This window comes from Anomaloglossus baeobatrachus, chromosome 2 (assembly GCF_048569485.1).
Source record: "Anomaloglossus baeobatrachus isolate aAnoBae1 chromosome 2, aAnoBae1.hap1, whole genome shotgun sequence".
Taxonomy (NCBI): domain Eukaryota; kingdom Metazoa; phylum Chordata; class Amphibia; order Anura; family Aromobatidae; genus Anomaloglossus; species Anomaloglossus baeobatrachus.
Window position 1 is genome coordinate 491,260,778 of NC_134354.1, and position 288,358 is coordinate 491,549,135.

Genomic DNA, 288,358 nt, shown 5'->3' on the forward strand with positions numbered 1-288,358 from the left:
TTATGCCATGCACACGGTCAAGCAGTTCAGTGCCAGAGGCAGCAAAGCAACCCCAAAACATCAGGGAACCTCAGCCATGTTTGACTGTAGGGACCGTGTTCTTTTCTTTGAATGCCTCTTTTTTTTCCTGTAAACTCTATGTTGATGGCTGTTCCCAAAAAGCTCTACTTTTGTCTCATCTGACCAGAGATGACAAAACGCTTTAGGCTTTCTCAGGTAAGTTTTGGCAAACTCCAGCCTGGCTTTTTTATGTCTCGGGGTAAGAAGTGGGGTCTTCCTGGGTATCCTACCATACAGTCCCTTTTCATTCAGACACCGACGGATAGTACGGGTTGACACTGTTGTACCCTCGGACTACAGGGCAGCTTGAACTTGTTTGGATGTTAGTCGAGGTTCTTTATCCACCATCCGCACAATCTTGCGTTGAAATCTCTCGTCAATTTTTCTTTTCCTTCCACATCTAGAGAGGTTAGCCACAGTGCCATGGGCTTTAAACTTCTTGATGACACTGCGCACCGTAGACACAGGAACTTTCAGGTCTTTGGAGATGGACTTGTAGCCTTGAGATTGCTCATGCTTCCTCACAATTTGGATTCTCAAGTCCTCAGACAGTTCTTTGGTCTTCTTTCTTTTCTCCATGCTCAATGTGGTAGACACAAGGACACAGGACAGAGGTTGAGTCAACTTTAATCCATGTCAACTGGCTGCAAGTGTGATTTAGTTATTGCCAACACCTGTTAGGTGCCACAGGTAAGTTACAGGTGCTGTTAATTACACAAATTAGAGAAGCATCACATGATTTTTCAAACAGTGCCAATACTTTTGTCAACCCCCTTTTTTATGTTTGGTGTGGAATTATATCCAATTTGGCTTTATGACAATTTTTTTTTTTCATTGAAGACAAATTAAATTAAGATAATAATACCAAAGAATTTGTGATTGCAATAATTTTCATGAAGAAACTGAGTATTATCTGACAAAATTGCAGGGGTGCCAATACTTTTGGCCAGCACTGTATAGCATAGTGCAGGCCCAGATAGCATTAAGCACCCTCATGTAGTATACAGCCCGTATATAGCACAGTGCAAACCCAGATAGTATTAGGCATCCTCATGTAGAATACAGCCCGTATATAGCACAGTGCAGACACAGATAGCATTAGGCACCCTCATGTAGTATACAGCCCGTATATAGCACAGTGCAGAACCAGATAGCATTAGGCACCCTCATATAGTATACAGCCCCCATATAGCACAATGCAGACCCAGATAGCATTAGGCATCCTCACATAGTATACAGCCCTATATAGCACAGTGCAGACCCAGATAGCATTAGGTATCCTCATGTAGTATACAGCTCGTATATAGCACAGTGCAGACACAGATAGCATTAGGCATCCTCATGTAGTACACAGCCCGTATATAGCACAATGCAGACCCAGTTAGCATTAGGTATCCTCATGTAGTATAAAGCTCGTATATAACACAGTGCAGACCCAGATTACATTAGGCATTCTCATGTAGTATACAGCCCGTATATAGCACAGTGCAGAGCCAGATAGCATTAGGCACCCTCATGTAGTATACAACCCCTATATAGCACAATGCAGACCCAGATAACATTAGGCACCCTCATGTAGTATACAGCCCGTATATAGCACAGTGCAGAGCCAGATAGCATTAGGCACCCTCATGTAGTATACAGCCCCTATGGCCGTCTGTACATACTCACTTCTCCTCATTCCTCCGCTGCTCCAGTCTCCTCAGCGCATCCACTGCTGTCGCTCTGACCTCACTGCAGGCGTGCAGTGATGACGTCATCGCGCTCCGCTGCTGTACTGTCAGAGCGCGCCGACAGACACAGCGGGGAGCAGCAACGATATTTGGGATTAGAACGACGTGTCAACGATCAACGATATGGTGAGTATTTTTGATCGTTATCGGTCGTTCCTGCGTTTCACACGCTGCGATGTCGCTAACGACACCAGATGTGCGTCACAAACAACGTGACCCCGACAATATATCGTTAGCGATGTTGCAGTGTGTAAAGCACCCTTTAGGGTGCACAAGTTACGTTCTGCTGTGACAAATATTCTGCAGTATTTTGTCACTGCATGTGCGTTTCAAAACGCTGCCGAAAAGCTGCGTTTTGGATACATTTTGAATGCGGAATGGATGCAGAATTCATGCGTTACGGATGCTTGCTCTGACATAGACAGTGGGAAAAGCATCTAAAATGCACAAAAGAAATGACATGTTGCTTTTTAGAATGCATCGATTTTGTAAAAAATTTGGCATTCAAAATGCTGCGTTTTAAAATGCAACGTGCGCATGGATTTTGCAAAATTCTCATAGACTTTTCTGGGGACGCAGAACGCATGCGTTTACGTTGCAGTTTAAAACGCTGCATAAACGCATGAAAAAACGCAACGTGCACACATAGCCTTATTTTGATTTTTCCAAAATACATGTGTGAGACTTCCCAAATGTATGGAATAAAGGGGGCTTTACACGCTACGATATCGTTAATGTTTTATCGTCGGGGTCAAGTTGTTAGTGACGCACATCCAGCGTCATTAACGATATCGCAACGTGTGACACTGACCAGCGACCTTAAGCTACCTCAAAAATGGTGAAAATCGTTCACCATGGAGAGGTCGTCCCAAACTCAAAAATCGGTAAGGGTTGTTTATCCAGGTGGTTCATCACTCATGCGGCAGCACACATCACTATGTGTGACACCGCAGGAGCGAGGAACGTCTCCTTACCTGCCGCCGGCCACAATGCGGAAGGAAGGAGGTGGGCGGGATATTACGTCCTGCTCATCTCCGCCCCTCCGCTTTGATTGGCCGGCCGCTTAGTGACGTTGCGGTGACGTCGCTGTGATGCCGAACGTCCCTCCCCCTTGAAGGAGGGATTGTTCGGCAGTCACAGCGACGACGACGACCAGGTAAGTGCGTGTGACGCTGCCATAGCGATAATGTTCGCTGCGGCAGCGATCACAAACAATCGCATGCGCGACGGGGGCGGGTACTTACACGCTCGCTATCGCTACAAATTGCTAGCGATATCGCTACCGTGTAAAGCCCCCTTTAGATGTTGTGATCAGATGAGACCAAAATTGAACTTTTTGGCCACCAAGGTAAACGCTATATCTGGCACCAAACCAATGCAGCTTATCACCCAATACGTGGTGGCAGCATCATACTGTCAGTAAATTTGACGTGGTCCAGTGACTTCTGGACCTCGTTCTGGGTCTGAGTACCCCTCCTGGTGCTCCGGTTTCCAGTTGGTTCCCCGGTTCGGTACCGGTGGGACACTACCCTGTCCCGGTCCCTTACGGTTCCACCAGCCGTCTTCCTGGCTCCTGCAGGCGGCAACCACCGTCTGCCTCCTGGTCACAGGGTATCCGGGCTACGACCCAGACCCCTGACAGACGTTAACACTTTGCTACTGCTCTCGTTCACCTCCAAAATTAATCTGTTTGTGTTTTTCCCACCTCAGGCTATCCCTGGTGTGAACGTCAAGACCTGAGACGGGTGACTCAGGGTTTTTAGGTTGGCTGATATTACCTTATTAGGGGAAAGGTGTTTGTGCAAGGGCCTACCTGTGACTACCTGGCTAGTCCAGGGCGTCACATTTGTAAGATCAAACACTTGCTAATAAACAAGGGTAAAAAAAATAATAAATACCGTATATGACCCTGTGTCAGCGCTGTGTCAGCGCTATTAGAAAATCATACAAAGAAATGCGCAAACCGACATAAAATAATTTAATTTTTATTGCAAAAATTACATAAACAAAAATTCTATTTTGGTGAGCATGATATCAGCAGGGAAGTGAAGACAAAAGACAATTGTTCCTGAACAGGTCAATATAGTAAAAACTTCATAATCACTATCAAAATATTAATTAGTTTAGTAAAGCCATGCACAATGCAATTGAGAATACATTAAGGTAAAACCCCCATTATATAATCCAAAGTGGACACAAGGACGGAGGTACCACTACAATTGTAAATACCAATGGGTAAACAGAATGTGCAGAACCCTATAATAATGGTAATAGTACCAGATAAATAACCTTATTGCACAATATAAGGGCCCCTCCAGGCGATGCAGGCATATGCCAGGGAGAAATATACAGTAAAGCCCAATATTCAATTGTTAATCTAATGTGGAATTCTAACCATAGTTTTATACACAGGCACTAGTCACCCAACCAACCAATGTAAAAGGGGATCGCAAGTGCATGACCATAAATATAGTGAAGTAATCAGAACAATTTCATCATTACCTGAAGAGACAAATGTCTTGTCTGGAAATCTCCTACGCACGTTTCGACGTGCAGTCTTTTTCCAGGGATAGAGTGATGTGAACCTTTGAATTTACAGCTCTTAAATAATGCGGACCCACCGCTGATAGGACCTGCGATCATGTGACTGTAGCTCAGATGTCACTTCCTGTTTGGCGCATGGCAACGCTGACGCCACCATCGTCACTGCCGGTGAAGGCGTCTCCAGGTATTGAGCGACGTGCATTGGACCAATACACCGTCACTCACCCAGTATAGACGCCCCCAGCTGCATAGATGAGGGCAACATCAGCGCGCATGCGCACAAGTGAATCCGAAAAGCTACCGTACTAAAGGTAATAAACAGGCCACCAGTTGTACATATTATCAAAGAAGGGAAAATGCTGCTTATCCAATGAAGCAAAAAACGATAAAGGGGCACAGGAATACTAATGCAATAAGATAAAATTAATAGTCTTGTCTATATATTGGACATGATATTCATCTCCAAATATTTAAATATTGCAATTCATAATATAAAATACAGAATTGACACCAAACTGACAAAATATATTACAATAATAAATATATATAAAATAATGATACAATAATAACAATCTTATAAGATAAGATATAATAAAAATATGCGATATTATATATAAAAAAGTGCAAAAATGCTATAATGAATTATATCAATCTTCACTGACAAACACAATATAATACATGTCAGTAATGGATTAAAATATGCGAAGTGATGCAAAAAAATAGTGATACAATAAAAGAGACAAAAATGTGTACATGAAAGTGAATGTGAGTAAGTGATGTGCAAAAATGTGTTATGTGATAAAAAATTTAAAAGAGACAGTAGTAACTCTGCCTTAATTGATGAAATGTGAAAAATACGAATACAATATATATATAGGATAATGTGAAAAATGGTAATGTGCAACCATAATTATATACCGTATATAAAAAAAAACATACTTATAATGGAGCTCACAAAACACAATAAATACATACATGTCAAGAATGTAATCATAATAAATACAAGATTGCATGAAAAGATAAATATCAAACTATTTGTTTATCTGTGTCTTCTCATAATTATCTTCCTTCTTCGCTCTTTACCCAAACAGACTTCAACTTCGCAACATCTCCCTTATGTAGAGAACAGCGGTACACAGAAGAATATGTATATGAAAATTTTGACTGTAACAAATGAAAAAACAATTAAAAAAAACAATAAAAAACATTAAAAACAGATTCACAAAAATAAAAACGATATAACGATCAGAGAAAGGATGAGAAACTTAAATTCTCATTTAGTCCAGCCGGTTGTAGGGTCCCTAGCGTCCAAATCCACCTCGCTTCTCTTTGAGCCAATATTTGACTCAAACTACCACCTCGAAGATCTGTGTGTATTCGATCAATCCCCTTGATACGAAGACCAGAGGGATCACATGAGTGGCATAGCTTAAAATGTTTAGGGAGAGTCTTTAACAGTTCCACATTGTCTTCATTTGTAGCTGCTAAGATGTCTCTGACATGTTCTCTAGCTCTGATTTTTAAAGCTCTTGTTGTTAGTCCAACATATATTTTGGAGCAAGGACATGTAGCATGATATACGACCATCTTAGTTGAGCAAGTAATGGATTGTGTAATCACGTATTCCTTCCCTCCAGATGATAGAAATGTTTTTGATGTCTCTATATTTGGACAAGCTACGCAATTACCGCATTTCTTGCATCCCCATATTTGTGATGTATTAGTAGAAGAAATCAGCTTTTGATTGTTTGGTGTATAGTAACTTTTCACCAAATGATCTTTTAAATTACGGGATCTGCGAGCTATAATAGATGGTTGATTGGTCAGATATTCTTTAAGTATGGGGTCAGCCAATAAAATTGGCCAATGTTTTTTAAACACGTTAACCATCATCCCCCACTGTGAATGGTACTGTGTGACCAATCTTACCTTAGAATTTTCTTTTGGTTTGTTCCTAGGGTAAACCAATTCCTGCCGTGGTGTATATTTGGCCCGATTATAAGCTCTTTTAATGCTTCGGTTGCTGTAGCCACATTGAAAAAATCTCTCTTGGAGGTCAATTGCTTGCTTTTCAAATACTTGATTTGTGGAACAGATGCGTCTAAAGGGCTCTGTACACGCTACAATATATCTTACAATGTGTCGGCGGGGTCACGTCGTAAGTGACGCACATCCGGCATCGTAAGTTACATTGTAGCATGTAACAGCTACGTGCGATTGCGATTGAACAGTAAAACGTTGATCGCATGCACGTCGTTCAATTCCTAAAAATTGAATGTCAGGTTGTTCATCGTACCCGGGGTAGCACACATCGCAGTGTGTGACACCCTGGGAACGATGAACAGATCTTACCTACGTCCTGCGGCTCCCGCCAGCAATGCGGAAGGAAGGAGGTGGGCGGGATGTTTACGTCCCGCTCATCTCCGCCCCTCTATTGGCCGGCTGCCGCGTGATGTCGATGTGACGCCGAACGTCCCTCCCACTCCAGGAAGTGGATGTTCGCCGCCCACATCGAGGTCGTATGGACGGATAAGTACGTGTGACGGGGGGTTATTCGTTTGTGCGACACGTTCAACAAATTGAACGTGCCGCACATACGATGGGGGCGGGTACGATCGCATACAATATCGTATGCTGGATCGTATGGTGTAAAGCAGGCTTAAGCCTAAGAAATTGACCAGTAGGGACAGAATTGATCACATGTTCAGGATGTGTAGATGAAGCATGTAAAACAGAGTTTACTGACGTTTCTTTGCGAAAAATATCAGTTTGCAGGAAGCCCTCTTCATCCTTTGTGACTAGAACATCTAAGAAATCTATCTGGTGTGGATCCAATTTGTATGACAATTTAATATTGAGAGAGTTGGAGTTTAATGTAAGAAAAAAATCCCGAAGTTCATCAGTTGTACCTCGCCAAATCAAAAACACGTCATCAATGTACCGGGTCCAAAATATGACCCGGTCCATTGATGACTAATTGTCCAAAGAAAATAGATCCCTCTCCCACAGCCCCAGGAACAGATTAGCATAGGACGGCGTACAGGCCGCACCCATGGCTGTCCCCTGGAGCTGCAGGTAGAAGCATCCATTGAAAATAAAAAAGTTTTTTGTCAACAAAAACTCCAACATCATCAATATAAATTCAATTTCTTCTCTTGTATACATTGTCATAGACAGAAAAAATGAAACGGCCCTGAGTCCATCACTGTGACGGATATTAGTATGTAAAGATTCAATATCACACGTGACTTAATAACATGTCATCATCAATGTGAAGTGAATCAATTTTTTGTAGAAAATCCGATGTATCTCTTGTAAACGAGGGAATTGTTTCAACCAGTGGTTTCAGAAAGTATGCAAGTATGTGTAACTGTTCCTAGCGATGTTGCGCGCCACGGGCAGCGATGTGCCCGTGATGCACAACCGACGGGGGCCGGTACGCTCGCTAGCGAGATCGCAGCGTGTAAAGTACCCTTAACTGTCTGCCCATCATACATCACTAGTCGGACAGTAACCATGTGTCTATCTAAGCACTTACAGTGGGGAAGGAGCGTCAGTGTCTGGTGGCGTAGGAAAGCGGGTCCAGGAGTCCTGCGCCCGATGCGTGATTCGGCACTGAAATTGGTTGCTTTTTTCTTTGTCATTTGTTCACACAGCGATTTGCCCTGATCATATAATATTCCGCTATATGCTAATTGATATAAACAAATAGATATTTTGTTAGTCAAAGATATCGATACACTTTGACCATATCATAAATATGCATTGTATTTCACTGCTGCTTATAATTTAAGTTGTGTACCCTGTCTTAGAGTCCGCTCTATTTACATTATTTTAGAATTACAAATTTTTCAGTATAATTTTCTATCAGATACTTGCAGGTGTGTAGAGTCAGCAGTGACACCCTGAATTATAAGAGATATTCTAGAATATTTTCTTGTTTTAAGCTAAATGCATATGCAGTGAACCTATGGATATAAAAAAGTACAGGTAATCTATACTTTACTTTTAGAATCATAGACAAGTAGAGTTGGAGAGGACCGCAGAGGCCCTCAGGTCCAAACCCCTGCGAGTGTAGGTTTATCTAAATCATCCCAGCTATATGTTTATCCAGTTTCCTCTTGAAGATTTCCATTGATGGAGAGCTCACTACTTCCCGTTTTAGCATGTTCCACTCTCTGAATGCCCTCACTGTCAGAAAGTTTTTCCTATTGTTTAATGTCTAATCTGAATCTCCTTCCTTTTAGTTTCATGCCATTGCTTCTTATACTTCCTTGTGCTAATGAGAATAGGGTAGTTCCCTCTGCCCTGTGACTACCTTTCAGATATTTGTAGACTGCTATTGAGTCTCCGCTCAGCCTTCTCTTTTGTAAACTAAACATTCCTAGTTCTTTTAGCCAGCCTTAAAGGGAACCTGTCACCTAGAATATGCATTCTGACCTGTAGGGGGTGGGCAGACCCCTTACAAAGGAGCCCGGAATGTTGATGCTGTTGAATAAAAATGTTTTTATTGTATTGTATGTATATTGGGTTAGGGTACCCCCTAGTGGCCGGGTGGGACGGCTGTCACCACAGTGGAGAGGAGGAGCCGGCAGAAGCAAGGGGAGGGACAAGAAGTGTTGCGGAGAAAAGTGTGAGAGGAGAAGGCAGTTGGTTGTGGGACGGGAGAGAAGAAGCAGAGCAGGGGCAGAGTGTGGGAGCTGGATAAAGGAGAAGCCGGAGAGTGAAGGAGCGGGCGGAATCTCAAGCGCGAAGCAGACCGGTGTGGGTCCGGTTTGTGAGTAGCCATAGTGGGAGCCGGGTGAAGCAGAGTAGCCGGGCACATCCCCACTGGAGAGGACGTCAAGGGCAGGTTTCCCCCAGCTAAAGCAGTGTACAACCATCTATATCTGCATGTCTGCCGGTTGTGTGAAGAAGCTGTGAACAATAAAGCTGCTTTCTGATTTCACTGGAACACGTCTGAAGAGTGTTTTGTTACGTCGGACAACCGTTGCACCACCACACTCTGCCCCCACCATGACATCTCCTGTCCCCAAAGTGACGGCGGAACCAGGGGTAAGCCTGATAGCAAGGGCCACGACTACAAGCCCGGAGGCACCCAGGGAACCCCGTTACATGTGGCGTAGTCGGCAGGATGCGAATTCCATGCGAAGGGCCCCGACCCGGGAAGACGGAGACCAAGTGGTGCCTAGGGCACAGGATCCGGATTATTGGAAAAGAGTCCCGATCCCATGGTGGGAAGAAGAAGCAGTGCCTGCAGCGTTGGGCCGGGCACAAGATGGCGGCAAGATGGCCGTCGTCTTCAAGGACGCAGAAAGCGCGCGAAAAGTTGGCGCCAAAAGAAGAGCCTGGGGCTGGCCGGTGCCGAAAAAGAAGTTCGGAGTACTCCGCCCAAAGAGGGGAGGTGCCGGTCCCAGGGCACGAAGGAAGACATGTGAAGTGGGCGGTGTTCCAGAGAAAAAGAAGAACCGCCGTGGAGGGGTTGACCTAATGTGTGAGACTGGGGGTGGAGTATACCCAAGAGCGGGAAAAACAGGCCCGCCTCCACTTCCTCCAGCATCTCCACCGACCCTGACGCCCTTACTTGTGACTTGTGCTACAGGCAAGATGGAGAATCCTGAGGGACAACACGATGCATCGGTTGCGCTTGGTCTGGAGAGAAGCTACCAGAAGCAGATTGCGGCTGCGTCTGCGGAGGGATTTCCCGCTCACTTGCCGGCTGTACCCGGAGGACCGGGACGGGCCACAAAAGTGACCTGGGTGACAACGTGGGACACTGTGACCGGAGAGACCACGACTGAGGTCAGAGCGACATACACCGCTCAGCTGCCGTCAGGAAACCGGCTCTTGGGAACCCCATACCTGGAGACACCCCCGCCCGTCGCGGTGAGACCCTCGACACCCGTTCCAGTCCCGGCTCCGGAAGAAGAACACGCCCGGAAGCTAGAAAGGGACAACTGGGGATTCTTTTGGGACCCAATACAGCCGTCACCCCTACCTCAACGGAAGTCCCCGTCACCAGAACCGGACCCGGTACAGGAGCGACTGCTTGCCGAGACCGTGGCCCGGGAAATGATGGCTGGTTCCCGGAGCGGGGAGTTCGAGCAGCAGTGCACCACAGGAATTGTGGTGAAGTTTAATCAGAAGGAGGGTTACGGCTTCATCAAGGATGAAGAAACCGGCGATGACTACTTTTATAACAGAGTGAATCTGGACATTGAAGGCCTACCCCAGCGCCTGCATATGTTATATCCGGGGGAAAAGGTCCGGTTTATGCGAGAGGTGGGATGCCGAGGCCTCTTTGCCGTCGGCGTAACCCGGATGCCTACCTCACAAGAGGCTGCTCAATGGCAGCAAGAATTGGAGTGGGAGGAATGCCAGTACCGGCGGCGGTCGCAGCCAAGACCGGTGCTAGCTGAAACTTCCCACCCGAGACGCACCTTGGCCGTAACTCCTGAAGTGAAGCCCGGACTGACCGCTGACCCGGAGAAGGGAACCCCGGCGGTGCTGCCTATTAACCAGAACATCAACACGCATCCGGTAATTGTCATGGACATACCTCAGCCGCCTCGTGCAGCGACCCCGGCACCCCCATCGGGGGTTGAGGAGACCAAGGCACCGGAGCCCACTGTCGGTTATGAGCCCTTCCAGAGGCTGCGCCGGCTACCCGGCCAGTCCTTGTCGGACTATGCTAGGGCCCAACGAGTGGAATGGAAACGGGCTCTGCACCCGGAGTGAAGTGTTTTGATCGGCTTGTTTGAAGACCGGCGTTGTTTTGAACCAGAAGAAGTTTTATTGTTTATCACCGTTTAAGCTGCTGAGCCCGGAGAGAGCCTGCTGCTGGACTGAGCTAGGGGCTCCCTCCGCGTCGTTAAGAAGAAGTTCTTGCTGAGTTGTATTCCTGCCGTTTATCATCTAAGACCGGGAGTGCTGCCAAAGCCTCCGGGCGGAAAACTCCACTAAGACCGGGAGTGCCAGCCGACGGCCTCCGGGCACGACTAAGACCGGGAGCTTCCAGGAGGAACTCCGGGCGCCGGACTGGTGCACCCCTTGCGGTTGCCCAAAGGTGAACTTGGTTGTAATTTTATGGAAATGATGTTGTTTCCTTTTTATGTGTGGTTTTGGATGCATGCCTTGCCGGGAGGCTCAGGCTTTAAGAGGGGAGGTATGTAGGGGGTGGGCAGACCCCTTACAAAGGAGCCCGGAATGTTGATGCTGTTGAATAAAAATGTTTTTATTGTATTGTATGTATATTGGGTTAGGGTACCCCCTAGTGGCCGGGTGGGACGGCTGTCACCACAGTGGAGAGGAGGAGCCGGCAGAAGCAAGGGGAGGGACAAGAAGTGTTGCGGAGAAAAGTGTGAGAGGAGAAGGCAGTTGGTTGTGGGACGGGAGAGAAGAAGCAGAGCAGGGGCAGAGTGTGGGAGCTGGATAAAGGAGAAGCCGGAGAGTGAAGGAGCGGGCGGAATCTCAAGCGCGAAGCAGACCGGTGTGGGTCCGGTTTGTGAGTAGCCATAGTGGAAGCCGGGTGAAGCAGAGTAGCCGGGCACATCCCCACTGGAGAGGACGTCAAGGGCAGGTTTCCCCCAGCTAAAGCAGTGTACAACCATCTATATCTGCATGTCTGCCGGTTGTGTGAAGAAGCTGTGAACAATAAAGCTGCTTTCTGATTTCACTGGAACACGTCTGAAGAGTGTTTTGTTACGTCGGACAACCGTTGCACCACCACACTCTGCCCCCACCATGACATCTCCTGTCCCCAAAGTGACGGCGGAACCAGGGGTAAGCCTGATAGCAAGGGCCACGACTACAAGCCCGGAGGCACCCAGGGAACCCCGTTACAGACCTATCAGCAGACGCATGTGTGCCCTAATTACACCTCCCTACCCATCCCTGTGTTATAAAATTGTATAATATGAAAGTAATAAAAACCGTTTTATTACCTTCATATTTCCTATGTAAATAGCATAGTATTTGGTCACAGTGGCGGCGCCTTGCCCCTGCATACTTTCCATGGTATCACGCCCCTGTGGGCGTGATTTCATGGAGTCACATGAGCGACATCACCATCGCTCATTCTATCCTGCGCGCGTTTACACTTACTATTGCGGCAGGCTTCTCTTCCGGGTTCTCCTTGTTAGTTTCAGACGCGCACTGCGCATGCGCAGTGCGCGTCTGAAGCCGGCGCGTGAACACCCGGAAAAGAAGCCTGCCACAATGCGCGCAAGATAGAATGAGCGACAGTGACGCCGCTCATGTGACTCGATGATATCACGCCCTCAGGGGCGTGATACCACGGAAAGTATGCAGGGGCAAGGCGCCGCCCCTGTGACCAAATACCCTGCTATTTACATAGGAGATATGAAGGTAATAAAAAGTTTTTTATTACTTTCATATTATACAATTTTATAACACAGGGATAGGTCGGGAGGTGTAATTAGTGCACACATGCGTCTGCTGATAGGTAAGAACGCATATTCTAGGTGACAGGTTCCCTTTAATAGGGCATGGTTTGCAGATCATGGTTGCTCTTCTCTGGACTAGCTCCAATATATCGATTTCTTTCTTGAATTGAGGCATAAAAAACTGTACACAGTATTTCAGGTGGCGTCTGACCAGGGCAGGGTATAGGGGAATAATTACCTCATTTCCTCTTTTAATCTAGATACAATGCTTGTCTTGATCCATCCCAGAATTTTGTTGGCCTTTTTAGCTGCAGCACAACACTGTTGTCTCACGTTGTTCCTGTGATCTACTACTTTTCCCCTGTGCTATCGCTTAGTTCTGTTCCTCCCATACTACACATGCTTTTTACATTTCTTCTACCCAGATGCATGACTTTGCATTTGTCTCTTATAACCACCATTCTGTTCACCTGGGCCCATTGTTTGAGCGTGTCTAGATCCTTTTGAATACGCTCTCTTTGCACTCTAGTATTGGTAATTCCTCCTATTTTAGTATCATCTGCGAATTTTATGTGTTCCCCACTAATTCCATTGTCAAAATTATTTATTAAGAGATTAAACAGTACTAGGCCTAGGACAGAGTCTTGTGGTACTTCGCTTTTGATTTTCACACACACACACACACACACACACACACACACACACACATCGGGTGCCAGTATCGCTCCACTCTCACACACAAATATCCAATTGCAGTATCATTCCGCGCGCACACACACACACACACACACACACACACACACACACACACACACACACACACACACACACACACACACACACACACACACACACACACACACACACACACACACACACACACACACACACACACACGCGCGCGCGCGGGTAATACTGCTTCTGGGAGTGACCGCTGTGGAATGCTGAGGAGCCTGGTAGTGACGCGGGTCTGGTAAGTGTCCAAGGGTTGTCTGTCTTATTTTGGGGTAAACTTAGCTATGCTTCCCAAAAAATAAGACCTACCTCGAAAATAAACCCTAGCGCAGTTTTCGGGGAAGTACGGTAGTATCCATTCTTAGTATATCCTTTAGCTCCATGTTCTTGTCTGGCATTTTATTCATACCTATGTGTGTAACGCTTGCTCAACTGCTTCCATGACTCCTACTGAAGTGAATAGAGGAAGCTTTATGTATCAGACATTTATGGCATATCCTGTAGATGAGAAACCTTTTACATCATCTTATTTACACATATTTCTGTTGGATAGTGTGCCATCTGGTGGTTGCACATAATAAGTGCATGTTTCCTATTGCTCATTATCTGCAACCTAATGTTCGAATGAGTAGTTAGTTATTTGACAGCTGCACCTATTACGATACCCATATTTATTCTACAGTCAGTCGTCCTGAATATACAAAGAAAAATAAGTAATGGCAGCTTTATGCTCGTGTATAGAGATGAGCAAACCCCAGGTACGCTCGGTGCTCAGCCCAGTACGAGCCGCTTGGAGTCTTTGAACGTATCGCACTGGGGGTAATAAAAGTGTGATCAAATGTAGTGTGCACCCCCCCCCCCAAAAAAAAAAGATGGAAAAATCCCACCCACCTACCTCCAGAAGTGATTTGTTTATGGTTGGCTGCATGTGGGCGAAGACCCAAACTGCCCAATTAGTGACTTCCATTGGGTTCGGGTCAAGTTCGAGTCCCAAACCAAACTTAATTTAAAGTTTGGCTGAGCCTACCAAACCAAATTTCAATGAGTCCGCTCATCTCTACACATGTAGGTTAATGACTCAAGCACATTGTATTGCCTCAGGTTTAGACCCTATATGACAGCAGAGGAAGTCACAATGGATCTACATCAGAGGTCCCGCATGAAGCACTCCCACCACACTGTCACATCCAGCTTCAAGCACCTTCATTTTTTTGTAGCATCATTTTGGCTTCAGCCTTCTATACAAACACAAGACCTCATAAAGGAACGTTTACATGAATTAAAACAGTTTTGGCTCTTGAATATGGGCCAAAAAATTCTTCTGGCTGGCTGAACAATTACATTATCAAAACTTTCATTGGTAAAATGATTAAAAAGGTTGGTCACTACTTTAACAGTGATGGCCTATCGTTAGGTCATCAATGTCTGATCAGCCGGGGTCGAACAACCTGCACCACTGCCAATCAACTGTTTTCGGTGCTGGAAGCAGCCGGAAATGCTCAGTTCTGGAGCTGCCCCGTCTTTTGATAGCGGCCACTGCTGGGTCCTGCACGTCCACCTCCCATTGAAATCAATAGAAGGCAGATATGCAGTAGCTGGCCGCAGCTACTATCAGTTGAAGGGGCAGCTCCAGACTAGGCATATTCGGCCGCCTGCTGCCGCCAGCACCATGAAGAGCTGATCGGTGGAGTGCCGAGTGTCGGACCCTAGCCGATCAGACATTGAAGACCTATTCGAAAGATTGGCCATCAATGTTAAAGTAATGGCCAGCCTCTTTAAAGAAGTTGTCCAGTTACCAAAACTGATTTTTTTTTCTCCTAAATCTTGCTATTTTGTGCCTCTCTACACATCTATTATGTTCTTTTAGCAATATTACCTTTCATCATGCTGTAGCAGCACATCCTCATTGGTGGCTCCAGCTCTGATGGGGTTAATCTCTCTCCTGGGTTCATTTCCTACAATGTCCATGATCCTTTGCGGTGGTCTGTAGGCCTGAATCTATCACACCCACTCAGATCTCCACCCAAAGACTCCTCCCTGCCATCTTCCCTGTCTCTGCATGTTATGGAAGCACTGGGAGAAATCACAACAGTGATACAGCAGCTCCAAGCTCTGTACAACCAGGGGAAGAAAGCAGCTAGCTTTTGCTTGTTGTGATATAGTTCATAGTGTGTGTGTGTACAGAAATTATGATTGGCCGGCGCAACATGTGAAAAAAATAAATAATTGAAAAAAAAAATGACATAGAAACAAGTCAGAACATTCTCCATTGACTGGGAGAGCAATCACAGCTTTCCTCCCTGCACTGCTCTACCTCTCACACACTGTGCTCCGCTCTCACACACTGTGCTCCGCTCTCACACACTGTGCTCCGCTCTCACACACTGTGCTCCGCTCTCACACACTGTGCTCCGCTCTCACACACTGTGCTCCGTTCTCACACACTGTGCTCCGTTCTCACACACTGTGCACACATTGCACTCTGCTCATCCTCCCACCCCCACCCCCCGTGTGATAACATACTCACCCGATGTGACTCATCCTCTCCTCTCCCTCCTGGTGCAGCCCGCACATAGCTGCAGGATGGGTAAGTGAACTCTTCTCCTCATGCTATGCTGTGACATGCAGTAATCACCGCCCACAGCCCAGTCACTCAGGATCAGAGGCAGCTGCAGCTAATGATGTAACGTCAACTTTCAGAGCCCGGAAGTTGACGTGACATCAGCGGATCCCAGCACCCGGGGGTCATGTGACTGGCACTGAGCAAGCAGAATAGCACCACTCACTGCCAGAACTGGAAATAGAAGGTAATTAAAAAGAGACTTATAATAGGGATTTAAATTGATTGTGAAAAAATAATAAAATGGATGCACCACCCCTTTAACTTACAAACTGCAGCATCCTGCTGCTTTGCTCCATTTTTATAGGATGTTCACACACAGTGGGATATTAATCGTTGTTTAGTAAAAAATAAATAAATCATAGAATAATATATTAATACCATACTAAGCTATGTGTACATGCATATGAATGTGCTTATTTCATACATATGTGTGTAAACATTGCAGGGACACGACAGGTGTGAGCAGACACAGATTCTGATATCAGTGTTTGCCCCAGATGTGAGGACAGAAGAATATCATGGTGGTTCAGTGGTTAGCACTGCAGTCTTCCAGAGCTAGAGTGGTTCACATCCCACCAAGGACAACATCTGCAAGGAGTTTCTATGTTCTCCATGTGTTTGCATGGCTTTCCTCCCAAGACATACAGATCCCATTTAGATTGTGAGCCACAATAGGGACAGTGATGATTATGTCTGTAAAGCGCTGGGTAATTAATAGTGTTATATGAGAAAAATAAATAAATATTAAAGCTATTTCAAGTGAACCTGTTGTTATTATATCACCTAATAATATGAACCCATGATCCTGCAGGTAATTCAATGATTATATAATTGCCATTTGTAGCTACTGTTGTTCTGGCATAGTTCTAAAATAAAGAATTGTCTCCCTGTGGGTACAGTGGTCACCATGAGTCATCATGGCAGTACAGCTCCATGGACGAGTCAAGCTGATTTCAATGGAGATGTCTATGAAATCTGGACTCAGAAAGGTCCAACCATAGAAGAGCACGCACGGGATTTCCAAGATCCCTGCACTTACATCACCAAACTGTAGAGCGATGAATCAATGGAGAATATGCAAGTTTACCGGATGACTGTGTAACTTCGCCATGGTGCTGTATCGCCCCGCTGACAGGGTAACTATTTAACACAAGCGGTGACAAATTTTTCATTTATTGTTAAGGCAAAATGACAAATTGTACAGATTATTGGCACTGCTATTCCCAAAGAGTGACATGACTTGTGTCACATGCTGGCTGCAATAAGTCTAGCCACCGCACACTCAGACGTATTTTGCAAAAAGTGTTCAAAGTATAGTTACAAATGTGGTACAGGGCAGTAGGTGGTGTCAGGCATTGAGCGACTACAACAACGTTTTGACCCTGCATGGGTCTTGTTCACGTTGTCGCTCAGATATACAATGCAAGAGGCGCTCCTGTGTCTGTATCTATTAGTGGTAACCAATGGTGGGTACCTTGAATGATGTAATAAGAAAAAAGGTATCTTCTGAGTCCTGGTGAATATAACGCACCAGCGTCTTGTAGTGACAGGGTTCCACTTGTTATATAGCCATGAGGATGGAGATAGTGACCCAAAACGTTCCCTCATCTTGTAGTGGCAGGGTTCTTATTATATAGCCTTCAAGATCAAGGTGGTAAATCTGACACTGCAGCGTCTTGTAATAGCAGGGTTCTGTCAGTTGTATAACCTTGCAATTGGTGAAGGTTCACATAACGTACCAGCGTCTTGGAATGGAAAAACGCAACAAAAACGCAGCGAAAGATGCAGTGTGTGAACAGAGCCTTAAACTGGGATTGTCCACTAGTAACCAAACCCTAAGGTTATGTTCACACACTGCATCTTTTGCTGCGTATCTGAGGTCACAAAGATGCACCTAAATGCATGCATTACCTTCTCCCAGCAAATCTATGAGATTTCTATCTTGCTGTCTACACACTGCATCTGTTTTTGACTGCATCTTGAAGATGCAGCATGTCAATACTTTTTTGCGTTTTTACTGCGTTTTTGAGCCCTTCCAGTCAATAGATTTGACTTAAAAATGCATTGGGCAAAATGCGGTAAAAACACGGTAAAAACTCATTGTGTTTTTGATACGTTTTTACAGCGGTGCATTTTAAGATGCACTGACAAAAAAGATGCCGGGTGTGAACATAGACACAGATTTCACCCCCAGCATTCCATAAATTGACATTTTGCAGATGCCAATTTTGTTGATTTTCACCCTATCTTATGTATAAGATTTTGGAACATCTCATCCAAAATGTAATATGTCGTGTGTGAAAATCCACAGCAAATATGTGCTATATGATATAACACATACCCCCAGTGCGTAACATGACGTAACACGTACCCCCCAGTGTGTGATATAATGTAACATGTACCCCCAGTGCGTAACATGACGTAACACGTACCCCCAGTGTGTGATATAATGTAACATGTACCCCCAGTGCGTAACATGACGTAACACGTACCCCCAGTGTGTGATATAATGTAACACGTACCCCCAGTGTGTGATATAATGTAACATGTACCCCCAGTGCGTAACATGACGTAACACGTACCCCCCAGTGTGTGATATAATGTAACATGTACCCCCAGTGCGTAACATGACGTAACACATACCCCCAGTGTGTGATATAATGTAACATGTACCCCCAGTGCGTGATATAATGTAACACGTACCCCCAGTGCGTGATATAATGTAACACGTACCCCCAGTGCGTGATATAATGTAACACGTACCCCCAGTGCGTGATATAATGTAACACGTACCCCCAGTGTGTGATATAATGTAACATGTACCCCCAGTGTGTGATATAATGTAACATGTACCCCCAGTGTGTGATATAATGTAACATGAACCCCCAATGTGTGATATAATGTAACACGTACCCCCAGTGTGTGATATAATGTAACACGTACCCCCAGTGTGTGATATAATGTAACATGTACCCCCAGTGCGTGATATAATGTAACACGTACCCCCAGTGCGTGATATAATGTAACACGTACCCCCAGTGCGTGATATAATGTAACACGTACCCCCAGTGTGTGATATAATGTAACACGTACCCCCAGTGCGTGATATAATGTAACACGTACCTCCAGTGCGTGATATAATGTAACATGTACCCCCAGTGTGTGATATAATGTAACATGTACCCCCAGTGTGTGATATAATGTAACATGAACCCCCAATGTGAGATATAATGTAACACGTACCCCCAGTGTGTGATATAATGTAACATGTACCCCCAGTGTGTGATATAATGTAACACGTACCCCCAGTGTGTGATATAATGTAACATGTACCCCCAGTGTGTGATATAATGTAACACGTACCCCCAGTGTGTGATATAATGTAACATGTACCCCCAGTGTGTGATATAATGTAACACGTACCCCCAGTGTGTGATATAATGTAATATGTACCCCCAGTGCAAGATATAATGTAACACGTACCCCCAGTGTGTGATATAATGTAACATGTACCCCCAGTGCAAGATATAATGTAACACGTACCCCCAGTGTGTGATATAATGTAACACGTAGCCTCAGTGTGTGATATAATGTAACACGTACCCCCAGTGTGTGATATAATGTAACATGTACCCCCAGTGTGTGATATAATGTAACATGTACCCCCAGTGTGTGATATAATGTAACATGTACCCCCAGTGCGTGATATAATGTAACACGTACCCTCAGTGTGTGATATAATGTAACATGTACCCCCAGTGTAAGATATAATGTAACACGTACCCCCAGTGTGTGATATAATGTAACACGTAGCCTCAGTGTGTGATATAATGTAACACGTACCCCCAGTGTGTGATATAATGTAACATGTACCGCCAGTGTGTGATATAATGTAACATGTACCCCCAGTGTGTGATATAATGTAACATGTACCCCCAGTGTGTGATATAATGTAACATGTACCCTCAGTGCGTGATATAATGTAACACGTACCCCCAGTGCGTGATATAATGTAACACGTACCCTCAGTGTGTGATATAATGTAACATGTACCCCAGTGTGTGATATAATGTAACATGTACCCCCAGTGCGTGATATAATGTAACACGTACCCCCAGTGTGTGATATAATGTAACACGTACCCTCAGTGTGTGATATAATGTAACATGTACCCTCAGTGCCTGACAGGATATTCCTTATATTGCAGCTCTAGCATGGGAGAAGCTTCCACCTGTAACCTCACCAGCTGTAACATTCATTCACCCCAATATAACTGACACCTCTCCTGCACATGCGCAGTCTTACAAGTTGCATGGGAGAAAAAAAAAGTCGGAATCATGTGCTTACACGGGAACGAGCACGCAGGTGACGTCATTTCGCAGCACGAACCACTCTAAACGTTTACGGCCTTTTTTTTTTTACAGCTTTATTGCAGGCGGAAACAAGAACAATATCACGGCAACAGCAGCGCAAGCCCTTAGTAGGACTAGGACTCGAAGGCAAATGCCCGAAGAGGCGGGAGAGCAGCTGGAGCAGTGATCGCTGGAGTCGGCCGGCCTCGCCATGAATCTGTGTGGAAAGGAGCTGTCCAACCTGCTGGGCATCATGACGGAGGAGGCGTGCAGCAACACGTTCGAGGGCCTGTCCACTGCCTTCCACCATTACTTCACCAAGGCCGACCATTTTCGGGTGGGCTCCGTGTTGGTGATGCTCCTGCAGCAGCCCGACCTCCTGCCCACCTCCCCGCAGCGCCTGACTGCCCTCTACCTGCTGTGGGAGATGTACCGCACCGAGCCGCTGGCCGCTAACCCCTTCGCCGCGATCTTTGCCCACCTCCTGAACCCACCGCCCGCGGAGGAAGCCGAGAGGCCGCTGTCCGGTGAGCATTCTGGGCCTTGTAGTTCTGACTGCCTATAGGGTATTGTGGGCAGGGTGGACATGGCATTGGTCAGTGCTGAGGATGGCACATATGAGGCCACCCTGCGCTGTACACCGGGGTACAGGACTGCCTGTCTTGTGCTGACAGCTGCTATGGTCCTGACCTCAGAGCTGCACTCACTGTTCTGCAGCTTCAGTGCTGTAATCTCCCAGCAGGCTCTATACAGTAATGTGATGTAGACAATGTCTCTATACAATATAGCAGCTCAGCTGGGAGAGGCCAGTTATGTCTGAGACTGCAGGTAGCCATTGCTGCTCTTTCTCCGGCAGTCCCATAGACAGTGAATGGAGCGGAGGTTGACCACACACCTTACATGACAGTTTTGCAGAGCCAAGACTCCGAGTTGCTGGGGCTCTGGTTCCCAACAATCAGAGATTTATCTCCTATCCTACAGATGGGAGACACTTGTGATTTTTGGTTCCAGACTGGACTTAAACCCAAACATCTGCCTGGACGCTGAATCCCATATAAATCTATGGGGACCCAAACATTGTGCTGTAAAATGGTGGTAGAAAGGGCTAAGGGGCTGCAAAGCAGGTTACCGAGTCTCCCTCGCTGCTGTCACACTGATTCCGGGTCTGCACATTAGCATTCATGCATATTCGCTGCTTCCCCCGTCCACCCTCTGTGACAGCGTCTGTGATTGGTTGTAGTCAGACTGCCGGTGTCTGATTGGATGTAGTACGTAAAAAGAAATAATTGGAAAAACTTACTTGGGGGTCCCCCATCTATTGATACCAAGCACAGATAAAGCAGACGGCTGCAGGCCACAACTGTGTGCTTATCTTGGCTATGTAGCAAAATGCAAGGGACCACATGTGAATTTTTTAATGATTTAAAGGGAACCTGTCACCAGAATTTTCGCTATTTAACTAAAAGAATCCCCTTCTGCAGCTCCTGGGCTGCGTTCTAGAAAGATTCATCTTGCTGCTGGCCCCCCTTTCAGACCTAAATAACAACTTTATAAAATATTACCTTTTGCTATGGTTATGAGGCTTGCTGGCCCCGGGGCGGGCTGTATTTCGTCCGTTATCCCCCATCCTGCCGCTGTTCTCCGTCCCCAAGTGTTCATTTACATAGATGAGGCCGCCGCCCTCATGTTCCACAGTGCTCCTGAAATGGCACTATCGCGGGACTGAGCACTTTTCAAATCGCGAGCGCCGGTGATGTTATTGCGCAGGCGCGAGATTATGGTGGGTGCTGTGAATGTCATCACTAGCGTCATCCAAGTAGCCGCCCATAATCTCATGCCCGCGCTTTTACCTCTACCGTTAAGCGCTTAAGGGCACGAGATTATGGGTGGGTACCTGGATGACGCTAGTGATGACATTCCCAGCGCCGCCCATAATCTCGCGCCTGCGCAATAACATCACCGGCGCTTGCAATTTGAAAACAGTGCTCAGTCCCGCGATAGTGTCACTGCGCATGCGCGAGACTTCAGGAGCACTGCGGAACATGAGGGCGGCAGCCTCATCTATGTAAATGAACACTGGGGGACGGAGAACAGCAGCAGTAGGGGGGATAACGGACGAAATACAGCCCGCCCCTGTGGCCAGCAAGCCTCATTACCATAGCAAAAGTTAATATTTTATAAAGTTATTTAGGTCTGAAAGGGGGGCCAGTAGCAAGAGGAACCTTTCTAGAATGTAGCCCAGGAGCTGCAGGAGGGGATTCTTTTAGTTAAATAGCAAATATTCTAGTGACAGGTTCCCTTTAAAGGGAATCTGTCACCAGGATTTTCCAATGTAAGCGGAGGACAGCATGCTGAAGTAAAAACATCTGTTTCTCTTATCTGTGTGCAGGCTATTGTTTACTCAATATAAAGGGTTTAATGCTCTGTGATTAACATTGGTGTGATTTCTCTGCATGAGCAGAGCAGACTGACATGCTCCCTGCTGTGATTGGCACTACAGTCAATGCACAGTCTCTATTGAGAACCTGGTGTGGGCAGGGACAGCTGCCAGCTTTGCTTCACTCAATTCTGAGCTAGTCAGAATGGCTGCACCCTGTAATGTAAGTTATGCATGGTTAGTTTCAGAATCCCTCTGCCTACATTATTGTGCTCATGGATGAGGTAGCAAAAACCTGGTAACAGATTCCCTTTTAAATACCGGCATAAATTCCTCCCCTCTCCCCCAAGTTTGATTGACAGCAGACAGTTGGGGGCTGGTGTTCTCCGGATGGAGAGGCCCATGGTTATTTGCCCCCCCCCCCCCCTAAAAATAGTAGTAAAGGCACTTTACTTGGCTTATGACAATTGCCCTGGTGCAGTGGCAATCTGGATAATATAAGGGGTTAATGACAGCTGGCATTTGTCAAAAAAAAATCACAGCTGTTATTAAGCCCGAGTTGCATATCGTATGAAAGTTTGTATATGTTTTATGTATGAACTGTCATTTGATGCCCATATACCTCTGTCTCTTTGCACACAAGCATTCAGGATTTCTGATGGCCTCGGCGGTATTTTTGACATGTGCAAGTTCATTTTGCAGTGCTGTTTTTGCCCACATTCTAGTCACTGGGGTAAATTAGGACTCCTGCACAGTGGTCTTCCTGTTATGTACCGGTATATAAATACTTCTAGGAGGAACAGCAGAATGCAGACTGATAGGAATCATTATTTTATGGGGATTGAAAGGTGACCTGTCCGGTCTTAGTTCTGGGATGACTTATATGTATGGCTTGTTTAGCATATTTCTAATTTTTATTATATATCTGAGCGCTCACCATGGTGTTATGTTGTAAAAATGATTGACTTTATGACTGTAAATGTCTCAACTTTCCAGGATTTCTACCACCAATCACTGCACCTGAAAAGTTCTTCCTCTCGCAGTTAATGCTCGCACCGCCCCGGGAACTATTTAAAAAGACTCCTAGACAAATTGCTGTTATGGATGTGACCAATATGGCCCAAGCTGTGGACATCAGCGGACTTCAATTAGCACTTGCAGGTAACATATGTGGTGTCAAGCCTCCCAGCATGCATTGTAAACTGCGAGGGCATGGGCATACCACATCTTTCAGATATGTGTCTTTTTGGATGTCTGTTGCGGTGGTCTAGCCACCAGTGGGTTTTTTTTTTTTTTTTTTCCCTTCATCATAGAGAGAGATATAGATATGCATACATACATACATACATACATACATACATTTTTGTAAAAAATAAAGAACTGAAAAGTGGAGCGTGCAATATTATTCGTCCCCTTTAAGTTAATAGTAGCGGCACCTTTTGCTGCGATTACTGCTGCAAGTCGCTTGGGGTATGTCTCTATCAGTTTTGCACATCGAGAGACTGAAATGAGTGAGGTTGGATGGAGAGCGTTTGTGAACAGCAGTTTTCAGCTCTTTCCACAGATTCTCGATTGGATTCAGGTCTGGACTTTGACTTGGCCATTTTAACACCTGGAAATGTTTATTTGTGAACCATTCCATTGTAGATTTTGCTTTATGTTTGGGATCATTGTCTTGTTGAAAGACAAATCTCTGTCCCAGTCTCAGGTCTTTTGCAGACTTCAACAGGTTTTCTTCAAGAATGGTCATGTATTTGGCTCCATCCATCTCCCCATCAATTTTAACCATCTTCCCTGTCCCTGCTGAAGCAAAGCAGGCCCAAACCATGATGCTGCCACCACCATGTTTGACAGTGGGGATGGTGTGTTCAGGGTGATTTAGCTGTGTTGCTTTTACTCCAAACATATCGTTTGGCATTGTGCCCAAAAAGTTTGATGTTTGGTGTGTATCCGAGGTGGCTTGTGGCAAACTTTAAACAACACTTTTTATGGATATCTTTGAGAAATGGCTTTCTTCTTGCCACTCTTCCATAAAGGCCAGATTTGTGCAGTGTACGACTGATTGTTGTCCTATGGACAGACTCTCCCTTCTCAGCTGTAGATCTCTGTAGTTCATCCAAAGTGATCATGCGCCTTTTGGCTGCATCTCTGATCAGTCTTCTCTTTGTTTGGGATGAAATTTTTCAGGGATGGCCGGGTCTTGGTAGATTTGCAGTGGTATGATACTCCTTCCATTTCAATATGATCGCTTGCACAGTGCTTCTTGGGATGTTTAAAGTTTTGGAAATCATTTTGCAACCAAATCCAGCTTTGAACTTCTCCACAACAGTATCACTGACCTGCCTGTTGTGTTCCTTGGTGTTCATGATGCTCTCTGTGATTTACACTGAGACTATCACAGAGCAGGCGCATTTATGCGGAGACTTAATTACACACAGGTGGCTTATATTTATCATCATCGGTCATTTAGGAGAACATTGGATCATTCAGAGATCCTCAATGAACTTCTGGAGTGAGTTTGCTGCACTGAAAGTAAAGGGGATGAATAATATTGCACGCCCCAATGTTCATTTTATTTTTTTACAAAAATGTAAAATAAGCAATACATTTTGTTCAACTTCACAATTGTGTCCCACTTGTTGTTGATTCTTCACCAGAACATTAAAATTTTTTATCTTTTATGTTTGAAGCCTGAAATGTGGGAAAAGGTTGAAAAATTCAAGGGGGACGAATACTTTCGTATTCGCACAGTGTGTGCGTAATATATATATATATATATATATATATATATATATATATATATATATATATATATATATATATACGGTGTATATATATATATATATATATATATATATATATATATATATATATATATATATATATATATATATATATATAATATATTTTAATTACGCACACTCACTATATCTCATGGTGATAGCCGGCAGAAGAATATGCCAATCCTTTCTTTTAGCCACTTCAGGACTTTTGAAGTCTGAAGCATATACAAAAGTGACAGAGGGGGAATATTTGCACAGCATGGTGTTCTGACATTGCTGTTCATGGGTTAATTTTGCCTTTTAGTTTTTGTGCTTTTTCAGGCAGAATCGACCTGAAATAGGCGTCCTGTGCACATACTCTTAGACGATCTGGACTACTGTTCATTGCTTTCTCCTCGGGTAATGCTGCAGTAGTTTTCAGCCTGGCATAGGGACCACAACATCCACTTAAATACATAGCTTGTCTCTAATGTGTCTTGCCCACTGGCACATCCGCCAATATCTGGGCTCAGATCATTAGAGACGGCTGTTTATGTGCTACGATTCTCCATTACGACAATAAGGGTTACTGTTGGTTTCATTGGAAAGTAATTTTGCATTCATAGCCTTCTCTGTATTGAACAGTTATCAGTGCCTCCTTATTAGCGGTCAACATTTTCACCCACCGTTACTGGAAATTACCTGCTGTAAATGTGCATATTTGTGTGAGCTCTGTGTATACTATAGATACGTAATGGCTTGCATTTTATCATCCGTATAAATGCGGCAGGCCCCAACTATCGACCTGAACTAACCACAATATAGGAATTAGACTACTGGTCACACCTGGATTTTTGGCCTATGGGCAGTACTATATGGCCGTAGAAAGTGACTAACCTTCATGAATTGGGCTAGCAGAGCAGGAAGGACATCAGCCAGCCATAGGAACCATTACCGGCTCCATGTCCTGTTGGAAGTCAGTGCTAGTAGCTGAGCAGGGGACTCTGATAAATATTCATATGCTATAAATCAGATTTAGGTGTCATATACTCAGTGAATCAACATTGCCAGGACACTGTACAAAGCTACGTAGAGATCTCATACTTTGTGAGGAGGTGTCTTTATCTTAGCGGGCACTGTTTAAAGAGGTTGTCCACTACACAGGCAATCCCTTCACAATTGCTATAGTCCTCCATATAAAATAACTGCCTATACCATGTGCTATGCCAGAGATAATGGCACTGGTATCCCAGGGGTTCACGTGACCTTGTTTGGCTGCAGGTTTCACAAGCCCCATCAGCGTCCTCTTCACCTTCGGACGTAGCTGACCTTCAGAGCAAGTCAAAGAGCAGTAGCAACTCACATCTTCTGGGGGTCACTTGTGTCCAAAAGAAGTGAGAGGGAAGCAATTGCTGATCAACTGCAGGTCTCGCATGACAGAACAAGGTGACGTGAGTCCCGGGAGAGCCAGTGCCGCCATTTCTGGAACAGCGCATGTACCGAAGTAGTGTTTGCTGGTATTTTATACACAGGACTGTGTGACGCAGTTGTCTGATTAGTGGACAAACCCTTTTAACTCTAAAGACAATGTAGCTAGATAGAAAAATAAGTTGTGCATTTTGAAGTCTTGTTTTTGGTTTTTTTTTTCCTCGTCTACTATACCTAAATTATATAATTTTGACATTTTTCTTCTTTTCTCCATAGAGCGTCAGTCTGAACTCCCAACACAGAGCAAAGCCAGTTTCCCAAGCATCCTAAGTGACCCTGACCCTGATTCTTCAAATTCTGGATTTGACAGTTCAGTGGCATCACAAATTACAGAAGCTTTAGTTAGCGGCCCAAAGCCTCCAATAGAAAGTATGTTATTCCAAACGTGAAATTAACTTTCTAAGGGCAGATTTCATTTTACTTTTTTTTTTTTTTTTTTCTTTGTCAAACACTTGTATTTTGTGAGATAATAAAAGCTCCATAAGTTATCCTCTGCAGTTTCCTTGTTACTTCCATTTATGACCTGCGCTATAAGCGGAGAAAACATAAATCACGTTGGGGTACGTGCACCATTATGGCGGTATTATTTTATAACTCTTCTTCTTTTACCACGTACTCTTATAAAAGTAATATGACTTTTCACATTATAGGGTAAGCATGGATGTGGTGAAATCAATATTTTACACAGCAGACAGACAAAAAATTTTGCTGCCTTGTACAATATTTTCTTTATGGTTTTGTCTCTTGTGCGTTCCAGGCCATTTTCGTCCGGAGTTTATTCGCCCTCCTCCACCACTACATATCTGTGAAGATGAGCTGGCTTGGTTGAATCCAATTGAACCTGATCATGCCATCAAATGGGACAAATCGATGTGTGTAAAGAACAGCACCGGCGTTGAAATCAAACGTATAATGGCCAAAGCATTTAAAAGCCCATTGTCTTCTCCGCAGCAGACACAGGTATTCTTATCCAAATATTGTGCTCTCAATTCACTGTGCTTCTAGGATGCCATTATTGTGTTATATGTAGTGATGAGCAAATACTAAATTTCTTTATCGTTCCTTATGGGAGACCCAAACCATGGGTGTATAGCTTCTGCCTCCGGAGGACACACAAAGTACTACACTCAAACGTGTAGCTCCTCCCTCCGGGCTATATACACCCCCTGGATGACAATCTACCCAGTTCAATGCTTTGTGTTTCAGGAGGATCACACACTTGCATTCTCTGATATTTTTTTATTTTAATTTTAAAGATTTGGAAGAAAAGCGGGTCCAGTCTGGACTCCCGGCATGTCCCTTCACACCCCACTCTGTCGGGTGCTGTTAAGGTTGACTTTATAAGGCTGGAGCCTTCACATGCCGCGCTCCTTCACATCCTCTGTCGAGGCTCTGTTTGAAGTGGGAGCCTCCACGGTCCTCTCTGCTTGCAGAAGGCCGGTCTCCATCCGCAGCCCTGTCTGGTCCCTGCTGGAAGGAGCGTTAACCCCCACTCAGGGACATGGCCCTGCGTCTCAAAAGCTAAGTATTGAGACGTTTTTTCAGGGGTCCCGGGTACTTTTATTGGGGGGACAGTATGTGTTTTAGCGTTACTGTAAATTCCGGCCGGTTCTGGGGGTTTCCCCTGAGAACCGCGCCGAAGGTGCCTGCTCGTCGGCCGCATTTTAAAATCTAGGCCCCGGCTTCAGTTTGGGCCTAGTTTTCGGTTTCGGCTTCTCTGCATGTTTTGCATACAGCGCCGCCCACCGCCCGACCAGCAGAGGGGAGGGCACTCCTCTCTGGGGAGATGTTCCCTCCCCTGTATCTCTCCCTGTATCTCTCTGCCCTCCGTTTTTCCCGCTCTTGGGCTTATACATGCCCCCCCTCCTTCTCCCAGCGCCATTTTCTCAGCGTTCTTACACTGGAAGGCGCTGGATGCTGCAGCTGCATACTGTTAGGAAGGCTGACGCTTCACAGGGTCTTTGAGCGGTGGAATCCGGAGGGCACACAGAGAGCGGGCTGGTAAGCCACAACCTTCGGTTGTGGACTTTTATTACACTCTCAGGGCATTCTACAGGAGTGTATTCTTGCTGCAGAGCTTCCACCTCAGCAGCATGTCTGTCACCCGAAGCAAGGCTGCTAACATGTACGCTATATGCACTGCATGTAAGCTCATTCTGCCACAGCCAAGCACATACCCACATTGTGATGCCTGTGCTAACATGTTTGTGTCTCAGCCTGGAGCTTCCTCAGGGGTCCCTCCGGCTGCTCCGGCCCCGGTGGCTGAACCCCCGGCTTGGGTAGCTTCCTTTTCACAAGCTATTTCCCAGTCTTTTGCCGACTCCATGGGGCAGCTGTCCCGGACACTGCTGTCCATGCATCAGCCCCCTTCTCAGGGTGCCTCTGCGGCTCCGAGCTCTGCAGAGCCCTCAGAGCATGTCCTAGGACCCCGTCCCCCTAAACGGAGACGCAGGGAACCTTCTCCTTCCTCGTCCCACGGCTCTGATTCACAAGCCGAGGTGCAGGGCGAGGAGGATTCGTTTACTGTGGGCTCAGACGCTACCTCTATGTACCCCATTGACTTGTCTGAGGGTGATGCGGATGTTAGTGACTTGATTGCGTCCATTAACTCCGTACTGAACCTCAATCCACCAGAGTCAGAGGAACAAGCCTCTCTGGTAGAAGTACACCAGTTTACCTCTCCTAAGAAACCTAGGAGTATGTTTTTTAACCACTCCAGCTTTCACACCACTGTCAACAAGCCCAGGGCCTGTCCTGACAAACGTTTTCCGAAGCGTAGTTCAGATGACCGTTTTCCTTTTCCACCAGAGGTTGTTAAGGACTGGGCCCAGTCCCCAAAGGTAGACCCTCCGGTGTCCAGAATCTCAGCCCGCACAGTCGTAGCTGTGGCTGATGGCACTTCTCTTAAGGATCCCACTGACCGCCAGGTTGACCTTCTGGCCAAGTCTGTATATGAGGCGGCAGGAGCCTCGTTCTCCCCGTCTTTTGCGGCAGTGTGGGCTCTTAAGGCAGTCTCTGCCTCTCTGGCGGAGATTCATTCCCTCTCCAGGGACTCTATTCCTGAGACGGATGCCTTAACTTCTCAAGCTTCGGCTTTTGCATCCTACGCCATGTCTGCCATCCTGGAGGCTTCTCATCGCACGGCGGTGGCCTCCGCTAACTCCCTCGCGATCCGCAGGATCTTGTGGCTTCGAGAGTGGAAAGCAGACGCTTCCTCTAAGAAGTACCTTGCGAGTCTCCCTTTTGCTGGGTCCCAGCTGTTCGGGGAACAGCTGGATGACATAATTAAGGAAGCTACTGGCGGGAAGAGTACTTCCTTGCCACAAACTAAAGCCAAGAAACCTGTCCAGGGCAGTAACCAATCGAGGTTTCGTTCCTTTCGTTCCTCTAACTGGTCATCCTCTAAGCCCTCGGCCTCGTCCACTACCGCAGCCAAGGATCGTAAATCCAACTGGCGCGCAAAGCCGCGTCCTCAAAAGACCGGAAGAGCCGCTGCCACTAAGGCAGCCTCCTCGTGACTATCTGGCCGCGCCAGCAACGTCCTTGGTCGGTGGCAGGCTCTCCCACTTTGGCGACGTGTGGTTGCAACACGTCTCCGATCAGTGGGTGCGGGATATCATCTCCCACGGCTACAGGATAGAATTTTCTTCCAGCCCGCCAAACAGATTTTTTCTGTCCACCCCCCCTGCTCCAAAGCCGCCGCCTTCTCTCAGGCCGTGGCATCCCTGCAGGCCAACGGTGTAATTATTCCGGTTCCCGCCCGGGAACGGTTCAGAGGTTTCTACTCAAACCTCTTTCTAGTCCCCAAGAAGGACGGTTCCTTCCGGCCCATCCTGGATCTCAAGCTTCTCAACAAGCATGTTCAGGTGCGGCACTTTCGCATGGAATCTCTGAGATCGGTCATTGCCTCAATGACCCAAGGAGATTTTCTGGCATCCATCGACATCAGAGATGCCTATCTGCATGTGCCTATTGCGGTTTCACACCAGCGTTGGCTACGCTTTGCGATCGGAGAGGAACATTTCCAATTCGTGGCTCTCCCCTTCGGCTTAGCCACGGCCCCTCGAGCATTCACCAAGGTCATGGCAGCAGTGGTTGCGGTCCTGCACCTCCAGGGGTTGGCAGTGATTCCTTACCTGGACGACCTTCTAGTCAAGGCCTCATCCAGTGCAGACTGCCAGCGGAGTGTCTCTCTCACTCTCGCCACGCTAGTTCAGTTCGGGTGGCTTGTCAACCTGCCCAAGTCCACTCTGACCCCGACCCAGGTGCTTTTGTACCTAGGGATGCAATTCGAGACTCTGCCGGCACTTGTCAAGTTGCCCTTAGTCAAACAGCAGTCCCTTCGTCTGGCGGTGCGCTCTCTGCTGAGGCACCGCCGTCATTCCATCAGACACCTCATGCAGGTGCTGGGTCAGATGGTGGCGTCCATGGAAGCGGTCCCCTTTGCTCAGTTCCATCTGCGTCCCCTGCAGCTGGACATTCTCCGCTGTTGGGACAAGCGGATCTCTTCCTTGCACAGGCAGGTGGCTCTGTCGTCACAGACCAGGAGCTCCCTTCAGTGGTGGCTTCGGCCCCTCTCTCTGTCTCAGGGACGCTCCTTCCTGACTCCGTCCTGGGTGATCCTCACCACGGATGCCAGCCTCTCCGGTTGGGGAGCAGTATTTCTCCATCACCGAGCACAGGGCACTTGGACTCCTTCCGAATCAACCCTCTCGATCAATGTGCTGGAGATCAGAGCTGTGTTTCTAGCTCTCCTAGCCTTTCACCACCTGTTGGCGGGCAGGCACATTCGAGTTCAGTCGGACAACGCGACAGCGGTTGCCTACATCAATCACCAGGGCGGGACTCACAGCCGTCTGGCGATGTTGGAGGTTCAACGAATCCTCCAGTGGATGGAGGACTCCAAGTCCACCATATCTGCAGTCCACATCCCAGGCGTGGAAAACTGGGAGGCCGATTACCTCAGCCGTCAAACCGTGGACAGCGGCGAGTGGGCCCTGCATCCGTCAGTGTTCAGATCAATCTGCCGCAAGTGGGGCACTCCAGAAGTGGATCTAATGGCATCCCGGCACAACAACAAGGTTCCGGTTTACGTGGCTCACTCCCACGATCCTCAAGCCTTCGCAGCAGACGCACTGGTTCAAGATTGGTCTCAGTTCCGTCTGGCCTATGTGTTTCCCCCTCTAGCGCTCTTGCCCAGGGTTCTGCGCAAGATCAGAATGGAGGGCCGTCGAGTCATACTCATTGCTCCGGACTGGCCCAGGCGAGCTTGGTACCCAGACCTGCTCCGTCTGTCCGTAGAGGTGCCATGGCATCTCCCGGACCGCCCAGACCTTCTCTCTCAAGGTCCGTTCTTCCGCCAGAATTCTGCGGCTCTCAGATTGCCGGCGTGGCTCTTGAGTCCTGGATCCTGACGGCTTCAGGCATTCCCTCTGAGGTCATCTCCACCATGACTCAGGCTCGGAAGTCTTCCTCGGCCAAGATTTACCACAGGACTTGGAGGATTTTCCTGTCCTGGTGTCGCTCTTCCGACCATGCTCCTTGGCCGTTCTCCTTGCCGACCATCCTGTCTTTTCTACAGTCCGGTCTACAGCTGGGACTGTCCCTCAATTCCCTCAAGGGACAGGTGTCGGCTCTGTCGGTATTGTTCCAGCGGCGTATCGCCCGACTGGCTCAGGTGCGCACCTTCATGCAGGGCGCATCTCACATCATTCCTCCTTACCGGCGGCCCTTGGATCCCTGGGACCTTAATCTGGTCCTCACGGCCTTACAGAAACCCCCCTTTGAGCCTCTCAGGGAGGTTCCCTTGTTTAGACTTTCACAGAAAGTTGTTTTTCTAGTAGCCATAACTTCTCTCAGGAGAGTTTCTGATTTGGCTGCGCTATCTTCGGAATCCCCCTTTTTGGTGTTTCACCAAGACAAGGTGGTTCTTCGTCCGTCTCCGGACTTTCTCCCTAAGGTGGTGTCTCCTTTCCACCTTAACCAGGACATTTCATTACCTTCTCTTTGTCCGGCCCCTGTGCATCGCTTTGAAAAGGCGTTGCATACCTTGGATTTGGTGCGGGCGCTCCGAATCTATGTGTCACGCACCGCCGTTTTTAGGCGGTGCACCTCACTTTTTGTGCTAACCACTGGTCAGCGCAAGGGTCTCGCTGCTTCTAAACCGACCCTAGCTCGTTGGATCAGGTCGGCTATCACGATGCCTACCAGTGTTCTCAGGTGCCTCCCCCGCCAGGGATTAAGGCGCACGCGACCAGAGCTGTCGGTGCCTCCTGGGCTTTCAGGCACCAGGCTACGGCTCAGCAGGTTTGTCAGGCTGCCACGTGGTCCAGTCTGCACACTTTTTCGAAGCACTACCAAGTGCATGCTCATGCTTCGGCAGATGCGAGCTTGGGCAGACGCATTCTTCAGGCGGCTGTCGCCCATTTGTGAAGTTAGGTTTTGCCTACTTCTCAGTTTGGTTTATTCCCACCCATGGACTGCTTTGGAACGTCCCATGGTTTGGGTCTCCCATAAGGAACGATAAAGAAAAAGAGAATTTTGTTTACTTACCGTAAATTATTTTTCTTATAGTTCCGACATGGGAGACCCAGCACCCTCCCTGTTGCCTGTTGGCAGTTTTTTTGTTCCGTGTGTTTCACCGGCTGTTGTTAGTAGTCAGAGTTCCGGTTATTCCGAGTTTTACTCTATCTCTACTTATGGGTGGATGTCCTCCTTCAGCTTTTGCACTGAACTGGGTAGATTGTCATCCAGGGGGTGTATATAGCCCGGAGGGAGGAGCTACACGTTTGAGTGTAGTACTTTGTGTGTCCTCCGGAGGCAGAAGCTATACACCCATGGTCTGGGTCTCCCATGTCGGAACTATAAGAAAATGAATTTACGGTAGGTAAACAAAATTCTCTTTATTCGGTTATTCATACCGAAAACCTGTTACTGTTTCAATATTCATCACTAATAATGAACCTAATGCAATTCAATAGAGAACCCGAGCATTTTTCTTTAAGATTTCCCTTTTTAAAAATGCTTGGATTCCCTATTGACTTCCATTAGGTTCATTATTCGTGACAAATACTGGAATAGTACTAGGTATTCTTTATGAATAACCGAATATTTAGTATTCGCTCATCACTAGTTATAAGGGTAGTCTTTTCCATGTGCTCTTTATGGCATAGAAATGTTTTTGAGCAGAGGCCACCTCTAAGGAATCTGAGTGAGGAGTTTTTACAAAAATCAGCAGTCTCCGAGACGGACTCGGCACAGCCATGTCTTACTTGTTTATCCATTCATTTCTATGGGCATTATCTAATACTACATTTCATAGAGCACATGAGGAGATAATAATAGACTCAACGATTAGAGAAGCTGAGTGTGTAGTGATCACAAGATTGCTATTGTGGTTTCATGCTAAGATTGTCGTGCAGATGAGAATTTTTTTTTGTATTACATATTTTTTTTAATCCTTTTTGTGAAGTTGAGTTTTCTTTCACATTTGTATATAAATCTGACTTGTAGACAGCACAGTATAGAGTAGAAGAAGCTGAACATAATGATACAGGTTTGTAGGGAAAGATTCAGTATAACTTGCATTTTATTCATTGCAATTATCACAGTCTAATCTATACTACTTTGATCAATACTTCATACACCAAAAATACTGTAAGAAAAAGTGGATCATAAAACAGGCACCTCACCTGAAATCTACATTAAGCACGTGGCATGAGTTATATTTTTTTTTTATATATATATATATATATATATATAATATAATATTCAGCATGCAGGTATTTGTCTAACCTGTAGTCACCTGATCTCTTGTACAACAATACTGCTGTATAAAGCAAAATCATCAATTAATACCAGATACGTGATGACAGTCAGACATGCTCTCCCCCAGGACAAACTGTGTTAATGCAACAGACAAGTATTAACAGCGGCATTTAACAGGTTAACAGTTGCAGGCAGAGCTTTGCTCCACTTGTTGTTAGAGGCAGATGATGGCTTAGAAATTCAGCCATCATCTGCTGGGAAAGATGCAGAGTTGCTCAGTTTCTGACTTGCCAATACATCGTGTTGGTAAGGGGTTAGTATAGTTTGTAGATTTTTGTGAACCTCATTCCCCCCCCCCCCCCCCCCCCCGCTCCAGTATCTGTTTGTGGTATATTAAGTAGATTGTTTCTAGAGGGATGGGTACATGGTATCATAGTTGTTTCTGTAACCTTACTCAATGTTCAAAGTTGTACTGTATTCGGGAGATGTAGGAAAAAAGCTCCAATTTTTGAAAACGAAATGGACCACAACTAATTACAAGGTCTGGACTTCCACTTGTGATCCGTATCATCAAAGTATAAAAAAAAAGTCTGGCAAGCTATGTTTTAAAGGGTAGTTCCTTTTTGGAGCCTGCTTGGAGTTACTTATAAAAAGTTTTGAGATATAGATTTGGCAGTAAAATGTTATGTTTTAGAAACTGATCCTTGCCAGTCCCTGACATTATGGCTACATTACACATACAGTTGGCGAGGAGTGGTTGAAGGGAAGAGGTTTCTGGTGATTTTTGCACAACTCCACTTGTGCGATTGGCACTGTCAGAAAGTTAGTGAGTAGTTGTAGACGTGAACAGGTAGATCTGAGGAGAAGCTGTGCTGCTCTCCAGGAGTCAGGGCTCTTAGGCTGCTTTCACACATCCGGTTTTTGCAGTGCGGCTAAATCCGGGTCTAAAACCTATGCAATGGATGCGGCGAAAAAACGCATCCTTTGCAATAAGTTTTTACATGCGGCCCGTCCGTTTTTTGCCGGTTGCGGCCTGCTACTGAGCATGGGCAGTGCAAAAAAACGCATGCGGCGGCCGGATGCGTTTTTTGCCACATCGCGCCGCATCCATAGGCATGCATTGGAAAAAGCGCCGCGTTGGTCGGATGCGGCGCGATGTGTGTGGTTTTTTTTTTTTTTTTTTGCTGGACAAAAAAAAAAAAGTGCCAGGCAACGTTCCATCCGGCCGCCGCATGGGCTAAATATGTCGCATCCGGCAAAAACTGGACCAAACGCAAGGCCATGCGGCACAATCCGGCACTAATGAAAGTCTATGCGGAAAAAACGCAACCGGCGGCAAAAAAACACGGTTGCGTTTTTTCTGCAAAGAGCCGGATTGTGCCGCACAGCAAAAACCGGATGTGTGAAAGCAGCCTTATGTAGCCCATTCAGTCTGGAGATGGTCCTAACATTTCCCATTCTCTTTACAGCTACTTGGGGAGTTGGAGAAAGACCCCAAACTGGTTTACCACATTGGCCTCACGCCTGCGAAGCTTCCAGATTTGGTGGAAAATAATCCATTGGTTGCCATTGAAATGTTACTAAAATTAATGCAGTCAAGCCAAATTACAGAGTATTTTTCTGTCCTGGTCAACATGGATATGTCCCTGCATTCAATGGAAGTAGTGAATAGGTGAGTGATTATTAACCCTTTAAGACCAGAGATTTTTGGGCTTTAAATTTTATTTCTTACAGCAAGAGCAATAATATTTTCTTAGTTTTTCTGACATGTGAGAATGTGATTTTTATATACAATATACTGTGGTAAATAACTGCAGTAATGCGACTAAAAAAAATTGTTCAAATGAGGGAGGGAGGATATAGATAAAATAAATAAATTTTGATTTCACCCCTTTTCCCCACTACAAAATATATTAACAAAACTCTGAAAAATACACATGTGGTACTAATGCATCCATAAGTCTGTTGTATCAAGCTACAAATTAACCTGAACTATTAATGCCATAGAGAGGATAAAAAAAAAAATTAAATGACAGAATTTTGGTTTTCTTTGTCGCTCCATTGGGAGACCCAGACAATTGGGTGTATAGCTTCTGCCTCCGGAGGCCACACAAAGTATTACACTTTAAAAGTGTAACCCCTCCCCTCTGCCTATACACCCTCCCGTGCATCACGGGCTCCTCAGTTTTATGCTTTGTGTGGAAGGAGGCACACATCCACTCATGCATTCTCAGATTAGTTATATCGGTTGGAAGAAAAGAGGGCCCCCACGGGGCCCCCGGCATGTTCCCTTCTCACCCCACTATGTCGGCGGTGCTGTTAAGGTTGAGGTACCCATTGCGGGTACAAAGGCCGGAGCCTCATGCCGTTTTCCTTCACCATCCCTTAGTGGCTCTGGGAGAAGTGGGATCCTGACCGGTCATCCATTTACTGGGACCGGGCTCCCTCCGCAGCCCCTGTGGGAATCTGCTGGACAGGAGTCTATTTATCCTCAGGGACCGGGCCCTGCATCTATAAGGTACTCTGTGTCCCCATGGGGACTGTGCATGGAGCATCTGCTTCCCGGACGCTGCAGCAGCTGCTGATTTGTGAAGACCGGGGGACTTCCGCGCCGACCGCGCCTGCTTGTCGGCCGCGGTTTTAAATTTAGTCCCCGGCTTCATCGCGGCCTAGTAGCAAAAATCCCGCCCCCGGACCTGCCTGTCAGGGGTAAGGGCGGGACGGCCGGCCTGATGTCGGCTGTGAGGGCAGGAGCATCCTGGATGTGTCCTCCCCCCTCACTGATCACTGTGGGGACCCCAGATTCCCGCACTTTTCTAGCACCGCCCACGGCTCCACTCCTCTCCTGAGAGCTCCGGCAGCCATGTTTTTTGGCATTCTGCCGGTGGAGGATTATCTGAGAAGAGCTCTGCAGCTCTGGGAGACCTAAGGCAGGGAATCTGGAGGAATCACACTCCGCTTTTTAGCGGTCGGTAAGCCACACCGGTCACCCGGTGCTGGTCCCCCCCCCCCCCCCCGGGGTGCCGGAATAGATACGTGTTTATATGCATATTTCTGTTCGGTCGGGCTGTATACCCCTTCCCATATACCCTCAGTGATCACTCTCCTAGGAGACAACAGCATGTCGTCCACAAGGAGCAAAGGTGCTAAGGCACAGGGTTTTTTTGCGACCTGTACCTCTTGTAGGGCTATGTTACCTGCGCGTTCCACCTACCCTCACTGTGAGCAATGCTCGACCCCTGTTTCGCTTGCTCAGCCGGAGCCTAGGTCACTAGTGGACCCCTCGGCTCATGTAGACCCACCTGCTCCCCCTGTCTAGGCGGCAGTGACAGAGTTTGCTGCGTTTGCTGAGAAACTCTCGGAGTCACTTTCACAATCCATGGCTCAGTCTATGGACAAATGGTCTGCCAAGCTGCTGGAAGCTTTGCAGTCTAGACCGGTCCTTACACAGGCCCCGGTCCCCGTCAGCTCGTCGCCTCCAGGCCCCTCTCGCTCCGCGCCGCAGCGCGCTCCCAGGTTGGGCCCTAGGTCCCATGCGGAGGAATCCTGCCTGGAACACAGTCCCAGACAGACTAAGCGGGCCCGCTGGGAATCTTCCCCGACTTCTTCACGCTGCTCGGGTTCCCAGCTCGAGGACTCTCTGGAGGACGAGGCGGACGTCGCAGCTCAGGGCTCTGAACCTGACGTTGCACTCAATCTTGATACACCTGAAGGGGACGCCTTAGTAAATGATCTTATCTCGTCCATCAACCAGGTGTTAGATCTGTCTCCCCCGCCTCCACCTGTAGAGGAGTCGGCTTCTCAGCAGGAGAAACACCAGTTTCGGTTCCCCAAACGTACACGCAGTGCGTTTTTCGATCACTCTAACTTCAGAGATGCTGTCCAGAAGCCCAGAGCGGTTCCGGACAAGCGCTTTACTAAGCGCCTTACTGACACACGTTACCCCTTCCCCTCTGACGTAGTTAAGGGTTGGGCTCAATGTCCCAAGGTGGATCCTCCCAGTCTCTAGATTGGCGGCTAGATCTGTGGTATCGGTTGCAGATGGCTCATCGCTAAAAGATGCCACTGACAGGCAGGCAGAGCTCCTGGTGAAATCCATCTATGAAGCCACGGGCGCGTCTTTTGCCCCGGCCTTTGCAGCCATGTGGGCACTCCAAGCTATCTCAGCTTGTCTGGCTGAGATTAATGCGGTCACACGTAATTCTGCTCCGCAAGTTGCGTCTCTGACTTCTCAAGCGCCAGCTTTTTCTTCCTACGCCATGAACGCAGTCCTAGACTCTGCTAGCCGTACAGCGGTGGCATCCGCTAATTCTGTGGCAGTCCGCAGGGCCATGTGGCTGCGCGAATGGAAGGCAGACTCTGCCTCCAAGAGGTTCTTAACCGGTTTGCCGTTTTCTGGCGACCGATTGTTTGGCGAACGATTGGATGAGATTATTAAGGAATCCAAGGGAAAGGACTCATCCTTACCCCAGTCCAAACCTAAGAGACCTCAGCAACGGACCAATCGAGGTTTCGGTCCTTTCGTCCCTCCGCTAAGCCCCAATCCTCTTCATCCAGCAGGCCGGAGAAAGGCCAGAGGAACTCCTATGCGTGGCGGTCCAAGTCACGCCCCCAAAAGGCCGCCGGAGGCGCTGCCTCCAAGGCGGCCTCCTCATGACTCTCGGCATCCCCGAACCGCATCCTCGGTCGGTGGCAGGCTCTCCCGCTTTTGCGACGCCTGGTGGCCACACTTTCAGGACCGATGGGTGAGAGACTTTCTGTCTCACGGTTACAGGATAGAGTTCAGCTCTCGTCCTCAGACTCTGTTCTTCAGAACCTCTCCGCCCCCCGCTCGGGCCGACGCACTTTTTCAGGCAGTGGACACTCTGAAGACAGAGGGAGTTGTGATCCCTGTTCCCCCTCAGGAACAAGGTCGCGGCTTTTACTCCAACTTGTTCGTGGTGCCAAAGAAGGACGGATCTTTCCGCCCCGTTCTGGACCTCAAACTGCTCAACAGACATGTGAGCACCAGACTGTTTCGGATGGAATCTCTCCGCTCGGTCATCGCCTCAATGTCACAAGGAGACTTCCTAGCATCGATCGACATAAAGGATGCTTATCTCCATGTGCCGATCGCACCCGAACATCAACGCTTCTTGCGTTTCGCCATCGGGGACGAACACCTTCAGTTCATGGCATTGCCTTTCGGCCTGGCGACAGCCCCACGGGTGTTCACCATAGTTATGGCATCCGTTGTGGCGGTCCTACACTCTCAGGGCCACTCGGTGATTCCCTACTTAGACTATCTCCTAGTCAGGGCACCTTCTCGGGTGGCGTGTCAACACAGCCTTACAGTCGCTCTGGCGACTCTCCAGCGGTTCGGGTGGATAATCAACTTCCCCAAATCCCAGTTGACACCGACCCAATCACTGACTTACCTCGGGATGGAGTTTCATACACAGTCAGCCGTAGTCAAGCTGCCGCTGGACAAACAGCTTTCTCTACAAGCAGGGGTGCAATCTCTTCTTCGGGGTCACTCATACCCCTTGAGGCGCCTCATGCACTTCCTGGGGAAGATGGTGGCAGCGATGTAGGCAGTGCCGTTCACGCAATTCCATCTGCGGCCACTCCAATGGAACATTCTCCGCAAATGGGACAGGAGGTCGACTTCCCTCGACAGGAACGTCTCTCTGTCCCTTGCAACTAAGACGTCTCTTCAGTGGTGGCTCCTTCCCAATTCTCTATCGCAAGGAAAATCCTTCCTACCCCCAACCTGGGCTGTGGTCACCACGGACGCGAGCCTGTCAGGTTGGGGAGCGGTTTTCCTCCACCACAGGGCTCAGGGAACCTGGACTCCGGTAGAGTCCTCCCTTCAGATCAATGTTCTGGAGATAAGGGCAGTGTATCTAGCCTTATTGGCCTTCCATCGGTGGCTGGAGGGCAGACAGATCCGTATACAGTCGGACAACACCAATGCCGTCGCATACATCAACCATCAGGGCGGCACGCGAAGTCGTCAGGCATTCCAGGAAGTCAGGCGGATTCTGCAGTGGGTGGAAGCCACAGCCTCCACGATCTCCGCAGTTTACATCCCGGGCGTGGAAAATTGTGAAGCAGATTTTCTCAGTCGTCAGGGCATGGACGCGGGGGAATGGTCTCTTCACCCAGACGTGTTTCGAGAGATCTGTCGCCGCTGGGGAACGCCGGACGTCGATCTTATGGCGTCACGACAAAACAACAAGGTCCCGGCCTTCATGGCACGGTCTCAGGATCACAGAGCTCTGGCGGCGGACGCATTAGTTCAGGATTGGTCACAGTTTCGACTGCCTTATGTATTTCCTCCTCTGGCGATGCTGCCCAGAGTGTTACGCAAGATCAGGTCCGACTGTCGTCGCGCCATTCTCGTCGCTCCAGATTGGCCGAGGCGATCGTGGTACCCGGATCTGTGGCATCTCACGGTGGGTCAACCGTGGGCGCTTCCAGACCGCCCAGACTTGCTGTCACAAGGGCCGTTTTTCCATCTGAATTCCGTGGCCCTCAACCTGACTGTGTGGCCATTGAGTCCTGGCTCCTAGCGTCTTCAGGATTATCTCAGGATGTCATTGCCACTATGAGACAGGCCAGGAAACCAACGTCCGCCAAGATCTATTACAGATCTTGGCGGATCTTCTTATCCTGGTGCTCTGATAATGGTTTTTCATCTCAATCAGGATATCTCCTTACCTTCATTTTGCCCTAATCCAATTCACCTATGTGAAAAGGATTTGCACTCTTTGGATCTGGTGAGAGCACTCCGTTTCTACGTGTCTCGCACGGCGCCCCTGCGTCGTTCAGATGCGCTCTTTGTCCTTGTCGCTGGCCAGCGTAAGGGTTCCCAGGCTTCCAAGTCAACATTGGCTCGGTGGATCAAGGAACCGATTCTTGAAGCCTACCGTTCTTCTGGGCTTCCGCTTCCTTCAGGGCTGAAAGCCCATTCTACCAGAGCCGTGGGTGCGTCCTGGGCATTGCGGCACCGGGCTACGGCTCAGCAGGTGTGTCAGGCTGCTACCTGGTCTAGTCTGCACACTTTCACGAAACACTATCAGGTGCATACCTATGCTTCGGCAGATGCCAGTCTAGGTAGGCGAGTCCTGCAGGCGGCGGTTGCCCACCTGTAAGAGGGGGCTGTTTCGGCTCTTTTTATCGAGGTATTCTTTTACCCACACAGGGACTGCTTTTGGACGTCCCAATTGTCTGGGTCTCCCAATGGAGCGACAAAGAAGAAGGGAATTTTGTTTACTTACCGTAAATTCCTTTTCTTCTAGCTCCTATTGGGAGACCCAGCACCCGCCCCTGTGCCCTTCGGGCTGGTTGTTCTTTTGTGTACACATGTTGTTCATGTTGAATTGTTCTTTTGGTTCATGTTTCAGTTCTCCGAACATCCTTCGGATTGAATTTACCTTAGACCAATTTATAGGTTTTTCCTCCTTCCTGCTTTTGCACCAAAACTGAGGAGCCCGTGATGCAAGTGAGGGTGAATAGGCAGAGGGGAGGGGTTACACTTTTTAAAGTGTAATACTTTGTGTGGCCTCCGGAGGCAGAAGCTATACACCCAATTGTCTGGGTCTCCCAATAGGAGCTAGAAGAAAAGGAATTTACGGTAAGTAAACAAATTCCCTTCTTTGTTTTTTTTTTTTTTTTGTTTTTTTAGTCGCTGAAAACATTGCAAAAAAAAAAAATGCAGTAAGAAGCGATCAAAACATCATATCGACCCACAAATTTTTATATATTTAAAATTTTTTTTTTTTTTTTTTTCTCTTTTAGTCACTTAATGCATTTGAAGCTTTAGTCACCTGTCCACTTGTTCTGTATACTCCAATTCCAGCAGCATTGTAGTATATAGCCAGAATCATGGTCTCTGACTGGGCTTCACCATTTGTCAGGGGAGAGTTAGGAGGCCCCATAAACATTAGCCTGTCGGATTATCCCACGATATTACTGGGTTTGTTTGACCTTTCTCTAGTCCAAACCCTAGCCCTATTCTGGGTTAGTAAAAGTAAAGGGTGCTTTACACGCTGCGACATCGCTAGCAATCTCGTTAGCGATGTGACACGCCAGATCGCACATACGATTTACAGAGATCGTACATAGGTCATTTTTGTAGCACCAGTCACATGTGCGATCTCAGCAAATTGTATGTGCGATCTGGCGTGTTATATCGCTAACGAGATCGCTAGTGATATCGCAGCGTGTAAAGCACCCTTAACCTCTAATTTAATGTTAGTGATCTATTTTATTTCATGTTAAACTAGGGAAAGCCCTCAGTGAACATCTGTCTCCACTGTCACAAAACTGCCAGTGACAGAGAAGACAGAAGCTGTGGGATGCCTGACAAGGAGTGTAGGCTTTGTCTCCCGAGTGCAGAGGTTGGGATGACTTTCTCCTCTGACTGCACTAATGAGGCAGGATCACTGCAGAGGACATGTGGTAGGAGAGGCCAGGAGCATTGAGAAGATGGACCGCTACCAGTAGGAGAGGAGGCTGCGGCTTTCTTGCCTTCTCACTGGCTGCGTTATGTGCAGAGCTCTGTACTGTGATGAGTTGTCATCTGACTGCTGCATAGTGCGCTGAGATCTGTCACTGCCTGTGCGCAATGCAGCAATCCAAGGACAAACTCCTCACAATCATTGCGCTCTGAACAGCCAACAGCAGAAGGCAAGGATGCCGCTGCCATCTTTATTGATTCATCTCCCATCGCAAAGAAAACTGGGCTGGAGAGTGTAATGTTCATCATAACTGGTGAGACAAAGGAGCCCACCTGTCCTGGTGAGACGCTGGGACCCTCACTATGTACACAGACGCTCCCAGTACATCACCAACTTTCATTCAGCTGTATTAGATCCATCTGACTGCGGTGCGCAGAGGGATTCTCCTGCATGGCAAAGGCGGCCATACTCGCATACTCGGCCAGAAGAGTGTTAGCAGGTGAGACGGAGCGGCTAGTAGAACGAACACTAGGGCTCGTTGTGTAACCATCATGGCTATAGATCTGTTGTGGCAGTGCACTTGTACATGTGACTGCATTACCTCTGTGTCAGCACTGTGTGGCACTGCAGATGTCTGTGATGGCTGTTACTATAGAGGAGCACAGTACCTAAACCATGGGTAAGGCTACTTTCACACATCAGTTTTCTGCATTCAGGCACAGTCCTTTTTTTTTTTTCCTGATCCAACGGATCCTGAATAAAAGGTGAAAACCGTATCCACTGGATCCGTTTTATAACGGATCCGTTATGCCGGATCCGTTAAACGGATCCGGTGGATACGTTTTGCATCCGTTTTTGCATCCTTTTCACCGTTTTTTGGCTGGATCCGTTTTGTTAATTACATTGGAGCATGCTCAGTTTAAAAAAAACGGATCTGGCGGCCGCATCCGTTTTTTACCGCATTACGCCGGATCCGGCGTCCATAGGCTTCCATTGTAAAACACGCCGTATCGTGCTGGATCCGGCACGATGCGTTTTTTTTGCCGGACAAAAAAACGTTGCAAGCTACGTTGCCTCCGGCCGCCGCTTTAACTAATTTTGCCGCATCCGGAAAAAAACGGATGCAACGCAAAGCCATCCGGTACAATCCGGTAACAATGCAAGTCTATGGGGATAAAACGGATGCGGTACCGGATCCGTTTTACCCGTTTTTTTTCCGGATTGTACCTGATGGCAAATAACTGATGTGTGAAAGTAGCCTAACCCTCTATCAGAGGAGGCTCCCTCCCTCAATCAGCAACCTGACAATTGCAGGTTCCCAATGGGTTGCCATGGCAGCAGGATGGCTAACTAAATGTGATTTAGGCTAAGTTCACACGGCATTTTTTGTGACTACAAAGATGCAGCATTTTTGCAGCGTTTTGGTTAAAAAAAAAAAAAGTGGCAAAAACGCATCAAATACGCAATGTGTTTTTACCACGTTTTGCCCAATGCATTTTTTTAAGTGAAATCTATTGACTGGAAGGGCTCAAAACGCAGTAAAAACACAAAAAGAATGGACATGCTGCATCTTGAAAATGCAGCCAAGATGTAGCCAACAAACTGCTCAGTGTGGACAGCAAAATAGAAATCTCAGACTGCTGGGAGAAGAATATGCATGCATATAGGTGTATCTGTGTGACCTCAAAAACACAGTAAGGCCCTGTGCCCTCGGGAGCTTGCTCCTGCGGATTTTGCCGCGGAAAACCTGCAGATTTATCTGGATTTTCCAGATAAATCCGCAGGTTTCAGTATGTACAGACACTCCCCATGTTACCCTATGGGACATGGGGAGTGTCTGTGTCCATGCTGCGGAATGTGTGGCTGCGGAATATGCTGCGGATGTCCCGCAGCCACACATAACTGCATGTCAATTATTCCTGCGGATTTACCTGCGGAAATCCCGGCGCTCCACTATGGAGATAGAAGCTTACCTGCCTTGATATTAGACCCCCCCTCACTTTCTTCCGGTGCAGAGGACGTCACGGCAGTGGAGCTAGGAGCAGGAGGTGGGCGGGGCCTGCACGAGCTCAGCTCATGTGACAGCCAGAGCTAGTTCAGGCCCGGCCACCTCCTGCACAGTGCAGACGCTGACGGCTGCAGATGCTGACGTGTGTGAACATAGCCAAATAATAACAAGTCAGTTTGCGATGTGTTTTTTTTTTTTTTTTTTTTTTTGGCTGCATAAGGGAATATGTAAAAAGCATATATCCTCCTGTACAAGGCACACTTGCAAAGACTGCAGCTATTTCAAATACATCACATGTCTCTTTCTCACTATCTGCCACCACTGCAGGTACATACTTGTGTCCTAGATGATATACTTTGCAGCCAGGTGCCCTCTTCTCCATATACAGCCAAGCTAACAGTCTATAGAAATAGTCCAAGGTCATCTATTTTCTGCTTCACATAAGAATGTTCGCGAAAAAGCAAAGTATGATCAGATGGTAAAATGAAGCAGTGATTGTGGTGGTCACCACTCTACCGGTGCGGTGACCCTAACTGATCCCTCATGGTGATAGTTACGGTACAGAGTAAGCATGGCTGTGAGCTGATGGGAATAGTGCAGCTCTGCAGGACACTTGGCTTAAAATTGTAAGTACTAGATTAGTTTTCTTAGTTGGAATGACCTATTAGGGCATGTGGACACCATAGACCTCCCCCTTATCTATGAGCCAGAGCGGGGAGCTGCTTCTACTCTTGTGGACCTGGCTTATCCATGTATTGTATGGAGAACCCCTTTATTTAAATGGCCAGATTGGAAATGTACGGTCATCCATAGCTTACCTCGGCTAGAGCAGTTGATTTCCAAACTCTAACCCCAAAATTGTTGATTGCACATTAATCATGATGTATACTCATTGTTTGTCTTTAATTTGCAGGCTTACTACAGCAGTCGATCTACCACCAGAATTCATCCATCTTTACATCTCCAATTGTATATCTACATGTGAGCAAATTAAAGACAAGTATATGCAGGTACATTAGTTTTCACAATGAACTGGCATGAGACCATCCTGTACAAACATATTATGGGGACTACAATCAAATCTTGGACATTAGTCTTAAAGGGAATTTGTTAGCAGGTTTTTGCTATGCAAGCTGAGGATAGCATGCTGTAGGGGATAAAAAAAAAAAAAAAAAGAAAAGTGTGTGTGTGTGTGTGTGCTATTTCTTTGTCGCTCCTAATTGGGAGACCCAGACAATTGGGTGTATAGCTACTGCCTCCGGAGGCCACACAAAGTATTACACTTAAAAGTGTAAGGCCCCTCCCCTTCTGGCTATACACCCTCCCGTGGGATCACGGGCTCCTCAGTTTTCATGCTTTGTGCGAAGGAGGCACACATACATGCATAGCTCCACTGTTTAGTCAGCAGCAGCTGCTGACTATGTCGGATGGAAGAAAAGAGGGCCATACTAGGGCCCCCAGCATGCTCCCTTCTCACCCCACTCTTTGTCGGCGGTGTTTGTTAAGGTTGAGGTACCCATTGCGGGTACGGAGGCTGGAGCCCACATGCTGCATCCTTCCCCATCCCCCTTCGGGCTCTGGGTGAAGTGGGATTTTACCGGTCTCCAGGCACTGAGACCGTGCTCCATCCACAGCCCCTGGAGACTCTGCTGGATATGGAGCTGAGTATCGTCAGGGACAGGCCCTGCTACGTCAAGGTACTCTGTGTCCCCGTATATATCGCGCCCACACCGCAGCATTGCTGGGTGTGTTAGTGCGCCGGGGACAACAGCGCTGCGCGCTGGTGCCATTCCTATCTACAGCTCTGCTGAGAGGGGACATGTCTTTGAAACTGCCGCGCCGGCCGCTGTTGTCAGTTTTTTCGCTGCGGCGCGGCTGGGACTTGTGGTGCGCCGGGGACTTCCGCGCTGGCCGTGCATATATGACGGCCGCGCTTATTACTCGAGTCCCCGGCTTTTTGCGGCCTAGTTTCGGTTCGTTCCCGCCCCCAGGCCTGCCAGTCAGGGGAAGGGCGGGACGCTGTACAGATCGTCAGCGCAGAGGGCTGGAGTCTGCTTTGCATACTCCAGCCCTCACACTGGGCACAGTGGGACGCCAGTTTCCCGCACTTTGTTTGAGGCACACCCACGGTCCGCCCCTCTTCACAGGACGCCGGCAGCCATTCCTGTGTGCAGTCTGAGCTGGAGAGAGGAGACTGGGAGACCCAGACACGGGATTCTGGTGCTCACACACCCGCTTTTTAGCGGGCGGTAAGCTGCCCTCAAGGGCTGACCCCCACTGGTGCCGAAGTGTATATTTGTATTTTATGCTTGCAGCTATACATTGCACTGTACGGTCGCGGTGATTCTCTCCTATATACCCTCCTAGATTACTCAGAGGACACAACAGCATGTCGACCGCAAAAAGCAAAGGTGCCAAGGCACAGGCTTTCTATGCTGCTTGTACCGCATGTGGGGCTGTTCTACCGGCAGGTTCCACTGATCCCCACTGTGTGCAGTGCTCGGCCCCTGTGGCACTTGCTCGGCCGGGGCCTCTGCTGGAGGTGACCCAGGCAGAACCTCCTGTGAATACTGTCCAGGTGACAGGGACGGAGTTTGCAGTTTTTGCTGACAGATTGTCTGTGACTATGACTAAAATTCTTGAAACATTGCAGTCTAGACCAGTAACTCAGGCCATGGGCACTGTTAACTCATTGCTCCCTGGTCCCCCTCAGTTGGAACAGCTCCGGGATCCGGGGGTGTCACTTACATCCCAGGGTGATGGCTCTGACACGGACGACAGTCCCAGACAGCCTAAACGAGCTCGCTATGAGCGGCCCTCGACTTCATCTCACTGGTCAGGGTCCCAGCAGGGCTCTCTGTATGATGAGGCGGAGGTAGCTGATCAGGATTCTGATCCTGAGACCGCTCTCAATTTGGATACACCTGACGGTGACGCCATAGTGAATGATCTTATAGCGTCCATCAATAAAATGTTGGACATTTCTCCCCCTGATCCTCTTGTAGAGGAGACAGCTTCACAGCAGGAGAAATTCCATTTCAGGTATCCCAAGCGTAAATTAAGTGTATTTCTGGACCACTCTGACTTTAGAGAAGCAATCCAGAAGCACCACGCTTATCCGGATAAGCGTTTTTCCAAACGGCTTAAGGATACACGTTATCCTTTTCCCCCTGACGTGGTCAAGGGCTGGACCCAGTATCCCAAGGTGGATCCTCCAATCTCCAGGCTTGCAGCCAGATCCTTAGTTGCAGTGGAAGATGGGGCGGCACTTAAGGATGCCACTGACAGACAGATGGAGCTCTGGTTGAAGTCCATCTATGAGGCTATCGGCGCGTCGTTTGCTCCAGCATTCGCAGCCGTATGGGCACTCCAAGCTATTTCAGCTGGTCTTACACAGATTGACACGGTCACACGTACATCTGCTCCGCAGGTGGCACCCTTAACCTCTCAAATGTCTGCATTTGCGTCTTACGCGATTAATGCTGTCCTAGACTCTACGAGCCGTACGGCAGTGGCGTCCGCCAACTCCGTGGTTTTACGCAGAGCCTTGTGGTTAAGAGAATGGAAGGCAGATTCTGCTTCCAAAAAGTGTTTAACCAGTTTGCCTTTTTCTCGTGACCGACTGTTTGGTGAGCGCTTGGATGAAATCATTAAACACTCCAAGGGTAAAGATTCATCCTTACCTCAGCCCAGACAAAACAAACCCCAACAGAGGAGAGGACAGTCGGGGTTTCGGTCCTTTCGAGGCTCAGGCAGGTCCCAATTCTCCTCGTCCAAAAGGACTCAAAAGGATCAGAGGAGCTCAGATTCTTGGCGGACTCAGTCACGCCCAAAAAAGACAGCCGGAAGACCCGCTACCAAGGCGGCTTCCTCATGACTTTCGGCCTCCTCTCTCCGCATCCTCGGTCGGTGGCAGGCTCTCCCGCTTTGGCGACATTTGGCTGCCACAGGTCACAGACCGTTGGGTGAGAGACATTCTGTCTCACGGGTACAGGATAGAGTTCAGCTCTCGTCCTCCAACTCGCTTCTTCAGAACTTCTCCACCTCCCGACCGAGTCGATGCTCTGCTGCTAGCGGTGTCCACTCTAAAAGCGGAAGGAGTGGTGACCCCCGTCCCTCTTCAGGAACAGGGTCACGGTTTTTACTCCAACTTGTTTGTGGTGCCAAAAAAGGACGGGTCATTCCGTCCCGTTCTGGATCTAAAACTGCTCAACAAGCACGTAAAAACCAGGAGGTTCCGAATGGAATCCCTTCGCTCCGTCATCGCCTCAATGTCTCAAGGAGATTTCCTAGCATCTATAGACATCAAGGATGCTTATCTCCACGTGCCGATTGCTCCAGAGCACCAGCGTTTTCTACGCTTCGTTGTAGGAGACGAACACCTTCAGTTCGTAGCTCTGCCTTTCGGGCTGGCGACAGCCCCACGTGTCTTCACCAAGGTCATGGCAGCAGTAGTAGCAGTCCTGCACTCTCAAGGTCACTCTGTGATCCCGTATTTGGACGATCTACTTGTCAAGGCACCCTCTCAAGAGGCATGCCAACACAGCCTGAACGTTGCGCTGGAGACTCTCCAGAGTTTCGGGTGGATAATCAACTTTTCAAAGTCAAATCTAACCCCGACCCAATCGCTAACATATCTTGGCATGGAGTTTCATACTCTCTCAGCGATAGTGAAGCTTCCGCTGGACAAACAGCGTTCACTACAGACAGGGGTGCAATCTCTCCTTCAAGGCCAGTCACACCCCTTGAGACGCCTCATGCACTTCCTAGGGAAGATGGTAGCAGCAATGGAAGCAGTCCCTTTCGCGCAGTTTCATCTCCGTCCACTACAATGGGACATTCTCCGCCAATGGGACGGGAAGTCGACGTCCCTCGACAGAGACGTCTCCCTTTCTCAGGCGGCCAAGGAATCTCTTCGGTGGTGGCTTCTTCCCACCGCTTTGTCGAAAGGAAAGTCATTTCTACCACCATCCTGGGAGGTAGTCACGACAGACGCGAGTCTATCGGGGTGGGGAGCAGTGTTTCTCCACCACAGGGCTCAAGGGACGTGGACTCAGGAAGAGTCCACCCTTCAGATCAATGTTCTGGAAATCAGAGCAGTGTATCTTGCCCTACAAGCCTTCCAGCAGTGGCTGGAAGGCAAGCAGATCCGAATTCAGTCGGACAACTCCACAGCGGTAGCGTACATCAACCACCAAGGTGGAACACGCAGTCGGCAAGCCTTCCAGGAAGTCCGGCGGATTCTGACGTGGGTGGAAGACACAGCATCCACCATATCCGCAGTTCACATCCCAGGCGTGGAAAACTGGGAAGCAGACTTCCTCAGTCGCCAGGGTATGGACCCAGGGGAATGGTCCCTTCACCCGGACGTGTTTCAGGAGATCTGTTGCCGCTGGGGGATGCCGGACGTCGACCTGATGGCGTCACGGCACAACAACAAGGTCCCGGCTTTCATGGCACGGTCTCACGATCACCGAGCTCTGGCGGCAGACGCCTTAGTTCAGGATTGGTCACAGTTCCGGCTACCTTATGTGTTCCCACCTCTGGCATTGTTACCCAGAGTGCTGCGCAAGATCAGGGCCGACTGCCGCCGCGCCATCCTCGTCGCTCCAGACTGGCCGAGGAGATCGTGGTACCCAGATCTGTGGCACCTCACGGTGGGCCAACCATGGGCACTACCAGAACGACCAGACTTGCTGTCTCAAGGGCCGTTTTTCCATCTGAATTCTGCGGCCCTGAACCTGACTGTGTGGCCATTGAGTCCTGGATCCTAGCGTCTTCAGGATTATCTCGAAAGGTTATTGCCACCATGAGACAGGCTAGAAAACCATCCTCCGCCAAGATCTACCACAGGACGTGGAAGATATTCTTATCTTGGTGCGCTGCTCAGGGAGTTTCTCCCTGGCCTTTTGCATTGCCTACTTTTCTTTCCTTCCTGCAATCCGGGTTGGAAAAAGGTTTGTCGCTCAGCTCCCTTAAAGGACAAGTCTCAGCGCTATCTGTATTTTTTCAGAAACGCCTAGCACGACTTACTCAGGTACGCACGTTCCTGCAAGGAGTTTCATATCGTCCCTCCTTACAAGCGGCCGTTAGAGCCCTGGGATCTGAACAAGGTTTTAATTGCTCTCCAGAAGCCGCCTTTCGAGCCTATGAAGGATGTTTCCCTTTCTCGTCTTTCACAGAAAGTGGCCTTTCTAGTAGCGGTCACGTCTCTTCGGAGAGTGTCCGAGCTTGCGGCGCTGTCATGCAAATCTCCCTTCCTGGTGTTTCACCAGGACAAGGTGGTTCTACGTCCGATTCCCGAGTTTCTCCCTAAGGTGGTATCCCCCTTTCATCTCAATCAGGATGTCACATTACCTTCCTTGTGTCCTCATCCAGTCCATCAATTTGAGAAAAGTTTGCATTTGTTGGATCTGGTCAGAGCACTCAGGATCTACATTTCCCGCACGGCGCCTTTTCGCCGCTCGGATGCACTCTTTGTCCTTGTCGCTGGTCAGCGTAAAGGGTCGCAAGCTTCCAAATCCACCCTGGCTCGGTGGATCAAGGAACCAATTCTTGAAACCTACCGTTCTGCGGGGCTTCCGGTTCCTTCAGGGCTGAAGGCCCATTCTACCAGAGCCGTGGGTGCGTCCTGGGCATTACGGCACCAGGCTACGGCTCAGCAGGTGTGCCAGGCGGCTACCTGGTCGAGTCTGCACACCTTTACCAAGCATTATCAGGTGCATACCTACGCTTCGGCGGACGCCAGCCTAGGTAGACAAGTCCTTCAGGCGGCGGTTGCCCACCTGTAGGACAGGGCTGTTTGACGGCCCTATCACGAGGTATTCTTTTACCCACCCAGGGACTGCTTTTGGACGTCCCAATTGTCTGGGTCTCCCAATTAGAAGCGACAAAGAAGAAGGGAATTTTGTTTACTTACCGTAAATTCCTTTTCTTCTAGCTCCAATTGGGAGACCCAGCACCCGCCCTGTTTTCTTAGGGATTTTTGTTTTTTTCGGGTACACATGTTGTTCATGTTGAATGGTTTCGGTTCTCCGAGGTTTCTTCGGATTGAATTTGTCTTTAAACCTGTTATTGGCTTTCCTCCTTCTTGCTTTTGCACTAAAACTGAGGAGCCCGTGATCCCACGGGAGGGTGTATAGCCAGAAGGGGAGGGGCCTTACACTTTTAAGTGTAATACTTTGTGTGGCCTCCGGAGGCAGTAGCTATACACCCAATTGTCTGGGTCTCCCAATTGGAGCTAGAAGAAAAGGAATTTACGGTAAGTAAACAAAATTCCCTTCTTTTTTACTTAAAGGGTATGTGTCACCAAGTTTTTGCTAACCCATCGGAGAGCAGCATAATGTAGAGACGGAAACCCTGATTCCAGCGATGTCACTTACTGAGCTGTTTGTCATTTTGATAAAAGCAATGTTTTCTCTGCTGCAGATTTAGCAGTTATACAGAGCTCATAAATATGCTGGACTACCTGGCAGCACGCGAAGCAGCCCTCTAAAAATAATCTACTGCTGATTAAACAGTGATTTTATCAGAACTACATTAAGCAGCCCAGTAAGTGAAACATTGCCGGAATTAGGGTTTTTGCCCCTATGTTATGCTGCTCTCAGATTAGGCGGCAAAAATCTGGTGACAGTCACTTTTTAAAGAGACCCTTCAAATACTAGCGTTGAGGTATGGGAGCGGACAATCCCACCCATCTCTTCTGGTTGCGCCTAAAACAAAGACCCAAAAATTTGGACCCTTTAAAATAAAAACTCTCTGCATGTTATCGTTGCTGGCGCCTTCTTTTCCGGGGCTCACAGCATCCTCACCCCCCCCCCACCTCCATCCTCTGTCCAAAGCTGGCTGGGCACCTAACCAATCAACCCTTCACAGGGTTAACTTCAGTTCTCGAAATGCTCTTTTGGCTACCATTGATCACATAGCCATGGCCGACTTTGTACCTTTTTATAGGAGGATTGTAAGTGGGGCTGCTACCATGACAAAATTGGTCGCAAATCTCCTGTAGTACCCCACTTTTCCCAAGAACGCGCTGACCTGTTTTTTTGTGATGAAGTGTGGCCAGTTCTGTGTTGCCTTTTTTTTTTTTTTTTTTTTTGCGTAATCCTTGGTTTGAGCTCGCCCCTATTTACAACATAGCACAAATACCCCTTTTTAAATCGGTTTCAAATCCCAGAATGGAGGTATGGGAGTGTTCAGTCCACCAAAGCTCCTTCGGTTGCTCCTAAAACCCAGACTCAAAAATCCAGGCCCAATAAACAGAACCAGTCACCAGATTTGTCCTCCATACATTTTGGCCACCACCAGTATGCCCTTATACGCTACATTCTATAATACTGCATATAAAGTGCCGCATCCAGTCCGATTGTAAAATAAAAAGATTTTTTGAGTCTTTATTGAAACATCAATCATAAATATGGCTTTTTTTATTGATGTTTCAATAAAGACTCAAAAAATCTTTTTATTTTACAATCGGACTGGATGCTGGCTTATTTTCTTTACCTGTTGTGTGGACTAAGGAGTGGCCGTCCTTCTGTGCACCGTCTGTCTCTACATGGTGAGCTGGAAACTTGTTACTGTATATAAAGTGCCCAGGCCAATCTGTATAACGTAAAAAAAACCCCACTTATTTTACTCGCCCGTGGGGCAGTTGGATCCCATAGACATCGCTGGTCTTGGTCCGGAGCCTCCTCACTCTTCTTTTCCATCACTGTTCTCCTTCCCTGCTTCGTGTGGAGGACGTGTCCTATGTCATCCACGCAGTGTCCATTGCGTTCCTGTACAAGCACACTTCCCTCTGTCCTGCCGAGGGCAGATCAAAGTATTGTAGTGCGCATGCGCGGGTGGTCTTTGACTTTTCCTCTCACCTACAAGACCAGTGATTCCAATCGGACCAAACCGCTCCACAGCTGAGTATAATAAAAAGCTGTTACGTTATACAGATCAACCTGGGCACTCATATCCAGGTTGGTTGTAGTCTTCTTTTCTGGGACTCTGATAAATGAGGCTAGACACCTTGGGTGACACATACTTCCCATCCAGGAATTTGCCAGCTGCTTTTTTATTATTATTTATTTATTATTATTTATTTATTATTATAGCGCCATTTATTCCATGGCGCTTTACAAGTGAAAGGGTATACGTACAACAATCATTAACAGTACATAACAGACTGGTACAGGATACAATCTCCATGGATATACATAATTTATAGTACCGGTCGGTACGATTTAGTGATTCCTAATTTATTTTATGTCACTACTTTTGTGCAGAAAATCACATTTTAAATGGCACCTGTCAGCAAGTTTTCTTAATATAAACTAAAGTCACCATTGTTAAGTCGTCTTGTACTGTAGTCAAGCAATCTGTATAGAAACCCCTGGCATAGCCAATATATAAAATATTTTTTTCTAATTCTCCCTAGCCACATGCTAATTGGCGCAGTCCATTCCAATTGGAGTTGTTAGTTGTTGCCCGCCTCCATATGTGACCTGGGCATGCCTAGGGCACAACTATGGGATGACATGGGCACCATTTTTTTTTTTTTTTTTTTTTTTTTTTTTTTTTTTTTTTTTTTATTATTAATTTTAGCCCTCAGCCATGCTGGGAGCTTCAATTCTACTTTTTCACTACTCATAGTGCTCAATGCAAGCGGTAACAGGAGGTGCTGGGATGCGGAGGCGGAGAACTGGGATGAAGTGTGTATTAATGGCAAGTGTACGATATTCTGCAGTCTGACAGTAATAGTACAATACCAAGCTGCTGATCCCTGCTCTCTGCGGCTGCATAGCAGTGTACTCATCACGCTGCTGTGCTCTGATTCATGGCTTAAGTCTGCTATATCAGTGTAAGGGCTGCTTCTCACTTGCGAGTTTCTCGCAGTAGAGCAATGCGAGAAAAACTCGCATTGGAATCGGACACATGTTAGTCAATGATTCAGCTCGTATTTGCGTTTTTGTTTTTTTTTTGTTTTTGTTTTTGTTTTTTTTTCAAAATTTGCGGCGACCAAAAAAAAAAAGTAATTTTGGCGTTTGGAATTTTTTTGCCACTACGCCGTTTACTGATCAGATTAATTGATTTTATATTTTGATTGATCGGGCATTTTTGAATGCGGCGATACCAAATATGTGTATATTTTTTATTTTTTTTTACCCATTAATTTTCAATGGAGTGAAAGGGGGGTGATTTGAACTTTTAGGTGTTTTTTTTTTTAACTTTTTTTTTAATTTTATTTTACTAGTCCCCCCTAGGGGGCTATAGCGATCAGCAATCCGATCGCTCTGCCCTATCTACAGATCACAGCTACAGAGCTGAGAGCTGCAGATTTGGTGCTTTACTTTCAATGCCAGCTGTATTCCGCAATTGAGAGGAAGTGACTCATGTTAGCTACAGGCGTCATCACATGACCCTGTGCTACCATGGCAACCACCGAAAGTCACGTGACTTCCGATGGGGGCGGGGTAAGTCACTGTCATGCCGGCGCGCATATACATCTCTCTGACAGATTTTGGCAGCGAGATGTAAGGGGTTAATGGTTGCGGGTGGAAGCGATTCCACCCGCGACTAGCAGGCACACATGTCAGCTGTTGAAAACAGCTGATATGTGTGTGGATCGTCGCGACCTGCCCACAGCAGGGGGCAGGGATTAATCTCACACGATCCATGACGTACCCAGTATGTCATGGGTTGTTAAGGGGTTAAGAAACTTTAATGTCTTTAAAGCTGACCGGTCACCAGATCTCATAATACACTGCATAAATTATTTAAATCCAGCTTTGACTTGGTGAGACTGATGAACTTACTTTTGAAAATCCAATGTCCGAATAGTTTGAGAATCCTAATAAAATGAGCATTTTGAGCCCTTCTACACAGTGGAGGGAGCTCATGAGTCTTTGTATACAGTCTCCATCTACTGACCTCTGCAGCTTGTACTTAGCAGTCTGACATCTAGGCAGCAGAGTGGAGGTATACTGTGGAGGTACACGAAGGAGTTTGTCAATTCATCTACATGGGTGGAGGTTGTGTAACGTTCAGAAGGATAAGGCTGGGGCCACACGGGGCACTACTGCGATGCTCGCATGAGACTCGGCTTGCGCTGGCAGTACAGCAGGAGCCGAGTGTCATACGAGTGTGCCTGCATCTGAGGTCCGTTCGTACGAGCAGACCTCAGCTGCGGGGGGCGGGCTGGCACTCAGGAGGGGAGGGAGGGATTTATCTCCCTCTCTCCTGCGTAGCCGGCTATTGCCATTCTCGCACTGCACTAGCGGTACACTGGTGTACCGCGAGTGCAGTGCGATTTTTTTTTTTTTTTTTTTTTTTTTTTTTTTTTTTTTTTTTTTTTTTCCTCTCGCCCCATTCAGTTGAATGGGTGCGAGAGAGAGAGTCTCAGCTTACAATCACGGCATGCTGCCATTGTTTTCTCGGTCCGATTAGGGCTGAGAAAATAATCGCTCATGTGTGCGCTGACACACAGGCTAGAATTGGTCCGAGGGGAATGCGATGTTTTATCGCACTCCACTCGCACCGATTTTCTCGCCGTGTGGCTTAGGCCTTATACAGTCAATCTGATGTGGACTTTCAAAGTGCGTGCTTGAGGTCTATTTTATAATTGATTCACTGTATATTATATCTGGTGTAATTTTTAATGTCTGCATTAATTTAAAAGGACTAACCCTTATGATATTATAGACTATGAAATGACCAATAAGGCCATAAATCCTGTACTACTGTTTCTTATTTACAGACCTTACTTTTTCTTTTTTTTCCACCCCTCCAGAATCGGTTGGTGAGACTAGTATGCGTTTTCCTCCAGTCTTTAATAAGGAACAAAATAATTAATGTCCAGGACTTGTTCATAGAGGTGCAGGCGTTCTGCATAGAGTTCAGCAGGATCCGGGAAGCAGCTGGTCTGTTCAGGCTCTTGAAGACTTTGGATACCGGAGAAAATCCAACAGAAGCAAAGCCTGCTAAGTAAACCAACGCGTCTGACCCTGAACTGATCCTTTCTTGTACATTACGCCCATTTCTCTTTTATAGCACAAAACCTAATACTTCGCCCTTGAAGTATACATCAGATGATTTTCCGGCCCATGACACTAGGATATTGGTAATTCTGCGCATTATTTAGGATGACATCACAACCTGTTACTTCTGCCTCCGTGGATTAGAATCTGTGCCTACATACGTACTGCGCTAACTAGGAGGGGATTTTATTACCATATTAGTTTAGGAAAATTGATGTAATAATCTACAGACGGTATGTAGTAAGGAGAATCTCACCATATTGTACATATTTTAAATGTGCATGTGTAACCATATTTTTGCTCTGATATTCTAAAGTAATTGTCAGCCTGTACATAGTCTGGACACTTACGCCATTGAATTGTTATATTAACAATGAAGCCAGGTTGTACTGTACTTCTTAGCTGGATGCCAAAGCCTTTGGTTACTGTGGATTAACATAATTGGACAGTGATTTTCTGTAAAGGCGGTATTTCACCATGGATGTGGCACAGGTTATATTGCGGGGGAGATGTAATATAAATGATTCTTGTGATTTTTAAGTCATCGATCTCCATTCAGAGTATTACCAAAATATTCTAAAAGCAGAGACTCTTGCAAGGTATTGTATGTAGTCTAACACGTATTTTTCGCATGTTGGGTTTTGTCATGTTAACAAATACCACATTGCTGTTTTTTAAATGTAAAGATTAAAAATGATCTGTATATTGGAAAGGTCTGCTTTATTCACAGAAACAGAACGGGTCTTGTTTTATTACAGCAATCTTCAGTCTGAATGATATTCTATTGATACAGTTATAGTGGATAAAGAGAACTTTGCCCACTACGTTCTCAAGCGAGACAACGTAGGGAAGAAAAAGCCTACAGTCTATTTGAACTCCGTTTGTCTCATTTGTACTGTATAGATTCTTTGGAGGATCCGTTTTTCAGGGATCCCGAAGCAATCCCTTATACAAGGGACAGGAAATAGTTTGTGAATGTCGCTACTGGAGTTTTCTCGTTATACCTTTTACCAATCTGATTCATTTATATGTTGCTCGGGCATTTCTCAACGCAGTGACCAAATATGTGATGGGTTTTTTTTTACTCGTTTCCTTAGGCAACTTGAAGCTGTGATCATCCAATTGCCTGTGCTCTACAGAGCAGTGAATTAGCGCTGCTCTGTACAGCAGAAATCTTCATAGTCTCCTATGAATGCCATCTCACAGCCAGCATTCACAGCAAGTTTGGTATGACAGACACAGGGGTCATCAGCTAACCTCTTACTGTCATGGCAACCCATCAGCGCTTCACGAACATGTCACAGGGCTGCCAATGGGAGCAGAGAATGACTCCCCGCTGGCATGTGTTAAAGCCCGCTGACAATCTCAGACAGCGTGATTTAACCGTTAACCGCATCTGTTGGAGGCAAGCACATATTACCTAATGAGATCAGCCGATATTCAGGGAAAGATGCGTTCTCAGCATGTGAGCCTGTATCAAAGACTGGAACACAACCTATGACATAAATATACGTTGGAAATCGTGGAGGGGCTAATGAACTTATCAATTGGATTGAAAGTAAATAATATCTTTTAAAGGTGGCACAAAATTTTGTAGGATAATAAAAATTGAGTTTGACTATGATACTACAGGAAGACCTAGATAAACTGGCAATACTGGTAACATTAAACCTCATATGCCATATTTTTAAGTGTAAAGTAATGCACCTTGGTCAGAGGAATCGTATTCCTCAATATATATTAAATGGAAATGTACTCTGGACTACAGAACAGATAAGGATTTGGGTATTCAAGGAAATGAGTGAACTAAACAATACTCAATGTCAAGCTGCAAAAGCAAAAACTATGGAATCACCTGGCTCTGAGGATGTTCATTCAGTTGTTTACTTTAGTTTTGTGCCATGTCTGTGATCTGCTTTTTTTTTTTTTTTTAAAAACAAATGTCATTTCAAATGGCAACGTTCTGGCTTTAAGAAACACTAAAAAAAAAACCAACAATGTGCTAGCCAGTAAGGGTTAATTTTCAAGACCAAACAGGAAAAATTATGAAATCACTCAAATCTGAGGTAAAATTAATGGAATTACTCTGTAAATTTTCATTTCCTAAGCTAACACTTGCATCAAATAAGATCTGCTCGTTAGTCTGCATTTCAAAAGGAGTGATCACACCTTGGAGAGCTGTTGCACCAAGTGGACTGACATGAATTTGGCTCCAACACGAGCGATGTCAATTCAAACAAAGGAGAGGATTATCAAACTCTTAAGAGGATAAATCATCACACAATGTTGCAAAAGATGTTGGTTGTTCAGTCAGCTATGTCTAAAATCTGGACCAAATGCAAACAACATGGGAAAGTTGTTAAAGGCAAACCTACTGGTAGACCAAGGAAGACAAAGTGTCAAGACCGGAAACTTAACCCCTTAGTGACGAAGCTAATTTTCACCTTAATGACCAGACCAAATTTTGCAATTCTGACCAGTGTCACTTCATGAGGTTATAACTCTGGAACGCTTCAACGGATCCTGGTGATTTTGAGATTGTTTTTTCATCACATATTGGACTTCATTTTAGTACCAAATTTAGGACAATATTTTTTGCGTTTATTTATGAAAAAAATTGAATTTTGGCAAAAATTTTGAAAATTTAGCAATTTTCAACTTTTGAATTTTTATACCGTTAAACCAGAGATTTCTGTGACACAAAATAGTTAATAAATAACATTTTCCACATGTATACTTTACATCAGCACAATTTTGGAAACAAAATTTTTTTTTGTTAGGAAGTTAGAGGGGTTCAAAGTTTATCAGCGATTTCTCATTTTTACATCAAAATTTACAAAACCATTTTTTTAGGGACCACATCATATTGGAAGTGACTTTGATAGGCCTAGATGATAGAAAATACCCAAAAGTGACACCATTCTAAAAACTGCACCCCCCCCCAAAGTACTCAAAACCACATTCAAGAAGTTTATTAACCCTTCAGGTGCTTCACATGAACAAAAGCAATGTGGAATGAAAAAAAGCAAAAATTAAATTTTACCTAAAAATATTGCTCTAACCCAAATTTATTCACTTTTAGAAGAAATAACACAACAAAATGGACCCCAAAACTTGTTCCCCACTTTCTTATGAGTGCGCCGATACCCCACATGTGGTCAGAAACCTCTGTTTGGACAAATTGGAGGGCTCGGAACAGAAGGAGCAATATTTGAATTTTGGAAAGCAAATTTGGCTGAAATAGATTGCGGGCACCATGTTGCATTTACAGGTCCGCTAAGGTACCTAAACAGAAGAAACCCCTCACAAGTGACACCATTTTGGAAACTAGACCCCTCAAGGCTTCTATCTAGGGGTATAGTGAGCATTTTAGATCCACAGGTACTTCACAGATTTTGTTAACGTTACGTTGTCATATTGAAAATTTGATAAATTTGATAAAATTTTAATAAATTTTCTCAAAAATGTTGCTTTAGCATCAATTTTCTCACTTTTTCAAGAGGTAATTCCAAAAATTTGACCTCAAGGTTTGTTACCCACCTTTTTTATGAGCGCGGGGATACCTCACATGTGGTCTGAAACCTTTGTTTGGAGAAATGGGAGGGCTTGGAACGAAAGGAGCAATATTTGAATTTTGGAAAGGAAATTTGGCTGAAAAAGATTGCGGGCACCATGTCGCATTTGGAGGTCCCCTAAGGTACCTAAACAGCAGAAACCCCGCACAAGTGATCCCATTTTGGAAACTAGGCCCCTCAAGGAATTTATCTAGATGTTTGGTGAGTACCCTGAACCCCCAGGTGCTTCACAGAATTTTATAACGTTGAGCCATGAAAATAAAAAAATAAAATTTTACCACAAAATTTCAACCAGGTAGCTTTTTTTTCACAAGGGTAACAGGAAAAAAATCACCATGAAATTTATTGTGCAATTTCACCTGAGTTTGGCGATACCTTATATGTGGTGGAAATCAACTGTTTGGGCGCATGGCAGGGCTCGGAAGGGAAAAAGTGCCATTTGACTGCACAATTGGCTGGAATCATTAGCGGACGCTATGTTGCATTTGGAGAGCCCCTAAGGTGCCTAAACAGTGGAGGTTTCCCACAAGTGACCCCATTCTGGAAACAAGACACCTCAAGGCTTTTATCTAGGTGTATAGTGAGCAGTTTGAATCCAAGGGTACTTCACAGAATTTGATAAGCTTAGGTTGCCATATTGAAAATTTTCATTTTTTTCACAAAAATGTTGCTTTAGCATCATATTTGTTACTTTTTCAAGAGGCAACAACAAACCGTGGACCCCACAGCTTGTTATCCAATGTCTTATGAGCACAGGGATACCCCACATGTGGCCAAAAACCTCTGTTTGGATAAATGGGAGGGCTTGGAATGGAAGGAGCACCATTTGAATTCTGGAAAAGTTGAAATAAATTGCGGGCACCATGTCACATTAGCAGGGCCCCTTGGGTACCTATACAGCAGAAACCTCCCACAAGTGACCCCATTTTGGAAACTGGATTTTATTCAGGAGTATAGTAAGCATTTTGAATCCACAGGTACTTCACAAAAATGTTGCTGTAGCAACAAATTTCAGGCTATGTGGCCATGATCCAGTGACACGGCGTCTAGTACACAGTGTCAGCCTTCCTGCAGAGATGTGAGTGTTGTCCACGGGAGAACGCAGCTGCCCATGCCCACGATTTGGGTTCAGGCTGCTGTGGACTTTAGCTCTATTCTACCTGCAGAGAACACTCTTGTCTCTGCAGCATAAATTGACATGCTGAGGCTCAGGAAGCTGCGCCACAGGTCTGTTTATGCTGTGGAGAAAAGAAGCCCAGTGGGCATGAGATTTCTAAAAATCCTTCCACTGTGCTTCTACTGCACAATGCAGCGCTATGGATGCAGGGAAAACACTCTGCGCCCATAACGCTGCAAACCCTGATTGTGGGCACATAGCCTAAAATGCTACAATGGATGAATGGATAGATGTCAAACATATATAACGTCCCACCCCCCTGCATATTCTAAGCTGGCGCCCTTTAGTGCCTTTCATGTGGCACTAAAGGGTGCCTAGCCTTGTATTTAGCCCCCCAAAAAATTAATAAATAAAATAAACGACGTGGGGTCCCCCCTATTTTTGATAGCCAGCTAGGGTAAAGTAGACAGCTGTAGCCTGCAAACCACAGCTGATAGCTTCACCTTAGCTGGTGATCAATTTGGAGGGCTCCCCAGGTGTTTTGTTTTTTTTTAAAAAAAAAACAAAAACGTGGGGTCCCCCCCAAATTAGATCACCAGCCAAGGTGAAGCGGACAGCTGGGGTCTGGTATTCTCAGGGTGGGAAGAGCCATGGTTATTGGACTCTTCCCAGCCTAAAAACAGCAGGCCGCAGCCGCCCCAGAAGTGGCGCATCCATTAGATGCGCCAATCCTGGCGCTTCGCTCCAGCTCATCCCGCGCCCTGGTGCGGTGGCAAACGGGGTAATATACGGGGTTGATACCAGCTGTAATGTCACCTGGCATCAAGCCCTGGGGTTAGTGATGTCACGGCATCTAAACAGATACCCGACATCACTAACCCAGTCAAGTAATAGAAAAAAATAAAGACAAAAAAAAAAAATTTATTTGAAAAAAAAAAAACTCCCCGAAACATTCCTCTTTCACCAATTTATTGAAAATAAATAAATTTCGGTCGCTGTAATCCATTTTGGAGGTCCCTCGGCGACTCTGGACCTTCTAGAATATGGGGAGCACGTTCAGGGAACGTATCCCCCATTTTCTGGAAGCGCAAGCTCTCCATGAGCAGTGTGGGTGCAGTAATCTGAGAATACTGCACTCACACTGCCCCGGTCCAACTTAGGGCAGAGTGACCTGCAGTAACCTCATTCCAGAATATGAGGGGCACGCTCACAGAACGTACCCCCCATTTTCTGGAACAGCAGTATCTCCATGTGAGGAGTGTGGCTGCAGATTACTGCACTCACTCTCCCCCGGTCCACAGTGGAGCAGCCTGTGCAGCAGCGACGTCAGCGTCCCTGCTTGCAGGGATCCAGCTGACAGCCGCTGTCTGCGCATGCGCCGCCAGCATTCAAGAAGGAGGTGGCGTGATCGCGGGACGGATCACCAGCCAGGTAACGGGGCTGACCGTGGGACCTGGGGACGACTTTTCTGCCGCATGTGACGTGTCATATGCGGCAGAAAGAGCAGGATGAATGCGGCCGCGCGCTGTGCGCCGCAATCTTGCATGCTCCGGAAGGGGGAAGGGGGGGAACGGGGAGCGCTCAAGAGAACCGGAGGGGGCTCCGGTAAACCAGAGGGCTCCGGTGGACCGGAGGAGGGGTCAGGGGTAGGACATTTCCCTCCGATCTGAAATGTTTCATCATTTCAGATCAGAGGGAAATGAATGCACTGGCAGCAGCAGTTTTCAGCGCGCGTCGGCGCCATCTTGCAAGCTCTGGATAACCGGAGGGTGCTCCGGGGGACCAGAGATCTCCGGTGTACCGGAGGAGGGATCAGGGGGAGGACATTTCCCTCCGATCTGAAATGTTTGATCATTTCAGATCGGAGGGAAATGAATGCAGAGCCGCCGGCGGCGGCAGTTTTCAGCGCGCGTCGGCGCCCTTTTGGATGTCCGGTGGGGGTGGGGGTTGATTTTCTCCGGTACCTGGGGCTTTGGGGGCACTAGGGGCTTATATTTCTTTATCATCTGACATGTTTAATCATGTCAGATGAGAAAGAAATCAGTATTATTTGCCATTTTTTTTTTTTTAATGTGACCGGCGGTATACGGTGTATACCAGCGATCACATTATCGGGGTCCAAAAAAACCACCCCGATTCATAATCTTGGGGGTCTCAGCTACCTCCGGTAGCTGAAACCCCCGAGATTTTCCGTCACTGGGGGGCGCTACAAGCTTTTTCCGGCCTGACGTCTCAAGACGTCGGAACAGAATAAGTACCCTGTTTTTCCGACGTCTTGAGACGTTAGGCCGTCGCTATGGGGTTAAAGCAATATGTTTTTCAAACCCGGAAATGCACAACAAACAAATGAACGAATGGGAGAAAACTGAAGTCCAATGTCTGACTGAACTGTAAGAAACTGCCTAAAGGAAATGGTATTTCCATAATGATGGCTTTTGTTTAGCTTTTCTTTAACACCTAAACAGAAAAAAACAAGGTTATAATGGTCTAAGGAAAAGCAATCGTGGACTGTGGATAACTGGAGGAAAAGCATATTCAGTCATTAATTGCGAATGTGCTTTGGGCAAGGTGATGATGCTGGAACTTTTGTTTGGTGTCATTCCAATGAGATTTATACTGGGGAGATGGCTGTCATTACATATATATATATATTTGCCTTATTCTGTCTGCCTGTCTGTCTGTCTTGCTCCAAAATTGTGCCCTTACGGTGACACAAAGCTGATTGGCCGTTGGGCTCGCCATGGCCCCGCCCCCCCGCACGGATTGGCCGCTCGCCTCGGCTCTGCTTCCCCCCCACGGATTGGTCGCTCGCCCCGGCACCCTGCAGGCATTGGCAACTCGGCCACGCCGGGCCCCCCTCACGCAATGCACGCTAGCTCTGGCCCCGCCCCCCCCCCACGTATTCCCCGAACCGACCGACACGGAGCCACGACTCCCAGGTGAGTACTGTACCCCCGGGAGCCCACATCAGCGTACGCCGCTCACCCAGCCGACACATACCCTCGCATTGCTGGGGCTGGCCGGCGTACGCTGGTGTGGGCTCCCGTGCGAGCGGGGGACGAGATACGCTGGTAACCATGGTAGCATAGTTACCAGCGCATCAAGGTCCTGCAGCGGCGGTACATACGCACACACATAACAGACACACACACCTCACACACACACACATCAGATCACACTCACTCTCACACACATCACACACTCACAACATCCTGGGATATCGCTTGCTTCTCGGCGGCGATACTGTGCTGTGAGCTTCCAGGACCTGCCGGAGGATCACATGGCCAGAAGCATGTGGTATCTCCGGATGTTGTGAGTGTGAGCGCGTATGTGTAATAACGTCAATGTGTGTGTGCGTGAGTGTATGCGATCGTGTGTGCGTGTATGCGATCGGGTGTGTGTGCGTGTATGCGATCGGGTGTGTGTGCGTGTATGCGATCGGGTGTGTGTGCGTGTATGCGATCGGGTGTGTGTATGCGATCGGATCTGTGAGTGTCGGCAGAGGAGCACGGCGTGCTGGAGGAGGCTGGGAGGAGAGAGGCTGATCCTGGGGAAGGCTGGGATGGGGAGGCTGAGAGAAGAGAGGCTGATGCTGGGGGAGGCTGAGGCTTGGGTAGGCTGGGAGGAGAGAGGCTGATGCTGGGGACCGAAAAGGCTGATGCTGGGAGGAGAGAGGCTGATGCTGGGGGAGGCTGAGGCTGGGGTAGGCTGGGAGGAGAGAGGCTGATGCTGGGGACCGAAAAGGCTAATGCTGGGAGGAGAGAGGCTGAGGCTGGGGTAGGCTGGGAGGAGAGAGGCTGATGCTGGGAGGAGAGAGGCTGATGCTGGGAGGAGAGGGGCTGATGCTGGTTGAGGCTGATGCTGGGAGGAGAGAGGCTGATGCTGGGAAGAGAGAGGCTGATGCTGGGAGGAGAGAGGCTGAGGCTGGGGTAGGCTGGGAGGAGAGAGGCTGATGCTGGGAGGAGAGAGGCTGATGCTGGGAGGAGAGAGGCTGATGCTGGGGGCAGAGAGGCTGATGCTGGGAGGAGAGAGGCTGATGCTGGGGGAGGCTGAGGCTGGGGTAGGCTGGGAGGAGAGAGGCTGATGCTGGGGACCGAAAAGGCTAATGCTGGGAGGAGAGAGGCTGAGGCTGGGGTAGGCTGGGAGGAGAGAGGCTGATGCTGGGAAGAGAGAGGCTGATGCTGGGAGGAGAGAGGCTGATGCTGGGAGGAGAGAGGCTGATGCTGGGGGAGGCTGAGGCTGGGGTAGGCTGGGAGGAGAGAGGCTGATGCTGGGAGGAGAGAGGCTGATGCTGGGAAGAGAGAGGCTGAGGCTGGGAGGAGAGAGGCTGATGCTGGGGGAGGCTGAGGCTGGGAGGAGAGAGGCTGATGCTGGGGAGAGAAAAGGCTGATGCTGGGAGGAGAGAGGCTGATGCTGGGGGAGGCTGAGGCTGGGAGGAGAGAGGCTGAGGCTGGGAGGAGAGAAGCTGAGGCTGGGAGGAGAGAGGCTGATGCTGGGGGAGGCTTAGGCTGGGAGGAGAGAGGCTGATGCTAGGGACAGAAAAGGCTGATGCTGGGAGGAGAGAGGCTGATGCTGGGGACAGAAAAGGCTGATGCTGGGAGGAGAGAGGCTGATGCTGGGAGGAGAGATGCTGATGCTGCGGGTAGAGAGGCTGATGCTGGTGCAGCATGGGGGATGGAGCATGATGGGGAGTGTGCAGCATGGTGGATGGACCACGTTTGGGAGTGTGCAGCATGGGGGATGGAGCACGTTTGGGAGTGCGCATCATGGGGGATGCAACACGATGGGGAGTGCGGAGTATGGCGGATGGAGCACGTTTGGGAGTGCGCAGCATGGCGGATGGACTACGTGTGGGAGTGCGCAGCATGGCGGATGGAGCACGTTTGGGAGTGCGCAGCATGGGAGATGGAGCACGTTTGGGAGTGCGCAGCATGGGAGATGGAGCACGATGGGGGGTGCGCAGCATAGGGGATGGAGCACGATGGGGAGTGCGCTGCATGGGGGATGGAGCACGATGGGGAGTACACACACACACACACATACACATACACATACACACACACACATACACATACACACACACTGGGAACCACAAGCAACTGCCCTACAGACACTCACACACACAGACAACGCTGCACACACACAACACCCAACACACAAACACCGCGGCATACATAAATATATGCACATACCGCACAACACACATTGCACAAAACATACCTCTCCCCAAAACACACCACACCCACACAAACCGCGCAACACACACACAACGCTACAGCCACACAGCGCTCCACAAACAACGCAACACACATACAACACCGCTCTCACCCCCCGCCACACCGACAACACCCAGAACATGTACAGCGCCCTACACAAACACTTGGTAACTACACACAACAACATCTATATATATATATAACAAAAATCATACATGAACTATACAATACGTAAATTCTAGAATACCCGATGCGTAGAATCGCGCCACCTTCTAGTCTTTAATAAATGCCCAAGTTTACATTGAAATTTTGGACACTTTTCTTATCCCATCAATTGAAAGTATGTTTGGAGATATCATTTATCAAGATGATAATGCATCCTGCCATAGAGCAAAAATGTGAAAACATTCCTTGAAAGAAGACACAAAGTCAATGTCATGGCCTACAAATAGTCTGGATCTCAATCGAATTGAAAATCTTTGGTGGAAGTTGAAGAAAATGGTCCATGACAAGACTCCAGCCTGCAAAGCTGATCTGGCAACAGCAATCAGAGAAAGTTGGAGCCAGATTGATGAAGAGTACGGTTTGTCACTCATTAAGAACAAAATACTAGTGATGTATTGGAGTGTTATTTTATTCGTTTTTCATGATTCCATAATTTTTTTCCTCATAATTGAGTGATTCCATAACTTTTCTGTTTGGTCTTGAAAAGTAACTGTTTCTGGCTAGTACATTCATGTTTACATGATTTGTTTGTGTTTCTTAAAGCCAGAAAGTTGCCATTTGAAATGACTTTACTTTTGTTTAACCCCTTCACGACCGCGGGCCGTAAAATTACGTCCTATTTTAACGTGACTTAACGACCAGGGACGTAATTTTACGGCCTAAACTTCATTTGATTGCCGTGGCCATAGCAACGGCTTTCAAATGATGTCCCCTGCTGTTTCTTACAGCAGGGGACCTTTGCTTGAGCCCAGGGGGGGCGGCATCGCCACCCCCTATCGACGATCGATGTGATTGGCTGTTCAAATCTGAACCGCCAACCACATCGATCGCACTAATTTCGGCAAAAATAATGCCCGAATTAGTGCGATCCTGTGAGATCCAGCTATGAGATGCCGCAGCTGCTGCAGCATATCATAGGTGGACCTCAAACATGCCGCCCCCAGCCCCTGCAGCACTGATTGGAGCGATCGTGCTATGACGCGCAATCGCTCCAATCAGTGTGCAGTGGGGCGGTCTGATCTGCCGGTGGCCGCCCTCCTCAGGCCTGTGCTGGCCTGCGAGCCCTCCCCCAACATGGCTGCAGCGTGCAGTGGCTGGTACTTGTGGTACCACGCCACCGCTGCTGCTGCCGCCGCCGCCGTCGCTGAGGTCACGCTGCTGCTGCTGCACGTGAGTACTGTGCTCACTTTGCAGCCCGTGCGCGCTCCCGTGGTGCCCCTGCGCGCTGCCGTGTTATCCCCTGCCCGTGCCCCCCTGCAATCTGCCCCCCCCGACATCCCAATCTGCTCCCCTCAAGCCCCCCCCCCGACATCCCGATCTGCTCCCCCCGCGATCTGACTGCCTCCCCCATTATCTCTGTTCTGCTTCTGCAGCTCCCTCTCCGGTCTCCCCCTCTGCTCTCCCCCCCCCTCTGCTCTCAACCCCCCCTCTGCTCTCACCCCCCCCTCTCCCCCGACGTCCTCTTACCTGTCTTCACCGGCCTGATCACATCTGCGTCCATCGCTGGGTCCTTCCTGGGCATTCTGCTGATCTGCCTGCTGCTCCTGTAAAGCTGTCCATCTCTCTGCCATCTGTTCCTCTGCAGCTCTTCTGGTCAGTGATCCTCCTGCTAGTCCTCCTGGGTACTGTGAGTATAACTTTTTTTTTTTTTTTTTTTCCCGTATCCCCTGTCCATTTTTACACCTCATCCGTCCGTGCGTCCCGCCAAGCGCTGATCAGGGATGCAGATAACGGATCGGCATCCCTGCTCAATTTTTGGCGTGACTTTTTTTTCCGTATCCCCGACTCTTTTTGTATCGCATCCGTCCGTGCGTCCCGCCAAGCGCTGATCAGGGATGCACATAACGGATCGGCATCCATGGTCAATTTTTGGCATGACTTTTTTCCGTATTTGCGACGCTTTTTGTATCGCATCCGTCCATGCGTCCCGCCGAGCGCTGATCAGGGATGCAGATAACGGATCTGCATCCGTGGTCAGTTTTTGGCGTGACTTTTTTCCGTATTCACGGCGCTTTTTGTATCACATCCGTCCGTGCGTCCCGCCGAGCGCTGATTAGGGATGCAGATAACGGATCGGCATCCCTGCTCAATTTTTGGCGTGACTTTTTTCCGTATTTGCGACGCTTTTTGTATCGCATCCGTCCATGCGTCCCACCGAGCGCTGATCAGGGATGCAGATAACGGATCTGCATCCGTGGTCAGTTTTTGGCGTGACTTTTTTCCGTATTCACGACGCTTTTTGTATCACATCCGTCCGTGCGTCCCGCCGAGCGCTGATTAGGGATGCAGATAACGGATCGGCATCCCTGCTCATTTTTTGGCGTGACTTTTTTCCGTATTTGCGACGCTTTTTGTATCGCATCCGTCCGTGCGTCCCGCCAAACGCTGATCAGGGATGCACATAACGTATCTGCATCCATGGTCAATTTTTGGCGTGACTTTTTTTTTTTTTTTACATATCCCCCGACGCTTTTTTTTTATCGCATCCGACCGTGCGTCCTGCAGCGGCCGATCAGTGCACTGCGTCTGTGCGTTTGAAAAGTCAAATGGCGCTCCTTCTCTTCTGAGCCCCGCCATGCGCTCAAACAATTACTTTCCACCACATATGAGGTGTCTGTGTACTCAGGAGAAATTGCACAATACGTTTTATGGTGCATTTTTTCCTGTTACCCTTGTGAAAAAAAAAGCTACCTAGTTGAAGCAACCGTTTTGTGGTAAAAAAAATAATTTTTCTTTTCACGGCTCAACGCTATAAACTTCTGTGAAGCCCCCAGGTGTTCAAAGTGCTCACCAAACATCTAGAAAAATTATTTGAGGGCTCTAGTTTCCAAAATGGTGTCACTTGTGGGGGATCTCCACTGTTTAGGTACCATAGGGGGTCTCCAAACGTGACATGGCGTCCGCTAATGATTCCAACCAATTTTGCTGTCAAATGGCGCTCCTTCTCTTCTGAGCCCCGCCATGCGCCCAAACAATTACTTTCCACCACATATGAGGTATCTGCGTACTCAGGAGAAAATGCACAATACATTTTATGGTGCATTTTTTCCTGATAGCCTTGTGAAAAAAAAAGCTACCTAGTTGAAGCAACAGTTTTGTGGTAAAAAAAAAAATTTTTCTTTTCACGGCTCAACGTTATAAACTTCTGTGAAGCCCCCAGGTGTTCAAAGTGCTCATCAAACATCTAGAAAAAATATTTGAGGGCTCTAGTTTCCAAAATGGGGTCACTTGTGGGGGAGCTCCATTGTTTAGGCACCTCAGGGGGTCTTCAAACCTGACATGGCGTCCGCTAATTAGTGCAGCTAATTTTGCATTCAAATGGCGCTCCTTGCCTTCCGAGCACTGCCGTGTGTCCAAACATTTGATTTCCACCACATATGAGGTATCTGCGTACTCAGGAGAAAATGGACAATACATTTTATGTTGCATTTTTTCCCGATACCCTTGTGAAAAAAAAAGCTACCTAGTTGAAGCAACAGTTTTGTGGTAAAAAAAATTTTTTTTCTTTTCACGGCTCAACGTTATAAACTTCTGTGAAGCCCCCAGGTGTTCAAAGTGCTCATCAAACATCTAGAAAAAATATTTGAGGGCTCTAGTTTCCAAAATGGGGTCACTTGTGGGGGAGCTCCATTGTTTAGGCACCTCAGGGAGTCTTCAAACCCGACATGGCGTCCGCTAATGAGTGCAGCTAATTTTGTGTTCAAAAATTCAAATGGCGCTCCTTCCCTTCCGAGCTCTGCCGTGCGCCCAAACAATTGATTTTTACCCCATATGGGGTATCAGCGTACTCAGGAGAAAATGCACAATAAATTGTAGGGTGCACTTTCTCTTTTCTCCCTTGTAAAAATGAAAATTTTATGGCTAAAGTAACATTTTTGTGTTAAAAAGTAAAATTTTCATTTTTTCCTTCCACATTGCTTTGGTTCCTGTGACGCACCTAAAGGGTTAATAAACTTCTTGGATGTGGTTTTGAGCAGTGTGAGGGGTGCAGTTTTTAGAATGGGGTCACTTTTGGGTATTTTCGGTCACCTAGGCCTCTCAAAGTCACTTCAAATGTGATGTGGTCCCTAAAAAAAATATTTTGTAAATTTTGTTGGAAAAATTAGAAATTGCTGATGAACTTTGACCCCTTCTAACTTCCTAACGAAAAAAAAATTTCTTTCGAAAATTGCGCTGATGTAAAGTTGACAAGTGGGAAATGTTATTTAGTAACTATTTTGTGTGACATATCTCTCAGATTTATGGCCATAAATTTTCAAAGTTTGAAAATTGTGAAATTTTCCAAATTTTCACACAATTTTTCCTAAATTTTCACAAATAAACGCAAAAAGTATCGGCCTAAATTTACCACTGACATGAAGTACAATATGTCACGAAAAAACAATCTCAGAATCGCCAGGATCCGTTGAAGCGTTCCAGAGTTATAACCTGTCAAAGTGACACTGGTCAGAATTGCAAAAAATGGCCCGGTCATTAGGGTGTTTTAGTGGCCGGGGGTGAAGGGGTTAAAAAAAAAAAAAAAGCAGATCCCAGACATGGCACAAAACTAAACAACTGAATAAAGATCCTCAGAGCCAGGTGAGTCCATAATTTTTGCCAGAGGGCGGTAGATTTATCTTATCTATAGTTGACTACACAGTCTACAAAAGTTATTGAAAGCTAGTCATTGCAGTGGAAGGCAACTAAATGTTAAATGGAATTGAAGGCCTCTCCTATATTGGGAGGTAGAAAAAAGGTCTCAAAAATTCTCATGTCCATAGATAACATACAATCGTGTCAATCACAAAGTACTAGCACATGATTAAGTCCGTGCTTATTATTAGACTAGAGAAAACGCCTTACATTCGGAAGATAAAAATATTTAGTGTTTTTTTACATTGAGTGAACAGTTACTACAAATTTAGTAATGGCAAAGTCCTCTAATGATAAAAAAATGAATATATAATGTATAATTGAGAAGTTGGATTAAAAAAAAAAATAATTCATCAATTTAACTCCTACAAGTACAAAATCCATGATCGAATAATTGTGATCAAGTAAATCCGGTAGATTCAGTTGTGGACCATCTGTTCTATATATTACATCCAATCTTTTGGGAAAGGGTTAGAATATCACAAATCTGGCTATGTAAACTAAAAGGATAATCCGTGGAAAAAATAAGTACTTGATACACTACCGATTTTGCACGTTTTCCCATCTACAAAGAATAGAAAGGTCTAAGTTTTAAAGTAGCTACCATTCAGCTGTTACAGAAGAAAAAAAATTCCATTAAATCACATTGTATGATTTTTAAACAATTAATTTACATTTTATTGCATGAAATAAGTATTTGATCAGCTTCCAACCAGCAAGAATTCTGGGTCTCCCAGACCAGTTTTTTTTCCCCCCCCCCCTTTTAAAAAGCGGTTCTACCCTGTATTCATTGCACCTATTTGAACTCATTGCCTGTATAAAAGACACCTATCCACACAATCGCACTCCAACCTCTCCACCATAGTCAAGACCAAAATGCTGTTTAAGGACACAAATGTTAAGGGACAAAATTGTAGATCTGCAGGACAATAGGCAAGCCGCTTTGTGAGAAGGCAACAACTGTTGGCACAATTATTAGAAAATGGAAGAAACTCAAGATGCCTGTCAATCTTCCTTGGTCTTGGGTGCTATGCAATATATTGCCTCGTGTGGGAAGGATGATTCACAGAACGGTCAGGAATCAGAGCAGAACTACATGGGAGGACCTGGTCAATAACCTGAACAGAAGTGGAACGACAGTCTCAAAGATTACCGTTAGTAACACACTATGCTGTCATGGATTAAAATCCTGCAGGGCAAGCTAGGTCCCCCTGTTCACGCCAGCACATGTCTAGGCCCATTTTGAAGTTTGACAGTGACCATCTGGATGATCCAGAGGAGGCATGCAAGAAGTATGTGGTCAGATCAGACCAAAATATTTTTTTTTTTCTTTATCTACTCCACTCGCTGTGTTTGGAGTAACAAGAAGGATGAGTTCAACCCTGAGAACACCATCCTAACCGTGAAGCATGAGTGTGGAAATATTTTACTTTGGGGGTGCTTTCTGGCAAAGGGGACAGGATGACTGCAGCGTATTGAAGTGAGGATGGGTAGGATTATGTATCTTGATTTTGGCCAACAACCTCCTTCCCTCAGTAAAAGCCTTGAAGATGGGTCATGGCTGGGTATATCAGCATGACAATGACCCAAAACACACAGCCAGGACATCTAAGGATTGGCTCTGTAAGAATCATTTCAAGGTCCTGGAGTGGCCTACCAGTCTTCAGAGCTGAACCCAATAGAAAATCTTTGGAGGGAGCTGAAATTCAATGTTGCCCAGTGACAGCCCCGAAACCTAAAAGATCTGTATGGAGGAGTGGGCCAAAATCCCTGCTGCAGTGTGTGTGTAAACTTGGTCAAGAACTACAGGAAACATCTGACCTCTGTAATTGTAAACAAAGGTTTCTGTACAAATATTAAGTTCTGTTTTTCTATTGTATAAAATTCTTAATTCATGCAATAAAATTAAAAATCATGTGATTTTCTGGATTTTTTTTTTTTGTTCTGTCTGTTAGTTGAAGTTTTACCTATGATAAACATTACAGATCCTTCCATTCTTTGTAAATGTGGAAAACCTGCAAAATCGGCAGTGTATCAAATACTTATTTTCTCTATTGGATATCAGTCACACTTTTTGTTCTGATACAGACTGAATGTGACCACCGCAGCTAATCAGTAGACATTGATTGGCTTCTTTGGTCATTTGATCAGTCAGTCTCATCATTAGGACCTGTAGGAGCCACTGGGTTCTTACTGCCATCTTCTAAATCCTTTTAATTTTATTTGTTCGAGCAGTGTTCCCCAACTCTAGTCCACAGGAGTCACCAACAGTGCAGGTTTTCAGGATTTCCTTAGCGTTGCAATCATCAGATATACAGATAATTGTTGTTACTTGTGCAATACAAAGGAAATGCTGAAAACATGCACTGTTGGTGACTTGAGGACAGAAGTTGGGGAACACTGCATTAGAGGATACAATATGGCACTGTGGAAAGAAAGGTCTGATGCTCAAGTAGAGGGTAATCTTATTCACAAGGGATATTTGAGGAATGAGTTCTTCATAATGAATTGAAAGATCTGTCTGTGACATGATAAATCCTTAAATTGTAACGCTTGGCATCTCACGTGACCTTCATCAAACATTAGAAGAATTGGTGGTATGTTTTTCTAATTTTGCTAAGGAGTAAAGCTGCCGTTAGTACTAAGACCAACATGCAGCCAATCCGACGATGTTTGAAGGTCATCCGAGATGTCTAAAACATCACATTATATCTTTGATTGCATAACTTACTCCTAATTTTCAAATGATACACCTGTCTACAACTTGTGATGAGTAGTAATTATCTCCAGCTCACCCCACCCAAGATTACTCCTCATTCTGCACACACTTACTTCTGTTGTATGAAAACTGCTTATCTTGTGAATGTAGTTTTATATCGCAATCTTATGGCTGGCTGTGTGTGGGCAGAAACCTGAACGGCCCAATCACTGACTTCCAATGAGGTTCAGGTCAAAAACTGAACTTATCTAAAGTTCGGCTGAAACTTCCGAACCCGAAGGTTCCTCACAAAATGACCTGCAGTCATAGAATACCATACAATATCTGCTGGTAGAGGAACGTGTAAGGCCTGTTTCACACATCCAGCACAGTGCAATACAGTACAATGGCATCGCGGCAACCTCCGGTCACATGCTGTCATGTGACTGGAGCTTGCCGCGATGCCATTGTACAGTATTACACTGTACTGGAGTGTGCCGGATGCGGCGAAATGCCGTTTGTGTGAAATGGCTCTTACCAGACCTATCATCTCCTGCAATAGAGAAGCAGCTTTCACATTTTTCCATGTGAGGTGCTTTATCATTGCAAGAAACGGATGGACTGGTCTGATCACATGTTCTTCTACTAGAGGCCATTGTATGGAGGTGCTGCACAGCCCATGAGAAAGGCAGCACTAACTATAAAAGGTGCCAACCCCTTTAAATTTCTATCCCATCAATGTAAAAAAAAAAAAAAAAAAAAAAGGGGGGCTTTCATTAGATCCAACACAACTGTTTTAGGAGATAAAATTGAACAGTTGTCTACAATTAGGAGCAAATGCTTAATCAGTCTCGCAAAAAAACCCCAAAAACATGCTGTATTCAAAACGCATTGTAATTGTGAGACTAAATAAAAGCTTTGGCTGAAACACATAGGTTTAATCTTTCTCTTGGTGTGTATTCGCAAAAGAAATGAGCATGTTGCGGATTTCAAACATACACTACTCATCATTTTAACTTTAATCTCACAACTCTGTTAGAAAATACATTTGGTAATAGGTTAATTTTTAGATGGAATTGCAATGTTGTCACATAATTCCATGATCCACATGACTTGATAATAATGTTGAAAAGGTAACTTCACCACTTCCCACTGTAGCCAGTTTTCACCTTCATGACCAAGCCAACATTGTCAAATCTGATGCATCACTTTATTTGGTAATTCTTGAATGCTTAAAGATAAACCAATGATTCTGAGAATGTTTTGTTCATAACACATTGCGCTTCATGTTCTTTTAAAATTTAGGCGAATGTTTATTTAGGAAAATATTGGACAAATTAAAAAAAAAACTAGCAATTTTTAAAGTTTGATTTAATTTTTAATGCTCTTTAAAAGTCATATTACACAAAATATTTAACATTTACCACATTACAGGAGCATTTTTTTTATTTATTCCTGCTATTTTTGTTGAGGATAAGAATTGATTATAAAAAAAATACTTAATTCAGCCATTTCATAGACTCTGGTATATAGTTTAGTAAATGTAAACTAACACACGTTTATGTATGCTTTTGTGCCTTACTAACATGTATATTGCATATTCAGTGTATTTTCCTTAGACACCGTATATATCAGTATATGTAACTTAAAGATGGCTGCTATATCCTGTCTACACCCAAAAGGAGATGATAAAGAAATTCCTGGAGCCTGGACTGACCAATCAGGAAGAGACTATGCAGATCTATATGTCTTGAAGCCGCGAACTGCGATACTTGATTGAACTAAAACTTTTGTTTACACCCCTTTACTTCTCGGTCTAGGGGCTTTGTTTGAGGCTATGTCCGCACGTTGCTTTTTACCTGCTTTTTCAACTGCAGCGTTTAATGCCAAAATGGTTGTGCTCTGCTTTTCAAGCAAAGTCTATGGGAATTTGGGTTTCTTGTGCCCACTATGCAGTTCAAACTGCAGCCTTTTTGTTGCAGAACTTTGGTCAAAAACTCAGCTTTGCAGTGCAAAACCCAAATGGCAAAAACAATTCACATGTCAATTGTTTTTGCCATTTGGGTTTTGCACTGCAAAGCTGAGTTTTTGACCAAAGTTCTGCAACAAAAAGGCTGCAGTTTGAACTGCATAGTGCGGACAAGAAACCCAAATTCCCATAGATTTTGCTTGAAAAGCAGAACACAACCATTTTGGCATTAAACGCTGCAGTTGAAAAAGCAGCAAAAAAGCAGGTAAAAAGCAACGTGCGGACATAGCCTAAGAATAAAGTTCAGTTGCCTCAGTGGCAGTCATGGAGATAGATGTAACTGACTCGTAATCCGTTATTTAATCTCACGTGCACACATGACAACATGATTTGAAACAGCGGTTAGATCGAAAAGGGATCGCTTGTGTCCCATCCCCAACATTTTTTATTCACTCTGCCTCCTAAAAACCAGAATAAAAGCGGTTAAGGTTGTTCACCCCAAAAGAATAAAAATAAGTTCGGATTCAGCGACTGGGTGCTTTATGTATGAACACCACTTGCGCGACCATCGCTGTGCTTGGGTATGTTCGGTGCGGAGCCCAGTTCAAGCCACTTAGTCTTTGAATGGCTCGGACTGGAGGTAACAACAGCGTGATCGGATGTAGTGTGCATCAAACAAAACAAAATAAATATATATATATATATATATATATATATATATATATATATATATATCTGACTTATTCTGTCTGTCTGTCTCCAAAATGATGTCAGTACAGTGATAACCATCGCATTGGCCGCTCGGCCCTGCTGCCCCCCCCAGCACTACTCCTATTATACTCCTCTCCCCCAGCACTACTCCTCCTAATATACTCCTCTCCCCCCCAGCACTACTCCTCCTAATATACTCCTCTCCCCCCCAGCACTACTCCTCCTAATATACTCCTCTCCCCCCCAGCACTACTCCTCCTAATATACTCCTCTCCCCCCCAGCACTACTCCTCCTAATATACTCCTCTCCCCCCCAGCACTACTCCTCCTAATATACTCCTCTCCTCCCCAGCACTACTCCTCCTAATATACTCCTCTCCCCCCCAGCACTACTCCTCCTAATATACTCCTCTCCCCCCCAGCACTACTCCTCCTAATATACTCCTCTCCCCCCCAGCACTACTCCTCCTAATATACTCCTCTCCCCCCCAGCACTACTCCTCCTAATATACTCCTCTCCCCCCCAGCACTACTCCTCCTATTATACTCCTCTCCCCCCCAGCACTACTCCTCCTATTATACTCCTCTCCCCCCCAGCACTACTCCTCCTAATATACTCCTCTCCCCCCCAGCACTACTCCTCCTAATATACTCCTCTCCCCCCCAGCACTACTCCTCCTAATATACTCCTCTCCCCCCCAGCACTACTCCTCCTAATATACTCCTCTCCCCCCCAGCACTACTCCTCCTAATATACTCCTCTCCCCCCCAGCACTACTCCTCCTAATATACTCCTCTCCCCCCCAGCACTACTCCTCCTAATATACTCCTCTCCCCCCAGCACTACTCCTCCTAATATACTCCTCTCCCCCCCAGCACTACTCCTCCTAATATACTCCTCTCCCCCCCAGCACTACTCCTCCTATTATACTCCTCTCCCCCCAGGACCACTCCTATTATACTCCTGTTATGATCCGGAACCATGGAAGACCACCATGAATCATTGATAAAAGGTGACAAGAGCATTGGCAACTAATCTGGCTACCCTCCCCTTACTAACCATCAACACTAGAAGTAGCCGAGGGGTGAACTAACATCCTGTGCACCGCGAACCCAGCCGGAGAGCTAGCTATCCTAAAGGAAGGAAAGACGAATAACTCTCTGCCTCAGAAAATAGATAAAGAATAGCAAGCCCCCCACATTCAAAGACTGCGGTGATATAGGAAAACACAATAGACAGATTGATGATAGGATTAGCAAAAGGTAAGGCCCTACTGACTAAATAGGACAGGATAGGAAAGGGACTGATGGTAGCCAGAGAAAAACCTGATAGTACAAAAAGCCCTCAGATCGCTAGATCTGAACTCCGTCCTATACCAGGCGCTCTTGTCATACCAATGAACAGAAAGCAGGAACCATTACAAAGTCAAGAAGCAACAAACACATGGATTTATAGAAGCAATACTCCAAACATAGCTGCAGGGAGCTTCCCAGCTAAGCAACTGAGAGGGAAGATCCCTGCATGCAAATAAACTGAAAACAACCACAGCAAAATGACAAACTTAGATAAGAGCAAAAAGAACCAAACAACAAATAAAGAGCCAAGCACTTATCTGGGGTAGATGTGGTCTGGAGTAGGATGAAGCAGGCTGGTGTACAAAGAACAACTGACATCCGGCATAGCCTGCTATCAGACCAGGATTTAAATAGGCAGAGAGTTAGCAATAGAAACGCGCATTGCTCAACACACCTGGTCTCTGTCCAAACCATTCCTGGCCACAAGAGGGAGCCTCACAGCAGCAAAAGCATAACTGACATTCACAACAGTATACCCCCCCCCACCCCATTTGAGGAGGGGTCACCGAACCCTCACCAACGCCACCGGGTCTCTCAGGATAAGCATGATGGAAGACGCGAACCAACCTGTCCGCATGAATGTCAGAAGCCACAACCCAAGAGTTATCCTCCTGCCCATAACCCTTCCATTTCACAAGGTACTGAAGCTGTCGCCTACTGCGACGAGAATCCAGAATTATTTCAACCTCATACTCCAGATCCCCTTGTACCAAAACAGGGTCAGGAGGCACTGCTGCAGGCACTGTAGGCTCCACATGTCTCTTCAACAAGGACTTATGGAAGACATTGTATCTTTCCGTTTGACTCTGCCTGTGTCATTTAGGATTCAGAGTTGATGATCTCCGAAATCTTATAAGGTCCAATAAATCTGGGCTTAAATTTAGGAGATGAAACTCTCATAAGAATATTTTTAGAGGACAACCACACCATGTCCCCCACTTTAAACCGGGGACCAGCAGTCAGACGCCGGTTGGCAAATTTCTGGGCAGATTCTTGGGATTGAAACAATTTATTCACTACCTGCCCCCAAATCTGCTGCATTCTGTTTACCACCGAATCCACCCCTGGACAGTCAGATGCCTGAAGCTGCCCCGAGAGGAACCTGGGGTGATACCCAAAATTGCAGAAAAACGGGGACACCAATGTGGTAGAGCTAGCTCTATTGTTAAGGGCAAATTCAGCCAAAGGCAAAAACGAAACCCAGTCATCCTGATCCGCAGAAAAAAAAACATCGTAAATATGTCTCCAGGGTCTGGTTAGCCCTTTCAGTCTGACCGTTGGTCTCAGGATGAAACGCCGAGGAGAAAGACAGCTGAACACCGAATTTGGAACAAAAAATCCTCCAAAATCTGGATACAAACTGCACCCCTCTGTCAGAAACAATGTTTTCAGGAATACCATGCAAACGAACAACATGTTGGAAAAACAAAGGCACCAACTCTGATGAAGACGGCAACTTAGATAGATTTTCCAAGATGGTTCCCCTATCACAGATCACCCAAATCACAGTCATTTTCTGAGAGACGGGAAGCTCTGAAATAAAATCCATAGAGATGTGCATCCAAGGTCTCTTAGGTACCGGCAAAGGCAATAATAGCCCATTAGAACGTGAACAACAGGGCTTGGACCTAGAACAAACTCCACACGACTGCACAAAACTACGGACAACCCGGGACAGGGAAGGCCACCAAAAAGAGCGGCTCACAAGATCCAGAGTACCAAAAATGCCAGGATGACCCGCCAAAACAGAGCAATGAACCTCAGAGACAACTCGGTCTCTCCATTGGTCTGGAACAAACAGTTTCCCCGTAGGACATCTCTCAGGTTTATCCCCCTGAAATTCCGCCAGTGCCAACCGCAGATCAGGCGAAATGGCCGAGAGAACTACACCATCATTCAGGATAGTAGACGGCTCGACAACCTCCAGAGTCAGCACAGAAACTCCTGGAAAGGGCATCGGCCTTAACATTCTTGGTGCCTGGCAAAAAAAAGAGACCACAAAATTAAACCGGGTAAAAAACAAAGCCCACCTGGCCTGCCGAGGATTCAACTTCTTGGCAGATTCCAGATAGGTAAGATTCTTGTGGTCCGTGAGCACCACAACTTGATGTCTAGCCCCCTCCAACCAATGTCTCCACTCTTCAAATGCCCACTTCATAGCCAATAATTCCCAGTTCCCCACATCATAATTCCGTTCAGAAGGAGCAAACTTCCGAGAGAAAAAGGTACAGGGCTTAAGTTTACCCGAAGTAGCGTCTCGTTGAGACAGAACAGCTCCTGCTCAGATCTCTGAGGCATCGATCTCAACCTGAAATGGGCGAGACACATCAGGTTGCTGCAGGACTGGGGCAGAAGTGAATCGCCTTTTAAGCTCCTGGAAGGCCACAATCGCCTCTGGGGTCCAATGCTCAGCATCAGCTCCCTTCTTGGTCAAATCTGTCAGAGGTTTGACAATAGAGAACAATTGTAGAAAAAAGGGTTTCTATACCGCGCCAATGATCACAAATCTGGAAGTCGGATTGATGTGGCTTTATTGTAGCACAGGTCTACGCGTTTCAGGAGCTCTGCTCCCTTCCTCAGGACCATAGAAACAACATCAAAATCATAAGTGATTTGATGTTGTTTCTATGGTCCTGAGGAAGGGAGCAGAGCTCCTGAAACGCGTAGACCTGTGCTACAATAAAGCCACATCAATCCGACTTCCAGATTTGTGATCATTGGCGCGGTATAGAAACCCTTTTTTCTACAATTGTTCTCTGTTATCAGCCGCCTGGGGTTGCCGCTGCCTGGATCCATTTGCAAATGCGATTACAGTTGTTGTGACTGTCACAACTAAAGTTGGTGAGTATAATTGCTCCCCTTGCCTATTGCCCTGTGCCTATAAGGGTAAGACCCTATTGCGCTTTATACTCCACAGCTCTTCTTTTTAGAGGTTTGACAATGGCAGAAAAATTGGCTATAAATTTACGGTAAAATTTAGCAAACCCCAAAAACTGCTGCAGGGATTTTAGACAAGTCGGTTGCACACAGTCGTAAATAGCCTGAACCTTAACCGGGTCCATTTCGATAGCGGAGGCAGACAAGATGAAGCCCAAAAAGGAAATTCTTTGCACCCCAAAGAGGCACTTTAACCCCTTAACGTACAGTGCATTATCCTTAAGTATCTGAAAAACAGCCCGTACTTGCCCAACATGAGAGTCCCAATCATCAGAAAAAAATCAAGATTTCATCCAAATAGACAATAAAAAATTTACCAATAAGGTCCCGAAAAATATCATTCGTGAAGGCCTGGAAGACGGAGGGGGCATTAGTGAGCCCAAATGGCATCACTAGGTACTCAAAATGCCCCTCAGGAGTATTAAAAGCCATCTTCCATTCATCACCCTCCTTAATACGGATGAGATTATACGCCCCCTTAAGATCCAGACCAAAACCATTTGGCACTCTTCACTCTAGAGAAAAGATCCGACCTCAGCGACAAAGGGTACTGATATTTGATCGTAATTTTATTAAGACGACGGTAATCAATACAAGGTCTCAACGACCCATCTTTCTTAGCAACAAAGAAAAATCCAGCACCCAAAGGAGAAGAATAGGGCCGAATGTGCCCCTTCTCCAATGATTCCCTGATGTATGACAGCATGGCATCATGTTCGGACACAGACAAGTTGAAAATCCGCCCCTTGGGAAATTTACAACCCGGCACCAGCTCAATGGCACAGTCACAGTCCCGCTGTGGGGGCAGAGAATCAGATTCCTGGTCATTAAATACATCACGGAAATCAGACAAGAAAGCTGGAACATCAACTGTCTGAGCAGACGTGGACGACACGGAAAGGTCCTAATGCACACCTTGACAACCCCAACTAGCTACCGACAAGGATCTCCAGTCAAGAACTGGATTATGGGTCTGCAACCACGGAAATCCCAGTACCAAAGTATCCTGTAGATTATGCAATACTAAAAATTTACAAGTTTCCTGATGCGCTGGTGCAAGTCTCATAGGCACCTGGGTCCAAAATTGGGGTTTATTTTCTGCCAAAGGGGTAGCATCAATGCCCCTTAAAGGAATAGGAGTTTGCAAAAGGAACCATGGGGAAACCACAATCCCTAGCAAACCCAAAATCCATCAAATTGAGCGCTGCCCCTGAGTCCACAAAGGCCAGTGCAGAAAAGGAAGACAATGAGCAAATCAATGTGACAGACAAAAGAAACTTTGGTTGCAAAGAACCCACAGTAACAGAAGTAGCCAATCTCCTTTCACGTTTAGGGCAGACAGAGATGTTATGAGAAGCGTCTCCACAATAGAAGCAGTCTATTCTTCCGTCTGAACCCCTGCGGATTAGCATTATAAAGGACCCTATCACACTCCATAGGCTCCAAAGGCTGTTCCACAGGCACAAAACCAGCAGGTATCTTCCTGCGCTCACGTAACCGCCTATCCATCTGAATGGCTAAGGTCATAGAGGCATCAAGACCAGAAGGGACGGGGAATCCCACCATTACATCCTTCACAGTATCAGCAATACCCTTTTGAAAAAGAGCCGCAAGCGCGTCATCATTCCATTTGGTAAGGACCGCCCACTTTCGAAATTTCTGACAAAAGGTTTCTGCAGAATCCAAACCCTGAGTTAAGGACAACAAGGCCTTTTCTGCTTGGTCCACAATATTGGGTTCGTCATATAATAATCCCAAGGCCTGAAAAAAGGAGTCCACATCATTGAGAATCGGATCACCGGACGCCAAAGAGAAGGCCCAGTCCTGAGGGTCACCACGTAGTAGGGAGATGACAATCTTAACCTGCTGTACGGGATTCCCTGAGGACTTAGGGCGCAGGTCAAAAAATAATTTACAATTATTTTTGAAGCTCAAAAATCTCGACCTATCTCCCGAAAAAAAATCAGGAACGGGAATCTTAGGCTCTGCAAGGGGAGTCTGTGCAAGATAAGACTCTATACAACGAAACTTAGCATCAAGATGAGCAACACGCTCACCCAATTCATCCATGCTAGAAAAAGAAATCTTCCACAGAACCCAAAGAAAAAGAGGAAAAACATCAAAAAACATCTTTCAGCCAGTAGACTTTTTTTTCCTTCTTAAGAGTACCCTTTAAATTTGTTGGCCGGATGTACTGTTATGATCCGGAACCATGGAAGACCACCATGAATCATTGATAAAAGGTGACAAGAGCATTGGCAACTAATCTGGCTGCCATCCCCTTACTAACCATCAACACTAGAAGTAGCCGAGGGGTGAACTAACGTCCTGTGCACCGCGAACCCAGCCGGAGAACTAGCTATCCTAAAAGGAAGGAAAGACGAATAACTCTCTGCCTCAGAAAATAGATAAAGAATAGCAAGCCCCCCCACATTCAAAGACTGCGGTGATATAGGAAAACACAATACACAGATAGATGACAGGATTAGCAAACGGTGAGGCCCTACTGACTAAATAGGACAGGATAGGAAAGGAACTGATGGTGGCCAGAGAAAAACCCTGCAAAAATCCAAAAAACCTGATAGTACAAAAAGCCCTCAGATCGCTATATCTGAACTCCAACCTACACCAGGCGCTCTTGTCATACCAAGCAGGCTGGTGTACAAAGAACAACTGACATCCGGCATAGCCTGCTATCAAACCAGGATTTAAATAGGCAGATAGTTAGCAATGGAAACGCCCATTGCTCAACACACCTGGTCTCTGTCCAAACCATTCCTGGCCACAAGAGGGAGCTTCACAGCAGCAAAAGCATAACTGACATTCACAACACTCCTCTCTCCCCTGGATTACTCCTCCTATTATACTCCTCTCCCCCAAGAACCACTCCTCCTACTATACTCCTCTCCCCCAGGACCAATCCTCCTATTATACTCCTCTTTCCCAAGGACTACTCCTCCTATTATACTCCTCTCTCCCCAGGACTCCTCCTATTATACTCCTCTCTCCCCAGGACCACTCCTCCTATTATACTCCTCTCCCCCCAGGACCACCCCTCCTATTATACTCCTCTCCCCCCAGGACCACCCCTCCTATTATACTCCTCTCCCCCCAGGACCACTCCTCCTATTATACTCCTCTCTCCCCAGGACTACTCCTCCTATTATACTCCTCACCTCCAAGACTTCTCCTCCTATTATACTCCTCTCTGAGGGGTGCGCAGCATGGGGGATGAAGTACGATGGGGGGGTGTGCAGCATGGGGGGGGTGAAGCACGATGGGGGGTGCGCAGCATGGGGGGGATAAAGCACGATGGGGGGTGCGCAGCATGGGGGGGATAAAGCACGATGGGGGGTGCGCAGCATGGGGGATGGAACACGATGGGTGGTGCGCAGCATGGGGGATGGAACACGATGGGGGGTGCGCAGCATGGGGGATGGAACACGATGGGGGGTGCGCAGCATGGGGGATGGAACACGATGGGGGGTGCGCAGCATGGGGGATGGAACACGATGGGGGGTGCGCAGCATGGGGGATGGAACACGATGGGGGGTGCGCAGCATGGGGGATGGAACACGATGGGGGGGGTGCGCAGCATGGGGGATGGAACACGATGGGGGGTGCGCATGGGGGATGGAACACGATGGGGGTGCACACCTTCCCCCAAAACACACACGCACCGCACAACACACCACACACACACTGGGAACCACAAACATCGCCCTACACAGACACCCACAGACCGCCGCACACACACAACACCCAACACACAAACACCGCAGCACACACAAATATACGCACATACCGCGCAACACACACACACACACTGCACAAAACATACCTCTCCCAAAACACACACATGCACCCCACACACACACCCACACAAACCGCGCAACACAGCACCACACACACACACACACACAACGCTGCAGACACACAGCGCTCCACAAACAGCGCAACACACAAACACCGCTCTCACACACCCCCACACCCAGACAACACCCACATATCAAAAATCATACATTAACTACACGGGCCATCATCTAGTAATAATAATAGTAATGAAAAGCCCTGCCCACTCTCCCCTGTAATTGATTTGTTTATGGCTGGCTGCATGTGGGTGGAGAACCAAACTGCCCAATCAGTGACTTACATTTCAGGTCAAGTATGAATCCCAAACTCATCTTAATTTAAGTTCAGCTGAACCCACCGATCCAAACTTCCAGGGGTCTGCTCACCTCCAGTATTTATATGTAAAGCACTTGAACTCCAACTCCGAACTGTTTTTTTTTTTTTTTTTTTTTTTAAGTAAAGTCTGTGTTTGGTACGAACACGGAACCTCTGGTTCGCTCATCTCTAGTACTGAGGAAATCATCCAGCCCTTTTTTTAAAAGCTATTACAGTGTCTGCCATTACTACCCCTGTGGTAGGTCCTCTTCCCTCTGTACTAGTCTGTCTATTAAAACTTGTATATGTATTGTGTATGTAACCCCCTTCTCATGTACAGCACCATGAAATCTATGGTACTCTATAAATAAATAATAATAATAATAATAATAATAATAATAATAATAATAATAGGGCACCGTCTGATGCATGTAACACGTACCAGAAAAACACGGACATTTAAAATAATAAGCTTTTTCACTCGCCCATCTCCAGCATTGCTGTCTTTAACCACTACTGTCTCTGCTTCCAGGCCGGCTAATTATGCTCATACATATGCATTGCACAGCCGACCCGGAAGTAGCTGCAGAGGGCGGCTGGATACAGCAGCACAGGAGACTTCAGCACAATGGACAGCAGTGGCGTGGACAGGTGAGTATAAGTGCCTGATCTCCATGTACTATCACTAGCACACAGACATCACATGTGTACCAAAATCACGGCACATGGAGAGACATACATACCTTTAACAAGTCAGTGAGAAACGTGTGTTTTTCACTGACATGTGAAAAAGGCCTAACATGACGTACAATATGTAACGAAAGCGGTTAAGAATTGACTGGGTAAGTTGAAGTGATCTAGAGTTAATATGTCATAAGGAGACACTGGAAAATTTCACCTGGCGAGAAAGGTCAAAACAGGCAAGAGAGGAAGGTGAAAACAGGCTCAGGGATTATATAGGTCATAAAATAAACACACAACTCAATGTAGCATTTATTACAACCAATAAAAAGGCTTTAATTCCTCTTATATTCAGCACATTATGTAGTAATTATGTTATTTGCTTTAGATCTAAATGTAAACAAAAAGAAAAAAAACAATATTCAGCAGCCTTTGGTCAAACTAATTAATGAGTAAACCTGTAACTGAGTTGTATGAGCATATTCCACCTTCAATTGGGTAATCTTGTAATGCTTAACATTTTCCATCCACAACAACAGAATCTGTTCATCACTGCAACCACACAAATTCCTGAGTTGGATCCAAAACAAAAACAGAACATATTCAACATTGCAGGTGCCGGGATCCCAGAGCCGGATCCAACAGAACAGAACTGGTTTATCAGCGGAAGTGTCCCAATTCCTGAGATGGACCAAGTGCAACAGAATTTGTTCGTCACTGCTGTGTATACAGATTACCTGAGCCAGATTTCCAGAATCAGCCATCAGTTGTATATTGTGCATGGGCATCAAGACAACGGGTAAAGAGCCGTCAGTCTCCTTGAATAAGTGCTTTTATTGTAAGGTTTCTTTTCATGGAGTCCAAGGGTACTGGAAGAGGGGGCTAGCACATAAGGCATTACAGCTATTCTATAGTCCACTAAAAGTTTCAGCATTCCTTCAGCTAGGGATATCCTTCTCTCCAGGAATTATATGTATTTCCTACCTGACATCAATTGTAACATGGTTTCACCAGTACTCGCCTCCAGTCCTTACACAAATAGGTAACGAATGCCATTTGTATGTGCTCGAAGAAAGGGCTTGTATGTTAAATTAAATAGAATAATAATAATATTAGAAGTATCCGGCAGTTATAAGCCTCTTATACTCTTCTCTTAAACCAAATGTCACTTCATGGCTTATATAAAACCCGTAAAATTTCTAGCAGTCTGAAGGGCCTTAATGAAGAAGGTTAGAGAACAGTAATGGTTCCAGAATTCTGTGCTTGTTCCCCGGATGCTTCCTCACTGCCAGGATCGTCTGTGGAGGAAAGACATTTCATGAGTCACTTGAGAAATACATACAGGTCTTCAAGGAGGTGCAAGATGAACGTTACCAAGCCACATAAATAAAAACATTCATTGAAATGTAGTTTTTTCCTCAACTCCTACAGATGATACAGTGAAAAAGGCATAAAAATGTAATGCTGTAAGGTCCCCAGAAGTCGTTTATGACCACTATGGAGGTATAATGGCCCCAATTTATCAAAGTCATTACAAACACTCTGAAAAGATATATAGTTACACAAAAAATTTGGGATATGCCAAAAGACAGAATGTTTTGCGCAACGTCATCTTTTGGGTGGAAGGAGCTAACGAGGAGCCAGGAAGGGGCGTCGCACCGCCCGACAAATTCATCAAAACTGGCAGCAGGTTTTTATAACTGAAATTATACTATATATAGTGAGGTGCATGGAGGCGCACACGACTGATAAGATTACGCCAAATTCAAGAAGAGGCATAAGTCTCGTAATAAATTTGGTGCATTTTTTTACTGCATGTCCCTCTTAATGTCAATGGTGAATCGGGGCCATTATGTAACAAATATAACTATGCGATTATTTAGTAAACAAAAAAAAAGGAATTTAGGAAAAAATAAATTTAATTGCGCAAAAGATTAAAAAAAGCTATACAAATTAGGTATCCTCCCAAACGTAATCAAGGAATATGATTTAGTACAAAACCATGAAAAAAAAAAAAATTGTGTTTCTATATTATCATTAAAAAATATTTTAGCTAATGAAATGAGAAAAGCAAAAAAACAAACAAAAAAAAAATAAAAAACAAAACTGGTCACTATGTCTCAGGCCTGGTCATTAAATGGTTAAAAGAAAAACTGCCTCTACGGCAGAGGGAATTTTTTGGGATCATGAAATGATCATAAAATGCAATATTTTTTTAACAACATTAGTCGGCCATAAAGAGTTCAACAGCTCTAGGTAGGTCATTATCAATTTTGGAAAATGCCAAATGGAGCCGTACAGGCAGATGGCCGCTTACATAGACCCTGCACTGTCACGGGAGTCCTGTGGTCAACACCACTATTAAGGATATCCTCATTCTCAGGATGTGGGTTAAAAAATTGTTCTACAAGACTCTGTATTGTCAACATTTTAAAATTTTATCTTTTATTCAGTGAGATTAAAATATATACATACAAAAATACACACACACGGTGTACAGAGGACTTCTGTAGAACTAGCATCTGCAACTATGTAATCAGTGTATGATGGTAGTATTGCTAGTAGTTAGGTGGCTTTGATAATGATCAGGATGGCAGTATTCAATCACTACGTGGTGGTAATATGTGGGCATTGACTTATTTTTCCTTTATATTAGTATTATTAGTAGTAATGTTGGCATTGATACAGCATACTAGGTTTGGGTTAGTATGAGCATAGTGGCAATATTTGCTCCTTGTATTATCTGATGACCATTATATATATATATATATATATATATATATATGTGTCTTGGCTCTATCTAATAGTGCTTTCCTTTCTTAGGAGGGGATGACATATCTTTAAAGACCCTAGCAATATAACGGACGTCTACATATCTGAGTAACGCGCTGGCGGTGTGGCCCATGCTGGAAAGTTGCGCTTTGCAGCATAATTGTTACAGTTACCAGTAGTATTTATTTGGGAAATACGTTTTTTTTTTAATGTTCGTCTTGTTGGCCAGATTACCGTGAAACTGCCCTGATAGAGACCCCCCCATTTAGAGAAGTGGGTGAGTAGGAGTGTTCTTTGACTGCAGTCTATATTCTGTAAATGTGATATATTCCTTCTGACCATTCCTAACCTATATATGCAGAAAAATAATTCACACTCGCCACATACCGATGGGCCCGTGTGCTCTCAAATGCCTGAGTTAAATCTCACTTATAGTCCGGTCCTGAACTCCATTATTGTAGGTATACTCATATACATACAGTAGGTATATCACAAAATCCAGATTAATTTGCCAGCACTCTACTATTTTATTATGGTAAGTATTACGTGACTACTGTAATGAACAGTACCAAAGGGTCAGCAGCATTACAAAACCCCATTAACATTTTTAGGATACGACAGGACACTTCACCCAATTATTTTTAGCTGGATGGATAATTGGGACATGAAAACTTCCCGTAAACCCGTGCTCTAACAGTCATTTGGTTTTAGTTACCTCTTACTAGTCAGAAGCATAAATCTTGCTAGCAACTTTCAAAAGGTTTTTTCCACAAGTAGGGGGGCGGTGGTTACACATCAGCCCAAGGGCACCAGTGGAATCCGTAGTTAGATTCTCTAATGACCAGCTGTTTGCAGAGGTTCTTTGCTCTATTATTTTTTTAAAAGATGGGACCTCAGCAGGAGACCATCCCCTTGTATTATGTCCATATGGTCCGATAGGTCATAGACAAAGGAGTTGCCTTAATGAGACAATCCCTTTAAGTGAAGGATATAATTCTACTTTGTGTCTACCAAATATCATCCAAGCAAACAACCTTCACTTTGAACATTGATATCAAGGCCATGCTAAGCCGTTTCTATAGCCAAATATCCTTCCTGTTAAGGCTACTTTCACACATCAGGTTTTTCCCATCAGGCACAATCCGGAAAAAAAACCCGGTTAAAACGGATCCGTTACCGCATCAGTTTTATCCCCATTGATTTGTATTGTCACCGGATTGTGCCTGATGACCTTGCGTTGCATCCGGCTTTTTCCGGATGCGGCTTAATTAATGAATGCGGTGGCCGCATGGAACGTTTCATGCAACGTTGTCTCATAAAAAAAAAACGCACAGCGCCGGGTGCGGCGCTGTGCGGCATGGTGCATAATTAAAGTCTATGCACGCCGAATCCGGTGGCATGCATCAAATGCCGGAAGCATGTACCGGATTCGGTTTTTACTTCTGAGCATGCCCAGAAGTGATTCTCTGAGAAAATCGGACCAATTCTAGCCTGTGTGTCTGCACACATGAGCGATTATTTTCTCAGCCCTAATCGGACAGAGAAAACAATCGCAGCATGATGCGGGTGTAATGTGAGACTCTTTTCTCTCACACCCATTCAAGTGAATGGGGCGAGAGAAAAATCGCACTGCACTCGCGGTACACCGGTGTACCGTGCGTGCAGAGCGAGAGTCGTATAGCCGGCTACGAAGGAGAGAGGGAGATAAATCCCACCTTCTCCTCCTCCGTGCCGGCCCGCCCCTCCTGAGTGCCTGCCCGCCCCCCGCAGCTGAGGTCCGCTCGCAGGGTCGTACCTCAGATGCAGGCACACTAGCATGACACTCGGCTCCTGCTGTGCTGCCAGCGTGAGCCGCGTGTCATGCGAGCATCACACTAGTGCCCCGTGTGGCCCCAGCCTCTCCTCTCTCTCATAGTCACACTCACTCACTCTCACCCACTCACCGGCGCTGCACGGCTGTCACACTGCTCCGGCGGCATCTCCTGATTTAAAATTGCAGGCCGCCCATTATTCAATCTTGTATTCACTGCTTTCCCCGCCCACCGGCGCCTATGATTGGTTGCAGTTAGACACGCCCGCACGCTGAGTGACAGCTGTCTCACTGCAACCAATCACAGCCGCCGGTGAGCGGGTCTATATCTTGCAGTAAAATAAAATAAATAAATAAAAAAAAAAAAAAAAAAGAAGACGTGCGGTCCCCCCCAATTTTGATACCAGCCAGGGTAAAGCCACACGGCTGAAGGCTGGTATTCTCAGGATGGGGAGCTCCACGTTATGGGGAGCCCCCCAGACTAACAATATCAGCCAGCAGCCGCCCGGAATTGCCGCATGCATTAGATGCGACAGTCCCGGGACTCTACCCGGCTCATCCCGAATTGCCCTGGTGCAGTGGCAATCGGGGTAATAAGGGGTTAATCATGGCAGGCGTCTATGAGACACGCCCAATGATTAACCTGTAAGTGAAAGTAAATAAACACATACACCCAAAAAAATACTTTATTTGGAATAAAGGACAAAAAACCCACCCTCTTTCACCATTTTATTAAAATCACCAAATACCCCTGCAGGTCCGACGTAATCCACAGAGGTCCCGCGACACTTTCAGCTCTGCTACATGAAGCTGACAAGAGCGGCAGTAGAACACCGCCGCCCCTGTGAGCTCCACGCACCAACTGAAGGGAGTCGCGCCGTCAGCGGTGACGTCACGGAGGTAATGTCGGTGTATGTGCGGGAGTGCCCGTGTATGTGCAGTGGTGTGCGGGAGTGCCCGTGTATGTGCAGTGATGTGCGGGAGTGCCAGTGTATGTGCAGTGATGTGCGGGAGTGCCCGTGTATGTGCAGTGATGTACGGGAGTGCCGGAGTATGTGCGGTGATGTACGGGAGTGCCGGAGTATGTGCGGTGATGTGCGGGAGTGCCCGTGTATGTGCGGTGATGTGCGGGAGTGCCCGTGTATGTGCAGTGATGTGCGGGAGTGCCGGAGTATGTGCGGTGATGTGCGGGAGTGCCAGTGCATGTGCGGTGATGTGCGGGAGTGCCGGAGTATGTGCGGGAGTGCCAGTGGATGTGCGGAGATGTGCGGGAGTGCCGGTGTATGTGCGGTGATGTGCGGGAGTGCCGGTGTATGTGCGGTGATGTGCGGGAGTGCCAGTGTATGTGCAGTGATGTGCGGGAGTGCCAGTGTATGTGCAGTGATGTGCGGGAGTGCCAGTGTATGTGCAGTGATGTGCGGGAGTGCCAGTGTATGTGCAGTGATGTGCGGGAGTGCCGGTGTATGTGCAGTGATGTGCGGAAGTGCTGGTGTATGTGCAGTGATGTGCGGGAGTGCCGGTGTATGTGCGGTGATGTGCGGGAGTGCCGGTGTATGTGCGGTGATGATGGAGTGTCTCTCAGCCTAAAAAAAAACCAAAAAAAAAACCCCGGATCCGTTTTTTTTTACCGGATCCGTTACATCAGGTTTTCCTAATCTGAGACGGATCCGTTCCATCAGGCACAAACTGGATTGTACCTGATTGGAAAAAAACTGATGTGTGAAAGTAGCCTAAGGGCTGTGAAGATCATTTGCTAACAAAAATAAGGCTGGTGCAAGAACATAGGTTGTAAGGCCAAATATTGGGGCTGCACTAAGACTGATAGTTGTGATCTCGGCAAGCATGTCACATACACACACAAAATAATGGTTGCTGACTTTGTCGCAGTCACAGCACCCTGCGGGTCCAAAAGCCACCTGATCCTTGAGTCATGCTGCAATGTTGCAGGGGCCCACAGCGATCGATTGCCGAACGATCTGTCTTGCGGTCAGAGTCACCGTGTACCCCCAGTCTACGGAATATTTATTTTCCAGGATTATTACAGAACACAAGTCATTTTAAGCACACAACATCTGAAACCAAATATCAAGGACAAGCTGTATTATCTAAAGTTTATAAAGGTGTTCATTTTCTGCTTTCCTAAAGGTCATGCATGTATCACTGCAGACTAGTGGATTAGCGCTACAAGAAGCTTTAAATAGAAAATGCCAAAAATCTAATAAAAAAAAAAAAAAAAAGGAGTATCCCTATTATATCTCCGTTTATGTAATCATTTCAGTTCATCCTGCTTTGGCTCATATTACAATTTTTTGGTCAACTTGTCACGCAGGCTCTTCCTCCCTGTCTTTTGTGTGTTTGTAAATTTACATATCCAGTAATCATCTATCAGAACGGATCCAGCAGCAATCCACTGGCAAAAGTCATGCAGGCAAATTTTTTTGGCCATTTTTAAAAAACTGATTTCAGCTGGATCCGCTGCACACTCTGTCCCCACTGCTCCCGAGGCCACTGCACACTCTGTCCCCACTGCTCCCGAGCCCACTGCACACACGCTCCCCACTGCTCCGAGCCCACTGCACACTTGCTCCCCACTGCTCCCGAGCCCATCTCACATTCTGAAAACCCCGCTTCTGAACCCTCCTCATACTTGGTCACTCCCAACCCTGAGCCATCTCCACAGAGATGCTCTAAAGCAGGAGAGGAGTTGCTTAGATTAATGTCCAAATTTTGTGACCGTCAGAAAACCTTGTAGCATATTAACAGAAATCCCTGCTCATCCTGGGCTCTGCAGTCAAGTGGGTGGTCCAAATCAGTGACAATTTTCTTTGTATAAGTGTAGAGATAACAGGTATACGTAGACATAAATCTACTATAGACTACACAGCATTTCAAAGTTGACAGGTTGTTTTGTAATGCGTTACTTAGGTTGAAAAAAGACCTAGGTCCATCTAGTTCAACCTTCCTCCACCAGTTCTACATTTAGTCACTAAGTCCTTTATAACCAACAATGTTGTGTGTACTGAAGAAATCATCCAGCCCTTTTTTAAAAGCTGTTATAGTATCTGCCATTACTACCTCTTGTGGTAGGGCATTCCACAGTCTGACCGCTCTAACTGTAAAGAACCCTTTCCTATTTAGGTGTCGGAATCGCTTTTCTTCCACTCGCAGTGAGTGCCCCCTGGTCCTTAGTACTGTCTTTGGAAGAAATAAGTCATGTGCCAGTCCTTTATATTGACCACACATGTATTTATACATATAAATGAGATCTCCTCTGAGGCGTCTTTTTTCTAAGCTAAACATATCTAACTTTTTCAACCTGTCATCATATGGGAGGGCCTTCCATTCCTTGTAATAGTCTAGTTGCCCGCCTTTGAACTGACTAACTTCTGAATGTCCTTTTTAAAATGTGGAGCCCAAAACTGGATCCCGTATTACAGATGTGGCCTTACAAGTGATTTATAGAGGGGTAACAATACGTTGGGATCACGGGATCTAATCTCTCTTTTTATACACCCTAGAATCTTGTTTGCTTTAGCAGCTGCTGCTTGACATTGAGTGCTGCTGCTCAGCTTATTTGTAATGAGAATACCCAAGTCCTTCTCCTGTTCTGTAGTCCCGAGTTTACTTCCATTTAATGTATACGCAGCTATAGGATTACTCCGTTCTAGGTGCATTACTTTACATTTATCAACATTAAATCTCATTTGCCAAGTATCTGCCCATTCTGACATCTTATCCAGATCTTTTTGTAATATTGTACTATCCAGGTCAGTTTTTAATATCCTACATAGTTTGGTGTCATCGGCAAAGACCGACACTTTACTATCAATCCCATCCACAAGGTCATTAATAAAGAGAGTAAAAAGAATCGGTCCAAGCACAGATCCCTGCGGCACCCCACTGCTGACTATAGCCCATTTAGAGAATGTACCATTTATGACTAATCTTTTAGCCAATTCCTTACCCAGTTGCATATTGTGTCCCCTAGTCCTTGCTTCTGGAGCTTTAGTATAAGGCTATTATGTGATACAGTATCAAATGCCTTTGCAAAGTCCAAATAAATCACATCAGCTGCATTACCAATATCCAGGTTTGAACTTACCCCCTCATAGAACCCCAACAGGTTGGTTAGACACGACTTATCTTTCATGAATCCATGCTGTTTGTCAGTTATCATATTTTCTGCAATATATTTTTGCATGTCATCCCTTAAAATGCCCTCAAAAACTTTGCATACTACTGATGTCAGGCTTACTGGACGGTAGTTGCCTGGATCTACCCTCTTACATTTCTTAAATATCGGTACCACATCAGCAATCCTCCAATCCTGAGGCACCAACCCTGTTACAAGTGAGTCTAAAAAGATGAGATACAGCGGTCTGTCGATTACGGAGCTCAATTCCCTCAATATTCGTGGATGAATGCCATCTGGCCCTGGGGATTTGTCAATGTTTAATTTACTCAGACGTAGGCGTACTTCATCTTGTGTTAAATTAATTATATCGGGTGGTGAACTTTGATTTTTCACTTGTTGAATGATCCCTGGTACAGTCAGTTCCTTGGTGAATACAGATGAGAAATGCCTATTTAATATCTCAGTCTTTTGTTTGTCCTCTATAACTAACTTGTTATTATATTTTAAGGGGCCGATACTATCCTTTGTTTTCCTTTTGGCATTAATGTATTTATAAAAGATTTTGGGATTTATTTTAATGTCATTGGCGATTTTTGTTTCAGTAGCTAATTTTGCTTGTTTGATTTCTTTTTTACATTTCCTATTGATATCTTTATACTCCTGCAATGCTATTTCTGTATTCTCAGCCATTGTTGTCCACGTTTCTCTACAAAGGCTGGAAACTAACCTTTCATTTAACCTTACCTACAACTTAAAGTGGATTGGTCACCTGATTTCACAATACAAACTGTATACATTATTAAATAGATCTGACATGTTACGAGTCTGTATACGTATATTGAATATCCAAGTAAAAATCAGGAATATACATGGATTTTTAAAGTTTACCAGGTCTAAGAGATCTTATTAATAATTTTTGCAGTTTGTAATGTAAAATATGGTGACAGATCTACTTTAAAAGGGTGGTCTGAAGGCCAAATTATTTTCAGCCAAATCCCTATCCATTTAGTGCCGAATATAAACAAATATTTCTAATACTTAGATTAAAAATTCCCTCTTCCTTACTGAACCACACTATCAGCTTTAATAAGTTTTCCCCTCTACTTTCTCTCTAATTACGCTTCGTTTAGAATCCCAGTGCATGCTCGTATACTCAAATGAAGAGTCATCAGGGGCAGAGGCTTTCTGACAACAGAGAGCACACAGTCATCGTGCACATCACAGCGTGCAAGGACTAGCTCAGCCCCTGAAACGTGTCACTGATGACACTTTGTTGCTGGGGGGCGGGGGGGAAGACACTATGCCAGTGACAGAAGCCTCTGTCCCTGAGGAATTACACTAACTGCTTTTCTAATTTTTCACCCTTTCTCTCTGAAAATGCTTTGTTTTAGAATTGCAGTAGATGCTGGGACACTTGAATGAAGAGTTATCAGGGGGCAGAGGCTCTCTGACAACAGAAAGTGCGCTGCCATTGTGCACATCACACAGCGCGCAAGGACCAGCTTAGCCCCTGAAACACTAGTCCCCAATGACGTTTTGTTTCAGGGAAGGGGCAAAGGCTGTGCCAGTGACAAAAGCCTCTGCCCCTAATGACGTTTCCTTTGAGTATCCCAGCATGCACTGGGGTTCTCAAATGAAGCATCATCAGAAAATAAGTAGAGGAAGAAAAGATAATTTTTAATGTACATTTATTAGAAATTAGTTTAGATTAGGACACTAAATAGAAATAGAAATTTAGATGAAAATTATTTGTACTTCAGACCACAACTTTAAACATTTAATAAGTTGTGCCTAGTCAGTTTTTTTTAAGCCTGAGGCCAACACAACTGATACCAGGTTGTGCAGTAGTAGGTGCCATAGCTAGTTCTGAAAACAATTCATTTTCTAGGTGAATTGAAACAATCCTCGAGAATACAATGGCATCAGTTCCCACCCCAGTTTCCTTTGCTGGAGGGAAAAAAAAGCTGCATGGATGCATATAAGGAGCGAGGCCTAAGTCATTTGAGATTGTAAAAGAACCACAGACTCACTACAGCACCAAAATATGCAAAAATACATTTAAGTAAAAACAAGGTGAATAAAAAGGCCCTGTACACCAAGGATATGAACAGGACAAGTTAGCGCCTCCTTTACATTAGTGTAATTAAAAACAGTTTCCGTGACATTACGTTATCTGAAGGGCAAAGGGATACTGTATTATATAGTGGTACTGGCATCTGCCTAAATAAGCCTAGCAGGAATAACAGGTATTTGTATTGGCAAGGAGCTTCATTCAGGTATTTACTTAGTTTACACATATGTAGCATCAACATTATATATTACTTATTTGGTTTACTTACATTTAGAATACTCCAGTCATTCCTTATGGGGCGGCCGCGCTGTTCTCGTTTAGTACAGCATCCCCATGCAAAATGGATGTAGCCCAGTGATCTCACCCCTATCCATCAATCAATAAGTTATCTCCAATTTTGTGTATAGCTGAAACCTAGTTTTCACCGGACAGCCCCTTTAAATTTTTTCACCAATCTAATTTGTGTAATAATGAAAGGCTGCTTTAATAAATTAAGGCTGTGGAGGAGCAGTAAGTGTGGGTTTGTTGGGGGGGGCATTAGATCAAAGCTGGACTGCTTTAGTAGAGAGAAGAGACGCCCCATGGACTAGTCAGGATAATTTGCATATTCCCACCATGACAAGACAAGTTGTTATTGAGCAAAAACACAATGGTCTGAGCCACCAAGGGCATCACTGGGATGACAGATTAGGGTCTTCAATGGCAATAGGGCGGTTGAGAAAGCGTAGTCATAGTTTACAGAGTGAAGAGCCTTCTGATTAAAATGTCTCACCAATCTCTCAGACTGCACTAGTAAATAACTTAGGTGTAAAAACCTGACAAGAAAGATCAATTTACAAACACATGAAGTATTACCGTTGTGCCGGCTTTAGAAATGCTTAAGCTCTGCTCACAATAATAATCTTATACAGAGGAGCTCTTTATACTCCTGTGGCCCAGGCTAAGATCGCCATATGCTGCTGGAACAATTACAAGTAAGGTGCTGTGACCAATACATGCAAGTCCCAAAAAACAGAGGGTTTGGAATTTTTGCAAATTGGGTGTCATGGTTGCCACAACTTGCTGGTCCCAATGCAACTACATTCACTTGCATTGTACCGTAATATAAAAGGAGCAGCATAGAGGGATCTGAGGCAGTGCAACGTGTCTACCCAAAGCCTGTGTGTAACCCAGAGCCATATCACAACTATTCAGCAGGGCAGATGGAGCAAAACATGTTAGTGGCTATTAGAGGGGTATTCCCATCTCCAAGATCCTATCTCGATATGTAGTAGGTGTAATACGGGAATAGTTAGAGCAAATACCTCCAATTAGAAATGTAGTATAGTTCTCCTGATTAGCCATGTCTCTAATCGCAAGTGCAGGGCATTGCAGCTTAGATATCCATGGTTATGACCACTCATATAGTGACAGTTAGTTGCTCATGGTCAAATCCATGGATACCTAGACTGCAATGCCCCACACATGAGGTAAGAGACAATCAGAAAAACTAATACTACATTTCTAATTGGAGGAATTTGCTAATATTATTATTATTATTACTACTACACTTACTACATATTGGGATAGAATTTTGGAGATGGGAATACCCCTTTAATCCGTCAGTGTTAGTAGCCACTATAAATGGCCGTGTTTTAGAATACCCTTGTATGACATTTGGGTTTAGTATAGTATGCAGAGCTCAGCAATACAGGACAGGAAGACAAATCACCATCTGTAACCATGCAGTCTGATTTATAAGACATGTATGAGCACAATTCTCCGGAGCCCAGCAATGCCCTTACCTAGCAATGCAGTGGTCTCTCCGGCATCTTCCTTGGCACTGCTGCACTGCTGTAAGGTGTCTCCCGTCGAAGAAGTAGGCAAGTTGTTTATTTCACTTCTATTCTCCTCTTGGGCAAAACTTAGAGTCCCAACAGAAAGGCTGCTGCCAGCGATGGATTCAGGCACAGGGATTTCAAGTGTTTCTTCAGGCTCCACCTGTAAAATATTCATGAAATCTACTTTATATAACCACTCACTGATATCCAAGATGTGATACAGGTTCCTTCAAATCAGAACGATCAATAAAGTCTGTGTCCTGTGTGTAGAGCAACTGGGTATTAAACACCCACTATATACAGTACAGGGTAAAGTGGGCACTGCTGCTTGGTATGGCATGTTGGCGGTGATACTATAAGATGGCAGTCAACAGTGTAATGACTTGTGTGAGGTTTATAGGTCAGGCCACAACTTATTTCTGAACAGCAAATAAATGTCTACTGAAGAAAATCTTGAGTAACGCATAATGCCTTGGGATCATGGTCATCATATTATGGTATGTTTTACGGTATAAGAGAAGCATTGGCACGACACAAGCAACAGAATATGATTACATTTTAATCTATGCTGCTCTATACCTCCTTACTGGCACCAACCATCGGCCAAGAAATGACTTCTTCGTCTTAGAAGCATTCTCTATTTATGAATTTCCTCTAACAATCTTTAGGCTTCATGCACACAACTGCTACAAATGTCCACTATTTCCATGTGGAAAGTCATAATACGTCACCAATATTATTCTATGTGGGTTTCTGTACATCTGTGTATTTTTTTGTGTCTCAGAATATATCTGCCTGCTTAATGTTTGGCTCTATGTTGGGGCAGAATATTATAGCTGCCGATCTTAAAAACTGGTAGCCAAATTGGCATAATAAATGTAGTGTTTCAACTATTTGTAGTGCTGAAATTCATTATAAATCCAGTGTAGTCACATATTGCATTTGCAGCCCAAATGTCTGAGAGGAATAAAAAGAAAAACTAAAAAAAAACAAAAAAAAACAAAAAACAACTTGTATAGGTGCAATTTTTTTTTTTTTTTAAGGAACGTAAGAAAAATTTCTTCAGAGCAGGCAATGTGACCATACTGTAGATTAAAACAACCCTATCTCACCTTTTAACTTCCTGCCCACTGTACTTTTACTGCACGCAGCGTAAATTGACCTGTGGTGCGACTTCCCGAGCCACAAGCATGTCAATTCTTTGCTGCGGAGTCGCATAGCGAGAGACTGTAGCGCCCTCGAACCCAGATCATGGGCATGAGCAGCTGCGGTCTCCTGCAGATGAGACTCGCGGCCCCATAGGTCAGGACCTGCTGCTTCCAAGACGCAGCGGGTCCTGATAGTGGGCACATACCTTAAAACAACCTAAAAGGATAGAGTATGATTAGTATGCATGAGTGATGTTTACCACCATATATTCATATGGGCATACAGGAGGACATAAATTCTGCTGTTGCAGTTTAGTTCTAGTAAAACAATGTGGGGGGTTCTGCTGAACACTAAACAGATGCTGCTCAGATTTTGGGAAGGTAGAATGAGTTTTCTATGCAGTGATTGTCTCATTTAATCTCTTCATGAAATTGTACTTCAAACAAGTTCTCATAGCGCACTCATTAATTGAATTCAGCAGGGCAGATGGCGACGCGTTTCACCTGGAGGCAAGTTATTAGGGAGTTTTCTCAGAGCAGGATTTTTTATGCTTTCACATGCTTCGTGGCACCATGTGTTCCAACCACCAGAACACAGGGTCCTTCCGACTGCCTGAATACTGCACACAGAACTACAAGCGCCAATGTATACAGATGCACAAAAGCGCAGCGCAAGCACTTTCTACGTGGACTTATGCAGAACAGTAAGTTACAGAGATCATCTAAAAATATTCAGATGTTACGTTACAAAGACTAAAATATCCTAGTACATAGTGCAATCCAGATCTACAAAGTGGTCCAAGTAAATAATAAATAACCAAAACTGTGAAACACTTTGTACTTGAATATGTAGCTCCCTGCGAGCCGTCAGGACAATGAGGCTTTGTGCTTTTTATATAGCTCCAGTCTCTTCATAATGCCCTCACTAATTTAGCACCCAGTTTGGTTTGAAGGAATTGAAACTATCCCCCTGTGTATAGAATTTCTATATTGAGAACAGAACACAATTGGGGTACGTGTCCAATACGTCTTTTTCAGGCAAAACAATTTACATAATGAGTAGAATGTACAAACGTCACTGTTGTGCGCATGTATGGGCATTATATTCTTCTATTATTTGATTCAAGGTTCAGAAACTGAAGGGGTTAAAAGAAGAACCATGTTCATTTTCCAGGCGGTTTCCGTTGGATATAGTTTGAAGGGGTTGTCCAGACTAAATGACAAGTCTGCAGTTACTCTGGGTCACGCTATTTAACTACAGACTTATGAATCCTCCCAGCACACTTACTGTGCGCTGCAAGGATTTGACGGTTTCTGAGCCGTGAACGGCGGTCACATGGCTGCAATTGTGCGCTCTGCATGTTCTCGGCCAGAACCCTACTAGTAGGCGAAACCTTGTTCCATCCACTTGTATTGAGTGAGCCCGCGTCCACTAGACGGATTCTGGCTGGTATTTCCACACCCTGGTCTCTTTTTGTATACAGTGGAACCTTTGTTAATGAGAACAATCTGTTCTGGGACTGTGATTGTTAACCAAGTTACTCATTCAACAAAGCAAGATTTCCCATAGCAAATCATTGCAATGTAGACAATTTGTTCCACAACTTGTTAAATGTCCTATCCTAGTCCCCTATTGTGCCATTCCACACACGCAGAAACATGCACAAACACACACATTTTATGCTCACCTTACCTTTCATCGCCGGCCTCCTGGAACTTGCAGTTCGCCGGTATAGGATGTGTATCGGGTAACCATCACGACGAGGGAGGAACATCCGCTGCCAGAGCGCTGACGTCAAAGGCAGGAGCCGCTTGCCTCTGATTGGCCAGCGCGCTGCCTTTGAGTAGCGGCTGACAGCAGAAGTTCCTCCCTCGTCGTGATGGTTGCCGATACACATCCTGTACCGGCGAACTGCAAGTTCCAGGAGTCCGGCGATGGAACGGAAGGTAAGGTGAGCATAATATGTGTGTGGCGTGTTTCTTTGTGTGTGTTTGTGTGGACTGCAAGAGCAGGTTAGAGCGCGGTGGATGTACGGAACCGGAAGTGTGTGAGGTGAGTATTTTGCTCGTTCAGTAAAGCTTGCTCATAAACGGAGTTACAAATTCACAGCAAGCTTTGCTCATTAAACGAAATACTCGCTAACTGGGTTACTCGTTAAGCGAGGTTCCACTGTATTTTGGTATTATTTATTATGTTTTTGTTTATTTGACTAATAAAATTACTTTTAACTATTTGAAATGGATTCTGACTCCATTTTTTTTGGTTGCTGGACATTTTCAGATAGAGAAGTAACTGTTTGCTTCACAATAAAAAGAAAACCAAATGTTCACAGTTGTAAACATGTTGTGATGCAAAGACTCAAAAGAACTGTGAAATTCCAGGTAGGAATACAAAAAATGCCAAGGGGAGGAGAACACTTTCGCAAAGCACTTTATATTTCTGAGCTGCCACATAGCCTCCTATATGCATTATGAGCCATCCACATAGCTTTATCTATACATTGAGCCCCCACACAGCCTTCTACATACATTACGAGCTCCCAAATAGCCCCCTACATACGTGCAAACATTCCACACACATGAAAGGGAGGGGAAAAAAAACAAAACCCCAAAACATCACATACTCACCTTGCTTCCGTTCCCCGGTGCTCTGCTGCTGCCTCCGATGCACTGATGCTCCGTACAGCATATGTGATGATGTCACATATTGCATCTGCTTGGTCTCATGCTGATTGGTGGAAGATGGAGCCAGCGGCACTGTCCTCCACCAATGTGTTTACTGTTGACTGCATCCTGTGAATGCAAATAGTGGTGATGTCGGGAAGCGGGCGGCAGAGGACGGGCTGTGTTTCACCGTTTTGAGCCCTTTGGCTGTCTTGGTCTGCGGGTCAGACTAGAACAGCCAGGGGGCCGGGTGTGGTCCGCGGGCCACACATTGCACAGCCCTGTATAGACCCTTCATTGCCAAGCAAAGATGGAAATTTCCTATATAAGTAGTGCCAATAACTCTACAATTACTATAGCACTACATGCACTTCAGGAATCCTATTAAAAAAGCACACATTATATGTTAATCTGTAACACGTATGACCTCAATAAAGCGTATGAACAAAAGCAGAGAAAAAAAATGAAAAAGTCAAGCAGTTCCTTCCTGCCATATACTGTGGCTATAGATGACCTACCCAGAATCCAAGAGCTTTTATAACATCCAGTTTACACATAGGACACGTCCGATGCTCCAGCAACCACGGGTCTATACATAGCCGATGGAAGATATGTCTAATGGAGGGGAGAATAATGTCAGTAACAAATTGTAAGAAAAATAAATAGTACAGTAATAGATTTGATTAGAAGTGTCAGCATTGAATTGTTAGGATTAGTACTTTTCAGGGTTTAATGCTTGTTGATTGTTCGAATCTAGGTTTATTTTTTATAAGTGTGAATGAAAATTATACTTATGAGAAATTCTGTGCAGTTTTTATTTTAGTTTTGCTTTTTATTCTCTGTAAAGAAAAGTCCCCTGGTTCTCAAAGAGTTTATGTTTACATACACCATCGCCACATTTATTAAAATTTATTTTGACACCGTTCCTGACATAATCCCAATACACTTTAGCTCGCTCAGGTCAGCTACGATCTCTACTATAGCTCCAGTTCCCAGCGGTACAAAGGTTTACATAGACATGGTTAGTATTTGGAAGCTTTGCCTATACGTTGTTACACTCAAGCTTCTCACAATAAAAATACTGGAATTTTGTCTCATTTCTCCTGACAGAACTAGTGTGACTGACTCAAGTTTGTAGGCCTTCTTGATCATATCTGCTTTTTCAATTCTGCCCATAAATTTCCTATAGGATTGAGGTCAGAGCTTTGCAATAGCTACCCAATTACCTTCACTTTATTGTCCTTACGCAATTTCATAAAATTTGGGGGTCATTGTCCACCTAGAGGACCTACTTGGCCCCAAATGCCTTGAGTTGTTGCTTCAATATCTAAACATGTTTCCTGCTTCATAATGCCATCCATTTTATGACGTGACCTAGCCCCTCCTGCACGAAAGCACCTCCACAACAACATGATCCTGCCATAACCATACTTTCCAGCTCGGATGCTTTGGCTTACAAGACTTCCTCTTTTTCCTGGAGACATATTGATGGTCTTTATGGCTAAACAGTTCCTTTTTGCTTCATCAAGGCAAAGGACAACAAATAGAACCTTTGGGCCCGATTGATCAAGGTGTTTACATCAGAATTCTAGCGTAAAACACTGAAATGTCGCAAATTTTTTGTACAACTTGAAGATGACTTTTGGTATATTTTTTTACTTCAGCTAAAGTGAGCAAAGCTCCTGTAACTTGCATCAGATATGTATTACATGTGATGAAAGGACACGGCACTCCTCAATGGTGGTGCACAAGTAGGGGCCCAACCCATAACAATCAAATACAAAAGAACGTTGCACCCTTCAAGTTGAATACCAGGAAAACGTATTCATAAATGCAGTTTAAAGTGAAGACATAATGTTTTGGTCTATTCATAGGCCTTCCTCAGATGCACAGTTGGCCATCAAGAAAATATATAGGTTAGTATAAAACTGTATACAGGCTCCAAAGAAGAAAAGTGCCCAAGAATAGTAAAAATGAAAGCGAGTTTAGCGCCCAAAGAAGAAGACCTTCTGGGCACCGTACTCACAATGATTTTTCACCATTACTGGGTGCTGTTCTTCTTTGGAGCCTATATACATCTTTATACTTACTTATAGAGAGCCAAGCTATTTTCTATTAGGTATGTATTACAATCCCTGGCATGTACTCCTGTCAACTGCTCATGCCAGCTATGACAGGCTTCTTATCAATTAGGTGCATCTTATTCCAGCACGCTCTTCATTTTAAGACTGGTGTTCACAATGCCAAACTTAAAGGGGCTTTCCCGCGAACAATGTTCATTTTAAAGTTGTTTTTAATAATAATTAATACAATAGGATGTGGTATGTAAACTTGGTGTATGTAACTGGAATTTTGATATTATAAAATTTTATAAGGTAAATAGTTTCTGCCCAGTTTGGGGGAAAAATTCCTTGTTGGATGTACAAAGTAGATAACAATTTGATAAAACTAGAGTTTATTGACCTGGAATGTGTGTAGGGGAGAAATAAGAGTTTTAACTTACTTTTATTTATTTCCTTTTATTTTATTAATTTACCTTTTTTTGTAATTACTTGGATGGAAAAACATGTAAACTTAGCTAAAAAAAACCATGATACAACTATGTGCTTGTAGGTGTCTTTAGTACAGTTTTGTGAACATTCATTTTACACGTTATCTGAACCCCTTTGTGGGTGTTTAATAACTTTGAATGTAATGTAGATATTAGAATTGGACACAGAATGTAAAGTAGAAAACGTACTTGCACGGGAGAATACGAACGACATCTTTGGGTTTGTAGCTCTCTATGCACACCGCACAGTTTTCTGCTTCAATGTCGATACCCTAGAGTGAAGCAATTCAATAGTCAGATTTTCACACGTGCAACAGAGATTGCAAGAATCCAATATGAAGAACTGGGTCACATCCTGCGGAGTCATAGCAATGCCATAGCATGGGAGGAACCGGACTGAATCATCGGGCAATCACTCAGTAAATGTTATGAGATTTTTGCCTTCTAATTTGGTTGGCATAATATTTAGAAAGCAAATAAGTGATATATATCTTTGCTCAGGCTTGTTTGTAAGTATGTTGATGTTCCAGATAAGCACAAGCTCCTGAAAGAACATTCATCAAAACAACTGGATGGTTAAACTGTCATGTCTACCTTTAGTTGGAATATGTAGTACTAATTACTCAGAAAGAAACATGACCTAAACTTCGTGATGGGCCAGGGCTGTGGAGTCAATAGGCCAAAGTTCCAAGAAAAACTTCATAAATGGCCAATGATTCTGAATAATGTTTGTTATTTCTCGATAACTAAGAGCTTTATATCAGCATGGAACTACTCCGTAAAAAAGACAGAGGGGAGAACCAATTTTATATCACCTTTAGATCACCTTGCTTATCACATTTTTTTTTTTTTTTTTAATATTAGATGACTTAAATTGATGTCATAATACATTGTTAGTAATATTACTACATATTTCTAATTGATTTATACAATGTTAATAACAAATAGATTCACGACTTCCAGACTACCCTTCGTCCACTATGTAAGGCTTATTAACTTCAAATCCCGCTCTTCTCGGAGAATTCTGGAATGATGGACTACACGGATCTCTAACAAGCTCATGGATCTATAACAAATATTTGGACAGTGACCGAATCTTTGTGATTTGGTCTCTGCATGTTCCTATTTTTTATGTAAAATTAAACAACTGAGATGTAATTGAAGTGGAGACTTTCAGGTTTAATTAAAGGGATTTAACACAAATATCCTGTGAAACATTTTGCAATCACAACCATTTCCTCATTTTAGGGGCTCAAAAGTAATTGGACAAATTTACCACAAATAAAATGCTAATTTTTATTACTGTACTTTGTTGAGAATCCCTTGCAGTCAATGCCTAAAGCCTGGAAGCTATGGATGTCACCAAGAGCTATAATTACTAAACCCTTACTCCAATTAGGATGTGAATACCCTCAATATAAAGAGTCTACACTTTAACAGCATATTGACAATATACCGTAAATGTATCTTGAATATATGTTTTGGTAAACAGACAAAATGACAAAACTTCAAAACTTGTGTAACTGTCCAAATATTTGACACTGTATCATACACACACAAATATATACATATTATAAATATATATATATATATATATATATATATATATATATATATATATATATATATATATATATATATATATATATATATATATATATATATATATATATATATATCTATATCACACACACACACGCACACGCACACACACACACATACACACACACACACACACACACACACACACACACACACACACACACACACACACTGCAGAGTCCGCTCTGGGGCGGTGCTGGTGGCAGGTGAAAGCTGCGGGCGGCAGTGTTAGATCTCCTGCTCCTGCTCATATAATATGCACAGCCGCTGTCCATCAGCGTGGTGCTGAAACCGCATCGCGCTGATGGGCTGGGGCAGCGGGGCATATTATATCTGCCTGTGCTCCCTTTGATCGCACATGATCCCCCCTGTGTTAGATATGGCCCCCATACTGCTGCCCATAGTAAAATAAAAAAAGCTTTACTTACCTCCAGGGCTGATCTCCCGGTCTCCTGCTGCTGCTGTCTGTGATAAGGCACGCAGAGATGATATCACTCTGCCGTGCTGATCACCTGACCGGCAGCAAGAACCAGGAAGTAGAGGAGGAGCTCAACAGCACGGAGGGAGACACAGGGATTACAGCGCTGAGAAGGTAAGGAAAGGAAAATGTTTTTATTTTATTATGGGCAGCAGTATGGGGGGCATATCTAACACAGGGGAGATGTGCCATCTATAGTGGCCATGGGCATTAGTAAGGGGGCCATATCAAACACAGGGGAGATGTGCCATTTATAGTGGCCATGGGCAGCAGTATGGGGGCCATATCAAACACAGGGGAGGTGTGCCATCTATAGGGGCCATGGGCAGCACAGGGGGACGTGTGCCAGCACAAGGGGCTATATTCAATATAAGGGGGCCATATCCAGATTAAGGGGGGCTAATTTTAGGATGGGGTGGCTATGAGGGACATATACCCTATATGATTTGTTAGACGGACACTGACATTATAAGATGGACCCCGTTTAACATTAAAAAAGAAAATTCTCTTTTCCTTCACCAAATTTGGGGGTGCGTCTTATAAAGCAAAAAATACGGTATATGTGTATATATTATACATACATATATATGTACACACACACGGAGATATAGAGAGATATATATATATATATATATATATATATATATATATATATATATATATAAAAAAATCTATTTTCTTAGGTTTTTCTAACCGTCTCTACCGCAGCAGGGGTGATGATGCAGTAGAGATACCAGTAAAGTACAGTTGTCAGTTTATGCCATTCTAGCTCTGCTTATAATCTGTATAATCCATTAATCCAGCACTTTGTAAAAATCTTTCTAGTCCATCATCACTCCAAGAAATGCCTGATAGTCTGGATTCTTAGAGTAGTTAATAAGCCTTTCACAATGGAGGATGGGTAGTCTAGCAGTTGTGAAGTAGCCAATATATAATTAGAGTGACGTGGGTCGACAATCATTATTGAATGGAGAACAGGAATTTTTTTATTTCAATTAATCATTATAGCAATTCTCCAGAATGAATTTCTCATTAAAGCAGGTGTCCTCACTGTTGACTTCTATGAGCACGATCGGCACCATAGAGGCACAATGCACCCGGCAAAGTCTCCACTTCAAAATAACCAAATATTTAGAACTCATTATATCAGTTACAATATTGTTTTTCAGTGTAGCATCCATGTAAGGTCTAGGTTCACATTTATCTAGTACACTCTGCTGAGCATATACACCTGGATTGCAAAAAGCCAGTATTCATATGGAGGTGTACCCATAGGCTAAAATGGGCAGGATATTGTAAAGAAAAACAAAAACTGGTCTGTTGACTATGTTTTGTCAGATTTATGCTGTATTTAGTTTTTTAATGAAAGAATAACCCATGGCACTTCTGTGATGCTGGTGCCCATGTAGGATCCAATCCCATGTACCATAGCAATATTATAAACTTAGCACTCCGATACAGTGATCAGGGTTCTTATATGCTTCAAACAACGCAATGATAGGGCAGAGGTACAGCATAAGCACAATCATTTCGGTCAATATAGACCTTCATTAGCGTGCAGATTGCTATAAGAGAAAGCCTGGAGCAATAGTAGGCGCTGTGTAGGAGCCGCGACATCCACCGCTGGTATGGGGGTCATCTGAGTGCCAGGTTTACTATATTACTAGGATTTAGTTTTTTAGCCATGCAGAAAACATAAAGTTAACCACGTTTTTTTTTTGCTCCCAAAAAAATAAAAAATGTTGAACAGAAACTTATTTTCTCAGTTGTAAAAAGTAGCGAAACATATAGAAGTACCGTATGTTTCAACATGTCTAAAAGAGTATAGGATTGTATTGAATTTGGGGTGAAAAAGGTTTATGCTGAAAGTAAAGAGAATCCCAAACACGCTTTTAAAAAAAAATGTATACAGAAATAGATTGACATATCCCATATGTTAAATGTACAAGTCTAAATTTAGGCTGACTCAGGCCTAGTAAGTATGGCATATTTTTGCATGATTTTAACGCACAAGTCATATTTCTGCAGAGGTACAACTGTGAACATAGAAAGAAGCTAATACTATACAGGCGGCATACAGAGAAAGGATAATAATTTTATTCATTTATATAGCGCTATTAATTCCACAACGCTTTACATACATTGGCAACACTGTCCCCATTGGGGCTCACAATCTAGAGTCCCTATCTGTATGTCTTTGGAGTGTGGGAGGAAACCCACGCAAATACGGGGAGAACATACAAACTCCTTGCAGATGGTGTCCTTGGTGGGAATTAAACCCAGGACTGCAAGACTGCAATGCTAACCACTGAGCCACCGGGATGGATCTAATGCACGCTGTAACCCTAACCACGACAGATTCCAAGGGACTGAATAGCAATTAGGATGATGTGTTCCAACCAGAATTTAATTATACTGTACAAAATACTATTGACCTAGTTATGAATCACTATAGCAAAGGAAAAACAATTCATTATTGAGTAATCTGCTTCCAAATGGGACGGTCCCTTTTCAATTACTTCTTGTACATTTGTTAAGAGATGATAAGAGCTCAGACTGGCGTAATTCACAGTTGGTATACAGACAGGAAAGCCCGAGCTGGTGGCGAGTCTCCGGATCTGATCGTGCACCATCCAATGTGTCTAGGAGACCAAGTTTGGGTCCAGGCATTGTGGTCCATACACAGACTAGGAAATACGCTTGTGTGATCCCAGCCATAACAGTGGTCCTCAGTCTTCAAGCACAACTAAAATAAATATCACTGTGGGTTTTGCTTTTAAACCATACAATAACAGTTTTTTGGAAGTTTTTTTTACACCAACACACATTAGATCTATGCCTTACTGATGCCTTTGTGGTCTACTCAAAATCTGATCACAAAGTTCACAAGAAAACTCAAGAGGCGACTGCAAGTCAGTCTCTAAAAAGTTCTACAGTATGTAAAAACGGTCTAAAAAAAACGCATACAAACCAATATAATGAAAACACAGGGAAGAACTTTTGGTATACATTTCTTATTACCTTTTCTCCTTTCTTTACTTTATGCAACTGAAGTTGGTTAATGGCTTTTTTGGTTTCCTTCCGGTTACCCTTTAAGACAAAGTATGTAAATTGAACTACAGATAAAAAAAGCCAAACATTATAAATTCTTTTATGTTTGTAAATGTGTTGCTTTAGTCCACAGACACCTGATTTTTCCACATTTGAGAAAAATAGACCTATAGTTCTGGATCAGAGTTTGGACTGCATGTCATTTGTTTTTCTTGTACGTGGAGAAAAAAATGTTTTCCACCTACTTTCTGACAGTCTGTAAAATTTGGACCACACTCGTAGCTCAACAGAGTATGGTTTGATTTTTTTCATGGACCCAAAATCTTGCATTGTCGATTTTGATCAGACCCTTGGATCAAAACCGGAGAGGTCTCTATGATTTTCCGCAGGTTGTATGGTCCACGAAAAATCTTAGGCATGTGAATAGCATGATGGCGCTTGTACCTGTGATAGTCTATCATAGATTGCACTCGTATGAGAAAATTGGATATTTGAGGTGCGTATATACTGTCCCATGGTTGCCCAGTACACGTTACGGTAATATGAATAACGTATTCAAATAGTAATCATGAATAAAATTGGTAACACATAGTAAACAAAAATTGGGCAAACCCATGATTTCAGTGGAATCCGACAATGATCTCATGTATGGGGGAGCAACCAGCCCATGCCCCAACAGCAGATGTCAATGGAGAGGAATCTCAGGCACATGGAAGCCATGGGAAAGAAGTTGCCTATTCTCGTGTCCGCAGAAGGTGAGATCTAGAAGCAACCTATATACCTGGTACCCATTGAAATACTTGAACCCCGACAGATAAAACGGTATGGGCAAAATGAACTTAATAGAGGTTATAGTCACCTGATTTCCATACTGATTTCCGGTATATAGGAAGCGTTGGATGTAGTAAAATATTAACCAGGCAAGAGATATAATCATCATGGTGATAAAGGCAATGGCTACAAACACCACCGACTGGCCACTGATGAATTCCTGAACATGTCTGGTCCCAACAGTGATCATCATCTTTACTGGTATATTTCGTTTCAAGATCTCCATGATATCCATTCCTTTTGGATAGCCAACCATTATAACCACAGTATTACCAGTTCCTAGAAGAGAGAAAAAAAAGTCATCATCAATTTTTTAATCAATATAAAACAGAAATGGTGGGGTGGTGGCAAATAGAAAACAGCTAAATAATACCGTACTTATATACACATTAGTATAAAGCAAACTGGTGATGGATATAGTGGGCTTTCTATTTTTGGGATTACAATGCAGATACTTTCTGTAGTCTCTCTTCATACAACTATTCTCAGGAGTAAAGCGGATGGAGCCATCGGGGATCACATGTCTGGCACTCTGCTTACAGTGAATACGAATATTGGTATCCCAGCAATTTATGAGCTGAACAGACTTGTTCTATCTGTAAATCAGGACTGACTGCAAGAGAGGCTCCTCGGATCTAACAAACAATGGGACGTCTGTGGAACTGGGATCTGCATATAGCTCTAAGGGGATGACGAACAAAAACGTAGAGCTGAAGAACAATGCAACAATGAAATACAGCAATATACTATACTAGCGGTACTACCCGACTTCGCCCGGGTTAATAACTGTTGTTAACAAAATAGAATGTATTAACATTCCCGGGATAGAATGTATAAATAGAATGTATTAACGCCCGGGATAGTAACTGTCTCTCTGTTTCTCTCCCATTCTCTGTCTGTGTCCCCCTCTGTATATATCTCTCTGTCTCTCTCTTTCCCTGTCTGTCTCTATTTCCCTGTGTCTGTCTCTTTGTCTCTTTCCCTTTCCCTGTCTGTCTGTTTCCCTGTGTCTGTCTCTTTCCCTGTCAGTCTGTCTCTTTGTCTGTGTGTCTCTTTGTGTCTGTCTCTTACCATGTCTATGTCTATTTCTTACCCTGTCTGTGTCTGCCTCTTTCCCGGTCTGTGTCTGTCTCTTTCCCTGGCTGCATTGTGACACGCCAACATTCCATATAAGGGCGTGGCTGCGCATTCTTCTGAAGTTCTGGCTTCACTGTGGCTCCCAGCTCCATTCGCTTTAATGGAGGCAGGTTTTTTGGCGAATAACTAAAGCGCGGGGTTAAAATTTCCCCTCAAAACATAGCCTATGACGCTCTCGGGGTCCAGACGTGTAAGTGTGCAAAATTTTGTGGCTGTAGCTGCGACGGGTGCAGATGCCAATCCCGGACATACACACACACACACACACACACACACACACACATTCAGCTTTATATATTAGATATCAGCAGTATACGGCAGCAGAAAGTACGGCTACGCTGGATCTGCTGCTAGTAACAGGACACACAATGTCTGCTATTAAAAGAAAATGGCTTGATTGAAAAAAAAGTAAATAATTCCACCCAAAGAGTAGCTGTGTTTTCATCTACACACCAGATCACAAAACAAAAATGTTCATTTAAACCCAGCACTACACTTAAAGTGTAACCATCATCTTAAAGAGACCCTGTCACCTGGTTTTTGCTCCTCCATCTGAGAGCAGCATAATGTAGAGACAGAGATCCTGATTCCAGCGATGTGTCACTTACCAGGTGTTTGCTGCAGATCTACCAGTTATACAGAGCTCATGAATATACTAGACTACCTGGCAGCACGCCAAGTAGTCTTCTAATGATGAAATCACTGACTAATCAGCAGTAGATCAAAACTATACTAAGCAGCCCAGTAAGTGACAACGCTGGAATCAGGATCTCTGCACCTACATTATGCTGCTCTCAGATTAGGCGGCAAAAAGATGGTAACATATTCCCTTTAACATTTATTTCATAAATCAATAGTACACATGAAAATAAGCAACTGAGATTCTATAGCGGCAGGAGGGGGTGGAGCTCTTAGTCTAGCTCCTCCCTCAGCCTCTAGCTCCTTCCATCATATAATCTTAGGAGATGGCAGTTGTTACTGAGGAGATTCTATAGCGGGAGGAGGTGGGTAAAGCTCTGCCTCTAGCTCCTCCCATCGTCATAGAATCTTATCAACACCAACCGCCATCTCCTATCTCAGTAATGGGAAAGTCTTCACTGAATACAGATTTGACCTCAGAATTAAGATTATTAATAATGACTGATTAATTTTGGCAGAAAGAAGCACGTGTGTCTGATAAGATATATTATAAAGTTGCTTATTTTCATGTGTACTATTGATTTGTGAAATAAATTATAACACTCTTTAAAGAATACATATTTCCCCATTTTTGATCTAGCATTCGCCTCCCCTCCATTCCATGGAGGTGTGTGTGTGATTTGCTCCTCATGCACCTGTGATGCTTCCACATTAGTGTGGGTTTAGCTGTATCCTGGTAGAGCATTAGCTTTTGGCCTGGGCGATGTACACACTGCAGCCCAACTTGCTTTAAACAAAATAAAGGCGACAAAGGGGTTAAATTCATACCCCACACAGGTTTGTTTTTTTAATTAATTTTTTATTTAAGGTTTTTGAAGTTTTTAAAATAAAGGGGCATAGTTGGCATAGGAAAAAGAATGGATAGGAAGAAGAGAGACAGGATATTACATCGATATCAGCATTCTAAGCAAGGTACATAAAGCCCATGTGATTAACTGTCAATGCGACACGACTCTGACCAAGTGGGAACACAGCAGAGAGGAAAGCAGAATAGGCTATGTTCACACATTGCATTTTTGCTCTGTGTTTTTCGAGTTTTATGCAAAGTAAAAGCTGCTTTTTACAGGACCAGCAAAAGCGATGAGATTCCAGCATTCACATACACTTGCTTTTTTCCCCCTTACATATGGAAAACTGATGTTTTTTAAAAAAAAAAAAAAAAAGCTGCATGTCAGTTCTCTCAGCATTTTTGCTTAGTTTTTCACCATTAAAAGCAATGAGAAAGTTCAAAAACGTTGGAATAATGCAACTGCTGAGGTTTTTTTTTGCTTTTGTGGTGAATGAAACTAAATTTGTTTATTTCAAACGCAAGTATGGAAATAAGGGACATTTTCCGTCACCATGCTCATTTTTGGCCTGTGTTCTCATTTTTGGCATCCTTGTGTCATTCGATTGTCATTGTGAGTGCTGTTTTGTTATTTTTAATCACTTAAATGGAGTATAATGAGTGTGTTTGATCCATATACAAAAAAAAGCCTCCCTGCAAATAGACATCAACTTTGTATAAAGACTGCAGTGTTACAAGTTTTCTATTAGGCTGCTTTCACACTACGCTTTTTTAACATGCGTCATGAACTTTTTTTGCTGTACTAGCGGATCCTGCTTTTACAGCAAAAAAAACACATGCAAACGCATGTGTTATTTTTCAGGATCCTGTCCTGTCCAGGTCCTTTAAGTTTATGTGCGGGCATTGGAGTCATGTGATCGGGAATCAGTGGAACTGAACGTGATAGACTGGGAGCCGACATCTGACAGCTGCGGAGGCTCGTAACCAAGGTAAACATCGGGTAACTTGCTTGGATACCCGATATTTACCTTGGTTACGAGCATCCGCAGCTGCTAGGAGCCGGGCTGCCTGCTCCCTGCACACGTAACCAACGTAAACATCGGGTAACTAAGAGAAGCGCTTTGCTTGGTTACCCGATATATACCTTGGTTACGAGTGTCCGCAGCTCTCAGGCAGGGGAGAGAGGGAGGGAGAGAGAGACAGAGAGGGAGGGGGACAGAGAGGGACAGGGAGGGGGAGAAAGAGAGAGAGGAGGGGGGAGAGAGGGACTGATTACCCGACGCTGGTTTCTGTGCATGCTCAGTAGAGCAAGCAGGATCCTGTCTATCAGCATGCCAGCGTTCACATACGTTTGCGTGCAGTTTAGTCAGGATCCAGCAATTTGCAGTATTTGGACGCAGCTTAAAAACGCTACAAGTAGCGTTTTTGAAAAATGTTATAAACCTGCAACTCGCTGGATCCTTACTATAACGCACGCAAACGCATGTGAACGCATGTTGACGCGGGTCCATTGCAAATGCATTGAAATGAAAACGCATTTGCACTGGATCCATTTTTGCGTTATAAAAACGTAGTGTGAAAGCAGCCTTAGTTCCACAGCGCTTTACAGACATCCCTGTCCCCATTGGGGTTCACAATCTAAATTCCCTATCTGTATGTCTTTGGAGTGTGGGGGAGGGGAAATCGGAGAAAACACATGGAGAGAACAAAGAAACTCCTGGTAGATGTTGTCCTTGGTGGGATTTGATACCTGGTCTCCAGTCCTAACCACTGAGCCACAACTTTTCACTGCAGGTTCCACAATAATGAAGGGGACTGGATGCTTCAGCAATTGATGAGGCCCAACTATTACAGTGCCTTGCGAAAGTATTCGGCCCCCTTGAATTTTTCAACCTTTTCCCACATTTCAGGCTTCAAACAAAAAAGATAAAAATTTTAATGTTATGGTGCAGAACCAACAACAAGTGGGACACAATTGTGAAGTTGAACAAACAAAATGTATTGCTTATTTTAAACTTTTGTAAAGAATAAATAACTGAAAATTGGGGCGTGTAATATTATTCGTCCCCTTTACTTTCAGTGCAGCAAACTCACTCCAGAAGTTTATTGAGGATCTCTGAATGATCCAATGTTGTCCTAAATGACTGATGATGATAAATATAATCCTCCTGTGTGTAATGAAGTCTCCGTATAAATGCACCGGCTCTGTGATAGTCTCAGTGTTCTGTTTAACGCACAGAGAGCATCATGAAGACCAAGGAACACAACAGGCAGGTCAGTGATACTGTTGGGGAGAAGTTTAAAGCCAGATTTGGTTACAAAAAGATTTCCACAACTTTAAACATCCCAAGGAGCACTATGCAAGCGATCATATTGAAATGGAAGGAGTATCATACACCACTGCAAATCTACCAAGACACGGCCGTCAATCCAAACTTGCAGCCAAGAGGCCCATGATCACTCTGGATGAACTGCAGAGATCTACAGCTGAGATGGGAGAGTCTGTCCATAGGACAACAATCAGTCGTACACTTCACAAATCTGTCCTTTATGGAAGAGTGGCATGAAGAAAGCCATTTCTCAAAGATATCCATAAAAAGTGTTGTTTAAAGTTTGCCACAAGCCACCTGAGAGATACACCAAACATGTGGAAGAAGGTGCTCTGGTCAGATGAAACCAAAATCGAAATATCTAGGCACAATGCCAAATGATATGTTTGGCGTACAAGCAACACAACTCATCACCCTGAACACACCATCCCCACTGTCAAACATGGTGGTGGCAGCATCATGGTTTGGGCCTGCTTTTCTTCAGCAGGGACAGGGAAGATGGTTAAAATTGATGGGAAGATGGATGGAACCAAATACAAGACCATTCTTGAAGAAAACCTGTTGAAGTCTGCAAAAGACCTGAGACTGGGACGGAGATTTGTCTTCCAACAAGACAATAATCCAAAACATAAAGCAGAATCTACAATGGAATGGTTCACAAATATTCAAAGTCCCGACCTGAATCCAATCGAGAATCTGTTCACAAACATTCTCCATCCAACTTCACTCAGCTCCAGCTATTTGCAAAGGAAGAATAAGCAAGAATTTCAGTCTCTCAATGCGCAAAACTGATAGAGACATACCCCAAGCGGCTTGCAGCTGTAATCGCAGAAAAAGGTGCCGCTACAAAGTATTAACTTAAAGGGGCCGAATAATATTGCACGCCCGAATTTTCAGTTTGTTTGGTTTTTTTTTAAAAAAAGTTTAAAATAAGCAATAAATTTCATTCAACTTCACAATTGTGTCCCACTTGTTGATGATTCTTCACCATAACATTAACATTTTTATCTTTATGTTTGAAGCCTGAAATGTGGGAAAAGGATGAAAAATTCAAGGGGACGAATACTTTCTCAAGGCACTGTATTTTGTGATGTCTTTATAACAATAAAGATAGCTTTAAAATATAAAAAAAATAATAATAATACATGAATATGCTCCTGAAAATGGATGGCAGATGGGTAGGGGCAATCTGCGTGCTTGCTGGAGGAGTTCCAGGCTACCTCTGTTGGTAAAAGTATGTCATGAAATCCCCTGGGCAGCATACAGGGCATAATTTCCTACGTCTGTGCCCTGATGCCTTCATGAGATAAACATTATTAATAACGTCCCCAGTGATCCTATACATAGGACGAAGGTACACCATGGGAATTGACACTGCTAACCTTGACTATGACACTGGGCACGCCATTCATGTACACATCTGAGGGATCCAGCCTATATCACACCAAATGAATGCTACCCCTATACTGCCAGCTAAACCTCTACATTCAGCAGTTTCCTCTGTATGAAAAGTTCAATTGATTTCACTACTAAACAAGAATATGATTACTACGAGATACTTTTGTAGCTCAAGAACACAAAAATGACAAAAAAAAAATAATTAGATTTTGTTTGGCTAGTAGGCATGTAGAAAGAATACGGTCAGCTATGGGTCATGTGTATTCATGAGGAGTTTTCTCCTGGCCCACAGGCTAGTAAATGAAAGGCTGTAGGATGTACGGGCGCTCCCAGCAGCTACCGCCCTAATGCTAATGAGTACCTTGGAGTCTGCTGTATTCAGTGCACCTGTGTGCCAAACATCGTGCCAATTTAATAAGCATATCATTTCATGCGCTCCCCATTATCAGTGCTTATATATATATATGAAGTGAGTCTTCTTTGTGGCAGTTTTCACAAATATATATATATATATATATATATATTATATTATATTATATTATATTATATATATATATATATATAATATAATATAATATATATATATATTTGTGAAAACTGCCACAAAGAAGACTCACTTCATAGGTCCTGGGTCACATGAACACCACGGCTCCAGTGCTCCCACTGTTTTCCTTACATTCCCTGCAGTGATCACATATAGGTTATCTGCATGTCATCGCTGCAGCCAATTACTAACCTGATGGTTTGATTGCGTAAACAGGACAAGTTATGTTGAGAAAAATGATATTCTAGGCACACAAGACAGATTGTGCTCATGATTATATGCACATGGAAATGCGGTCAACCTGTCCTAATAGGCTATTAAAGGGAACCTGTCACCAGGATTCTCCCTTATAACCTTTGGCCACCACCAGTGAGGTCTTATATACAGCATTCTAGAATATTGTATATAAGTAAGAAAAAACAAAAAGCCAGCACCAAATGTGCACTACAGCACTAAACATTCCAAACTGTACTTATTATAAAAAATTTTTTGAGATTTCTGGCAAAAAACTGCAATTTCTTGAGCTGCTTCGCCACGTCACGGCAAATCTCATTTGAGGCAGTCCTACACTAAAATATTTTTATAAAATGTGCCATACGGCCTCACATATGAATAGTAGAACTGCTCTTAGCAGCACTCACCTGGTCTATTTCAATCCCGTACCCATGACTGAGTCATGGCTGTGGGCGGGACAGGTCCAAGCAAATGCTGCATGAAGTAAATAGCCTGTGGACAAAGCCTGATGACTTAATGTGAACAGTCACCAACCGCCAAAATCCAGACAGATGGAATACATCCCAAATTGGGGTGCATAGCAAGGTGGAGGTCAACCACCGACCAATTCAATGAAGAAAAAACAAAAAGCCAGCACCAAATGTGCACTACAGCACTAAACATTCCAAACTGTACTTATTATAAAATTTTTTTTGAGATTTCTGGCAAAAAACTGCAATTTCTTGAGCTGCTTCGCCACGTCACGGCAAATCTCATTTGCGAAGCAGCTCAAGAAATTGCAATTTTTTGCCAAAAATCTCAAAAAAATTTTTTATAATAAGTACAGTTTGGAATGGTTAGTGCTGTAGTGCACATTTGGTGCTGGCTTTTTGTTTTTTCTTCATTGAATTGGTCGGTGGTTGACCTCCACCTTGCTATGCACCCCAATTTGGGATGTATTCCATCTGTCTGGATTTTGGCGGTTGGTGACTGTTCACATTAAGTCATCAGGCTTTGTCCACAGGCTATTTACTTCATGCAGCATTTGCTTGGACCTGTCCCGCCCACAGCCATGACTCAGTCATGGGTACGGGATTGAAATAGACCAGGTGAGTGCTGCTAAGAGCAGTTCTACTATTCATATGTGAGGCCGTATGGCACATTTTATAAAAATATTTTAGTGTAGGACTGCTTCAAATGAGATTTGCCGTGACGTGGCGAAGCAGCTCAAGAAATTGCAATTTTTTGCCAAAAATCTCAAAAAATTTTTTTATAATAAGTACAGTTTGGAATGGTTAGTGCTGTAGTGCACATTTGGTGCTGGCTTTTTGTTTTTTCAATATTGTATATAAGTGCCCAGGCAGCTCTGCATAACAAAAAAACCCCCATTTTATTATACTCCCTTACGGGGCGGTCTGGTCCGATGGGCGTTGTTTGTCTTCAATCAGCTCCTCCTATCTTCTTGCGATTGTTGTCGTCATTCTTGCTTCATGTGGCTGACGCGTCCTACGTCATCCACACAGTGTCCTGCAGTGCGCTTCACTCTGCCCTGCTGAGGTACTGTACTGTTATGCGCAGGAGCGGGGAAAGGTTAATGAACGCCTGCTCATATGCACTACAATACTTTGATCTGCCCTCAGCCAGGCAGAGAGAAGAGTGCGTGTGCAAGAGTACAATGGAGGACTCTGTGTGGATGACATAGGACGCGTCCTCCACATGGAGGGGGGAAGAAGGATGGCAATAGAATGAAGAGAGAAGGTGTCAAATCAAGAACAGCGATGTCCATCAGACCAGACAACCTCGCAGGCGAGTATAATAAAAAGGTATTTTTAATGTTATACAGAGTGGCCCGGGCACTTATATAGTATTCTAGGGTGCTGTATATAAGGGCTCATTGGTGGTGGCTGAAGTTTACAGGGAACAAATCTGGTGACAGGTTCCCTTTAAATGAATGCTAACCTGCTTACACGTAGCCAATCATTGGTTGTTAAAAGGCTGTGATCAGCCCGTGACACCTGATGGCGTCACAATTGGTATGTGACAAAAGAAGCCAGAGATTGGCTGCAATGGCCATGAACAAGTAGTTGGCATATCATCACGGCATGTCTATGTTAGGGCTAAAGCTGCATAGGATTTCACAATCAGTACATGTTAGCTTCATTTTTCACGCCCTTTTTGTGCAAATTTATGAAAATCCTGGATAGACCTTTTAAAACAAATCTGTCAGCAAGTTTTTGCTATGTAGTCTGAAGACAGCATTATTTAGGGTTTAAAACAGATTTCATGGTCCCTTATCAAGCTCCAAGTTAAGCTGGTGTCACACACAGCGACAACGACGTCGCTGCTACATCACCATTTTCTGTGACGTTGCAGCGACGTCCCGTCGCTGTGTGTGACATCCAGCAACGACCTCGCCCCTGCTGTGAGGTCGCCGGTCGTTGCTGAATGTCCAGCTTCATTTTTTGGTCGTCACTCTCCCGCTGTGACACACACATCGCTGTGTGTGACAGCGAGAGAGTGACGAAATGAAGCGAGCAGGGAGCAGGAGCCGGCGTCTGAGGGCTGCGGTAAGCTGTAACCAGCGTAAACATCGGGTAACCAAGGGAAGACCTTTCCCTGGTTACCCGATATTTACCTTCGTTACCAGCCTCCGCCCTTGCTGCCAGTGCCGGCTCCTGCTCTGTGCACATGTGGCTGCAGTACACATCGGGTAATTAACCCGATGTATACTGTAGCAAGGAGAGCAAGGAGCCAGCACTAAGCAGTGCGCGCGGCTCCCTCCTCTCTGCACTGTGACATGTAGCTGCAGTACACATCGGGTTAATTAACTAATTAACCCGATGTGTACTGTACCTAGGAGAGCAAGGAGCCAGCGCTAAACGCGGCTCTCTGCTCTCTGCACATGTAGCGACGTTATGATCGCTGCTGCGTCGCTGTGTTTGACAGCTAAGCAGCGATCATAACAGCGACTTACAAGGTCGCTGTTACGTCACAGAAAATGGTGACGTAACAGCGACGTCGTTGTCGCTGTCGCTTAGTGTGAACCCAGCTTTACTTGCTGTTGTTTACCTGTAATAATTGTTTTACCACCAGGGGTTTATCATTGCTTGGTCTACAGGAGCATGTCTGGTAGTCCGAAGCCCCCTTGTTTGATAAGCAGTGTGTATAGAAAGCCTGGTGTGGGCGGGGTTACCTTTCTAAGCACTGCTGCATTGCGAAGTCTAAAAACTCTGTCACAACTGCTTCACCCAGTAAACCAAGTTACACATCGTTGGATTCAAAGTCTCTTTGCCTACATTATGGTGCTTTGAAATTAAATAATAAAAATCTGCTGACAGATTCCCTTTAAGGCTAGATTCACAATGTAATCTTGATCCAGTTTTGGTGCCATAATTTACACTAAAGAGAGGATAGCATACAAAAACAAAAATTGAGAAAAATGACTTTGGCTTCACGGTTTGAAGTATTTAAACAATACGAATGCAAGAAAAAAGCTAAAATAGAAAAATGAAAAACCGAAACGCCTACAAAAACTATGATCATTATTTTTTATACAACACTTTTTAGATGCAGATCTTAAAAGGCATGTTATCAAATCTATCTAAATATCCGGGGTGCTTTGTTTGTTTGCTATGGGCAAACTAGACGTGTGAATTTTTTATAGCCATGAATCTAGCGGTTATCCCTATAGTCAGTTAGGCTGGTTTCAGACATCCGTGTTTTAGGTACGTGTGACATCTGTTTTTAACACAGACGTCACACGTACCCATGTTACCCTATTGTGTACTCACACGGCCGCATTTTCACACAGACTGTGTGGCCCCGCTATTTCACACGGAGATGTGTCCGTTTTTTCACTGGCAGCACGGGTGTCACACGGACCGCACACTGATGTGATCCGTGTGACACAGACCGGAGAAAACGCAGGTTTTTAAATAAAAAGATGTTCTATATCTACCTGTATCCAGCGATGCGGTCTCTAGCTCTGCTGCTTCCCGCTCCTGACCCCCGCTCATTATTTCATTGATTATTCACTGCAGTGAGCAGCTGGAAGCAGGGGCATCGCGGTGACAGCGCTGGAGACAGCACCGCCGAGGACAGCATCGCTGGGGACATCGCTAGTGACAGGTGAGTATCCTGCCAGCAGTGTGTGTGCAGGGACGTCCAGGAGGTCATCGGATTTCCCAATGAACTCTGATGACACCCCTGTGACAACTGCGCTACTGCAAGTGTCATGGTGACTTCCAGGGGTTCATGAGAGTTCATTGGGAACTCAGATGACCCCCTGGATGTCACTGCGCAAACTGCTGTATACTCACCTGTCACCAGCGATGTCCCCGTGATGTTTCGGCTTCCAGATCCTTGGGCAGTGAATAATCAATGAAAATAATGAGCGGGGGTTAGGAGCGGGAGGTAGCAGAGCAGAAGACAGCATCGTTGGATACAGGTAAATATAGTACATCTTTTCATTGCAGAGACGTGTTTTACCCAGTACGTGTCACATGTATGCAAACACGGATATCACACATGTGACACACGTGACACATATGTAACACACGTATGACACACATATGACCATAACCATGAGTGTGACTGGTACGTAATTAAACATGGACATCTGAAACCAGCTTTATATGTATAGAGCGGCAACGTGCACGCTCAACAGCCACACAACTCCATACGACTGACACTGGTAGGGAAGTGAGGACCTCCACCAATCTAATACTTTTCATCTACCTTATGGAGGGGGTGATCTTTTGATGGAACACCCCTTTAAGACTGCTATATTCATTTATATAAAAACTGAAAGTCAAGAAAAGCTCTATGTATTGACTAATCGGCATCCCTATGTATGAGGTTTTAAAACATGGAGCTTTCACTTTGGCTGGGCCTTTGCCCCGTTCCAGAATAAGCCTCCCTGTAAGTATAATCCTCTTTCTTTACATGTGTGATCTCAAGCCGGATAATTGTGCTCATAGTAAAGGAACATTAATCGAGACACAATTTGTCCTTCCAGATTGATTAAACACATTAAGGCCCTATCTTTTCTTTGCATTCTTCTTTCTTTTAATGAGATACTGGTAGTAAAAATTAAAGCAAACCTTTAATCAAACCTTTAATTAAAGGGAATTCACATTCTTGGTGAGCTTCTTTTACTTTTCTACACAGATCATTGGGACTTTGTACACTAAAGAAACAATAAAAGGAGGCCCACCAGAACACTTGCTTACCCACAAGAGAGCAATTTCCCTCAGAGAGGGTAAGCAGCTTGGATCTACTAATGGTCAAAATTAAGCAGACACTCTCCCCCTTCTGCCAGGTTTTTAAGATTTGAAAAGAATTGGAGAACAAAACTGAGAGACCTCCAAAGAATCTTTGATGAGTATCTGAGATCCATAAGAAAGCTCACGGTGCTCAGCTCATGAAGTGTTAATATAGTCCGTATTGCTCTAAAGACTTGGGGGGTGATTCATCAAAGTGTTTTGCCAAAAAAGTAGCGCAAACATCTTTCTCCGGCCGCTTCCATTGCTTGCGTGAAAGATGTCAATACTAGGTGCAGTGACACTAGTGTTACCCCACAGCCTCTAACAACGCCCTCAATCAAAGTGTTATTATGCGGTGGCGCTGGTGTCGGTCACTGCTTCCAGCACTGTCTGCAAAGCGCCATAAGGGGTGGTGCTAGAAGTAGTGGGTGACACCAGCGGCACCACTGGTTACTCTTCATTTGAGGGTTGGGCTACAGACTATGGGGCAGTGCTGCTGTCACTCACTGCATCTAGCGCTGCCCCCAAGACGTCTTTCACAGATGCAATTGAAACGGTCAGAGAGAAATGAGTAACATGCCAACACTGCAATAACCAAGGCCACAACATCTATCATCCATCATCCAGGACATCCTCAGAGGGAGCGATGCAAAAAACTAGTAACTGCAGCGCCGCGCCCTGGTGACGTCCTGTGATGGACACAGTGGGGAGTGACTGCAGCTCCAGCTTTTTGTGACGTCACATTTGAGACTCCTCTCAAACAAAACGTCACAGGAAGTACAGTAAGAAAAGCACCTTTAGGTATTAGATAGGGAGAAGTGTAGTGCATTGTGTAATAAAGATCATCACGGGGGGGGGGGTAAAGATTGTTAGAAAATACATTTTAGTATGCATTCAGGCTGCTCTTATAATTCAATTAGCATAACAGTGTGATATCAGCTGTCTGGTCCTCATTTATATTTTATCCTTGTCTAACTAGAAGATCACTGAATTGATTGAAGCAGGTAATTTTGTGGTAGGGCATAAAATCAGTGCAAATGGGGGTTTGTGTTTTAAGCTAATTTTCATGGCAATTATTTTGCAATTCATCTGATCAATCATCCTAAAATTCTGGAATTAAAGCAATTTGTAACTATAAAACCTGAGCAGCAAACTTTATGAAAACCAAAAAATCAGCGTCAGGCTCAAAACGTTTGGCAACGACTGTACACCTTCCGTTCTCAGTATTCCAAGAAATGGGCAATATCATTGCAAATACTTAAAGGGATTGTCTAATTTTGGGGCCATTTTTTTCTTACTTAAAAGCATGTAACTAGGTAAAAGTAAGGTAAAAACAATTTTTGCAACTGGGTTTCATTAACATTTTTGTTCTAGTTGCCTTCTATAGCCTTTGTGTTGCATTATTGCTGGCTACTGAATCAATTAATGGGATCAGCCACATGTTTTATCAGATGCGGTAAGGACAAGATTTTGTGTACACTTTTACACAGGTGAGACAGGTTCTCCTCCCGTGCTTGTTTTCCTCACAGATTACATGAGCTACTGTCCATACACAGGCTGCTGGTGAAGGCACGTGACAATACCGGTCCAAAAAACACTTCTGGTGGAGGAGCCTGTGACCAGACCTGTCCAAACAATAGCTGCTGGTGGTGGAGCGTGTGGCCGGACCTCCTGTCCATACAATGGCTGCTGGTGGAGGAGCGTGTGACCAGACCTGTCCATACACAGGATGGTGGTGGAGGAGTGTGTGACCGGACCTGTCCATACACAGGCTGCTGGTGAAGGGATGTGACAATACCTGTCCATAAAACACTGCTGGTGGAGGAGCCTGTGACCAGACCTGTCCATACAATAGCTGCTGGTGGTGGAGCGTGTGACCGGACCTCCTGTCCATACAATGGCTGCTGGTGGAGGAGTGTGAGACCGGACCTGTCCATGCAATGGCTGCTGGTGGAGGAGCATGTGACTGGACCTGTCCATGCAATGGCTGCTGGTGGAAGAGTGTGTGACCGGTCCTGTCCACACACAGGCTCCTGGTGGAGCAGCATGTGACCGGACCTGTCCATACAATGGCTGCTGGTGGAGTGTGTGACCGGACCTGTCCATACAATGGCTGCTGGTGGAGGAGCATGTGACCGGACCTGTCCATACACAGGCTGCTGGTGGAGGAGTGTGTGACCGGACCTGTCCACACACAGGCAGCTGGTGGTGGAGCATGTGACCGGACCTGTCCATACAATGGCTGCTGGTGGAGGAGCAGGTGACCGGACCTGTCCATCAGTCTCCTCCAATTGAAAGAACAGTTCACATACATAAGCTGTTTTTCTATTAGAGGAGCCTGATTGACTAGTCTTGTCACATGCTCCTCCATCAGTAGCCATTGTATGGATTGAAGAGCTGAGCAGTCTCCAAAAGGTCCATATTCTACTCCTCCAACATCTGCCACCAGGGAGGTCCGCATATGAATTAGATCATCGTCCAGTCCCACCAAAACTGGCAAGCTTGGCTATAAATATTCTATTGAATTGCTTAAAAGCTTCTCAATACCAGAAAATCTATTTTTCCCCAATATATACTGTGTGCACAATTATTATGCAGTTCGTATTTTTATCATTAATTTGTGTGTTGCTCTACAGTGCTGTAGCTCAAACCAAAAGATTACTCAACCTTGAAAAATTAATTAAGATAAAACCTCACTTCTACTTTCTTAGGAAAATATCTATGTGTGCAAAATTATTATGCAACTAATTGAAAAATGTTAATTTTCCCATCTCACTTGTTTATTTTTATGTTATAGTGAGAATAATAACCAAACAAATCAAAACGTACAAAACTAGATTTTGATATTTCAATAAAAAACCTCAGGGACCAACATTGCCACCTTGCTTTTAAATAACAGTCATAAGCTTCCAATCCATTGGGTCAATCATTTTCTTAATCTATTGACAATCAAATTTTCGGACAGCACCAACCACATCCTCCCCAACACTGTTCAGAGATGACTGGTTTCTTTCACTGTAAATCTCAAGTTTAAGAAGGACCAATGATGACAAGTAACGTCACATGTGACAAGGGGGTTGGCTGACAACTTCAATTCAAAAGTTAAGACAGCCCCCTTCTGTGTCATGGATTTTAAAATACATATAAAAGCTCTTTTTCTGGAGCTGGACGATCATTTTTTTGTTTTTTTTATAGAACAGCAGTTTGTTTATATTTTGTAAGCTACTTCAGATCAAGCATCTCAGATAGACTCCTGCACAGGAGGCTCATATCCATCAGCCTGGTCAACTTTGGCGCCTGTGTCATCCCCAGAAATCTTTCCAGTTCCACTGCCCTCTCCATGGAGCTCCATAAGTTTACCCAGCTCAAATTTTGGCTTCTTCAACATCTTGACTTTGCAAACATAGACATCATGGAGGGGATAGATTGAAAAGGCCTGCCAGTCTATCTCTTTGCCTATGCTGTCTGAGATCAGTTTGTTAACAACTTCCTTCAGGTCATTAGTCTGCACTTCCCGGGTCATGATTTCCATCATCTTCTTACGGACTGGATGGATTTTTTGATGCTGGGCATAGGAAGTCTTTCTGACCTGATTGTTGCGCTTCCTTGTGAATCCAACACAGAAGAGACTGAGAAGGTAGCCATCTGTAGTCTTCACATCAACATGTGCTTCAATCATGGCCTGCCATTTCTTCACCATGGAGCACATCTTGTCACGTGTCAGATCTATGCCGTGGAAGTTTGTAAGACAGTTCTTGCCCTGTACATCCTCTGTAATCAGCTTGAATTTACGGAAGGCCACTTCATCGTTCTGCAGGTCAGCCAGGCTCACCTCAAACACACGGCCCTTCAGTCCATCAGAAGCGATTTTTGTTCCCCGAGTCCTTGTGACCAGCGTCTTCCCAAGATTGCGGATATTGAACATGGCAGGTGCCTTGACATCGTACCAGTCCTTCTTGGAGAAAGGGTCCACAATCTTCTTCTTTGCACCCTTTTTGCCGCTTTTGGTCAGCCGCTTGTTCGTGCCGACTGCCATCTTGCCAAGCTGGGAGAGAAAGAGCGCCGATACTTTTTTTTGAAGGAAACCTGTTATCTCCAGAAATCCTATTTAACTGTAGATTAGGTATAATCCTCCATGTAAAAATTGTTTAAAAAATATCTGGGTGGCTCACTGGAGCACCATGGAGAAACTGAACTTTTATTTTCCCTTCAGCTGCTTGCTTCCAGTCATCGGAATGGTGCAGGGTGAAGAGGTAGTTAAGAGTCGTCACTCACTATATTATGAATGCTCCTTTATCCCTTTTTTGCACATTGATGGCCTGCTCTGCACCGCATGTGTGTAGCATGTATGTGCAGGGCAAGCTGTGGGTCAATGTGCCGAGGAGTGATTACCGTGCACTCACTGTATAGTAAACTGACTGTATAGCTCCCAGCATCACCCTGATGACTGTAAGCGAGCGACTGCAGGGAGAATATAACTTAATTTTCTCCCTGTAGCCATTGCTTCTGTAATGCAGACAGATGTGATTAATACGCTATTTACCTGAACATTACCACTAGACTCCTTTAAGTCTCACAACAGAATGAGAAATTAGGATAGTAGTGATACTGCATGCATAAATAAAGCACCGAACAAAAAAGTAATACATAAGGCATGCCAGCCCAGAGCTGAAGAAGCGACCTGCACAGTATCAGCTCTGCCCACTCAGAATATGCACAAGGACATGGTGGGGCTCATGTGCCAAGCGCAAGGTTAGGCCATTCTTTCAATTAAAAATGCTCCATCTGTGCAAGCTCTGACATCTTCAGCTGCCAAAGTACGACTTCTTGTCAATTTCCAGAATATTAAAAAGTTCTGTATATTTTGTTAATATCTGATTGCCAGAAAAACACCCAGCACTGCTCCTCTTTGGAGAAGAAAATCAGTGGAAGATTAAATGCCTAAAGGAGTCCATACACAGCCTAATGTTTCAGTCTAGAGAACGCATTATTTCATTTAAAGGACAATTTTCAATCACTAAGAAAGTACATTTAACCTGTGCACTGTACCAATTGTTGCCTCTTGAAACATAAAAATGGCAATACGCTAAACGCTATACATATGATTGTTCAGTTAGGCCGAAAAGGATTTCAAAAGATCATAAAGAAAAGATGTAACCCTAAAGGCCACGTCACACTAAGCAACATTGCTAGCAACATCGCTGCTAAGGAATGACCTTTGTGACGCAACAGCGATGTTGCTAGCGATGTTGCTGTGTGTGACATCCAGCAACAACCCGGCCCCTGCTGTGAGGTCGTTGGTTGTTGCTGAATGTCCTGGACCATTTTTTAGTTGTTGCTCTCCCGCTGTGCAGCACACATCGCTGTGTGTGACAGCGAGACAGCAACAACTAAATGTGCAGGCAGCAGGAGCCGGCTTCTGCGGACGCTGGTAACCACGGTAAATATCGGGTAACCAAGAAGCCCTTTCCTTGGTTACCAGATATTTACCTTCGTTAACAGCGTCCGCCGCTCTCACGCTGTCAGTGCCGGCTCCCTGCACACATAGCCAGACTACACATCGGGTAATTAACCCGATGTGTACTCTGGCTAGGAGTTCAGGGAGCCAGCGCTAAGCGGTGTGCACTGGTAACCAAGGTAAATATCGGGTTGGTTACCAGATATTTACCTTAGTTACCAAGCGCAGCATCACTTCTACGCGTCGCTGCTGGCTGGGGGCTGGTCACTGGTTGCTGGTGAGATCTGCCTGTTTGACAGCTCACCAGCAACCCATGTAGCGACGCTCCAGCGTTCCCTGCCAGGTCAGGTTGCTGGTGGGATCGCTGCAGCGTCGCTTAGTGCTTAGGCTGGGCGGCAGGTACAGGCTGGGCGGCAGGTGCAGTTACACTGGACAGGTAGTTACACTGGACAGGAGACGAGACACAAACAGGTACAGAGAACAGGTCAGGTACAGGATTAAGACTGAACTGTTTCAGGTTCTCAGAGCAACTGACTAAGAAGGGACCTATTGCTCCGGCACCTCCCAAAAGGGGAAGGTGCCTAAAACATACTGAGTCCCTAGGTGATGGGGAAGACTTTAGATATGCGGGCGCTGCCATTAACAGGGAGCATGCATACTCCCTAAAAGCCATACCTGGAGACCTGTGCGACGTGTGCAGGTCTTGACAAACTCAGAGCAGCAGTGGAACTGCGGCGGAGAGTCAGTCGGCATCCTTGCTAGGAGGAAAATGAAGATTTCCTACAACGGTGTGTACTACTCCATTCAGAGTAGAGCACAAACAGGCTCTAACCAGAGTAGAAAGGGAAGTGGGAGGCCCCACAGCACAAATGAGCAACAAGACAAGTACATTAGAGTCTCTAGTTTGAGAAATCGATGCCTCACAGGTCCTCAACTAGCAGCTTTATTAAATAGTACCCACAAACATCTACAGTGAAGAGGCAATTCCAGGGATGCTGGCAAAGAAAAAGCCATATCTGAGACTGGATAATAAAAGGAAAAGTCTATTATGGGCAAAATATTGGACAGAGGGAGACTGGAAAAAAAGCGTTATGGAAAGACAAATGAAAGTTTGAGGTGTTTGGATCACACAAAACATTTATGAGATGCAGAACAACTGAAAAGATGTTGGAAGAGTGCCTGACGCCATCTGTCAAGCATGATGGAGGTAATGTTATGGTCTGGGTTGCTTTAGTGCTAGTAAAGTGAGAGATTTGTACAATATAAAAGGGATTTTGAATAAGGAAGGATATCACTCCATTTTGCAACGCCATGCCATACTCTGTGGACAGCGCTTGATTGGAGCAAATTTCATCCTACAACAGGACAGTGACCCAAAGCACACCTCTAAATTCTGCATGAACTATTTAGGGAAGAAGCAGGCAGCTGGTATTCTATCTGTAATGTAGTGGTCAGCCCAGTCATCAGCTCTCAACCTGTTGTTGGAGCAGTACTTACAGCAAAGATAGGCTGCAGTGTGTACATCGCCCAGGCCAAAAACTAATACTCTCCAAATTTTTCATGGACCTATAGACTTGCATTGGCAGGTTTGATCCAAGACCGTGATGAAAGTGGGATACGTCGCTATGATTCTGTGTGGACCAATTGGTCAGCAAAAATACACAGACATGTGACCAACCCGATAGATAAGTTTCAGTGCTACCCATGAAAAACACTGATAGCACTCATACAAAAAATACTGATGTCTGAATGAGCCCTATGAGTCCAAATGACAAATCTCCTGTGGACACGTCCGGCACACTGGATGGGCATTTCACAGACCCATGGACTTGTGTTGGCTCTTGTCCTCCATGCTACCGGCAAAAACAAGGATATTGGAAGATCACCATAGGTAATATGTGGGTATGTGTGGTATCCATGAACAAAACGGTTGCCACATATACCAGAAAAACGTACTTGTGAAGGAGACCTTGTACACAGCCTTCTCTGTGTCCAATGAAGACAAACATTGATGTATGAATTGTTATACATCTAGATTTTCAGAATTCCATTTCCTTAGGAAGTGACATTCTTCCTCAATCGTGGGCACATACTGCTAAGGCAATTTCAGCATCAATTGATGCAATTCGGCAACATTACAGTACATCAATCATCAGAAATAACAGATAATAACCTTGTCACCACATTTGGTACTAAATAATCTGCCTGGAACAGATTGTTCTAAAATTCTCTTAGAACAAAAGTCTTTGTGTAACATTTATGAGCCGAGCCTGCAGCTAAGCTTTCTTCATATGACTACCCTCTCTTAATTGGCACAACATCAAACAAATGAACAGACTTAAAAGAAGCTCAACATTTGTTTATTTGTGCACCGATTCTCACAATGTGTAACATGCTGATGGATATAAGATCTTACGTTCTTACCGTCAATCCTCTTCATCTAAATGAAGATCATAGCAAATTAAAAAATATCCTCATGAAAGACTATCATTGATGCAAAATTTTGACAGCTCATGAAAATAAAACTGTGCTATTCCAGGCATATATCTAGATGCAAGGCTGAATACTATACAGAAATAAGAAAATAAATTAATTAATTATTATTATTAAAATAAAAAAACCACCGCCTGCTAAAATTGGTTTGCTTGATGGGTGAAGTTAAAAGGACAAAATGTATGAATAGAGAAAATAAAAGAGCCATGATATCATAAGCTAGTGGCCCTTTTACATGAATGGAGGATCATCATTGGGAATCTTCACTGCCCAGTGTAAATGGGATATGCAGCCAACAATAACAGTGAGGGGCAAAGAATTATACAAATCCAGCCAAGATTATTGTTACATATGAATTAAAGTAAATGAGCGACATATCACTGAAGGACACATGCTAAAAATAATTTTTTAGTCCATGTAAAAACATCCCCATCAAGTTGCTACAAAATAATATTAAATAACCCACGCTCTTACCAATACGTTGACGATCGTTCAAATGAATTATCCAAGTTCTTCTGCCATAGCCAATTCAAGTTTATGAATCACACAACTAATTTCAGTGCTTTGTTTATTTTAAACTGCTTCTTATTGGATAGACTATGTATTTTATGCGTTATTTATTTTCTCTTTTCCTTTTAAATTTTGTCAGCACAAAATGACTGGTCAATCCAAACACATGAGCTCGATGCACCCATGGCAAGGCCTACTTGTTCACCACACCTTCCCACCTACTTATTTTGCATTTATCTCTAATCCCTCCTTCCCACTTCCTCTTTCTTGGTGGACAGCTCCAACTTTACAGGAGCCAGAGCAGGGCGAATATAGATGAAAATGGAAACAAACTGCTTTATTCACTTTTCAAGGGTTTAGTGTTAAGTATTCACCCCTGCTCTTGGTGGCCATTATTGTCTGCAGTGCTAACATCACATCAATAGCGCTGCAACCAATCAGTGAGCACAGCATCTCAGAGTGGCTCGTGCAGTCAATTCAGGCAGAGCTGCTGAGCTCAGTGATCGGCTTTAGCACTGACAGTGCTGCAGATTCCGTACCCACTATAAGTATTCAGACCCCTTTACATTTTTCACTTTGTTTCATTGCAGCATTTGGTAAATTCTAAAAAGTTCATTTTTTTCTCAATAATGTACACTCGGCACCCAATCTTGACAGAAAAAAAAAAATGTAGAAATATTTGCAAATTTATTAAACAAGAAAAGCTGAAATATCACATGGTCATAAGTATTCAGCCCTGTCACAAACCACCGGGGGGGTCACTCAGAAATCCCCCGCGCTGGCTACCAGTACGTCACAATCGGGGGGTAACAAGTGGGGGTCACCCCTCCTTTATACCTCCCGACCGACAGACAGAGCACGTGACGCGCTCTCTAGCGCCCCTCTTATAGTCAGGCCAATTATGGAATTGCCCGACCATAAGCAAGGAGGCCGCTATACTACTTATGCCGATTATTGAAGGGTCCCCGGTGAGAGTAAGGTATATATTCCCCCGACCTCCGCGGGCGGAATATATAAAATCTCCCCGAATCTCACTGGCCTCCCCACAATAATCCTTGGCACAATTCGCTGCCACCAACCGATTTACGGTAACTATTAGCCGAACACACAGACGTGGGATTCAAGATCGAGATAACAGAACAGCCCAAGATTAATTATATAATTTAATCAGCCTAAAGCACACTAGAACTACAATATATACAACAGGGAATCTACAGAATATACAGTTATGTCAGAGTACAGTTACAATCAAAGCATGGGTTACAAACAGGCATACACAGTTCCAGCAGTTACCTTGTTGTGTCTGGCCACAGGGGGGCGCTGTAGACCAGGTTTCCAGGAACTCCCTCACAGGTCTTTCCCAACCAGGCCCCCGAGCAGAAGAACACTGGAAAATGGCCGAAGTAGGGTTATCAACCTGGGCAATCCAGGTCCCCTCCTACCTTAGTGACCTCACAGGGAAGCACTGCCACTCCCCCTGCATGGATCAGAATTATCCAGCAAAGGGGATATGGGCCATAACTTTGCCTGGGAGCGTCGTAGGCAGACGCCAATGCTCTCATTGTGACAGTTATGAATTTAGCTACAGAACGAGGGGACTCATGACCTGTCTGCCAGTTCCCCATTGGCTGATATCACGCCTGGGGCATTTCCCAATGTCCTGCTCCCATAAAAAGGGGGTGCCGGCATCGTCCACATGCGGAGACACCATTTTTATGGTTGCCATATTTATCGGAAATATGGCTTGCGAGATATGAACCATTTTTTACTGGAGTCGTTCTGTCTGGCTATTTCCATAGCCTTGCTAATTAGATAGCAGCTCCTACTACAGGGTGACGGCAGGGAGTCATCCTGTGTCCATTGTCCCACACTCATCTCCATATCACAGGACATGGCCATGGGATTTGTTGCTAAACCAGTTGTGTGAAGGAAAGGGGGGGTGACACCAGGAGAGGGCTTCCTGACATACTTGAATATCATGATTTATCGTCATATCTCCGGATTTACCTCACAAGCCCCTTTGCTCAGTATTGAGTAGAAGCATGCTTTTGAGCTAGTACAACCATGAGTCTTCTTGAGAATGATGCAACAAGTTTTTCAACCCTGGATTTGAGGATCCTCTGCCATTCTTCCTTGCAGATCCTCTCCAGTTATGTCAGGTTGGATGGTGAACGTTAGTGGACAGCCATTTTCCGGTCTCTCCAGAGATGCTCAATTGGGTTTAGGTCAGGGCTCTGGTTGGGCCAGTCAAGAATAGTCACAGAGTTGCTCTGAAGTCACTCCTTTGTTATTTTAGCTGTGTGCTTAGGGTCATTGTATTTTTGGAAGGTGAACCTTCGGCCAAGTCTGAAGTACAGAGCACTATGAAAGAGGTTTTCTTCCAGGATATTTCTGTACTTGGCCGCATTCATCTTTCCATTTGTCTTTCCTTCAATTGCAACCAGTCGTCTTGTACCTGCAGCTGAAAAACACCCCCATGGCATGCTGCTGCCACCACTATATTTCATTGTTGGGATTGTATTGGGCAGGTGATGAGCGGTGTCTGGTTTTCGCCACACATACCACTTAGAATTATCACCAAAAAGTTCTATCTTCATCTCATCAGACCAGAGAATCTTATTTCTCATAGTCTGGGAGTCCTTCATGTGTTTTTTTGCAAACTCTATGCGGGCTTTCATATGTCTTGCACTGAAGAGAGGCTTCCCTCAGGTTACTCAGCCATAAAGGCCAGACTGAGGCCAGACTGGTGGAGGACTGCAGTGATAGCTGACTTGGTGGAACTTTCTCTCATCTCCCTACTGCATCTCTGGAGCTCAGCCACAGTGATCTTTGGGTTCTTCTTTACCTCTCTCGCCAAGACTCTTCTCACATGATTGCTTTGTTTGGCTGGACAGCCAGGTCTAGGAAGAGTTCTAGTGGTTCCAAACCTCTTCCATTTAAGGATTATGGAGCTCTTAGGAACCTTGAGTACTGCAGAAATTCTTTTGTAACCTTGGCCAGATCTGTGCCTTTCCACAATTCTCTCTCTAAGCTCCTTGGGCAGTTCCTTTGACCTCATTTTTCTCATTTGGTCTGACATGCAGTGTGAGCTGTGAGGTTTTATATAGACGGGTGTGTGCCTTTCCAAATCAAGTCCTATCAGTTTAATTAAACACAGCTGGACTCCAATGAAGGAGTAGAACTATCTCAAGGAGGATCACAAGGAAATGGACAGCATGTGACTTAAGCTGGGTTCACACATAGCGACAGCGACGTCGCTGTTACGTCACCATTTTCTGTGACGTAACAGCGACCTTGTAAGTCGCTGTTATGATCGCTGCTTAGCTGTCAAACACAGCGACGCGGCAGCGATCATAACGTCGCTACATGTGCAGAGAGCAGGGAGCTGCGCACACTGCTTAGCGCTGGCTCCCTGCTCTCCTAGCTACAGTACACATCGGGTTAATTACCCGATGTGTACTGCAGCTACATGTGCAGAGAGCAGGGAGCCGCGCACACTGCTTAGTGCTGGCTCCCTGCTCTCCTAGCTACAGTACACATCGGGTTAATTAACCCGATGTGTACTGCAGCTACATGTGCAGAAAGCAGGAGCCGGCAGCACAGGCAGCGTGAGAGTGGCGGAGGCTGGTAACGAAGGTAAATATCGGGTAACCACCTTGGTTACTCAATGTTTACCCTGGTTACAGCTTACCACAGCTGCCAGATGCCGGCTCCTGCTCTCTTCATTTCGTAGCTCTCTCGCTGTCACACACAGCGATGTGTGCTTATCAGCGGGAGAGCAACAATAAAAAAATGAACCAGGGCTGTGTGTAACGAGCAGCGATCTCACAGCAGGGGCCAGTTCGCTGCTCAGTGTCACACAGTGAGATCGCTAATGAGGTCACTGCTGCGTCACAAAAAACGTGACTCAGCAGCGATCTCAGCAACGATCTCGCTGTGTGTGAAGCACCCCTTAAATATGAGTGTCTGAGCAAAGGTCTAAATACTTAAGACCATGTGATAGTTCAGTTTTTCTTGTGTAATAAATTTTCAAACATTTCCACATTTGTTTTTTTTTACTGTCAAGATGGGGTGCAGCGTGTACATTAATGAGAAATTGCCAAATGGCTGCAAAGAAACAAAGAGTGAAAAATTTAAAGAGGTCTGAATACTTTCCGTACCCACTGTAACTTCATATGCTGCAAGCCATGGTGGAGAATTGGCACTGGACCATTGGAAAGTGCGTAAAGCACACTTAAAACAAACCCTAAAAAAACTAGACTTGGGGAAGAAAAGTAGAAATTGGTTTCAGAAAACCTATCTAGAACCATAGCGTGCACTTTTCCAGGAACTTTGTGGTTCTATATATATATATTATATATATATATTAGAGAGATATAGATGTATATAGATAGATAGATAGATAGATAGCGATTGACATGTTGCCACTAATGCATTAAAAAGGTAGACAGGTCGCATTTTAGTATTTAAGGTACGTGCAAGTTAAGAAACCTTCAACCACTTATATAAAATTGAGGGAAGATTCGGGTCATCTTGTGTAGAGCCTTACAGCGGGGGTGACCTTACTTTGAGGCCATTACATGTTTCTGTTTTACGACTAAAGGGTGCTTTACATGCTGCGACATAGCTAGCGATCTCGTTAGCAATGTGACACGCCAGATCGCACATGCGATCTGCCGAGATCGCACATGTGACCGGTGCTACTAAAACGACCTATGTACGATCTCGGCAGATCGCATTTGCGATCTGGCGTGTCACATCGCTAACGAGATCGCTAGCGATGTCGCAGCGTGTAAAGCACCCTTAAGTGCATCGATTAGGAATGCAATCTTCACCAAATCTATATAGAAACTGAATATACACAGTTTAACCAAATAGAAGTTGGCAATCAATTAGCAGCAGAAAATATCTCCATTTCTGCGGGTCTTAAATTTTAGTACCCTTCAGATCAAAGCTATTCAGGAAATTCAGGTATAATCAAAGTGGGCAAAGAAATAAGAAATAAAATAGACATCAATGTATACTATAAAACCTGAACATACTATTAAGGATTAAGTCAATAGGGAAGGGAAGGCCCCTCACAGCTACGAAAAGCAACTTTTGCTCTATAATCCAGTTGGCCACATGTTAGGTGCGCACCAAACACTGGTGTTGCCAACAGTTATTTCACCAGAACCACCAATACACATGTATGCTTGACTCGGTTGAGTTTGCATGTGTTCACAATGAGCAGAGGGGCAGTGTGCCTCAGCCAGTCTGGTGTTTTTTCTTTTTCCTGATGAAGAAGCGAGGCAGCTTTAAAACGCGTTGATTCAATAAACCATGTTTTTTTGACTCACGCACTAATCATCCCTCTTTCAGCAAATCCTGTGACAGCATATTGTCCCTGAGAACAGTAAGATATGGCTTCAGGGGAATGTCAGGACGCCACCATGTACATTCAAATCGGCCGGTTCAGACATTATGGTCTCCTTTACGTTGCATTTAGATGGGCGAGACATCTAAATAGGCCAAGGAACACAGACTAATGAGCAAAGTGCTTGGCTGTTGACTACGATGACTTTTAAGATGGCTTAAAAGTCACCGCTATTGGCAATGCAGCATCTTGTATGGACATACACTGCCAAGAACATGATATTGTATGCACACAGACGGCCAATTGTCAAATAAGAATCATCCAACAAAAATGCACAAAACAAGTATCAATTTTTATATTGATCATTGTGTATCAAATTCTTATCTAGATATTGCTGACATATGCAAAAAAAACAATTATATGCAATGCAGATCTAAGAAAAACATCGTAAAAATGATAATCTTTACCTGTCTACCCCTTTGTGCTGTCTACATAGTTCTTATGAGGACAATCGTCACTTAGCAAATACACAAATTCAATGACACTCTATTACTAGTAAACAAATCCGGAAAGGGTCTATATCCAATCATCGATGTAATCTGCTATTTTTCAATTTACTAAGGATTCAACAAGACCCGTTATATCTTTGCATTCATTCTATAGGTGCCCGAATATTTCACTCTGTGTAGGACAATTTTTACACTGAATAGTATATTATTATCCAATGCAAAACCAAAAGTTCGGCTCAAACAGGTAGGTTCTAATTTCTTTTTGCGTTTCATATACATAATATATTATATTTAGTCTACGGGAAGTTCTAGACTTGGCATCACTAGAATTGAATGTCCTCTATTGGCTTGTTTTCAGCAGAACTTTTGTGCTACTTTTTTGGCATACAAAACTAACTTTATTGACTTGTACTGTAGACACATGTAATCTTCCTAAAAAAACAATGAGGTTTTTACTGCAAATAGTTTTTACTGAGCTTTGACTGTAGGAAGAAGAAAAAAAAAAAAAGACCCATGTGTGAACATTGCCTTAAAGATTTTATTGAAGAAAAAGAAAAAAAAAAAAAGTTTGGATTGTTTATGTTACTTTTGTAACTTCTGACCTAAAGTTATTGAACATCACTGATAATTTTTACTGTTACATTATAACCATGCTCGGGTGCTTGGTACTCGTAACGACTAGTGAGGAGCGAGCACTATAATGCTCAGATGCACGGTATTCATAATGAGTAGTGATGAGTGAGCACTACCATGCTCGGGTGCTCTGTTCTCGTAACAAGCAGTAATAAGTGAGCACTACCATGCTCAGGTGCTCGATACTTCTAAAGACTAGTGATGAGTGAGCACTACCATGCTCAGGTGCTCGGTACTCGTAACGACTAGTGATGAGTGAGCACTACCATGCTCAGGTGCTCGGTACTCGTAACGAGTAGTGATGAGCGAGCACTACCATACTCAGGTGCTTGGTACTCGTAACGAGTAGTGATGAGCGAGCACTACCATACTCAGGTGCTCGGTACGAGTACCAAGCACCAGAGCATGATAGTGCTCACTCATCAGTAGTCAGGTCATTTCTTTTAATGTAAAGCAGTTAAAAAAAGGTTACAAAAGACGGAACATATGCATAAGCAAGTCGTTTTGACAATGTCATGCGTGTTTATCATTTTGAAAGTTTATTTCGCGCCTGGAACCTGCTTGGAAAAGACGCCGTGTATACCTTTGTGGGGTCGGTTGGGGCTCTGGTAATTTAGATGGAAAGGGATTGTTTAACAATACAGTAGTCTTGATAGGACAGTGCAAATGTGAATGATATATTTTTCAAGAATGATGCTCTGCAGTTTTTTTCTGAGACTATTGTGCATTTTTAAAAAAAAGAAAAAGAAAAGGGAGAAAGCTTGATCCCAGCATGTAAATATTTTATCAGCAGCGCCTGTGGCAGGGTTCACCACAAGTGCTCAGGTAAATGTATCCGGCCCACCTGTACAGAAAAGTGAAGCTGAAACTGCTCAGATGCCATTCTGTTATTCAAGGCTGAAATCTAATAACCTACAGAAGCACTCAAGATCGGCCAAACCAAGGTTCAACATCACCCCAGGTATCACATTAGGAGAATCAATACACCTAACAGATGCAATCATGAAAATAACTACCGCCTGCTCCTGCAAGATACAACTGCGGTCATAAGGCTCAGCTTATTCTCTGACAACACAGGAAACAGCCTCCTGATGCCCAAGGATGTGGACACGAGTCTACACCGTAATTTCAGCACAAATAGCTGGAGTATATAAAGCAAGTTACTAAAAATCTCACACACCGGCCTAAAAATTACATTGAAGGATATTTTAAGTGGTTTTCCTGGAAGTGGTAGGAGGATGTGGAGATTGGTGCGTTTCACCTCTGCCTAAAATAAGGACGTGGAGAGGGAATGAATTAGTCTTGTGCGAACACAATTAAACTGTTTGACTAGTACCTGATGGGTAAAGCTAAGGGTAAAGGGTGCTTTACACGAGACAAGCTATCGTGCGATGCATCGTCGGGGGTCACGGTTTTCGTGACACACATCCGGCATCGTTCACGACGTCGTCTCGTGTGACACCTCCAAGCGACGCAGTATCGCTCATAAATCGTGAGTCGTGTATTCGTCGCTCAGTTTAAAAAAATAGTTTAATTAAAATGGCGCCGGTTGTTCATCGTACCCGGAGTAGCACACATCGCTCCGTGTGACACTCCGGGAACGATGAACACTGCTTACCTGCGTCCCGCGGCTCCTGGCGGTTATGCGGAAGGAAGGAGGTGGGTAGGATGTTTACGTCCCACTCATCTCCGCCCCTCCACTTCTATTGGCCGGCGGCTGTTTGACGTCGCTGTGACGCCGAACGTCCCTCCCCCTTCAGGAAGAGGATGTTCGCCGCCCACAGCGAGGTCGCTCAGCAGGTAAGTGCGTGTGACGGGGGTTTCACGACTTTGTGCGACACGGGCAGCGATTTGCCTGTGACGCACAAACGACGGGGGCGGGTACGATCGATCGTGAAATCGCACGATCAGTCGACTTGTGTAAAGCAGGCTTAAGTTCAATGCTTTCCACTGGACGCAAACACCTGAAAATGTAATAGAAAACGCTAGGTCTGAAATGAGAAAGACATAGCCAAAATAACGTCCTCTTGTTTAGATTTTGTCAGGTTAAAATCATAGCTTTTGCTATACCGTTATACAAAAAATATAATTCACCACATTTTTGGGTTTTTTTATTTGTTAAAAAAAATAAAAAAAATATGAAAGACATGGATAGTTCTTAATTATGCTCAATGGAAAACGTTTTGAAAGGTAAAGCAGTAAGTTTCAGTAGGTTTAAAATTAATCAGTTTTACTGTTTGTATTAATAAGAGTTACATTAAAGAAAAATTGATCCCAAATTGGTCACTGCATAATTCTTATTATGTTGGAACTTTTTACCATCCGTGGTGGCGAAAATCACAAAAATTACACATTAACTTTTTTTTTTTTTTTTTGCTCATCATCAGCTTTCATTAGTGTATTTAATGTGCTGCACAAGACAACTATTCTTCTTCCAATGTCACCCAGAGATGTCAAAAGGTTGTACACCCCGGCTATAGAGCATTGGACTTAAAGGGAATCTGTCACCAGCTTTTTGTAGCATAATGTAGGGAAAGAGACGATTATTCCAAAATTGTATTACTGCAGCAATAGTGACAAAATCAGTTTTTAGATGTAGCATATATCAGAAATTTAACCCTGCTCACACCACAGCTCTGTGTGTTCATTGTCTAATGATAAGCTGCTAATCAGCGATGGGTGCGTGGTTGGTCCAGCTTATAGTACTTAAGGCCACGTCACACATTACAAGATCACTAACAACATCGTTGCTACGTCACAGTTTGTGACAAAACAACGATTTCACCAGCGATCTCGTTATGTTTGACACATACCAACGATCCGCCCCCTGCTGTGAGATCGTTGGTCGTTGCGGAATGTCCTGGGCCATTTTTGGCTCGTTGGAGTCCTGCTCGGCAGGATGGATCTGTATGTTTGACACCTACCAACAATCTCGTTAACGACCTAGATGAGAACTTAAAGTGTGACACGTAGGCGTGTAGTTGCGTCACCTTTTCTGCGCCCCCTCTGCACCGATTGGTTGGCGCTGAGAACAGTAAGCAAACACTCGGGAACGAAGGAGTGATGAATCCAGGTGCAGATGCAAAAGCAAGCAAGCAACCGGGAACAAAGTACGAATTAATCCGGGTGGAGTCGCACGTTCTATCCTCAAAGCAAGGTTCCAAAAGGGACAAAGGATGAAGCGATACAAAGTTGCCTTCTAGGCCGATCGCCTAATCAGAACGCAGTATTGGCCACCAATCGGGGCGGAGGGGTATGGAGAAGGTGACGCATATGCACGCCTACGTGGCTTACAGCGTCAAACACTACGCCCCTATTCGAGGTCAGAATCGTTACATAGCTGCTGTGTGACAGGGTCCCAACGACCAACGAGATCGTTCTACAGGTCGCTGCATTGTTACTAAAGTCGTTGGGAAAATGACTGTGTGACATCTCACCAACGATTTAACAACGATCCGGAAACTGTGACGTAGTAACGATCTCGTTAACGATCTCATTATGTGTGACTGGACCTTTAGTCAGGGTAGTGATAATCTTGTGGCAATTTTAAAATCACGCACAGTTTGATCAGACTGCTTGAGCCCACCTGCCAGTGACAATGTGACCTCTGTACATGGGAACCTACACTGACTGATCAGGCAATTTTATTAAACAGATTGCGGTTTTTAGGTGGTGTATCCCTAGAAAACAGACTCACACAATTTATATGTTCAGTTACATGTTGCACTGGCACTGAGCTGTCCACAGATAAGTCAACCAGATGCTGGTCAACAAACACACTGCCACCCTCAAACAGACTGGGTTGGAATATATATAGGCAGTAGAGCAGCCATATGTCTGAGTCAGGGTGCCATAGTGTCACAGGGTAAGTAATGATGGGACAGGTGACCCTAGGCTGGCCCTCAAACTAGAGTCTCTCCGCTGCCCCTTATCTCAGACATAGGTTTGATGGTAACCAGATGCAAACCCACAGCGTGACCCTAACTCCTGTCTGAGCCTTGATCTTACTTCCCTTCTCCCACACTCTAAGGGCGGGCCGGAAAACAGACAAAACCCCACAAAATGACATGGAAACTCGTACACACAGCACTCAAAACACAAAAGGAGAGGCAATATGTGTACTGGAAACAACGGAAAGAGGAAGGGGGGGGGGAGTAATGCACAACAAGGGAACGCTCACACCACTCAGAAGCGCAACACAGAACACCATAAACATGAATATCACCAAGACCAGGATCACTGAAGCTAAAGCTATCATCGGCACAAACAGGAAGGAAACCGTACTTTAAATAGGGAGGAGGCAGCTACACGAGGTAATTAACAACCTGAGCTCTTAGGTCCTGCTCACCAGTCTGCAGGAATTAACTCCTGCAGAGCTGAAGACCAGTGAACCTGAGAAAGGCAACGCCTGGCTGAACAATACAGAAGCCTTAGGTTGCTTGTCAGACTCGGTGGTGTGAACAGAGTCCGACGACGACGTGCCAGCAGGTGTGTGCTAAGCCGAACATCGCATGACAAGTAGCTGTGCTTCTCTGCTCTTTTCTATTTGCAGGACATGAGCAAATATCATTTGACCAGGGTACAATGCACTGCAAGAGGTTATAGATTTGGCCCAAGTGGAGAAGAGATGTCTAGTACAGGATGAACCCTGTGCACATCCACCTGCATCACTACCATTGCTGAGCGCAAAGTATTGGAGGGTGGCAAATATGAGGGGGCAGAAGAAAGATGATCACAAATGGCTGACCGTTATGTGGAAGTAACAAAATATCTTTTTCTTGGTTTTCTTTTTGAACAACACTATATGAAGAAAACATTTCCACCTTTATTTTTGCACAAGTACAAACAGAATTTCATGCAGTTCTTGTCCTAGATGCAGCATAGCTTAGTGATGAGCATATTTAATATTTTATTACAACGGATGAAAATCCAGATTTATGTATCATTCAGGTTGTGTGTAAAAATGGACATTAACCCCAGAAGACACTGGGATGGCGGACACTGGTGAATGCCTCTGTTACCTGAAAAACAGCTCCGCATTTCCAGGAATTTTCTTCTTCATTTGTAGTTAGACATAGTCTTTGAATCAGTATACAGACAGAAATGTGCTGCAAGGTAAAGTCCTGCCTAGACCTGTAATTGTAGAACTAGCGTCCTGTGTTCTCACTTTGTTATACACATTGATGCACTCTTCACCACATATATGCCTCATATTATTCCCTATGTTGAGGAGAGCCATGAGATGAAATACTTAACCTCTGGACATAGAGCACTGTGAGAAGTGTGTTCAATGAAATCAATTCTCTATACATAAGTCAGTCTTAAGAGGAACCCAAGATGGCCAGAGATGACATCATAGACCCGCCCTTCAGAGGATCCCCAAGATGGCCCCAGATGACATAGACCCACCTACGATGACGCCCACCAATCAAGCTCATGGACTAACATTGTTGAAGGTTATATCAGGGCATGCTTCAGTTGAAATAAAGCATAGTCCGGGCCGACTTTTGTCAAGGAAAGATGAATATGCGACTGTGTCTGATCTCATTTTTCAAGCATCTACTCCATCTACACCAATTAGGCCAGGCAGTAGGCAACTAGTGATCTCTGGTTAGAGTTCACCCTAACACCTATATCCCACTTATGTCCGTGGCTCCAGAATATTTTGGTCAATTTGAAAAAAGAAAATAAAAACAAAACAAAAAAACAAAACAATTAATAGTACATTATAGAATAAAGCCCCCCATATACCTTAGATGACTGTCAGATGAATGATGGCAGCTATCTCTCCCATACACAGGCACCTAATGAACATATTTTTTGCTTAATTGTCAGGGATTGCTGCACTTTTTATAGATGGCCTAATAGTCAGGAATGAGTGTCTCTCGGCACCCTCTTGCCCTAATATAACATCTGATGCAGCAATCCCAATATCAATTGTGTATAAATCAGCATTAAAAATCAATCCTTTATTGGTAATATTTTAAAAGGAGACCTCAGGTTCTCCAATTCATGAAACAACAGTTCACAAAGCCATTACCATGCGTGATTGGTTACATAAATACCCGGTCAATTATCAAACAGACCGTACTGTATTCAGGTATGCATGGTGGTGGCCACTAAGGCTACTTTCACACATCCGGTTTTTGCTCTGCGGCACAATACGGCGCTCTGCAGAAAAACCGCAACAGTTTTTTTTCTGCCAGTTGCGTTTTTTTTTGCATAAACTTACATTAGTGCCGTATGGGCTTGCGTTCGGTCCGGTTTTTGCCGCATGCGGCAGATTTAGCCGATGCCGCGGTCGGATGGAACGTTCCCTAACACGTTTTTTTGCTCCGTCAAAAAAACTGCATCGCGCCGCATCCGGCCGCTGCGGCGCATTTTTCAATGCATGCTTATGGACGCCGGATGCGGCGTGATGCGAAAAAAATGCATCCGGCCGCCGCATGCGGTTTCTTCCACTGCGCATGCTCAGTAGTGTGCCGCAACCGGAAAAAAACGGACGGGCCGCATGTAAAAACTTATGCAAAGGATGCGGTGTTTTCGTCGCATCCGTTGCATAGGTTTCATAGTCGGATTGAGCCGCACTGCTCAAACCGGATGTGTGAAAGTAGCCTAAGTCAAACAAAATTAGGAAAAAAACACAACAAACAAAACAAATGAAGTGATGATGCCAAGGTCAAAGGACAATGGTCCAGTTTGATAGAAAAACTTAGCATAAGAAATTAATATACCTAAAAAAATGTTATTGTTTCGCACTGGTGCTGACAATGGTCAGACTCAAGAATATGTTAACATGTATTAGGCATATGATAAGGGAATGGTCTCACTACATCCTTTCACAAAAGGGCAAGAAGTCTCTCCTTCAGAATCCCGGGTTCAGTACGCTGATTCAGCATTCACTTTCCCTATCCAAGTTGGAGGCCAAAAATAAATTGCCTGCCGCCCCAAACTCCCGTCCTAACAAGGACGGACCACATCTAATATTGCATAGATGGACCCCTAAGCTGACCCTGTTGGTGTCCCGACGCGTTTCGTCTACATCGACTCTTCAGGGGACATATTACTATGTGTATATCAGGTCCTTATTGCCAGCCCTCACATGCCTCAGATGTCAAAGAGTCTGGCACGTAAAAAGTGGGGTCTTTTAAACATGTTGATATGGCTCCTCCAATCAGGAGGCACAACTCACCTGATGTTTTATTTCATTAACGTTATGTAGATGCTAGCATAATCCCAGCTGTTCACAGCATGTGTAAATCGACCTCCTGGACTGCTCTGCGTGCATTCTACCTAGGGGACGCCCATTACTGTCAGAAGTTGATGGCGACGGAAGGGGAAAACTTCCCCCTCACCCGTGACGTGCCTCCTCATTACACATCACAGTAAACACGTTCCACACAGGGAACGCCCCCAGCTAAAGGAGGCAAGCGACAGGAGGGAGAGACCTCCCCCTCACCCATGACGTGCCTCCTCAATACTCCTCCCAGGGAGTGCGCTCCACATAAGGAAATCCCCTAGACTACGGAGGCATGCAACAGGAGGGAGAAGTCCCCCCCTTTTGTTCCACCCATGACACGCCTCCTCAATACTCCTCCCCAGGCATGCGTTCCACCAGCGCTCCACATAGGGAAAGCCCCCAGACACGGGAGATACGTAGCAATGGGAGGGGATTCCCTCCCCAACCTGCGGCAAGTTCCCATGACGACTCATAGGGCGTGCATTCCATCAAATGCTGCACACAGGAAGGAGGGACCCAGCTCCAAAAACAACGTGCGATTAGACAAAATCTCTCTCCATCAAGGCAGCGCTGTTTACTGGTGTAAGCCCTACACATTGGTGACTCCTCCATCAGATGGGACCGCCCCCCACTAGTTAAACCGTGTGGGGCAAAGGATCCCCTCTGATCAGAAAAGTGAGGGGCTGTCATGTCAACTAATATGATGAAAACAGTCACGGGAAGATAGAATATATCCCAAGACTGTCCAGGAAATACCAATTGCTATAACAAATAGGAACAGGGTACGATAGTGTATCTACAGAGTGTAAACTTCCTGATGAAAATAAACAAATTCACAACCCACCGATGTGGGTAACCATACTACGTGTGACACAAATTTTGTTTGACTTCGTGGCCACCACCATGCATACCGGAATACAGTACGGTCTGTTTGATAATTGACCGGGTATTTATGTAACCAATCACACATGGTAATGGCTTTGTGAGCTGTTTCATGAATTGGAGAACCTGAGGTCTCTTTTTAAAATATTACCAATAAAGGATTGATTTTTAATGCTGATTTATACCTAATATAACATCCCAATCTAAAAGCTTGCTTAAAAATCATTGAATCAGCAAATCTGCTCAATAAGATGTGTTGTTGAGAACAGTAATATTCTATGTCCGGCGAACGATCATTCTGTGCGCATGAACGTGCATTCAGATTACTAGTGACGATCACCTTAGCCGATCGGAGGTCATTTAATGTCAGTCCACATGTACTGCTGCACAAAGTTGTTCTTTTACATGCAGAAACAATAAAAGGGCATTATTGGGAGACAACTTCATTTACAGTTAAAGAAAATTGATGTTGCTCTCAGCATCCATGAATTCAGGTCAGGACACTTATCAGACCCCAGATGTTTCCTTGTTAGGTCTCCATTGTTATCGGATACAAATGGCTTTGTTTTCCCCCTGCCAAGGACAAATACCTTCTACAAACAAAAATATATAATGATATAATCTGTAGAAGAACAGTAAACACACAGTAAACACACGTAAAGGTACCGTCACACTTAGCAACATCGCTGCTGAGGCACAACTTGCTAGTGATGTTGCTGTGTGTGACATCCAGCAACAACCTGGCCCCTGCTGTGAGGTCGTTGGTTGTTGCTGAATGTCCTGGGCCATTTTTTAGTTGTTGCTGTCCCGCTGTGAAGCACACATCGCTGTATGTGACAGCGACAGACCAACAACTAAATGTGCAGGCAGCAGGAGCCGGCTTCTGCGGACACTGGTAACCACGGTAAACATTGGGTAACCAAGAAGCCCTTACTTTGGTTACCCGATATTTACCTTCGTTACCAGCGTCTGCCGCTCTCACGCTGTCAGTGCCGGCTCCCTGCTCTCTTGCACACGTAGCTGGAGTACACATCAGGTAATTAACCCTATGTGTACTGTGGCTGTGTGCAGGGAGCAGGGACTGGCAGTGTGAGAGCGGCGGACGCTGGTAACTAAGGTAAATATCAGGTAACCAAGGGAAGGGCTTCTTGGTTACCCGATGTTTACAGTGGTTACCAGCGTCCGCAGAAGCCGGCTCCTGCTGCCTGCACACGTAGCAGAGTACACATCGGGTAATTAACCCGATGTGTACTGTGGCTAGGTGTGCAGGGAGCCAGCGCTAAGCGGTGTGCGCTGGTAACCAAGGTAAATATCGGGTTGGTTACCCGACATTTACCTTAGTTACCAAGCGCAGCATGCTTCCACGTGTAGCGACGCTCCAGCGATCCCTGCCAGGTCAGGTTGCTGGTGGGATCGCTGGAGCGTCGCTTAATGTGACATCTCACCAGCGACCTCCTAGCAACTTACCAGCGATCCCTATCAGGTTGTATCGTTGTTGGGATCGCTGGTAAGTTGTTTAGTGTGACTGGGCCTTAAACCCTATGTAACAGTACAATATTCTATGCAAAACGCCAAGCAAACACTACAGGCACCAACCTTTGCTGTAAAGCCATTGACATCAGACAGCCATCTCTTGGCCTGTCTATACATTTGGGGCGGGGGGGGGAGGATTGCTATGCTAAAAGTTATCTGCGCTCGCCAATATCAATGATATAAACCAACAAATTTCATGATATTTAGAGGAAACTTAGCAACAATTCAAATAGCTAAAAACATGTCTAAACACTAAACACTATAGTGAATTATAAACAATTTAGACACGCCCACTGGCGGATGTGATTGGTTGCAGTCAGACGAGCCCCCATGCTGAATGACAGCTGTCTGACTGCAACCAATCACAGATGGGGAGGACTCGATATGTATGAGGCTAATGAGCGGGTCGGGAAGAAGATGAGAGGCGGACGAGCAGTGTGACAGCCGGTGATCGGTGAGTATGTAGTGCTTGGGGAGAACGAGAGAGAGCGCAAGAGAGACAGAGACACCGACATAGGCACCGACATGGGCACACGGACACGACACACGGACCCCGGCATGTCAAAATCACTCCAGCATTAATTTTGTCATTCTGGAACTAAGTTGGTGAGCTGCGGATTTGTTGACAAAACCGCAGGTAAAACGCATGCAAAATGCATGCGAAACGCACCAGTTTGATACCATGCATTTTTCGTTGTGTTTTTGATGCCCTCATTGATTTCAATGGGTGACAAATGTTGACAAAAATGCAGGAAAAAATAACATACCGCATCTTTTTTCTCAGACGTTTGACAAAAATAACGCTGACAAATACACTACAAGGTGCGCATAGCAAATCTGACTTCTCATAGACTTTGCTGGGAAGTCAGATGTCAGAAAGTTCTGACAACAAAACTGCACCAAAAAAACACGGCAAAAACGCGAAGAAAAAAAACCGCAGCGTGCGCATGTAGCCTTACTCTAATGTATTCCGCTCCATCTCTGGGTTCTCTGAAAGTTTTACTGACCAATTCGCTGTAAATCTTGTTAGACTGGTTTATTGGAACAGCGTCTACAGGGAGAAAACGAGGTTATATTCTCTATGTAGCTGATCACATATAGTCATCGGTGTGGTGCATAGAGAAGTTAGGGTACGTGCCCACAATTAGGACTCACTGTGTCCTAGATGCGGCAGGTCCAGACCTGCAGGGTCGCAAGTCTCCTCCAAAGGAGACCGCAGCTGCCAGTGACCACGATCAAGGCTTGGGCAGTTACAGTCTCTCTCTTCTATTCTCCAACAACACTTGTGACTTCCACAACAAACAATTAACATGCTGCAGCTCGGAAAGCCGCACTGCAGGTCAGTTTTTGCTGCGGGAAAAACATCCACTCCACAGTCTCATTCACTGTCCTTGTACTGTACAATGCAGCATTTTAGACACAGTTGAAGCATGCTGCATCCAGAATGCTGTGATCACCGATCGTGGGCACGCAGCCTTACAGTCACCACTCACTATACAGCCACGCTTCTAGAAAGCTTGCCAGACAGGATTTAAATACAGATTATTACTATATGTGCATATAAAAAGTGTTTTCTGGAGGTAACAGGCTCTGTTTAAACTCTTCTAGGATGGTGTCCTGTCAGTTCTAACAAAATATGATAATGGTTTTGTGAATGTGCCCCAAATTGCATTTCTAAGCATACTGTATGCCTTGACTTAATGTATTAACAGCCATGAATGGCACAGCTTATCATCCAACTTTACTATGAGCCATTTCAAGATTAAACTAGATATGATGGGTCTAATAAAGCTGGTGTCACACACAGCGACAACGACGTCGCTGCTACATCACCATTTTCTGTGACGTTGCAGCGACGTCCCGTCGCTGTCGCTGTGTGTGACGTCCAGCAACGACCTGGCCCCTGCTGTGAGGTCGCCGGTCGTTGCTTAATGTCCAGCTTAATTTTTTGGTCGTCACTCTCCCGCTGTGACACACATCGCTGTGTGTGACAGCGAGAGAGCGACGAAATGAAGCGAGCAGGGAGCAGGAGCCGGCGTCTGGCAGCTGCGGTAAGCTGTAACCAGCGTAAACATCGGGTAACCAAGGGAAGACCTTTCCCTGGTTACCCGATATTTACCTTCGTTACTATCCTCCGCCCTTGCTGCCAGCGCCGGCTCCTGCACTGTGACATGTGGCTGCAGTCCGCATAATTAACCCGATGTATACTGTAGCAAGGAGAGCAAGGAGCCAGCGCTAAGCAGTGTGCGCGGCTCCCTGCTCTCTGCACTGCGACATGTAGCTGCAGCACACATCGGGTTAATTAACCCGATGTGTACTGTACTTAGGAGAGCAAGGAGCCAGCGCTAAGCGCGGCTCCCTGCTCTCTGCACATGTAGCACAGCGACGTTATGATCGCTGCTTCTGCTGTGTTTGACAGCTAAGCAGCGATCATAACAGCGACTTACAAGGTCGCTGTTACGTCACCGAAAATGGTGACGTAACAGCGACGTCGTTGTCGCTGTCGCTTAGTGTGAACCCAGGGGTACTTCACACACAGCGAGATCGTTACTGAGATCGCTGCTGAGTCACGGTTTTTGTGACCTCATTAGCGATCTCGCTGTGTGTGACACTGAGCAGCGATCTGGCCCCTGCTGTGCGATCGCTGCTCGTTACGCACAGCCCTGGTTCGTTTTTTTATTGTTGCTCTCCCACTGATAAGCACACATCGCTGTGTGTGACAGCGAGAGAGCAACAATCCTGAATGTGCAGGGAGCAGGAGCCGGCGTCTGACAGCCTGCGGTAAGCTGTAACCAAGGTAAACATCGGGTAACCAAGGTAACCATACCCGATGTTTACCTTAGTTACCAGTGTCCGCAGCTTCCAGACGCCGGCTCCGTGCAAGCGCAGCGTCGCTTGCCTGTCGCTGCTGGCTGGGGGCTGGTCACTGGTCGCTGGTGAGATCTGCGTCTTTGACAGCTCACCAGCGACCATGTAGCGATGCAGCAGCGATCCTGACCAGGTCAGATCGCTGGTCGGATCGCTGCTCCATCGCTAAAGTGTGAAGGTACCCTAATCCTATCATGTAAGGAATCCACAAAAAAAAAAAAAAAAAAAACAAAAAAAACCACAAAATCAGACTGAATGTGTTTACGAGGCCAGAGTGTTGTTCAATAGTATTATTGCACAGCAAGTCTATTGGAAGAAACGTTCCACATTGTAAACATGTACATTAAATATTAAAGAACTGCATGATTCCGGGAAATAGGTTTAACACTAGAACTACTGAGGTAGTCATTTTGACTACTTTGCACCATGTATTTCTATATAGGTGTCACGAGTCCAGTAGTTCTAGTGTGTATTTCAGCCAGAAGCATTCATCACGCCTCCACTATACAGGTGATAAATGCTGGGTTGATAGGAATCTCCACCAATGTCCAGAACACAGCGTTCAGCTTCTTTTCTTAGGGTACTTTCACACATCCGGATTTTTGCTCTGCGGCACAATACGGCGTTCTGCAGAAAAACCGCAACCGGCTTTTGTAACGCCGATTGCGGTTTTTTTTTGCATTGACTTACATTAGTGCCGCATTGTGCCGTAGGGGCTTGCGTTCGGTCCGGTTTTTGCCGCATGCGGCAGATTTAGCCGATGCGGCGGCCGGATCGAACGTACCCTGCAACGTTTTTTGCTCCGGCAAAAAACACCGCATTGCGCCGCATCCGGCCGCTGCGGCGCATTTTTCAATGCATCCCTATGGAGGCCGGATGCGGCGCGATGCGGAAAAAACCGCATCCGGTCGCCGCATGCGGTATTTTCCACTGCGCATGCTCAGTAGCATGCCGCAACCGGAAAAAACCGGACCGGCCGCATGTAAAAACTTATGCAAAGGATGCGGTGTTTTCACCGCATCCGTTGCATAGTTTTCACAGCCGGATTGAGCCGCAGGGCTCAAACCGGATGTGTGAAAGTAGCCTTAGTCCTTTAGGGTATGTGCGCACGTTGCTTTTTACCTGCTTTTTTGCTGCTTTTTCTTCTGCGCTGTTTAATGCCAAAATGGATGTGTTCTTCTATTCAAGCAAAGTCTATGGGAATTTGGGTTTCTTGTTCACACTATGTTGTTCAAAATGCTGCCTTTTTGTGGCAGAACTTTGGTGAAAAACTCAGCTTTGCAGTGCAAAACCCAAATGGCAAAAACAATTGACATGTTGCTTCTTTGAAAAGCTGAGTTTTTCACCAAAGCAACGTGCGCACATACCCTTAGACTGAATGGAGAAGCAGGGCTCACGCTCGGCCTTCGCACCACGCAATCTGTTCCAAGCTGTGGCTTAGCGGCTAATGAAAAAGGGATACCGGGATTCGCTTGTTGTAGTAATAAAGGCATCCCAGAGATTGGTGTGATAAATGCTAAGTTGAAGCGAATCTACACCAATCTCCAGAACACAGAGTTCAGTGTTTTCTTAGTCCTACAGTCTGAATGGAGACGTAGAACTCATGCTCGGCCTTCGCACCATGCGATCTGTCCCAAGCTGTGGTCTAGCGGCTAATGAAAAACTCACCATCTCCGTTAAGATCTAGTATTGTGTTGGTAGAATGCTTTCTCATGATATGGCTTTGCAGTAGTCAGATATCTCTTTCAGGAGACAAATGGTATACCAGGAAAAAATAGACAACAGTCACACCAATGTGTAAGACTAATTAAATGCATAAAGCTCCTGATTTATGTAAAGCCTCCCTTACACATTGAACTAATGACCTACAGTCTAAAGGCTACTTTACACACTGCGATATCGGTCCCGATATCGCTAGTGTGGGTACCCGCCCCCATCTGTTGCGCGACACGGGCATATCGCTGCCCGTGCCGCACAACATCGCCCAGAGCCGTCACACATACTCACCTGTCCGGCGACATCGCTGTGACCGGCGAACCGCCTCCTTTCTAAGGGGGCGGTCCGTGCGGCGTCACAGCGACGTCACTGAAACGTCACTGAACCGCCGCCCAATAGCAGCGGAGATGAGCGGGACGTAACATCCCGCCACCTCCTTCCTTCCGCATAGCGGCCGGGAGGCAGGTAAGGGGAGCTTCCTCGTTCCTGCGGCGTCACACGCAGCGATGTGTGCTGCCGCAGGAACGAGGAACAACCTCGTTACTGCTGCAGTAACGAGATTTGAGAATGGACCCCCGTGTCGCCGATTAGCGATTTTGCACGTTTTTGCAACGATGCAAAATCGCTTATCGATGTCACACGCAACGGCATCGCTAATGCGGCCGGATGTGCGTCACGAATTCCGTGACCCCAACGACTCCGCATTAGCGATGTCGTAGCGTGTAAAGCCCGCTTAAGGGGTACTTCACACACAGCGAGATCGCTACTGAGATCGCTGCTGAGTCACGGTTTTTGTGACCTCATTAGCGATCTCGCTGTGTGTGACACTGAGCAGCGATCTGGCCCCTGCTGTGAGATCGCTGCTCGTTACATACAGCCCTGGTTCGTTTTTTTATTGTTGCTCTCCCGCTGATAAGCACACATTGCTGTGTGTGACAGCGGGAGAGCAACAATCCTGAATGTGCAGGGAGCAGGAGCCGGCGTCTGACAGCCTGTGGTAAGCTGTAACCAAGGTAAACATCGGGTAACCAAGGTGGTTACCCGATATTTACCTTCGTTACCAGCCTCCACAGCTCTCACGCTGCCAGTGCCGGCTCCTGCTCCCTGCACACACTAAGCTAAGCGGTGTGAGCTGGTAACTAAGGTAAAGATCGGGTAACCATACCCGATGTTTACCTTAGTTACCAGTGTCCGCAGCTTCCAGACGCCGGCTCCGTTCAAGCGCAGCGTCGCTTGCACGTCGCTGCTGGCTGGGGGCTGGTCACTGGTCGCTGGTGAGATCTGCCTGTTTGACAGCTCACCAGCGACCATGTAGCGATGCAGCAGCGATCCTGACCAGGTCAGATCGCTGGTCGGATCGCTGCTGCATCGCTAAAGTGTGAAGGTACCCTAATGTGAAAAATGACCTCCCAACTGTCTGTTGAAAGATTATATCAGGGGGACAGAAGGATCTGGCATCTGCCGATGTTTTTGCCCTTGGTGAGAAGGGTCTGACAGTGGCTCTCTCATAAGGAACACCAGACACTTGGCAGAGAATACACTCCTAGGTATGAAGGAGTCGGGATAGATAGCCAATGGCAGAATCATCCTCTGTACCACACCTATCTATTGTGTAAGGTGCAGCTTTACGGACAGCACCTACCAACCAAAATTTTACATGTCCCAGATCACTTGAATCCCAAAGCATGCTTAGATTGTGAAACTGATGGATAATTATAGCAGAACCACGTGAGAATATTTCTCAAAGAAGCTTTATTCCAGTCTTAAAGACAAGAGTATATACAGCTAAGGACACAACTGGAACATAGATGTATGCTACTTTAATACCATCCCATCAAACATGTAAGGCATTGTTAGGGTACGTTCTTCTGGGATGGAATAAATGATACAGTAGTGGTATTAAGCATGAGATTAAATACACAACTCATGCACAAGCTGTGCAGAATACTCGCAGTGCATTAGGACATATGCTTCGGATTGGAGATCTGCAGCATGGTAATATGTGCCGGGATGCTGAGGATGTTACTGCTTATTTTGCCTTTTGCAATGTATAGGGCGATATGGGCACTACTTTTATACTGATGACGTATACATAGGATATACCACATTCAAGAAAGACAGCGTCTCAATACAGGTGAGAAAAAACAAAAAGCTTCTTTAATCTCCCATAGAAGCATCTACCGTAAGCAGAATAAAGAAGCTTTTTGTTTTCCTCGCCTGAATTGGGACGCTGTCTTTCTTCAATTTTTATGGCTTTCTCCAAGTGGACTCCTTGGCCTTTCTGGCAGGCGTCCATCTTTGTCCTATTCAAAGGTCCTGTGTGTTTTATGTGCTGCAAACTTCTTTTTCTCTACGTAGCAATAGGCTATATCATCAACATCAGGTAGGTGACGGTCCGACACGTGGCACGCCAACATATCAGCTGTGGTGGAGCCCGGATGTACAGAGTGCATGGCGCTGTGGATTTCCACTTTGATCACCATTTACATTCAGCCACCAAAGGTGATAGCTGATCACGGGGTGCCTGGTGTTGAATCTGGACCATATGATATTGATGTCTTGAAGATGGGTAATCAATATAAAAGTAATGGATAGGGGTTCATTTATTTTACACAATTATGCAGTGTTAAATGATCGCCAATCACTAAATGTTTACTGATCGGCGGACGTTTAATACCCTGGTTACATATACAATATGCTCTTCTGATATGCACTGAACCGTCTGCAACAGATCATTCCATGCACATAGGCTGCCATTGTTATCGGCAGCACAGGTCCTGTATACCTCACAACTACGTCTGCTGAGAACCATGATCTTTTGTGTAAGCCAAAAAATCAATTCACCTGACGAACAAGCATTCTGCTTGTTTGTCGGGTAATCGGCAGCCTATTTAGGTTTCAAGATTATCATGAAATGTGCGTTCACAACAATTATGAGGACTAAATGCACCTTTACCGGACGTCTCATTGGTGCAACCTGTGCCCGAGGCAAGGGGGCCATTTCTTCCTCCAAAGCAGGATGTACTGGGCATTATTATGCTGTACTTTATATTAAAGGGCCCATTCACTATACACAGGACCCTGATCTGTCTGTGTCCACCAGTGCTTTACCTATTCAATCAAACCCCTTTCCCAAGAAGATCCACCATGATTTTTTATGCTTCTTCAAGGTAAATTCTCAGTTATGAATTTCATCTAATGTCTCCGTCATTGCTGTCTGATAAAAGCCTTATAAATCTATTCACGTGCTCTATTTAGGATTGTGCTAAAAACAAAACCTCATTACAGCGAAGTAATAAATCCTAGCTCCTCTGTACATCACAAGCACTCAGAATTACAGAAGTCGTCTATGGGCGCTGGAATATGGATAAGTAAAATGGCCATGTGCATTAGGGCCTTAAGCTGTCTCTCAGAGCAGATTAATCTTGGCAGATCTTGCCAATCTAATGGGCATGAAGGTCTACCAACTGTCCCCCAATGGCAGATGTTGAGAGAAACAAGGATCAGTCACGCTACATTGGGAAGGATGATTTAAACATGTTTGTCACTTGTATTCCTCTAAAGGAGATATTATGTAAAAGTAAATACCATGAATGCATGCATTTAGAAATAGAGAAAATATCACATAAGAAACCAAGGTGAAAATATATAATGATGGTAAACAGGGTCTACAGTTCTACTAAAATCCTCCTGTCCTATGTGGATAACCTTGGGTTGGAAAGTCCACCGTTTCACACAATGGGGCCATGGACAAATACAGACGGGGTCTTCTTTTAGAGTCCATCATCATACTGCCTATGCCTGGCGCCATCTTTGACCACGGAACGGTCACAGTTTTCAGTGTGGATCGAGACTTCTCTGCTTTCATGATGGTTTTCTTGAAGCAAGGGCCTATCCTGCCGACTACGCCACTTGTAAGGAGCAGTCATCGCTACTCCCTGTTTCTGGGAGGATGTGGAACCGTGCGTGGACTAGAGGGACTCTCATGAATGGTACTGTTGTGCTAAGCTCATTTGTAACAGAAGGTCTGGGAATAACCGGAACAGTAACACCTAAAATAAATGTTGAGGAACTGTGTCTTGTGGTTCAGTGTGTAAAGGAAACATTCAATAAGATATGTTCTGCCTACGTATTGTGCTTGGTCATCCCCCAAAGACTGTTCAGTAAAATCTTGTGTATGAAGAACCAGTGGTCTCCTTTCTTAAACTCTATAACAACTGGTCCTGGCCAGCCCACGCCAACGGCAGCATGCGGCCTACAGGTCCATACCAACTGAAGACCTAAGTGAAGCCAGGTCGCCGGTCGGAGAGACTCCCTCGCTCGTGAATACCGCCCTGTGCCCCTGCTTTACACATCATTCAACAGTAATGTGTTCAAAGCACTGACAAGTGTCCCAGCAACAACTGCCACAGTATAAGTCAAGGAAAATATTGGAGAAAGTAAATTATGTTCACACGATGAGTTTTTGCTGCATAAATACCACTTTACAGTACCAAGAAAGGGAATGAGATTCCTGACATCTCCTGCACACGCCGCTTATTTTTTTTATTGCAGATTTGAAGCAGTCTTACATATGCAGCAGGTCAATTCTTTCAGCATATTTGCAGTGTTTGTCATACAAGTGGGAAAAAGAAGAAAAAAAAAAGTGTCAATAACGCAGGCAAGTTTTCCTGCCAATATGCTTTTTGGTGCAGAAATGTCTGCTGAAAACACTTAAGGCACACCAATCACCAGGATTTTCCTATATAACTTAAAGCCAGTGCCATACTGGCACTATCATGCTGATTCTATACATACCTTTAGTGGTGAGCTTGGATCTATAGGTTTTGAAACACAAGCAAGTAAAGTTTATAAAATAAGCAGTTTTTTGAGTGACAGCAGCTGCTGATCAGCTGATAGCTGGTGTGGGTATTCATAGTGATTCCCACCCCCCTGCCTGCCCGTCTTGCTCCTGTTATTTATGCTACTAGTATTATAGAATTGTGTTACTATCTGACTAGAAGGACCTGTGCTGATGTCATACCCATGTGACCAGAAGGGGCTGGGCCGCAGCCAACAAAGATAATGTTGTTTCCTGGTATTAGCTATGTTGGCTGAGGCCCCGCCCCTTCAGGTCACAAGGGTATGACATCTGCAAATGTCCTTCTAGTCAGATAGTAAAACAATTCTATAACAGAATTAGCATAAATAACAGGAGAACGGGAATCACTATGAATACCCACACCAGCTAATCAGCAGCTGCTGCCACCCAAAAAGCTGCTCAGATTACAAACTTTACTTACTTGTGTTTCAAAACCGATACATCCTAGCTGACAAATAAAGGTGTGTATAGAATCAGCATGATAGTGCCAGTATAGCACTGGCTTTAGGTTATATAGGAAAATCCTGGTGACTGGTTCACTTTAATGTGGGCACATACCATGAGGTTGCATCAACCAGAGATTGATATTAAGGTAAACCACAACTATAAAATCCACATCATACTGTGTGGAGTTTGTAGCAGATTTCATTCCGGAAATGTTACAAATTTTACTAAATGTATTGCAAAAAGTAAAAATTGAAAATGTCGACATCAGCGTAATTTACGCTGCAGATTTTTACGCATCGTGTGGATGAAATATGACAAAATCTCATCGACAATGCTTCCACTGGAAAACACTGCAGATTTTCCACTTGCAAATTTGAGGAGGAAAATACACAGCATGTTCATTTCATAGGAACATAGGTTAGGGTTGTGCAATCTCATTAAAGACAGTGTACAAGAACAAAAAGCGGAGACTCATTTTTCTCATGTCTCTAATTTTTTTTTCTCATAGGTTTTGCTGGGGAATGTCTGCAGAAAGGTTACAACCATTTTCCCAAGTAATTTCTGCAGCAAAAAAAACAGGTAAAAACCCAGTGTGTGCACAGGGCCTTAAATAGTTTTTCGAGATTGGAAAAAATTCAACCAAACAAGAAATTATATAAAATAAAGAAACTATTACCCACCAACCATCCCAGTGCCATTGCTCCAGTGGACTCCCTGGTCTATCATTACTGTTTCTCTACCCATATGAACACAAAAAGAAGTGACCGTTATTCTGACATCTTGGAAGCCGCCAGTATGTTATATATTGACATTTTTTAAAAACTGGCGGCAGGAAAACAGTCAAAAAAGACCTCAAGAAAGACATCAGAAAAGATGCTTCAGTGAAATACAGCGCCTGTGTCTTCCTGAAGCGTCCTGTGCTCCAGAACGCCAACATCAAAAGGGGATGTATGTACATAAAGTAGAGAAGGCGAGGGTCATCTACATATAACCACTGCTAGGTCTTACAAGTAACAATTATCTGAAGGATATTCTGACCAGAAAAACCCAACAGCAGATCATACTGGTGCCCCCATAATATGAATGCTGTAAGTGACAGCACGGGTGAGGTGCAGGAGGGCACCACTGGTTACAGTGTATGTTGTGGTGACATCACAGGTGTAAGGGGGCAGCACTGGTTACAGTACATGGTGTGGTGACATCACAGGTGTAAGGGGGCAGCACTGGTTACACTGCATGTTGGGGGTGACATCACAGGTGTAAGGGGGCAGCACTGGTTACACTGCATGTTGGGGGTGACATCACAGGTGTAAGGGGGCAGCACTGGTTACAGTACATGGTGTGGTGACATCACAGGTGTAAGGGGGCAGCACTGGTTACACTGCATGTTGGGGGTGACATCACTGGTGTAAGGGGGCAGCACTGGTTACACTGCATGCTGGAGGTGACATCACAGGTGTAAGGGGGCAGCACTGGTTACACTGCATGTTGGGGGGGACATCACAGGTGTAAGGGGGCAGCACTGGTTACACTGCATGGTGGGGGATACATCACAGGCGTAAGGGGGCAGCACTGGTTACACTGCATGTTGGGGGCGACATCACAGGTGTAAGGGGGCAGCACTGGTTACAGTACATGGTGTGGTGACATCACAGGTGTAAGGGGGCAGCACTGGTTACAGTACATGGTGTGGTGACATCACAGGTGTAAGGGGGCAGCACTGGTTACAGTACATGGTGTGGTGACATCACAGGTGTAAGGGGGCAGCACTGGTTACACTGCATGTTGGGGGGGACATCACAGGCGTAAGGGGGTAGCACTGGTTACACTGCATGGTGGGGGATACATCACAGGCGTAAGGGGGCAGCACTGGTTACACTGCATGTTGGGGGCGACATCACAGGTGTAAGGGGGCAGCACTGGTTACAGTACATGGTGTGGTGACATCACAGGTGTAAGGGGGCAGCACTGGTTACAGTACATGGTGTGGTGACATCACAGGTGTAAGGGGGCAGCACTGGTTACAGTACATGGTGTGGTGACATCACAGGTGTAAGGGGCAGCACTGGTTACACTGCATGTTGGGGGTGACATCACAGGTGTAAGGGGGCAGCACTGGTTACACTGCATGTTGGGGGTGACATCACAGGTGTAAGGGGCAGCACTGGTTACACTGCATGTTGGGGGTGACATCACAGGTGTAAGGGGGCAGCACTGGTTACACTGCATGGTGTGGTGACATCACAGGTGTAAGGGGCAGCACTGGTTACACTGCATGCTGGAGGTGACATCACAGGTGTAAGGGGGCAGCACTGGTTACACTGCATGGTGTGGTGACATCACAGGTGTAAGGGGCAGCACTGGTTACACTGCATGCTGGAGGTGACATCACAGGTGTAAGGGGGCAGCACTGGTTACACTGCATGTTGGGGGGGGACATCACAGGTGTAAGGGGGCAGCACTGGTTACACTGCATGGTGTGGTGACATCACAGGTGTAAGGGGCAGCACTGGTTACACTGCATGTTGGGGGTGACATCACAGGTGTAAGGGGGCAGCACTAGTTACACTGCATGTTGGGGGGGACATCACAGGTGTAAGGGGGCAGCACTGGTTACACTGCATGGTGGGGGTGACATCACAGGTGTAAGGGGGCAGCACTGGTTACACTGCATGGTGTGGTGACATCACAGGTGTAAGGGGGCAGCACTGGTTACCCTGCATGATGGGGGTGACATCACAGGTGTAAGGGGGCAGCACTGGTTACACTGCATGGTGGGGGTGACATCACAGGTGTAAGGGGGCAGCACTGGTTACAGTGCATGGTGTGGTGACATCACAGGTGTAAGGGGGCAGCACTGGTTACACTGCATGTTGGGGGTGACATCACAGGCGTAAGGGGGCAGCACTGGTTACACTGCATGTTGGGGGTGACATCACAGGTGTAAGGGGGCAGCACTGGTTACACTGCATGGTGTGGTGACATCACAGGTGTAAGGGGGCAGCACTGGTTACAGTGCATGGTGGGGGTGACATCACAGGTGTAAGGGGGCAGCACTGGTTACCCTGCATGATGGGGGTGACATCACAGGTGTAAGGGGGCAGCACTGGTTACACTGCATGGTGGGGGTGACATCACAGGTGTAAGGGGGCAGCACTGGTTACAGTGCATGGTGTGGTGACATCACAGGTGTAAGGGGGCAGCACTGGTTACACTGCATGTTGGGGGTGACATCACAGGCGTAAGGGGGCAGCACTGGTTACACTGCATGTTGGGGGTGACATCACAGGTGTAAGGGGGCAGCACTGGTTACACTGCATGTTGGGGGTGACATCACAGGTGTAAGGGGCAGCACTGGTTACACTGCATGTTGGGGGTGACATCACAGGTGTAAGGGGGCAGCACTGGTTACACTGCATGGTGTGGTGACATCACAGGTGTAAGGGGCAGCACTGGTTACACTGCATGCTGGAGGTGACATCACAGGTGTAAGGGGGCAGCACTGGTTACACTGCATGGTGTGGTGACATCACAGGTGTAAGGGGCAGCACTGGTTACACTGCATGCTGGAGGTGACATCACAGGTGTAAGGGGGCAGCACTGGTTACACTGCATGTTGGGGGGGGACATCACAGGTGTAAGGGGGCAGCACTGGTTACACTGCATGGTGTGGTGACATCACAGGTGTAAGGGGCAGCACTGGTTACACTGCATGTTGGGGGTGACATCACAGGTGTAAGGGGGCAGCACTAGTTACACTGCATGTTGGGGGGGACATCACAGGTGTAAGGGGGCAGCACTGGTTACACTGCATGGTGGGGGTGACATCACAGGTGTAAGGGGGCAGCACTGGTTACACTGCATGGTGTGGTGACATCACAGGTGTAAGGGGGCAGCACTGGTTACCCTGCATGATGGGGGTGACATCACAGGTGTAAGGGGGCAGCACTGGTTACAGTGCATGGTGGGGGTGACATCACAGGTGTAAGGGGGCAGCACTGGTTACCCTGCATGATGGGGGTGACATCACAGGTGTAAGGGGGCAGCACTGGTTACACTGCATGGTGGGGGTGACATCACAGGTGTAAGGGGGCAGCACTGGTTACAGTGCATGGTGTGGTGACATCACAGGTGTAAGGGGGCAGCACTGGTTACACTGCATGTTGGGGGTGACATCACAGGCGTAAGGGGGCAGCACTGGTTACACTGCATGTTGGGGGGTGACATCACAGGCGTAAGGGGGCAGCACTGGTTACACTGCATGTTGGGGGGGACATCACAGGTGTAAGGGGGCAGCACTGGTTACACTGCATGTTGGGGGGGTGACATCACAGGTGTAAGGGGGCAGCACTGGTTACACTGCATGTTGGGGGGGGTGACATCACAGGTGTAAGGGGGCAGCACTGGTTACACTGCATGGTGGGGGTGACATCACAGGTGTAAGGGGGCAGCACTGGTTACACTGCATGTTGGGGGGGTGACATCACAGGTGTAAGGGGGCAGCACTGGTTACACTGCATGTTGGGGGGGGGTGACATCACAGGTGTAAGGGGGCAGCACTGGTTACACTGCATGTTGGGGGGGGGTGACATCACAGGTGTAAGGGGGCAGCACTGGTTACACTGCATGGTGGGGGTGACATCACAGGTGTAAGGGGCAGCACTGGTTACAGTACATGGTGGGGGTGACATCACAGGTGTAAGGGGCAGCACTGGTTACACTGCATGTTGGGGGTGACATCACAGGTGTAAGGGGCAGCACTGGTTACACTGCATGTTGGGGGTGATATCACAGGTGTAAGGGGGCAGCACTGGTTACACTGCATGTTGGGGGTGACATCACAGGTGTAAGGGGGCAGCACTGGTTACACTGCATGTTGGGGGTGACATCACAGGTGTAAGGGGGCAGCACTGGTTACACTGCATGTTGGGGGTGACATCACAGGTGTAAGGGGGCAGCACTGGTTACACTGCATGTTGGGGGTGACATCACAGGTGTAAGGGGGCAGCACTGGTTACACTGCATGTTGGGGGTGACATCACAGGTGTAAGGGGGCAGCACTGGTTACACTGCATGTTGGGGGTGACATCACAGGTGTAAGGGGGCAGCACTGGTTACACTGCATGTTGGGGGTGACATCACAGGTGTAAGGGGGCAGCACTGGTTACAGTACATGGTGGGGGTGACATCACAGGTGTAAGGGGGCAGCACTGGTTACACTGCATGTTGGGGGTGACATCACAGGTGTAAGGGGGCAGCACTGGTTACACTGCATGTTGGGGGTGACATCACAGGTGTAAGGGGGCAGCACTGGTTACAGTGTATGTTGGGGTGACATCACAGGTGTAAGGGGGCAGCACTGGTTACACTGCATGTTGGGGGTGACATCACAGGTGTAAGGGGGCAGCACTGGTTACACTGCATGTTGGGGGTGACATCACAGGTGTAAGGGGGCAGCACTGGTTACACTGCATGTTGGGGGTGACATCACAGGTGTAAGGGGGCAGCACTGGTTACACTGCATGTTGGGGGTGACATCACAGGTGTAAGGGGGCAGCACTGGTTACACTGCATGGTGTGGTGACATCACAGGTGTAAGGGGGCAGCACTGGTTACAGTGTATGTTGGGGGTGACATCACAGGTGTAAGGGGCAGCACTGGTTACACTGCATGTTGGGGGTGACATCACAGGTGTAAGGGGGCAGCACTGGTTACACTGCATGTTGGGGGTGACATCACAGGTGTAAGGGGCAGCACTGGTTACACTGCATGTTGGGGGTGACATCACAGGTGTAAGGGGCAGCACTGGTTACACTGCATGTTGGGGGTGACATCACAGGTGTAAGGGGGCAGCACTGGTTACACTGCATGTTGGGGGTGACATCACAGGTGTAAGGGGCAGCACTGGTTACACTGCATGTTGGGGGTGACATCACAGGTGTAAGGGGGCAGCACTGGTTACACTGCATGTTGGGGGTGACATCACAGGTGTAAGGGGCAGCACTGGTTACAGTGTATGTTGGGGGTGACATCACAGGTGTAAGGGGGCAGCACTGGTTACAGTGTATGTTGGGGGTGACATCACAGGTGTAAGGGGCAGCACTGGTTACACTGCATGTTGGGGGTGACATCACAGGTGTAAGGGGGCAGCACTGGTTACAGTGTATGTTGGGGGTGACATCACAGGTGTAAGGGGCAGCACTGGTTACACTGCATGTTGGGGGTGACATCACAGGTGTAAGGGGGCAGCACTGGTTACACTGCATGTTGGGGGTGACATCACAGGTGTAAGGGGGCAGCACTGGTTACACTGCATGTTGGGGGTGACATCACAGGTGTAAGGGGGCAGCACTGGTTACACTGCATGTTGGGGGTGACATCACAGGTGTAAGGGGGCAGCACTGGTTACAGTGTATGTTGGGGGTGACATCACAGGTGTAAGGGGCAGCACTGGTTACACTGCATGTTGGGGGTGACATCACAGGTGTAAGGGGGCAGCACTGGTTACACTGCATGTTGGGGGTGACATCACAGGTGTAAGGGGGCAGCACTGGTTACAGTACATGGTGGGGGATACATCACAGGCGTAAGGGGGCAGCACTGGTTACACTGCATGTTGGGGGTGACATCACAGGTGTAAGGGGGCAGCACTGGTTACACTGCATGTTGGGGGTGACATCACAGGTGTAAGGGGGCAGCACTGGTTACACTGCATGTTGGGGGTGACATCACAGGTGTAAGGGGGCAGCACTGGTTACACTGCATGTTGGGGGTGACATCACAGGTGTAAGGGGGCAGCACTGGTTACACTGCATGTTGGGGGTGACATCACAGGTGTAAGGGGGCAGCACTGGTTACAGTACATGGTGGGGGATACATCACAGGCGTAAGGGGGCAGCACTGGTTACACTGCATGTTGGGGGTGACATCACAGGTGTAAGGGGGCAGCACTGGTTACACTGCATGTTGGGGGTGACATCACAGGTGTAAGGGGGCAGCACTGGTTACACTGCATGTTGGGGGTGACATCACAGGTGTAAGGGGGCAGCACTGGTTACACTGCATGTTGGGGGTGACATCACAGGTGTAAGGGGGCAGCACTGGTTACAGTACATGGTGGGGGTGACATCACAGGTGTAAGGGGGCAGCACTGGTTACACTGCATGTTGGGGGTGACATCACAGGTGTAAGGGGGCAGCACTGGTTACACTGCATGTTGGGGGTGACATCACAGGTGTAAGGGGGCAGCACTGGTTACACTGCATGTTGGGGGTGACATCACAGGTGTAAGGGGGCAGCACTGGTTACAGTACATGGTGGGGGATACATCACAGGCGTAAGGGGGCAGCACTGGTTACACTGCATGTTGGGGGTGACATCACAGGTGTAAGGGGGCAGCACTGGTTACACTGCATGTTGGGGGTGACATCACAGGTGTAAGGGGGCAGCACTGGTTACAGTACATGGTGGGGGATACATCACAGGTGTAAGGGGGCAGCACTGGTTACACTGCATGTTGGGGGTGACATCACAGGTGTAAGGGGGCAGCACTGGTTACACTGCATGTTGGGGGTGACATCACAGGTGTAAGGGGGCAGCACTGGTTACAGTACATGGTGGGGGTGACATCACAGGTGTAAGGGGGCAGCACTGGTTACACTGCATGGTGTGGTGACATCACAGGTGTAAGGGGGCAGCACTGGTTACAGTACATGGTGGGGGATACATCACAGGCGTAAGGGGGCAGCACTGGTTACACTGCATGTTGGGGGTGACATCACAGGCGTAAGGGGGCAGCACTGGTTACACTGCATGTTGGGGGTGACATCACAGGTGTAAGGGGGCAGCACTGGTTACACTGCATGTTGGGGGTGACATCACAGGTGTAAGGGGGCAGCACTGGTTACACTGCATGTTGGGGGTGACATCACAGGTGTAAGGGGGCAGCACTGGTTACAGTACATGGTGGGGGCGACATCACAGGTGTAAGGGGGCAGCACTGGTGGTTACACTGCATGTTGGGGGTGACATCACAGGTGTAAGGGGGCAGCACTGGTTACAGTACATGGTGGGGGATACATCACAGGTGTAAGGGGGCAGCACTGGTTACACTGCATGTTGGGGGTGACATCACAGGTGTAAGGGGGCAGCACTGGTTACACTGCATGTTGGGGGTGACATCACAGGTGTAAGGGGGCAGCACTGGTTACAGTACATGGTGGGGGTGACATCACAGGTGTAAGGGGGCAGCACTGGTTACACTGCATGGTGTGGTGACATCACAGGTGTAAGGGGGCAGCACTGGTTACAGTACATGGTGGGGGATACATCACAGGCGTAAGGGGGCAGCACTGGTTACACTGCATGTTGGGGGTGACATCACAGGCGTAAGGGGGCAGCACTGGTTACAGTACATGGTGGGGGTGACATCACAGGTGTAAGGGGGCAGCACTGGTTACACTGCATGTTGGGGGTGACATCACAGGTGTAAGGGGGCAGCACTGGTTACACTGCATGTTGGGGGTGACATCACAGGTGTAAGGGGGCAGCACTGGTTACACTGCATGTTGGGGGTGACATCACAGGTGTAAGGGGGCAGCACTGGTTACAGTACATGGTGGGGGATACATCACAGGCGTAAGGGGGCAGCACTGGTTACACTGCATGTTGGGGGTGACATCACAGGTGTAAGGGGGCAGCACTGGTTACACTGCATGTTGGGGGTGACATCACAGGTGTAAGGGGGCAGCACTGGTTACAGTACATGGTGGGGGATACATCACAGGTGTAAGGGGGCAGCACTGGTTACACTGCATGTTGGGGGTGACATCACAGGTGTAAGGGGGCAGCACTGGTTACACTGCATGTTGGGGGTGACATCACAGGTGTAAGGGGGCAGCACTGGTTACACTGCATGGTGTGGTGACATCACAGGTGTAAGGGGGCAGCACTGGTTACAGTACATGGTGGGGGATACATCACAGGCGTAAGGGGGCAGCACTGGTTACACTGCATGTTGGGGGTGACATCACAGGCGTAAGGGGGCAGCACTGGTTACACTGCATGTTGGGGGTGACATCACAGGTGTAAGGGGGCAGCACTGGTTACACTGCATGTTGGGGGTGACATCACAGGTGTAAGGGGGCAGCACTGGTTACACTGCATGTTGGGGGTGACATCACAGGTGTAAGGGGGCAGCACTGGTTACACTGCATGGTGGGGGTGACATCACAGGTGTAAGGGGGCAGCACTGGTTACACTGCATGTTGGGGGTGACATCACAGGTGTAAGGGGGCAGCACTGGTTACAGTACATGGTGGGGGCGACATCACAGGTGTAAGGGGGCAGCACTGGTGGTTACACTGCATGTTGGGGGTGACATCACAGGTGTAAGGGGGCAGCACTGGTTACAGTACATGGTGTGGTGACATCACAGGTGTAAGGGGGCAGCACTGGTTACACTGCATGTTGGGGGTGACATCACAGGTGTAAGGGGGCAGCACTGGTTACAGTGACACAGATCACACTCAGTGCTACTATCAGGAGCCATTCATCAGCCCCTATGAAGAGTGATAGGAGAGGGCATAATAACACTTACCTAAATGTGCCATAGGAACCGTGCCATTCCCGTTCTTGGCTTCATTGTAGATGACAACAGCTGATGCCTTCCTGCGGGCAGCGTTCACCACTTTGTCTTTGAATGTGCATCCTCCTCTCAGCACCAGGGCTATCCATGGCTCTCCCTCCTCCATGGCCCTGGCACTCATGCCAGGCACAGTGTACTGGACATCAGACTGACAGCCCTCCAGCTGCCCGGGGTCCCGGGGGAAGCCTACCAAGCCTTGGACGCTCTCCTTGGGGGAGCTGTCCCCATAGCGGCCGCTCTCGGTGGTGCCCAGCACGGTGCTGTTGCTCAGGGGCTCCGTGTACTCTGTGCGCACCAGGGCGGTGAACCACTCCAGAGAGCGGCTGCAGGAGCCGGGGCACAGGGCGCACAGCAGGGAGAGCGCACACAGCCAGCTCAGCATCCTCGCCTGTGCCCCTACCACTCAGCACCTGGGAACAGGGCAGGGCATTGACCCTGTACTCGAGTCACTGCAGCCGACTGGGCATGGGCAGAGCAGGGCACCTGCCGTGTGGGTCTCACTGCTGCGTCCCGGTGCAGGCTGCTCCTTGTGACAGTGTTGTGATGATCACTCCGTACAAGCTCCCCTCCTCCTCCTCTCTGCTTCCTCCAGCCGCGACTCCTCCCTTTCCTCTTCCCTGATGCACAGCCTGAGCGCTGCCCTGCTTCTCCATAAGGTGGCAGCTGTCCTGTTGTCCTATGGACCCATGGCACGAAGTCGGACCAGAGATGGTGGCCGAGTTTGTAGGCAGGGAGCAGGGCTGGACACACTGGAGCTGTGGAGAGCAGGGCCCATTGGAGCTGTGGAGAGCAGGGCACACTGGAGCTGTGGAGAGCAGGGCACACTGGAGCTGTGGAGAGCAGGGCACACTGGAGCTGTGGAGAGCAGGGCACACTGGAGCTGTGGAGAGCAGGGCCCATTGGAGCTGTGGAGAGCAGGGCACACTAGAGCTGTGGAGAGCAGGGCACACTAGAGCTGTGGAGAGCAGGGCACACTAGAGCTGTGGAGAGCAGGGCACACTAGAGCTGTGGAGAGCAGGGCACACTGGAGCTGTGGAGAGCAGGGCACACTGGAGCTGTGGAGAGCAGGGCACACTGGAGCTGTGGAGAGCAGGGCCCATTGGAGCTGTGGAGAGCAGGGCCCATTGGAGCTGTGGAGAGCAGGGCCCATTGGAGCTGTGGAGAGCAGGGCCCATTGGAGCTGTGGAGAGCAGGGCACACTGGAGCTGTGGAGAGCAGGGCACACTGGAGCTGTGGAGAGCAGGGCACACTGGAGCTGTGGAGAGCAGGGCACACTGGAGCTGTGGAGAGCAGGGCTGGACACACTAGAGCTGTGGAGAGCAGGGCTGGACACACTAGAGCTGTGGAGAGCAGGGCACACTGTGGCTGTGGAGGCCTGGACAAACTGTGGCTGTGGATAGCAGGGCACATTGGAGCTGTGGAGAGCAGGGCCCATTGGAGCTGTGGAGAGCAGGGCACACAAGCTGTGGAGAACGGCACACCAGCTGTGGAGAGCAAGATAGGGTTAATATTTGGGCCTAGCCCATAGTGGGAGCGTCTAATGCAGGGGCAGAGGACAGTTTCCTGTCAGAAGTTCAGATAGTACCCAGCCTGTGACAGAGAAACAGACCTAAGATCTGGCTAGTCAACCAGGCTCCAAGAAGTGGGTGTCTCTAAAGGAAGAGAGAGAGCCAAGGGACAGAGTTATCAGGTAGATACAGATCAGGGGAGTGAATGAAGGACTAAGTGGCCAAGTGAAGAGAGGATGCCTGGCAGTGGGGTCTGGAGGAGTTTGCTACTCTTAGAGGTGATGGGTCAACACAAAGCAGAACGTGAGACAAAGTAAGTGCTCCTGACAGAAGTTCCCTGAGTGTCAGCAAGCTACATCTGGCCATGTTTGCAAGTTATCCCTTGATGAGGGGAAGACGCGGAACCGTGGAAGGAAAACATGACTTTCATGGACTCTACTGTGGTGCTAGACTGGGTTGAGACTAGTGGAGATTGCAGCAGGTGAAGTGGAGGAAGTGAAGAGAGTGTGTTTCGAGATACTGTGTTCGGCCTCGGTTCCACTTATGTTTTGCACGGACGAGTGTAACCCAATAAAACATCGGACTGCACTCACATCAGTGCAAAACTATGGGGCAGAGTTCATCTGCAATTGATTTCTCATGATATATCGGCCTGAGAAATAAATCTCAACAAGCTGCATTTTGCAGCATATCTCGGCTCACATGCACCCATACAAGTCTAAGGGAGTGTGAAACATTGCACTGCACTCGCACGTCATCCGACCGCAGTGTGATGTACGCAGAGACAAGCCGTGGAGGAGTGGGATAAAGTGCTCCCTCTTTTCCGTAGCTGTGATCCGATCGCAAGATCAGATCACAGTTGCATGACCCTTGGCTGACACTTGCATATGGCATCGGAAGCAATATGCTAATGACCCTCGACTCAGGCTCTGCTGTGATCTTGCGATGAGATCATAGGTGCGGAGAAGAGCTTAATCTCTCCATCTTCTCCACTGCCTGTCTGTGGGGATATTGCATTGCACTTGGATGACATCAGTGCAGTGCAATGTTTTACACGCATTTATAAACTTGTATGGGTGCGTGTAATGCGAGACTCGCTGCCAAACTCAGCATGCTGCGTTTTGGTTTTTTTTTTTGCTCATGCCAATTTGGCATGAGAAAAAATTGTAGATGGGCACTGCCTCATTGTTTAATACTGGTGCGAATGCAATCCAACGTTTCATCGAATTGCACTTGTCCATGTTAACACAAGTGGGAACTTATTGAAATGTATGAGAAGAGATGTGCCCGCTATCTTATGTAAACAGTTGTTACCAAATTGCTGTTGAGTAAAATCACATTTTTAAAGAACTGGTGGTCTCTCTTGATGAACTGGTTAACATCTGGTAAAGGCCAGCCAAAGCCATTAGCACCATGCAGCCTGTGTGTCGCCCCAGGGACATCGATCCAGCTTCAGGGACGCCACAGGGTCTTCTTTTAATATGGCAAACAGGTATGTCAGATTTTGTATGTGTTGTGACGACACGGCTTGCGGTCAGGGATATGGGTGACCGCCACTGCAGATTTTATGAGCGTCTGGGGCTGATGGGGTCTGCAGTCAGATGGTGTGGCCTCCCGTGAGTGAGGCAGGCCCCAGGGCCTCAGGTGTGTAGAATAATGGGTCCCAGAATAACTCAGGCAGAGTCCAAAAGTAATTTAACTGATTTTTACTCACACAGATGTTATGGTGAGCTGACCGGGGCATTGCTGCGATGAACCAGGTAGGACCAGGAGCTCCTACAGGCCAGTCTGAGGGTAACAGGTTAGCTCGCCTTCCTAGCACTTCTGTGTTCGGATAACCCCCTGACCTGAAGTACCATGGGGGTCTATCCAGGGAGTCGCTACTGCCTTTTCTCCCCTGTGTTTGGCCCGTTTGCTGGCAGTGTGGACCAGATGAGATGGCTTCTGGCTCTGTCTCCTTATGGGTCCCTGCATTGCTGCTGAGGCTCGGACTCTGTGTGGTTGGTGAGGTACTTGTAGTTCCCCTCATGGGCAGGTTTAGCAGGTCGTTAAAACGGAGTCTGCTCTAGGGACCTGTTCCCCGTACGTGCCTAGTCACCAGGAGCACCTCTTCTTCTGACTCCTCGGTGACCGTTCTCCCCCGCCAACTTTCACTACACCGCGCAGGGTCTGACTAGTGTGAGCGCGCATATCCCTTAGCAACCGCCGCTCACTACTACCAGACTGGCTCGCTCCTCTCTTCCTTACAACCTCTGCACTTTAGCTCCCAGCCCCTCCACTACACCCCTTGAAAAGAATTGAAGGCTAGCCCTCTCTGGAGACTACCCAAGGGTCCCCTCTAAGGGTGTGGGAGACCTGGTTGCTATGTGTCTGTGCGTACACACCTCATTCTGGCCTTTAAGATTACCTAGTTCTGGCCTTTAAGATTACCTAGAAGTACTGTCCCAGCATAGGTGCAGTACTCAGTGGTGCCTGACCAGGTCAGGGGCACCACACCTGCAAAGGCTAATCACCTGCTTAGTGAAAGCCCAAACACAAGCCGGGACCTTTTTCATGTAGCGTGCCAGGACGCAAAAGATGCAGACCTCACCCACAACTATCAACCTGTGCCATGCTGTGCAGAACAGGGCACACTGGAGCTTTGGATGGCAGGGCACACTGGAGCAGGCCAGAACACACTGGAGCTGAGGAGTACAGGGCACACTGGAGCAGCGTAAAACACACTGGAGTTGTGGAGAGCATGGCACACTAGAGCTGTGCAAGGCTTGGCACCCTGGAGCTGTGCAGTGCTGGGACATTGGAGCTGTGGAGAGCAGAGTACAGTGGAGCTGTGCAGGGCTGGGCACACTGGAGCTGTAGAAACGGCATACCGGAGCTGTGCAAGGCTTGGCGCACTACAGCTGTGGAGAGCAGAGCACACTGGAGCTGTGCAAGGCTTGGCGTATTAGAGCGGAGGAGAGCTGGGCACACTAGCTGGGCAGGGTTGGACACACTGGAGATGTAGAGAGTAGAGAACAGTTGAGCTGTGCATGGCTGGGCATACAGGAGCTGTGGAATGGGCATCTGCCAAGATGCTGTCCCTGCAGTCAGTGAGAGGTGCCACGCACTCACCACCTCTTGGAAGGATAATGGTGGTCAGACTGGGTAGACTGCCAACAAATGGGAAACATTTGTTCTGATCTTTTAACCCTTCACACCATAAATCACTTGGTTTTTTTTTTTGCACTTTCACTTTTCCTATCTCTTTTCCACAACTTTTCTTATTTTTCTGTTGACATAGATGAATGATGGCTTGTTTTTTGCAGGAAAAACTGCTATTAAGAATGAAATATTTTTACATATAATGTACTGAAAAATACTTCTCCAAGTACGGTGAACTGGTGAAAAAACACACAATTGTTACTTGAGTTTTGTTCTTATGATGTTCATTGTATGGTAAAAATGACCTGGTTATGTGAGTCTTTTTTTTGCTTGTTGTTATTTTTTAAGATCCAATGAGATTTTTTTATTTTTCCGTACATAGTCTTTTATTTTTTGTATGGCAAACAAACATTTTTATTGATACCATTTTAGGGCACATACAGTTGAAACCAGAAATTTGCATACACTATCTTAAATGACACATATGCATGTTTGTCTCACTATCTTGTATGCTTCTGATAGGTTTATTGGCTACATCTGAGTTAATTAGAGACACACCTGTGGATGTATTGTAATGCACACCTGAAACACACTGCTTCTTTGTGTAGCACCATGGGAAAGTCAAAAGAAATCAGTCAAGATCTCAGGAAGAGAATTGTAGACCTGTACAAGTCTGGTTCATCCTTGGGTGCAATTTTCAGATTCATGAAGGTGCCTTGTTCATCTGTACAAACAATTTTACGCAAGTATAAACAAAATGGGACTGTTCAGTCATCATTCCGCTCAGGAAGAAGACGAGTTCTGTGTATCATGATGAAAGGGCTTTGGTCAGACATGTGCATAACAATCCAAGAACAAAAGCAAAAGACCTCGTGAAAATGCTGGTGGAAGCTGGTAAGATTGTGTTATTATCTACAGTAAAACGAGTACTGTATCAACATGGGCTGAAAGGCCACTTTACCAGGAAGAAGCCATTACTCCAAAAGAAACATATAAAAGTCATATTAATGTTTGCAAATGCACACAGGAACAAAGATCTTAATTTTTGGAGACATGTCCTGTGGTCTGACAAAACTAAAATTGAACTGTTTGGCCATAATGACCATCGTTAAGTTTGAAGGAAAAAGGGAGATGCTTTAAAGCCTAACAACACCATCCCAATAGTAAAACATGGGCGTCTTGCAGCATCATGTTTTGGGGTTGTTTTGCTGCAGAAGGGACTGGTGCACTTCACAAAATAGATGGCATCACGAGGAAAGAAGATTATGTGGAAATAGTGAAGCAACATCTCAAGATGTCAACAAGGAACCTAAAGCTTGGGCGGAAGTGGGTATATCCAAAACGTTTGACCTAAGTCATACAGTTTAAGGGCAATGGTACCAAATACTAATGAAGTGTATGTAAACTTTTTACTTTGCAGAAAGTAATAAAATGCCTTAAAACCTTCTCTCTCTCTTTTTCTCTCTCTCTCTCTCTTTCTTTTTAGATAGTGTATGTAAACTTCTGGTTTCAACTGTATGATGTTTTGAATTGCATTGTTTTAAGAAGGTGAATTGATCAAAAAAATGGCAATTTTGGTAATTTCGTTATGTTTTTCTCTATGACATTATGATTCAAGTTAATTGTGTATTTTGAGCAGACTTTTACAGATGATACCAAATATACTTATTTATTTTATTTCTTTATTTTTAAAGTGGGGAAAGGGTGGTAATTCAAACATTTATTTTTTTAAAGGAACTTGTACCATCAGATAACAGGCTGGTTTCACATTTGCGTTGTGAGGCATCCGTCACAGTGTGTTGTGTGACGCATGTGATGGATGCGTTGCAAAAAGTGTGCTAATAAAGGTAACAGATTCCTTTAAAAGAACGTTTGGCATTCTGTTTTTTTTCACAGAGAGAGAGAGACCCAAATCCCCTGAGTGACTACACTGAGCCGCGCGATCAGCTGTGCCCTCATTCAGATGACCCGCGGCCACAGCTGCAGTCCTCCACCCAAGAGCTGTGTCCGCGGGTCATCTTAATGAGGGCATAGCTGATCGCACGGCTCACTTCAGTTGCTGCGTGTAGCTGATAGAGAGCGGTAGTGTGCTACTGCCGCTCCTGTCAGCTTCATGTAGCAGAGCTGAAAGTGTTGCGGGACCTCGTGTGGATTACGCCGGACCTGGAGGGGTATTTGGGGATTAATAAAGTGGGGATAGGGTGTTTTTTTTGTCTTTTATTCAAAATAAAGGATTTTTTCAGGTGTTTGTGTTTATTTACTTTCACTTTCAGGTTAATCATGGAAGGTATCTCGGGGAGACGCCTGCCATGATTAACCTAGGACTTAGTGGCAGCTATAAGCTGCCATTTAACTCCTTATTACCCCGATTGCCACCGCACCAGGGCAATTTGGGATGAGCCGGGCAGAGTCCCGGGACTGTCGCATCTAATGGATGCGGCAATTCTGGGCGGCTGCTGGCTGATATTGTTAGGCTGGGGGGCTCCCCATAACGTGGGGCTCCCCTTCCTGAGAATACCAGCCTTCAGCTGTGTGGCTTTATCTTGGCTGGTATCAAAATTGGGGGGACCGTACTTCGTTTTTTTTTACTGCACGATATAGACCCGCCCACTGGCATCTGTGATTGGTTGCAGTGAGACAGCTGTCAGCGTGGGGGTGGGTCTGACTGCAACAAATCATGGGCGCCGGTGGGCGGGGAAAGCAGAGAATATGAGATGGATTAATGAGCGGCCGGCATTTTCAAAAGAGGAAAAGTCGCCAGAGCTTTGTGACAGCCGTGCAGCGCCGCGCCAGTGATCGGTGAGTATGAGAGAGGGGGGAGAGGGGGGAGAGAGACCAGGAGTGATTTTAAACAATTTAGATCATTCTGCTGGACATGCTGAGCATGCTCAGTAGAACGTGACGGGAAACGTCAGCGGATTCCGCCGCTTAGCGCATTGCAGCGGAATCCGCCACCATAGACAACCATTACACACATTGGCGGATACTAATGGAATCCGTCAAGGTGCGATATTTTAACGACACAAAAAACGCTACATGCAGCATTCCCTCCGCTTGACGCTGCGTCAAATTAACGATGCTGCGTCGTCCAGTGGATGCAACGTAGACACTTGCGTTACAGTGCGTCGTCAATACAAGTCTATGGAGAATAGCGAAGGGTGTTAACGGACTGCGCTATTCTCCATAGCGGTGGATTGCGCTGAACGCAAGTGTGAAACTGGCCTTACCTGCAGGTATTGGGTTAAAGCATTAGAAAGGTGCCGGTCATACTGAAAGTGCAGCTCCCCGGTGAGAGTTAACTGTATTCTTCCTGTGAGCCACCAGGATGAATAATAGTGTGTTGGCGCTGTTACTGTCATCACAAAACAGCACTGAGAGCAGTGGTACTTTGACTGACAGCTGTCTATATCTGCAGGTTAATGGCATTTACGGACCTGACAGTCACATTAATAAGCAGGTGTACCAGTTTAGGAGTGTGTCCACGTACAGTCTGATATTGTCCAATCAATGCATGGAGTTAAAAGGGAATGTCCCATAAACAAAGTTCATTTTAATCAATAGGCTAATAACAAGAGAAAAAAAGCGGGTGCACCGCCAAGAATAATGAATATGGTGGATGCGTGCTCACCCATGCAGCAAAAGAGCAGAAGGAAACAAGGGAGGAAAGTACTGCACAAAAATTGGGGCGCACAACCACAATATAATATAATATAAAAGGCAATCTTTTATTGTAGCAAAAATACCCAACCCATACATAGGCAGTGAACAAAAACAATTGTACAATAAATTTACATGACAAAAATGCCCACAGTTATAGTATAAATCAATGACAGTAATCAGCACTGTTACAATCTAATGTATATGTGCACCATAAATATAAAAGGCACCCTTCAGCATAATGGTGCCTTGTACATATATGAAACCTAAACGGTTCACGGAGGGATGAACCATAGACAGTACAAGGAGACCCTATAGGGTCTAATATATCCTGATTAAGATAACCAATAACAAAATGGAGAGAATCTCCCACGGGATCCTTGTCACCCTCCCCCAAACCCCCCCCCTTGCTGTATTTTTACCTGCCCTGGTTACCTCATTCACGGAGGGTTTTTTGCCATTACGGACCTTATTGGGTATGCTTAGAGCTTCTCTCCTTTTTCTTAAGGGTGCTTTACACGCAACGACATCACTAACGAGATGTCGTTGGGGTCATGGAATTCGTGACGCACATCCAGCCTCGTTAGCGACGTCGTTGTGTGTGAAACGTATGAACGACAGCTAAAGATCTAAAATACTCACCTAATCCTTGATCGTTGACACGCCGTTCTAATCCCAAATATCGTTGCTGGTGCAGGGCGCAGGTTATTTGTCGTTCCTGAAGCAGCACACATCGCTACGTGTGACACCCCAGGAACGACGAACAACACCGTACCTGCGTCCTCTGGCAACGAGGTGGGCATGTCTTTCCTTCGGCTGCTCTCCGCCCCTCCGCTTCTATTAGCTGCCTGCCGTGTGACGTCACTGTGACTCTGCACGAACCGCCCCCTTAGAAAGGAGGCAGTTCGCCGGCCATAGCTACGTCGCTAGGCAGGTAAGTATAGTGTGACGGGTCCTAGCGATGTGCGCCACGGGCAGCGATTTTCCCGTGACACACAAACAACAGGGGCGGGTGCAAACGCTAGCGACATCGCGAGCGATGTCGCAGTGTGTAATGCCCCCTTTATTGGTTATCCTAATGAGGACATATTAGACCCTATAGGGTCTCCTTGTACTGTCTATGGTTATTCCCTCCGTGAACCGTTTAAGTTTCATATATGTACAAGGCACCATTATGCTGATGGGTGCCTTTTATATTTATGGTGCACATATACATTAGATTGTAACAGTGCTACTGTTATTGATTTATACTATAACTGTGGGCATTTCTGTCATGTATATTTATTGTACAATTTGCATATTTATTGATTGGGTAGGGGGTCTCTTGCAGTGTCATTGAGTGTGTTGTGTTTTTAGTGTTTTTAATATTTTTGCTACAATAAAGTATTGCTTTTTATATTATATTATATTGTGGTTGAGCTCCCCAATTTTTGTGCAGTACTTTCCTCCCTTGTTTCATTTTAATCAATAGATCTTATAATAATAATAATTTATGCTATTAGAAGTGTTTGTTTTTTTTGTTTTATTTAAATGTTCCTGTGCTGAGATAATCTTACAGTGGGTACGGAAACTATTCAGACTCCTTTAAATTTTTCTCTCTTTATTTCATTGCAGCCATTTGGTAAATTCAAAAAAGTTCATTTTTTTCTCATTAATGTACAGTCTGCAGCGCATCTTGACAGAAAAAAACCCCCAGAAATGTAGAAAGTTTTGCAAATTTATTAAACAAGAAAAACTGAAATATCACATGATCATAAGTATTCAGACCCTTTGCTCAGTATTGAGTAGAAGCACCCTTTTGAGCTAGTACAGCCATGAGTCTTTTTGGGAATAATACAAGTGTTTCACACCTGGATTTGGGGATCCTCTGCTATTCTTCCTTGCAGATCCTCTCCAGTTCTGTCAGGTTAGATGGTGAACATTGGTGGACAGCCATTTTCAGGTCTCTCCAGAGATGCTCAATTGGGTTTAGGTCAGGGCTCTGACTGGGCCAGTTAAGAATGGTCACAGAGTTGTTCTGAAGACACTCCTTTGTTATTTTAGCTGTGTGCTTAGGGTCATTGTCTTGTTGGAAGGTGAACCTTTGGCCAAGTCTGACGTCCAGAGCACTCTGGAAGATGTTTTCTTCCAGGATATCTCTGTACTTGGCTGCATTCATCTTTTCTTCAATTGCAACCAGTTTTCCTGTCCCTGCAGCTGAAAAACACCCCCATAGCATGCTGCTGCCACCACCATGTTTCACTGTTGGGATTGTATTGGGCAGGTGATGAGCAGTGCCTGGTTTTCTCCATACATACCACTTAGAATTATCACCAAAAAGTTCTATCTTTGTATTATCAGACCAGAGAATCTTATTTCTCATAGTCTGGGAGTCCTTCATGTATTTTCTTGCAAACTCTATGCAGGCATTCATATGTCTTCCACTGAGGAGAGGCTTCCGTTGGGCCACTCTGCCATAAAGGTCCGACTGGTGGAGGGCTGCAGTGATAGTTGACTTTGTGGAACTTTCCTCCATCTCCCTACTGCATCTCTGGAGCTCAGCCACAGTGATCTTGGGGTTCTTCTTTACCTCTCTCACCAAGGCTCTTCTCCCACGATTACTCCGTTTGGCTGAATGGCCAAGTCTAGGAAGAGTTCTGGTGGTCCCAAACTTCTTCCATTTAAGGATTATGGAGGCCAGCATGCTCTTAGGAACCTTGAGTACTGCAGAAATTATTTTGTAACCTTGGCCAGATCTGTGTCTTACCACAATTCTGTCTCTGAGCTTCTTGGGCAGTTCCTTTTGACCTCATGATTCTCATTTGGTCTGACATGCAGTGTGAGCTGTGAGGTCTTATATAGACAGGTGTGTGCCTTTCCAAATCAAGTCCTATCAGTTTAATTAAACACAGCTGGACTATAATGAAGGAGTAGAACCATCTCCAGGAGGATCACAAGGAAACGGAAAACATGTGACTTAAATATGAGTGTCTGAGTAAAGGTCTGAATATTTATGACCATGTGATATTTCAGTTTTTCTTGTTTAATAAATTTTCAAAAATTTCTATATTTCTGTTTTTTGTTCTGTCAAGATGGGCTGCAGAGTGTACATTAATGAGAAAAAAAATGAACTTTTTTGAATTTACCAAATGTCTGCAATGAAAGAAAGAGTGAAAAATTTACAGGGGTCTGAATGCTTTCCATACCCACTATGTACGTATATGTGCCCCTGTTATGTACTGTGTAATAGCCGTGTCTGACCTTACAGGGACATGGCTTGATCATACCATAGCTCCTGGGCCGGGGAGGAACTAAAAAAAAGTATAAAGACATTACAGCCGGGGATCACAAATGATTCTTTCTTTGAGGGAAAACTTTTTTAAAAACAGGCAGGGAAATGCTTTACCTCACAAAAAGAATCATCTATGATCCTCTTCTGTAATATCTGTAAAAAATGTTTGTGTTCCCCCCTGCGCAGTAGATGTAGTATGATCTGACCATATCACTGCACAGTCAGACACATCCATTACACAGTACATAGCAGGAGCACATTTATAAGATTATCTCAGCACAGGAAAACATTTTTTAAACACATCCAATTGTAGAACTTATTATTATTCCAAGATCTATTGATTAACAGAACTTTAAAATTAACTTTATTCATTGGAAAACCCCTTTAACAATGAAACCAACACAAAAATCCTTTAAAAAAACAGATGTGTGAACAGTTCCAATAAATTAAATATTGGTCCTTGTGCTGCACATGAACAAGAAACACTGTCAGGTTAAAATGTCCTTGCAAACACTATGGACTCCATTCATTAACAGGGTAGTCAACTATTAAAACAGTTCCTTTGTAATCCATATATTTCAGCTATCTAAAATAATATGTATACTTCTCTCTGATGCCAGGGCCATTCTAGTGATGTTGGCACTGTCTCTCCCAGGATCGTGAAACTCCCGGAAGAGAGAGAGCAGCAGTATTCATTGCCTCCTGATGTAAGCGATTTGTTGAAGGTGGAGAGAGTGAAGCGGCCGCTGACTGCACTCAGTACATTTCAGAAAAAATTTACATTCCCAAAGTGGTGTAAATATTCATGAGATAGGTAGGCTTCTCCGCACCCCACCGGCCCAAGTTCCGCTTATTTTCACAATGCTAGCCGGGACTGGGGAAAAACACCGGAAGTCATAAAATGGTCACACAACTTTGTAGAAAACTGGTGTAATCACCTCAATGAAGTTTCATGTTTGTAAAGACTCTGATTAAATATTCAGTCAGCAGGCTCTATGGTCAGTGTATAGCCCGCTACACACGCTTCAATATATCTCACAATCTGTCGTTGGGGTCAAGTTGTAAGTGACGCACATCCGGCATCGTTTGTGAGGTATCTGCGTGTGACATCTACTTGCGATCAGGATTGAACTCAAAACCGTTGATCGCAAACACATCGTATCATTCTCTAGAATTGAGCGTTTTGTTGCACGAACCTAGTGAATTGTAACGTGTGACATCCCTGATACGATTTTGGTGTCTGATGCTATGTGCGCAGGTGTGCGCTCTGCACCGCAGCTTAAAAAAGGTCCGCTTCAGAGCGCAGCTGAAAAGCTGCGTTCTGAAGCGCCTCACAATGTCTGTCAGTCACTAATCTCTGTCAGTCGGTCACTATCTCTGTCCCTCACTCTCTGTCCATGTCAGTCTATCCCCCTCTCTCATATACTCACCGATCCCCGATCCCCGGCGCTGCACGGCGTTCACACTGCTCCGGCGGCTTTTACTGTTTTGAAAAAGCCGGCCGCCCATTAAACAATCTCGTATTCCCTGCTTTCCCCGCCCACCGGCGCCTATGATTGGTTACAGTGAGACACGCCCCCACTCTGAGTGACAGGTGTCACACTGCACCCAATCACAGCAGCCGGTGGGCGTGTCTATACTGTGTAGTGAAATAAATAATTAAATAATTAAAAAAAACGACGTGCGGTTCCCCCCAATTTTAAAACCAGCCAGATAAAGCCACACGGCTGAAGGCTGGTATTCTCAGGATGGGGAGCTCCACGTTATGGGGAGCCCCCCAGCCTAACAATATCAGCCAACAGCCGCCCAGAATTGCCGCATACATTATATGCGACAGTTCTGGGACTGTACCCGGCTCTTCCCGATTTGCCCTGGTGCGTTGGCAAATCGTGGTAATAAGGAGTTATTGGCAGCCCATAGCTGCCAATAAGTCCTAGATTAATCATGTCAGGCGTCTATGAGACACCCTCCATGATTAATCTGTAAATTACAGTAAATAAACACACACCCGAAAAAATCCTTTATTAGAAATAAAAACACAAACATATACCCTGGTTCACCACTTTAATCAGCCCCAAAAAGCCCTCCTTGTCCGGCGTACTCCAGGATGCTCCAGCGTCGCTTCCAGCGCTGCTGCATGGAGGTGACCGGAGCTGCAGAAGACACAGCCGCTCCGGTCACCTCCACGCAGGTAATGAAGACAGCCGCGCGATCAGCTGCTGTCACTGAGGTTACCCGCGGCCACCGCTGCATCCACCGCTGGATCCAGTGACAGCGGGTAACCTCAGTGACAGATCAGCTGATCGCACGGCTGTCTTCATTACCTGCGTGGAGGTGACCGGAGCGGCTGTGTGTGCTGCAGCTCCGGTCACCTCCATGCAGCAGCGCTGGATGCGACGCTGGACCATCCTGGAGTACGCCGGACATGGAGGGCTTTTTGGGGCTGATTAAAGTGGTGAACCAGGGAATGTGTGTGTGTTTTTTATTTCCAATAAAGGATTTTTTCGGGTGTGTGTGTTTATTTACTGTAATTTACAGATTAATCATGGAAGGTGTCTCATAGACGCCTGACATGATTAATCTTGGACTTATTGGCAGCTATGGGCTGCCAATAACTCCTTATTACCCCGATTTGCCAACGCACCAGGGCAAATCGGGAAGAGCCGGGTACAGTCCCAGAACTGTCGCATATAATGTATGCGGCAATTCTGGGCGGCTGTTGGCTGATATTGTTAGGCTGGGGGGCTCCCCATAACGTGGAGCTCCCCATCCTGAGAATACCAGCCTTCAGCCGTATGGCTTTATCTGGCTGGTTTTAAAATTGGGGGGAACCGCACGCCGTTTTTTTTAATTATTTATTTATTTATTTCACTACACAGTATAGACACGCCCACCGGCTGCTGTGATTGGGTGCAGTGTGACACCTGTCACTCAGAGTGTGGGCGTGTCTCACTGTAACCAATCATAGGCGCCGGTGGGCGGGGAAAGCAGGGAATACGAGATTGTTTAATGGGCGGCCGGCTTTTTCAAAACAGTAAAAGCCGCCGGAGCAGTGTGAACGCCGTGCAGCGCCGGGGATCGGGGATTGGTGAGTATGAGAGAGGGCTGCTAACTTCAGTAACTTAGGAGATTAGCGGTCACCGGTGAGTCCTTCACTGGTGACCGCTAATCAGGGCGCGACACAGACAGAGCCGCAGCATGACAATGAAGTCGGGTGAAGTTCACCCGAGTTCATTCTGACAGTGCGGCTCTGTCTGTGTCTGCTGTCATCTGCCATTCAGCTCTGCTACATGGCTGTCTGTGTCTGCTGTCAGCGGCCATGTAGCAGAGCTGAATGGCAGATGACATAGTAAAAACGCATCCCTACACATTACACACGCTTGTCAAGTCAATAAATAAAAAAAAAAAAGTTGCCCAATGCATACGTCACAGAACACATGATCTAAAGGATCGCACATAACATTGATCAATTTAACATAGACTACTAACGCTCGTGTGACAGCAAATGAACGACCAACGTGAAATCTCATAAGATCCCATATGCAACCTGGGCGTGTCACATCGCAAATGCGATTGTACAACTAATTGCAACGTGTAAAGTGGGCTTAAGTTTCGCTATATATCACCCATATAACTTTTTTTTCTCAAGGTGATCTTTCCTAGCTATACATGGAGTACGGGTTCTTAAGGGGGCTTTACACGCTATGATATCGTCAATGTTTTATCGTCGGGGTCACGTCGTTAGTGACGCACATCCGGCGTCATTAACACTATCGCAGCGTGTAACACTTACCAGCGACCTTAAATGTCCTCCAAAGTAGTGAAAATCGTTCACCATGGAGAGGTCGTCCTAAAACCAAAAATTGTCAATGGTTGTTTATAGATGTTGTTCCTCGTTCCTGCGGCAGCACACATCGCTGTGTGTGACACCGCAGGAGCGAGGAACCTCGCCTTACCTGCGTCCCGCTCGCAATGAGGAAGGAAGGAGGTGGGCGAGATGTTCGTCCCGCTCATCTCCGCCCCTCCGCTTTGATTGGCTGGCCACTTAGTGACGTCGCTGTGATGTCGCCATGACGCCGAACGCACCTCCCCCTTGCTGCCGTAGCAATAATGTTCGCTGCGGCAGCGATCACACGATATCGCATGCACGACGGGGGCGGGTGCTTTTGCGTACTATATCGCTAGCAATTGCTAGAAATATCGTAGCATGTAAAGCCCGCTTTACACTATTATTGAGCCCCTACACCTACACCAATGTGTGCAAGCTTCTGCCTACTGAGCAGTGTTCTACAGAGAGTGATCGTTTGGGGGGGGGGTGTCTTAAGATTCGGTCCCTCTGGCATCTGCACATTAGGAAGGGACTAGATAATAAAACAATACTATATATGAAGCTCTATGCAAACTTTAGGGTAGATTTTTTTGAAAGTTGGCAGATGTAAGGGGTAGAGATGAGCGAACCCAATGTTCGGTTTTCGGGCTGAAAATGGAAAAACCCTGCCTACCCTCCCCCGAAAGTGTTCTGCTTATGGCTGACTATAGGTGGGCGGAGACTCAAACTGCCAATCAGTGATTTCCATTGAGGTTTGGGCCAAGTCCAAACCAGTGGAGGTACGATTCTTCTGCAGTTGCCGATCTGAACTTCCACGGGTCATTCTTCTTTAGTAAAGAGTCTGAATGGAGCCCTGATTATTTTACTGTCTGGAACAAAGACATTTTTGATTGTGGCAGTCATCTGTCTGCTAGCATATTATTTGATTTTACCCTCCTGCAAAAAAAAAAAAAGACTTTTGATCTATATAAAATCTAACTACTTAGACAAATGCACTTGAGTAAATGATTTTATTTGTAGTTAACAAATTGTCATACAAAAAACATGATGGCAAATTGTGCCAACCCCCCAGTTGCACCCCTCTGGTCCAGTTTATGGACTTTTTTCACACCCAGCAGATACTTCTTGAATTGTGATCTATGGTTTGTAAATTTATCCTAACAGATCATAGTGGGAGAACCAGTGAACACCAGATGGTTTACGTATGTGGAGTCGTTGAAGAGGGCATTACTGAGAAATCTGATTCTAATGCTGCAGATTAATTAAAGTAGCTCCTTTCATTGAACATGGTACAGTGGGTAGAACAAGAGCCAGAGGCTTTAGAAATGCTGTATTCATAAAGGCTAAGTGTTACATTTTCTGGACCCACTGTTTTTTATCAAATCATTTTGCTTATTTATCATACAGTAAATTATGTAGACAATAAAATATAATATCCTGTAGACTGGGATCCTCGTGGGCAGGGTCCTCTCTCCTCCTGTCCCAGTCTGTGCCTTGTATTGTTCACGGTTATTTTACCTGTTTTTATTATGTATACTCCTTTCATATGTAAAGTGAATAAATAGCACTATAATAATATCTGGAGCGTGTCTGCATTCACATTTATACAATTCCGCTTGATGAAGACACCTGGATTGAAAACGCCCCTCCCTATTTAGATGTATATGGTACTGTATTCATAAACTAAAATGGGCTGGGCAGCAAAAAAAAAAAAAATGTTCTTTTGATCACCTTTTGGCAGATTTACATTGTATTAGTTTTTTTAGGTCCCTAAAATAAAGTGCGTGAAAGATGTACTTTTTTTCTACATTCTCAATGGGAGATGTATAGAATTATATAATAATGTATGAAATGTAATAAATGTCTCTTCTGTATATTCAGCTCTATATGACCTTTTACAGGAAAGAAAGGGGAGCCCAATAAAGGGAATCTGTCAGCGTAATCCACCCCCAAAAGCTGCTTAAATGGACATTTGCTGGTAGGTCTTTAAAACATAAGGTACATCCATTGCTCACTGAAGAAAAATAGGAAATCCACTCTTAAACATGCAAAATGTTCTTTATTGTGTTCCAATACAGTGTATCACACAGCATGAGTGACGTGATCAACGATCAACGCGTTTCAAGTTCGTTCAGCACCCTTAATCATTCTGCGTCATGACTAAGGGTGTTAAACGCACTTGAAACGCATTGATCACGTCACTCATACTGTCTGATGCACTGTATTGGAACATAATAAAGAACATTTTGCATGTTTAAAGGGAACCTGTCACCAGTTTTTTCCCTATTAAACCAATAATATCACCTTCTGCAGCTCCTGGGCTGCATTCTAGGAAGGTGCACCTTGTTGCTGCCCCCCTTGCATACCCCTAAAAGAACTTTATAAAATCTTACTGTTTCCTATGTAAATGAGTTTGGTTGGACAGATGTGCGGTCTCTAATTTGGCTCCTGTCCCCCCTTCTGCCACTGTTCGCCATCCCCCAGTCATGATTTATATGGATGACGCCACCCCCGTCATCGTCCGCGCAGGCGCATTTTGCTGTGCCCCTATCACGGGGCTGAGCATAAAGTTTCCCACGTGTGCCGGTGTTGTACGTAGTTGCGCAGGCACGAGATTATGGGCAGGTACGAGGATGACGCTGGTTAGGTCATACACAGCGCCGCCCATAATCTCGCGCAACTAAATCACTGGTGCTCGCGCAAGGGAAACGTTATGCTCAGCCCCGCGATAGTGGCACAGCGAAATGCGCCTGCCTAGAATGCAGCCCAGGAGCTGCAGAAGTTGATATTTTTGGTTTAATAGGGAAAAAACTAGTGACAGGTTCACTTTAAGAGCCGGATTCCTATTTTTCTTCATTGGATTATGCTGGCTATGGCGAGGCTAAATCCTGTGCTCCATGGCGAAGAGGGACGGTTAATGTGGTGAGCTAGATTTTATATATAAAATTACATTTATTGCTCCATTACATTGCTCCAAAATGATCCATTACTCCATTACATTGTGCCAAAACAATGGTTTATTCCATATGCCAAGGAAGCTGAAGTGTCCTGGGTGTGCCAAAGCACACTTCCTGAGCCACCGCACTGTTCCCCATCTAGCACCTTCTCTGGATAGACTACACAATTACGTACATATAGGTTGCACTACGCAGGGAATAGAGCCGGGAGGCAGAAGTATGAGGCTGAGGCCACACGGGGATTTGTGCGAGTGCTGTCATGACACTCGGCACACACTTGCAGCACAGCAGGAGTCAAGTGTCATGCGAGTGTCATGCGACTGTGGTTCAATCGTGCGATCAGACCACAGCTGCAATGGGGAGGGCCAGCTCTGCGGAGGAAAGGGCAGACACTGTGGAGGGGAGGGCCAGCGCTGCGGAGGGGAGGGAGGGATTTATCTCCCTATCTCCTCTGTTGCCGGCTGATGCGAGAATCGCACTGCTCTCATGTTACACCGGTGTAACGCGAGAGCAATGCGATGTTTCTCTTGCCCCTTAGACTTGAATGGGTGCGAGTGGAACAGGATCGCATTCCACCCGCAGCATGCTGTGACTGCTTTCTCGGTCCGATTAGGGCTGAGAAAATAATCGCTCATGTGTGCTCCCGCATAGAGTAATATTGGTCCAAGTGGAATGCGATTTTTTTTTTTTTTTTTATCGTATTCCACTCGCTGCATATTACTCGCCATGTGTGCTAGCCCTAATAAGTGCTTGGCATGCACAGATCAATTTAAAGGGAACCTGTCAGCAGAAATTTCGCCTTAAACCTAACAGATTCCCCCTCTGCAGCTCCTGGGCTGCATTCTAGAAAGGTCCCTGTTATTATATTGCCCCCTTTCTGACCCAAAAAAAGAGTTTATATCGAGGTACCTATTTGGCTTCTGATTCTCTAAATGTGTCACGGGGGCGGGCTGCCTGATGGCCGTTATTCTGCCCCCTGTTCCTGTATGCCGCCCCCATCGCCGATTTCTATACTTCTGGACGCCGCCCACTGCTCCAGCCATCCCCGCGCATGCCCAGTGCTCATCTCTCGTGGATGAGCACTGTGCCCAGTGTCACCGGTGGTGACGTGCGGGCAGGGTTTAGATTATGGGCGGTGCTGTGATGTTAATTACCAAGCAACCGCCCATAATCGCGGGACCGCGCATTCCCCCTCGGCCTGCTTCTTTCTGCGCAAGCGCGCTGCAGCTGAACTCCTACTGATCGGTGTAGTCACTGCTCCGCGCTCCTCCCATCTATTTCCTGCCTCAGGGCAAGATGGGAAGGAGGTGACGTGAGTTCAGCTGCAGCGCGCTTGCGCAGAACGAAGCAGGCCGAGGGGGAATGCGAGGTCCCGCGATTATGGGCGGTTGCTTGGTAATTAACATCACAGCACCGCCCATAATCTAAACCCTGCGTGCACGTCACCACCGGTGACACTGGGCACAGTGCTCATCCACGAGAGATGGGCACTGGGCATGCGCGGGGATGGCTGGAGCAGTGGGCGGCGTCCAGAAGTATAGAAATCGGCGATGGGGGCGGCATACAGGACCAGGGGGCAGAATAACGGCCATCAGGCAGCCCGCCCCCGTGACACATTTAGAGAATCAGAAGCCAAATAGGTACCTTGATATAAACTCTTTTTTTGGGTCAGAAAGGGGGCAATATAATAACAGGGACCTTTCTAGAATGCAGCCCAGGAGCTGCAGAGGGGGAATCTGTTAGGTTTTAGTCGAAATTTCTGCTGACAGGTTCCCTTTAAGACTCATCTGCATAAGGAATAAAACAATCATTTTGAAGCGAGTTCATTGAGCAATGGATTGCTTGAGCCATGATATAGATGGGCTTATGTTTCAAAGCCCTCCATGTTCATATAAGCAGCTTGGAGGGGGTAAATGGAAGGTAAAGGGGCTCACTTTTCCTTTCTGATATCAAATGTAGGTGGGTATTTTCTACATTCATCCTTGTTGTTGCCTTGTACAGTGAACTTGATTTAGTGACCTGCAGTGTGTTAGGGTTACATGATAGTGTAGTTGTGGACCTCATATTATACAGCAGGTTGGCATATAGATTTTGTGGAACTGATTCAGTAGAGCTTGTAGTTTTTATTGACAGGCTCACACATTTATTGGCATTATCTATGTGAGCATAGACGCACAAAAAGCTGTCAGTCATTTTGTTGGGCCGTACACTGGACTCGTTAGGAGCAAATAATGTTATACTCAAAACCATATACTGTACTTGTCAGCTCAGCACCATGTGCTACATAATGTATGCGGATAGAACAAGTAACAAGTTGGCTTTAAAGGGAAAAAACACTGGTTTGTATAGAAAATACTGCCAATCCTTACCAACTGGTGCTAGAATCTTAATATCTCCCCTTGTGTCAGTATATACTGTTTATCGGTAAAAGAAGGGTGTAAACAATATACTAGAGTGTATTTTTGGTTTGGTGCGCTGTTTAGCTTTCTATATTGTATTTTCTCCTGCCCATCAGCACTTGTTGGGTACCTGAATACTATATTCTGGTTGCTAAGCATTAAAGTGAACAGAGGTTGTATATTATCTATGTAGATCTATAAACCTGTTACATTCATATGTGTTATATACATTCATTCATTTGATATCATCTCAGAAATGTAATCTGAAAAATAAAATTCATTAACTCTTCTTTTGTCAACACCTTGCTTATTGGATGACCTTTAGAGCTGAGCTCCATTCACACTAGCTTGTTATTAATGGAAGCAGTAACACTGACAGATCAGACTTCCCACGTAACAACCCCATTCACTGGAAGTCCTTTATTCTGTGCGTGGAGGGGGGGGGGGTGTCACATATGCACAATACTGCTATCACACAGGGATATGGGACTAGATTCTTATGATCGAAATGGGTGTCACTGGTTGATACCCCACTAATCATCCATTTATCATGTGTTGTCTGAATAGGTGATTATGTTGTTGGACTAGTCCCTTAGCTGGGACCTGTCAGGTGATTCATACTGCCAAACCGCTGGCATCATAAAATGTAGCCTGGGTGCACGACTGTAGCCAGATATATTATTCTCTGAAACTGATGTCTCACAGAAATTTACACTTTAAGGACCATAGCCGGAGATCAGACCAGTCCGGTGCTGACCCTGGCCGGCTCTTAACAGCGCTACTGAAGGTTTCTCCCTTGCCAGCGCTGGGAAGACCCAGCCGAGGACGACACCAGACTAGTCTGGTCTCCGGCTATAGACCTCGGCTATATCTTCAAAGTATATATTTTGTGCACCTTCAGAGCCTTTCAGAGAATATTATACCTGGTTGTAATTGTGGTTTGAGCAGCGTGAATCACCTGATAGGTTCCCTTTAAAATAAATATTGATTTTACATTTAAAAGAATTACAGTTTTATGATAGATTTCCATTAAATCTTGTGCCCACATGTAAGAACATTTCATCCTGGAAAAATTGATTTTTTTTTTGTAATTGTGGTTAGTTCTTATTTGTAAAGATGTAGATGTAGAACAGTAATAATTTCACTGCAGATTCAGCAACCAACTTATCTAAAGTAACTATAAAAAGAACTGAAAATCTAAGCTTTGTACCTATGGATTCAATCTAAAATGACAAGTCTGAAGTCACACTATGTGTCACTCTACGTGACTGCAGGCTTGTAAATACTCACATTGCGCGCACTGTGCACTGTGAGGATTCTCCGGTGTCACATGGCCACAAATATGTGACATATATACTCCTGGCCACATTAAGACTAGACTAAGTGACTGCAGACTTGTGAACCTTTCCATAAGGCCCCCTTCACACGTCCATGTCTGTGGTACGTGCTAGTTCCGTGCCCGTATGTACCGGAGACACGGGCACACGTATACCCATTAAAATCAATGGGTATATGTGCACGCACGTGTTCTGCCAGTGGCCCGTGCCTCCGCGTGGAGCAGACGTGGGCCGTGTGCTCCACACGGATGCATGTCCGTGTTTCTCCAGCAGCACGGGCCCGCACACGTACCACACGGGTGTAGTGTGGATGCGGGTGCACGTGACACACGCCGGAGAAACACACGTGGCATTGTAAAAAATAAAAAAACACATACTCACCTCCATGAGCCCTGCAGTCTCTGCCGCGGCTGTCCCTTGCATCCGTCCCCCAGTGAATTTGAACAACGCGTCTTCTTCACTGGGGGCCAGAGGCAGCGTCAGCGGGGCGTGGCCTGTGACGGGCGCTGTCATTCAGCACCACAGACAGCTCAGGAAGAAGCAGGTAAGGCGGGGCTTTCCGTTTTCCGTGTGTTATTACGTATAACACACGGTGAACAGGAATGTGCCACAAACACGGCACACGGGGAGCAAACCACCCCTTTAACACATACGTGAAAAAACGGATCGTTTTTTTCACGGACGTGTGAAGGGGGCCTAACGCTGTGAGGATCCTCCAGTGTTAGTCAGGAACACTGGTCATGTGGCTGCAAGTATGCGATATGTACACTTTCAGCCACATTCAGACTAGACTGTTTACGCGACTGCAGACTTATGAACCCTCCCATCACGCTGTGAGGATCCTCCAGTGTTAAGGACGCTTCACACGCAATGACATGGCTAACGAGATATCATTTAGTTTGAGGAATTCGTGACGCACATCCGGCCTCGTTAGCGACACCGTTGCGTGTAAAGCGCCCTTTAGAGTCAGGAACACTGGTTATGTGGCTGCAAGTATGCAACATGTACACTCCCAGCCACATTCAGACTAGACTGTTTATGTGACTGCAGACTTGTAGTTGTTGACCAGACAACCCTTTTAAGGTACCTTTAGATAAAATAGATGAAATGTAGATGACCCATTGATTACCAGTTGGATAGATAACTGCTCATTTAATTTATCTAAAAGGTCCCCAAAAACAAGCACTGCTCTAAAATGCTCATACCTGCCAACTCCTGCCTTTCACTATACATTTATTTTTCATATTTGACCAGCAAGGTAATGAACGCATAAAAGCAGCTGATAAATAATTAAAGAAATCCACATCCCCAGGCTTTGTATGCAGAAAGTGCTATTGGTGGCTTATTGTTTGCAGCATTTTTAGCTGATACTTGGCCAAACCAGACAAAATTTGCAATAATCATCTTTGCTTTGTTTGAAAAATTATCCCTGGCATCATAAATACTAGTTTAGTTCCTGTTAAAACTCCATAGTTTTAGCACAATGGACAAAATACTTAAATGGGTTGTCCACTACTTGGACAACCCCTTCTCATTCCCCATGTGCGCCCCCATAAAAATAAAAAAGCCTATACTAACCTCCAGTGGACAGGGGGCTCACGTGTCATAACAATGTCACATGGGCCGTGGGACAATAGTTCCGACATTGCTGGAACTGTGTTGGCACCGGAGGTGAGTATAGGCTTTTTTTATTTTTATGGGGAATGAGAAGGGATTATCCACGCAGTGGACAACCCCTTTAAGAGCATATTTACCCTTTGAAATACAAATACAGTAAGACAAACAGTGACTGCTTGAATGCAATAACACTTGGTAAGTAGGTGGCTGTCGGCCTCTGTTACAGTGTTATAAACCATGATGTGTATGGTCATGCTATGTAACGGAAAAAGAACTGCTCATTTTGGATTCACTTTGTAGTAATCTTCCAGGGGAAGGCTGTACACTCCTCCATAACAGTCTGTTACATAGATGTGCTCTATATTCATTTTCATTAGGAGGCAGTTGTTATTTTGAGACCACTTTCTCATTACAGGATGCCTGTGAAAAAAATAGAAGATAGAAATGATTTTGTTTTTTTTTGTTGCAGAATACATCAAGGGCAAATATTTTTCCAGGCTTGTGCCTTGGTCAATAATGAAAAATATCAAGAAATGTTACAAATATATCATACTTCTAAACAGATTCTCATCCAGCATTCTTGTATATTCCAGATTAGAATGGGGACGATATATCTGGCATAATGTATAGCTCATAGAAGAATGTAAGCATCCATACAGCAGCTGTATATATAGAGCCACAGACAAGATTATATCCCATCAGGTATGATTAGGAAAACATTTCTCAAATAAAAATGAGCAAGAAAGCATCAGTGTGCATGAGGTCTAAAGTAAAAAATGATGCCAAGGAGCCAATACTGAATTCCATAAATAAGGGGAATGCATTACACCAGGACTGGGCAAATAATTTCCCAGGGTAGGAGGGCACATGATAGACCATGACTGTTGGGGAGGGCCATGGCCACACTTTGCCCAGCTCTTAATTACATGAAGGTAGTGGTGTCTCCTTCAATGTTTCCCACATACAGCATTACGATTTGGTAGTGACTGTATCTGCTATTGCAGCTCACTGCTTTTCAGTCCCCTGGCAGACAGACAAAAAAGGGCACCTGTGCAAGAATAATGCATGACCCCTTTGTAGTCCAATAGTTCGCCATACTGCACCCTTTTATGTATATGGGACATAAGCTTCTTGCTGCTTTGGAGCTGGAAGTTTGCCTGCTTACCTCTTGGGCAACAACCCCTGCACTAAAGGTACATCTGTGACGCCCCGGACTAGTCGGGTCGTCCCAGGTAGTCACACACAACACCACACCCCCTCACAGTTAGTTGACACCAGCCAACCTAAAAACCTTGTCACCACCCTCCAGGTTTGATGTCCACACCAGGGGGCGGAGCCAGGTGGCTGGCTCTGCCCACCGAGGAGTACACAGGCTTGGAGGCGGGAAACACAGTAGTCAAGTTCAGAGTCGAGTGCAGTCAAGGTCACGGGCAGTCCTGTGTCCGTGCCCTGATAAGAGACTACCAGGTGGCTGGGTCGGAGCCCAGTTACCATTGGCAAGGAGGCAGACGGTGGTGGCCGCCTGCAGGAGACCGAGAATACGACCGGTGGAACCATAAGGGACCGGGACAGGGTAGTGGCCTGCTGGAACCGAACAGGGGAACCAACTGGATACCGGAGCACTAGGCAGGGTACTCAGACTCAGCACAAAGCCCCGAACCGATAGGGCCAAGTCGAATCAACTGATTGCGGACTGGACTTAAGGACCTATCCCACACAAGTCCCTTTAGAAGACAACAGCCCAAACCATACAGGGTAAAGCCACCGCCAAGGCATAGAGACCCAAAGGGCCAGCGTCTGCGGGCAACGGGCTCCTACGGCATATGCAAGTCGGGGAGCAGACTACCGGTGTCTAGGCATAGGAGTCAAACATTTACACACAGAGGTGCAGGAGAAAGGCGGAAACCACCAACCTACTCTGGGAGAAGATGCAGCCGGCTGCAGGCACCGTTCATCACTCCGTTTGGCAGCGACTCCAGTGTCTTGTGTCAGAGTGAGTACACCAGTGCCATCAGGCACCGCACCGCATTGCACCGCAACACTTCACCCTGCATCCTGGTACTCGCCTACCGGGCCCCGGAACCAACAACCCCTACCCACGGAGGGGTCAACACCTAGCTGCGCCATTACATCGCTCCCGGGAGCCCCATACCTTCACCGCAGTGGTGGTGCCCACAATCACCACAACCCGTGGGTGGCGTCACGAACTATCATCCCAAACCAAACACCCAAATCCCCGCGTGTAGCGCCAACTAATGCCAGATAATGCTGAATCACAAGACACAGCCAATATAGAATGTGAAAGATGTGCCTGGTAAAGAATGACGGGGACATAGTCAGGAGTTGGAACCAAATGGATCTAATATTGATAGCCTATATAAAAGGTAGGCCATCAATGTGAGAGTCAGGGAAAACATTTATATTGTCAGATATAAAACGTAGGTCAGCTAATAGGTGCTGTAATAAAACTGTCTAATATAGAGTTGAAAAGAAGTTTACATACACTATCTAAAAAGACACATACGCATGTTTTTCTCACTTTACCACTGCCCTTAAAATGTGACTTGGGTCAAACATTTTGGATATCCTTCCATAAGCTTCTCACAATAGTTATAGTATAGTAATAGGAATTTAGGCCCATTCCTCCTGACAGAACTGATGTAACTGAGCCATGTTTGTAGATCACCATGCCTGCACCTGCCTTTTCAGGTCTGCACATAAATTTTCAATAGTATTGAGATCAGGGCTTTGTGATGGCCACTCCAAAACATTGACTTTGTTATCCTTAAGCCACTTTGTAACCAGTTTGGCAGTATGCTTCAGGTCATTGTCCATTTGGAAGATTCATTTCAGGCCAAGCTTTAAGTTTCTGGCTCATGTCTTGAGATGCTGCTTTAGTATTGCCACATAACTTTCTTTCCTCATGATGCCATCTATTTTGTGAAGTGCACCTGTCCCTCCTGCAGCAAAACAACCCCAAAACATGATACTTCCATCCCCATGTTTCACAGTTGGGACGGTGTTGTTAGGTCTCAAAGCTTCTCCCTTTTTCCTCCAAACGTAACTATGGTCATTATGGCCAAACAGTTCAATTTTATTTTCGTCAGACCACAGGACATGTCTTCAAAAATGTAGGTCTTTCTTCCTCTGTGCATTTGCAAACATTAATCTGGCTTTTTTATGTTTCTTTTGGAGTAATGGCTTCTTCCTGGCAGTGGGGCCTTTCAGCCCATGTTGATACAGTACTCATTTCATTGTGGATAATGACACAATCTTACCAGCTTCCGCCAGCATCTTCATAAGGTCTTTTGCTTTTGTTCTTGGGTTCATATGCACATGTCTGACCAAAGCATGTTCATCTCTGGTACACAGAACTCGTCTCCTTCCTGAGCGGTATGATGGCTGGACATTCCCATTTTGTTTGTACTTGCGTATAATTGTTTGTACAGATGAACGAGGCACCTTCAGGTATCTGGAAATTGCACCCAAGGATGAACCAGACTTCACAAGTTCACAATTCTCTTCCTGAGATCTTGGCTGATATTTTTTTACTTTCCCATGGTGCTACACAAAGAAGCAGTGCTCTTCAAGTGTCCATTAAAATACATTCCACCACCAATTATATATTTTGTCATTAAGTAATTTATAACCAACAATGCTGTGTGTAGTGAGGAAATCATCCAGCCCTTTTTTAAAAGCTGTTATAGTATCTGCCATTACTACCTCTTATGGTAGGGCATTCCACAGTCTGACTGCTCTAACTGTAAAGAACCCTTTCCTGTTTAGCTGTCAGAATTGCTTTTCTTCCACTCGCAGTGAATGCCCCCTGGTCTTTAGTATTGTCTTTGGAAGAAATAAGTCATGTGCCAGTTCTTTATATTTACCACATGTGTATTTATACATATAAATGATATTTCCTCTGAGATGTCTTTTTTCTAAGCTAAACATATCTAACGTTTTCAATTTGTCATCATATGAGAGGCCTTCCATTCCTTGTAGTAGTCTAGTTGCCCACCTTTGAACCGACTCTAACTTCTGAATGTCCTTTTCAAAATGTGGAGCCCAAAACTGGATCCCATATTCCAGATGTGGCCTTACAAGTGATATATAGAGGGGTAACAATACGTTGGGATCACAGGATCTAATCTCTCTTTTTCTATATTTTGTTTTTTTCCCTATATGTTCTGGTATATAGGAGGCTATATGAGGGCATATACTGTCTATAGGTGGTATGTGGGGGCTAATACTGTCTATAGGGGACTATGTGGGGCTCATGCTTTTTAAAGGGGGTTATGTCTGAGTGCTTACTATCTTTAGGGGGCTATGTGGGGGCTAATACTGTCTATAAGGGCTATGTGGGGGCTAATTCTATGTATATACAGCTATGTGGAGACATGTTGTTTATAGAGAGCTATGTGTTAGCTAATACTGTCTAGAAAGTACTATGTGGGGCTCATGCTGTTTATAGGGGCTATATGTGGGCTCATACTGTTTATAGGGCGCTATTTGTGGGCTCATGCTGTATATAGTGGGGCTATGTGAGGGCGCATACTGTCTTTAGGGGACTATGGGGGGGCTAATACTGTCTATAGGGGACTATGTGGGGCTCATGCTGATGTGGGCTAATGTTTATAGGGGGTTATATGTGGGCTCATACTGTATATAGGTTAGCTATGTGTGGGCTCATGCTGTATATAGTGGGGCTATCTTTGGGCTCATACTTTGTTTACAGGGTTATGTGGTGACTAATACTGTCTATATGGGACTATGTAGGCCTCATGCTATGTATAGTATTTTTAGGGGGCTATGTGTGGGCTCATACTTTACATATTGGTCTATGTGATGGCTAATAGTGTCTATAGGGGACTACACTTCATTGAGTGAAACTGCGTCCACTAGTCGGGTTCTGGTCAGGAGTCTGCATATCGCATACTTGTCTGCTGTTCCCAGTGTTGACGTCATTGAAACCTTGCAGCACAGAGTGCATCCGCTTGGAGGATTTACAAGTTTGCAGTCATATAGTGGCACGCAGAGTGACTGCAGAGTTTTCATTATAGACCGGACAACCCCTTTAACATTATTACAGAATAGGGGATATTAATAAATAATGGTGCCCAGGATGAGGGCCTTAATTACTGTATGGGGGCCAGAATGAAGAACATACATAATTAGTTTATGGTGGCATTTGGGGGATATAATTATTGTAGGGGCCAGTTAGGAGCCATTATTACTGCTGTAATATATTTTAAGGTTCGCTCACACTGCACAGATGCTATATGCAAATGACATTCAGCTCAAATTTTGCTGTGAGTGTGAGTCTGGTAATGGTGTGGTGATATTTGTCCCTTGTATGTGGTATTTTTCAGTCACTATGTGATGGTAATATGTGGTCTGATCACAGTTTGGCGGTATTTCTCTCTTGTATGTGGTACTATTCGATGACTATGGTAGTAATATGTGGTCTGGTCATAGTGTGGCAGTATTTGTCCCTTGTATGTGGAATTATTGGCCCTGGGTTAGTGGATTGAGTTATGGATGGCGCTAATTTATTCTCTATGATTTTAATTTGATAATTTATAATCTCTTCTAAAGAGATTAAATATTTGGACATTTAAGCCCTCCCTGTCCTGTGACTATTACACAGCAACAGAGATGCACTAACAGAGTTTCTCTGGTGAAAACAAGTAATTACCTCTCCACAGGATAAGTGATAATTTATTGATTGGTGGGGTCCTACATCTGGGACATGCACCAAAAGGCAGAATGTGCAACTTTTATCCCCATTAGGTTGGAGCTTATGTTCGACTTGACCACTGATCCATTCATTCCCTCAATGGCTGCGATCGCTACACTTGGCATTTTCTCGCAGCCTTAAAGAGGATGAATGGAGCTGCGGTCACCCATCTGATCTGCCGCTGCATTTTAAAATAAGATGAAAAGTGCCCTGTTAGGAATAAACGTTCCCCATTCTTCCCATTGATACAATTTCCATTGGTCAGATTCCACCAATTAATAAGTTATTACTGATCTTGCTGTTTGGGCACATGGGAGGGCTCAGAAAGGAAAGAGCGGTGTTGATTTTTTAAGTGTATACTGTCTTTGTCTGGAATATATTGTGAATGACATGTCGCATTTGCAGAGCCCCTGACATGCCAAAACAGCAGAAACCCTCCACAAGTGACTCCATTTTGAAAACTAGACCCCTTAAGGAATTCATCTAGAGATATACTGAGCATTTTTATTCTACAGGTGATTCATAAATCTATATAACATTTAGATGTGAAAACAAAAAAAATGTATATTTTTTATACTAAAATACTGTTTTAGCACCAAATTTTTAAATTACACAAGTGGTAATAGGAGAAAATTGAAACCATAATTTGTTCTGCATTTTCTTCCGAACACAGTGATACCCCGTATGTGGTCAAAAACTAATGTTTGGGCACATGCTAAACTCAGAAAGCAAAGAGCAATATTTGATTTTGAAACACAAATTGGGACACCATGTGACAATTGGAGAGACCCTAAGATGCCAAAAAAGTGACCCCACTGTACAAATTGCACCTCTCAATGAATTCATCAACGGCTGCAGTGTCTATGCTGTAACATCCATGCAATGCCTTTTTTGTGGAGAATTGTAAATACGCCAGCCTAGCGCCCATACATTGTACCCACAGTTGTATTCTGAAATGCTAAAGCTTGCAAATCATGAATGTAAGAATATCGACATACATTACTGCTAAAGGAAATCTAAGAAAAAAATTGAGATATTTAGCGTACAAAAATGGCCAGTTATGCACCTGTTCACACTACATGTTAGGGAATACCGTGTGTTTTTTTGTCTAGATTATGGGGTCATGCCTTCTGACTGTGCAACCAAGTGGATCCAACTTGCCCTTTGTATGATACAAAAGGATAGGGTGTAAAGGCTGCTTTACACGCAGCGACATCGCTAGCAATGTCGCTCGTGAAAGCACCCACCCCCATCGTTTGTGCCTCACGGGCAAATCGCTGCCCGTGGTGTACAAAATCGCTAGTACCCATCACACATACTTACCTGCACAGCGACGTCACACGGCAGACGTCCAATAAAAGCGGAGGGACGGAGAGCAGCCGCATGAAAGTAACGTCCACCTCGTTGCCAGAGAACGCAGGTACGGTGTAGTTCGTCGTTCCTGAGGTGTCACACGTAGCGATGTGTGCTGCCTCAGGAACGACCAACAACCTGCGTCCTGCACGAGCAACGACATTTGGGAAATGGACAACGTGTCAACAATCAACGATTTGGTGAGTATTTTGCATCGTTAGCGGTCGCTCGAACGTTTCACACGCAACGATGTCGCTAACGAGGCCAGATGTGTGTCACGAATTCCGTGACCTCAACGACATCTCGATAACGATGTCGTTGCGTTTAATGGGGCCTTTAGGCAATTGGACAATTTGAGTGCTAAGAACTTCAGTTTTGTAAGTATATTCTATGGTAGTACTGCAGTTTACATTTCAATGCTTGCATGACTCACACAGTGTGTTGCTGTACATTTTGATATGTTTTGCTTATTTCAACACTCCTAAGGCACTATTTTCTCTACCACCCTGCCTACTGTACATATCATTCACCCTGAAAAACAGCTAAAATCCCTTGGTCAAAATAAAACAGACTGCCACCTTACTGAATGATACGATACCAAATGCATATTGAAGTCTGTGAAGAATGGAGGAGGAGGTAGGAGCAAGTGAAGGAGATACAGACACACCTAGATACTCCTGCTTTGTTGTTAGTGTTTTACATCAACCGATGCAGGATTCACAGCTACAATGCTCAGTTCAGCTGTGTAAAGTTCTGTTTGCTATTGCTACTTCTTAATAACTTTCTAGATAGTAAAAGGAGAGCTGGTGTTCCTCATATTCTTAGGTATTGTGTATGGGAAACATCAAAAGATCTAGTCTCCACCCATTAACTCAGAGACAAAAAAAGGGGGAAAACTGAAAATGAAAAAATGCCTAACAGAAGTCATGTAATAGCTGTAATTATTCCTTGAGTACATACACATGACTAGAGTTGAGCGCGGTTCGCAGTTCTCCAGTTCGCGGTTCGAGTGATTTTGGGGCTGTTCTAGATCGAACTAGAACTCGAGCTTTTTTGCTAAAATTCGATAGTTCTAGATACGTTCGAGAACGGTTCTAGCAGCAAAAAGCAGGGCTTTTTACAGCTACAGTGTGCGGGAGCCATCGCTGACAGCCTGCCAGAAGCTGGTAACCAAGATAAACATCGGGTATCCAAGCAAAGCGCTTTGGTTAGTAACCCGATGTTTATCCTAGTTACGTGCAGGAGGCCCACACTTCCCCGCTCAGCTCACTCCGCCCCCTCCTGTCCGCGGCATGTACACACACACACACACACACACACACACACACACTCTGCACACATGGTCCCGCTCGGCTTAACTGCGGTGATGAAGTCCCGCCATCCCGACCTCAGCGCTGTCACTGTCCTCCATGGCCGCCGCTTGTCACATCACCTTCTCTCGCTTCCGACCCGAGTCTGACCAGCGGTGACGTCACGGGCCTCTCGCGATACTTGGCTGTGAAGGCGGCGGTCATTGAACTCAGTGACAGGTGCTGTCAGTATGCTGGAGATCAGTGCAGGTAATGTACCTCGCTGACAGCAGCACTTGTCATGCCCTGCAGTGACCTGGGCTGACTCATTGATGTTAGCTCAGGTCACTGCATTGCTCTCCCAGCCAATGGGGAACATTCTGCTCTTCATTGACTGGGACAGTGTGGATCGTCATGGCAACCCCTTGGATTACACCAGACCTGGATTTGTTTTTCTTTCTAATAAATTGGTTAAAGAGGGAATGTTTTGGGGAGTGTTTTTTTTCAAATAAAAATGTGTTTGTCGTCTATTTTTTTTTATTACTGACTGGGTTGGTGATGTCGGGTATCTGATAGACGCCTGACCTCACCAACCCCAGGGCTTGATGCCAGGTGACATTACACATCTGGTATTAACCCCATATATTACCCCGTTTGCCACCGCACCAGGGCGCGGGATTAGCTGGGGCGAAGCACCAGGATTGGCGCATCTAATGGATGCGCCACTTCTGGGGCGGCTGCGGCCTGCTATTTTTAGGCTGGGGAGAGTCCAATAACCATGGACCTCCCTAGTCTGAGAATATCAGACCCCAGCTGTCTGCTTTATGTTGGCTGGTGATCCAATTTTGGGGGGACCCCTACGTGGTTTTTTTTTTTAATTATTTATTTAATTTAAAATAACAGCGTGGGGTGCCCTCAGTTTTGGATTACCAGCCAAGGTGAGGTTGCCAGCTGTGGTCTGCAGGCTGCAGCCGTCTGCTTTACCCTAGCTGGCTACAAAACTAGGGGGAACCCTACGTCATTTTTTTTTTTCATTTTTTTGGCTAAATACAAAGCTAAGCACCCCTTAGTGCCACATGAAAGGCACCAAAGGGTGCAAAATTACAAAATGCAGGAGAGTGGGACATTATGTGTCTTTCTGCCATTATAATGACAGAAAAGACTGATATGAAGTGCACAAGCACAAGAAAATCACCAGAGCGCTCTACGCTGTGAAAAGCAGTAGAAAATGGCACTGGAGTGAACATGTGACTGCCTCATGTAGGATGAAGCTATGGATCCTGGGTAAATTTATGCATTTACCCTCCTTCAGTTTTTTTGCAGTACACAAAAAAAACGGAGGGCACACGGATGACAAACAGATGACATACGGACCGTCTACGGAACGGAAACGGATGCCACACGGATGCACCCGTGAAAAAAAACGGACTGTTTTTTGCAGACCGCAAAAATGGATCGGTCGTGTTAATGTAGCCTTATTCTGATCTGCCGTTTATAAACAGCAGGCAGAAATAAGTGAATAACGCCCCCCGGCGTCAGAAAATCTCCGGGGTTTCAGGGCTAGCTAAGACCCTGGAGATCATGATTCAGGACGGTTTTTCCGGTCCCCGCTCACGTGATCACAGGTATACACCGTACACCGATGATCACGTTACAGTAAATGACAGCGCCGGTAAAAAATTATTTATCTCCCATCTGGCATGAACAAACACTTCTTCTCCACTTCTTCTCCACTTCTTCTCCACTTCTTCTCCACTTTTTCTCCACTTTTTCTCCACTTTTTCTCTACTTTTTCTCCATTTTTTCTCCATTTTTTTCTCCATTTTTTCTCCACTTTTTCTCCACTTTTTCTCCACTTTTTCTCCACTTCTCCCCTTTTTCTCCCCTTTTTCTCCATTTTTTCTCCATTTTTTCTCCACTTTTTCTCCACTTTTTCTCCACTTTTTCTCCACTTTTTCTCCATTTTTTCTCCATTTTTTTCTCCTTTTTCTCCACTTTTTCTCCACTTTTTCTCCACTTTTTCTCCACTTCTCCCCTTTTTCTCCACTTTTTCTCCACTTTTTCTCCATTTTTTCTCCATTTTTTCTCCACTTTTTCTCCACTTTTTCTCCACTTTTTCTCCACTTTTTCTCCACTTCTCCCCTTTTTCTCCCCTTTTTCTCCATTTTTTCTCCACTTTTTCTCCACTTTTTCTCCACTTTTTCTCCATTTTTTCTCCATTTTTTTCTCCTTTTTCTCCACTTTTTCTCCACTTTTTCTCCACTTTTTCTCCACTTCTCCCCTTTTTCTCCACTTTTTCTCCACTTTTTCTCCATTTTTTCTCCACTTTTTCTCCACTTTTTCTCCACTTTCTCTCCACTTTTTCTCCACTTTTTCTCCACTTTCTCTCCATTTTTTTCTCCATTATTTCTCCACTTTTTCTCCACTTTTTCTCCGTTCTTTTTCTATGGTCGGTCTACCCATTAGCTCTGCCATGCATAGTGTAGCTCTACACCTACTGCACATGTTACTTTATGATTGACATCTCTTTCGTACCAGAGCTGTCTAAGCCTACTCTGACCCCATATTTGTCATTACTATATTGTCCTTGTACTGTATTATGACATTTGTATCATGTGTTTCATTTCTTGCTGTGTTGCAATTTTGTTGCTGCATCCCAATTGTACCTCTACATTGTTCGAGTTTATGTTATTGTTCTCTCACTCTTATGTGATACTGATTATTGTCATTTTTCATGATTACATGCAGATAAGTCCAATCTGACGAAGGCTCAGGCCGAAACGTCATTTGTAACTTGTTTTGGACAAAAACATATATGCTTATGAAAAATTTTTTTTTCTTAATACGGACCAATAAAGAGTGATTTTGCATTACTATCCGTTGTGACTTACTGACTTAGTCTGGGAGATTTAGAGTGCCGAGGTTACTCACTAATTTTATCTATTATTACCTCTGAGCACCTATATACCAGTGAGCAGAGCTTCCTCTACAGTAGTTCTCCTGATTAGGCATGCCCTTACCTCATGAGCAGGGCATTGCAGCTTTGGTAGCAACCATTACGACATGGACTCTGCTGCTGTGGACCCGGGGAGAGTGAGTGCAGATTCATTGCACCCACACTCCTCACATGAAGGGTCCGCACTGCTAGAAAATGGGGGATACGTTCCCTGAGTGTCTCCCCCCCATATTCTAGACGGTCAAGAGTCGTCGTGGGACCCCTTTATTTTTTTTCTTACAATAAATTGGTGAAAGAGGAAATGTTTTGGGGACTGTTTTTTCAAATAAATTTCTTTTGTCGATTTTTTTTTTTTTTTTTTTTTTTTTGTTAGTTCTGACAGTTTATGATGTTGGGTATCTAATAGACGCCATGACATCACAAACTGCTGGGCTTGATCTCAGGTGACTTTACAGCTAGTATCAACCCGATTTATTACCCCGTTTGCCACTGCACCAGGGCACGGGATGAGCTGGGGTGAAGCGCCAGGATTAGCGCATCTAGTGGATGCGCCACGTCTGGGGTGCCTGCGGCCTGCTATTTTTAGGCTGTGAAGGCCCAATAACTATGGACCTTCCCACCCTGAGAATACCAGACCACAGCTGTCCGCTTTACCTTGGCTGGTGATCCAATTTGGGGGGGACCCTACTTTTATTGTGTAATTATTAATATTTATAAAATAATTATAAAAAAGAGCCTGAGGGGACCTCCACATTGGATCCCCAACCACGGTAAAGCTGCCAGCTGTGGTTTTCAGGCTACAGCCGTCTGCTTTACCCTAGCTGGCTATCAAAAATGGGGGGACCCAACGTCATTTTTTTTTTTAACTATTTTTTAAATAGAAAAAATTAATGGGCTTTCCTGTATTTTGATTGCCAACCAAGGTAACGGCAGGCAGATGGGGGTGGCAACCCATAGCTGTCTGCTTTATCTGCGCTGAGAATCAGAAATACCGCGGAGCGCTACGTCATTTTTTTAAAGATTTATTTTTACAGCACTGTGATGTCCAGCAATCAAAATACAGGGAAGCCCATTTTGTTTTTAGTTATTTAAATAAATAATTAAAAAAAATATATATGGGCTCCCGCTGCATTTTTTGTATTGCTAACTAAGGGTAATCCAAGCAGCTACTGGCTGCTAACCCCCACTGCTTGGTGTTACCTTCACTGGCAATGGAAAATCCAGGGAAGCATTTTTTATTTTTTTTGCCAAAAAACTACAAAAAAAGGACGTGAGCTTCGCCATATTTTTGTATGCTAGCCAGGTATAGCAGGCAGGTGCTGGAAGAGTTGGATATAGCGCCAGAAGATGGCGCTTCTATGAAAATGCCATTTTCTGAGGCGGCTGCAGACTGCAATTCGCAGCAGTGGGGCCCAGAAAGCTCAGGCCAACCTGTGCTGCGGATTCCAATCCCCAGCTGCCTAGTTGTACCTGGCTGGACACAAAAATGGGGCGAAGCCTACGTCATTTGTTTTCTAATTATTTCATGAAATTCATGAAATATTAAAAAAAGGGCTTCCCTTTATTTTTGGTTCCCAGCCGGGTACAAATAGGCAACTGGGGGTTGGGGGCAGCCGTACCTGCCTGCTGTACCTGGCTAGCATACAAAAATATGGCGAAGCCCACATAATCTTTTCAGGGGGCAAAAAACTTCTGCATACAGTCCTGGATGGAGTATGCTGAGCCTTGTAGTTCTGCAGCTGCTGTGTGTCTGTATGGAGAAGAGCAGACAGCAGCTGCAGAACTACAAGGCTCAGCATACTCCATCCAGGACTGTATGCAGAAGTTTTTTGCCCACCAAAAAAATGACGTGGGCTTCGCCATATTTTTGTATGCTAGCCAGGTACAGCAGGCAGCCACGGGCTGCCTCCAACCCCCAGTTGCCTATTTGTACCCGGCTGGGAACCAAAAATATAGGGAAGCCCGTTTTTTTTTAATTATTTCACTTATTTCATGAAATAATTAAAAAACAATTGACGTGGGCTTCGCCCCATTTTTGTGTCCAGCCAGGTACAACTAGCCAGCTGGGGATTGGAATCCGCAGCACAGGTTAGCCCAAGGTTTCTGGGCGCCTCTGCTCTGAATTTCAGTCCGCAGCCGTCCCAGAAAATGGCGCTCTCATAGAAGCGCCATCATCTGGCGCTGTATCCAACTCTTCCAACAGCCCTGGAGCCGGGTGGCTTGTTGGGTAATCATGAGTTAATACTGGCTTTGTTTTACTAGCCAGTATTAAGCCAGAGATTCTTAATGTCAGGCACGTTTGACCCGGCCATTAAGAATCTCCAATAAAGGGTTAAAAAAAAGACACCACACAGAAAAAAATACTTTAATAGAAATAAATAAATACACAGACACATTAGAGACTCCATCTTTATTACCCCCTGTCAGCCCTCCACGATCCTGCTCTTCTGTCTTTCTCGTTCAACAAATGCAGCTCTGCTACATCACTGCTGCATGGGGGAAGACGCTGCTTCCCGTGGAGCATTCACTCCGTGAAAGCTGCACGAGAAGCAGCGTGCAGCCTTCACTCCGTGAGTGATGAGTGCTGCTAGCGGTAACAGCGGTAACGCTGACAGACGTGTTACCATAGCAACGGTGCTCCCGGAGCCGCGGTTAGCGGTGACGTCACCGCTAACTGCGTTGCTATGGCAACGGTGATCTCCGTTAATGACCGGCTGTGTCAGCCGGTCCCTAACGGAACGGGGAGTCGACCGTGTGCTAGAGCATGTCGCCGGTACACGGCGATACACAAATGTGCACCGTGTACCGGAGAGATGCACTCGCAGGTCCTACATGACGCGTCATAGTCATGTGACCAGTCTGTAGCCAATGAGATAATAGCCACGTGACTGGTCACATGGCTATTTTGACGTCACGATAGGTCCTGCATCACTGCTGGCAGTGCTGGTTACCGGAAGGATTCAGCGATCATCGGATGGAATAGCGGCAGGAGACAGAGTGCAGGAGGGATCGCGGGGACCGGTAAGTGTTATGGCAATGTTTATTAACTGTTTGTGTACATTTATCATGCATTTTTATGTGTTTGTGATTGCCTCCCATTATAGCCTATTGGTTCGAGTTCGGTTCGTCGAACGTTCGACGAACCGAACTCGAACGGGACCTCCGTTCGGCGAACCGACGTCGAGCCGAACCGCGACTGGTTCGCTCATCTCTACACATGACCTGAAAATTCTGAAAAGTCACCTAAAATGACAGGTACTCGTTAAAGATGACATATTCTGAAAATAGAATAGTATTCTTATACTGGTAAATCAGAAATTACAATTCATTACATTTTTCTTACTGCATCATTTTTCAAAATGAGAACCAATATGGCTGCACTGTTGGTTGCCGCAGTTGGCAATTTGGTTGGCAAAATTATTATTATAAGTATTATAGTGCGCCTGCAGGACCTCAATGTCGGTATGTGTATGTGACGTAGGACTCTTCATGCACCCCAGCTTTAGAAGAAGGAGTACAAAGATGGCCGAAAGAGGAGGCGCCGCACCCTGAGAGCGGAGACACCCATCCGACCCATGTGCACCGTACCGACCGTTTAGGTAAGTATTATAAAGTCATTTGTACGTTCTACACAGCGGTCTGGGCTCTTATATACAGCATGTTAGAATGCTGTATATAAGAGCCCACTGGTGGTGTTCGCAGCTTATAGCCACCAAATCTGGTGACAGGTTCCCTTTAACTCCTTATGTATTACTATATGATCAGTTTTATTTTTGTGGCCTAAAATCCTTTTTAGGTTACATTGGCTACTTCACTTATCCTTTTATGTAACGCCAACGTTACTACCTGGAATATAGCACTTTCTTGGCAAAATCTGCCCCATCTGGTTGTACGTGCGCCATTGGTCCTATAAGTGTTAATGCAGCACACTGTGGGTCCTGTGGGTCTGTGACAGTCTCCCTGAAAATACAACATAAACAAATGGTTACTTTCAATCCCTAAGTACAAATAAAGGAGGAACCAAACAAATCCCTTAAAATGTAACCATCGTTTTAATTTTTATTTCATAAATCAATAGCACACATGAAAATAAGCAACTTTTTAATATATCTTATCAGATAAGTTTACTTCTTTCTTTGCCAAAATGTATCAGTCATTATCCAAATGCTCAATTCTGAGGCAAAATCTGTATTCGATAGGTGATGTCAGTTGTTACTGATGAGATTCTATGTAGATAGGAGGATGGGTGGAGCTCTGCCAGAGCAGGACCTGGACCTGATTGTACTTAAGATATAGGTATAAAACCCAAGTAGGCGTGGGTCATGGCCCCAAATGTATTCTAGGTCCTATTTATTTGTTAAAGGGAATTTGTCAGCAGAGTTTTGCTATGTAATCTGAGGACAGCATGACATAGGGGTGAAAACACAGAATTGACCGTCACTTGTCAAGCTGTGTTCTGTTGTTTCCTTAAACTGAAGGTTTTATCACCTGGAGATTATCATTCCTGTGACTGGTGTGCAGACGCTTGTCTGACTGCGCCCCCTCCTGTAATTAGCAGCTCACTGTCTATAGACAATGGACATACACAGCCTGTAGTGGGTGTGGCTAGATTTTTCAGATCTGCTGCATGGCTAAATCTAAAATCTCTGAATCGCTGCACCTTGTAAACTAAGTAATACATAGTTGGATTCAGGATTTCTTTGCCTTCATCATGCTGCTCTCAGATGAGTTAGCAAAAGCCTGCTGACAGATTCCCTTTAATGGAAACAGCTTATGTGTGCACCTGCACATTACAATTAGGTTAAGTTCCCAAAATGAGTTTTGGGAGAATTTTTGACCCTGATTATTTTCACTGAACCAAAAATGCATTGTCTTACAGTTCCAGCAAAGTGGATGAGCGTTATAGAAATCTCACGCCCAATGTGGATTTTTTTACGCAGTGTAAACTGACCCGTGGTGCATGATCAAAATCCGCAAGTCAATTTTTCTTGCACTGAGTCTTATTTGCGGCTTATCTCCATGCAATTACATGAGATGCAGAGAATATGCAGGTAAAAATCTACATGCGTTTTTAGTGTGTTACAGCACAAATACAGTAAAAATATATATAATCTGTACCTGACTGTATCAATAGCATTCTGTCAAAGCCAAATAACAGAAAGTATCAAAAACAAAGCTTTATTTAAAACATGACATACCAAAAAGAGACAAAAAATACAGAAGTATGCTGTAGATAAGAAGCGCATATCGGGTCCTATCTGGTGGGATTTGACAAGACAACAGTTAGGCTATGTGCCCACGCTGCGGATTTACCGCGGATTTTGCCGCGGATTTGCCGCGGATTTACCGCGGATTTCCCGAAAATCTGCAGCAGCGGCACTTCCAAGCCATTTCAATGGCATTTTGGAAATGCTGTGTCCATGCTGCGGATTTTTCCGCTGCGGATTTGCCGCGGATTTTGATGCGGAAAAATCTGCAGCATGTCAATTATTTGTTGCGGATTTTGGTGCGGATTTTGGGTATAGAATGGGGAAAAAAAAAAAAAAGAAATCCGCATCAAAATCCGCGGTAAATCCGCGGCAAATCCGCGGGTGCGGATTTGCCGCGAAAGTCGCGGATTTTCATGCAGAAAAATCCGCAGGTACATTCTACCGTGGACACATAGCCTTAAGGTACTCACCTGTAGAAGTTGTGCAAGTCACAACTCCTACATAGGCATAAAATGGCATCTGCTGCAGCCCTGGAGAGACGTGTTACAGATGTGGAAGAAGGAAAGCGGGATATGCTGCGCTGACATCAAGCATCCAGAAGTTGATTCATTTCTCTTTTATTCAATCAGGTCTACGCGATTCGGAGGACGTAGCCTCCTTATTCAGGACAATTATTACAGAAAAATCAACCTTACTCTAAGGTTGATTTTTCTGTAATAATTGTCCTGTATAAGGAGGCTACATCCTCCGAAACGCGTAGACCTGATTGAATAAAAGAGAAATGAATCAACTTCTGGATGCTTGATGTCAGCGCAGCATATCCCGCTTTCCTTCTTCCACATCTGTAAAAAGAGACAAAATGCAGAGTCAAAAATGAGATAGAAACGCAACAAAAAAATATTTCATTGCGCGTTTAAGTATTTTACTTTAGTTTTTATCATATTTTTGACACTGCGGTTTTTGCTTACTGTCATGTGGTATAGCTGTTACACTACATGTATTTTTACCAACAGCTGCCACATCGTAAAATATACTGATATTAATTATTGCAGTTACTACTACAAAAAATACCTTTAAGACAGAATCTGTCTTATTGATTAACCCCCTCAAGCTGTTTAGATGACCATATTACTCTACCATTACTACAATCTGTTGATCCATGACTGAAAGCGGCTGTTTTAATTCATATGCAAATACGAGTAAGTAAAAAATGCTCTGATCACGCCCAGAGCACAATTGCTTCACTTACATTGGGTATAGAAAGTATTCAGACCCCTTTACATTTTTCACTCTTTGTTTTATTGCAGCCATTTGGTAAATTCAAAACAGTTTATTTTTTTCTCATTAATGTACACTCTGCACCCCATCTTGAGAAGAAAAAAAAAAGTAAAACATTTTGCAAATTTATTAAACAAGAAAAACTGAAATATCACACGGTCATAAGTATTCAGACTCTGCTCAGGATTGAGTAGAAGCATGTGACGCCCTGGACTAGTCAGGTCGTCCCAGGTAGTCACACACAACACCACACCCCCTCCCGATTAGGTGACATCAGTCAAACTAAAAACCTTGTCACCACCCTTCAGGTTTGATGTCCACACCAGGGGAGTTCACAGGCCTGGAGGCGGGAAAGGAGGAAAACAAGTCTAGAGGAGGTAGAGAGCAGTCCAGTATCCAGGCCTGCCAAGAGACTACCAGGTGGCTGGGTCGGAGCCCAGTCGCCATTGGCAATGAGGCAGACGGTGGTGGCCGCTTGCAGGAGCTGGGATTACAGCCGGTGGAACCATAGGGACCTGGGTCGGGCGGTGGCCCGCCGGTGCCGAAACCGGGGAACCGATTGGAAACCGGAGCACCAGGAGGGGTACTCAGACCCAGTACAAAGCCCTGAACCGACAGGGCCGAGTCAAATCAACTGATTGTGGACTGGACTTAAGGACCTATCCCACACAAGCCCCATTAGAAGACAACAGCCCAACCATACAGGGTAAAGCCACCGCCAAGGCATAGAGACCCAAAGGGCCAGCGTCTGCGGGCAAACTGGCTCCTACGGCATATACAAGTCGGGGAGCGGACTACCGGTGTCTAGGCATAGGAGTCAAACATTTACACACAGAGGTGCAGTAGAAAGGCGGAAACCACCAACCTATTCTGGGAGAAGCTGCAGCCGGCTGCGGGCCCCGTTCATCACTCCGTTTGGTTTACCAGAGACTCCAGTGTGTTGTGTCAGAGTGAGTACACCAGTGCCATCAGGCACCACACCATGCCGCACCGCAACACTTCACCCTGCACCCCGGCCCTCGCCAACCGGGCCCCGGGACCAACACCCCCTACCCACGGAGGGGTCAACATCTAGCTGCGCCATTACACCGCTCCCGGGAGCCCCCATACCTTCACCGCAGTAGTGGTGTCTACAATCACCACAACCCGTGGGTGGCATCACGAACTTACATTCCAAACCAAACCACCGCGGCCCCGGCCGTGGAACTTCTCACCCAAGTCCCCGTGTGTAGTGCCAACTCCCTTGCAGAGCGACATGACCCCTGGGTCCATGAGAGGCTCGAGCCACCACCCGCAGTGCGAGCACGGATCCGAGCGGCTCCCGCGGGGCGGTACAAGCACCATTTTGAGCTAGTACAGCCATGAGTCTTCCTGGGAATGACGCAACAGGTTTTTCACACCTGGTTTTGAGAATCCTCTGCCATTCTCCCTTGCAGATCCTCTCCAATTCCGTCAGGTTGGATGGTGAACGTTGGTGGACAGCCATTTTCAGGTCTCTCCAGAGACGTTCAATTGGGTTTAAGTCAGGGCTCTGGCTGGGCCAGTCAAGAATGGTCACAGAGTTGTTCTTAAGCCACTCCTTTGTTATTTTAGCTGTGTGCTTAGGGTCATTGTCTTGTTGGAAGCAGAACCTTCGGTCAAGTCTGAGGTCCAGAGCACTCTGGAAGAGGTTTTCTTCCAGGATATCTCTGTACTTGGCTGCATTCATCTTTCCTTCAATTGCAACTAGTTGTCTTGTCCCTGCAGCTGAAAAACACCTCCATAACATGATGCTGCCACCACCATGTTTCACTGTTGGGATTGTATTGGGCAGGTGATGAGCAGTACAAGGTTTTCTCTACACATAGTGCTTAGAATTATCACCATAAAGTTCTATCTTCATCTCATCAGACCAGAGAATCTTAAGGCCCCGTCACACTAAGCAACATCGCTAGCAACATCGCTGCTAACGAACAACTTTTGTGACGTTGCTAGCGATGTTGCTGTGTGTGACATCCAGCAACAACCTGGCCCCTGCTGTGAGGTCGTTGGTTGTTGCTGAATGTCCTGGGCCATTTTTTAGTTGTTGCTGTCCCGCTGTGAAGCACAGATCGCTGTGTGTGACAGCGAGACAGCAACAACTAAATGTGCAGGCAGCAGGAGCCGGCTTCTGCGGAGGCTGGTAACCAATGTAAACATCGGGTAACCAAGAAGCCCTGTCCTTGGTTACCCGATATTTACCTTTGTTACCAGCCTCCGCCGCTCTCACTGTCAGTGCCGGCTCCTGCTCTGTGCACATGTAGCTGCAGCACACATCGGGTTAATTAACCCGATGTGTGCTGTAACTAGGAGAGCAAGGAGCCAGCGCTAAGCATTGTGCGCTGCTCCCTGCTCTGTGCACATTTAGCTGCAGCACACATCGGGTTAATTAACCCGATGTGTGCTGTAACTAGGAGAGCAAGGAGCCAGCGCTAAGCATTGTGCGCTGCTCCCTGCTCTGTGCACATTTAGCTGCAGCACACATCGGGTAATTAACCCGATGTGTGCTGTAACTAGGAGAGCAGAGAGCCAGCGCTCAGTGTGCGCTGCTCCCTGCTCTCTGCACGTGTAGCTCCGTGCGGTGGTAACCAAGGTAAATATCGGGTTGGTTACCCGATATTTACCTTAGTTACCAAGCGCAGCATCTTCCATGCGGTGCTGGGGGCTTGTCACTGGTTGCTGGTGAGCTCACCAGCAACTTGTGTAGCGACGCTCCAGCGATCCCTGCCAGGTCAGGTTGCTGGTGGGATCGCTGGAGCGTCGCAGTGTGACATCTCACCAGCAACCTCCTAGCAACTTACCAGCGATCCCTATCGTTGTTGGGATCGCTGGTAAGTTGCTTAGTGTGACTGGACCTTTATTTATCATAGTCTGGGAGTCCTTCATGTGTTTTTTTGCAAACTCTATGCGGGCTTTCATATTTCTTGCACTGAGGAGAGGCTTCTGTCGGGCCACTCTGCCATAAACACCCAGCTGATGGAGGGCTGCAGTGATAGTTGACTTTGTATAACTTTCTCCTATTTCCCTACTGCATCTCTGGAGCTCAGACACATTGATCTTGGGGTACTTGTTTACCTAGAAAGAGTGCTGGTGGTCCAAACTTTTTCCATTTAAGGATTATGGAGGCCACTGTGCTCTTAGGAACCTTGAGCACTGCAGAAATTGTTTTGTAACCTTGGCCAGATCTGTGCCTTGCCATAATTCTGTCTCTGAGCTCCTTGGGCAGTCCCTTTGACCTCCATGATTCATTCTCATTTGATCTCACATGAAATTTGAGCTGTGAGGTCTTAGATAGGACTTGATTTGGAAAGGCACACACCTATCAGTTTAATTAAACACAGTTGGACTCCAATGAAGGAGTAGAACCATTTCAGGCCTCAAACACACAGCCGTCAAACACGTGCGTGTTTTGTCCGTTTCCGTATATACCGGAGACACGGACAAACGTGCACCAATGTTATGCTATGTTTGAGGGCACACATGCGTTATTCCATACAGTCCGTGTGTCCGTGTCCATGATACGTATGTGTATCCGTTTTGCACGGAAGCATGTAGGTTTTCTGCACGGAACACGCACACACGGACCCAATGGAAGTCTATGGGTCCGTGAGCACACGTACGTGACATGGATGCATCTCCGTATGCTCCGTGTACGTTTCGTGCTTTTTTTCTAGCGATGTCGGTCATTCTTTCTTTTTCTGTGTATGTCGGTCAATCTCCCTCAGTCTGTCGGCCGGTCTCTCTGTCTTGTCTGTCCCTCTCTGTCTGTCGATCAGTCTCCCCCCTCTCTCATACTCACTATTCCCCGATCACCGGCGCTGCACTGCACAGCGGTTAAAAAAACGCTGGCGGCTTATACTATTTTGAAAAAGCCGGCCGGTCATTAATCAATCTTGTATTCCCTGCTTTCCCCACCCACCAGCACCTATGATTGGTTGCAGTGAGACACTCCCCCATGCTGAGTGACAGCTGTCTCACTGCAACCAATCACAGCCGCCGTTGGGCGTGTCAATATCGAGCAGTAAAATAAATAAATAATTAATTTAAAAAAACCGACGTGCGGTTCCCCTCATTTTGATACCAGCCAGGGTAAAGTCAAATGGCTGAAGGCTGGTATTCTCAGGATGGGCAGCCCTACATTATGGGGAGCCCACCAGCCTAACAATATCAGTCAGCAGCCACCCGGAATAGCCGCATCCATTAGATACAACCGTTCTGGGGCTCTACCCGGCTCTTCCCGATTTGTCCTGGTGCGTTGGCAATCGGGGTAATAAGGAGTTAATAGCAGCAGCCCATAGCTGCCACTAAGTCCAAGATTAATCATGTCAGGCGTCTCCCCGAGATACCTTCCATGATTAATCTGTAAGTTACAGTAAATTAACACATACACCCGAAGAAATCCTTTATTTGGAATAATAAACACTAACAAATACCCTAGTTCACCACTTTATTAAGCCCGAAAAAGCCATCCATGTCCGGCGTAATCCACGGAGGTCCCGTGTCGCTTCCAACTCTGCAAAATGAAGGTGACAAGAGCTGCAGAAGAACACCGCCGCTCCTGTCAGCTCCACACAGCAACTGAGGTGAGAAGCGCGATCAGCGATGATGTCACTCAGATTACTCGCGGCCACCGCTGGATCCTCCAACTGTGACTGCAAGTAGCCCGAGTGACAGCGATGAAGTCACAGGTGAGTTGTGGTCACGGGTGGATGATCCAGCTAGCCGCGGGTAACCTGAGTGACAGCAGCACTAATCGCGCTGCTCACTTCAGTGACTCAGGGGATTAGCGGTCACCGGTGAGTCCTTCACAGGTGACCGCTAATCAGTATGCGACACAGGCAGAGCCGCGGTATGACAATGAAATCGGGTGAAGTTCACCCGAGTTCATTCTCATCGCACTGTCAGCGGGTATGTATCAATGACATTGTGCATCACACACGGAACATTTCACACGGACAACACATGGACATGTCGCTTACGTATCTCACGCACACACGGACATTCAACATACACACACGGCTAGCATACGCAATTCACACAGATACCACACGTACCATAAAAACGGACTTAAAAACGGAAAACGGACCCGAAAAACGGAACGTAACACAGGTGCGTGTTTTTCACGGATGTGTGTCGGAGGCCTCAAGGAGTATCACAAGGAAATGGACAGCATGTGACTTAAATATGAGTGTCTAAATAAAGGGTCTGAATACTTATGACCATGTGATAGTTCAGTTTTTCTTGTTTAATAAATTTGCAAAAATTTCTACATTTCTGGGGTTTTTTTCTGTCAAGATGGAGTGCAGAGTGTACATTAATGAGAGAAAAATGAACTTTATCGAATTTACCAAATGGCTGCAATAAAACAAAGCGTGAAAAATTGAAAGGGGTCTGAATACTTTCTGTACCTACTGTATATATAAATTGAAAAGGCACTTTTCAGTTAGGTAGCAACAGCTTGCATCAGTAAAGGCATGGATGACATCTTTCCAGAGAGCAACCTTACCATCTAAACAGTTTGGTGAATTCAGGGTGATGGATCATTCTGACGGATTCCTTCTAAATAAAAGGACAATTTTCAATAAGTCCCATATATGTTTCTTTTGTTACCTGCAAATATCACCATTTGGATCTGCAAATGTGAAAGATACAACTGGATTCTTCATCAAATCTGTGATAATGCTTGACTTGGGAGGAATATAAAAGTAAGGAACTCCAGTACTGTTATCCATAGGACCATCACTAGTTAACATCACTTGTCCAAAAGGCACTCCTTGTATCTAAGAATAGGGTAAAAGAAGGTGATAGGTACAAGTTAAATACAGAATGTTTGACAAATTCTTTGGTATGTACTTTACCATGTAGAACTATTGTGCTGCAATGTTATTATTGGACAGTGGGGAAAATAAGTACGGTATTTGATACATTACTTATTTTGCAAGTTTTCCTACCTACAAAGAATGGAGAGGTCTGGAATTTTTATTGTAAGTACACTTCCACTATGACAGACAGAATAAAAAAAAAGCCAGAAAATCACATTGTATGATTTTTAAATACTTTCCATTTTATTGCATGAAATACAGTAAGTATTTGATCACCTACTAACCAGCAATAATTCTGGCTCTAACAGACCTGTTATTTTTAATTAATAAACCCTCTAAGGGTATGTGCGCACGTTGCTTTTTACCTGCTTTTTACCTGCTTTTTTGCTGCTTTTTCTTCTGCGCTGTTTAATGCCAAAATGGATGTGTTCTTCTATTCAAGCAAAGTCTATGGGAATTTGGGTTTCTTGTTCACACTATGTTGTTCAAAATGCTGCCTTTTTGAGGCAGAACTTTGGTCAAAAACTCAGCTTTTCAAAGAAGCAACATGTCAATTGTTTTTGCCATTTGGGTTTTGCACTGCAAAGCTGAGTTTTTGACCAAAGTTCTGCCACAAAAAGGCAGCATTTTGAACAACATAGTGTGAACAAGAAACCCAAATTCCCATAGACTTTGCTTGAATAGAAGAACACATCCATTTTGGCATTAAACAGCGCAGAAGAAAAAGCAGCAAAAAAGCAGGTAAAAAGCAACGTGCGCACATACCCTTAGGCCTAGTGCCCACGCTGCGGAAATTGATGCGGATTTTGACCCAGATTTTCAGAACTCTGCAGCAAAATCTGCATGTCCATCGTGAAGCAAGCAAAGTCTATGAGAATTCAGAAGAGCTGTGCCCACGTTAAGTATATTTCCTTTGCGTATTTGGTGCAAATTTATTTTTTTCTGCACCAAATACGCAAGGGAAAAATAAGCAACGTGGGCACAGCACTTCTGAATTCTCAGACTTTGCTGGCTTCACAATGGACATTCAGATTTTGCTGCAGATTTCTGAAAATATGCGTCAAAACTACACAGCGTGGGCACCGGGCCTTACTGTGCACTCATTACCTGTATTAATTGCACCTGTTTTAATCTGTTACTTGTATAAAATACACCTGTCCACACACTCAATCAATCACACTCCAACCTCTTCAGTATGGCCAAGACCAAAGAGCTGTCTAAGGACAATAGGGACAAAATTATAGACTTGTACAAGGCTTGGATGGGCTACAGGACAACAGACAAGCAGCTTGGTGAGAGGGCAACAACTGTTGGCACAATTAGTAGAAAATGGAAGAAACACAAGATGACTGTCACTCTTACTCGGTCTGGGGATCCATGCAAGATCTCGCCTCGTTGGGTAAGGATGAATCTGAGAAAGGTCAGGAATCAGAGCAGAACTACATGGGAAGACCCGATCAATGACCTGAAGAGAGTTGTGACCACAGTTCAAAGATTACAGTTAGTAACACTCCACGCCATCATGGATTAAAGTCCTGCAGGGCACTCATGGTCCCCCGGCTCATGGCAGGACATGTCCAGGTTCATTTAAAGTTTGCCAATGACAATCTAGATGATCCAGAGGAGGTATTTGGTCAGATGAGACCAAAATAGAACTTTTTGGTATCTACTCCACTCGCTGTGTTTGGAGGAAGAAGGATGAATGAGTACAACCTCAAACACTGTCCCGAACGTAAAGCATGAGGGAGGAAACATCATACTCTGAGGGTGCTTTTCTGCGAAGGGGACAAGACGAATGCACCGTATTGAAGGGAGGATGGATGGGGTCTTGTATTGTGACATTTTAGCCAACAACCTCCTGCCCTTAGTAAGAGCATTGAAGATGTGTCATGGCTGGGTCTTCCAGCATGATAGTGATCCAAAACACACATTCAGGGCAGCTAAGGAGTGGCCCAATAAGAAGCATTTCAAGGTCCTGGAGTGGCCTAGCCAGTCTTCAGATCTGAACCTAACAGAACATTTTTGGAGGGACCTGAAACTCAATGTTGCCCAGCGGCAACCCCAAAAACCTGAAAGATCTGGAGAAGATCTGTATGGAGAAGTGGTCCAAAATCCCTGCTGCAGGGTGTGGAAACCTGGTCAAGAACTACACAAAATGTCTGACCTCAGTAATTGTAAACAAAGGTTTCTGTACGAATATTAAGTTCTGTTTTTCTATTGTATCAAATAATTATTTCATGCAATAAAATGCAAATTAATTATTTACAAATCATCCAATGTGATTTTCTGGATTTTTTTTTTGGGGGGGATTCTGTCTGTCACAGTTGAAGTTTACTTACGATAAAAACTACAGATCTCTCCATTCTTTGGAGGTGGGAAAATCTGCAAAATCGGCAGTGTATCAAATACTTATTTTCCTCACTGTATGTACTGATTTCAATTGAAACCTAGATAGGAGAAATTAAATTGCTCAAATTGCTTAAATATTCTTTTTAGATTAAAAATTAGAAATGGAGGCATAAACATTTTCCAACACTCCCATGGATCCAGTGCAGTCTGTGTTGGAGGTCTTTACTGACCCCAGAGGCATTAACTTCCTCCTTCGGACGTCACAGCACCGCTGCAGCCTATAATTAGCTGCAGCGGTAAAGTGACTAGAGTAGCGCGTCATTAGAGAAACATCTTAATTATGTCGCGGGCGGAGGGGGACGCGCTCGCCACGCTCGGGTCCGGGGCTTCTGCTGCTGCTGCTCGGTGGCTCGAGCGGTGGGCCGGACTCGGGGACTCGAGCAGCGCTCCTCGCCCGTGAATGAAAAGGGATGGTTTGCTTGGGGAGAGAGTTTGCGACGCCACCCACGGGACGTGGTGATGATGGCACCACCGCTGCTGGTAACGGGGTTCCCGGGAGAGATGGTAGGGTGCAGCTGGGATGTTGTCCCCTCCGTGGGTAGGGGGGTTGGTGATCCCGGGGCCCGGTGATGTAACGAGGAGGCTGGATGGCTGGGGTACAGGGACTGCGCGGCGTGGTGCCGGACGGCACTGGTGTACTCACTCAGACAATCACTGACAGAGTCTCTGGTAAACCAAAACGGCCGGATGGACGGGTCCCGCAGCCGGCTGCAGTGTTGTTGTTGTTGTGCTCTCCCCGGACGGCTGATGGTGGCTGTCTTTCCCTGCACCTCTTAGAATGTTCTGACTTCTGTGGTTGCCCACCGGTAGTCCGCTCCCCGGCGTATAGGTGCCGTAGGAGCGCGTTTTGCCCGCAGGCGCTGGTCCTTGGATCTCTAGCCTGTGGCGGTGGCTGTATATCCTCATGGTTGTGGACTGTTGCCTTCTGTCGGGACTTGGTTGTTGAGGAACCCCTGGGGTTCCTGTCACACTCGGATTTGACTATTGACGGCGGCTCCAAGCCTGGTCGGGGTCCGATGGCCCTACCTGTGTGCTTAGCTTCACTCCGCTCCCCGGTTCGGTACCGGCGGGCCAACGCCCGACCCCGGTCCTTACGGCTTCGCAGAGTTCCACCAACTCCTGCAGACGGCCACCACCGTCTGCCAACCTTGCTGTCAGTGCCTGGGCTCCTACCCAGACACCTGAAGTGTTTACTCCTCTCACTTCCACCTCCAAAACTAATCTGACACTTTTCCCGCCTCCAGGCCTGTGAACTCCTCGGTGGGTGGGGCCAACCGCCTGGCTCCACCCCACCTGGTGTGGACATCAGACCATGGAGGGAGGCAACAAGGGTTTTTGATTGACTGTTGTAACTGTCTAGGGTGGGGGGGGGTGTATGTTGGTATGTATGTGACTACCTGGCTAGTCCAGGGCGTCACAATTACATGACCGACACTGGTCTGGGAGCAAGCAGGGGTCTCCAAAATTACCTGCGCTGGATCCACGGGGGTCCGGGAAGGTGAAAATACCTCCATTTATTATTTTTAATCAAATCATGTCTGAATAAAAAGTTTAATCTCACTATTAAACTATATTTGATCATTTTATTTCCAATTTATTGAAGAGGCATTTTCTAAGCCTTTTAAAAAAATAAAGCAAAAAATGGGTATGTATGACAAAAAAATAATAGCTGTCCGATCACTCACCTGGTAAATGCCCCATGGTCCAGCACTTTTGTTCTTGATTTACCCTGTTGCAGTGATAAAGTCCCTGACTACCCATAATGTAATGTCATGTAATCACTGCAGCTAAACAGTGGTCCCTGACCAGCTGCAGCCTTTACTATTTTATCAGAAGAGATGTCTGCCCTGACGGAATATTGTTGAGCAGAGACTGTTCAGCAATAGCTGATTGGCTGCAGCGCTCATGATACAACAATATTACTCAAGCGCTGGGCGACCTAGCGCTATCAATAGAATGGCGCAGCTGTGGGAGGTATTTATTCACTTTTACAGCGTGATTAATTTCCCAGTGCTTTACAGATGTGATCATCACTGTCCCCACTGGGGGTCACAATCTGAATTCCCTATTAGTATGACATTGGAGTGTGGGAGGAAACTGGAGAACCCGGAGGAAACCCATGCAAACACGGGGAGAACATACAAACTCCTTGCAGATGTTGTCCTTGGTGGGATTTGAACCCAGGACCCTAAGGGGCCCTTTGCACACTACGACATCGCAGGTGCGATGTCGGTGGGGTCAAATCGAAAGTGACGCACTTCCGGCATTGCTCTCGACATCGTAGTGTGTAACTACGATGACCGAGCGCAAAAGTGTCGGTATCGTATGATAGGTGTAGTGCCGGTCATTTTCATTATTTTGGCTGCAGCGACGGTAAGATGTTGTTCCTCGTTCCTGCGGCAGCACACATCGCTGTGTATGAAGCCGCAGGAGCGAGGAACATCTCCTACCTGCGTCCCATTTGCAATGTGGAAGGAAAGAGTTGGGTCTGATGTTTACGTCCCGCTCAGCTCCGCCCCTCCGCTTCTATTGGCTGCCTGCTGTGTGACGTCGCTGTGACACCACACGACCCGCCCCCTTAGGAAGGAGGCGGGTCGCTGGCCAGAGCGAGGTCGCAGGGCGGGTAAGTGCATGTGAAGCTGCCGTAGCGATAATATTCGCTACGGCAGCTATCACAAGATATCGCAGCTGCGACGGGGGCGGAGACTATCGCACTTGGCATCGCAGCATCGGCTTGCGATGTCGTAGTGTGCAAAGGTCCTCTTAGGCTATGTACGCACTATAAAGTGCCTTTTTCTTAAGAAAAAATGGACCCTCTTAAAGAATCCCGCACACGCGGTAAAAAAACGCACCAAAACCGCAATGAAATCCGCATACGGTTTTACTGCGGTTTGCCTCAGATTTTGTGCGGATTTGCGGCGGATTTACTGCGGATTTTCCACAAGTTGGTCCCTGCGGATTTTTACCATTATCTATGGCAAAAACCGCAGGTACCTGCGGAAACGAATTGACATGCTCATTAATTCCACAGCGGAAAATCCGCGGGTAACTCCGCAGATATAAAAAAACTCAGTGTGTGCACAGCATTTTTTAAAACCCATAGGATTTGCTGGGGAATGACTGCAGCAATGTTAGACACATTTTCTGCAAAAAATCTGCGGCAAAATCTGCGGTAAATCCACAGCGTGCGCACAGGGCCTAACACTGGAAGACTGCAGTGCTAACCACTGAGCCACCGTGCTGTATAAACTTATCTTACTTTACTTTGAGGCCTCGGACATTTAAGAGGGTGTTATCCAAGTAGTGGACCACCACTTTAAGGGGCACTTTGCACGCTGCGACATCGCAGGCCGATGCTGCGATGCCGAGCGCGATAGTCCACGCCCCCGTTGCAGCGGCGATATCCTTGTGATAACTGCCGTAGCGAACATTATCGCTACGGTAGCTTCACATGGACTCACCTGTCCTGCGACCGTCGCTCTGGCCGGCGACCCGCCTCCTTATTAAGGGGGCGGGTCGTATGGCGTCACTGCGACGTCACACGGCAGGCGGCCAATAGGAGCGGAGGGGCGGAGATGAGCGGGATGTAAACATCCCGCCCACCTCCTTCCTTCCGCATATCCTACGGAAGCCGCAGTGATGCCGGTAGGAGATGTTCCTCGCTCCTGCGGCTTCACACACAGCGATGTGTGCTGCCGCAGGAACGAGGAACAACATCGGACCATCGCGTCAGCGTAATCATGGATGATACGATTACGACGCTTTTGCGCTCGTTAATCGTATCATCGAGCCTTTACACACTAAGATGTCGCATGCGATGCCGGAAGTACGTCATTTTCAATTTGACCCCACCGACATCGCACCTGCGATGTCGTAGTGTGCAAAGCCCGCCTAAGAATACATGTACACTGGACAAATTCGCTATAGATTATTTGCAGCTCAAATCTGTCACCATGAAAAACAACTACAAAATACTATTGTGTATAGGAACATAATTCATTTTCTCTCCTCCACAGTAAGGCTATGTACCCACGGGACAACGTACCCGCGTATTTTGCAGTGGAAAACCCGCGGATTTATCTGAATTTTCCAGATAAATCCGCAGGCTTGCACAAGTACAGACACTCACCATGTTATCCTATGGGATTTGGGGAGTGCTGTCTCAATGCTGCGGTATGTGCAGCTGCGGAAAATTCTGCGGATTTCCCGCAGCCACACGTAACTGCATGTCAATTATTCCTGCGGAAATATCTGTGGATGTCCGGCCTCTCCACTATGGAGATAGAGGGCGAAATGTCCGCAGGTATTTCCGCACTTGTCCTGCAGGTTTACCGCAACAAAAATGCTCGAATCCTGCAGCAATAGATAGCTGCGGATTCCGGGGAGCAGCTGCGTGAAACCTGTGACAAACCTGCGGCAAAATACACGGGTACGTTTTCCTGTTGGCACATAGCCTAAAGGCTGCTTTACATGCTTCAATTTCTCGTGCGATCGCATTTGCGATCGCACCTGCCCCCATCATTTGTGCGGCACGGGCAATTTGTTGCCCGTGTCGCACAAAGTCATAAACCCCCGTCACACGTACTTAACTTCCAAACGATCTCGCTGTGGGGCGGCGAACATCCTCTTCCTGAAGGGGGGGGCGTTCGGCGTCACCGCGACATCGCACAGTGGCCGGCCAATAGTAGCGGAGGGGCGGAGAAGAGGGGGACGCAAACATCCCGCCCACCTCCTTCCTTCCGCATTGCCGGCAGGACGCAGGTAAACTGCAGTTCAGCGTTCCCGGGGTGTCACACGGAGTGATGTGTGCTGCCCCGGGAACGATGAATAACCGGCGCAGAGAAGGACGTGCGATTTTGAGAAAATGAGCAATGTGTCAACGAGCAACGATAAGGTGAGTATTTTTGCTCGTTAACAGACGCTCATAGCTGTCACACGCTACGATATGTCAAATGGCACCGGATGTGCGTCACTTACGATGTGACCCCTACGACTTATCGTTTGATATATCGCAGTGTGTAAAGCCCGCTTTAGGGTGCATACAGACAACCGCCGTATAATTCGGTGCGAGAACAAAGCTCAGACTGACTGTGACTCTACCAACCCGGGCATGACAACTTTATACACTACTCACAAAGTTAGGGACGTTTGGCTTTTGGGTGAAGTGTATGGAAAACATAAAGTTCACGCTATAATTCTATTTTAGCATGAAAGTAGGGCATTTAAGTAGAAGCATGCAATGGGGAGTTCCTCATCTCAATTTACTGAAACAAAAGCCCACAACAGTGGTGGGTATACCCCCCCCCACCCCAAAAAAAATGTCATGTCTCAATAACTTGTCATGTGGTCCTGAGCATCAATTACAGCTCGACAACGTCTCATGCTGTTCATAAGAGGAGTTATTATCTGCTGAGGCATGGCATCCTATTCTTCTTGAAGGGCGACCCTCAGGTCTTTGAGGTTCTGGGGTAGAGAGTTACAAGTCTCCACACAGCGACTCAGCTTATCCCATGGGTTTTCTATGGGGTTCAGGTCTGGAGACCGTGCAGGTCACTCCATATGAGGTGCTCTACAGTCCCTGACAGAAGTTCTGTCGCTTATTCATAGTATGTAAATAAAAGCTTATAACCTGACTTTAAATTCATCCATTGGATTTATAAATTACTATTTACAAAGCTGAAACCCTCCCAAATTTGGTTTAGGTTATGAAAATAAAGTTGCTGCAAAGCTGAAATATTGATCATTTAATGAACACAAAAAGGTCAGATTTTGGCAAGACAAATGTTTTGTTGCCTTGTCATATAATGCAGCCAATCCTAGTTTACATCCTCACTTGTGCTCACTAAATGATCGGTTAATTAGTGGGTGTGTATAAAAAGAAACCCAGCACCCCAGACCTTCACTGGAACTGCAACTTGACCTCTGACAACATGCCAAAAATCCACCCTCCGACCAAAGCCTTGATTATCAAGAGGCTGAAGACCAGATCCACTGCAGAGGTGGCTGGCACCTTTAATGTGTCTCAGCGGAAAGTACAAAGAATTAAAAAAAGATTTGAAGAGACTGGAGATGTTTTTGACAAGCCCAGGTCCGGCAGACCCCGCAAGACAACTGCTCAGGAGGAACGTTTGTTGGTTAGAAAATCCTAAGCCAGCCCCTCTTCCAATGCAGCAGAGCTCCAACAGGCCTGGTCACCTCAAGTCCCTGTGTCAACTAGAACAGTTTCTGGGATTCTGTCTCGAAATGGCCTCTATGGTCGAATCAGTGCCCAGAAGCCACAGTCACACAAAATATTAAATACGGCTCTAATAGCACCACAACTTCATTCACTAATGTTATGCAACTTATCTTTGTATTAGAAGTTAATTATTTGTTTGAATTTCACATTACTTTCTGTGGGCGACAAAACTTTTGTCTTGCCAAAATCTGACCTTTCTGTATTCATTAAATGATCAATATTGCAGCAAGTTTATTTTCATAACCTAAACCAAATTTGGGAGGGTTTCCGCTTTCAAAAGAGAAATTTATGAAACCAATGGATGAATTTAAAGTCAGGTTATAAGCTTTAATTTATATAACATGGATAAGCGACAGAACTTCTGTCAGGGACTGTAGTCTCCAGCAGCTGTTCCCTAATGATGTGACCTCGATGAGCTGGAGCACGGTCTTCCCTGAAGATTAAATTAGTTGTATTTCTATGTAGCTATCACCCTCGGGGCGAGAGACGCATGGCCAGTCCGAGCATTGTGATTCCATCTTGGACCTAATTATACAGTCATCTGAATGCTCCCTAAGATTGTAAATGGCCCATCCTTTTTATGCCAATGAAGTGTCTAGAAGTCCTGGTTCAGAGCACTGAAGTTTCCGTGATGCATAATGACGCAGCGCATGGACCATTTCTCGGCTTACTACACAGAAATGAAAGGAAGTTCAGTGAAAAGCATTATTGTTGTGTCTAGTAACAGATTTTCCATGAATTATTATTTCTTTTTTTGCTTTCATTTTCTTTTTGACTATCTATATTAATACAGCTGAATATGTCAGTGTTTCCACGGGCCATTGATGCTTCACAATGAGTTTACATTTCCTGTATTGTAGAGATTAATTTTCAGCAGTTATTTCATATCATCATAAGGTGGTATGACTAAAGTGCTAAGGGATAGGACAACCCCCCACTCCTCTCTACACAGTGACCGCTACACTTTTCACCAAGCATGTGCAAAAGTCTCCCATTGAAGTGAATGGGTAACTTTCTGACTGAGATTTCTACTGTCCATCTGGCTGTAGTAAAGCAAATATCTAGAGCTATATTACATAAATATCAGATTTATGACTAAGCTTGGAGAGTCCAGATTATATGATTATGTAATATGGCTTTAACTGAACTGGGGAATCATAAAAAAGGGTTGCCCACTAGTTAAATGGCCCTAATAGAATAAAAAACAACGTAATCCGCTCTGGACCGGCCTTTTGCAGCCACGTCAGTAATGTGTATCCCAGAGGTCACATGAGATTATTATGTCACGTAATTGCTGCAGCCAATCAGCGGGATTGCAATGACAGGTAACACCTGTATACACAGCTGGTAACATAAGATCCATCAATCACTGCTGATCCTGTGCCCCCTTCCTCCCTAATGACTTTGCACATGGTCATTAGATGCTTCAGTACAAATGGTATGATCAGAGTCTATCTACTGCTGCTAATATGCATGTGCACACGGTCATTAGATGCTTCAGTACAAAAGATATCATTAGAATATTTATATTGCTGCTAATATGCATGTGCACACGCTCATTAGATGCTTCAGTACAAAAGATATGATCAGAATCTCTATATTGCTGCTAATATGCAGTGCACCCGCTCATTAGATGCGTCAGTACAAAAGATATGATCAGAATCTCTATATTGCTGCTAATATGCAGTGCACATGGTCATTAGATGCTTCAGTACAAAAGATATCATTAGAATATTTATATTGCTGCTAATATGCATGTGCACACACTCATTAGATGCTTCAGTAAAAAAGATATGATCAGAATCTCTATATTGCTGCTAATATGCAGTGCACACGCTCATTAGATGCGTCAGTACAAAAGATATGATCAGAATCTCTATATTGCTGCTAATATGCAGTGCACACGCTCATTAGATGCGTCAGTACAAAATATATGATCAGAATCTCTATATTGCTGCTAATATGCAGTGCACACGCTCATTAGATTCTTCAGTACAAAAAGTTTGATCAGAGTCTGTCTATTGCTTCTAATGTGCATATGCACGTGCTGATCAGAATTTTCAGTATAAAAGATATGATCAGAGTCTGTCTATTGCTGCTAATATGCATATGCTCATTAGATGCGTCAGTACAAAAGGTATGATCAGACTCTGTCTATTGCTGCTAATATGCATATGCACATGATCATTAGATGTGTCATTACAAAATGTATGATCAGAGTCTGTCATTTGCTGCTAATAGGCATTTCTTAAAAGATCAGGAGTTGGACTCTAGCTCCAGCAACCAGTGTGAAAACTGTAATATTTCTCTTTTTTTGATTTTCAATACAGATTGTGATATGAGAACACAGACAACACAAAAACCCAATTTCAACAGAAGATTATTTTCTGATGACACATTCCCTTTATCATAAGCACCATACCAGGATCAATCAAATATGATTTTACCTTTTTTTAGTTAATTATAACAAGTAATTCAGAATTTGGTTTGCTGTCTTATATTAATGTTATTTGCTCTAGAACAAGGCGCCAGTGTCCGAGCCTCCATCTAACGTAGGCGTACTCTGCTGTATAAGTAGCATGTTCTTTACATTTCCTCCAGATTGGTCATGTGCGGTAAAATGATCATGTTTTGTAAATAAAATAAAAATGTAAAACAAAACAAATCTAAAATAGAAAAACAATAATGGATGCATGAGCAAACGATGGAATATAATATTATGTGTGTAGCATTAAAGTACTGCATCTGTCTGGCAGCTAATTACTATGGAGCCTGTAAAACAAAACTGTACAGCAGAGGTGGACCAAGACAATGGACTCTGCAGACACAAAGCACTTACAGTCTCTTGGGCGGAAAGCGTTGCCAGGGTCCCCCATTTGCTTTTGTGGGCTAGTATTCTGGCATTTGTGAGCAGCCTGTTCTGGAGGGCAGCTAGAGAAGGGCTCTCAGTGACTGTACTGCTCTCTCTCCTGTAGGAGAACATCCTGGATGGAGAAATCATCTGTTTGGTCACATCAGGCCCTGGCCTGGACTTCATCTCCCTCTCCTCCTTGTAGGCTGAGGCTGGGTAGCTCTGCTTCCACATACTGACTGTGTCTTCCAGGAGTGCTGGTAAGGCATCTTCAGTGGAAGAGCTGTCCATTTCTTCTTCCACCTCATTGGTGACTGACCATGAGACAGAATTTACAATCACATAGCCGTGAGAAGAAGACAGTAATGATGCCAGCAGCCAAAGAAGGGAAAATGCACAAGCAGTCGTTTTGCAATTGAAGCCGGACTCAGACATTTTGTGCCTGGCAAGTGATGCTGGATTCTACATTCGTCTTGCTGAGCCAAGGAGGTGTTTTTGCTTACAAGTCTGTGAGCGCCATCTACTGGCCAACTTTTATTTCTGGACTGTCTTATGCAGAGCATATTATTCTTCACTTTCTCCAAAGACAAAATCAAAAAATAATAGTCAATTAAATATGCTTAAATATCTCAAAGGACCCATACATGTAATAATTAAGTATAACTTCTTCTTTATAATGCAAAACATATTCACAAACATGTAATATACTAAAAGTAAACCAAAAGCAATATATTAGAAAAGGATGCACATTTTAGACTATAGAATGCAATTTACAGGATACGATACACTTTATTGATCCCGTGGGAAATTATGGATGAGCAGCACACTTCAAATGCATTCCAATATATATATATATATATATATATATATATATATATATATATATATATATATATATATATATATATATATATATATATTTAAAGCGCTGCCGAATATGTTGGCGCTATAGCAATATAGATTATTATTATTATTTTATATGATCACATTGAGGGGATTTTTATAGAAAGATAACATACGGTAGTGTACGTTGAGGAAAAAAATACATCCCCTTACAAAGAAGATGTAACAAGGAGGAGATGAAAGCAATACTGTACGTTGAAGCAGAATACACTGCGACATCGCTAACGATATATCGTCGGGGTCACGTCGTTAGTGACGCACATCCAGCGCCGTTAGCGACATCGCAGCGTGTGACACCAAGGAGCGACGATCAACGATCGCAAAAGCGTCAAAAATCGTTGATCGTTGACACGTCGCTCCTTTTCATAATATCGTTGGTGGTGCATGCCGCTGGTTGTTCGTTGTTCCTGCGGCATCACACATCGCTATGTGTGACGCTACAGGAACGAGGACCATCTCCTTACCTGCGTCCACCGGCAATGAGGAAGGAAGGAGGTGGGCGGCATGTTCTGGCCGCCCATCTCCGCCCCTCCTCTGCTATTGGGCGGCCGCTTAGTGACGCCGCAGTGACGTCGCTATGACGCCGAACGCATCTCCCCCATGAAGGAGGGAATGTTTGGCGGTCACAGTGACGTCGCTGAAAAGGTATGTGCATGTGACGCTGCCGTAGCGATAATGTTCGCTACGGCAGCGATCACCAAATGTCACACGAACGACGGGGGCGGGTGCTATCGCTCGCGGCATCGCTAGCGATGTCGCACCATGTAAAGCACCCTTTACACAACAGTTCTGTTCTTCAGGGCTTGCCTTCAATTTCTTCTCCTATGGCTGCAGCCCGTTGTTGTGCACCACATCGTGTCTTGCAAGTGGCCTGGCATTTCTCAGTGATATAATCTCCCAAGGCCTTTTGATGCCCACTTGGACACACCTTTATGTCTGAGTATTTGGACTGTAATGTGTTCATTTGCCATTTGTTTGGAGATTGCTATCATTCAGTTTCTTATGTTGACAATCATCTCTTTGTACTCCTGTGATTTCTGGGATTTGCATCTCATGCTTCTGTTACCCATCATTAGTAGTGCGCATCAACAACTGTTACTAGAGTCTGTTCACATTTCCTTGAAATCTGCAGTGAATGTTATAAGTTACATCTGCTGCTTCTGTAACCTCCTGGCTATCCAATCATTTGCTCTAAGCATCAAGAACTGTTATTATTTATTTTACTCAGTTACAGTGGGTACGGAAAGTATTCAGACCCCTTTAAATTTTTCACTTTTTGTTTCATTGGAACCATTTGGTAAATTCAAAAAACTTCATTTTTGTTCTCATTAATGTACAATCTGCACCCCATCTTGACAGAAAAACCAGAAATGTAGACTTTTTTTGCAAATTTATTAAACAAGAAAAACTGAAATATCACATGATCATAAGTATTCAGACTCTTTGCTCAGACACTCATATTTTAGTCACATGCTGTCCAGTTCCTTGTGATTCTCCTTGAGATGGTTCTACTCCTTCATTGGAGTCCAGTTGTGTTTAATTAAACTGATAGGACTTCATTTGGAAAGGCACACACCTGTTCATATAAGACCTCACAACTCCCAGTGCATGTCAGACCAAATGAGAATCATGAAGTCAAAGGAACTGCCCAAGGAGCTCAGAGACAGAATTGTGGCAAGGCACAGATCTGGCCAAGGTTACAAAAGAATTTCTTCAGTATTCAAGAGCACAATGGCCTCCATAATCCTTAAATGGAAGAAGTTTGAGACCACCAAAACTCTTCTAGACCTGGTTGTCCAGCCAAACTGAGCAATCGTGGGAGAAGAGCCTTGGTAAGAGAGGTAAAGAAGAACCCCAAGATCATTGTGGCTGAGCTCCAGAGATGCAGTAGGGAGATGGGAGAAAGTTGCACAAAGTCAACTATCACTGCAGCCCTCCACCAGTCTGGCCTTTATGGCCCAACGGATGCCTCTACTCAGTGGAAGACATATGAAAGCCCGCATACAGTTTGCAAAAAAACACATGAAGGACTCCCAGACTATGAGAAGTACCTAAACCACAGTTAACATCCACATGTTTGGCATTATTGTAGTGAGGCGAACCCACTTAATATATGGAGTGTGTGTCTCCAGAAGTACAAACTGGGCACAATGTACGGGCACTACAATGTACTGAGCATTACAATGGCTTATTTGCAATTTTTAATTCTGCAACATTCACTGCGTTTGACACCATGGGTGTTTTCCAGATACTAAATCTTCAGTACACACGTAGATGAACTCCCAGAGGGGTGTAACTTCCAAACTTTGGTCACTTGAGGGCGTTTCTGCTGTTCTGACACTTAGCACACACTACAAATGGAGTCTGCAAACTATTCTAGGAAAATCTGTGCTCCAAAAGTCAAATGGCGCTCCTTCCCTCCCTGATTCTCTGTGGTGCGGCCAAACAGTACTCTATAGTCACATGTGGGGTATTGCCACATTCAGGAGAAATTCTGTAACATATTATGGGGTCATTTTTTCCTATTGCACTTGTGAAAATTTGAAATCTGGGGTTTAAACAACATTTTAGTGGTAAACATTTAGTTATATTTATTTCACCTCTCAATTGTGTAAAATTTTGGGACACACTTGAAGTGTCAATATGCTCATTGCCCCCCTAAATAAATTCACTGAGGGGTGCAGTTTTTAAAATTGGGTCAGTTGTGGGGGATCTTTGCTGTTCTGAAACCTCAGGGGCAAACCATTCCAACTAAATTTTAATTCAAATATGACGCTCCTTTCCTTCTTCACTTTGTACTCTGCCATAATAGTAGTTTTTGACCACATGTGGTGTATTTGTAAACTCAGGAGAAATTGCACAACAAATTATATCGTCTAGTACCGTAGTAAAAATGACAAATTTGGGATTTAAGCAACATTTCTGTGGTAAAAATGTATTTTTTTATTTTCACGGTTTAACGTTATAAAATTCTGGAAGCAACTGTGTGTTGAAGGTGCTCACCAAACATTTGGATAAATTCCTTGAAGGGTCTAGTTTCCAAAATGGCATCATTTATGGGGGGATTCCACTGTTTAGGTACATCAGGGGCTCTGCAAATGCGGATAAGCGTCTGCTAACGACAAATGGCGCTCCTTCCTTTCCAAGCCCTGCCATGTGCACAAACAGTATTTTTCTACCACATATGGGGTATTGGCGTACTCAGGAGAAATTGCACAACAAATGAGGCTGTGCTGATTTGTGAGGTCAATGAACACATAGGCAGTGATTCAACCAAACGTCCTGCAGTACTGCTGCCGCTGAGGGGAGCACGTCCAGGTAACCGTTCCCAGTGATGTTACTAGTGTGCTTTGGTCCAGTCCGACCCTCCGGGAGCCTCCACTTCAGAGCCCCTCACTCTCTGAGGCTACTCTCTCACGCTGTCTAGGAGCTCCAACTCCCCAGCCTCTTCTCCTCACTGAGAGCTACTTGAGAGCCCTCTGCTCTCTCTGCTCCCCTGCTGACCACTGACTAGTCACCTCCCACCCAGTCTGCCTGACTCTAAGGTAGGCGGCCCCTTCTCTCTTGGACCTCCCCACTGGTGTGTGTGTGACTGAGATTTGCATGCTGGTCTTAGCACATCACTGGGTAACACCTGGGTCCAAGGGAGAGATGGATGTTGCACGGAAAGGAAAATTGTGCAACACCCTGTGACGACCTGATAGGCCAGGGCGTCAAACTTACAATATCTAAAGCTGAGCTGTTGAATAAATTATTGCCCCTCACTGAGTTACTTGCCAAAAATACGACCTCCACACTTTTTCTCTTACAGTACATGCCCTCCACACTGCTTTCTCCTTTCCATTCCAAGCCCCCTCTTTACACTGTCCTCTCACACTTTGTCCTTGCTGTAGTGCCAATCTCTATACTGTGCCCCCACATCACATTCCCCCTCCTTGGCATACTTTTGCATCCTTATTGTGCCCTTACACTGCCCCCCTTTGCTACCATCTCTGCATACCACCCCCCCCACACTACCCAGTCTCTATTCTTTGCCCCCTCACCCTTTTCTCCCCTTCTCCTCACTCATTTCCCACCATCTGTAAGCTGTCTCCTCTCACATAGCACCCTCCTGCAAACCATACTGGCTCCTCACATATTTAGTCTCCATACTTTCACCTCACACATCTTCCCCGCTGCCCATACTCTGTCTGTACTCATCCCATTCCCCTCGCTCCCCATGCTGTGTCCGCAAACATTCCACCCCCCTTCACTCCTCATACTGTTTCCTCATACATCCCCTATCGCTCTGCATACCATACCAACATCATCCACCCCTTGCTGCCCATACTGGGTCCAAACACATTCCCCCCCTCATACAGTTTCCTCATACATCCCCCTCGCACTCCAAACTGTGTTCTCAAATTATTTGCTCCCCATTCTTTGTGCACATTCATACCCCCCTCTCTCCCCATTCTGTGTGTACACCCATCCATTCCTCAGTGCCTATTCTTTGCTACACAAACTGTCCCCCCAAAATAATAAATCAGCTCCGTTGGAGGACTTACCACCAACGTTGTTTGCACATTTGTAGTGCCAGCAGCTAAAATCAGCAGCATGATCAGATGACCTGGACCCGGAAGTGCCAGCAGTCAGTACTCACTTCAATACTTCAATATTCACGCCTGACATGAATGCAATTGATTGCTGGGAGCTGATGCGTGGTTCCCTTTCTGAGCTGTATGTCCCAGTCAGGATGCACTTGTATTGAGCAGGCTGAGGAGCTGAGCCCACTCCTTGTTACACAGCCAGCATCTGTCTGTAACAGCAGTCACCAAAGCTAGCTCCAATTTCTGCTCTTTAACTATTTAAATGCACCAACAGTGACACTCTAAATGGCTGGATATGGGATGCCGAACTGACGTTATGCGCGCATGCGCACTGACGATCATGGCGCAACCCAGAAGTAGCGCCCAGCATATAAAACACGCACATTACCGTGCTATACCGCTACCCGCTTCCTCTTACTGCTGCCACCACTGACTCCTGGGACCCTGTCCCTGCTCCTCCTGGCGCATAGGTAACATTTCAAATGCTTTCGTTCTTGTAGGTATCTCTATATTTTATTTACTCAGGCATTGATATTCACAAATAGAAATCTTTTTCTACAGGCACCTCTTCTCTTCCTTCACCTGTCTCCCATGCCTCCTAGGGTACTGGTATGTGAATAACTTTACAATATGACGTCTCATGATTCTGCATTATCCCTAAGCTGCCCTTGAGTTAGCATTTTAGATGTCTATACCGATACCTCCTCCTAGTTTGGCCTATATCAAGTGTGATCTTACTATTATCTATTGGATTGGATTATATTATTGATGTGCTGATATGTTGTCTCTCTTTTACGTACAGCAAACTTACCTCTATGATACTGTCTTTAACGTCCAATTTGTCCTTTTTCCCCCAACTCTATGATACGTACGTGCATATTCTACCTGTATATATGTAAATTATTGTACATTACATCACAATTGGGTGTGTAAATATTCTTTATTTTTCTGGCCAAAACGTTGGGTTTGCTTAAAGGGAATGTATCGTCAGAAAAAAAAAAATTAAATACCTGAAAAAATGTAAAGTAATATTATTTTAATGTTTTGTTTAAATATTATTTTCTTTTTTTAATTCAGCAAAATGTAAAAAAAAATTAAAAAGTTTAATATTTTCCACTGTTTCCACTGTTAAACACTAGGGGGAGCAGCTTCTGAAATCCTACAGAAATCCCACTGTAGGAAAAAGCTCACGTTACAGCTTGCAGTAAAGTGGGTGGAGTCTGCTCTCCTGTGTGTGGTGGCAGGCCTCCACCTCCCAATCTGAGTGTTTACAAATGATAACAGAGAATAACATGTAGGGACACAATGCACAGCCATTTTGTTGGTGACCAGAAATGTCTAAAGGCCCCGTCACACTAAGCAACATCGCTAGCAACATCGCTGCTAACGAACAACTTTTGTGACGTTGCTAGCGATGTTGCTGTGTGTGACATCCAGCAACAACCTGGCCCCTGCTGTGAGGTCGTTGGTTGTTGCTGAATGTCCTGGGCCATTTTTTAGTTGTTGCTGTCCCGCTGTGAAGCACAGATCGCTGTGTGTGACAGCGAGACAGCAACAACTAAATGTGCAGGCAGCAGGAGCCGGCTTCTGCGGAGGCTGGTAACCAATGTAAACATCGGGTAACCAAGAAGCCCTGTCCTTGGTTACCCGATATTTACCTTTGATACCAGCCTCCCCCGCTCTCACTGCCTGTGCTGCCGGCTCCTGCTCTGTGCACATGACATGTAGCTAGCTGCAGGACACATCGGGTTAATTAACCTGATGTGTGCTGTAAGTAGGAGAGCAGGGAGCCAGCGCTCAGTGTGCGCTGCTCCCTGCTCTGTGCACATTTAGCTGCAGCACACATCGGGTTAATTAACCCGATGTGTGCTGTAAGTAGGAGAGCAAGGAGCCAGCGCTAAGTGTGCGCTGCTCCCTGCTCTCTGCACGTGTAGCTCCGTGCAGTGGTAACCAAGGTAAATATCGGGTTGGTTACCGATATTTACCTTAGTTACCAAGCGCAGCATCTTCCACGCGGCGCTGGGGGCTGGTCACTGGTTGCTGGTGAGCTCACCAGCAACTCGTGTAGCCACGCTCCAGCGATCCCTGCCAGGTCAGGTTGCTGGTGGGATCGCTGGAGCGTCGCAGTGTGACATCTCACCAGCAACCTCCTAGCAACTTACCAGCGATCCCTATCGTTGTTGGGATCGCTGGTAAGTTGCTTAGTGTGACGGTACCTTAAAGTGTCACCAAGGACAGCAGGAGTATCACAAAGGACAGGATTAGATACATGGCTCTGCAGACAGTATCACACAGGAGAGCATTAGACACACAACTCACCAGACAGTATCACCCAGGCTAGGATTAGATACACAGCTCAGCAGACAGTATCACCCAGGCTAGGATTAGATACACGGCCGTGCAGACCGCATCACCCAGGACAGGATTAGATACACGGCCGTGCAGACCGCATCACCCAGGACAGGATTAGATACACAGCTCAGCAGACAGTATCACTCAGGACAGGATTAGATACACGGCCGTGCACACAGCATCACACAGGAGAGGATTAGATACACGGCCGTGCACACAGCATCACCCAGGACAGGATTAGATACACGGCCGTGCAGACCGCATCACCCAGGACAGGATTAGATACACGGCCGTGCAGACCGCATCACCCAGGACAGGATTAGATACACAGCTCAGCAGACAGTATCACCCAGGACAGGATTAGATACACAGCTCATCCGACAGCATCACCCAGGACAGGATTAGATACTGTCTGATGAGCTGTGTATCTAATCCTGTCCTGGGTGATGCTGTCTGCTGAGCTGTGTATCTAATCCTGTCCTGGGTGATGCTGTCTGCTGAGCTGTGTATCTAATCCTGTCCTGGGTGATGCTGTCTGCTGAGCTGTGTATCACCCAACAGAGGATTAGATACACGGCTCAGCAGATAGTATCAAACAGGAGAGGATAATACACAGCCGTGTAGACAGCATCAGCGGCGGTACTCGCATGCAGTGGGGCACGGGCACACACATACACAGCAGCGGCGAGCAGAGCGGTGGCTGGGGAGAGCGGAGGGAGGAAGTGTCATCGGAGACGGTAACGGCGAGGGGGAGGGGCGGCACTAGCGGGGGCTGAGGAGAGCGAAGGGATGGGGTGTCAGCGGAGACGGTAACAGCGAGGGGGAGGGGCGGCACTAGCGGGGGCTGAGGAGAGCGAAGGGATGGGGTGTCAGCGGAGACGGGAACGGCGAGGGGGAGGGTCGGCACTAGCGGGGGCTGAGGAGAACGAAGGGATGGGGTGTCAGCGGAGACGGGAACGGCGAGGGGGAGGGGTGGCACTAGCGGGGGCTGAGGAGAGCAAAGGGATGGGGTGTCAGCGGAGACGGGAACGGCGAGGGGCGGCACTAGTGGTAGCAGTAGCGGGGGCTGGGGAGAGCGGAGGGAGGCGGTGTCATCGGTAACGGGGGCAGGGGAGGGGAGGCGGCCTGTACTCACACATCCAGGCGGTTGACAGGGGTGAAGTGGAGCAAACAGCATACGCTGTGAGCTCCACGATGATGGCGCTGAACTCCTCCCTCTGCTGTGATCTGGACAGCCCAGGGGGCGCGTCCAGGTCACAGCATATGCCCACTGTAACGTTAAACATAGGGTCGGATAGCGACCACTATTCTCTATGCACAGGGGCTGCCATAAAGGAGTGTGTAACTGTCGTTGCACACACAGAAAATCCAACATGGCCCCCAGTGCATACAGTAAAATTAGAATAACAGAAAAAGTAAATAAGCTACGATTTTCATTTTGTATTAGAAATACTTGATTTCAGAATCACTATTTTTAATACAAAAATAAAAAAACGCGATACTGTCCCTTTAAGTTCTGGTTGAGGTGTAATTTTCCTTTTGCAGATATTCTATTAATAAAACACGTTTTGCATTATTTCAGTCTCTTGTCCTATTGAGTGCTGGGGATTTATCTATATTGTAGTTTTTTCTCCCTTAAGCACCCCCTCACTTCCAGTTGATCCTGGCCTTACTACTTTACATTAAGGAGATAGGCAGCATGGGAGGATAGTGTGAGGGTATAGTATCGAGAGAGGCAGCATAGTGGGGACAGTGTGAGGGGACAGTGTGAAGAGTGAACATAGTATAAAGAGGTGAAGCGTGGGTAGGGGACAGTGTGAGGGCACAATATGAACAGGTGCAGTGGGAGAGGAGGACAGGTTGAGGGCACAATATTGAGAGTGAGCAAATTGAAGGGTTGGCACAATAAGAAGGGGGGGCAGCATGAGGAGGTACAATGTGAGAGCACAAAGTGAAGAAGGTACAGCTCGGTGATACAATGTTTAGATATGGACAGAAAGGAGGGGTGGCAGCATGGAAAGTCAGTGTGGAAAGGCATTGTAATGGTAGGGGAAGCAAGAGGGGAAAGATTGGATAGGGAACATTATGAATTGGTGACAGTGTTTAGGTCAAGGTTCCTAAGGGGGATGATGTGGAATCATAGTTCATAAGGATGGACAGTGTGGAAGTTATAGTTCACAATGAAGATGGTATAGTAGTTATAGTTCATAAGGGGGGAGTTGAAGCGTTATTTTATAGAAGAGGACAGTGTAGCAATTAGTTCATAAGGGGGATGATGTGGTTTTTGTATTTCATAAGGGGGACATTGCGGAGGCAATATTATATATTATAATAAGAGTGAACATTGAGGTAGATATAGTTCATAAGGGGGGACAGTGTGTTAGGTTTTATTCATACGAGCAATTGGTATGTCAGTTATAGTTCATTAAGATAGCTTAGTTTATGACCCATTCATTTACTTGGGGACCTAAGGTTCACTGGGTGAGGAGGGGAGGCGGGGGGCTCACCATCAGCTTCATCTGCCTAGGGTACTAAAATATCTTGTCCTGGCCCTGCCCATAATACACACCATGTTTGGAGGCCAAAAGGCACTCCATTCCACCCCAAAAAACACCATAACAGGGATTTTAGAGATGGGACCATCATGATGTGGGGCTGTTTTTCAGCATATGGCAATGACAAACTTCATGTAATTGAAGGAAGGATAAATGGACAAATGTACACAGGCATTCTTGAAAAAAATCTGCTGCCATCTGCTCTATTTTGGTACATGGTGAAAGCAAATATTGGAAAGGCACTCAATACAGATATCATTTTAACATTTTAATACTGCTCAATTTGGATACTCACCTCCCAAACCTAAATAAATACTTCATAATCTCCCACCTTCTTAATGCTTCCAAAAATCATTATTGCTATACACTAGAAAGATAACGATTAGGGATGAACGAATGTATTCGCCACTATTCGGTATCCGACGGATAAAACAACAACCGCTCCGATAGAGAGAGAGAGAGAGAGAGATTTCCTAAATCTTTTGGAACTTTGAACAAGTGGCATACTTACCGAAACTCAAAAAAACTTTATTAACCCATCATATTCCCCTTTATATATTATTGCTGAGACGTGTAAAGTTAAATTGCATATTCATACCATATATGTTAATTTTTATTTATTTTCTAAAAATGCACATTTGCCTGTCAGGGCTGTATCCCTTCCTTTTATTTCTATGCCTTCTCCACTTCACCTCAGCCCCCCCCCCCCTTTACACTTGCCTATTTCTACCCTATTATTTCTCCCTTTTTTTACCTTTTTCCTTTCACCTATTTTTTCTGCTATTTTCATAAAGCGAATGTTGCTATAAATGATGTTTATTTGATATGTTATTTATTAAACATTCTAAAATGCAGAATTTACCAAACAAAAGATCTGCTGCCATCTACCAGAATGATGTTACGTCCTGGATGTGGATTCACTGGACCGTGCACCGGACTCCCCTGCAGAGGCAACCAAGAGCTAACCCCTATACAGGGACTGTTTGGTCGCCCCACCAGAGGGCCTAAATGCACGGCAGCCGGAACACGAGTAGGTACGGGAACAGCATCCTTCAGGGGACTGGTAGTACGAAGTCTCTGGGGCCACAGGGTTCCAGGAGACAGTGCCAGAATCAGGTTCAGGTGCCGGGTTGGAACAACAGACGGGATCTGGGTCCAGCTGGGCGTGAAGGTAGAGGTCGCCGAGCGAAGTTCAGGTGACAGGTACAGACTAACAGGAGATGGCGGAATCCTCAGCACACGGTCACCGGGACACTTCCTGGGAGAGCGGCACTCTGGGACCAGGTCAGGACGGCAGACAGGCTCTGCGGAAGACACAGGGTTAACTGGGATGCAATGCACAGCGAGACCTGACACCTGACATCTAGCTCAAGGAACACGTTGCTCAGGCGCCGCCCACATGGAAAGGGAAGCCTTATATACCTTGTCACAGTATCATGTCATATCCTGCTTCAGGAGCGCTGGGCCTATAAGTTAAGGTGAATGGGCGCGGTCCCGCCCTATACACATGCATGGGTCTCAGAATCAGAGTCAGACACAAGGGAGCAGGACGCAGGGGAGCACGAGCGGGAGCGACAGCCATGACCGGTGGGCACGTGGACCGGATCAGTGGGCAAGCAGCGATGCCGTGCAGGTGCGACCGGATTAGTGGGTAAGGAGCGGTGGCGTGCAGGTGCGACCGGATCAGTGGGTTAGGGGCGGTGGCGTGACACCTGGAGCGTGACAGATGATGATGTTGAAATGAGTGTGGACATTTCAGTAAGGCCGCTTTCACACGTCAGTGATTCTGGTTCGTATGTGACAGTTTTTATATGTACCAGAATCATGGACATATGTCGCGGGCGGAGGGGACGCGCTCGCCACGCTCGGGTCCGGGGCTTCTGCTGCTGCTGCTCGGTGGCTCGAGCGGTGGACCGGACTTGAGCAGCGCTCCTCACCCGTCAGTGAAAAGGGGGTGGTATGTTTAGGGAGATTGTTCGTGACGCCACCCACGGGATGTGGTGATGATGGCACCACCGCTGCTGGTAACGGGGTTCCCGGGAGAGATGGTAGGGTGCAGTTAGGATGTTGTCCCCTCCGTGGATAGGGGGGTTGGTGATCCCGGGGCCCGGTAGTGTAACGGGGAGGCTGGACGGCTGGGGTGCAGGGTTGCAGGGACAGCGCGGCGCGGTGCCGGATGGAACTGGTGTACTCACTCAGACAATCACTAACAAAGTCTCTACTAAACCAAAATGGCCGGATGGACGGGTCCCACAGCCGGCTGCAGTGTTGTTGTTGTGCTCTCCCCGGACGGCTGATGATGGCTGTCTTTCCCTGCACCTGTGAAGATGTTCTTGACTCCTGTGGTTGCCCACCGGTAGTCCGCTCCCCGGCGTATAGGTGCCATAGGAGCCCGTTTTGCCCGCAGGCGCTGGCCCTTGGATCTCTAACCTGTGGCGGTGGCTGTATATCCTCTCTGGGTGGACGGTTGCCTTCAATCGGGACTTGGTTGTTAGGAAACCCCTGGGGTTCCTGTCACATTCGGATTTGACTATTGACGGCGGCTCCAAGCCTGGTGGGGGTCCGATGGCCCTGCCTGTGTGCTTAGCTTCACTCCGTTCCTCGGTCCTCGGTCCGGTACCGGCGGGCCGACGCCCGACCCCGGTCCTTACGGCTCTGCGGAGTTCCATCAACTCCTGCAGACGGCCACCACCATCTGCCAACCTTGCTGTCAGTGCCTGGGCTCCGACCCAGACACCTGAAGTGTTTACTCCTCTCACTTCCACCTCCAACATTAAACTGTCACTTTTCCCGCCTCCAGACCTGTGAACTTCCCTCCTTCCACTTTCAACTCCAAACTCTATCTCTCCACTCCTCAACTCATCTGCCTGCTTTTCCCGCCTCCAGGACTGTGAACTCCTTGGTGGGTGGAGCCAACCGCCTGGCTCCGCCCCACCTGGTGTGGACATCAGACTCTGGAGGGAGGCAACAAAGGTTTTTGTCTGACTGTTGTTACTGTCTAGGGTGGGGGTTGTGTGCATGTTGTTATGTATGTGACTACCTGGCTAGTCCAGGGCGTCACACATACACAGATTAAAATCAATGGGTCTGCGCATTCATCAGTGATTTTTCACTGACCATGTCTCTGTGCGGCATAGACACATGTCCGTGTGCTCCGCACGGAGACATATCCATTTTTTTCTGGCATCGCTGATATCCAGTGGACCACACTATGGTGTGGTCTGTGAAACACATACAAGAAAAACACGGACATTGAAAATAAAGAGCATTTTATATTCACCTTCTCTAGCGATGCTGTGTTTAATCTCTTCTCTCCGCAGCTTCCTGCCTGGCCAATTACTGGCATGCATATTCATTTATGTAGGCACAGCCGACCCGGAAGTAGCTGCAGAGGTCAGACAGCGGTGGTCAGATGCTGCATCGCGGGACTGTTCAGCATCACAGACAGCAGGAGCGGGGACAGGTGAGATCATCTCCATGTGCAGTCACATATCACTGATCATGGATTGCACATGGACAACCCATGTGTGCCGTGAAACACGGCACACGGAGGGACATATGCATTTTTTACAAGTCATTGAAAAACGTCTATGTTTTTCACTGACGTGTGAAACAGGCCTAAGACAATGAGCACAAACACACAAGAAACTATCAGTTGGTTTCATAGAAAGAAAATAAAGCAGCTAGAATGGACCTGCCAATCACCTGACCTGAATCTAATAAAAAATTTATGGAGGAACTAAGCTCAGAGTTCATATAAGGAGCCCACAGAACCTTCAGGATTTGAAGAGTGTTTGTGGGAAAGAATGGACCACAATCACACCTGAGCAATGCATGTGACAATGTCGCGGGCGGAGGAGGGGACGCTGCGCTCTCCCACTGCTGCTTGGGACCGGCTGGCACCGCGGCTGCTGCTGCCGCTGCTCGGTGGCTCGAGCGATGGGCCGGATCCCGGGGACTCGAGCGGCGCTCCTCGCCCGTGAGTGAAAAGGGAATTGGTTTTGGGATTGTTGGGGTGAGTTTATTGTCCGTGACGCCACCCACGGTTGTGGTGATTTATTAACACCACCGCTGCTCTGTATGGGGATCCCGGGAAGGATGGTATGGAGCAGCCAGTTGTTATGTTGCCCCTCCGTGGGTAGGGGTTGGTGATCCCGGGGCCCAGTGAGGAGGTGGGTGATGCAGGGCCTGGTGGGCGCAGGGACGCGGTGGCAGCGCTGTGCTTTGCGGCACTGTGGTACTCACTCAGCCTGAGACGATGACACAGTTCTCGGTAAACAAACGGCTGGTCGGTCGGTTCCCACGGACGGCTGCACTTGCTTTCCCCAGTAGGTGACGGTGACGGTCCCTCTGTCCTGCACCTATGTTGATATTGGTTGCGATGGGTTCCCACCGGTAACCCGCTCCCCGGCTTAGATATGGGCCGGAGGAGCCCTACTTTGCCCGCAGGCGCTGGCCCTGAGAAACTGGTGCCCTGGCGGTGGCGGTGTCTCTCTTCAATGGTTGGACTGTTGCCTTCAATCGGGACTTGGTTGTTAGGAGACAGACGTCCCCTTCACTGACGGATTTGGCAAATTATGGCGACTCCTAGCCTTGCCGGGATCCGAGAGGCCCCTGCCCTGGTGCTGACTGTCCTTTGTATACTGCTCCAGACCGCCGGGCCACTACCTGTCCGCGGTCCTTCCAGCAACCTCCGAGCAGTCCCACTCCAGACTTTCACCGCCGTCTGCTGACCTTGCTGACACTGTCCAGGCACACAGCCACGGACCAACTTCAGGCTTTACTACTGTTTCTTTCACTTTACTTGACTTCAGCTTCACTCCTCTACCACTTCACTGTTTACTTCCTTCTACTTTCACTTCCCTCACTAGACTGCTCACTCAAGCTCTGCCTGAGCTAAAACTCCTCCACTCAACTCTACTCTGGCTTCAACTCTTCTCACTTCCTCCTCCAAACTCTGTCTGCCTGGTTCTTCCCGCCTCCAGGGCTGTGAACTCCTCGGTGGGCGGAGCCAACCGCCTGGCCCACCCCCTGGTGTGAACATCAGCCCCTGGAGGAAGGCAACAAGGATTTAGGGTTAGCTTAGTTGTTCCTAACTGGGGTGTAGGGTGTGGTGGTGTTGTGACCTGTGACCCCTGGCTTGCCCAGGGCGTCACAACTAGTTTCTCCATACCGGAGGCATCTTGAAGCTGTGATCACCAACAAATGCTTGTGAATGACGTATTAAAAAAAATTTCAGTAAGCTTGTTCAATACTTTTTCCCTGTGTCATTTCTAAATATTACATAAAACATAATTTATGGACATCTATGGTTTTATTTATTTGACTGTATGAATTGGATGAGTTGCTACTGACATCTGGTGAGAAATTAATGTCAATAGCACCTTTTTCACCAGCTCTATATACAGTATGTTCCCCATTCTGGGCCTCTTCATGGTATATATGTCCCCCATTCTGTGTCTGCATAAAAAAACCAAAAACATTCTTCTCACTTTCCGTTGCTCCCATGACGCAGTATCCTCTTCTGTAGCTGCCGCAGAGACCAGCAGCAGACAGACATTGTTGTGCCTGCTATGGCGACAAGTGATGTCACTGCCATGCTATGCCAATGCCTGGCATGCAAATGTCAGCTGCCAGCCTCTGATTGGCCAGTGGTGTGTATCTCAGTACAGGAATCCATCTTGTCTGTGTACTGCAATACATTTCAGTTGAATGTGCAACCTCGGAAACACATTTAGCTGAAATAAGCACTGTGGTCGGTGGTCCCCCTCCAGCATGGCCCAAGTCGCAATCACACCCTCTGCCCTCGTGATTGTTACGCCCCTGCCAATGAGGGCAAATTGAGTTATTTGATCACTCTACCGTAATGTATGTATAGTGAAAATCAAAGAGCATAAAAGCAATGCTTCTTTGGCTGAAGTCACACTTGACTCTAACGTAGATCGTGACGCACCACCCAGCTTCTCTCCTGACAGGAGCGAGCGAGATGCATAGAAATTCATGCAGCTGCATGCTCCTGTCAGCAGAAAAGCTGGCCGGTCCTTGTGACACGATGCAATGCGATCCTCGCGCGAATCACACGCAAGTGTGACTCCAGCCATAGACGGTGACACACACCTGTAGGATGAAATACATCAATTGTTAATAAGGCTCAGCTGGGGATGCTCATTAAGAAACAAAAGCCCTGTTTTACTGTAATTTTGTTGTTTGATAATGGTTCTGTCAAGCAATGATTGAAATAATGTAGGGTTCTTGAATGAAGTAAAAAAAAAAATGAATAGATGCTGTGCTTGCAAAAATTCTTATTTTTTTTTATAGACATTCAGGGGGGTAACATAGAAATCATGGTGCCCCATAGCAAAAGTCTGAATGGGGCCCCTCACCCCTCCCAGATAAACCCCCCCCCAAAAAACTTACAATAAAATATCAACATAATAATCATTATATGCGTTACTGGGGGCGGCTTATAGTCAGAAATAACACATACTACTACGTAGTATTGTAGCGCCCCTGAGCCACTCAGGGCACTACTAGGAATTGCATCCTCACGGGGACGCAGGCCCTACCCCCAGGGACCTGGAACACTAGTGCCAGTGTAGCGCCCCTGAGACCCTCAGTGCACTACAGGGAACTGCATCCTCTTGGGGATGCAGGACTTACCCCTTGGGACCTGTAACACCAGTGCCAGCAACATCAACACACACCTAAAAAAAATCACAGTTGCCACTCCCACCAGGGCTAGTGGGAGGGCCACTCAGTGGGAAGAGCGAACCCAGGGACTAGACCACCTGGTGGGAGGGGAGAACAGGAAGCAGTCTGTCAGAATGTAGGGAGGAGAGCAGATATGCCTCTAGCTGGGTCTGTGTAACAGTGATTCAGGGGCACGGGAGTCAGATTGCCAGCAGAGGGCGAGCGAGTACCTCTGGACAGGAGTCAAGACCCCAGCGACGGTACGAGGGAGCTCCCACTGGAATCTGGGCACGTACTGGGCACAGGGCCCTAGGTCAAGCGCAAGTTTCAGACTGTTTGGCAAATACCTGCACGGTGAGGGCTCTCCACGGGCCTCACTGACCTACAGATCCGGGGGCATTAGCAGTAAACTAGGATCGGGGTTTGGACACTTACCTCCCCGCAGGGTCCGCACTGCCAGCCGAACGGACAGACCACTGTATCACAGCCGGGGGCCCCCAAAGTTTCAAGCTTCGGGGTCTCACCTACACTGAGAGTGACGGGGAAAGTGCAACCTGAGTCACTATCTGACAGTGGCAATACAGGGACTGGAACAAGCCGTCCAGGGTCCACAGTGAGTAGAGACTGTTAAAGACAACCTGGTGTGGTCTCCGTTATTGTCCCCATACATCTCCCAGGCACGGCCCTACCTGCGGAGGGCCTTCCATCACAGCTGCCACTACCATTAGCCCTGGGAGTACCCACATTGAGCAGCAGTGGTTCCCTATCCTTAACCGCAACCCGCAGGTGGCATCACATGACAAAAACTCTTATTTCCCCTGTAAATACTTGAATAGCAAAAAGATTTTTTCCAATACAAATATTTATTAAATCTAAAAAACAAACGAGTGATTGTCACACTTTGGACAAGACAGGGTAAAAAATGTGAGTACCAATTTGTCCCAAATAATGGGTTAGAAATGTCAAACATCCAGTACTCCTTGACCCTGAATATCAGGGTCAAGGTAGGATTGTATATAATATACTAAATTGATACAATTCAAAAATAAAGGCACTGTGACATATACATAGACAAAGCGACCAAATACTCAAGGACAGGATTTAACTTAATGACTGTAAGATGAATCCAATGCAGTACAATTTACACAAAGTACAGAGCTGCGTAGGTAACGTTTGGTAAATTTACAGTCCATCGTTCGTCCAAATATCATATTTATACAGATGTCGCAGGTAAATCCGATTGTGAGCAGTAGCCATCTAAGATGAATGAAGTATGTCTCCACGCTACACCAGCAACACCTAGACACACCAAAATCCTAGTTACCACTCCACACCAGGAGTAATTGGCTAGTCAGACACAAGAGGATGGCCACCTAGAGGGCAGAGCCAGACCAGAGGACTAGACAACCTGGTGGGAGGGGACAGTAAGCAGTCAGACAGAAGTAGTGAAAGTGAAAAGACGTGCCTAGAGCTGGGTCGTGTAACAATGACCCGGGAGCACAATAGAGTGGTTGCTAGGGCAGATACACCCGAGTACCGCTGGGACCAGAGCACCGATGGGGCACAGGGCCCTAGGTCAGGTGACAGTTTCAGATGGCCTGGCAAATACCTGCACAGTGTGGGGACCTTGACGGACCTCACTGACCCATAGATCTGGGGGCATCAGCAGTAAAGCAAGGATCAGGGTTCGGGACACAGATCAGCCCTACAGGGTCCACACTGCCCGCCATACGGACGAGAAGACTGCCACTAAAAAGGGACAGTCGGGCCCAAAACCACTCCATGCTACAGGGACCCATCTACACTGAGGGTGCCGGGGACAGAGCAACCGAGTCATTAACTGGCACTGGAAATACAGGGACCTGAACCAGCCATCCAAGGGTCAAGAGTGAGTAGAGACTGTTAACTACAACCCACGGTGTGGCCTCCCTTATTACTCCATCATACATCTCCCAGGCTCAGCCCTACCTGCGGAGGGCCTACCACCACAGCTGCCATTACCACCAGCCCTGGGGAATAATCAACTCTGCAGCGGTGGTTCCACAATCTTAACTGCAACCCACAGGTGGCGTCACATAAATGACTTTAATCTCCCTTGTAAATACTCCCCATTAAAAAGCACCCAGGGCATGGGATCGGGCAACGGCCACCACAGTGACATTCCCCAGTTATACACTGCCCGAGACAGAGTACCCCATTCCCTGGGTGACACAGTGTTACTGAACAACACCCACCATACCAAAGCCAATAATACATTGCAAAATAATGCCACCACTCCATGACGAAATATCACCACATAGAGTCTTAATATAACCACTGTCCTGTTACTGAGCAGAGCCCACTGCACAAAGACCAGTGGGTTTGCACCGCAAATTCCCCAAAAAATCTGCAATATGTTAACTTGGCCTAAAGTAGTGATGTCCTTCTTTGTGCCCATCACCGCACACACAATATAAATTTTCACATTTGTCATATAATGGTACCGATTATGACACCCTTTATAGCCATAGGATCTATAGTAAAACTCTGCAAAGTACAGGGTTAATACACACACACACACGCGCGCACACACACACGCGCGCACACACACACACACACACACACACACACACACAGTGATGGAACAGCACATGGGTAATACACACAGAGTGATGGCACAGCACATGGGGAAACAGACACACGCACAGAGTGATGACATAGCATAGGGGCAATAGACACACAGTGATGTCACAGCACAGGGGCAACAGACACACACACACACAGAGTGATGGCACAGCATAGGAGCAACAGACACACATAGTGATGGCACAGCAGAGGGGCCCAGACACACACAAAGTGATGGCACAGCATAGGGGCAACAGACATAGAGTGATGGCACAGCATAGGGGCAACAGACATAGAGTGATGGCACAGCACAGGAGCAATAGACACACACACACACACACAGTGATGGCACAGCATAGGGGCAGCAGACACACACACACACACACGCAGTGATGGCACAGCATAGGGGCAACAGACACACACACAGTGATGGCACATCACAAGGGCAACAGACACGGAGTGATGGCACAGCACAGGGGCAACAGACACACACACAGTGATGGCATAGTACACGGGCGACACACACAGAGTGATGGCACAGCACAGGGGCAAGAGACACACATACACAAACGCACACACACACAGTGATGGCACAACATAGGGGCAACTGACACACACACATATACACACACACACACACACACACACAAAGTGATGGCACAGCACAGGGGCAACAGACACAAACAGTGATGGCACAGCACAGGGCAGTTTTTCTGTAGTGTTACAGACAGACATTTGTACATTATAATACTCACCTGCTCCTGTGTTGTGAGAGATGACTATAGTGGCTCCAGCTTTCCTGTTGCATGCACTTCCTGTCCTCCTGGATGCTCCTCCTCTCCTCTGCTTTTTTTTTCTATTCCTTCTGTTCTCCGCTGCTCACTCACTGTTTTTTATGCTCTCTATTTGCTTTTCTCTCTTTTCTATGGTCTCTACTCCTTCTCCAGGACTGTTTTCTTCTTCATTTCATTCTCCCGTGGTTGTGCTGAACAAGTTTGGCCCCCTCTCCTGATTGGCTGTTCTCCTCTTGGACTCTCACAGCTCTCTGATTGGAAGAAGAAGCTGCCTGGCCACTCCCTCCTCTTCAGCACAGTGTGGACAACTCTGCAACAAACAATGCCGGCACCCAGCGGCGTTAATCAGCTGATTGTTGATGGCCCGGGGGCATGATGCATGAACGTGAAAACGCACACACGGCAGGCAGCCGCTCCGGGCCCCTCCAGCTCACGGGCCCCGTAGCAGTGGCGTGGTCTGCCTCTATTGACGGTATGCCACTGTAGACAACTAAGAAAAAGTCTGAACCCGTGATTACAGTGTTATTTCTTATGTATGTAGGTTGACTGCCAGAAATTTACTTATGCAACTGAAAATTAGATTACTTTTTTTAAATAATGCATTCTTTTTAAGTAATCTTTTATGTTTCCACTAGAGGGCATCAAAATGCAGTACTAGAACTGATACAGGCTAACAGACAGTGTCTGGTTCAGCTTTTGTCCCGAGTCACATAGCAAGACTCATTAAAGGGTCGATATTGGCTTTTAGGATTGCTACTTCCACCATGACAATAAAGTGCAAGTGCAAAAATACAAGGTGCCAAAAATACAGAAATGGAATAATGTCACCCGAATTTTTCTCCACAGGCAAGGATACCAAGAATACACAGTCAGGGCGGGCTGGAAACACTTGGGTAAAGTCTCAATTTGTCATGTACAAACAACCCTTGTCGTACCCCATGTAAAGCTTCCGCCCTAACAAGGGCAGCACCCTAGTCAGCTGTCTGCCCCACAACCATGTAAAAAATAAACGCTCTCCCAACGCGTTTCCCTCTCAGTAAAGAGAGTTCATCAGGGGACAGAGAAAAAGGGGGGTCTGAATATCAACCTGCAGTGGCAGGGATAGGTACAGCTTGGTATGTTAGGTCCAAAAAAAACCTTTGTGTGCAATGATAAACGGTGGTACACTGGAAGTTGGCCCACCCATAGCTATATACCCTTTGAGATAATTAATAATTAGCTGCAGATGTCAAACAATAAACAAATGAGTTACCTGTAATAGTCCCATGCCAGATGCTTCCATATGCACATAATGGCATCAGTGCCATGTGTTTATCGCGTCTGAGATCATATCCGGTCGCAGATGCGTCTAATTTCCGCGTTCCAGAGTGGAGCGCACATGGTCACGTTAATATGATTAAAGTCACACAATTGTGACGCACGTGTGATCACACTTATGAAGAAGTAAATTCCGCGTTCCACAAGGGGACGCAGAAGTGTCACGCTAGACAAACACATGGTCAGGTCACATCATATCCGGAAGCAGATGCGTTCCAAAGTGGGGCGCAAATGGTTGCGACATGATTAAAGTCACATAATAGTGACGCACGTGCGATCACGCTTGTGAAGAAATAACTTCCGCGTTCCACAGCCAGTAGGACACAGGCCACACATAGCCTGCATTTTGCTAGACCTTCCAGCAGGGCAGGGAGCCTGTCCCAGGCAGCACTCACAGCAGAGTGAGGGGTGCATGGTGTTACTAATATTTCTCCCTGTACCTACACCATGGCCATCAGTTTGCTGAATGTTTATGTGGCGCCACTGGGGCTCTGGTTGCCACGGGGTGCTTCACCCCAATTGGGGTGCGGTATCTATCTCAGGTAAGGAGGTGGTGTTCCACATTCACATACACTACACACAGCTCAGGAGCCTTCACACAGAGTGGGTTGGCTCAGGGTAGGCAGGGGGGTATCCATACGAACATGAACTTCCCGGTCACTGAAGCCAGACACCTGGGGGGTGGGTTTCACTTGGAGTAGAAATAGGCACCACACACGCACATCAAAAACAGACCCGTCAGGACCGTAGTTCTGCCAACACACCTTTGCTGGACCCAGGGGCTTGGAGCGGGAGCTCAGCCGGGGTACCTAACTGCGGAGGGGGACACCCTAGAAATAGGACTCTCACTCCTTCTCTCTCAAAACACCGGTGGTGACCCCTTACCGGATCTGGGACTGACCGGAGCCCATCATGGCAGTGACCAGTGTGACCGTGCTGGCAGCTGAAGTTGTGAATAAACTATACCCTGAACCCCCAGACACTGTGTTGGCTCATCCTTACTGGCACCTCCGCCGAGTGCTTAGGTGCCAATGGCCATTACTACCCTCATTATCCACCCGGGGCCCGCTCTGCCTGTGGGGAGTGATACCATCCCGGCTACCTTAACACCTGCCCCGGAGAGGAACCCTGCAGCAGTAGCTACTAATCGCCGCATACCACAGGTGGCGTCACGACAAACTTTTCCCAATACCCCACTTCCCCCACAATTTAACTGTTTACCTCGGGGCAACAGAACTGGGGAAGGCCACCCTGTGACAACTCCTGACCCGACCCGAAATGGCCCGGCGACGAGTTGCGCTTACTGCCTGCTCTGTGGGGCGCTACATTTGGCGTCACGAACAGGATACCGTGCCCATTCAAACCGGTACTGTGCGCCTTGATAGACTGTGCAAAATTGAGTTTTCCAGGGACTGTGTGATTGGTGCTGACCGGAAACAACAAGCGCCATTGGCTATGAAGAGCGGGGAAAAAGAATGGCGGAGCTTTGTGGGCAGAACCCCTGATAAAGAGCACGAAAGTCAAAAAGAGGAGCTGCAAAAGATCGTGAGGGCGAGCCTCGCTGCCGCCCACCAGTATGAAACCCTGCATAAACAGAGATCTGTTCCTGAGAGAGGAGGGTGCGGTTGTTCCACGGGTTGTGACGGCAGCCTAAAGCCTGCTTTACACAGGACGACCGATCGTGCGATTTCACGATCGATCGTACCCGCCCCTGTCGTTTGTGCGTCACGGGCAATTGATTGCCTGTGGCGCACAAACTCGTTAACCCCCCGTCACACGTACTTACCTCCTGGGCGACGTCGCTGAGGGCAGCAAACATCCACTTCCTCAAGTGGGAGGGATGTTCGGCGTCACAGCGACGTCACGCGGCGGCCGGCCAATAGAAGCGGAGGGGCGGAGATGAGCGGGATGTAAAAATCCCGCCCACCTCCTTCCTTCCACATAGCTGGCGGGAGCCGCGGGACACAGGTAAGCAATGTTCATCATTCCCGGGGTGTCACACAGAGCGACGTGTGCTGCCACGGGAACAATGTACAACCGGCGCCATGTTTCATAAATGATTTTATGAAACCTAGCGATGAGTACACGACTCACAATTTGTGAGCGATACTGCATCGCTAGGAGGTGTCACACAGGCCGACGTCGCAAGCGATGCCGGATGTGCGTCACAGAAACCGTGACCCCGACGATCTATCGCACGATAGATCGTCTCGTGTAAAGCACCCTTAAGTCTTGCCCTTTGCCATGCCATGTCTCCCGGGTGTGACCTGGATACCACAGTGCTCAGTGGGGGCATGTGCCCTAGCCGACTGGAGGAAGAGACTTTATAGCCTGTTCTGGGCATATCTCATGCTCGGCGAAACCTGGCCACTGCTGATCTGGAGCCATGAGAACCAACGACCTGCCCCCATTGAGCTGACCTCTGATGATGCTGGCTTTCCCGGGCGGTGACGTGGAAGAAACCCGATAGCTCTAGTGACTGACTGTTGTGATGCTGATGGGTGGCCCATTTCCCACCACTGCAGTGAATCTGGACATTATGCCAGAGGATGTGCGATGATCGCGTCAAGCCAGGGGGAAACACCAACAGCCAAGCAAGAATAATTGTTGATGTTTTTTATATGCAGAATGTTTTCTCATTATGATATTTTCTGATTTGAAATGTTTTGATGACCTGTGACCGGTAATGTTGAACATGTTTGAAACATTTGAAGTCAATACTGCTTCCCAAAAAAGGGAAAATATGTTTTATATATATAAAAATTGCGGTGTTGACTGTGTTTTGTTTCAGCCTGTGATTGCTGCCATTTGCCGTGGGGGAATGAGGATCCGCTGGTCGCCACGGGGTGCTGCACCCCAATTAGGGTGTGGTACCTATCTCAGGTAAGGAGGGGGTTAATCACCGGTGTTCCACATTCACATACACTACACACAGCTCAGGAGTCTTCACACAGAGAGGGTTGGCTCAGGGTAGGCAGGGGGGTGGAGATACGAACATGGACTTCCTAGTCACTGAAGCCAGCCACCTAGGGGGCGGGTTCTGTGATGCCCTGGCAAAACCAAGTTGTCACAGGAGACTGCATCCATCTACAAGATGCAGGATCCCCTCCTCCTTGTCCTACCAACACAACCCCACACACAGGTACAAACACCAGCCACAAAGCCTAGTCACCCCCCAGTACAATAGGGACACACCAGTGGATGGTGCCAGGCAGATGGTGATGCCCACCTAGGGGTCCTGAGGTGTTAGGGGAGGGAACACGTCAGTTAGTGAGTTGGAGAGGAAGTGAGAGGAGTGGAGTGGTAGTCGGGGGTTGTAGCTCCCGGACTACCGGACTACCTGAGCTGACTAGGTGGCAGACGGCAGAGCAGGGCCACAGGCGGCGGAGAACCTTAAGTGGACCGGGGAAGGATTGTAGCCCGCCGGTGCCGACAGCGGGAATCCGGTCCGGAGGCCGTGCACAGTCGGGGTGCCTGGACCCTAGGGCGAGGACAGCTTGCAGCCCCTTGTCAATTAGCCAGCAGTGGACAAGATTCCACGTTTTGTCCCACCAGTGAGCCCAGATAGAGCAAGATGGAAGCCCAACGCGGGGGATAGGGCGTCTGCAAATGCCTGCAAAAATCCCAAGGGTCAGATCACCGGGAGAAGACTTTTCCCATTTTTTGCGGACTAGTCAACACACAAGACAAAACACTGAAGTGCAGGAGGAAGGGCCCTTGTCCTGTAAAAATTGTGCGGGACCCGAGCACACCCCTCCGGAGGCTACCGGTATCCGGCACTTGGTTTACTACTTGGACTTTGTGTGGTTTATTCAACAACAGCGAGTACACCGGTGTCATCCAGCCCAGCCTGCAGACAGCGCCCCAGCACTGCACATCACCTACACCTGGGTCCCGGGACAACACCTCCCCTACCTGTGGAGGGGATACCATCCTGCTGCCCCGCTCCATCAGCCCCGGGCATCCCATATAAAGGCAGCGGCGGTGTCACCAAACTATCACCGCAACCCACGGGTGGCGTCACTGACAAACTCTTCCCCTGTAAATACCCCCTTTATTAGGTTGTGGGCGACGGGCTGCTGCACGAACCCCGGATCCAGCTGCCACTCGAGCCACAGACACGATCCCGGATCCAAGCGCCTCGAGTAGCTCCCCACTGGCCGTGGCCTACGCCCCCGCCCGCGACAGGTTCCACTTGGAGTAGAAATAGGCATCACACAGGCACATCAAAAGCAGACCCGTCAGGACCATAGTTCTAGCAACACACCTCTGGAAAACGTTGACTTTGCTGGACCCAGTGGCTTGGAGCGGGAGCTCAGCCGGGATACCTATCTGCGGAGGGGGACACCCTAGAAGTAGGACTCTCAATCCTTCTCTCTCAAAACACCAGTGGTGACCCCTTACCGGATCTGGGATTGACCGGAGCCCATCACGGCATTGACCAGTGTGACTGGGCTGACAGCTGAAGTTGTGAGTAAACTACACCCTGAACCCGTAGAAACTGTGTTGGCTTGTTCTTACTGGCGCCGCTGCCCAGCACTTAGGCGCCAACGGCCATAAATACCTTCATTATCCACCTGGGGCCCGCTCCACCTGTGGGGAGCGATAGCATCCCGGCTGCCTTACCACCTGCCCCGGAGAGGAACCCTGAGGCGGCAGCTACTACTGGCTGCATACTACAAGTGGCATCACAACAAACTTTTCCCAATATCCCGCTTCCCCCACCATTTAACTGTATGCCTCGGGGCAATGGAACCATGCAAGGCTACCCCATGACAACGCCTGACCCGACCCGAAACGGCCTGGCGACGAGTAGGCTGACTGCCTGCACCATGGGGCGCCACATTTACAATCAGAGGAAGGTGCTGGGGAGCTGCAGGCATTCAGTAATGACAGTCTTTCGAGGAGGCAGTGCCCTAGGCAGGTCCCTACCCATCATCCCAGCCCTGACCACAGTATCTGGACTAATTCAATTTCCTTGCAGATGTTGTCATTGGTAGGATTTGAACCCAGGACCCATGCATTGCAAAGCAATAATGCTAACCACTAAGCCATTGTGCTGCTCATTATGCTAACTGCAAAAATGACCACGTATATTTTATAGTCATTACACACAGAGTGATCCCTTTCAAGTGTTTATTTCTGTTAATGTTGATGATTATGGCTTACAGCCGATGAAAACCCAAAAGTCATTATCTCAAAAAATTAGAATATTATACGAGGTGCTGCTGATAAGTCTTTGGCTTTACCCAGAAAGCAACGAGATAGGATGTTGAAACTTTACATTTATTCCACATACTCTCCACTGATGTCAACACACTTCTTACATCTTACATCGGTATTCCAAGTTCTGTAAGCCTAGCAAAAAGAAAGATTTTGGTTGTGCCTCAAATCAGGCATCCATAGCAGCCATGGCATTAGAAATGGTGTGAAATGTTGTACCCTTGAGGTGTTTCTTCAGGTTTGGAAACAACAGATGATAGTTGGAGGGAGCTAGATCTGGTTAATAGAGTGGGTTGTCAACCAGCTGGAAGCCCAGCTCTTCCAGTGTTGTCGTGGTAACTTGGGCAGTGAGAGCGGAGGCGTTGTCTTGCAGGAACAAGATTCCTTTGGACAGCTTGCCGCGCCTTTTGGTCTTACGAGCTGCCTTGAATTTGTCCAAAAGTTCAATGTAATACCTTGCATTGAAGGTGGAAGCTTTTTGAAGGTAGTCCACTAGCAGCACGCCCTCCTTATCCCAGAACACATACGCCATCACCTTAGTGGGTGATTTTTGCACCCTGAACTTCTTTGGACGAGGAGAACCACTGTGCCTCCACTCTTTTGACTGCTCCTTGTTTTCATGGCCACACAAATAAATCCAGGTGTCATCCATAGTGACCAGTCGATTCAGGAAGTTCTTATTAGTCCGGAAACACTGACAAATGGACCGGGAAGTTTTTACCTGCATGCTTCTCTGATCTGTGTCAAACATTTGGGGACTCACTTTGCAGATAGCTTCCTCATGTCCAAAATATTCATGGATAATGACACAAACACGTTCACGGAAAATCCCCATGATGTCTGCTATTGCTTTAGCTGAAATTCGTCGATTCTCCAGTATGAAGTTGTGGACAGCATCGATGATCTAAGGAACAACAACTCTCGGTCGTCCAGGACGTTCTTCATCACTAGTGTTGAAGTGGCCCATTTTAAATTTGTCAACCGAGTTCTTAAATTTGGAATATGAAGGGCATTGATCCCCCAATGTCTGCAACATATCACCATGAATCTCCTTTGCAGACTTTCCATGCAGAAACAAGAATTTTATCATTCCTTTGCTCTCAGTTGTTGTAAATATCGCATTAGACTCCACCATTTTGTTTTCCCGCGTGCGTAAAACACTGTTGCCATAAGCAACAAACACGAAATTTTGAAAACATATATTAGACACATAAGGCTTTTGTGTAATGTAACATTTGTTACCATAGAAGCAAAAACAGATCACAAAGCCCAAGAGTTGTCAGCAGCCCCTTGTATAAAACCAACTGAAAAAATGATTTTACACTCAGAAATGTTGGCCTACTGAAAAGTATGTACAGTAAATGCACTGAATACTTGGTCGGGGTTCCTTTTACATGAATTACAGCAGCAATGCTGTGTTGCATGGAGGTGATCGACCTGTAGCACTGCTGAGGTGTTAAGGAAGCCCAAGTTGCTTTGAAAGCAGCCTTCAGCTTGTCTGCATTGTTGAGTCTGGTGTCTCTTATCTTCCTCTTGACAATACCCCATAGATTATCTATGGGGTTTAGGTCAGGAGAGTTTGCTGCCAAATCAAGCACAGTGATAATGTGGTTATTAAACCAGGTATTGGTACTTTTGGCAGTGTGGAAGGGTGCCAAGTCCTGCTGGAAAATGAAATCTCCATCTCCAAAAAGCTTGTCGGCAGAGGGAAACATGAAGTGCTCTAAAATGTCCTGGTAGATGGCTGCGCTGACTTTGGTCTTGATAAAACATAGTGGACCTACACCAGCAGATGACATGGCTCCCCAAACCATCACTGATTGTGGAAACTTCACGCTAGACCTCAAGCAGCTTGGATTGTGGCCTCTCCACTCTTCCTCCAGACTCTGGGACCTTGATTTCCAAATGAAATGCAACATTTACTTTCATCTGAAAACAACATCTTGGACCACTGAGCAACAGTAAAGTTATTTCCTTCTTGGCCCAGGTAAGACGCTACTGACGTTGTCTATTGGTCATGAGTGGCTTGACACAAGGAATGTGGCAGTTGTAGCCCATGTCCTGGATATGTCTGTGTGTAGTGTCTTTTGAAGCGCTGACTCCAGCAGCAGTCCACTCATTGTGAATCTCCCCCAAATTTTTGAATGGCCTTTTCTTAACAATCCTATCAAGGCTGCCGTTATCCCAGTTGCTTGTGCGCCTTTTTCTACTACACTTGCCTTCCACTCAACTTTCCATTAATATGCTTGGATACAGCCAGCTTCTTTAGCAATGACCTTTTGTGGCTTACCCTCCTTGCGGAGTGTGTCAATGACTGAGTTAAGCACATCTGTCAAGTCAGCAGTCTTCCCCATGATTGTGTAATCTACTGAACCAGACTAAGGGACCAATTTAAACAGTTAGGAAGTCTTTTCAGGTGTTTTGTGGTATTTATTCTAATTTTCTGAGATAATGACTTTTGGGTTTTCATTGGCTATAAGCTATAACCATCAACATTAACAGAAATATACACTTGAAATAGATCACTTTGTGTGTAATGACTCTATATAATATGTGTTTCCTATTTGTATTGAATTACTGAAATAAATTAACTTTTTGATGATATTCTAATTTATTGAGATTTACTTGTATATGTTGCCAGACACTATCATGTCTGTGAGTAGATAGTTCATGGCTGCAACGAAGGGCATCATGGCTGCATGTGCTAGCTTGATTCTTTTGACATCTCCTCCTCAAATGTATAGGACATGGACAAAAAGTAAGTTCAGTACAGAAACATAGTTATAATCCTACAAAAAAAAGTACAACAAACTATGTAATGTAAACGTAATGTGTAACATACATCACAGCCTGGGTAGTAGGTGTAGGAGGCACTATTAGTCCCAAACGTAGGTGCCAAGCTGTGGTATGGCTTCTCTGTGGTGTTGTGCAGTTTGGGGTGTTACGGTGCTCCAATCTGGTTCCTGGTGCGCCATACCCGTTCTCAGTGTACATCTAGATGAGGTAGGTAAGTAGGTAAGAAAAAAGCAAACCGAACGTTGGTATGAACAGTTTGAACAGTTTACTGCCGCGACACTGGATCTCAATACAGGTTTTGGTTGGATGGCAACTGGACTGGTACTCTGATATGGGAGATCTATAATTGCGGTTTGACCTTACAGCGATGGGCTTTGAAAAGACTGTCTGGAGAGGCACACGACATTAGCCTCCCTTGTTACCTGCTCATCAGCTCAAGCCCGGCTTGTCTCAACTGCCAACTGTCATCTCTCCCTGGTTACCATAGTGACCAGGCTATAGAGGATATTGATCAGACATCCCCTAATACAGTCCCTTGCCAAGCATTTTACCACCACCTGCTGGTCTCCAGTGGTATCAGGGAGCCGGCACTGGCAGCGTGAGAGCGGCGGACGCTGGTAACGAAGGTAAATATCGGGGAACCAAGGGAAGGGCTTCTTGGTTACCCGATGTTTACCGTGGTTACCAGCATCCGCAGAAGCCGGCTCCCTACTGCCTGCACACGTAGCAGAGTACACATCGGGTAAATAACCCAATGTGTACTGTGGCTAGGTGTGCAGGGAGCCAGCGCTAAGCAGTGTGCACTGGTAACCAAGGTAAATATCGGGTTGGTTACCCGATATTTACCTTAGTTACCAAGCGCAGCATGCTTCCACGTGTAGCGACGCTCCAGCGATCCCTGCCAGGTCAGGTTGCTGGTGGGATCGCTGGAGCGTCGCTTAGTGTGACATCTCACCAACGACCTCCTAGCAACTTACCAGCGATCCCTATCAGGTTGTATCGTTGTTGGGATCGCTGGTAAGTTGTTTAGTGTGACTGGGCCTTTAGACTAGCTGGACAGGCACGTCCCCGGCAACGTCTCTCCGCCTGCTCTGCTAGGGTTACCAGTCTCTCCCTATACATGTACGCAGGGAAAAACCTGTCAGTCATTGTCAGTGGGAGGGGGGACGCCACCAGGGACGTGCCTGTCCAACTAGTTTCCTATGTGGCTCAGTCTCTTTTAAAATATGTTTTTCTCTGAAACACTGTAGTGTTTCAAAGTCAAACATACCTGGCTGAAACCATACAGCCATTGCCTGTAACATGCAGCTTGTGGACTGAGCAGCGTGCATTCGCTGTCAGGTTCCCTTTAATTTGACACCTCGCATGACACTAAATAGAGTGCCTAAATAAGACAATACCAAGCATGTCTCCAGCCTTTTAGCAGTCACTGAGCTTACATGTCACTGACTTTATGTATGATGATGTAGCACCCACGGGGCAAGGGGTTAAACTTGTTATTCGTTGCCGGGCCTGGTGATGTCTGGTCTGGGGATGTCACGGGTGGCCCTACCCGGCTACGTGGCCCCAAGGAGTACAATAAAGAAGAGGGGATGATGATGGAGGTTTGTCTCATGACGCCACCTGCAGTATGCGGCCAAGGAATAACCGCCGCTGCTGTCGCTGTTCTCTGGGGCAGATGGTTATAGCAGCTAAGATGTTTCTGCTCCCCACAGGTGGAGCAGGCCCCGGGGAGGATGATGAGGGGAGTAGTCTATGGTGTTGTACACTGGGGAGCGGGGCTGAGGATGCCGACTGTAACTGGACAACACAGGCTGGTAGTTTCCTTTACCTTTTACTGGTCAGTTGTTATAGCCCTAGGTTACAGTGGTCCGCTCAGCAAGGAAACAGTGAGAAGTCCCTTCTCTGCCGGTACGTTGGAGGCCTTCCTTAGTGCACACTGAATGTGGGTCGCTGTGACCTGGAGCAGCACAGCATCCCTCTTCCTAGGTGCAATTTGCCTTGCCGCCGTTGTGGCGGGCAGCGGGAGCCGGATGTAGGGCCCGCCGATACTTCTGCGGCCCCTGGGCTTTATGATGCTACTGCGCCTTGGGAGTCTCTGTTGGGCCAGGCGGTGTGGAACCTCCTGCCCTCCGGGTTTACTGCTGGGCCGTTAGTACCCGACAGTCAAGGACCCCGGTGTCCTGATTCAGTGCTCGGTCCTTGAGAGCTTGCGACAGCTCTCTAACGGCGACCGTTCTCTTTCACTGCTACTAGAGTTCTGAGTTTTCGCTTCCTGTTCCTTGCTCTCTAACCCCTTCCCAGCCCAGAATGCACAGGGAAGCTCACCCCAACCAGGACTTGAGCTCCCCCTTCTGGCCTGGATTAGGAAGTGTTGTGTGTATGTGATTGTTCCTGGCATAGAGGTCTCCCCGCTGCCTCCAGGCATAGCATTGCCCTCCAGTGAGGAGAACAATGCCACTGTAACTACCATGACCACAGGGGTGCCACAATGAGCTCACAGGACAGCTAGCAAAACCACTCACTCCTGTGATAAAAGAGTGAGACACCCGCACTTAATACATATCGTTACCCAGGATACACTGATTGATCAGAGGTGTTTGTCTCACCAATAACTGGCCTTACCGGATCAGGATTTACCATAGGGGGTATTGTCTCCTGTGGATGGACTTTATTTACATACACATGAATGAGCCTGGACTAGTGGATAAGTCCTCAGACGTGCTGATATATATCCCTAATCACCTGTATGAGATACACATGTGAATGAGCCTGGACCATTGGATAAGTCCTCAGATGTGTTGATTTATACCTATAATCATCTGTATCAGATGCACATGTGAATGAGCTTGGACCTTTGGATAAGTCCTCAGACGTACTGATATATGCCATTGATCATCAGTTGTCAGATACAATTGATGTCCTGGCCCTGATCCCGGAGGAGGAACTTTTCAACAATATAAGTTCCTTGGTATCTTCTCAATATTAATGGTTGTAGCTGTGACATAAATGTCAAGGGTCTATGCCGCTATACCCCTGATGAGCCCTATTGATTTGATAAGAGGGCGAAACGCGTAGGGTGCATCCTGGACAAAATGCAGCAATAGTCTTTTATTGTTTTTTTCTGACTGACAGTCGACTGAGTCAGAACCCGCCCCATAGACACTCTATGACATCTAATGACAGAAATCAAGTGTCTTTATTATTTGGTGTCACACACTATTCCTGTGGGTCTTATTTTGAGTGTTTCACCTTATCCACTTCTATTTAGACACATGGTATTTCTTGTAGTGTGAGTGGAGGGTCAGTACAGCACTCAAGTCGACGAGGAACGGGGGCGTCAATAAATTTTAGGACGCCGACCCCTGTATGACAGGAAGGGTGAGGATTAGAGGATATTGATTCCCACCTTTCTTCTCATCACTAATTTTAATATGTGTACTCTGTTTGTGGCATATATGTGAATAAAATGGTTTTTTAGGTAATTTAGTTTCTTTGGTTTATGAATAATTAATTTACCTTGATATCTAATTCAGTTTATGGTGAGTCTCTGTTGGGCCAGGCGGTGTGGAACCTCCTGCCCTCTGGGTTTACTGTTGGGCCATTAGTACCCGACAGTCAAGGACCCGGGTGTCCTGATTCAGTGCTCGGTCCTTGAGAGCGTGAGACAGCTCTCTAACGGTGACCGTTCTCTTTCACTGCTACTAGAGTTCTGAGTTTTCGCTTCCTGTTCCTCGCTCTCTAACCCCTTCCCAGCCCAGAATGCACAGGGAAGCTCACCCCAACCAGGACTTGAGCTCCCCCTTCTGGCCTGGATTAGGAAGTGTTGTGTGTATGTGATTGTACCTGGCATAGAGGTCTCCCCGCTGCCTCCAGGCATAGCATTGCCCTCCAGTGAGGAGAACAATACCACTGTGACTACCATGACCACAGGTGTGCCACAATGAGCTCACAGGACAGCTAGCAGGTGCCTCACACAGAGCAGGCTGGAACATTCCTCAGGTGGGGGCATGAGCAGCAGGAAGTTACAAAACAGACAGTTTAGTTTAATTTTACCTCAGAACGCCTTGGGAGAGCAGTGAGAGTGGACACGCAGTGACCAGCTCCCTGTGGGAGCTCTCTCTCAGGGAGGCATTGCAGAGGAACAACCAGGTCCAGAACAATTCATACACCCTTTCATTACCTTGGACCAGGCGAGTGGATGGCTGAGGACCCTTAAGCTGAGAGAGCTGCCAGTTAGGAGGCTCCAAGTCCATTAGCCGGCAGAGACTTGGAATGGGAGAGGTGGCTAGCCGGGAAGGAGTTGAGAGACTAGGACCGGTAGTCGTACGGCATGGAGGAGAAGAGGGTTACAGAGGGGAGGCTTTTGTTGCCCCCTTGGAACCTGCGCAGCTTCAGGTGGCAGAGTAGCGGGTCCCAAGAGCTCCAGAAACCAGGAGGGGACTACCACACAAGCGCACAAAAAGGAGTAAGCCCACAGGCTTCCCTACCTGACTTTGACCTCTGCCCTGACTGGGAACGACTGGAGTCATTGCAGTAAAGACCCGCATCCTGGGTGCAGCATAAAGAACTGAGTAAACAAATCTGAAACCTGCAACCCAGTAACTCTGACTCTATTTGTCATCGCCTTGTGATCCGGCGATTCCCAGTTCCCCCTTTTCCCTCCCGGGTGGCCGATCCGCCTGTGGGGAGCGATATCATCCCGGCTGCACCCCAACATCTCCCCCGGCGAGGTACCCTGCAGCGGCGGCCTTATCCCTGGCTGCACACCACAGGTGGCATAGTCAACATCATCCGTTCCACTCCTGGAGGAGGAAAGGTTGGAGGAAGGGTCCGCAGCGGAGGATGCCGGGACCCCAGTCACCACCGTAACCGGTGACAGCTTCTCCAGGAATGATCCTTGCTAACCCCCTTTTACTGTGCACCCTGGGGCCATGGAACCGGGTCAGAACTCGACTTCTGCAAACCACTGGCCCAGCGATAGGTATACAAGGTACGGACCGAAGCTCCTATCTTGAGCTCTGTGGGGTGTCACAGATACAGGGAGCAGGAGGAGACGTTGTCAGGAGAAGTTCCGAGATCAGAAGCCAGGAGATAACGACAAAGTCAGGGGGGCGGACAGAGCAGAGGCAACTACAGTCCAGGGTCGAGAAGCCAAGATCAGATTCACAAACGGGAGCCAATAGCATTTACTGCAGAACCAGGAAATATGACTGGCGATGTTCTGGGTGTGAGCACATTCCTTAATGAAGCAGAGCAATCACCCAGAATGAGGATCATCTGAGAAAGCCCCTCCCAGCACCAGCGCAGGACCCTGTGCTGAGAAACAAACCGTCCACAAGAGCTCAAGACAAACAGCAGAGCACCTAAACCTGCAAAACACTCTGCGTGACAGAACATGCAAGTATCGGCTCTGCAGGAGAGCATGGCAGAACATAACAGAGCACAAGATGCTCCGCACATCGGAACCATAACACATATTTTGTGCTTAAACTGGGTGACCAGGAAAAATCTTTCAAATCGAAAGTGACGCACATCCGACGTCGCAGTCGATATCGTAGTGTGTAAATCCTTTTTGATATGATTTACAAGCGCAAAAACGTTCAAATCGTATCATCGGTGTAGCGTCGGTCATTTCCATAATTTCGGAAGGACCGATGTTACGATGTTGTTCCTTGTTCCTGCGGCAGCACACATCGCTGTGTGTGAAGCCGCAGGAGCAAGGAACATCATCTTACCTGCGTTCTGCGGCTCACGCCGGCTATGCGGAAGGACGGAGGTGGGCGGGATGTTTACGTCCCACTCATCTCCGCCCTTCCGCTTCTATTGGCCGCCTGCCGTGTGATGTCGCTATGACGCCGCACGACCCGCCCCCTTAATAAGGAGGCCATTTGCTGGCCAGAGCGACGTCGCAGGGCAGGTGAGTGCATGTGCATCTGCCGTAGCGATAATGTTCGCTACGGCAGCTATCACCATGATATCGCAGCTGCGACGGGGGCGGGGACTATCGCGCTCGGCATCACAAGCATCGGCTTGCGATGTCGTAGTGTGCAAAGTGAACCTAAGGGTCAGAGAAAACATCTCAGCTTTGGAGTTGTGATGGTATGGCGAGAGCCTCAGACATGTTGATACTTCTGTATGATAAACACAGTATGATAGGCATGAACACAAAGACAAAATATTCATCCTGTAACCAAATCCCTCAACACTAAGGCCATGTGTGCGTGTGTGCTTTTGTCCTGCGTTTTGGCTGCGTTTAAAACTGTACTGTGTCATTGACAAAATGCATGTGTTGTGCTTCCCCAGCAAAGTCTATGAGAAGTCATAAAATTCCATCCGCACGTTGCTTTTTTTAGGCAGCGTTTTCTTTATCAAATATTTGTCAAAATCATTGCCTAAAAAAAAGCAGCATGTCACTTCTTCATTGCGTTTTGGTTGCATTTTCCACCCATTGAAATTAATGCATTGTGTCAAAACGCAACCAAAATGTTTAGCTGTGCGTTTGCCCTGCATTTTGGCTGCATTTTGGATGCGTTCTTGTCAACAAAAATGCAGGTCTCTCTTTTTCTCTGACAGTCGGTCGGTCTCTCTCTCTCTCTCTGTCGTTGTTGGTCTCTCTCTCTCTGTCGGTCGGTCGGTCTCTATCTCTCTCTGTCGGTCGGTCTCTCTCTTTCTGTCAGTCAATCTCTCTCTCTGTCGGTCAGTCTCTCCCTTTCTCCCCATGTTTCATACTCACCGATCACCAGCATGGTGCTGTACAGCTGTCATACTGCTCCGGCGGCTTCTCCTGTTCTGAAAGTGCCAGCCGCCGATTAGGCCATCTCATATTCACTGCTTCCCCCGCCCACCGGCGCCTATGATTAGTTGCATTCAGACGAGCCCCCACGCTGAGTGACAGCTGTCTCATTGCAACCAATCAGAGCCGCCAGTGGGCAGGTCTCTATCATGCAGTAAAATAAAATAATTAAAAAAAATGATGTGCAGTCCCCCCCCAATTGATACCCAGCCAAGATAAAGCCACACAGCTGAGGACCGGTATTCTCAGACTGGGGAGGCCTATCATTTTTAGGCTGCCCCCCAACCTAAAAGTATCAGCCAGCAGCCACCCAGAATTGCCGCATCCATTAGATGCAACAGTCCTGAGACCTTACTCTTCCCGAATTGCCCTGGTGAGTTGACAATCTGGGTAATAAGGAGTTAATGGCAGCCCATATCTGCCACTAAGTCCTAGGTTAATCATGGCAGGCATCTATGAGACACCCCTATGATTAACCTGTAAGTGAAAGTAAATAAACACATACACCCAAAAAATCCTTTATTTGGAATAAAAAGCAAAAAAACACCCTTTTTCACCACTTTATTAATCCCCAAACACCCCTCCAGGTCCAACGTAATCCAGACAAAGTCCCACGATGCTTTCAGCTCTGCTACATTGGAAGCTGACAGCGAGCGGTCATAGAGCATGACCGCTAGCTGTGAGCTCCATGGAGCAACTGAAGTGAGTCACGCTACCAGCGGTGATGTCACTCAGGTTACCCGCGGCCACCGCTGGAATCCTCCACCTGTGACAGCAAGTTGCCCGAGTGACTGAAGTGCGCGATCAGCGGTGCCATCACTTAGGTGATTTGCGGTCTCAGGTGGAGGACCTAGCTGTGGCCGCGGGTAACCTGAGTGACGGCACCGCTGATCGTGCGCCTCACTTCAGTCACTCAGGTCATTTTCGGTCCTAGTGACTCTGATCGCAAATCAGGCCGCGACACAGAGACAGAGCCGCACGCTTTTTTTTTTACTTCATATCTGGAACCAGCACCTTTCATTTGGGTAAAATCAACAAAAATATTCCGGTCAGCAGAATTTTGTTTTTCAAATGCAGTGTTATGGGGGATCATAGCTGCTTCTAAGGGGTTCATCTGTTTTCTCATTTCAGACACTTAGAGCCCACGTAAGTGTAGCGGGCGGAGGAGGGGACGCTGCGCTCTCCCACTGCTCGGGTCCGGCTGCCGCTGCTGCTGCGGCCGCTGCTGCTGCTCGGTGGTGGCTCGAGCGGTGGGCCGGATCCCGGGGACTCGAGCGGCGCTCCTCGCCCGTGAGTGAAAAGGGGAGGTAATTGGTTGTGGGGGTTTTGATTATGGATATTGTCTGTGACGCCACCCACGGTTGATCCCGGGAGCGGTGACTGGGAGCAGCTTTGTTGTTAGTTCTCCCCTCCGTGGGTAGGTGGGTTGGTTGTCCCGGGGCCCGGTGATGGGGTAGGGATGGATGGCAGGCGGGTACGGGGCCTGGCGAGGTGCAGGGTCGCAGGGGCAGCGCTGTGCTGCACGGCACGGTGGTACTCACTCAGCCCAATGATGCACACAGAGTCTCTGCTGAAACAAACGGCTGGATGGACGGGTCCCACAGACGGCTGCAGTGTTTTTCCCCTGACCCCAGGTTGGTAATGTAAGTATCATAGTATCATAGTATCATAGTTTTTAAGGTTGAAGGGAGACTCTAAGTCCATCTAGTTCAACCCGTAGCCTAACATGTTGATCCAGAGGAAGGCAAAAAAAACCCCAATGTGGCAAACAAGTTCCAATGGGGAAAAAATTTCCTTCCTGACTCCACATCCGGCAATCAGACTAGTTCCCTGGATCAATACCCTGTCATAAAATCTAATATACATAACTGGTAATATTAAATTTTTCAAGAAAGGCGTCCAGGCTCTGCTTAAATGTTAGTAGTGAATCACTCATTGCAACATCATGCGGCAGAGAGTTCCATAGTCTCACTGCTCGTACAGTAAAGAATCCACGTCTGTGATTATGATTAAACCTTCTTTCCTCAAGACGTAGCGGATGCCCCCGTGTTCCAGTCGCAGGCCTAGGTGTAAAAAGATCTTTGGAAAGGTCTCTGTACTGTCCCCTCATATATTTATACATTGTGATTAGATCCCGCCTAAGCCTTCGTTTTTTCAAACTAAATAACCCCAAGTTTAATAACCTGTCTTGGTATTGCAGCCCACCCATTCCTCTAATAATCTTGGTCGCTCTTCTTTGCACCCTCTCCAGTTCAGCTATGTCCTTCTTATATATCGGTGACCAGAATTGTACACAGTATTCTAAGTGCGGTCGCACTAGTGACTTGTACAGAGGTAGAACTATATTTTTTTCATGAACACTTATACCTCTTGTAATACATCCCATTATTTTATTAGCCCTGGCAGCAGTTGCCTGACACTGTCCACTAAAGTGAAGTTTACCATCCACCCATACACCCAAGTCTTTTTCTGTGTCTGTTTTACCCAGTGTTCTACAATTAAGTACATAATCATAAATGTTATTTCCTCTACCCAAGTGCATGACCTTACATTTATCTACATTAAACTTCAATTGCCACTTCTCAGCCCAATCCTCCAATTTACATAAATCTCCCTGTAATATAAAATTATCCTCCTCTGTATTGATTACCCTGCAGAGTTTAGTATCATCTGCCAATATTGAAATTCTACTCCGCATGCCCCCAACAAGGTCATTTATAAATATGTTGAAAAGAAGCGGGCCCAATACTGACCCCTGTGGTACCCCACTATGAACTGAGACCCAGTCCGAGTACGTACCATTAATAACCACCCTTTGTTTCCTATCACTGAGCCAGTTTTTAACCCAGTTACACATATTTTCCCCTATCCCCATTATTCTCATTTTATGTACCAACCTTTTGTGTGGCACCGTATCAAAAGCTTTTGAAAAGTCCATATACACAACATCCACTGCATTTCCCTGGTCCAGGCTTGAACTTACCTCTTCATAGAAGCTGATCAAATTAGTTTGACAGGATCGATCCCTCATAAACCCATGTTGATACTCTGTCATAAGGTTATTTTTCTTGAGATACTCCAAGTCCTTTCCTGCACCTTCCGTACGCTCCTCCTGCGCTCCGGTTTCCAGCTGGCTCCCCGATTCAGTACCGGTGGGCCACCGCCCAGCCCCGGCTACCTACGGTTCCACCAACTGTCTGCCCGGCTCCCTGCAGACGGCCACTACCGTCTGCCTCACTCTCTGCACAAGGGCCCTAGGCTCCAACCTAGGCCCCAGTCTGCGTCTGCCTCACTGCAGACCTCCTCTCTCTTCCTCTCCTAGACTTGTCTGAACCTGCTTCCTGCCTCAGGCCAGCTAGACTCTTCGGTGGGCGTGCCTATCTGCTTGACTCCGCCCACCTAGTGTGTCTGTCTGAACCCGAGGGAAGGAATCAGGTTTCACTGGGGATGTCTTCTGTGAAACTGCTGGGGGTGGGGGTGTGTGTGTGTTGTTACCTGTGGCCCCTGGCTTGTCCAGGGCGACACATTCCCCCTTAGTAAAATGCAGACCGTCCGCGGGCTGCCCGTCCATCACCGGTTTTATTTTTCTCTTTTAACTGTAAAAGATTAAAACATTAAACACAAGCATTACTTTGCAAACTTCCCACAACGGGAGGCATATCAAACATTAAAACACTTTTAATAATAACAATGGAACGTGTCCTTCAGTCACCCACCCAAACAACCTGGCCCTGATGCTACCCCTAAGAAGTGGGCAGCACCCCTTGACCCCAGTCCAGAACCAGGCTGCCCAGATAGTTAACGGGATGGGTGCTTCGCTGCCGTTGCGGCCGGGCGGACTGCTGGAGCCGTCGTCATCTCCGTTGCGGCCGGGCGGACTGCCGGGGCCGTCGTCATCGGCGGTGCGGCTGGGATGGAAGCCGGGACCGGTGGCAGGGCGGTGACGATGGTAAGGCCTGGGCCCTCCCTCACAGACGCTGCGAGCTCCGCTACCGGTGAGAGGGGTAACGGGTTGGTCGGGGCGTTGGCCGCGGGCACGGGCACCAAGGTTTCAGCGGCGCCGGACGGACGGGACATCTCGTGCAGCGGTGTTCCAGGAACCAAACACTGGCAGAGTCCTGGCGTCCCTGCTTCCACAGCCGCGGTTCACATGCGGCCGGACGCCATCCCGTCCCCCTTAGTCTCTTTTTAGCACTTCCTTCTTCAGGGGCAGGGCTCCACTTTCACGCCTTTCCTGCTCGGGGAAGACGCTCGACCGGGAATTCTTCACGCCCAAAATGGCGGCTTCACGAAATTTTCGTCCGGACACCTCCGGCGGTCACACAAGGCGCACTTCCACCAGTCGGTAGAACGGTAGGATCCTGTTCGTGACGCCAAGTTGTCGCGGGCGGAGGAGGGGACGCTGCGCTCTCCCACTGCTCGGGTCCGGCTGCCGCTGCTGCTGCGGCCGCTGCTGCTGCTCGGTGGTGGCTCGAGCGGTGGGCCGGATCCCGGGGACTCGAGCGGCGCTCCTCGCCCGTGAGTGAAAAGAGGAGGTGATTGGTTGTGGGGGTTTTGATTATGGATATTGTCCGTGACGCCACCCACGGTTGTGGTGATTTCGGTGACACCACTGCTGCTCTAGACGGGGATCCCGGGAGCGGTGACTGGGAGCAGCTTTGTTGTTAGTTCTCCCCTCCGTGGGTAGGGGGGTTGGTTGTCCCGGGGCCCGGTGATGGGGTAGGGATGGATGGCAGGCGGGTACGGGGCCTGGCGAGGTGCAGGGTCGCAGGGGCAGCCACGGTGGTACTCACTCAGTCCAATGATGCACACAGAGTCTCAGCTGAAACAAACGGCTGGATGGACGGGTCCCACAGACGGCTGCAGTGTTTTTCCCCTGACCCAAGGTTGGTAATGTAAGTCCTTTCCTGCACCTTCCGTACGCTCCTCCTGCGCTCCGGTTTCCAGCTGGCTCCCCGATTCAGTACCGGTGGGCCACCGCCCAGCCCCGGCTACCTACGGTTCCACCAACTGTCTGCCCGGCTCCCTGCAGACGGCCACTACCGTCTGCCTCACTCTCTGCACAAGGGCCCTAGGCTCCAACCTAGGCCCCAGTCTGCGTCTGCCTCACTGCAGACCTCCTCTCACTTCCTCTCCTAGACTTGTCTGAACCTGCTTCCTGCCTCAGGCCAGCTAGACTCTTCGGTGGGCGTGCCTATCTGCTTGACTCCGCCCACCTAGTGTGTCTGTCTGAACCCGAGGGAAGGAATCAGGTTTCACTGGGGATGTCTGCTGTGAAACTGCTGGGGGTGGGGGTGTGTGTGTGTTGTTACCTGTGGCCCCTGGCTTGTCCAGGGCGACACATTACATATGGAGAAGAAGCTGGAGAAGAAACTGTGACAGGTTCAACAACTGTGGCCATTTCTACAAGCCTCCTTCTGCTTCCTGTGGGCCCCATAATACACAGGAATTCATCTTACATTGCTTCATATATCACTACATCCAGCATAATGACAGCAGTACAGATCTTATTTTTTTAAGATTATTCACAGTTTGCCCCAAAACTATAGTTTCTTCCAGCTCAGAGGAAGGAAGTTTCTCACAGCTGTCAAGATAGTTAGACGGGGAGAGACCCTCTTCAGCCAACTTAAGACACCCTCTCTTTAAGTACCAAAACTTTTAATACTAAATTAGAGAGGCCATTTTTTTTACTAATTATATGCATTTGAAGGAAGGTTATAATTTGATTTCTCTGTTACCTCTAAGTTTTCTAAGAAGTGATCACGCTTCAATAATGACAGACCTTCTTTAACCCTCCCTTTGATGCGGCGAGCCCATGTTTCCTTGCACATGTTGGCTGATCTGCTCAGCTGACATATGCTGCTAACAGGTGCTAGTGGATCAGAGATACACCTGCGCCTGTTAACTAGTTAAATCCCTCTGTCAATCTGACAGCGGGATTTAATGTGTGCCGGTGGGGAGTGCGTCATTCCCCGGTCCCATTGGTGGCCCCATGACATAATCACGGGGCGACAATGGGTTGTCATGACAGCCAGGGGTCAGCTTGTGCATGTCACAATATAATTACTGTGAATGCCAGCTGAATGACGGCATTCATAGGAAGACAGCATTCGCCCTGTACAGAGAGGCGCTGATGCACTTCTCTGTATAGCACAAGCAATCAGATGATTGCAGCTTCAAAGGAGGGAATAGTAAAAACAATAAAAAGTGTAAAAACAATTTTGAAAATATTAAAAAACCACAAAAGATCAAATCACCCCACTTTTGCCCCATTGAAAATAACACAAGTGAAAAAAATACACTTATTTGGAATTGCTGAGTTCAGAAATGTTGATCTAACAAAATAAAAAATAAGTTAATCTGATTGGTAAAGGGCCGTAATGCGAAAAAAAATCAAATGCCAGAATTACGTTTTTTGGGTTGCTACAACATTGCAGTAAAAGGTGATCAAAACATCACATCTACACCAAAAATGATTTAATTAAACATGTCAGCCATCACAAAGCCCCATATCCCAAAAATGAGAATGTTATGAGTCTCGGAAAATGGCGCCAAAAGCACAATTTTGTTTGAGGGCCAATTTAATATTTTTCCACCACTTAAATAAAAAAAAAAAGTATACATATTTGGTATCTACGAACTCATACTGACCTTGGAAATTACACTGCCAGGTCAGTTTTACTATGTAGTGAACATGGTAAATTAAAAAAAACAAAAAAAGAAATATCAACCTTTGTGGAATTGTACTTTTCTTTACAATTTCACTGCACTTGGAATTTTTTCCCATCTTCCAGTATAATATGTGGCAGAATGAATGGTGACATTTAAAAGTACAACTCGTTTTGCCAACAAACAAGCCCTTATATGGCTACATTGACGGAAAAATAAAAACGTAATGGCTCTTGGAAGAAGAGGAGATAAAAATGAAAATGGAAAATTAGTCGCGTGTGGGTTTGCTTACAGTTGCAATATGCTGCGATTGTTTCTCGGTCCAATTAGGACTGAGAAAATAATCGCTCATGTGTGCTGACACACAGGCTAGAATTGGTCCGAGTGGAATGCGATGTTTTATTGCACTCCACTCACACCGATTTTCTTAGGCCAGAGAATCACTTCTGGACATGCTCAGAAGTAAAAACCGAATCCGGTACATGCTTCCGGCGTTTGATGCATGCAACTGGATTCGGCGTGCATAGACTTTGATTATGCACCATGCCGCACAGCGCCGCACCCGGCGCTGTGCGTTTTTTTTTTATGAGACAAAAAAACGTTGCATGAAACGTTCCATGCGGCCACCGCATTCATTAATTAAGCCACATCCGGAAAAAGCCGGATGCAACGCAAGGTCATCAGGCACAATCCGGCGACAATACAAATCAATGGAGATAAAATGGATGCGGTACCGGATCCGTTTTAACCGTTTTTTTCTGAATTGTGCCTGATGGGAAAAACCTGATGTGTGAAAGTAGCCTTAGCTCCACACATGCAGGCCCTTCTAAGAAAATGTATTTACTTCCTAACGGGAAAGGGAGAAGTTTGATGAAAGATAATAAATTACTACTAGCTCCTAGCTCCTCTCCTGCCTTTTACCCTGCACCTGTTTGAATAAAGAGGATATTTCGGCACAGCGGAGAGTGCGGTCTCTTTCCTTTATGGATTTTCTTGGATTCATCTTTCTATTTGGACAAGCACCCCGCAGCCGGTGAATATTTTGTGCCTGAGCTCAACTTCTAGCAAGCGTGCGGTACCGCAAGGTAATACCCAGTGGTGCGGACTGTTCTCTTTATTTATGATGCTCTGGACTACTATTAACACTATTTAGAATATAAGGTGAATTATTATGTTTATGTCATTCACATGCTACATTACACTGTTAGAAATAATAATTAGACAGAATGTGGAGTGTATCCCACCCTGTACGCTATGCACCTATTAATAGGATGTTCGCTGCTAATCCCTTTTCACTTGCTCAGTAGTTATTTCCAATTGGGAATCTGGTTTGGGATTCTGAAGAGGAAATGTTCCAGTACAGGATCTATAGCCTTCCTTCCGGCTAGTACCCATTTTTTAGTTCGATCACAAACTATACTCCGCTCAATTTTTATGTTTGGTCCGAAAAAAATGTATAGTAACTGAATCCGATTTGTTAACATTGAAATCTATGGGAATCGGATCCCGTTTTTATCCATTTTTGCTCGGTTCTATGGCATCCAGGTTTTGCTTTTTTATACAAATGTCAGCTGGACATGTGAAGGGAGCTGAACACATACATGATTTCTGTGTATTAAAGACCCTTGTGTAAGTCATAACAGAGCCGCTTTGTCTTGGCTTTGTTAATAAACACGCCTTTCTCTCCTGCATAGAGCTGACACAATGATTTACTTATATTACACACTCACTTCACATAAGTCAGAGATATGTAAATGTACACTGCTTTCGGTCATGGTTGTCAGCAGATTAAGTCAGCTGTTGGTGCAGATGTACTAGTCACGCAGTGTAAAATCCAATGCTTCTATACTCTGGTTGCTGACTACTTACCCATGATACAGCTACTCTACCACCCCAACTTAGTTTTTATTCTACTTCAATTCTGACTATCATATTTGGTACTACGCTCTAGAATTCCCGCCTGCTTCCAGCCAGCTGTTTTCTAATAGAGACTACTCAAGGGAAGCAACTACTCCGTTTCCCACAGTAGCCCCCAGCCAAATCCATCAGTAAGTAATGGGTCCATTGGCCCGACTGAGGTCACCTGTTCACAGTGTTAAAACAAATTCTATAAACTTGAGAATCTAAAAATCAATCACATAAATAGTGAAATTTTTAAAGCAAATATAGAACACAGAGATAAAAGAGAGCTAAAGAACAAGCTGACTGTTCAGCTTTCAGCACAATACAAATGCATTGTAATATTATACTCTCATCTTACAAAATCCTGCAAGAAATTTGATATCCAGATGACTATAAATAAAATTGCGGAAGTCAATGGAGGGAAGTGGTATATATGCATAAATAACAAATTAAATCTAAACCATAAACCACAAAGTTCATGACATTGACTAAAGCTTTTATTAGGCTTCCTTCACAAGATTTTGGTTCTGGTATCTATATACATTATATATAAAATGTATATCTATATGTGTGTATATTTATCAATACGTACAGTGTATATACACACAAAACTGGTTTATCAATTGATTCGTTCTGATCTGCAAGTGGAATTGTTACAATGTTATTTATAGTGCTGGCTTTTTGTTTTTCTTCATTGAATTGGTCAGTGGTTGACCTCCACCTTGCTATGCACCCCAATTTGGGATGTGTCCATCTGTCTAGATTTTGGCGGTTGGTGACTGCTCACATCAGTCATCAGGCCTTGTCCACAGGCTATTTACTTCATGCAGCATTTGCTTGGACCTGTCCCGCCCACAGCCATGACTCAGTCATGGGTACGGGATTGAAATAGACCAGGTGAGTGCTGCTAAGAGCAGTTCTACTATTCATATGTGAGGCCGTATGGCACATTTTATAAAAATATTTTAGTGTAGGACTGCCTCAAATGAGATTTGCCGTGATGTGGCGAGGCAGCTCAAGAAATTGCAATTTTTTGCCAAAAATCTCAAAATTTTTATAATAAGTACAGTTTGGAATTGTTAGTGCTGAAGTGCACATTTAGTGCTGGCTTTTTGTTTTTCTTCATTGAATTGGTCGGTGGTTGACCTCCACCTTGCTATGCACCCCAATTTGGGATGTATTCCATCTGTCTAGATTTTGGCGGTTGGTGACTGTTCACATCAGTCATCAGGCTTTGTCCACAGGCTATTTACTTCATGCAGCATTTGCTTGGACCTGTCCCGCCCACAGCCATGACTCAGTCATGGGTACGGGATTGAAATAGACCAGGTGAGTGCTGCTAAGAGCAGTTCTACTATTCATATGTGAGGCCGTATGGCACATTTTATAAAAATATTTTAGTGTAGGACTGCCTCAAATGAGATTTGCCGTGATGTGGCGAGGCAGCTCAAGAAATTGCAATTTTTTGCCAAAAATCTCAAAATTTTTATAATAAGTACAGTTTGGAATTGTTAGTGCTGAAGTGCACATTTAGTGCTGGCTTTTTGTTTTTCTTCATTGAATTGGTCGGTGGTTGACCTCCACCTTGCTATGCACCCCAATTTGGGATGTATTCCATCTGTCTAGATTTTGGCGGTTGGTGACTGTTCACATCAGTCATCAGGCTTTGTCCACAGGCTATTTACTTCATGCAGCATTTGCTTGGACCTGTCCCGCCCACAGCCATGACTCAGTCATGGGTACGGGATTGAAATAGACCAGGTGAGTGCTGCTAAGAGCAGTTCTACTATTCATATGTGAGGCCGTATGGCACATTTTATAAAAATATTTTAGTGTAGGACTGCCTCAAATGAGATTTGCCGTGATGTGGCGAGGCAGCTCAAGAAATTGCAATTTTTTGCCAAAAATCTCAAAATTTTTATAATAAGTAAAGTTTGGAATTGTTAGTGCTGAAGTGCACATTTAGTGCTGGCTTTTTGTTTTTCTTCATTGAATTGGTCGGTGGTTGACCTCCACCTTGCTATGCACCCCAATTTGGGATGTATTCCATCTGTCTAGATTTTGGCGGTTGGTGACTGTTCACATCAGTCATCAGGCCTTGTCCACAGGCTATTTACTTCATGCAGCATTTGCTTGGACCTGTCCCGCCCACAGCCATGACTCAGTCATGGGTACGGGATTGAAATAGACCAGGTGAGTGCTGCTAAGAGCAGTTCTACTATTCATATGTGAGGCCGTATGGCACATTATTATAAAAATATTTTAGTGTAGGACTGCCTCAAATGAGATTTGCCGTGACGTGGCGAGGCAGCTCAAGAAATTGCAATTTTTTGCCAAAAATCTCAAACTTTTTACAATAAGTACAGTTTGGAATTGTTAGTGCTGAAGTGCACATTTAGTGCTGGCTTTTTGTTTTTCTTCATTGAATTGGTCGGTGGTTGACCTCCACCTTGCTATGCACCCCAATTTGGGATGTATTCCATCTGTCTAGATTTTGGCGGTTGGTGACTGTTCACATCAGTCATCAGGCCTTGTCCACAGGCTATTTACTTCATGCAGCATTTGCTTGGACCTGTCCCGCCCACAGCCATGACTCAGTCATGGGTACGGGATTGAAATAGACCAGGTTAGTGCTGCTAAGAGCAGTTCTACTATTCATATGTGAGGCCGTATGGCACATTTTATAAAAATATTTTAGTGTAGGACTGCCTCAAATGAGATTTGCCGTGACGTGGCGAGGCAGCTCAAGAAATTGCAATTTTTTGCCAAAAATCTCAAAATTTTTATAATAAGTACAGTTTGGAATTGTTAGTGCTGAAGTGCACATTTAGTGCTGGCTTTTTGTTTTTCTTCATTGAATTGGTCGATGGTTGACCTCCACCTTGCTATGCACCCCAATTTGGGATGTATTCCATCTGTCTAGATTTTGGCGGTTGGTGACTGTTCACATCAGTCATCAGGCCTTGTCCACAGGCTATTTACTTCATGCAGCATTTGCTTGGACCTGTCCCGCCCACAGCCATGACTCAGTCATGGGTACGGGATTGAAATAGACCAGGTGAGTGCTGCTAAGAGCAGTTCTACTATTCATATGTGAGGCCGTATGGCACATTTTATAAAAATATTTTAGTGTAGGACTGCCTCAAATGAGATTTGCCGTGATGTGGCGAGGCAGTTCAAGAAATTGCAATTTTTTGCCAAAAATCTCAAAATTTTTATAATAAGTACAGTTTGGAATTGTTAGTGCTGAAGTGCACATTTAGTGCTGGCTTTTTGTTTTTCTTCATTGAATTGGTCGGTGGTTGACCTCCACCTTGCTATGCACCCCAATTTGGGATGTATTCCATCTGTCTAGATTTTGGCGGTTGGTGACTGTTCACATCAGTCATCAGGCCTTGTCCACAGGCTATTTACTTCATGCAGCATTTGCTTGGACCTGTCCCGCCCACAGCCATGACTCAGTCATGGGTACGGGATTGAAATAGACCAGGTTAGTGCTGCTAAGAGCAGTTCTACTATTCATATGTGAGGCCGTATGGCACATTTTATAAAAATATTTTAGTGTAGGACTGCCTCAAATGAGATTTGCCGTGACGTGGCGAGGCAGCTCAAGAAATTGCAATTTTTTGCCAAAAATCTCAAAATTTTTATAATAAGTACAGTTTGGAATTGTTAGTGCTGAAGTGCACATTTAGTGCTGGCTTTTTGTTTTTCTTCAATGTTATTTATATACTAAGCTTATGGTGCCAAGCAGTGCCTACACAAACTATCAGAAGGTGTTTGTATTACACTGGGCTATGAGCCGAACGTCCATGCCCAGGTACATAGACCTCACAGCACCTCTCTCACAGGATATCACGGTACAGAGCAAGACAGCAATGGAGACAGGAATGGAGGTCAATCCTCTTCAGCAATGAGTCCGGTTTTTTTATTAGACGCAATGATAACCAGAGATTCCCTGTTCCTTCATTAGTTTTCAACTATATCTTCATCCAGGATGCAGATACAGTTGAAAGTGTCAGGGGGAGACCAGGCCCCCTGACTCATGGGCCCCATAACGGCCATGTGGTCTGCTGCTATTAGCAGTACACCTTTGATATAGTCTATATACAGTATCTGTCTATCTATCTATGCAGTACGTCAAAGACAAACTACAGAGTGAATGAAGAAAAGAGAAACCTAAATAAAGTAAATATTTGGTGTGACCACCCTTTGCCTTCAGAACAGCATCAATTCATCATTTTCTCTAGTTACGTTAGTACACACTTTTTGAAGGAACCTGGCAGAAAGTTTGTTCCAAATATCTTGGAGAACTAACCACAGACCTGTGGATGTAGGCTTACTCAAATCCTTTTATCTCTTTATATAATCCAGACAGACTCAATGATATTGACATCATGGCTTTATGGAACCATATCATCACTAGAGATGAGCGAATCGGTCGCGGTTCGGCTCGAGCTTGGTTCGCCGAATGGAGGTCGCGTTCCAGTTTGGTTCGGCGAACCGGTTCAGCAAACCACTCGAACCCCATAGGAAACAATGGGAGGCGATCACAAACACATAAAAACACCTAGAAAACACCCTCAAAGGTGTCCAAAAGGTGACAAACAACTCACAACACAATACAAACACATGGGAAAGTGACAAGAACAAATTCTCATGCGAAAACAAAACAGCGTTGCGAGGAAAAAGAGGACGAGACACAGATATAGGCATGGCATGCCCTTCTGAAGTCATGTAAAACACAGCAAGGGTTACTCCAAGCAGTCTCCCTTTTTCCAAAAATTGGGCCACACAGACACCCCTTCAGTGGCAGCACTTGTGCCCCAGTTGTACACTTCACAGGTAGATTTGCATCAAGCACATTCAAAAATATGCCATCCTTAACCGTCCCCACGATGACACCGGGGTAGGTAGCAAAGTCTTTGCTGAACCATGACTTGTTCATCTTGGCTCCTTTTTAAAAACACAGCAAGGGTTACTCCAAGCAGAGTCTCCCTTTTTTCCAAAAATTGGGCCACACAGACACCACTTCAGTGGCAGCACTTGTGCCCCAGTTGTACACTTCACAGGTAGATTTGCATCAAGCACATTCAAAAATACGCCATCCTTAACCATCCCCAGGATGACACTGGGGTAGGTAGCAAAGTCTTTGCTGATCCCAGATCTGTTCATCTTGGATCATTTTTAGAAACACTGCAAGCAAGGGTTACTCCAAGCGGAGTCTCCCTTTTTTCCAAAAATTGGGCCACACAGACACCCCTTCAGTGGCAGCACTTGTGCCCCAGTTGCAAACTTGACAGGTACATTTGCATCAAGCACATTTCAAATACACAAGCATTTACTCTCCCCAGGATGACACATGGCTAGTAAAGTCCTTGCGGATCCATGACTTGTTCATTTTGATGAACGTTAGTCTGTCCACATTGTCACTGGACAGACGCGTGCGCTTATCTATCAGCACACACCCAGCAACACTGAAGACACGTTCTGAGACAACGCTGGCAGCTGGACACGACAAGATCTCCAAGGCGTAAGTGGAAAGCTCTGGCCATTTTTCAAGATTTGAAGCCCAAAATGAGCAAGGCTCCATTTGGAAAGTCATGACATCGATGTTCATTTGGAGATACTCCTGTATCATCCTCTCCAGCCATGAACTATCTGTTAGACTTCTTGTCTCTGGTGGCCTTGCAAATGATGGTCTAAAAAAATTATGAAACGATTCAATAAAATTGCTGTTACCAGCACCAGATACGGTGCTGCTGGTACGGTTAGACTGTTGATGATGAGACCGTCCCATGTTTGTCAAGTTACAACTGGGAGATTCACTCCGTGCACCACGGTTGTTTGGTGGAAAACCGAGCTAAGATCGAGTGACAGCTTCTGCTGAAACTCCTGCATACGTGCGTCCCTTTCTATGGCTGGAATTATGTCACAAAATTTGGACCTGTACCGGGGATCTAATAGTGTGGCAAGCCAGTAGTCATCATCACTTCTAATTTTGACAATACGAGGGTTATGTTGGAGGTAGTGCAGCAAGTAGGCGCTCATGTGTCTTGCGCAGCCATGCGGACCAAGTCCACGCTATGTTTGTGACATAGAGGTGCTAACCATTCTTTCTTCCTCTGACATCTCCCCCCAACCTCTTTCAACTGAAATTTGACCAAGGTCTCCCTCATCCGCTGAGTCTTGCATGTCCATGGACAGTTTGTCTTCCATTTCTTCATGTTCTCCTGCACCTTCCTCAACATTTTGCCTGCTACCATGCGCCCTTGTTGATCCCTGTCCCCCATGGTCCCATGCCTGCCGCCTTGGTGATGATGAACATCTGGACCTTGGTGATCTTGTTGTCCCTTGCGCATATGAATCTTCCTGTACTTCCTCCCCTTCCTGTTGTCTCACCCCCTGACTCCGAATAGTGTTTAGCGTGTGCTCCAGCATGTAAATGACTGGAATTGTCATGCTGATAATGGCATTGTCAGCGCTAAACATATTCGTCGCCATGTCGAAACTGTGCAGAAGGGTGCATAGGTCCTTGATCTGAGACCACTCCATGAAGGTAATCTGCCCCACCTCTGCATCTCGTTGGCCCAGGCTATACGTCATGACGTATTGCACCAGTGCTTGGCGGTGCTGCCACAGTCGCTGTAACATGTGGAGAGTTGAATTCCAGTGTGTCGGCACATCGCATTTCAGGCGATGAACCGGCAGGCCGAAAGACTTCTGGAGTGATGCAAGTCGCTCAGCTGCGGCGGTTGAATGGCGGAAGTGAGCAGACAGTTTTCGTGCCCTGTTCAGAAGGCCATCTAGGCCGGGATAGTGTGTTAAAAATTGCTGGACAACAAGGTTCAACACGTGAGCCATACAAGGCACGTGTCTCACCTTGCCCAGGCGAAGGGCCGCACTCAGGTTTGCAGCATTGTCGCACATGGCCTTACCAGGCTGCAGGTTGAGTGGAGACAACCATTTACCAAACTCAGTCTCCAGAGCTGCCCACAACTCAGCCGCTGTGTGACTCTTATTTCCAAGACATTTCAAGATAAAGACCGCCTGATGCCATTGCGCTCTGCTGCCAGCATAGTAATGAGGTGTGCGTGATTCCTTGTGCGCAGTTACAACGCTGGTGGCCTGACCAGGCAGGCTTGGGGCAGGGGTGGAGGACCCAGACGAGGTTGAGGAGGCAGAAGCAGTGGAGGAACTTGGACAGACAGAGGATTGACGCACAAGTCATGGGGACGGCAAGACTTGTGCAGCAGACCCTTCACCATCTATCACCATAGTTACCCAATGCCCAGTCAGCAACATGTAACGTCCCTGTCCATGCTTAATGGTCCAAGTATCGGTGGTGAAATGCACCAGTTCACACACAGAGTTTCTCAAGGAAGCGATGATGTTGTGTGCGACATGCTGGTGTAGCGCAGGCACACCTTTCTTAGAGAAGTAGTGGCGACTGGGCATCTGGTACTGGGGCACAGCAACGGACATAAGGTCTCAAAAATCCTGTGTGTCCACCAGGCAGAAAGGCAGCATTTCGGTAGCCAAGAGCTTACAGAGGGATAAAGTCAACCTCTTAGCTTTGTCATGGGTCACAGGAAATGGCCTTTTATTTGTCCACATCTGAGGGACAGAGATCTGGCTGCTGTGTGTAGACGGTGGTGAGTAGGGTGTCCCTGGAAAAATGCAGGTTTGTGAGGAAAGTGCAGGCGTAGACATGATGTTGCCTTCATCGAACGTTGGTGCTATCGATGTCTGAGAGAGCTGTACACACGCACTTGTTTCCCCTTCCAAACCAACTGACGACCTACCAAGCAAACTGCCTGTTGCGGTTACAGTGGTGGAAGGTGTGCGTGGAAAACCAGGTGTGACAGCTGTCCTAGAAGATGAAGAGTGCGCGGATGCACTGGAAGGGGCAGGCAGTGGATAGTCCGCTCCGCTAGGCCGCATTGCAGCACGGTGAGCTTCCCACTGGGACATATGATATTTATTCATGTGACGATTCATGGAAGAAGTTGTCAAACTGCTGAGGTTTTTGCCTCTACTTACAGATTCCAGACAAATTTTACAGATCACATGATTTGGGCGATCCTTTGCAAGGTCAAAAAAGGACCAGGCTAGGCAAGGCTTAGAGGACATGCGACCTGCTGAGCCACCCCGACTAGTGCTCAGAGGCAGAGTGGTGGCTGAGGATGCAGTTGTAGATGTGCTACCAGTACTCCTCCTCTGTCCAGGAGGGCACAAGGTAACTTCGTCGTCAGTTGCATCCTCCTCCACCGCCTCTGTTGACCTCCTCGAGTGCAGTGCCTGACTGTGGGTTGACAGTAGGTGGGATCTAGAACTTCCTCATCAAGCGTTGTGTTTGCACTCCCCTCACCCTCAGACCTAGCCTCTTCCTGCCCTGACCGAATATTTAAGTTGTCATCCCAATCTGGTATCTGCGTCTCATCGTCATCAGTATGTTCCTCATTGTCTCTACCAACAGGTGTTACAGTTTGGGAATAAGGGTCAACATTATGCTCAGAAACTTGGTCATCATGGCGTGAATCAGTCACAAAGATTCTGGGCATCACTGCAGACCATTTCCTGATCTGTACTCACTGTAGCTTGGTAGCAGACCTCTGATTCCCAGGCTATAGTGTGACTGACCAGCTCTGCAGACTCAGCCATCTCTGTTTCACCATACTGTGCAGGGTGGATGGAGACTTGAGAGCTGGGAGAAAGCAAGTGTGATTGGGATGACAACTCAGAGGACTGTATTTTTTGGATGCGGTAGTTGAGGTGGGGAGAGGGCACTTGTTGGAGCACTTGAGATCCATTCAAGCATGTGCTTTTTTTGTGCATCATCTACCTTTGTTACAGTTGTTCGGGTCCGTAAAAAAGGGAGCACATCGGATTGTCCACGGAAAGTAGTAGACATCTTTCTTTTGCTGGAAGATGGCCTATCTTCAGCAGATGTTAATGTAGCTTTGCCACCTTCCCCACGGACAAAAAAGTTTTTTCCTTTTCAAACACGCCTGTTCCCCTTTCCACCAGCATCTGTCATTTTGCCACTCATTTTGATAGTGACAAGATTGGCCACTTAAAATGTGGTAGTAAAAATTGAGAGGTTGTGTAGATTGCAGAGGTGGTCAAGCTTTATTGACAGCTGAAGAAACAACACTGACTATCCCTGACAATGCAACTATGGCCCTTAAAGTTTCAGCAGTGTTTGCTATTATAATAGCTTAGTAAAAATGAGCAGGAGGGTGGAATGCAGAGGTGCTGGAAATTGCTTGGCACCAGTACTAATGGATTACAACAGCCACTTTTTGGATGCCACTAAGTTTCAGCAGTGTTTGCTATTATAATAGCTTAGTAAAAATGAGTAGGAGGGTGGAATGCAGAGGTGCTGGAAATTGCTTGGCACCAGTGGGACACTAATTGAGTACAACAGCCACTTTTTGGATGCCACTAAGTTTCAGCAGTGTTTGCTATTATAATAGCTTAGTAAAAATGAGCAGGAGGGTGGAATGCAGAGGTGCTGGAAATTGCTTGGCACCAGTGGGACACTAATGGAGTACAACAGCCACTTTTTGGATGCCACTAAGTTTCAGCAGTGTTTGCTATTATAATAGCTTAGTAAAAATGAGCAGGAGGGTGGAATGCAGAGGTGCTGGAAATTGCTTGGCACCAGTGGGACACTAATGGAGTACAACAGACACTTTTTGGATGCCACTAAGTTTCAGCAGTGTTTGCTATTATAATAGCTTAGTAAAAATTAGCAGGAGGGTGGAATGCAGAGGTGCTGGAGATTGCTTGGCACCAGTGGGACACTAATGGAGTACAACAGACACTTTTTGGATGCCACTAAGTTTCAGCAGTGTTTGCTATTATAATAGCTTAGTAAAAATGAGCAGGAGGGTGGAATGCAGAGGTGCTGGAAATTGCTTGGCACCAGTGGGACACTAATGGAATACAACAGCCACTTTTTGGATGCCACTAAGTTTCAGCAGTGTTTGCTGTTATAATAGCTTAGTAAAAATGAGCAGGAGGGTGGAATGCAGAGGTGCTGAAAATTGCTTGGCACAAGTGGCACAATAATGGAGGACAGCAGCCACTCTTTGGATGGCACTAACTGGCAGCACTCTTTTCAATTAAAATGGCTTTTCAAAAATGTGCAGGAGGGTAGAATGCAGAATGCAGAGGTGGTGGGACTTGCTTGGCACAATAGGCACAATAATGGAGTACAGCAGCCACTCTTCGGATGGCACTAACTAGCAGCACTCTTTTCAATTAAAATGGCTTTGCAAAAATGTGCATGAGGGTAGAATGCAGAGGTGGTGGTACTTGCTTGGCACAAGTGGCACAATAATGGAGGACAGCAGCCACTCTTTGGATGGCACTAACTGGCAGCACTCTTTTCAATTAAAATGGCTTTGCAAAAATATGCAGGAGGGTAGAATGCAGAGGTGGTGGGACTTGCTTGGCACAAGTGGCACAATAATGGAGTACAGCAGCCACTCTTTGGATGGCACTAACTGGCAGCACTCTTTTCAATTAAAATGGCTTTGCAAAAATGTGCAGGAGGGTAGAATGCAGAGGTGGTGGGACTTGCTTGGCACAAGTGGCACAATAATGGAGTACAGCAGCCACTCTTTGGATGGCACTAACTGGCAGCACTCTTTTCAATTAAAATGGCTTTGCAAAAATGTGCAGGAGGGTACAGTGGCCGGGTTGTGGGTCAGTGTAGAGGAAAGGAAGCCTTACTTTCTATCCCTCCTAATGGTGAAATGCAGCAAAGAATTCCCTGAGCTTAGGTACACAGACGCTGTTTTCTGAAGCTGTATACAGCGTTTCCACGGACCTGACTGTCACCTATGGCTCTGAGCCTGAGGAAATTAGCCCTGAAAAGGGCTGAAATAAACTTCTGTCCCTAATCTGTAGAGCGCTGTGTGTATAGCGTACACAGCAGGACTGGCGACAGGAGCTGCGTGAGCGGTGACTGTCACCCAGACGCAGAAGGCAGATAATGGCGTCCTGAGGGAAAATGGCCATATTTATAATGCAAGGACATGTGACATGGACAGCCTATGACACATGCCCTTGCTTGTCTGGCAAAAAGTCCACTTAGCCGTGTGTGTGTGTCTGGGATTGGCTGACATGCTGGCCCGCCCCACTACACGCGCGCTTAGAAAAAAAAAGGCGATCGCCATTATCCCAGCAGCACTGATCTAAACGCGCAGCACCCGCACACTATACGCTGAAATTTGATAATAGTGTGAATCACAGAGTGACTCACACTATTACAGTGAAAAGCCAGCTACTAGGTAGCTAGGCTTTTTGCTGATAGAACCGTTCTCGAACGTAACTCGAGCTGCCGAACTTTTAGCAAAAAGCTCGAGTTCTAGTTCTATCTAGAACACCCCCCAAAATCACTCGAACCGCGAACTGGCGAACCTCGAACCACGAACCGCGCTCAACTCTAATCATCACTTCCAGGTCTCCCTGTTCCTCTTTATACTGAAGATAGCTGTTAATGACATTGGCTGCATGTTTGGGGTCATTGTCCTTCTGCAGAATAAAATTGGATCCAATCAGACACCTTTCGTGATGGTATGTCATATTGCATCTAGCAATTTAATCTTCTATGAATGAAGAACTAAATGACTCACATCTCTTCCATCCTGACTACATTGTGCCACTTTAGTCTGCGCCATAGATTTGGTGTATTAGAATGCATTATTGACTTTTACAATTCAGGGTTCTTTCCATGAAATCAGTGATGTGTAGCAGACTTCCAAGTGTAACAAGTTCCCAAGACCCCAACTGCCAGTTTTGCTTGTTTATTTCTTTCAACTCTTGCAGTTTCCTTCCTTCATGTCTGTGTCTTGCTCTAAGACTTCCTGGTAGGGATGCTGTATTAAGAATGCGCCAGAGGACTTTCTCTTTAGGGAGTGCTAATATTACAGTCTGGGGGGATGGGGCGATATGCAAACGTTCCCAGCCACTAAAGTCATCCGAAGAGTAGAGTCAAATTACATGGGAAATCACCATTCTAAAAACTCTTACCAATAACTGACTGCCCCTGTGAGAATAACTCTGTAAATAATATTGTTCTTCCTCTCTAGTAACCATTTATTTAAAGAGCATTGAAAGTATGTTTTATTACTGTTTACTTTACCTAATTGTTTCTCTTGGTAATTCAATGGAATCTTACAAAATAAACTGCTTTTGGACGGTCTATAAAAATATTCCAGTATAGCTTCTAACTGGTCAGCTCCTGATTTGGAAATGTCTGCATAAGACATACATATAGGTTACTGAAAGGCTTGATTATTATTAATTATTAATATAGCGCCATTTATTCCATGGCGCTTTACATGTGAAAAGGGATATACATAATAGGGACAAGTGCAATAATCATTAACAATACAAGGCACAACAGGTACAGGAGGAAGAAGGGCCCTGCCCGTAGGGATCACAGTCTACAGCAGGGGTCTCAAACTCAGCTGGGAGTATGGGCCGCACGTAGAAAAAAAATTATTTGGGTGGCTGCACTTCTTTGCAGGGCCAAGTGACATTTTAGTGATTCCAAGTATTTTCTTCTAAACACCTTTGGATCACTTTTTGTGAACATTTTTTGCTTGTTTATTAAAACAAACCTGTACTTTTTTGTTACGTTCATTTGTAAAGAAGCATTTTTAATGGTAAACACATTTTTTTATCTCTTTCTTGTGCCCAGTAGTAATGTACCCATCCTTGTGCCCAGTAGTAATGTATCTATCTTTGTGACCAGTAGTAATGTGCCCATCATTGTGCCCAGTAGCATTGTGCCCATCTTTGTAGCATTGTGCCCATCCTGTAGTATTATGCCCATTCTTGTAGTATTGTGCTCATCCTTGTAGCATTGTGCCCATTCTTGTCCCCTGTTGTAATTTCCACCATCCTTGTGCCCAGTAGCATTGTGCCCATCCTTGTAGTATTGTGCCCATCCTGGTAGCATTGTGCTCATCCTTGTAGCATTGTGCCCAAGTAGTAATCTCTCCAGTTCTCATCCTAGTTCCCTATTATGCCGTTCTTGACACACTCACAAAAAAAAAGATTCTTCTCACCTTTTCTTCGTTCCCTCTGTTTTCTCTTAACTGCTTGTTGTGGCCTGCAGACCCGTCGACCCCATGAAGATCGCGTTACTATGCAGGGGGCCGACGCCGGCGGGGCTTTACTACAGTTGATTCATTTGCAGCGCAGCACGCACTTAGGAGCTCTCTGCTCTATAGCATTCACAGGCAAGCACGTGACTTCATACAGCGATGTTCCCTGCTTGACATTGGTAAAATGCAGAGCAATGGCGTAACTAGAGTTCGATGGGCCCCGATGCAAAATTAGGACTGGGGTCCCCCCTCGGGGTACAGGATGATTAGACTGACACTTGGCTCTTTCCCTCAGCACCCAGCTTTCCCATGCTCCGATATCCCTTTTCCCTCAGTACCAAGCTTTTCATGTTCTGATATCCATCTTGCCCTCAGCACCCAAGTTTCCATTGCTCTCCTATACAATTTTCCCTCAGCACCCAACTTGCCCTTGATATTAGAGCATGGGACAGCTGGGAGGTGAGGGAAAGATGTATAGCAAAACATGGGAAAGTTGAGTGCTAAGAGAAAGATGTATGCAGAGTATGGGTGGGTGACCCAGCACTCAGCATCAGCTGGGCGCTGAGGACAAGATAGATATCAGAATATATGAAATCTGGGTTTTGAGGGATATCAGAGCATGGGAAAGCTGGCTACTGAGGGAAAAATGTATAGCAGAGCATGAGAACGCTGGGTGCTGAGGGAAAGAGCCTCTTTCCCTCAGCACCCAGGTTTCCCATCCCATGCTTATATCTTTGTCCCCCATCCTGGAATATAGCCTTATCCATCTTTTTTTTCTGTACATTATATTGTGCTATAAATAACATTATAGATTTATTCATGTTGCATCTAAAAATGGTAATTGTTTTTTTTAATGGTACACGAGTTTTGGTATTTTTAAGAGGGGTTTTTGGCCCTTTTAGTATTAATTCTTCTTTTTTAGTATGTGAATATTAAAGATTCCACACATGTACACAGTCACACAAATGCAGACATATACACTAGATTTCTCTTTATATACTGTATATGTGAGCATGTTGTACACACTTATATACAAAGAAATAAGAAAGTTGGATGTCTGACAGGAAACCATGAAGATGAGGAGGGTGGGCCACCATCACAGGACAGCGGTGAGGTATATCATTAGTTACAGGGCAGTGGGGGAGGGGACAGAAGGGTGCAGCTGTTGGGGAGGGGGCAGGAGAGTGCAGCTGTGGGGGAGGGAGCAGGATAGTGCAGCTGTGAGAGGAAACTAGGTGGATAAAAGAGGGTAGTGGTGGAGTGGGGCAGGAGAGTAGCTGTGGGGGAGGGTGGCAGGATAGTGCAGCTGTGGGGAAGGGGGTAGGATAGTGCAGCTGTGGGGGAGGGGGCAGGAGAGTGTAGCTCTGGGGGAGAGGGCAGGAGAGTATGTAACGCCCCTGCAGCAGTCGAACCACTCGGATCCGGATGTCGCTACTCGTGGCTCGAGGGTCTCCGGACCCAGGGCTAAGGGTCACACCCAAATGGAGAAAGGGGTATTTACAGGGGAGATATATAGTTCTTGACGCCACTCGTGGTGTGCGGTGATAGGGAGCACCGCCACTGCCGTTGGGAGTACCCTGGGTGATGGAGTGGGGCAGCTAGATGACGTTACCCTCCACGGGTAGGGAAAGGCCCCGGGACTCTGGATGGTGGGATGGAATGCAGGTGAGAGTGCAGGCTTGCGGGTTTCCGGGGTTAATCAGGTACCCACTCAGCAAAAAGCAGACACTGACAACTTGGTAAACCAAGTCTCTGGGTGCCGCACATCCATATTCCAGATATATAGGCCTCATGTGAACATCCATATTCCAGATATATAGACCTCATGTGCACATCCATATTCCAGATATATAGACCTCATGTGCACATCCATATCCCAGATATATAGGTTTCATGTGCACATGCATATCCCAGATATATAGGTTTCATGTGCACATGCATATTCCAGATATATAGGTTTCATGTGTACTGCCATATTCGAAATATTTTGGCTTTTTGTGCACATCCATATTCCATATATATAGACCTCATGTGCACATCCATATTCCAGATATATAGGTCTCATGTGTACTGCCATATTCCAGATATATAGACCTCAAGTGCACATCCATATTTCAAATATATAGGCTTCATGTGTACTTCCACATACCTTCCAACCATCCCGATTTGAGGGCTCTCTCCTGCAGCCCCACTGTTCACTTCTCTTGTTCCAGCTCCTCCCCTCAATGCAGTGAATAAATTAAATTCTCTCCTGCTCAGGTATCCCAGAACAAGCCTTGAACTCATGAACTCATTGTTTATAGGCTCTACCATTGACCCACTGCCTGTACTGAGATGTATAGGAGGATTTCGTAATATTGACCTGTATTGCAGGCTGAGAAGCCAGAAGCAGATTATTCAGTTACATAAAGATATATAGAGATATATACTGTACCTCTATGCAGCCGAAGCAAAAATTCAGATTCTTTTGTTCCCATAAAACTACTATAAAGGAATGAGAAATATATAAAAATATTTTCTTTATTCTCACCCACCACTGGAATCAAACCAGCAGCTCTCAAACATGTTCCAGTAGCCCCAGCCATTGAGCCACAAGTACTGATGATGTCAGATGAAGGATTTGATACAGTTCAAGCTGCAATGCAGCCTTTCCTCCACAGCAGATTACACAGGACATAGAGATCCATTGTACAGAGCAACATCTCTATATCCTGTATTCTAGAACGAGAGTAAGGGTACGGTTCCATTAGTGTATAGCTTGCAATGTGAGAGCATGGTAAGCAATATGCTAATGACCCTCTGCTGCGAGCGTCAGCCGAGGGTCAAGCAACTGTGATGCGATCTTGCGATCACATCACGGGTGCGGAGAAGAGGGGGGAAAAGCTTTCTCCCTGTCTCCTCTGCTGCCTGTCTCTGCGTATATTGCACTGCACTTGGATTATATGTTAGTGCAGTGCTATGTTTCACACGCTCTCATAAAGTTGTATGGCAGTTCGTGAGCCGAGATGCGTTGCCAAACTCAGCGTGCTGTGATATATTCCGCATGCTGCTGTAACGGGGTGCCAGGGGTGCCTCGGGGGTTGTAGTCGTGGCCCCATTTTCTAT

At 46.1% G+C, this 288,358-nt stretch overlaps 3 protein-coding genes and 1 pseudogene across 3 annotated transcripts; 1 reads left to right on the top strand and 3 right to left on the bottom strand.

Annotated features, from left to right (window-relative positions):
* Nucleotides 1-20,487: 20,487 nt before the first annotated feature.
* On the top strand, nucleotides 20,488-58,033 carry CNOT11 (CCR4-NOT transcription complex subunit 11). Its single transcript, XM_075334269.1, has 7 exons — nucleotides 20,488-20,979; nucleotides 23,826-23,990; nucleotides 27,296-27,448; nucleotides 27,837-28,039; nucleotides 36,316-36,518; nucleotides 46,212-46,308; nucleotides 57,075-58,033. Exons 1-7 carry the CDS (start codon nucleotides 20,664-20,666, stop codon nucleotides 57,270-57,272), a joined length of 1,335 nt encoding a protein of 444 aa, XP_075190384.1. The 5' UTR covers nucleotides 20,488-20,663; the 3' UTR covers nucleotides 57,273-58,033.
* A 28,878-nt stretch (nucleotides 58,034-86,911) lies between these two features.
* Nucleotides 86,912-168,657, bottom strand: RNF149 (ring finger protein 149). The gene is made up of 7 exons (XM_075336470.1): nucleotides 168,015-168,657; nucleotides 111,567-111,817; nucleotides 110,678-110,746; nucleotides 105,766-105,848; nucleotides 103,544-103,640; nucleotides 99,178-99,373; nucleotides 86,912-87,903 (listed from the first exon to the last, which is right to left on the bottom strand). Exons 1-7 carry the CDS (start codon nucleotides 168,442-168,444, stop codon nucleotides 87,836-87,838), a joined length of 1,194 nt encoding a protein of 397 aa, XP_075192585.1. The 5' UTR covers nucleotides 168,445-168,657; the 3' UTR covers nucleotides 86,912-87,835.
* Nucleotides 127,117-127,952, bottom strand: LOC142291726 (small ribosomal subunit protein eS1 pseudogene; annotated as a pseudogene).
* A 19,516-nt stretch (nucleotides 168,658-188,173) lies between the features above and the next one.
* On the bottom strand, nucleotides 188,174-227,408 carry CREG2 (cellular repressor of E1A stimulated genes 2). The gene is made up of 4 exons (XM_075336471.1): nucleotides 226,925-227,408; nucleotides 215,227-215,396; nucleotides 206,957-207,070; nucleotides 188,174-192,198 (listed from the first exon to the last, which is right to left on the bottom strand). Exons 1-4 carry the CDS (start codon nucleotides 227,369-227,371, stop codon nucleotides 192,057-192,059), a joined length of 873 nt encoding a protein of 290 aa, XP_075192586.1. The 5' UTR covers nucleotides 227,372-227,408; the 3' UTR covers nucleotides 188,174-192,056.
* Nucleotides 227,409-288,358: the final 60,950 nt, after the last annotated feature.

What these genes read in the sequence shown, in the direction of transcription:
- CNOT11 (XM_075334269.1), top strand. Translation starts at nt 20,664, where the DNA reads ATGAATCTGTGTGGAAAGGAGCTGTCCAACCTGCTGGGCATCATGACG. An exon ending in ACTTCAATTAGCACTTGCAG is followed by an intron (nt 23,991 to 27,295) that starts GTAACATATGTG and finishes TTTTCTCCATAG; the next exon opens with AGCGTCAGTCTGAACTCCCA. An exon ending in CTTCTCCGCAGCAGACACAG is followed by an intron (nt 28,040 to 36,315) that starts GTATTCTTATCC and finishes TTCTCTTTACAG; the next exon opens with CTACTTGGGGAGTTGGAGAA.
- RNF149 (XM_075336470.1), bottom strand. Translation starts at nt 168,444, where the DNA reads ATGCTGAGCTGGCTGTGTGCGCTCTCCCTGCTGTGCGCCCTGTGCCCC. An exon ending in GTTCGTATTCTCCCGTGCAA is followed by an intron (nt 103,641 to 105,765) that starts GTACGTTTTCTA and finishes CCCCTCCATTAG; the next exon opens with ACATATCTTCCATCGGCTAT. An exon ending in TAAAAGCTCTTGGATTCTGG is followed by an intron (nt 99,374 to 103,543) that starts GTAGGTCATCTA and finishes AATATTTTACAG; the next exon opens with GTGGAGCCTGAAGAAACACT.
- CREG2 (XM_075336471.1), bottom strand. Translation starts at nt 227,371, where the DNA reads ATGTCTGAGTCCGGCTTCAATTGCAAAACGACTGCTTGTGCATTTTCC. An exon ending in CGCTTTCCGCCCAAGAGACT is followed by an intron (nt 215,397 to 226,924) that starts GTAAGTGCTTTG and finishes CCCTATTCTTAG; the next exon opens with ATACAAGGAGTGCCTTTTGG. An exon ending in AAGAAAGTGCTATATTCCAG is followed by an intron (nt 192,199 to 206,956) that starts GTAGTAACGTTG and finishes TTTTTTTCACAG; the next exon opens with GCATCCTGTAATGAGAAAGT.